Consider the following 211,432-nt stretch of genomic DNA (forward strand, 5'->3'; position numbering starts at 1 on the left):
CTTATGGATACAATTTAATTTTTTTATTTGAGAGACAGATAGAGGCAGGGAGAGAGAGCTCCCCAAATGCTCACAATAGCTGCTGGCTGGGGGTCAAAGCCAGGACTGAATCCTGGTCTCATGTGGGGCCTGGAACCCAGTTGCTTGAACCATCACTACTGCCTCCCAAGGTCTGCATTATCAGGCGGCTGAGAGTCAGAAACTGGAGGTGGGTATCAGACACAGACATTCTAGTATGGGATGTTGGTATCTTAATCATTATGCCAAATATCCACCCGGAACTTAATTCTTTTGCAGGTGACTGTCTAGCATCTCAGCACCACCTGTCAAAAAGACTATTCTTAAATGCTTGAGATGATGGATATGCTAATTCCCGATTTGATCATTATACCTTGTACACATCTATCAGATATCACACTGTATTCCATATTTATAATGCTACTTATCATTAAAAATTAAATGAGACCATTCCTAATCCATTTCAATAATCTTGGCACTCTTGTTGAAAAGCAATTGATCATGGATGCATGTCCACATTTCAGATTTGGATCTCTTCCTCTCACCTTTGTTCCTACTCATACCAGAAACACAGTCTTGATTATGTAGATTTCAAGCAAGTTTTAAAACTGGAAAGTGTGAGTCCTCTTCATTTTCAGATTGTTTTGGCTATCCTGTGTCCCTCTGCAATGCCTTATAGATTGTGAAATCAGCTTGTTCGTACAAAGTGAGGAGGACTCTGACAGGGATCACACTGGGTCTGTAGACCAGTTTGGAGAGCACTGACATTTTAACAATGTTAAATCTTTCATCTCATGAATATGGCATTTTAAAGATATTTTTAGATCTTAATTACCCATGTTTCATAGTTTTTAGAATATATCTTTTGCACTTTTCCTGTTAAATATATTCCAAAGCATTTTACTGATTTTGATACTACTGTGAGTGGGACTGTTTTCCTTTCATTTTGGATATTTCATTGAGAGTATATAGAAGTATAATCAATTTTTGTATTTAGATCTTGTTCCCTATAATCTTGTTCATCCCATTTATTAGTTCTAACTTTTTAGTGGATTCCTTTAGGTTTTCTATTTATAAAATTATGTCACATGAAAATAGAGGCTTCCATCCTCCACCCTCCCCAATCTGAATGCTTTTGTTTTTTTCTTGCCTAACTGTCCTAGCTAGAGCCTTCAGTACAGTGTTGAATAGAAGCAACAACAGTGGCCATCCTTGTCTCATTCCTGATTTTAGGGAAAAACACACCCAGAGTTTCACCACTAAGTACATTAGCTGTGAGTTTTTAATATGCCTCTTTGTCAGGCTGGAGACTGAAATGCCATCCTATTTTTTTTCACTTATAAATTATACTGTTTACTTTTTTCACTTCTTAAAAATTTTATTTAAGGTATACAAACTTCATGCATTTCATAAGTACAAATTTAAGACCATAATGATTCTACTCAACCTACACTACCCTCCTTGTATTGTTTAAAATTGGATTAATATCAGGCCGGCGCCGTGGCTTAACAGGCTAATCCTCCGCCTTGCTGCGCCGGCACACCAGGTTCTAGTCCCGGTCGGGGCACCGATCCTGTCCCGGTTGCCCCTCTTCCAGGCCAGCTCTCTACTGTGGCCAGGGAGTGCAGTGGAGGATGGCCCAAGTGCTTGGGCCCTGCACCCCATGGGAGACCAGAAGCATCTGGTTCCTGCCATCGGAACAGCAGCGCGCCTACCGCGGCGGCCATTGGAGGGTGAACCAACAGCAAAAGGAAGACCTTTCTCTCTGTCTCCCTCTACTGTCCAATCTGCCTGTCAAAAATTAAAAAAAAAAAAAAATTGGGTTAATATCAAGCCTTCACACACTTCTCAAACACTAGAAGAAAAAATAATTTACAAACTCATTCTATGAGGCCAGTATTTTGATACCAAAACCAGAAGACTGAACTATGAAAGAAAATTACAATATATAAATACATACTAAATTATGTATACTATATATATAAACCTCAACAAAATGCTAATGAACTGAGTCTAGCAACATATAAAAATGATTTTACATCTTGTTTTCCTTTTATTTAATAAATATAAATTTTGAAAGTACAACTTTTAGATTACAGTGGCTTTTCCCCTCATAACCACCCCTCTCACCCACAAACCCATCTCCCACTCCCTCACCCATCCCATTCTTTATTAAGATTCATTTTTAATTATCTTTATATACAGATCAACTTAGTATACACTAAGTAAGGATTTCAGCAGTTTGCACCCACACAAACACACAAAGTATAAAGTACTGTTTGAATACTAGTTTTACCGTTAATTCTAAATGCCATCCTATTATTAGTGTTATTATGAACCGGGGTTGGAATTTGTTAAATGTTTTTGCTGCACCTATTGAGATGATCAAGTAATTTTAAAAAGTCTGTTGACATGACATATTGAGTTCCAGATATTAACTTAACTTTACATCCTAGGATACATCCCACTTGAGTAGGATGCATAATTCTTTATACTGCTGCATTTGATTTGCTAGTGTTTTAAAAATTTAATTAATTTATTTGAAAGGCAGAGACAGCAAGGGACCGCCCATCAGCTGGTTCACTCTCCAAATGCCTAAAATGACCCTGGATTGGGCCAGGGGCCAAAGCTTGGAACTCAGCTCAGGTTTCCCACATAGGCAGCAGGAACTCAATCACTTTAGTCATCATCACTACCTCCTAGGGTCTGCATTAGAAGCAAGCTGGAGTCAGGAGCCAGAGCCAAGTATGGATCCAAGTACTTCAGGCTTTGTCTCCTACCTCCAAGGTTGTGCATTAGCGGGAAGCTGAATCAGAAGCAGAGCCAGGACTCAAACCCAAGGACTCCAACATGGACATCCCAAATGGTGACTTAACTATTGCACCAAATGCCTACCTTCTTTGAGGGTAGTTTTTTGACTACTCTTTATCTGTCTTAAGTCTATTCAGGTTGCCTATCTGTGTCAGTTCCAGTTGTCTTTTCTAGGAAATTGTCCATCCCATGTGTGTCATCTAATTTGTTCATAGTATTTTTTTTTTCCATCTTATGTATGTATGTAAGGTCAGTAGGAATGTTACTCCTTCTGTTATAACCTAACTGCCCTCCATTTATTCTACTAAATCTTTTTTTACAATATTTATTTATTTGAAAGAGTTACAGAGAGGTCTTCCATCCACTGGTTTATTCCCCAGATGGCCACAACAGCCAGAGCTGCGCCCATCCAAAGCCAGAAGCCTCCTCTGGGGTCTCCCACGTGGGTGCAGGGGCCCAAGTATTTAAGCCATCTTCTACTGCTTTCCCAGGCCACAGCAGAGAGCTGGATCAGAAGAGGAGCAACCGGGACTAGAACCAATGCCCATATGGGATGCCGGCGCTTCAGGCCAGGGCTTTCACCCACTGTGCCACAGCGCCGGCCCCAATCTTTTTTTCAAAACGGCTAATGGCTTGCCAATGCTGAGTTCTTCAAAGAATCCATTTTGTTTCATTACTTTTTTTATTTCCACTGTAATCATTATTCCTCCAACCTGCATTAACTAGTTTCCTCTTTTTAGTGTCTTTAGGTGACAGATTAGGTTATTAAGATTCTTTATTATGTTGTTATTCATAGCTATAAATTTAACTCCAAGTAACATTTTACATTTCCTAAGTTTGAGATGTTGTGTCTTCATATTTTCTTAATTTCTCTTGATTCTGCGACCTACTGATTTTCTAGGATTGCATTCATTTCCACATGAGTTTCCCAAATCTTTGTTACTGATTTTAAATTTCATTTTTGGTAGAGTGTTCTATAGATGTCTTTTTTTTTTTTTTTTTAAAGACTTATTTTACTTGAAAGTCACAGTTGCACAGAGCAAGGAGAAAGAGAGAGAGAGAGAGAGGGAGAGAGAGAGAGAGAGAGTGAATGTGAGTCTTCCATCCACTGGATCATTCTCCAGATGACTGCAATGGCCAGAGCTGTGCCAATCTGAAGCCAGGAGCCAAGAGCTTTTTCCAGGTCTCCTATGTGGGTACAGGGGCCCAAGGCCTTGGGCCATCTATTGCTTTTCCAGGCCATAGCAGGCAGATGGATCGGAAGTGGAGTGGTTGGGTCTTGAACTGGTGCCCATATGGGATGCCGACTTTACCTGCTACACCACAGCGCCAGCCATTATAGATGTCTTTTTAAGATTTATTTGTAATAAAGGCCCAGTGACACACAGAGACCTTTTACCTAGTGGCTCATTCCTCAAATGGCCACACTGGACAGGACTGCGTCACGACAAAGCCAGGAACTTTATCCTGGTCTCCCATATGGATGGCAGGGGCCCAAGTACTTGAGCCATATTCTGCTGCCTTCCTAGGTGCATTAGCAGGAAGTGGGACTGAAGCAGAACACCTGGGACTCGAGCAGGCACTTGGTTATGGATGCTGGTGTTGCAGATGGTGGCTTAACCTGCTACACATCGCCAGGCTCCCATTTGTCATTTTCTGCTTCATTTTTCTAGAGTTCTGTTTTCAGGTGTATATGTAATTGTGGTATCTTCTTGATCGTTTATCCCTTTCATCATTATAAAATGTCCCTCCTAATCTCTCACATTTTATTTAAAAGTCTATTTTGTCTGGTTATAGTAAAGCCACTCCAGATTTCCTATGGTTGCCACTTGCATAATTTTTTTCTAACCTTTGATTTGGTTGGGTTTTTGACTCCAAAGTGTGTCTTCTACCAAAAGCATATAGTTACATTTTTAAATTAAATCCAGTCTTGCAGACTTTGCTTTTTTTTTTTTTTTTTTTTAAGATTTATTTATTAATTTGAAAGGCAGTTACAGAGAGGGAGATACAGACCTTCCATATGCTGGTTTACTCCCCAGATGGCTGCAACAACTAGGGCTGGGCCAGGCCAAAGCCAGGAGCTTTTCAGGTTTCCCATGTGGGTGCAGTGCCCCAAGCCATTTGGGTCATCTTCTGTTTTCCCAGGCCATTAGCATGGAGCTGGATCAGAAGTGGAGCAACCAGGACTCAAACTGGCACCCATATGGTATGTTGGCACTGTTTACTTGCTGCGCCACAGCACTGGTCCCGAACTTTGTCTTCCTTTTGTTGTCTATGTACTTCATGCTTCTTTTGTTCCTTTAGCCCTCCTTTCCTGCTTTATTTTGCATCAAGTAAGTTATTTCCTAATGAATTAGCTCAGAATGCCCTAACAAAGTAGCACAGACTGGGTGGCATAAACAACAAATTTCTCTCACAGTTCTGGAGGCTGGGAGTATGAGATGATGGTGCAAGCATGGTCAGGTTCTGGACAGGGCTTTTTCTGGCTTGCAGATGACCACCTTTTCACTGTATCCTCACATGGCAGAAACAAAAGAAAAGGAGGGAGGCGGGGCTTGGGGGAGAGATACCCTCTTTTCTTATAAGGCCACAGTCCTATGAATTATAGCCTCAGCATAACAATTTAATTTAACCTTAACTAACCTCCTAAAGATCCCAAGTGAATTTAGTTTTTTTAACTACAAACCTGGCCAAATATAAACATAAAAACTACTGGGCATAATGTGCAAAAAGGCATACAAAAGAGTTTTACTTCACTCACTTCAAAATTCAAACAGGCTGCTATTTTTTTTTTTTTTACCTTGGAATAAGAAATCAGGAAAAAGTGCTTTTTTTAAAATCTGACAGATACGAGTTAGACAGTGAGAGAGAGAGACATAGAGAAAGGTCTTCCTTCCGTTGGTTCACTCCACAAATGGCTGCTACGGCCGGCGCTGCGCCGATCCAAAGCCAGGGGCCAGGTGCTTCTTCCTGGTCTCCCATGCGGGTGCAGGCGCCCAAGCACTAAGGCCATCTTCCACTGCCCTCTCAGGCCACAGCAGAGAGCTGGACTGGAAGAGCAGCAGCCGGGACTAGAACCCGGCGCCCATATGGGATGCCGGCGCTGCAGGTGGAGGATTAGCCAAGTGAGCCACAGCGCCGGCCCCCAGGAAAAAGTTTTGTTTTGTTTTAAATCACTGTGACAAATTTCAAATTACCAATCACACTACACAGGATACATGGCTGGGTCATTAACTTTTCCTGCAACTACATTCTTTCAGAGTAAAAGTATAGAAATAAATTCTGGAAAAAAATTTTTAAATTGTTCTTATGTTTTACATATTAAAGCCAGCAGTCAACTGTTAGTGTCTGGAACAACACAGACCTCAGGTATTTGCTCAAATGTAGAAAAGGAGTCATAATATCTTAATATGCTGAGAAAAAAAATCCTTAAACAAATCCAACTGTAAAATATAGAAGAACTTTAATTGCTGAGAATCATCCAGGATAATTTTTAATGGGTGGAAAAACTCCACAAAAAATGGATATAAATCCTTAAGACCTTATTTGATAGTTCTTTGCAATACTATTATGATGAACAAAAATTACAATGCTAGATAATATTAGTTAAATCTGTCATTTTAAACAATAAAAACTGAAATGTTATTGTTTTAAAATACATTTCTAATGAAAAAATAGATTTAAAAATAGCATTTGTTTTTAGATAGCCTTCATGCCTTAGACTTGACTTATGACTCCCTCCTGCTACAATGAATCATAAAATCAAACCAATTTCACATATTAGATGTTTTCAAGTATAGTTAAAAAGTCAATTCTCCAACCATTCTTACCTTTTGTTTTCATAGCATCTAATGTCTAAGGACTCCAAATATTGGTAGTACTATGGAGGTCAATCTTTCCTATATCTATTTTTATTTCTTGCTCTTTCTTCAACAACATTGTTATTAAATGAGTTCCAAAAATAAAGATAGGTTAATATCATAATAGTTCTTCTAAGGTAACTTACATGAAGCTTTCAATTTCTAAAAAGAAAACACTTATCTATTCAGTAGGGAAGAAAACAATCCTGTTTATTAACCTCACTGCATATTCAGAAAGGATTAAAAAATACACACATTTCCTGGGACACAAAACTGTACCAAAGTATTTCCTTACAAAATAACTTCACAGACCAACAGTCTTGGACTTACACAAAGACATATATACTGACACACATTAGCTTGAATACACAATTCAAATATTTTTGCAGCAACTTTCTACCAGATTCTTATTGCATTAATAGAGAGTATGTTTCTTTAATCCCTTAAAAATAGTAATAAAAAATTACAAAATAATGTAAATGTAGAATTAAGGCTGAGACTATATAATCTAGTATTAATAAAGTCAGACAATACTTATAAAAATTGTTGCTGCTGCATATTTTATATATATATATACACACACAGGATATGTCTTCAGAAATTTGAAATGCTACCTTTTACAAGTTCACTCATCAATTTAATGTTTTTCTATGTATCTCAATATTTGAATTCCCAGATAACCTGTGCTTTTTCTGCTTTTATCCTGAATTCTTCATTGAGTTTCCTCACATATTTACAATTAAATATCTAGCCTCTAGAAGCTTCCTTACACAAAAGACAAAACATCTTGTTAAATACATTCACACAAAAGTAATAAAAAGGTTGTTTTCAGGAAATAGTTCTAACATATTCATAATTATACTGAAAAACAGTACATATTTTTTTTTCAGGATTAATAAATGCTATGTGCCATTTTATAGTCACTGCCATATTAGCATATGTCCCTTTGACACATTTTCAAGACAATGATGACCAAAGTGTATGAAGACTGCAATAATCCGGTAAATTCATATTGTCCAGTGAGATTCATAAAATTGAATGGCTGCTTCCAGTCTCATCCGGATATACATGGAAATTCATGCAAATATTGGTATTGTCCCCAGAAATATTCAGTCTCCTAAGTCACCTCTTGGTCTTCTGAAACAGAGATGCAGAAAGCAGGGAATTCTTAGTGAGACCAATGGCCCCCTCTCTGTCACCTTTCACACATCTGTTTTGGTTATAATCCTGGTCAAGGCGGAAAAAAAAATCATTATAAGTTTTATGTACCAAAGGTTTTCTTGCACTCCCTCTTCATTTTGGATGCTTAAATATCCAATGGGGCTATGTAAACAGATTTAATTAAGTCCTTATGTAAAATAATTTCCTTCACATGTGTGCCAAAGAAAGCCTTAAAATAAAAGTGGAGGGAGGGGGGAGAGAGAGAGAAAGAGTATTTAATTTATTTGAAAGGTAAAGTAACAGAAAATGTGGGAGCAACAGAAACAGATCTTATATCAGCTAGTTCACTCCCCAAATGGCTGCAACAACTGAGGTTGGGCCAGGCCTAAGCCAGGAGCTTAGAACTCCACCTGGGTCTCCCATGGGGGTGGCAGGTGGGAGTACCTGGGCCATCATTCACTGTTCCCAGACACATTATTAACAGGCAGCTGGATCTGCAGGCAGCAGCTTAGTTCACTGTCCCACCACACTGGTCCCAGTGATTGGGATTTTGTGGACTACATGCCATGCCATGTATAAAAATTAAAACTCTTCCTCCCAGAGTTCTGACACAGATTGCTGATGTCACAAGCCACTGCTTAACCTGCTACACCACAATGCGGCACCCCACAAATAAACATTTTTAACTTCATTTTTTTTTCATTTAATTCCTCCCATCCCCCTTATTTATTTTATTTATTTGAAAGGCAGAGTGACAGATTGAGAGGGAAGGACAGAGAAAGACTGATTTCCCATCTGTTGGTTCATTTCTGCACTGGCCACAATGGCCGGGGGCTGGTCCAGGACGAAGCTGGGAGCCCCGAACTCCGTTTGGGTCTCCTGAAGCAGAGCAGTGAGTACTGGGACCAGAGCTCTGACATGGGTACCAGTGTTGCAGGTGGCGGCTTAACCTGCTGAGTCACAACACTGGCCCCCTTTTCAATGAACTGGATGAAATGCCCTCTGATATACACGTATATATGTACATAATATATAATTTATATAAGTATTTTGTATCATAGTTCTTTGAGTGGGATTATCTCAGACCCAAATTATGCAATTTAATTACCTCTCCTCTTAAATTAAATGACCACTTTAAGAATTAATAAGAATTACAATTCTTCTTACAGAAATCACAAAATAAAGAAAAGCAAAAGGAAAAGCATTTAAAAATATCCATAATCTCATTTGTGTAGATGAACACAGCCACACTTTGGTATATATCCATACAGATACATGTTTTTTTTCAGATGTATCTAAATATTTTTAAATATTCTGATATTTTGAGTGAGTTATAATTGTTTAAGATTTAGGTACAACAGGCAGAGATTGGGGATGATAAAATCATTAATTAAGCAATGATTTTAACAAATTCCCCAAAGATAAGCAGGATATAAAAGGAAGGACGCCATTAGTGGGAATATCTCCAAGTTTTAATGGAGAACTTCTAAAATTGACACCACAAAGCTAAAAAAGAAAAAAAAAAAGGTGAATTTTATGTGTGTTTCACATTTGCTAAAAGAACTGCTCTGAAAATCTGATTCTCTCTTTGGCTCTCTGAAAACATTTTTACTCTTTCCCCTATCCTGGGTGTTCTACAGTTTCACTGTGGAGTATCTTGGTGTATCATTGTAGGCCCTTGTGCTGGGCATTCAGTGGATCTACACTTTTCATGTGTCCTTAGGAAATTCTTTTCCACATAAAGACTTTCTTTTCCATTTTCTTTTTTCTGAGTTCCCTAGTAGTCTGAAGTGATTCTCAATATCTCTTCACACAAAATATATTTTTCTATTATTTGAGAAGTTTCCTCAAATTTAGTCCTCTTAGTTTCAGCAATGTTTGTAATTTACATCGTTGTTCTTGTTCTGATGATCCCCTCCTCCTAATCAGTGATAATTTTTTTTTAATAATAATTTTTAAAAATAAGTCTAGGCACAGTGGGGTAGTGGGTAAAGCCGCTGCCTGCAGTGCCGACTTCCCATAAGGGTGCTGGTTTGAGTCTTGGCTGTTCCACTTCCGATCCAGCTCTCCGCCATGGCCTGGGAAAATAGTGGAAGATGGCCCAAGTCCTTGGGGGCCCTGCAACCATGTGGGAGACCTGGAGGAAGCTCCTGGCTCCTGGCTTTGGATCAGTGCAGCTCCAGCCATTGCAGCCATCTGGGGGAGTGAACCAATCAATGGAAAACTCCTCTCTCTGCCTCTACCTCTCTATAACTGTCTTTCAAATAAATAACTCTTAAAAAAAAAAAAAAAAAAGAGGTCTAGTCTCCATTGAGTTATCTTCCAGGGCTGGTTTTGCTATTTATTTTGGATTTTCTCTTTCATGTTGTGGATTTTCCTCCTATGTGTGATGATTCTTGGTTTTAGAGTCACATTTAAGAAAGTGGATTATGGTGCTGGCTTAGATTTATAAAAATAGAACTATTTTCCCATAGAGTTTCTTTTCTCAGTGGGAAATACAACCAGGACAGGGCAGAGCAGGGTTAGTGAACCCTGCAGCCTTTGTTTAAATGACTGGAGACTGAAGTATCAGGCTGCTAGCTCCTACAGGACAGTATCAGATAGGGCTTTACGGTGCTCACAACTACACTAAAAGCCAACAACTATACCAACATTTCATAATGAATTACCAACGCTCTCCAATTTTCTGGTGGCAACTTTTCATACCTGGGAATAGGAACAAAGCTTTCAAAGTTTGATTGAAAACTTGTTATTACGGGTTGTGGCTTCCTTTCCTTTTTGCTTCTGCTCTCATCCTTTTATTTCTCATCCTGTATAGGGTTGGACTTTCATTTTTTTTGTTCTACTTATTCTGAGTACTAAGTCTGTCTGGGGTTCCATGAGCAGACTATCTCCCATTGTGTGCAGGCGTGGGAAACTTATTTCTGCCAAGGGTCACTTGGACATTCACAACATCATTCAAGGGCTATACAAAATTACCAACTTAAAAACTAGCCTGCTATAGATTTACTGAATATTGAGTCTTGCCTGTGGTTGCTTTGACAAGGCCAGGCCAAATGACTTTTGTGGGCCTTTTATTGCCTGTGGGCTGGACATTCCCTAACCCTGGAACTTTATAGACTATTGACCACTTCCTCCTCCTCTTTATTATATTCTAAACTTTCATCCATTTTACTATCATCGGGAAACTTCAATCAAATATGAAGACAGAATGAAGGTATTTTCAGACATGAAGGGACTCCAATTTTTTCTACACACTTTCTCCTAAAGGAGAAATCCACAAAATGGTGACTTCAACACAAGACAATAAACACGGTGGGTCCAAGAGGGCAGACTCACAGGAGGCCCACACATTAGGATCAGTGGGTCAAGTCACAGCTCCTCCGCTTCTCATCCGGCTTCTTGCTACTGTATCTGGGAAGGCAAAAGGGGATGGCCCAAGCACTTGGACCCTGCTACCCATGTGGGAGGCCAGGGTGGAGTTCCTGGCTCTTGGCTTCAGCTTAGCTCAGACCTGGAAGTTACAGCCAATGGGGGGAATCAAACCAGAGGATGGAAGATCTGTCTCTCTGTCACTCTGCCTTTTAAATAAATAAATAAACCCTTAAAATCAAAATCCCATGTATTTAAATCATTATAATATTCTTTCTGATGCTAAATTTCCCCACTCTACCTTTTTTTTTTTTTTTTTTTTTTTTGGACAGGCAGAGTGGACAGTGAGAGAGAGAGAGAAAGGTCTTCCTTTTTGCTGTTGGTTCACCCTCCAATGGCCGCTGCGGCCAGCACATCTCGCTGATCCGAAGGCAGGAGCCAGGTGCTTCTCCTGGTCTCCCATGCGGGTGCAGGGCCCAAGGTCTTGTGCCATCCTCCACTGCCTTCCCGGGCCACAGCAGAGAGCTGGCCTGGAAGAGGGGCAACCAGGACAGAATCCGGCACCCCAACTGGGACTAGAACCCGGTGTGCCGGCGCCGCAAGGTGGAGGATTAGCCTGGCGCCGGATTAGCCTGTTAAGCCACGGCGCCAGCCCCCACTCTACTTTCAACGATTAGCTACATCTCTCATTCTGATGAGAACTGCAGTCTTTTCTCTTTCTTATTTTAGTAGCTCTTTTCCCTAAGTTACTTTAACAGAAGCTTATTTTAAGAAACATCTTATCCTCTACAACCACACAATTTTAAATATAAGAGGTATCAGTAAACTTAAAACATAATTTTAAGTTACAACATTTTGCAACATAACAGAGAGGAGACTGTGTCACAACATGGCCTCCTAGTTTTTTCAACTACATCTTGTTCCCCTCTCTTTTGTCCACCATGCTCAAATGACTAGAATATGTTCAGTTTCTCAAACATGTTATGCTTGTTATTTTCCCTACCCTTTTTTTTTTTTTTTTTTTTTTAAGATTTATTTATTTCTTTGAAAGGCAGAATCACAGAGAGGCAGAGGCAGAGGCAAAGAGAGAGAGGTCTTACATCTTCTGGTTCACTACCCACATAGCCTCAACAGCCAGAGCTGGGCTGATCTAAAGCCAGGAGCTTCTTCTGAGTCTCCCATGTGGGTGCAGGGACCCAAGGAGTGGGTCATCCTCTACTGCTTTCCCAGGCCATAGCAGAGAGCTGGATCAGAAGTAGAGAAGCCAGCACTCAAATCAGCGCCCATATGGGATGCTGGCACTGCAGGCAGTGGCTTTACCCGCTACACCACAGTGCCAGCCCTTTACCTCTATTTTTGACTGACATCAATCCATACTATGATTGGCTCCTTCAGGGCTTTTCCTGATAACTGACATTGTTTCCCCACTATTTTCTAAGACTTCAATTTTTTTCTTGCCTCACTTTCAAAATCACCCCTTTCTTGTACAGCATTATAGAACTCCATGTGGGCAAGAAACTTTTTATTTGAAAGGCAGAATGACAGAGAAAGGGAGAAATAAAGAAAGAGCTCTTCCATCCTCTCATTCAGGCCAAAGCCTGGAGCTAGGAACTCCTTCCTGGTCTCCTACAATGATGGTAGTGACCCAGATATGTGCGCCATCTGTCACTGCATTCCCAGGTGCACTAGTAAAGAGCTGGCTGGGAAGCAGAATAGCTACCAGGACTCTAACTGGTGCTTCGATATGGGATGCCAGCATTACAAGTGGTGGTTTAACCCACTGCACCATGCTAGTTACCCCATATCACTTTCATTTCATGCAGCAACACAAAGCATAAAATGAGCATTCAAATCCATACATCCAACAGATATTTGAAAAGTTAACAGAATATATATATTATAAAAAATAATTCATAGGTTTCAAAAACTCATTGCACCAAAACACAAACTAATCTTTTAATTTCACTTTCCATGTGCTTTTTAAGGAACTCTAGAATTTACGGAATGAATGCAGACAGGGCAGTTTTCACAGAATAAATGCAAACACCACCCTCTAATGGGAACTCGTTTATGAGAAACTTCAGGTACTGCCTATAACAAATCCTTTTGAAATGATGTACAAAAATCCCCCAGCACCATGGTATCCTGTGAGACACTAATTATTATCTTTTTTTTTTTTGACAGGCAGAGTGGATAGTGAGAGAGAGAGAGAGAGAGAGAGAGACAGAGAGAAAGGTCTTCCTTTTTGCCGTTGGTTCACCCTCCAATGGCCACTGCGGCCAGCGCATCTCGCTGATCCGAAGCCAGGAGCCAGGTGCTTCTCCTGGTCTCCCATGCGGGTGCAGGGCCCAAGCACTTGGGCCATCCTCCACTGCCTTCCCGGGCCATAGCAGAGAGCTGGCCTGGAAGAGGGGCAACCGGGATAGAATCTGGTGCCCCAACCGGGACTACAACCCGGTGTGCCGGCGCCACAAGGCGGAGGATTAGCCTGTTAAGCTATGGTGCCGGCCACTAATTATTATCTAATATAAAAAGACAACTCTTATCATTGTTTAGGCCACAGATGGCTGTGTTCATTTTCTGTATGGTTATCTTGACTTTCCAAACCAAAAACTTAACCAATTTTAAAGTAACATACAAATGATTTTGCAGTTCTGTGCTTATTAAGTCATTGATTCTATAAAGCAGAATGCAGTACATGTGAAAGTTAAGCCAAGCAACAGAAAAGTGCTTTCATTTTTAACAGCTGGTGACTTCTGTGACATAAAAATAAACTACTAACATTTCTAACTAAGCAAAAATCATTTAGCAAATTGGATATGCTAGGAGAGTGAAATAATTGCCTTAATCTCATTAGTTTCACTTAGGTTCTAAGTTTATAAAAACACTTATTTGAAAGGCAGAGATAGAGAGCTCTTTCATCAACTGGTTCATTCTCCAAATGCCTACAATAGCCAGGGCTACATCAAGCTGAAGCTAAGATCCAGGAACCTAAATATCTGAGTAATTATCTGCTGTCTCCTGGATCTATATTAGCAAGAAGTAGAAACTGGAAGGACAGAACGAACTTGAATACAGGAATTCTGATATGGGATGTGGGTGTCTTGACCACTGTGCGAAAGACTACCCCTCTACCATCAGATTTCTTTTTTTTAAGCTTTATCCTAGCCTTATCTTTTACTTACTTATTTATTTGAAAGGCAGTGTTACAGAGAGGCAGAGCAGAGAGAGAGAGAGAGAGAGAGAGAGAGAGAGAGAGAGAGGGAGGGAGGGAGGGAGAGGGAGGGAGGGAGGGAGGTCTTCCATATACTGGTTCACTCCTTAGATGGCTGCAACAGCCGGAGCTGTGCTGATCCGAAGCCAAGAGCCAGGAGCTTTTCCGGGTCTCCCATGTGGGTTCAGGGGCCCAGAGACTTGGGTCATCTTCTACTGCTTTTCCAGGCCATAGCAGAGAGCTAGATCAGAAGTGGAGCAGCTGGGACTTGAACCAGTGCCCATATGGGATGCCAGCACTGTAGGCTGGGGCTTTAACCTGTTGCGCCACAGCACCGGCCCCTACCACTAGTTTTATAAAATATTAATTCTGACAGAAGAGGGAAATTAAAAATAAACTCATTCTATTTTTAAAGTATGATGATACAGAGTGGGTGTTTGGTTAAGTGGTCCTTTTTTTTTTTATTTAGAGATTTATTTTTCTTTATTTGAAAGGCAGAGTTAGAGAGAGAGGGAAGGATTGTCCATCTGCTGGTTTACTCCCCAAATGGTTGCTGAAGCCACGAGCTTGAATTTTTTCTCAGTCTCCCTCGTACGTACAGGGGCCCAAGCACTTGGGCCATCATCTTCTGTTTTCCCAGGCCCATTAGCAGGGAGTACGACTGGAAGTAGAGCAGCCAGGTCTTGAACCAGTGCCCATATGGAATGCCAGCATCACAGGCTGCGCCTTATCCTCCTATGCCACTCCACCAGCCCCTGCCCAAGTAGTCTTTAAGACACCTATATCCCGTATCAGAGTAACTGGGTTCAATATCCACTTCTGGATCCTCCCTCTAGCTCAGTGCTAACGCAGAACCTGGGATGTGGTGGTGATTATTTAAGTAATTGGGTTCTTGCCATCCCTTAGGAGACTGAGTAGTGTTTCCATTTCCTGGCTTCAGCCTTGGCCCAGTCCTGATCATTGCAGGCATTCAGGGAGTGAACCAGTGGATGGGAGTTCTCTCTTTTTCCATCTCTTCAATGAATTAAAAAAAAAAAGTTTGATGACCCAAGAGCTTTGATTAACAAATAATTCTCAGGTCATAATGGACTCACCTATTTTGTCTTGTAGCTTCTCTTCTCATTCTTTTAGGAGGAATTGGACAATCTACTACCTCAACCTTTGTTGAATGGCGTAATGAGTCATTACATTTACGTGTGGGAGTCATACCTGTAAAAGATGGAAAATGTAGAAAATTAACTTCAAAAAACTGGATTATGTATTTAAAAGAAAAGCAAATCATACTAAATCATACTTTTTGAAAACACTAAAAAGGATTATTTCTTTTAATGGCAGTGTGACAGAAAGAGAGAGAGAGAGAGAGAGAGAGAGAGAGAGAAATGAATGACAATCTGGTGGTTCATTTCCTAAATGGCAGGAATAGCTGGGGTTGAGCAAGGCCGAAGCCAGAAGCCTGGAATTCCATCCAGGTCTTCCACATGGATGGTAGGGGCCAAGTACTTGGGCCATCTTCTGCTACTTTCTCAAACTAGCACTCTGATGTGGGACGACAGCGCATCTCTGCTGTGCCACAATGCAAGCTCCTAAATACATCTTAATTTAGAGAAGAAGAATTAATATGGAGAAAGCTTTATCTTAAGATAATTGTCTATAATTGTTATTGGATAAGTTAGAGGTTAACAATTTCTTTTATAAAAGGTCTCGATCATTTACATTTTTTAGTTTTGTAGTTGGACTCTGATCATAAATAAATACCTAGTTTTTGCTCTATTATTTTCAGATTTTTCTCTTGTTCATCAAGTTCTTGCTTTTTCTTCTTCATATCAGGAGTGTGAAGATACTCAAGTTGACCATTAAGGTCTTCATTCACAGTGCCCAGCTTGCACACAGCAGAACGATACTGCTGAAGAAGCTCTGCAAAGAAACCAGACATTTGATTAAAACTATTGATAGTATACCAGCCCCATCCTTTAAGAGAAAGAATTAGTGACACTGGGATTGTATTATAGTGACATCTGGAAAATACTTTAAATACCATAAAATATTCAAGGTAAACAAATCAAATACAAGGTTGTTACGTTTTACTTTATTGTTTTAGTTAGTAAATTTATAACTGTATCAGGAAAGAGATTTCCACATAAAAGGGATCTGTCAATTGGCTCAATCTGTCAGTGAATGTGCAATGTATTCAGCATTATAATATTAGAAAGATTATGCTTTCCAAATGAAAACTGACAGTAATAGGGGGTTTCTAGTAAAAACAGCTGTAAGTTTAACTGTGATGTTGAGCATCCTATGTATCAAACTTGGTAGTGCTGTAACTTATTAAGTATTTCCATTCTGATAGAGAGAGGAGAAAGAGAACTACTGCTTTCAACAGACAAAGCATTACCTTAAATACAGAATTCTTTCAAAAACACATCTGGTGAAATACTTACCTTTCAAAAAACTTAACTTTCATTCAATGACTGTCTAAAAATGCTTGTCTGCATAGTTTACTGACACTAAATATTTAATCCTGTGATTATATATTCTAGTCAAAGGATTAGACTACTGTACATGGGCCAAGAATGATTTATCTGGTTTTAAATGCTTATATTATATGTATTATACATACATATAATTAAATGGTTATAATACATATTAGATAAAACATGAGCTATTATATACTTTAGAGGTTAAGAATCTACACCTAGAAAAAGGAAACCAACACACATGCTATAAGTATATTCACATACTTAAATATAAATTCTGTATGCGTAGCGAGTGATGACAAGATTCTTAAATTCTTTATTATTCTATGAGTTAATAGAAACTAGCAAAAAGGTCTGCAGAAAACAGGTTGGTTTTCTGATGATAGTACTTTAAATTTCACATTAATTTTTCCAAGTACATAATACAATATTTATTTTGCATGTGAATGGGTTACAAAATTATGTCCAAACCAGAACGTCAGTGATGTACTCCTTACACAAAATATATAAAAATTCAGGTTACTGGAGTCAGCACTATGGTACAGCAGGTTAAGCAACTGCCTGCAACCCTGGCATCTCATATGGGCATTGGTTTGAGTCCCAGCTTCACTTCTGTTCCAGCTCCCTGCTAATGAGAAAGCAGCAGAAGATAGCCCAAGTGCTCGGGTGGGTCCTTGCCATTCACGTGGGAGATAGTTTCAGGTTCCTGGCTTTGGCCTGGCCCAGCCCTGGCTGTTGCTTTGGGGAGTGAGTAAGCAGACAGAAGATTTTTCTGATTTCCCCTCCAATCCTCGGTAACTCTTTCAAATAATTATTATTATTTTTTTTAATCCAGGCCATTAAAGGTAGAAATCTGTTTTACTGTAATAGATATTAAAGATTCTTTTTAAATACTCAAGAAACTGGCATATTCAAAAGCTTTAATATAACATCAGCCTTATTTATAAATGTTTCTCCTTTAAATGCAGCACATTTTATGCATAAAATGGACAGTAGCAGTTTCATATCCCTTACCAAGGCCCAGATTTTTTTTTTTTACATATAAAGAATGAATTCATGTCTATAGAATAATCTTTCCTGATTCATGTAACAGAATTTTGTCAGAGAGGAAAAACAGGGTGAGTATTTGGCCTGGTGGTTAGGCCAATGGTTGGAATGTTTGTGTTCCCTGTTTAGAATGCCCGAGTTTGGGACCCTGGCTCCAGCCTCAATTTCAGCTTCCTGCTGATACACAGAGTTTGGGTCCCTGCCACAATGTGGGAGGCCTGGATTGGATTCTCAACTTCTGGCATTGGCTTCTGTTTCAGCTGTTGTGGGCATTTGTGGAGTGAGCAAGCAGATGACAGTGCTTTTTGTGTATGTCTCAAGTAAAATTAAGAAAATTTTTTAAAAAAGAAAAATTTTAAAATCAAACTTAACTGTTTATAAATGATTTTAGAGCTTGTGTATTGAACATTTTTTTGAAATTTCAATGATTTGGAAAAAAACTGATGAAAATTTACTGTGATGTAAACATCAACATATTTTAAACAATCAGTTCATATAATGGAAAGAAACTTCAAGTTACGATGTATTCATTTCTGTACAACATATATTGAGAAAGATGAGTAGATGACACCCATGTGTACAGGACAATGAACAATGTAAGCAAAGCTACTCAAAATAATACAAAAGGATTGAAAAGTATGTCTGAAGGGCTGTTGTTAGCTAAGTGCTAAAGAACTCAACTGCCCAAACATGGATTGCTTTAGAAGGCAGAAAAAATTTCCTCACCATTCAAAGGGTTAAGCAGTTGGAAGGATAAGTACATTTTCCTAAACAGTGACTACGACTCTTTACATTTTGTGCTCCACATGATTCAGAGAACTTTATTGATAGAAAACTCATAAGCAACTTTGATTGAGGAAATATGTGAAAAAATATATCAGAATTCCTATTTTGACTTGCTTCAAAAATAACCCAAATAGGTGAGAGGAAGATTCAAGTTTTGAGAGGATAAGTACAAATGAAAGAAGACTAGCAGTTATGATAAATCAGAGGGTGACAAGGCCATGTAAGTCCCTCATACTGCTCATTCCATAATAAAACACTTTTCTGAAAGCCACGGCAACTAAATACTGTTGGCCACTATAACAATTCAGAGTTTAAAATTAGAATAAATTAAACATGATATAGCAAACTATAATTAATGGTTAATCTGGCCAGGCATGCAATAGTTTGGGACATATGAACACAGTAAAAATGTTAATAACTTTGATGATGTCATAATTATAAGCCATATATTAATTCTTTTTTTAAAGATTTATTTATTCATTTGAAAGTCAGAGTTACACAGAGAGAGGATAGGCAGAGAGGCAGAGAGAGAGAGAGAGAGAGAGAGAGAGAGAGAGAGAGGTCTTCCATCCACTGGTTCACTCCCCAGTTGGCTGCGCAGATCTGAAGCCAGGAGCTTCTTCTGGGTCTCCCACGCAGGTGCAGGGGCCTAAGGACTTGGGCCATCTTCCACTGCTTTCCCAGGCCATAGGAGAGAGCTGGATTTGAAGTGGAGCAACTGGGTCTCAAACTAGAGCCCATATGAGATGCCGGCGCTCCAGGCCAGGGCATTAACCCGCTGCGCCACAGCGCTGGCCCCCATATATTAATTATATATGTTAAAATGGTTTTCCTCTCTTCAGTTGGTAGTAACATCTCTCCTTTCTCTCTTCTAGCCATGTTTTGGCTTCTACAGTGTCCTTAGTAATTTCCTTTGCATTTCTTCTCTCATTTTTTAAAAAAGATTTATTTATTTATTTGAAAGTCAGAGTTATAGACAGAGAGATCTTCCGTTCACTGGTTCACTTTCCACATGGCTGCAATGGCCAGAGCTGGGTTGGCCAGGCTGAGGCCAGAAGCCAGAAGCTTCCTCTAGGTATACCACGTGGGAGAAGGAGCCCAAGCCCTTGGGCCATCTTCTGCTGCTTTCCCAGGCACATCAGCAGAGAGCTAGATTGGAAGTGGAGCAACTGGGACTCCAATTGGAACCCATATGGGATGTTGATGCTGTAGATGGCAGCTTAACCTTGTATGTTATAGCACCAGCCCTTCTTTCATTTTAAAAGTATTTCTATTTACAAGATTACTATACAAATCTTATGAAACTACAGGAAAGAAGAAAGGTTGGGGAAAAAACCAGTAGGTTAAAGATCTCACTTTTTTTCATGGCTTTTCATTTCACATGGTTGGATGTTTAAATTTTAATGTCTGATATTCATGTTTTCTACTTGCCTTCATGAATATTAAATGTTATTTTGTCACAGACATTCCCCAGATTGTAAATTCTATTTAAGCAATTAAAAAAAAATTTTTTTTTTCTGAGAGATTTATTTATTTGAAAGGTAGAATTACAGAGAAGGAGGAAGAGACAGTGGGAGAGATCTTCCATTTGCTGGTTCACTCCTGAGATGGCCACAATGGCAGAGGCTCGATCAGGAGCCAGGAGAATCCAAGTCTCCCACGTGGGTAGCAGGGGTCCAAACAAATGAGCCAACTCCACTGCTTTTCCCAGGCCACCAGCAGGGAGCTGGATTGGAAGTGGAGCAGCCAGGACTCGAACCAGTGCCCATATGGGATGCCAGGATTGCAGGCGAGGCCTTACCCACTACTCCACAACGCTGACCCTAAAGCAATGAACATTTTTAATGTTTTGCTTGAAAACTCATGTGTGTATTTGAAACTTTTTATTTGGGCATGCTTCCCAGAAGATCAATTATTCAGTCAAAGGACATGAATATTAAAAAAAAAGAAAAAAAAAAAAAAACTGAGCAAGGGGCCAGCAGTGTTGTGGCACAGTAAGTTAATCAGTGGCCTGCAATGCTGGTATTTTATATGGGAGCACTGGTTTGATTCCCATCTGCTCTGCTTCCAATCCAGCTCCCAACTAATACACCTGGGAAAAGATGGCCCAAGTACTTGGACACCTGCCCTGCTGTGAGAGAACTGGATGGAGCTTTGGGCTCCTGGCTTCAGCATGGACCAGTTTTGGCTGTTGCAGCCTTTGGGGAGTAAACCATCAGAAGGAAGCTCACTCTCTCCATCACTCTATCTTTAAAACAAATAAATCTAAAAAAAAAAAAAAAAAAAAGTAAAATTTTCTGATTATAAAAATGATAAAATGTCGAGGAACAACTTACTATTTTATTTCTTTTAGATTTTTTTTTTTGGTTCTACTTAATATCAGTGGTTGAACTCTTTAACACACAAATTATTCTTAGGTGTTTAAATTTAACTGAAAACTGAGTGAGAATAAGAGAGGGGGGCGATGTACAGTTCAGCACATGCTCACTCGGACTTACCCCTAATGGTAGAGCTAGAAACGAGCCAGGGGATTCCAATTCAATCCCATCAAGGTGGCATGTACCAATGCCGTCTTACTTATTAAAGTGATCAGTTTAAGTTCATAACTGATCAAAAAGATAGGATTAAGTGTCAAAGGGATTACAGAAATAAGACCAGTGTCTGCAAATAATTGATAGAATTGAAAAGGAGAGAATGATCCTACATTGGAAGCAGGATACACAGCAGACTCATACAAACAAACAAACATACAAACAAAAAACCTAAATGAAAGATCTCTGTGAGTGAGATCCCAGCAGAAAGAACGGGCCATCAAGGAAGGAAGTACCTTTCTCTGAAGGGAAGAGAGAACTTCCACTTTGACTATGACCTTGTCTAAATAAGATCAGAATTGGCAAACTCAAAAGGCTGCCATAGCTTTGGCAACTCATGACAAGAGCCTAGGGTGATTACTGACGTCATAAATTAAGGCCGGTGCTCACTAGGCTAATCCTCTGCCTTGCGGCGCCGGCACACCGGGTTCTAGTCCCGGTCGGGGGACCAGATTCTGTCCCGGTTGCCCCTCTTCCAGGCCAGCTCTCTGCTGTGGCCAGGGAGTGCAGTGGAGGATGGCCCAAGTCCTTGGGCCCTGCACCCCATGGGAGACCAGGAAAAGCACCTGGCTCCTGCCATCGGATCAGCGTGGTGCACCGGCTGCAGCGTGCCAACCACGGTGGCCATTGGAGGGTGAACCAACGGCAAAAGGAAGACCTTTGTCTCTGTCTCTCTCTCTCACTGTCCACTCTGCCTGTCAATAAATAAATAAATAAATAAATAAGAGTGTCAATTGTTAAACCAACAACAGGAGTCACTGTGCACTTACTCCCCATGTAGGATCTCTGACCTTAATGTGTTGTACTATGCGAATTAATGGTAAAACTACTACTCAAACAGTACTCTATACTTTGTGTGTCTTTGTGGGTGCAGTCTGTTGAAATCTTTACTTAGTATATACTAAGTTATGTTCTGTATATAAAGATAATTGAAAATGAATCGTGATGAAGAATGGGATGGGAGAGGGAGTGGGAGATGGGATGGTTGCAGGTGGGAGGGAGGTTATGGGGGGAAAAGCCACTATAATTCAAAAGTTGTACTTTGGAAATTTATATTTACATACTGTTGTAGATCTGGAAAAATATATGGAAAGGAGTAATGGAGAAGAAAATAGTCTCAATCACAGAATTAAAGAAAAACATTTTTCTTTCTACTTACTTTCAATATGCAAGTACACATGCACTGATCTGAACATGGGGAAACTATATAACCTTTAGGAGCCTCAATTTTCTCACTTGCAAAATGAAGACAACAGCAGTAAATGAGATCAATTGACAAGGTTAGCAATGTATCTGCTACACAGTAATCTCAAACATTAACCATTACTATCCTATTGAAAACTAGCTTGTTCATGTCATCTACCCATTATTCTATCGGCCTTTACATTTTCTTGATTTTAAAAGACTGTTTAAGAACTAAGTGGAGCCGGCGCCGCAGCTCAATAGGCTAATCCTCCGCCTTGCAGCACCCGCACACAGGGTTCTAGTCCTGGTAGGGGCACTGGATTCTGTCCCGGTTGCCCCTCTTCCAGGCCAGCTCTCTGCTGTGGCCCAGGAGTGCAGTGGAGGATGGCCCAAGTGCTTGGGCCCTGCACCCGCATGGGAGACCAGGAGAAGCACCTGGCTCCCGGCTTTGGATCAGCGCGATGTGCCGGCCGCAGTGCGCCGGTCACGGCGGCCATTGGAGGGTGAACCAACGGTAAAGGAAGACCTTTCTCTCTCTCTGTCCACTCTGCCAGTCAAAAAAAAGAACTAAGTGGAGTAGCTGGGACATGAATCACCATCCATACAGGATGCTGACATTGCAGGTGGTGGCTATAATCACTATGCCATGATAGCCCCACTTTTCCATCTTCTATGTTGCTTTAAAATTTTATATAAGCTGGACTAGTGCTGCGGTGTAGCAGGTAAAGCTGCCACCTGTGGCGCTGGCATTCCATTAGGTGCCAGTTCCAGCCTCAGCCACTCTACTTCCCATCCAGTTCCCTAATGCACCTGAAAAAGCTGCAGAAGATGGCCCAAGTGCTGGGGCCCCTGCACCCACTTAGGGGACCCAGAAGAAGCTCCTGGCTCCTGATTTTGGCCTAGCTCAGCACTGGTTGTTGCGGCCATAGGGGAAGTGAAACACTGGATGGAAGATCTCTAACTCTGCCTTTCAAATAAATAAAAAATAAATCTTTGGGGCTGGTGCTATGGCCCAGCAGGTTAACACCTTGGCCTGAAGCACCAACATCCCATATGGGTGCCAGTTCGAGACCTGGCTGCTCTACTTTCGACCCAGCTCCCTGCTATTATCTGGGAAAGCAGAAGATGGCCCAAGTCCTTGGGCCCCTGCACCTGCGTGGGAGACCCGGAAGAAGCTCCTGGCTTCAGACAGGCGCAGCTCTGGCTGTTGTGGCCAATTGGGGAGTGAACCATTGGATGGAAGACCTCTCTCTCTCTCTTTGCCTCTCCTCTGTGTAACTCTTTCAAATGAATAAATAAATCTTACCCCCCCCCCCAAAAAAAAAAAATCCTTTCTCTGCAAGGTAGGGACATGTATTTTATGGTTAGGGAAGATCTCCTGAAGATGTGACATAGTACAGAACTGGAAAGGAAAGAAACCATGTATATACCCAAGCAAAAACATTATAGGTAATGGAAGCACCCAAAAAGATTCTTTCCTTTTCAATACTAACTTCTCTTATTTCCTTTGTAATGGTGCCAAGAGCTTGCTAAATATGGATGAACAGTGTTAATTTTTCTTTTTCTGTGCTTCTTTTAGAGATCTGCTACTAGTGTTATAAGATACCCTTAGTAAACTCCATGCTTATCTACATTCTGCAACAATTTATATTCAAAATTCACTTTTCAAAAAAGCTTTTATTTATGTGAGAGGCAGAGTTATAGAGAGAGATGGAGACAAAGAGAGAGATCTTCCATCCACTGGTTCACTCCCTAAATGGCCTCAATGACAGGGGTGGGGCCAGGATTTTCATCTGGGTCTCCCACGTTGGGGCAGGGACCAAAGCACTTGGGCCATTCTCTGTCGCCTTCCCAGGCATAACACCAGGGAGCTGGATCAGAAGTGAAGCCGCAGGGACTCAAACAGCACCCTCATGGGATGCCGGAGCTTCAGGCTGTCGTGGTTTTAATCCACTGAGCTAGCCTCTTAATTCACTTCTAAAAAATCTATAGGATAGATTTAATTTTTGAACTCTTCTTCAAGTAATGGTCTACATAAATCCTCTACCTTATTTAAATCAATTTTGCTCATTTGCTATTTTCCATGACTTCGTCCTTTTCATTTGAAGGTAAACATATCTGTATTAAGAAACATGAGAAATGTCTGAAGTTAACACTCTGAGCCATCTCTCCTTCATGTTAGTTTCTGATCTAAAATCATAATCATGAACTATATAAAGTTTTTTTTTCAAATTGGTTGTTCTCATTTCTTTTCTTTTTCCATTATTATTTTTTAATTGATGTACAATACCTGTGCATTTGCATGAGGCAGAATGGCATTTTGATAAATTTATACAATGCTTAATCAAGTCAGGGCAATTAGCATTTCTATTACCTCAAACATTTATCATTTCTTTGCATTGAGAAATTAAAAATCTTTTCTTCTACCTATTTTGAAACATAAAATTTTTAACTATACTCACTCTAATGCACTAGAGAACACTAGAACTTAATTCCTCTTACCCATCGACATTTTTCTATCCAATAATCAACCTCTTTCTAGTGCTATGACTCTATTAGCTTTCCCACCTTCTAATCATCATAACTCTATTCTCAACTTCTATGAGATCAACTTTTATAGGGCCCATACTGGGAATAATTTTTCTTCTGTAAGTCATTTGAGATGAGAAATTAGCTTTTTCTCATTTAATAAATCATTAAGGTTGTAGATTTATATTCGGTGTCAGCTATCTTTTTTTATTTTTAATCAATCTTCATGTCTTTAAGCCCAATTTATAATGCTCTTATTCTCTTTATTTAATCTGTTTCAGCAAAACAGATTTTGCTTTTTCTCTTCAATGTTTACATTTCATCTTTGTTAATTCTTTAATTTTCCCTTGGACTTTTTTTTTTTTTTTTTTAAGATTTTATTTATTTGAGAAGTAGAGTTACAGACACAGGGAGAGACAGAGAGAAAGGTCTTCCATCTGTTGGTTCACTCCCAAATGGCTGCAGCGGCCAGAGATGAACCAATTGGAAGCCAGGAGCCAGGAACTTCCTCCGGGTCTCCTACGCAGGTGCAGAGGCCCAAGCACTTGGGCCATCTTCCACAACTTTCTCAGGCCATAGCAGAGAACTGGATTGGAAGAGGAGTGGGCAGGACTTGAACCAGCACCCATATGGGATGCTGGTGTGACAGGCGGAGGCTTAGTCTACTGTACCACAGTGCCAACCCCTACACAAGATCTTATTTTAGTAATCTTACTTTATAATATGTATTCACCTAATAATTTTTTCTTCCTGTATTATGATCTGGTTTTACTTATTTATTATTTTACTTATTTATTACTATTTATTATTACCTCATTTTCTTCTTGAAAAATTTATTTATTTGAAAGTCAGAGTTGCACAGAGAGAGGAAAAGACAGCAAGAGAGGGAGATCTTTCATTCACTGGTTTACTCCCCAGATGGCTGGGCTGGGCCAGGCCAAAACCAGGAATCAAAGAGCTTCTTCTGTATCTCCTGCATGGAGATCGAGTACTTGGGCTATCTTCCAGTGCTTTCGCAGGTATATTAGCAGGGAGCTGGATTGGAAGTGGAACAGCCAGGTCTTGAACTGGCACCCATATGGGATGTGGGCACTGCAGGCAGCGGCTTTACCTATTAAGTTACAATGCAGGCCCCTGACCTCATTTCCTTGTATCCAGCACTACAGTGAGAGATAATGTGTAGACTAATTATTTAGCAAACACTCTGCTTGGCATTGTGCTAGTGGTAGACAATTTCTGCAGTGGTGGCCCAGCTCAAAATTGCTTTTGTTGTGAGAACAGTCTTGATATACATAGAGAGGTAGGTTCCTCAGAGATGTTTGTTCTATTTGATTCTTACTAAGGCTGGCTGACTCAGGAAGGGATTTTTCAGTCCTAAGAGTGGTGGGATCTTAATCATATTAAAAGATGCGTTTCAGGGTAAAGGTACATGGAAATCAGGCTGCTGACATCCAGGTTTTTTTTAAAATCTTGGCTGTTTCCTTTGAATTTGTGATTTTCTTCACACTTTCTTCCAACAAAATCCTGTTGGTCTGAGGGATAGTTGTGATTGCTTACAACCAAAAGTACTTTATATGTATCATTACCTTAAATTGACTCTTTTAATGTGAATTCCTATTGTTAAATCATTAGTCTGTGCAGTGTATGGGAGTGTAACCTTTAAAGATATTCAGTAAGAGTAATTAACTGTTAAGTGCATCATTAGGCAAGTTCGTTGTATGTAATTTATACAAATTAAAACAGCCATGATGTTGATAAGCAATATAATCTTATGCAAATACTACTGTATATGCTGTCATCTGTTCTTGACTGAAATGTCATTACGTGGTGAATGACTAAAATTTTTTCTTCTCAAAGATCTTTAGACATTGCTTTACTGTTATATTGATATTTAGATTCCTAGGTAAACTTCCAGAAATTCTGTAAATATGTTATGCTTTAAAGTTGCACAGGGGGCTGGCATTGTGGCACAGCAGGTTTTAAAGCCCTGGCCTGTGGCGCCGTCATCCTGTGAGTGCTGGTTTGAGTCCTGGCTGCTCCACTTCTGAGCCAGCTCCCTGCCAATGCTTCTGTAAAAGCAGCAGAAGATGGCCCAAGTCTTTGGGCCCCTGCACCCATGTGGAAGACCTGGAAGAAGCTCCTGGCTCCTGACTTGGGATCAGATCAGCTCCGTTGCGCCATCTGGGGAGTGAACCAGTGGATGGAAGACCGCTCTCTCTCTCTGTCTCCACCTCTCTCTGCAACTCTGTCTTTCAAATAAATAAAATAAATCTTAAAAAAAAAAAAAAGCTGCACAGATAATTCTTTATGGTTTTCAAAATCACTGTCAAAAAATGTAGTGCTAGAGTGATTATAATTGAGGCTTCTATACTGATTCAATGCCCTGAATGACTTGTTTTCTCTGATTTCTTACCAGTTTAAGATGTTCATTACATGCAGAGATTATGTATGTGCTATCATCATAAACAGAAGTGTGAACCCTATTACCACCACCTTTATCAACTACTACTTTAAAAATCAGACTAGGGCTTGTGTTGTGATGTAGCAGGTAAAGCCACTGCCTGTGATTCCAATATCCCATATGGGCCCCAGTTCGAGTCCCAGCTGCCACACTTTCAATCCAGCTCCCCGCTAATGGCCTGAGAAAAGCCGCAGAAGTTGGTCCACGTACTCGGGCCCCTGCTACCCATGTGGGAGACTTGGAAGAAGCTCCTGGCCTCAACCTGGCCTAGCCTCGACTGTTGTAGCCATCTGGGGAACCAGTGGAAGAGCTCTCTGGTCTCTCTCTCCCTTTCTCTAACTCTTTCAAATAAATAACTCTGCCTGTCAAAAAAAAAAAAATACATATACATATACATATATATATATATATATATATATATATAATTTTTAAATGGCTGAGTCTAAGCCACTAACTAAAAACTGGAAACTATCCATATTCCTCAACAGTACAGTAAGTTATGTTTTATTTAAACAATGAAATATTATCCAGCAATAAAAATTAACAATTAAATACACAGTGTTAAGTGAACAAAGACAGAAACAAAAAAAAATATGCATCTGCATGATTCCGTTCACACAATGTACAAAAATGGGCAAAACTAATCTATGCTGTTTTAAAGTTATCCTTTGGGGTTGCAGTGTTAGACAGTGACTAGCAGTGAAATGATGACTTGTCTGTGGTACTGGTAATATTCTATTACTTAATTTAGCTACAGTGTTCATTTTGTGAAAATTTATCAATGTGATTGGTTATGGAATGTGCACTTTCCTATTATACTTCAACAAAGTTAAGAACAAAATGTGGTATATACATATAATGGAATATTATTCAGCCTTATAAAGGAAGTAAATTCTTGACACTACATGGGTAAATCTTGAGGACATTATGTCAAATGAAATTAGCCAGTCATAAAAGGAAAATTCTGTATGATTTCATTTATCTAATGTACCTACAGCAGTAATACTCAAAGAGAGAATGTAGAATGGTGACTACCAGGAGTGGGGGATAGAAAGATACTGTTTAATGGGTACAAAGTTTCAACCTCACAAAATGAAAAGAATTTTGGTGATAGGTTGTGTAAAAATGTGAATGTACTAAACACTACTGAAATGTACACTTAAAAACAGTAAAGGTGTGAGAACTTAACACAGAGGTTTGAAATGCTGCTTGAGACACCTGCAGCCCACACTGGAGTGCCTGGGTTTCAGTCCCAGCTCCACTTCTGATTCCAGATTCCTGCTATCTTGAACCCTGGGAGGCAACAGGTGATGGCTCAAGTAGTTGGAACTACTACCCATGTGGGAGACCTGGAATGAATTCTGGATTCTTGGCTTTAGCCTAGCCCAGCCATGGCTGTTGCAGGCATTTGAGGAGTAAACCAGTGAGTGGAAAAATCTGTCTCTGTCTCTCAAACAAAATGATGCGAAAAAGTTAAAACGATAAGTTTTATGTTATGTGTTTAACTAAAAGATAACAAAACTGCTGAGTGTTGAGAAAGTCAATAGACAAGTGTATTAATTAAAAATAAATAGGTTCTAAGGTAGTATTCTAAAGGGGACTTTCTGTTAAAGTAAATTACTTTGGAGCACAGAAGGGAGATAATTTTATAGGCTGATCAGAAGCAAGGGAAACAAGCCTTTAAAGAGAAAATGGTGGGAGGAGGGTCAGTGGCATTGTGGCACTTCAGGTAAGGCTACTACCTGTGACACCAGTATCCCATACATTTGCTGGTTTGAGTTCCAGCTGCTCTGCTTCTGATCCAGTTCCTTGCTGATGTGCCTGGGAAGGCAGCAGATGATGGCTCAAGTCCTTGGGCCACTGCACCCATGTGGGAGACCCAGAAGAAGCTCCTGGCTCCTGGCTTCAGACCAGTCCAGCTTCAGCCATTGTGCTCATTTGGGGAGTCAACCAGTGGATGGAAGACCTCTGTCTTTCCCTTAACTCTGACTTTAAAACAAAGCAAATCTTTTAAAAAAGGGAGGGGAGGAGGGCAATGTGGTATAGCAGGTTAAGCTGCTGCCTATAGTGCTGGAATCCCACATGGGTATGGGTTTGAGTCCTGGCTGCTCCACTTTGGATCCCAGCTCCCTGCTAATGTGCCTGGGAAAGCAGTGGAGGATGGCTCAATTCCTTGGGCCCCTGCACCCATGTGAGAGACTCAGAAGAAGCTCCTGGCTCCTGGCTTCAGTCTGGCCCCGCTCCATCTGTTGTGTCCATTTGGGGAGTGAAATAGTGGATAGAAGATTTCTCTTTCTCTGCCTCTAACCTCTCTAAAATGTCATCTTTCTTTCTTTCTTTCTTTTTTGTTTTTTTTAAGACTTACTTATTTATTTGAAAGTCAGAGTTACACAGAGAGAGAAGGAGAGGCAGAGAGAGAGAGAGAGAAGTCTTCCATCTGCTGTTTAACTCCCTAACTGGCTGCAACGGCCAGAGCTGCACCAATCCAAAGCCAGGAGCCAGGAACTTCTTCCTAGTCTCCCACATGGGTGCAGGGGCCAAAGGACTTGGGCCATCTTCTACTGCTTTCCCAGCCTATAGCAGAGAGCTGGATTGGAAGTAGAACAGTTGGGACTTGAACCAGCACTCATACGGAATGCCGGCACTGCAGGCGGACCCACTACACCAAAGCGCTAGACCCCATCTTTCAAATAAATAAATAAATCTTAAAAGAAAAAACAAAGGGAAAATTGGAGAGAAGGAATATTACATGTCATATACTTTCAAGAAAATTCTTAATTATATTTTAGATAGGTAAGAATTTCTAGATAAAGTAGCACAATTATCAGAGAAAATTATTTCAGAATTCAGAAGAATAAAAATATAAGGGAAAAACCTACTGTTAGTAACTATCTGATGTAAGAAAGCTGAAAGTACCTTACACATCATTTGTATTTTTTACTAGTTGATTTTTCATGCTAGAATTTCTATATAAACCCTTAAATAAAAGATTAAAGTCAAAAAAGAAATTGTTACTTAAATATTTATTCAATTTACCTATTTGTTCCCCTATGATTAGGCATTGTTTTGGTACTGGAGCTCCAAATACCATTCCCCGAAGTTTATCCATTGGAGGAGCTTTATTCTGAAGGCCTCCAAACTTTCCATTACTTCGAATTCGATCTCCATCTCTGGTCAGCAGTGTAGGACAATGTGTATTTTTAACAACCTATTGTAAATAAATGAATTTTAATTAGTAAGCAACTTATTTCAACTGCCCTAAGGGAAAAATCGTTTAAGGCTTCTGAGTTTAGAAGTGACATTTTTATAAAATTAATAAGCTAATGATGTGTAAGGTAAAGTGGAGGAGAAAATTCGGAGATGAATTAGATCAAATTCCAAGTGTTAGCTTAAACTAGAATAACAAATTCCAAAAGGAAAAAAATCAAAATTGATGGCTGAATTGATAAGAGGAAGGAACAGGGGGACAAGCCAGACAGCTCTGTGCTTCTGATACCCAAGGTGGTATTAAGGTAGCCATCACCAGCACAGTTTCCTCTGTTAGACAGGGGAAGGAAAAAGAGTTTGTCAAGAATTACATTCTTCAGAGAAGTCAGAATGAAAGAAAAACAATGGATTTATTATTTCAAGATCTCTAAGAATGTTTTTATAGGGACCAGCATAATAGGCTAAGCCTCAGCCCGCAGTGCCAGCATCCCATATGGGTGTTGGTTCATGTCCCAGATGCTCCACTACCTATCCAGCTCTCCACTATGGCCTAGGAAAGCAGTAAGATGGGCCAAGTGCTTGGGCCCCAGCAACCCTGTGGGAGACCTGGAAGAAGCTCCTAGCTCCTGGTTTCAGATTGGCTCAGCTACAGCCACTGTGGTCATTTGGGGAAAGAACCAGCGGATGGAGGACATTTCTGTCTTTCCTTCTCTTCATCTGTAACTCTACCTCTCAAATAAATAAAATCTTAAAAAAAAAAAAGAATGTTTTTATATAAAAGGTACAGGAAACATATATATTCAAAGTAAAACTTCATTGTCAACCAGAGATGTAGAATTCAAATGAAATATTTTCACTTTTTTTTTTTTTTTTTAAATTTTTGACAGGCAGAGTGGACAGTGAGAGAGAGACAGAGAGAAAGGTCTTCCTTTTGCCGTTGGTTCACCCTCCAATGGCCGCCGCAGTAGCGCGCTGCGGCCGGCGCACCGCGCTGATCCGATGGCAGGAGCCAGGTGCTTCTGGTCTCCCATGCGGGTGCAGGGCCCAAGCACTTGGGCCATTCTCCACTGCACTCCCAGGCCACAGCAGAGAGCTGGACTGAAGAGGGGCAACCAGGACAGAATACGGTGCCCCGACTGGGACTAGAACCTGGTGTGCCGGCGCTACAGGTGGAAGATTAGCCTATCGAGCTGCGGCGCCGGCCTTCACTACTTAACTTCTTAAAACACACAATGTTGAGGGAACTATGGACAAAAGGGCCCTTTTGTATTTCACTAATCTTGAATAGTCCTCAAAAAAAAAAATGTGCCAAGTGTTAAAATGTTTAATAATCTCCATGACCCAGCTTATTCCTCTTTTAAGAATTTGAAAACAAGGCTGGCGCCGTGGCTTAACAGGCTAATCCTCCACCTTGCGGCACTGGCACACCGGGTTCTAGTCCCGGTTGGGGCGCCGGATTCTATCCCAGCTGCCCCTGTTCCAGGCCAGCTCTCTGCTATGGCCTGGGAATGCAGTGGAGGATGGCCCAAGTGCTTGGGCCCTGCACCCGCATGGGAGACCAGGAGAAGCACCTGGCTCCTGCCTTCGGATCAGCGAGATGCGCCGGCCGCAGCGGCCACTGGAGGGTGAACCAACAGCAAAAAGGAAGACCTTTCTCTCTGTTTCTCTCTCTCTCACTATCCACTCTGCCTGTCAAAAAAAAGAAAAAAAGAATTTGAAAACATAACCACAGATGTGAATAACACCAGTGAAATACTGTTTTAATAAAAAAAAAAAAAAAAATTGGGGGCAGATGTTTAGCTTAGCAGTTCAGATGTCCACATCCCACAGTTGAATGCCTGGGCTCAATACCTGGCTCTGGCTCTTGATTCCAGCTTTGCACCAACACAACCTAGGAGGCAGTAGAAATAGCTCAAGTGATTGGGTTCCTACAACATGTGTGGGAGACCAGGACTGATCCTAGGCTTCCAGTTTTGGCTCCCCTGGCCATTGTGGGCATTGGGTTTCTCTCTCAGAGCGATTTTTTTTTTTTTAATTTTTATTTATTTATTTATTTATTTATTTATTTTTTTGACATGCAGAGTGGACAGTGAGAGAGAGACAGAGAGAAAGGTCTTCCTTTTGCCGTTGGTTCACCCTCCAATGGCCGCCGCGGTAGCGCGCTGCGGCCAGTGCACCGCGCTGATCCGATGGCAGGAGCCAGGTGCTTCTCCTGGTCTCCCATGCGGGTGCAGGGCCCAAGCACTTGGGCCATCCTCCACTGCACTCCCTGGCCACAGCAGAGAGCTGGCCTGGAAGAGGGGCAACCGGGACAGGATCGGTGCCCCGACCGGGACTAGAACCCGGTGTGCCGGCGCCGCAAGGCGGAGGATTAGCCTAGTGAGCCGCGGCGCTGGCCTTGAATTTTTTTTTTTAGCATTTAATAGTGAATCACTGTGTTTCATACACAAGTGTCATTTAATTAGAACCTTCTAGTTGCTATTGTATTTAATTCTTTCTTCAATGGTAAGCTTCTCATCTTTCCCAGAATCCATGTTATTATAACACTTTTTAAAAAAATTTTTATTTATTTAAAAAGTAGAGTGGGGAGGGGTGAAAGGAAGGAAAGGGAAGAAGGAGAAGGAGAGGGAGAAAGATCTTCCAACTGCTGGTTCACTCCCCAAATGACAGTAACAACCAGAGTTAGGCCAGAGGCTCAAAATTCCTCTTGGGCCATCTTTCTCTGCTTTCCCAGGTACATTAGCAGGGAACTGGATAGCACATAGTGTAGCTTGGACTTGAACTAATCATATACATCAAATGTTACAATAGTGATCGGGTGCTATGGTATAGCAGATTAAGCTGCTCTTCTGTACTGGAGAGCCAGCGAGCTTTGTTGCTCTGCTTCTAATGCAGCTCCCTGTCAATGTACCTGAAAAAACAGAGTAAGATGGCTCAAGTGCTTGGGCCTCTGCCATTCACAAGGAAGACCCAGAAGGAGCTCTAGTTCCTGGCTTTGGCCTGGACCGGCCCTGGTTGTGACAGCCATTTGGAAAGTGAACCAGTGGACAGAAGATTTACCTCTTTCTCTGTGACTCAAGTAAATAAATATGTAAGTGTGCTAAATTTGGTATGGTTTCTATTCCATAATTCCAGACATATAGAAATGCTAATCAAACAGAATATATATATATATATATATATATATATATATATTATATAGTCCTCCTCTCTATAGTCACTGATACAGTATATATACCCATTATTTTCACAAGGAAATGTGAAGAAAACAACTACACCCCAATTACCTGTGTAATTATAAATAATCTCACAAATTTAACTTTCCTAAATAAAAGAAAAATTATTTATTTAAGCCGGTGCCACGGCTCAATAGGCTAATCCTCCGCCTTGCAGCGCCAGCACACTGGGTTCTAGTACTGGTCGGGGTGCCGGATTCTGTCCCGGTTGCCCCTCTTCCAGGCCAGCTCTCTGCTGTGGCCAGGGAGTGCAGTGGAGAATGGCCCAAGTGCTTGGGCCCTGTACCCCATGGGAGACCAGGAGAAGCACCTGGCTCCTGGCTTCAGATCAGCGCGGTGCGCCGGCTGCAGCACACCAGCCACGGCAGCCATTGGAGGGTGAACCAACGGCAAAAGGAAAACCTTTTTCTCTGTCTCTCTCTCTCATTGTCCACTCTGCCTGTCCAAAAAAAAAAAAAAAAAAAAGAAAGAAAAAAAAAAAAAAAAGAAAAAGAAAAATTGTTTATTTGAATGGCAAATGACAGACAGACAATAACCAGATCTGGCCAGGAGCCAGGAACTCCAGCCTGGTCTCCCACATGGGTAGTAAGGACTCAAGGGCCACCTTCTATTGCCTTCCCCAGGCACATTAGAGGGAAGCTGGATTGGAAGTAGAGTAGCAAGAACTCAAAACAGCACTCTTATATGAGATGCTGGCACTACAAGCAGTAACTTAACCTGCTGTGCCACAATGCTGGCTCTAAGCATTCTTAAATTTAAGAAGATACATTTATTAGTGCTTCTTAACTAGGCCCAAGCTGAAAAATCGCCTTGACTAGTACTAGTTCTGACATGAGTCAGTGGTGTGATTTGGGACAAATCTATTATTTGTTTTAAGCTGAAGATGTTTCATCTATAAAATGAGACTAGTTTACTCCAAGGTTCCTAGCCTACTTTTTTCTTATGTAACTACAAACATTCTTGCTCATTTTCAAATGGAACAGTTTGTAAGTTTGTAATGATTTCAATACATATTAATTACCTGGCATTTCCAGACACCCTAAAAGCCATAATATGTATATTATACTGAATACTTACTGTGTATCAAAGGATTTAAGACTCAGAATCATAGCTCCAAAGGGACTTTTCCCTTACTGAAATCTTACCATATTCCATGTTCTTTGCTAAATCCTTTAAAAGAATATATTCTACCAGTTTTTTAAAAGTACACAAGGTTTTTTGTGTAACTTAACAATAAAAAATATCTTGCACACAATCTTTGTTAGGACATATAAAATCTTTTCTATTCCTTTTAATAGCTATACCCCACTCTATTGTATAAATTACTGTAACAAAATGGTTCAGTCTTAGTTGATGGACATTTAGACTATTTCTAAAGTTTCCTATCAAAAATCTTTTATATTCTGGGGCCGGCGCCCTGGCGTAGCGGGTAAGGGCGCTGCCTGCAGTGCCAGCATTCTATATGGGCGCCAGTTCTAGTCCCGGCTGCCCCTCTTCCAATCCAGCTCTCTTCTGTGGCCTGGGAAAGCAGTAGAAGATGGTCCAAGTCCTTGGGCCCCTGCACTCGCATGGGAGACCGAGAAGAAGCTCCTGGCTCCAGATCGGCACAGCTCTGGCCGTTGTGGCCAATTGGGGAGTGAACCAGCGGATGGAAGACCTTTCTCTCTCTCTGCCTCTCCTTCTCTCTCTGTGTAACTCTTTTAAATAAATAAATAAATCTTTTTTTTTTTAAATCCTTATATTCTAATAAATACTCTTGTATATATCTCAGTATTCTTGGGAACATGCCTATAAGAAACTGCTTTAATATCCGTTTTAGTTTTGTTTTGTTTTTTAAAGATTTATTTGCTTATTTTAAAGTCAGAGTTACACTGAGAGAGAAGAGGCAAAGGTCTTCCTTCCACTGGTTCACTTCACTCCCCAATTGGCCACAACGGCCGGAGCTGTCCTGATCCGAAGCCAGGAGCCAGGAGCTTCTTCTGGGTCTCCCACGTGGATGCAGGGGCCCAAAGACTTGGGCCATCTTCTACTGCTTTCTCAGGACATAGCAGAGAACTGAATGGGAAGTGGAACAGCGGGGACTCGAACCGGTGTCCACATGGGATGCCAGCGCTTCAGGCCAGGGCGTTAACCTGCTGCGCCACAGTGCTGGCCCCTATCCCGTTTTAGTTTAAAGACAGCTCCAAATTCTTTGCTATTTCTCCCATGGCAAATGGAGAGTCTACTCCCACTGCACCCTACTATCCTCTACTTCTTTTTGGATCTGAACTGGCCAGATTTTAATCAACCAAATCTGACTATGTACTTTATGAGGCTGGGAATTGACAGACTTGCAGCGTCTACCTTCATTGCTTCACACTTTTCTTGGAAGCCAGATGTCATGCTGTTAAAAAAGCTCAAGCAGGCCGGCGCCATGGCTCAATAGGCTAATCCTCTGCCTGCGCGCCAGCACACCGGGTTCTAGTACCGGTCAGGGCACCGGATTCTATCCCGGTTGCCCCTCTTCCAGGCCAGCTCTCTGCTATGGCCCGGGAATGCAGTGGAGGATGGCCCAAGTGCTTGGGCCCTGCACCCCATGGGAGACCAGGAGAAGCACCTGGCTCCTGGCTTCGTATCAGTGCGGTGCGCCGGCCATGGCAGCCATTGGAGGGTGAACCAATGGTAAAGGAAGACCTTTCTCTCTGTCTCTCTCTCTCTCTCACTGTTCACTCTGCCTGTCAACAACAACAACAAAAAAATTTTAAAAAAGCTCAAGCAGCCACAAGGAAAGGGCTGCTATGAAGAAATCCAAGGCTGCCAACATAAAATCTCAGCTGAGTGCCTTGCCAATCACCAGGATAACTAGCTAGGATAAGTGGGAAATGAAGTAAGAATTAATTAGTTTTGAAAATTAATTTCAAAAGAATAGAACATTTATTTTGCCACACTACTCTTGAAAGGTACTATGGCTTAACTGCATTCCCCCCAAATCCACATGAAGTCCTAACTTCCAGTACCTTAGAATGTGACCTTATCTGGATATAGGGTCTTTTTTTTTTTTTTTTGACAGGCAGAGTTAGACAGTGAGAGAGAGAGGAAGGTCTTCCTTCCGTTGGTTCACCCCCCCAAATGCTGCTACGGCCGGCGCGCTGCACCGATCTGAAGCCAGGAGCCAGGTGCTTTTTCCTGGTCTCCCACACGGGTGCAGGGCCCAACCACTTGGGCCATCCTCCACTGCCTTCCCGGGCCACAGCAGAGAGCTGGACTGGAAGAGGAGCAACTGGGACTAGAACCTGGGGTGCCGGCACCGCAGGCGGAGGATTAGCCAGGTGAGCTGCACCGCCAGCCTGGATATAGGGTAGTTATAGAAGTAATAAAATTAAAATGAGGTGGGCTGGGGCTAAGGTGCAGCAGGTTAAAGTCCCAGGCTGGGGCGTCAGCATCTCTTATGAACATCGGTTTGAGTCCTGGCTGCACCACTTCCTATCCAGCTCCCTGCTAGTGCACCTGGAAAAGTAACAGAGAATGGCTCAAGTACTTGGGCTCCTGCACCTCAGAGACCTAGAGGAAGCTCCTGGCTCCTGGCTTTGGACGGCTCGGCTCAGCTCTGGCCATTTTGGCCATTTGAGGAGTGACAGTGGATGGGGGACATCTCTCTGTCTCTACCTCTCTCTATAACTTTAAATTAACGATGTAAATCTCAAAAAAAAATTAAAATGAGAAAAAAAATTAAAATGAGGTCATTGGGGTGAGTGAAAAGACACAAGGAAAAGACAGCCACTTACAAGACAGGGAGACAGGCCTGGAATAGATTCCCTCACTTGTATTCCTAAGAAAAAAAGCTAACCCCACTGATACCTTGAAACTGTACTTCCAGTTGTCAGACCTATAAGGCAATAAACTCTACTGCTTACGCCATCCAATCTGTGGTATTTGGTTATGACAGCTCTAGCAAACTGGTACTTCATCGTCATTTAAGAGTATGTTCTTTTTCTTTCTTTTTTTTTTTTTTTTTTATTAAACTTTTATTTAATGAATATAAATTTCCGAGTATGTTCTTTTTCTAATATACTGTCATCAATAACACTGCTTTGAGTCTTAGGCAATTAAAGCTGTTGAGCAGTGTGAGGTCAGTTCATGTGCAGTCACTGGTTGGTACACAGGGCTGCTGACCTTCCTTTAATTAGTAAGAAATAGGGTACTGGTGTGTTTTTCTGAAACTGCTGTGATGGCAAAGGGGGTCTCAGTCAGTCTGGGGTCTATAGCTATATGGTTATCACTTTCATTGATCACGACCCCTGGGTCTTATGGGGCCAGCCTGACCCATCAACTAGTACCTTAATTTATTAAGTTAATGTTTAGCAAGCAGTTGACTTGTGATCATTGAAGTGGTAACAGAGGAACTATAAGCTAAGGGAGAGAAAGTCTACATCAAAGCATTAGGGACAGTGCTCAGTTTCAATTTTGTAGCCCAAAATCATGTTTCATTTTAATTTGCATCTTAGCTCATTCATTCAAATATTTTGTATAACTTTATGTTGCTTAAATCTGCAGGATTTAAATTGGTCTTGACAAGGCTACTTGGTTATTTGTATATGTATCATCCAATGGGATGGTTTATACATAGTTATAAGATATTATATTTTAAAAATACAAATTAAAAGTTGTAGCTACAAATCTGAAAGGAAATCAAATACATACCTCTTTTCTGTAATGATTGGCTGCATCCAGATTGTCCAAAATGATGGTGTCTCCTAACAGCATACCAAATACTTAAAAAAAAAAAAAAATCAATAAATGAATTTTGAAAATTATGATTTTTGGGTCAATTTTAAAATATAATACTCATTGAAATTCTTTTAAAATATTAACATTAAACTATCACTTAAGGGATGGGGGACATAGAAAGAATGGTTAATAGGTACAGGGGTGCAGCTGAATATGAGAGATAACTTTGGATGTTCTACAACTCAGTAGGATATAGTTAGCAATAAATTAAATATTTCAAAATATCTGGTAGAGAAGATGTGAATTTAAAGAAATGATAAATATCTGAGGGTTGGATATGTCGATTTCCCTGATCTGATTCATTACACGACATACATGTATATTGAAACATCATATTGAAGCTTAAAAATGTTATCACTTAAAAATTTTAAAAAGTTTATTAAAAAACACCATCACTTACGAACAAAGATAGAGAGCAAAAATTTTCATTACTAGTATTTAGAACTGTATCACAAATCTAGCATCTTCATAAAATAAAACTACCATGGTGTCCTTTACCTGTTTCACAATGTTCTACATTATCTGGAAAAGTTAACAAATCTCGGGCAAAGACGGGATTTCCAATGGGTTTAAAATACAATTTTCCATTTCTGAAATGAGGTAGAGGTCTAAATGAAAATAAATTTTAAACAGGTATTAGAGTACATACAACTTTTTTAAAAATATGAAAAATATACCAAAATATTACATATCAACTCGATCATAAAATCAACTCCCAATTAATTACAAGTGATACTCCTAAATGATCAGCTATTTTGCCCTTAGAAATGAAAACAATTTTTGTATAAAAACACTTTGGTTTCATTTGTATTCTTTTCCTCAATTAGTTTCTATTAAAATATAAGCTAACTGTAATTTAGTTTGAAAAGCAGCCTCTGAAGCTGGTGCCAAATGAGGATGCCAACAATAAAACCATTTCATGAGGAGAATGGCCACATAACGCGGAGGGTAAAGAGCAAGGCCTAAATTTGAGATACCTGTGAGGGAGACATCTCTAAATACCTTACACCTTGTCTCTCTCACAGACTTGAAGGAGCAATTGAAGCCATGGATAATAATGGAATTTTAGAGACAGTGTTGTGGGGGTGCCTGATTGATTAGGGTGACAGAGATTTTCCCTTCCACACAGTGGAAGCAGGGGCTCCAGGAGATAATCAACTCCATCCTAATAAGGAAAAATACTAGAAACAGAGACAAAAACTCATTTTGAGAGCAAACATTAGCCCTAAGTTACAAATGCATATCTTTTCTACATCAAGGATTCTTAATGTGGTCTACAGAGATTACGGTGAAAAGCCATCCTATCCCTACCCCAGGGACTAGTGTTCTGGAGCAGCAGGTTAAGCCACTGAATCTAATTCCAGCATCCCAAATCAGAGTGCTGCTTTGAGTTCCACTTGAGATCTAGCCTCCTATTACTGTGCCTGGGAAGGTAGAAGGTGACACAAGTGCTTGAGCCTCTGCCACCCATGTGGGAGATCAGGATGGAGTTCCTGGCTCCTGGCTGTAGCCAGGAGTCAGCTCTGGCTGTTGCGACCATTTGGGGAGTGAATCAGTGGATGGAAGATCTCTTTCTCTCTGTCACTCTTTCAAACAAGCAAATAAAAAAATATTAAAGAAAAAGGGCCATCCTAGTGGGCATATTTTTTCACAAAATATACTCTTATCAATGATATAATTATGACCCCTCAGGACTTCCCATGATGTGAACATGGAGTGAGAGATTTTAGAATCTGAAAGATTTGAGTTCAAGTCCCAGCTATTTCCTCAATCTGTCTTCAGATTACACAAACACAAGACATTTAAATTTACTGATGCGGCAGACTCTGCATATGAGTTCCTATTTTTCTTCAAGTTCTCACTCCTACCCAAATACGAGTCTTGCAAAATTTTGGTTATGAATCTGAGAGGGGCCGGCACTGTGGTGTAGCATGGCATTCCATATGGGCAAAGGTTTGAGTCCTGGCTGTGCCACTTCCGATCCAGCTCTCTGCTACAGTCTAGGAAATCAGTGGAAGATGGCCCAAGTCCTTGGGCCCCTAAACCCGTGTGGGAGATCCGGAGGAGGCTCTTGGCTTTGGATCGGCACAGTTCCAGCCTGTTGCGGCCAACTGGGGAGTGAACCAGCGGATGGAAGACCTCTCTCTCTGCCTCTCCTCCTCTCTGTGTAACTCTTTCAAATAAATAAATGTTCAAAAAAAAAAAAAAAAGAATCTGAGAAAATTATTGGCTGAAACTTACATATTCTTATTTTTGTTTTGTTAGGATAGCCTTCCAGTCTTTTTGAGTGAATTTTAAAAAACAGGCAGAATACACATAAATATTAAAGGCTTAGAGCAAAAACACCAAATTATTTTCCATGCTTATTGTTTAAAAACAAGTATTATGAAAAGTAAATCAGGAAACAATTATTTAAACAAACTGGACATATTAAAATAAGGATGAAATATTTAGCTACATCATCTCTTACATCTCAACTGCTATTGGTAGTTCCAACATTTGTGGATGATTGTAACAGCAGACCTTTACGTTAAATGCTGGCTTATTTTCACAGGACATAAAAAGGACAAAAGACATGCATGAGAATACTTCAAAAAGTTAATGGAAAATGAAATTAAAAGATGTTGTTTATTTTGTTGCAGACATTTTTTGAAACCCATGCACAGTTTTATCACAACATGCATTTTCCACGAACTTTTAGAAGACTTCTTAAATCTCCAGGCTTACTCCAAATAAAGGTGCTCCGCATTCTATTAATAATAGTGACATCCTGTTACAAAGGCCAAAAACTTACTCTGGGTTTGTGTGTACCTATGTTTGTGTGTGGACATACCACATATATAAATAACATTTAGCTGGCAAATAAAACATATCAGTATATGTGATTGTGTTCATTTGTGAACATAAAATTGATAGAGGTAATTTAAGTCACTTCTAAGTTTGTTTTAGGTATAGTTTAGAGAAATCTTTTTAAATTCAGGGTTTGGATTAAAATGTATTTCAGAAAAAATTATGATGTTCAAGTTTTTTCTAACCTTTTCCAATCTGGAATATTCTTCTTATAAATAGAATCAAGGGGCAACACCTGCTGACGACCTTGGGTTTCATCATAGATCCGACGTGCAGCATCAGTGGTTAGGGTAACTACACAGTCCATGTCACTTGCCAGATGCCAAGAAATAACCATTGCAGCTCTATCATCTTCAATTTGTGCTAGATGTGCAATCTACAACCCATTTTAATAAAATTAAAAAGTAAAAATTTTAAAAAGTAGTATATAAAAATTGGATCATAAATACTTTAAAAGCTCAAACCTAAATATCAAAGAACACCTTTCTTCAGCACTCACATGGATTAAATTCTTAAGATACAAAAATGTACTGGCTTGAATATATATATAGCTGTTCATTCTGCTGTTAAATTCTGGAAGTTTTTCCATAGACTGAACTTCCGTAAATTAGCAATTAAGCAAATAAAATTATTCATCTTATCAGCTAACTAAATATATACTTTTTCACACTTTAATATCCTTATAATTGGGATTCCCTTGTTGATAAAAGTTTATTTAAATACTATACAGATAAAATAATGCAGTTTTAGCATTTAATTAAAAATAGTTAAAGTTAATATAGCTTTCTAAACCTTATGACTACCACTAATTCTTCCTCATTTAGGAATGGAATTTCAAGAATTTGGAATTGGGGCAAAAAGACTAAAACATCCATGTTAACGGTAGTTGTCACCATGCTAAAACTATATATAAGGTTGGGGGAAATTCTCCACTTTTTCCCTACTATATTTACATGATAATTTATTCTAGTTTTACAAGAAATTATTTTTTAAAGGGAAGCAAGGATGATGATTAAGAAAGATTTGGAGAGAATGCAAAGTTTTCTCTTATTGGTTAGGGGAGGGTTTATACTTCTGAGAGGACAGGGGAAACTACATAAAATTAAATTTTATATATCTCCCAGACTTTCAAGATATGAGAAATACCTTAACAAAAGACCTTAAATTACATTTCTATTCATAAAACTTATTTATACGTTGGTAAAAATCTTAACATACTGAGCAAGAATTTTGCATTGGATGAATCACTGAAATGTGGAAATCAACCCTTAAGAGCATTAAAAACTGCAAGTGTTAGGGAAACTGCAGGAGATGATAAAAAATGTAAGCGAAAATAAACTTAGCTAAAGAACTTCCTAATAAGTGCAAATAGAAATTCTGATTCAAAAACATAAAATAGAATGCTCATGACTGAACAATGATAGGGTAAAAATGAAAACAAATTCATGTACCATAGGCAAAACCAAACAGAAAAGAAAACAGAAAGATTGGTACTCTTTCACCTGGTAGCAAATACACAGAAAGTTTTGTTTGTTGCTGCTGTTTCTTAATTTTGAGGAGCAGCCCATAACTCACTCTCTAAAAACATTAGAGTCAGAATTCAGAAAAAGTCTGACATTTCTTTCTTCTATTGTCCTCCTTAAGTTTCAGCCACCTTTACAGTCTTGGCTACCTCTAAAGCCCCATGACATGAAATTATCTCTAGGTAGAAAATAACATTAACTTTTATCACAGCTCTCAACACTACTACTACTCACAGATTTCAGTTTTAAACAGCCAAATCTCTGTTGTGGTAATGAGAGCAGGTAATTTATTTGGAAAAATAAAAAATTACAAAAAAACAAAAAACAAACAAACAAAAAAAAAACCCACAAAACCTTTTATAGTATTTCTTTTAAACAACACAAAAGATAGTATATACTGCTTCTTAAAAGGTTTAAGCACAAACCTTTCCTAAAACATCTCCACTGCCTTTGGTATAGTTTGGGAGAGTACATGATCTTCTGGGTTTTTTTTTTAGTTCTTCCTGTTCTGACATCTTTTTTTTCAAAAGTGCTTCAATGTGTGGTATCTGTAATTCATAAAGAAAAATTAACTACAGAGCCAACTGCTATTGTATCAGGTAGCTTATTATAGTGACAGTAGAGAAAAATCAACAATTTTGATAACTCACAAACAGTAATTAGTAGGCATAACCTAAGAAACACCACCACCTACCGCCCATGGTTAGGCTCCTACTTCACTGAGTATTTTTTCTTACTTAAGAAATATACTACCTATACTGTTTCTATGAAACCGAATTATCATGCAAAAGAATGTTTTGTAAAATTCTGTATTGCTTTTTGTTACTTTTGTTTATTTTGCTTACTATCTTGTATATATTAGTTTTTCTTTATAGTCTTTTCAATGTATTACTCAAGTTGGAGTTTTACTAACTGCATTTATTGGCATCATCACATTAAAAACTTCTTTGAAAAGAGCACATTATCATTTTATTAGCCACTTTTAATGTTTAGTAAATGAGTATGGTGCACTTATGTCTTTGTACCCTACAACAATAGTGCTTACAGCATCTCCAATAAAATGGGAGTGTTTTTTTATAAAATGTGGAATAGAATGTAATTTCTAAAAAATTGATGTATACTTGGGAACTGTACCTGCTGTGCTGCAGGAATATCAATATTATGAATTTTTAGTTCATTTCGCAACTGAGCCTCCTTTAGTTTTGCTTCTTCAACTTGGCCTAAAATCAAAAAACAAGAAAAAAAATTCAATTTCTGAAAGGTCCAAAACAGGTTTTAAATATATGTCAACTTAGATTCCTTTTAATGCTTTATACTAAAATGAAAACTGACATGCAACAGCTCAGAAATTCAAAAATTAAACTGAACAAATTTTAAGGTTCACGTCCAATATGCAAAACTGAGAAATAAAATTAATGCAGGTAAGGGAGATATACTGCAAATTCCTAGTGCTCTTGGAAAGTTATTTTATTCACATGATTATACATTAATTGTACAACATTGTTCTCAAGAGCCAACTAAGACTTTATAGAAACAATTTTTAGTGCTGTATCTCATTACTCAATTTAATGCCTATTATAGTCTAACTTTGCAATTAGCACTAACCCAAAAACTATAGCAAAAAATTTGATGAAAGATAAGATAAAATAGAGCACAATTTGGCAAATGTTTATCTTAACTGTACACAAACATTATTAAAAACTGTAGCAAACATTCTGTGGATTGATTAAAAAAGAAGTTACCTATTTCAGAACCAGTGTGGGTTGCCTGGTACATTTCCAAGGTGTAACATACTAAAGGTATTTTAACTAAAACACAAACAGCCCATGGCCCATACTAAAAACTAAATTACACATCATTCTCTCAGTCATAATGTAATCCAGTATCTTTTTCCAAAAACTGAAACTAGATATTAACAGTATTATTATGTTAAAAGCCTTCAGTTTTCTGGATTCCAGAGTCCTAACAAAATATCAAATTTTTATAAATTATATGCAGGATACACATTTATTTAAAATGAGGAATACTTCAGCTTAAAAACTACCAAATGACAAAATAAAGTGTCTTTACTGTCTTTCTACAGGGCCTCCATCTGCTGCTCCACCATCCTGTAAAGTATAATTTTTTATTGTCATTGAATATAAGATGACTTACATTTCATTTCATCAAGAAGTTGTTTGCTGGCATCAAATAAATTTCGATACATAATAATAGATTTAGATAATTGATCCTTTTCTTTTGTAAGTGCAGCCATTTGTTGCTGTTTCTTAACATCTATAGGAAAAAATAAACAATCAAAAAATTTTGACTTTACCAACATGATTAGATCACCAGACATGTTAATGGAAAGCAAAACAGGATTATCTAAAATACCACTAACCATTTGTTTTCCTAGAAACTTACCATTGTAAAACATAAATGGTAGGATATATGGTTCTAAAGTTCTTGATAAAGGTGACAGGCGAGGCTCAAATACAATAAAATACTCAGTACTATCTCTTCCAGGGCTATTTTCTGCCAGCACTAGACTCTATATAAATAAAAAAGCAGTAAGGAATAACCCAAATTAAAAATATTTTCAGTGCATAAATGTTACATATCTCATCATTTTTTCAATTAAGTGCTACATTTTAAAGGCAAAGGCATTGACTGATATTTACATTAAACCATCATCACCACCCAAGACATAAATAAAACATTTTACCTTTCAGTTATTGGTTTGGAGGCATACAAAAATTACATAACAGAAAATTATAAGAAGTATCTTTTCTTTCAAACCAGATATCTTGATTAAGATATTTTTTCTGGATTCTAAATTTTAAGTTGAAGCAGTATGAAACAGCTGTTGCTGTGAAAGTTATAAAAACAATCACAAGCAAATATCCAAAGCCCAATGCTGAGTTTAGGTTACAGCTGTTACCATGGAAGCAGACCCACCAGTCCCGAGTGTCAAAGAGGTCCTCAAAAGCTTTGAAGATCGGTTTTCTAAGAATTGTATTTTTTTCATAAATGCACAAAGAACTTTTTGATATACTTTAACATAAGATCACAGCATATGACTAGTAAAAGATTAAAATATAAATATTTTTATCCCAAGTGAATTTTTATAGTTCTACAGGAAATTAGATACTTACTGCTTTATTTCTTAGACTATACTAAAATTTACACACAAAGATATAAAAATTTTTAAAAATGTAAATTGATAATCAATGTACAACATAACATTCTTTTCCAAAGAATACAGTTTATAAGCCTACCAACAAACTACCAATTTCATAGTTTCTGAAAGCTGCTTTCAATTTATTTACAAGAATATAAACATATTTTTAGAAGTTTCTATTTAAAGAAAATACTCTAGCAGTTTGCTTTCAGCACTCAATTTTATTTATCAACTTCATGTGATATAAAAACCAATTTTAAAATTTTATTCATGGTATAAATATATATCATAATATTTTAATCAGTTAATGAACATTTAGTTCATTTAAAAATTTTAACAATTATGCAGCAGAAAATCTGTCTCTGAAAAGTGCTTTCTAGGGTGGATAATGGAAAACATAATTATTAGTTAAAAGTTTATTTTAATAGGTAGGTATCAAATTTCTCTTCAAAAAGGCTGTATCAATTTATGCTCTCACCAATGGTAAGATGAGAGTACCCAATTCCCCTGATGCTGGTCAACATTAAACATCAGTCATGTATTTTTTTGTTGTTGTTGTTAAAGAGAGTTTATAAATCAACCAATTATTATCGTTTTAATGAACTAGCATCTCTCTGAGTGATATGGAGGTCATAATTTGTATGTTTACTGATCATTTATAACTTCTCTTTCATTGTTTGCTCATATTTTTCTATTACAGAATCAGGTAATGAACTTCTACATATTCATCACCCAGTATCAACAATTATCAACACACTGTCACTGTTCTTTTAATTCTGTTTAAGATATGCTTATATGGGACTTACGTGTGGCCTAACTGGTTAAGCTGCTGCCTACAATGCTGGCAACTCACATGGGCACTGGTTTGTGACCCAGCTGCTCCTTGCTAATGTGACTGGGAAAGCAGCAGGATGGCCCAAATCCTTGAGACCCTGCACCCATATGAGAAACCTGGATGAAGCTCCTGGCTTTGGCCTGGCCCAGCCCCAGTGGTTGTGGCCTTCTGGGGAGTGAGCCAGCAGATGGAAGATCTCTGCCTCTCTGTCTGTCCCTATCTCTAACTCTGACTTTCAAATCAATCAATCAATCAATCAATCTTAAAATATGCTTGATACATAAAATTTAACTTTTAATGTTAAATGTACTTTTTTTCTTTGTATTTTTTAAAGAGGCCTCTATCTTGAAAACACTTTATTTAAAGATTTATTTATTTTATTTGAAAGGTAGTTACAGGGGTGAGGAGAGGGAGAGTGAGAGATATCTTCTATCTGCTGATTCATCTCTCAAATGGCTACATTGGCCTACATGGGTCAGACTGAAGCCAGGAGCCAGGAACTTCTTTCAGGTCTCTCACATGGGAGCAAGGGCCCAAGCACTTGGGCCATTTTCCACTGCTTTCTCAGGCACACTAGCAGGAAGCTAGATCACAAATGGAGCAGTCGGGACTTGAACTGACGCCCATATGGGATCCTAGTGTCCAGGTGGTGGCCTAACTGACTACGTCACAGCACCAGCCCCAACCTCTCTTCTTTAAAGGATACACATAATAGAAATGAAGAGAACTGGAGTCTAAAACTAGACCCAAGTATAAATGGAAATTCAGCATATTAGAAATAAACAAGGGGCTGGTGCTGTGGTGTAGTGGGTAACTCTGTCACCTGCAATGCTGGCATCCCATGTGGAAGCCAGTTCGAGTCCCGGCTGTTCCACTTCCGATCCAGCTCTCTACTATGGCTGGGAAAGTGGTGGAGGATGGTCCAAGTCATTGGGCCTTTGTACCCATGTGGGAGATGGGGAAGAAGCTCCTGGATCCTGACTTCGATGGGCACAGCTCTGGCCTTGAGGCCATTTGGAGAGTAAACCAGCAGATAGAAGTCCTCTCTCTCTCTCTCTCTCTGCCTCTCAGTAACTCTGCCTTTCAAATAAATAAACAAAGTATATCCCAATTAAACTTAAGAAAAGTGTCAGAAATTTCTAATTCAAGTATGCAAATTATATAGAGAATCTGAATAACACAATTAAAAACTTGAAAAATTATAAATTTAGATAACTTCCAAAAAGACAAAACACATTCTCTTCAAGAAAATGTGGAACATTTAAAAATATTGGTGGTGTTCTGAGCTTCCTAAGGACAAAAACAAACAAACAAAAAAAAAACAAAAAGAAACCATACTGTTAAAGATTGGATTCCTAAATCCAGCTCTGCTCAGACATAGACAATATACCAGGCAGGAGCCAAATAGGACTTGAGTTTTCAGCTTGTTCGGTGAGATCTTAGGGACCTCTAGTGGTAAGAGGTAATTAATACACATGGCACGAAGCTTGTATTTTAGATGCAGCTGCTGGGGAACAGCTTAGTCACTATCTCAACCTCTGAAGTACACACAGCAGGGTTTGCAACTTTGAATGGTTACAGAGGGCTCAAGAAAAAAGGACACAGGTAAACAGGTAAAATGGGTTTGATTCTCAACTCTGCTTCCGATCCCAGCTTCCTGATGACGTGCACCCTGGCAGGCAGCAGATAATGGCCTAAGTGCTTGTGTCCCTGCCATCCACATGTGAGATTGAGTTCCAGGCTCCAGGCATCAGTTGGGTCCAGCCTCAGCTACTGCACGCATTTGGAGAGTGAACCAGTGGATGGGAATTGTCTTTCTCTTTCAAATAAATTAATAAATGCCAAGGATGTGGATGACTAGAACACAGCTGCACTGAAAGGAACGCCACTATTCAGGCCCCACAAAGGACTGTAATTAAGAGACTTTATCTAATGCTGTCGGGTCTTTAGATTTTTCCAAGTAAATTCAGAATTTCGGATCTTAATGTAAAAACTCTAGAACGTTAAATGTTGAGAACATTTTAATTTATAAAAATGCTACACTGGTCAGTTGTTGCTAGACAATAAATCAAACTTTAGGCTAGGTACACCTAGCATGTACAAAGCTTAAAAGCCTAATGTAATTAAACTTCTGATATTAGTGACAGATTAGATACAATAACAAATATAAGAAAATGTAACATTTTAAATTTATTGGTACAGAAAGATTTACCAAATATGCCAAGATAATTAATGAATTTGAAAAAGGGTCAAAATAAAATCCAGGTTCACAGAAGATTAAAGGCACACAATCATTAGCAATAGTACCAGGAAAATAATCTGTTACCCTCTATACAAATGTAACATTTTAAAAAGCAAATGCAGAAACAGGTTCTTGCATATAAAAGACCATTAATATCTTTAATACACAACTAAGAAGAAAATGATAAACATTCCAAAAGAAAAAAAGTCAACAGACAATCCTACAGTGATCAAAACCAAAAACTGTTGGGGCAGGTGTTTAAGCCTGGTGGTTAAGACACCAGTTAATGTGCCTGCATCCCAAACTGGAGTACCTGGATTGGATACCCAGCTTTGGCTCCTGACTCCAGCTTCCTGTTAACAGAAACCCTGGGGGCAGTGGTGATGACTCAAGTAACTGGGTTTCTGACACCTGCATGGGAGTTGAGTTCCTGTCCTGGCAGCTGGTTTCAGCCCTGGCCCTGGCCCTATCCTGATCACTGTGGCCATTTGGGAAGTAAACCAGCAGATGGGAGTGCTTTCTCTCTCTCTCTCAAACTAAAAACAAAAATTGTTCAAGCTTATCAGCAACAACAAAAAAAATTTTTAAGAAATGTGCTTAGAATTTAAAGAACTGTTAATGTATGATGTTGCTAACATGAAGAATATAAATACATAATTTTGGCAAAATTATGAACTGAACACTAACTGCCAATAACTAACAAAAGGATTAAAATGCATTTATTCAATTTCAAATCAATTTTTACTACCAGCAATTTCGGGAAATAATATATTTAAAAAGCTATACATGGGGCCAGTGCTGTGGCGTAGCAGGTTAAGCCGCCCCATGTAGGGCTGGGTGCTGGTTTGAGTCCCAGCTGCTCTGTTCCAATTTTCAACCGGCTCCCTGCAAATGGGCCTGGATAAGCAACAGAAAATGGGAAATTAACAGAAATGTCCTTGGGCCCCTGCACCCGCGTGGGAGACCCAGAGGAGGCTCCTGGCTCCTGGCTTCAGATTGGCACAGCCCCAGCCATTGCGGCCAATTGGGGAGTGAACCAGCAGTTGGAAGACTTCTCTCTCTCTGCCTCTCCCTCTAACACTGCCTTTCAAAAAAATAAATAGTTCATTTTGAAAAAAAGCAGAAGATATACATAGAAGAGATCTTTATGATTACTGATGAAGATTCTTGCATTGTGTATTTTTTTTTAGGATTTATTTATTTATCTGAAAGCCAGAGTTACACAGAGAAAGGAGAGGCAGAGGCAGAGGCAGAGAGGGAGAGAGGGAGAAAGGGAGAGAGGGAGAGAGGGAGGGAAGGAGGAGGGGGAGGGAAGGAGGGAGGGGGAGGGAAGGAGGGAGGGGGAGGGAAGGAGGGGGGGGGGAGAGGGAGAGGGCGGGAGAGAGAGAGAGAGAGAGAATCTTCCATCTGATGGTTCACTCCCCAATTGGCCGCAATGGCCAGAGCTGTGCCAATCTGAAGCCAGGAGCCAGGAGCCTCCTCTGGGTCTCCCACGCGGGTGCAGGGACCCAAGGACTTGGGCCATTTTCTACTGCTTTCCCAGGCCATAGCAGAGAGCTGGATTGGAAGAGGGGCAGCCGGGACTAGAACTGGCGCCCATATAGAATGCTGGCACTGCAGGCGGCGCCCTTACCCACTATGCCAGAGTGCCGGCCCCATCACTGTATATTTTTTAATACAGAAATGAAATGTATATATCTGAAAAAATTACTAAGATAAACTGGTTTATTAAAATATCTTTAAAGACTTATTTATTTATTTGAAAGTCTGAGAGAGAGAAGAGACAGAGAGAAATTTTCCACCTGCTGATTCACTCCCCAAATGGCTGCAAATAGCTGGGACTGGGCCAGGCCGAAGCCAGGAGCTTCATCTGGGTCTCCCCCATGTGGGTGCAGGGGACCAAGGTATTGGGCCATCCTCCACTGCTTTCCCAAGTGCATTTGCAGGGAGCTGGATCAGAAGTGGAGCAGCTAGGACTTGAGCTGGCACCCATATGGGATGCAGCACTGCAGATGGTTAACCTGCTGTGCCACAGCGCCGGCCCCTGTTTATTAAATTTTACCCGAGCTACACATTTTGATCAGTTTCTATTCATACAATGTTAGCTTTTCAATGGATCATGAAAATCACATTGTCACTAACATTAAAAAATCACTAGAAGTGATTTTTAAAAAAAAATTTTTTTTTAAAAATCAGAGAAGTGTCTGCCATCCCATAAACAAAAAGGTCTTAGTAATAATCCTGGGTTAAATTTATAATAACTGAGGGCAAAATCACAAAGAATTCCTGCAGTAATTAGAAATATGTTCATACCTATACATGCAAAAGAACAGGCATCATAATACAGTAGTTAAAACATTAAAAACAGAAATCTTATTCACCAATAGATAAAAACTTACTGTGATTTCAGCTGAACCATTCACAAAAGGAAATTCAAGTGTTCTAACTTTTCCAATAAAAAGTGGGGTATCATTATCTTCTTCATTAGAACCTTTAATGGTAGCTATTACAGTGCCAACCAAATCAAGTCCAGTATGATTGCTATACTCATCCTTAAAATATAAATGGGAAATAAATAATTAGAACTGGGTAGAAAATTAAAACCCAAAAGGGCACATACAAATCAGACATAAGAAATACATTTATAGATTCCCAATCATTATTCTGATCCTTCTCGATCCAAACACTGCATTCAGTTTTAAATTTATGTGCCTCACGCAGGCAGAAACCAGTTCCAAAAATCATAGGAGACTCAGACTTCCATTTGATTCAATGGCTCCTAACTTTGTAAACCACACAGGGATTTCCCATTTTTAAATTTCAGCTTTTTATGTTCTTTAAACACCCATTCATGTAAAAAAAAAATGCTTAACAAAAACATGTTCTGAACTTATGCTTTTTAATTATTTTACTAATTTTAACAGCATTTGTATACATTTGAAAAGCAACAGACCTGTATGTGTGAAATATTCTACACGCTTCAGACAATATTTGATGCTTACAAGGACTCCAAGACCCTTGTAGTAATTTCCAATATGATGTTTGGCAAAGAGAAGTTAAGAACTACTTGCCCTGAGATTTAGGACGGTTAAATAAAGAGATTCTGCACTAACCTCCACCACATAGAATCAGAATAATGTGCAGACGTGTTTCCAGGAGACTGACTGAAGGAAAACATCAGTAAAGAAGTAACAAGAACTTTAAACTGCATTGAAATTTGGAAAGCTAGCAAAAGAACAAAGCATATCACAGGCATCCCCTATGGACACCAGTTTAAGTCCTGGCTGCTTCACTTCCAATCCAGTTCTCTGTTAATGGCCTGGGAAAAGCAGTGGAAGATGGCCCAAGTAGTTGGGCCAACACTCATGTGGGAGACCCAGAAGAAGCTCGTGGCTCCTGGCTTCAGCCTGGCCCAGCTCATCCCATTGCAGCCTTTTGGGGAGTGAAACAACAGATAGAAAAATCTCTCCCCCTCTCACTCTCTCTCCTCTTCTCTGTCATGCTGCTTTCAAATAAATAAATAAATTTGAAAAAACTAAACGAAAAACAGCCATTGCTAAATTCCATTCTGTATTAGGAAACAACAGGCAGCCCTGTCACCACTAGAAGCACTATTGGCCCAAACCAGACTGCTTCACAGGGCAGAGATCAGGCCTCTCGCATCCAGCAGCTGCAGCACTGCTTGGCAAAAGCCCCAGAGCCACGTTTACCTGCTTGCTCTGTACAATCTAGGGAAGTTCCCCTCTGCTTCTTGGGACTTTGTGACAGCAGCAGCCAATACACAAGCCCATAGGACCAGACCTAAGTCTTTTTCTGCATAAGCCCCAGCATCACCCTGGCATGCCTTCTGAGATCTAGGGGCAATCCTCTCTGTGTTTTGCCGTTCTGGGATTGTGGCTGTTGGTGGATTCTACAATCCCTGGACTAACACATTCACTGGTAGCACCTGAGGACCTGGGTAGGACCCTATTTTGCATTCCTCTTCTTCAGACTGGTGCCTGTCAGTCCACGATCTTCATTATAACCAGCACCCAACCTGTGAGACCTGTATAATGCACTGCTACATCCTGCAACTCTGGGACTGCTGGTTTTCTAAGTTTCAGGGACACCTGCACTCTCCTATGGAACCTGGGGATAGCCCTATCTGCATTCCTCTGCTCCTGGTCTGTACTTGCTAGTGCATATCCCCAGTACAACATGTGATCACCAAATGGGACCTGAGTAAGCTACCTTCCAAGTCCTATAGTTCTGGGACTGTGACTACTGGAGTTATTTCCACAGTCACCAGAGTTCACATCAAGGCACAGGGTAAGGACATCCTGCAGCTCTGCATCCATGACTGCTTACTCTATAAATTCCAGTTATCTGTGCTTGTCCATTAAACCTGAGAAAGGTCATATCTGCATTCCATGATCCAGGTTTACACTGAGTAGTGCACAATCCCCAGCATAACCTGTGATCAAACTGTGGGCAAGATACCTGTGAGTTTTACAGCTCTAGGACTGTAACTGTTGATGCTAGCTCTTTTCCCGTGGGACCTGGACAAGGTACCCTTCCCACACAAAAGCTCCAGGATGCTATTAGTATCTTTCTTTAATGTCACCAGAACCCATCCTATGGGACCCAGAATAGATCCTACCCACATTCCACTGCTCTAGGTCCATACCTGCCAGTGCTCAATCCCCAGTATGATCTGTACTCACCCCACAGGAGAGGGGCAAGGTCCCCTTCACATCCTCTAGTGCTGGGAGTAGAGCTTTTGGTGCTATAAGCTCCAATATCACCTATTCCCACCCATAGGACCTGGGGAAGAGCCAATCCTCATTACACAGTTCCTGGACCACTGCCATTGGTGCCAAAGATGCATCACGTGGGCTTGCCTGGTAGAACAAGGGGACAGGATCCTGTGTCCCACAGCACCAAGAAAGTGGCTACTGCCATCACACATCCTATTGTGATTGATACCCAATTCTCTGGAGCCTGAAGACACACACCTTTGTAAGTCCATGTTCATTTCAAAGTCATGTTACTTCCATGAACTACTGCAGACAAGACAACTGTGGCACTCACAAACACTGTTGACACTGATTACAGCTAAAGAAATCTCTGAGATTATACTTCTGGGCTACTTAGAACCAAACCAAACTTTGCATACAATGTTCTACCTAAACAAGAAAGTCTTTTCTAATGAGAGTTAATCCATAAAGAAGTAAGAACTGTTATTATACTAGATGCACAGAAGTCAACAAAAGGACACAGGAAACATGAAGATGCAAGGAAACATGACACTTAAAAAAAAAAAAAGTCTTCCAGAAAGAGATCCTGATTTAAAGGAAATATATGAAATGTCTAAAGAAAAAGTAATTATAAATCATCTTAAAAAAAAATCAATGACATTCAAGAGGTTGCAGATAAATAACTCAAAGAAATGAGAAAAACAATGGGTATGAATGAGAAATTCAACGGAGACATAAAACATTACAAAGAACTAAAATTTCCAGATTTTAATCAATGACATAAAAAATACAATTGAAAAGTTTCAACAAATTAGACCAAGGAGAAAAAAGGAATTTCTGATCCTCAGGACAAGACTTCTGAAATAACCCAGTCATAAAAATTAAGAGGAAATATTAAAAAAGAATGAAGAAAGCCCATTAGATATAGGGGATGCCTTTAAGCAAATAGTCATATTATAGGGATATTTGAAGGAGAAGAGAAGGAAAAATATTGAGAACCTATTGAATGAAATAATAGTTGAAAGCTATCCAAATCTTATAAGAAAAATATACATTTACATACAGGAATCTTGAAGGACCTCAACCAGACTCAAACAAAAAAAAGACTTTCTGCAAGGCATATTACAGTCAAACTGTCAAAACTTAAGGACAATGAGTGAATCCTAAAACAGATGTCAAATTACACACAAAGGAAAACCCATCAGACTAACAACAGACTTCTTAGCAGAAGCCCTATAGGCCAGAAGAGAATGAGATGATGGATTCAAGGTTTTGGGGGACTGAGGGAGGAACACAATGGAACACTATCCAGTCATAAAAAAAAAAAAAAAAAAAAAAAAAAGAGATCCTGTCATCTGTAGCAAAATGCTTGAAACTGGAAGATACCACATTAGTGACATAAGTGAAATTCAGAAAGACAAGTAAAAGTTCTTCCTCATATGTTACAGCTAAGAAAACTAAATCCAAACACAAAACAGTGATTACTAGAGACTGGGAGTGGTGGTGGGGGGGGACAGAGCAGTTAGTCTGAATAACAATTACCTAATCAGAACTAGATTGAGGACTAAGTGCTTAGTGTTATACAGCATAATGGAGAGACTACAGTTCACATAAACCCAGTATAAATTGTAACCTCCAATCAAAAATAATGGCAAAGAAGGGGAAATGTTGATTACCCTGTTTTGATCTGTATGCACTGTATACATGTACTAAAATATCACACTGTAGCCTGTGAATATGTACAATTATTATTAATCTAAAAATTAAAAAAAAAATTCACTGTCTAAAATAGGAAACTAAAAGTTTAAAAAGAGTCAAGCATCTCACCAGCCAAATTTTCCATAAAGTTTAACTCCCACTACTCTACTATAACTGTTCCTGTTAATGCTTACTTGCCAATATTCTTGAGGAGCTTTCTTTATTAACCATGTTCAGTCATTAGAGCAAATCTCTTAAAAATACTTACCTATCTCCTCTGTCCCTTCAGTTAACTGAAATACAACTTATTCACATTCATAATGCAAACATGAAATAGGAGAATAAAAGTATTAGGAAAGGCAGGCAGACTTTTGCATTTTAAGCCAGGTTTTAGTGTATCTATACTTATTTTATGTATTATGTTATAAAGTCTCTATTCATACCCCAAAATTTAATTCACTAGTATGAGCTTTCCCAATAACATTAAATGGAATAATCAACCTGGACTCTGTAGTAACATTTTGTACTCTAATATCAAAAACAATTTTTCTTATTACCCTCTGTAGCTTTGGAAGGAAATAAACATTACCGTGACATTGAGGCATAAATCTCTGACCAAGGTCCTACTGAGAACTGAGCGAACATTAGAAACAGCTGGCGTAGCTGGTTGATTTACAGGAACTAACTTCACAGGTTGATTAGGTAGAACCTCAATAATAACCTAATAAAACAAAAGCATTCCGATTAAAAACATACTGACGCTTTAGTATTTATGAGGGAGAAGATATAATGATGGCATTTGGTAAATGAAATAAAACACTACCTTCTAAAATTTATTTTCATTAATCTCTTGAAAGTAATCAATTTACATTTAAAATTCAAGATAAAAGGCAAATCAGATTAACTTTTAAATACTGATAATAGTAAATAAATATAAAATTACCTTAAACTTTATTACAGAGAATTCTAATAATTAAAGCATTATTGATATTTTTTCTTGCACAGTTATAAACTCTAACCATGATATACACTAAAATTCTTACTAAATAAGTCTTTACTATGAAGAGGAAGTAAAAGGTGCCTTCTGTACCAGATCAAATTGCTGAACATAATTTAAATATATTCTATTTTCAGGAAAAATCTCATTACACTAGTCCCTACTTGTCCATGGTTGCAGTTAGCAATGATCAGCTGTGTTCCAAAAATTTATGGAAAAATCATAGAAATAAACAGTTCATACATTTAAATGATTTTTGTTCCAGTATCTTAATTGTTCCATTTTATATTACTTATTATTGTATTAATCTCTTACTGTGCCTAACTTGCACATTAAATTTTATCTCAGACATGTACATGCAGGGAAAAAGATTATACAATGGTCACATTTCTACTTTCAGGCATGCATTGGGTTTCTTGGAATGTGCTCATCCCCACAGACAACTGGAGGTTTACTGCCTCTATATTTGCATCCAGAAATTAATTCAGTTTTAAACAAGATATTTCCTTCCTAGACTATGAGAAAATGTAAAGGTAACCATGGTATACAAAGAAGGTATGCAAACCTGTTCACTGTTGAGAGTATTTGCTTTATCCATCATAAAACCAAACTGGATACAATATGTCCCCACTTTGTTAGGAATTGCTTTATCCCTAAATTAAACAGAAATTTTACATTCATTTTCATTCACTCAACAAATACTTCTTGATTATTAAGGTTAATCAGGTCTTTCTTACCTGTACATTTCTTTTGCAATATACTGAGAACAAAGGCTCTGGATATGATAAAATGAAATATGAATATAAAGTTGAGAAAGTAGTGATCAGACAAAAACTGATAAATTATGTGTCAAATGAATTTTGCTTTATATCTATTATAAATGTCTGACAGTTTTATATTTCAATCTTATAGGACAATCTGCTGATCTACATTCCTTAGTTTTATTACTTCATAATCACAAGGTATTCATTGCAATTTAATTATAAATAAGAAAAAGCACCTATTAAGAGGTACACTTACTAACTTTCTTTGGTCATATTTTACCCACAGTGAAAAGATGAATGACATTCAATAATATGACATTCAATAATATATTTTGTCTGACATGTACAATGTGCTCCATGATACTTAAGGTAGGTTTTACATGTCACTCATATTAATGAAGTACTGGCATAACGTAGCAGTAAAAAGCACACGAGGTTTAAATACGTATCTGAACTGAACCCATGTTTTCCCTAAGAAATAATTCCCAAGAGTTGCAGTAAGAATTAAACAAGGCCGGCACCGCAGCTCACTAGGCTAATCCTCCGCCTGGGGCGCCAGCATCCCGGGTTCTAGTCCCAGTCGGGGCACCAGATTCTGTCCCGGTTGCCCCTCTTCCAGTCCAGCTCTCTGCTGTGGCCAGGGAGTGCAGTGGAGGATGGCCCAAGTCCTTGGGCCCTGCACCCACACGGGAGACCAGGAGAAGCACCTGGTTCCTGGCTTCGGATCAGCGCGATGCGCCGGCCGCAGCGACTATTGGAGGGTGAACCAACGGCAAAGGAAGACCTTTCTCTCTCTCTCTCACTGTCCACTCTGCCTGTCCAAAAAAAAAAAAAAAAAAAAGGATTAAACAAATCATCTGCTTCTTTTTAAAAAATTTTCTTAAAAAATTTTTTTTGACGGGCAGAGTTAGTGAGAGACAGAGACACAGAGAGAGTTACAGACAGTGGAAAGGTCTTCCTTTAACTGCTGGTTCATCCTCCAATGGCTGCTGTGGCTGGCGCATCGCGCTGCTCCGAAGCCAGCAGCCAGGTGCCTCTCCTGGTCTCCCATGCAGGTGCAGGGCCCAAGGACTTGGACCATCCTCCACTGCACTCCCGGGCCACAGCAGAGAGCTGGACTGGAAGAGGGACAACCAGGACAGAATCCGGTGCCCCGACCGGGACTAGAACCCGGTGTGCTGGCGCTGAAGGCAGAGGATTAGCCTGTTGAGCCACAGCGCCCGCCGACAATGGCTTTCTAAGTGTACTCTGTATTTGCTTTACTGTCAAATTTCATTTACTTCCTTTGGTTTTGATTTGCTATTTTTAAGATTTATTTTTTTGAAAGACAGGGCTACAGAGAGAGGTAGAGACAGAGAGGTTTTCCATCTGGTGGTTCTGAAGTCAGGAGCCAGGATCTTCTTCCTGGGTCTCCTATGTGGGTGCAAGGGCCCAAAGACTTGGGGCATCTTCTGCTTTCCTAGGCCATAGCAGAGAGCTGGATCACAAGAGGAGCAGCCAGGACTAGAACCGGTGCCCATGATTTGTTATTTTTAAAAACTTCTTCACTGCTGAGGAAGCCTTGTCGGGATGTCCCACGGCCTTGCCAGCTGCTCCACTGAGCGGAGTGTACTGACGGGGCGGCAGCTCCCTGGCCCTGTCTTTGCTGGGAGGGCGCCTCGTAGAGCTTACCGAGTAATGCCAAGGTCTGGGTTAGGTTGGGCAGGAGGCCCTGCTGTGCTGTAGGGGCCATCATAACCTGGCAGGTGTTTTCCTGGGTCCTGGGAGGGTGGACTCAGCAATCCTAACCCCAAGCCCCACACAGGTGCTTCCGTTTAGAATCTGAAAGCTTGGGCCTGACAATGGGTGGTTGGAAGGAGGTGGGAATCGAACCCAGCCACTCCTTGGCGGAAATCCCTCAATGGAAGGAGTTGATCCGCACAGAACCACAAGCTGAAGGTGGAAGTTCTTGAGTGGCTTGTGTTAGTTATTACTTCTCCGTTCCAGCCTTGTGCTACTGTGGCCTGCCTATCCCACACCTGGGATCAAGCATTTCCCTCCTGCCTCCTGGCTTCGGCCCTGCCTCTGCCCATTTGGGCCTTTGAGGTGGGGCCAGCAGATGGGAGAGGTTTTAAAAACAAAGGAAAAAAAACTTTTTGAGGAGTGATCATTTGGCCCAGTGGTAAAGCCACTGGATAGGACATCTGCAACTTATATCAGAATGCCTAGATTTGGTCTGCAGTTCTGCTATCTGATTCTAGCTTCCTAATAGTGCAGGATTCTTGGAGACAGCAATGATGGCTGAATTCCTGCTACTCATATGGAGACCTGCATTGAGTTATTGGCTCACAGTTTCTGTCCTAGCCCAGCCCTGGCTGTTGTGGGCATCTGGGGAGTGAACCAACAGATGGAAGATCTCTAACTTTTTCAAATAAATAAATAAATCTTTTTAAAAAATCCAATATATAGAAATGATAAAAGTAGATTTGTTCCAGTAATTGCAAGGTTGGCGGAACATTCAGAAAATTAATATACTATAATTTATATTAAAAAACTGGCAAAATATCATATATTGCCTTAATGGATGATAAACTCTAATGTAAGTTCACAATAAGAACTCTTCTCAGAATCAGAAAAGGGGCCAGCGCAGTGAGTTAACACCCTGGCCTGAAGCGCCGGCATCCCATATGGGCACCGGTTCAAGTCCTGGCTGCTCCGCTTCCCATCCAGCTCTCTGTTATGGCCTGGGAAAGCAGTAGAAGATGGCCCAAGTCCTTGGGCCCCTGCACCCACGTGGAAGACCTGGAAGAAGCTCCTGGCTTCGAATTGGTGCAGCTCTGGCTGTTGTGGCCAATTAGAGAGTGAATCAGTGGCTGAAGACCTCTCTCTCTCTCTCTCTCTGCCTCTCCTCTCTGTGTAACTCTGACTTTCAAATAAATAATAAATCTTAAAAAAAAAAAAAAAGAATCAGAAAAAAAACAGTCTGATAAAGGCTAAGCAAAGAAAAACCCTAAATAAACACAGTAACCAGGGGTGAAATGTTGAAAGGTTCCCTTTGAGATTGGGAATGAAAATAGGAAGATCACTCTTATCGTATCCATGTAACATTCTCCACACCAAAGCAGTAATGCAAGCCAAAGAAAGGAAATTCACAAGGTTTAGAAAGTAAACAAATCTATTGGAACTAACATTTTTTAATTCTAAAGAACTTACAAATAAAATTAGAAATAAAGGAGGTTAGCAAAGACATTTGCTACAAGATCAGTATACACAATCAACTGGATTTCTATATCTGCCACAAACAAAAATGTTTCTATATATTTTTACATATGCCACAGTTACACACCACAAACAAAAATGTTTTAAAAGATATAATTTAAAAAATATCATAAAAATAAACTATCTAGGAATATATCTAAGAAAAATGTGCATTACTTTGACAAAACTCTAAGTATTTTAAGAGGAATGCAAAAAAAAAAAAACCTCAAATGGAAAGATATACCTTATTTATGGATTAAGATGTCCTTAAATTTCTATCCAAACAAATTTCCAATAGGTTATTATTGAAATTGTGTTTCTGTTATCTCAACTTGATATATCAACTCTAAAATTTATATGGAAGGGGGTGGGGGAAGCCATTGCAATCCGTAAGCTGTACTTTGGAAATTTATATTCATTAAATAAAAGTTTAAAAAAAATTTATATGGAAAAACAAAGATCCAAGATGTATATGAAGAACAAGTACACAGGACAGAGTTATCAAGACAGAGTAGTATTAGTAAAATATAGACAAATAGACCAATAAACCAAATAGAGTCCAGAAATAATGCTACATATGTATGAGTACATAATTCCTTCCAATAAATAATACAGCATATATGTGTAGAAAAAAACCCAAACTTGACCATCAACTTCATACCGTATGTTATACAAAGAGTTAACTGAGAAGACCCAGAGTGCTATCTTTAAAAGGTCTGCTAGCCAGACAGGCCCTTGGCTGCCATCTGTGAGCTTAAATTTCAGAAGGGTTTCCACCTTGAACTGATAAAAGTGGCATACAATTCCTAAACATTTGTATTAATATGTTTTGTGATGGGGCTGGTGCTGTGGCACAGTGGGTTAAAGCCCTGGCCTGAAGCGTAGGCATCCCATATGGGTGCTAGTTCTAGTCCCGGCTGCTCCTCTTCCAATCCAGGTCTCTGCTATGGCCTAGGATAGCATTAGAAGACGGCCCAAGTCTTTGGGCCCCTGCACCGGCATGGGAGACCCGGAAGGGACTCCTGGCTCTTGATCGGCGCAACTCTGGCCATTGTGGCCATCTGGGTAGTGAACCAGCGGTTGGAAGACCTCTCTCTGTCTCTACCCCTCTCTGTAACTCTTTCAAATAAATAAACCTTTTATAAAAAAAAAAAAAAATGTTTTGTATTAAACGCTTTCATTAGGAACTAGGTTTGATATCTGGCTCCAGCTCCAGACCCTAGGAGGTAGCAGTGATGGCTCAAGTAATTGGGTTCACACTATCAGGGTAGAGCACCTGGACTGAATTCTCAGTTCTTGGCTTCTGGCCTGGCCTAGCACAGTCCAGACCTACCACTGTGGGCATTTAGGGGTTAAACAGCAGATAGAAGCTCATTCTCTCAAACTTTAAAAAAGGGAATCTGATGTCACTATACATTCACCAGAAATCTAAAGACTGACAAAGCAAAATGTTAGTAAACGTACAGAACAGTAAGATCTCCATACATTGCTGGGGGGGAAGAGAAATTGGTATAAATACTTTAAAAACTCTTTGGTAACAGTTACTGAAAAACATACACATCTATATTAGTTTCACTGATTATTTGACCCAGTAATTTCACTTCACATGTGAAATAGCCCCAGACTGTAGACAATGCAAATGGTCACTAATAGTAGATTGGATAATTGTATGGATGGATGAATAGCAATGAAAATGAAGGCGTTTACAGTTATATGCCACACAATTGACTAATCTCACATTGCTGAGTGAAGGAAGTCATAAAGACCATAGCGTATGTATTAAATTAAAAAATGAGCACAGCTAACTCAGAAACTTTAAGATATGTGCTTGGATAACAAAAATCTAAAGCAAATCAAGTCAGGACTGTGTCTGTGGTTTGTGCATGTCTATTTGTGTGTGTACAAAACATACACAGCAGGAAGGAAGGAGGTAACCACTGGGAGGGGCATAAGGTGGGGTTTCAGATGTAAACCACTTTGACAGCGACTGCACAGACATTCACTTTGGGGAAATCACAATGTTCTATATCTTGTTGTTTTGTGCTTTATCTTACAAGTTTTTTTTTTATTTATTTTTTATTTTTTTATTTTTTGACAGGCAGAGTGGACAAGGGAGAGAGAGACAGAGAGAAAGGTCTTCCTTTTGCCGTTGGTTCACCCTCCAATGGCCGCCGCGGTAGGCGCGCTGCGCTGTGGCCGGCGCACCGTGCTGTTCCGATGGCAGGAGCCAGGTGCTTCTCCTGGTCTCCCATGGGGTGCAGGGCCCAAGGACTTGGGCCATCCTCCACTGCACTCCCTGGCCACTGCAGAGAGCTGGCCTGGAGGAGGGGCAACCGGGACAGGATCGGTGCCCCGACCGGGACTAGAACCCGGTGTGCCGGCGCTGCAAGGCGGAGGATTAGCCTAGTGAGCCGCGGCGCAGGCCTATCTTACAAGTTTTGTAACTCACCGAAAAAGATTAAGAGATTAGATGTAGAACCCCTAAACTAGTGACTGTTATATACCAGAAAAGCAAATATTATTTTCATTTATTCAAACATACTCAATACCGTATATCGAAACAAGTTAAAATATCTGGAACTGACAGTGTATGATTATTTTTGACATGTACATTTTAAAGTATACAAGTCATCAGTATTCACTACATTCACATTGTTGTGAAATTACCACTCTACTTAATTCCAAAACATGTGTGATTATTTTAGTTCTAAAACATTTATGATTCTTTTCAAAAGATTAAAATATTCCTTCAAACTAATGCTAAAATTCAACTGAAACGAACTACATAAATATTTTATGCTACAATTAAAGAGTCTAATTCTCAAACATGTTGGTAGACTTCAAGCACTGAAAGATAATTTAACAGACTGAAAAGAAAGCCACACATGCTGGGTTGAGGCACAGCAGGTTAACCAGCGGCTTGTATCACTAATATCCTATATGGGTGCAGGTTCAAGTCCCAACTGCTTCATTTCCCATCTAGCTCCCTGTAATATGCATAGGAATGCAGAGGATGATGGCCAAAGTGCTTGGGCCCCTGCCACCCATGTGGGAGATCCAGATGGAGATCCAGGCACCTGGTTTTCATCTGACCAGCCTTTGCTACTGTGGCCCTGTGTGAATCAATGGATAGAAGAGCTTTTTCTGTCTCTGTCTCTCTCCAACTCTGCCTTCAAATAAATGAAATAAATCTAAAAGGTCTAAGTCAGCTCTGTAAAGTAATTTGAGAGCACGTAAGAGACCAAAGGTAACATTATTCAAAGTATGGTCCAAGGACAGAGTCTGGTCTGAACATTTTGCTACTGGTCTATCACAAAAAAAAAATATATATATATATAAAATTCAGAGTGCTCAGAAGCTTTTACAGCAATTTGACATTGCTTCAACAAGTGCTCATTCAATAATCTCAGAATTAAGGAAATGTCTTATAATAACTGAAAATTACAAATAGCTCCAACTGACCATAAATGGACTCTTCTGATGACTTTGATGGCTTCTAAGCTAATACATCCATCAAAAAAACCTTCCCTTAAACCATTTCATAAAGCTTAAAAACAAAAGCACATCTTTCCCAAACAACACCACAATAAAAAATTAGAGATATTAACATTTTCTATTTGATCACAAAATACTTTTCCCCAGGCAAGCAGGCAAACATCTCCAAGTGTGAGTTACATTGTAACAAAATATGCATAAAAACATTAAATAATTTGAATAATACCTGAAATAGAAGCAGCCTTCTTCCTTGTCATTATCTTTTATTTTATTACAACTAAAAGTTTCTGCCTAAAAACAGAAGAAGTGGGAAATGACAATCTTTAACATACTATATTTAAGATGAAAATGTACATACCTGAATTTAATGTGAATCCAGATCACATTTGAATTTATTAATATATAAGTACACACACATATACACATATATCTTAATAATACATGTTAAGATATGATGTGAGATTAGTCACAGCAGAAAAATATCCCATTTTTAAATGGCAACTAATAGATCTCTAGGGTGGTGGTATTATTTTAAAGTAACAACAGCTTGATTGGATTGCTGATCAAAATTAAGTGAGCCAAGATTAGGGGAGCTCAGCTGGAAAACTTTCAGACTATTGCTAAATTAAGCAAGCTAGATGATTAAAATGAACCATAAATGCTGAGGTGGGTTACTAAATCAAAATGATCTGAAAAACGTTAAGATTTAGTTTCCAATTTCAGATTTATTTCAGATTTATGCTTTCCAGAATGGTGACCAGTAGCATATATGGCTATTGATGACTTGAAATGTGGCTGGTCTGAATGAAGGTAATGTTGTAAAAAACAAAATCCTATGAATAATTTTGGAAGTATAGGGAACATGTTAGAATGCTATCTATTAATAGCTTAAAAAGATTAAATAGCTTTATTTTTTATTTTTAGTTTCTCAACATGACCACCAGAAAGTTTAAACAAATGGTATGACATTCTCCTGGAGAATGTTGTGAACTCAAACTCTGCTTTATAGTCTCTCAAGATATCTTATTTTGCATAAGTATCCCTTCATGATAATTAACAGCTACTGCTTTGTGCACCTGTCCTTTAGACAGCACAACTGTGTAAGGTACCTCAAAATGTTAAGAAAAATCACAATGCAGGCTGCTCTTTTTGAACAGCACAGCACTTAATTTTAAAACATCTATTGATACATTCATTTTAATTCTAAGGAAAACTGTAGATTAATTTCCATTTCTCAACCATGCACATACTGTATTTTAACATTAAATTTAATTTTACAAAATGTGAGAGATATTTTTAACTTACATTTGCTGGTGGTCGGTTCCCACTGTTTGATAACTTCCACATTTTCATGGAAATTCGTGCTGGATTAATATTTTTAATAATACTGTCATCTTCAGAAATAACAGTAATCATAAAATCTGCCATAGTAAACAGAAAAAATTATTTTCTTTCTAGTTCAATTAATGCATGTGGTTAAACAGTTATATGCCTTAAGACATATAACTTATCCCAATACTAATAAAATTCTGAACAAGAAATTAAAACTATTCTCTACCGACATGCCCCAATTATAACTCTAATCACGACAGATGGGTCTCTAATGCTACATATGGATATCAAAGTTCTGTCCCAGAACAAACACATACTGATCCTAACATCCTCATGTTTTTTTCTGTTTTGTTTTAATATTTATTTATTTTAGTTGAAAGACAGAGAGAGAATCTTCCATCTTTCCATCTGCTGGTTCATCCCCCAGATGACTGCAACGGCAAGAACTGGGCAACACTGAAGCCAGCAACCAGGAGCTTCTTCCAGGTCTCCCTTGTGGGTGCAGGGGCCAAAGCATTTGGTTCATTTCACTGCTTTCTTAGGCACATTAACAGGGAGCTGGATTGGAAGTAGAGCAGTTGGGAATCAAACTGGTGTCCATATGGCACTACACCACAGCACTGGGACCCTCGTGTCTTATTTTCTGTCTGCCATGCTATAAATTCTAGCATGCAAGGCCAGAAAGGATAACTGTATGTATCCAGCAATTTAGAATTAAGGCAAGTCACCAAAACACCATCTCCTTTATATATTCCACAAAAGAATGCCTACTTTCTTGTATGATTTTCAATAGCATTTAGTAGCTGAAGTATTATTACATATAAATTCTCACTATATTTACCATCATGCAACATTCATTTGTAACTGTTATAGTTTTTAATTATAGGAAATAGATCTTCTCTCTCTCAGATTTACAACATAATCAAAGAATACAGTCTGATGAAGTATATAAGGCAATGCACGGGGACCGGCACTGTGGCGTAGGGGGTGAAGTCGTCACCTGCAGTGCCGACATTCCATATGGGCGCCAGTTGGAGACTTGGCTGCTCCACTTCCAATCCAGTTCTCTGCTATGGCCTGGAAAAGCAGTAGAAAATGGCCCAAGTGCTTCTGCCCCTGCACCCATGTGGGAGACCTGGAAGAAGCTCCTGGCTCCTGACTTTGGATTGGCGCAGCTCTGGCGGTTGCAGCCAATTGGGAGTGAACCAGAGGATGGAAGACCTCTCTTTTTCTGCCTCTCCTTCTCTGTGACTCTGACTTTCAAATAAATAAATAAATCTTAGAAAAAAAAAAAAAAAAGGCAATGCATGTAAGCAAAAATCATAGGCTCTTTTTTGTATATAAATGTAACTTAATTACTAAAAATTTCAAATCAAGAATTTTTCGTGTGCTTCTTTCACAACTTATAACCATGTACAAGAATTTATCCCTTTAAGGAAACAGAAGTCTTCCACAAAATTACCTGTGCAAAGCAATTATTAATTTCCATTGAACTAGTATCTGTCACACTGCACTGAAATTTGTTTACTGCCTATCTGCTATATTAACCTGAATTCATTGAAAACTGTCATATTCATTATTGTAACTAGGAGTCTAGCATACAAAATTCAGTAAATGTTTTTTGTACTGAAACATCTTTAACCATAAATGCTGATGTGGTGTATTTCTATCCAAATCAAGGTAAGCAGTCCTGGTTCTGAAGGAGTTAAAATAACAAAATATCTTTAGTATAGCATCTCACCACCTCATTCAGATTTATTTTTTATTTTTTATTTTATTTTTTTTTTTCTTACAGACAGAGGAGAGAGAGAGAGAGAGAGAGAGAGAGGAAGGTCTTCCTTTGCCGTTGGTTCACCCTCCAATGGCTGCCACGGCCAGCCGCAGCGTGCTGGCGCACCGCGCAGAACCAAAGGCAGGAGCCAGGTGCTTCTCCTGGTCTCCCATGCAGGTGCAGGGCCCAAGCACTTGGGCCATTCTCCACTGCACTCCCGGGCCATAGCAGAGAGCTGGCCTGGAAGAGGGGCAACCGGGACAGAATCCGGCGCCCCGACCGGGACTAGAACCCAGTGCCGGCGCCGCAGGTGGAGGATTAGCCTATTGAGCCGCAGCGCCGGCCATCAGATTTCTTTTACAGAATTTCATAATGAAATGAATGTAAAAACACCAACTAACTCAATACCTCAGCCTCTCAGTCTATAGATGAACTTGCAGTTTGTTTTTCACATTAAATGACTAAAAGACTTAAGGAGGAGAGCAATCACTAAGTCAAATGCATTTTCTTTGCTATTTAAGAGAAAGTGACATGCATGCATTTTCATTATGCTGCACACCTAGGATGCATAGTTTATTCCATTAATAAAAGGCAAGTATCATTATAGATTTTTTAAATATTGTGAATTACTCACCAGTGAAAACACCCCCTGCTAAAAAGGAAGCATCTCTGTCATATTTAACATTGAGACGAATTGGTTTTTCAGGGTCTGGAAGAATCATTAACTTAATTGTAGGTCCTTCTATGGTACATTTGTTATAGACAGCTTTAATCTGTATAATATGTTCTCCCCTAACCAAAAAAACAAAAACAAACAAATAAAAATAGAGGGGAAGGAAGATTCAAATTATACATAGTTTAACTCTATTTAGGAAATCTTTCTTCTCCCACTCATTCCCAACTCCTGCCTGACAGTAAACAGAGGAATGGTTATTAATCTCAAATTCAGTAAGTTATAAAAAAAATCAATCTATACCACCAATATCTAGTAAACTGATTCTTACCGAGGAGCAAAAACAGTGAATACTCCCAAATTAGCCCTGCCCTTCTCATCTGTTTTATGTTGTTGGTTTGAAGGCATGAGCTAAAATCAAAACAAAATAAAAAATGGTTAATAAAAAAAAACTAGAAAGGATTCAGGTTTTGTTCAGCTACAATATTATTTTCCTCTATTTCTATTTTTTAAATTAATTTATTTTAAAATTAGAGTTACAGAGAGAGACTTCTTCCACCCACTGGTTCACTCCCCAGAGGGCTGCAATGGCCACTCCTGGGTCAGATTGAAGCCAAGAGGCGAGAACTCCTTCCAGATCTCCTGAGTGGGTGGCAGAGGACAAAACACAGGCTATCTTCCACTGCTTTTCCCAGGCCATTGGCAGGGAGCTAGATCAGAAGCAGAACAGCTGGGACCAAACTGGTGCCCATTTGGGATGCCGGCATTGCCTTACTCTAGAAGACAACCCAATATAGGTCCAGCAATTCACCCAGACTCTTGTAGCTATCCATAAGATAGGTTTGAGGATGAATACCTGCATACCTTTTTGCTTGGCCTCAGTGTATACGTTCCTCTATTAACATCTGTTTCTTTTCTTTCTTTTTTTTTTCTTTTTCTTTTTGACAGGCAGAGTGGATAGTGAGAGAGAGAGAGACAGAGAGAAAGGTCTTCCTTTTTGCCGTTGGTTCACCCTCCAATGGCCGCTGCGGACGGCGCATCTCGCTGATCCGAAGCCAGAAGCCAGGTGCTTCTCCTGGTCTCCCATGCGGGTGCAGAGCCCAAGCACTTGGGCCATCCTCCACTGCCTTCCCGGGCCATAGCAGAGAGCTGGCCTGGAAGAGGGGCAACCAGGATAGAATCCGGCGCCCCAACCGGGACTAGAACCCGGTGTGCTGGCGCCGCAAGGCGGAGGATTAGCCTGTTAAGCCACGGCGCCGGCCAACATGTTTCTTAACCCAACAATGTAGGTCATGTGGTTTGTCTTCATTTACTTTCTTAGTTTTATCTATTAATCTTAACCTAAAATGCAAGTATCACTAGTACTATATAAACATTTAAATAGCCTTAACTGGAGAATGTTGACGCTTTGTTACACTGTAAGGTTTACTTCAACAAGTAAATACAATAATATTTAGGTTGATTCATACTAGACAGAAATGAAGGCTATTTAAGTCTGTATTAATAAAGAGGGAAATGTGACACCTAAAGATATTATTAGGAGATTTACATCCAGAATCTTAAGGAAGTGAAAATTACATAAGGAAGTTAAAACTTACCTTTAAGTTGTTCGGTTTTATGAGACTTATTTTAACCTGTGGTACGGGTGCTGGATTATCCCACTGATCACAAAGTTGAACAGTAAGGGGGTTCTGTAATTCTCTTCCATTAATCACTGGAATGGACTAAAATGGACATAAATATTTTAAGAAGCACTAACACATATGAAACAAACAAGATAAGGACTATAAAATGATCATTTATTTCTATCTATAAAGAAATGATTTTTATCAATGAAAATAAAATTTTGAAAGCCAATTAAATTATCATAAATAAATGACTAGTAATTTCACAAAAATGAAAATAGCATTTGACATTACTGGTTTCTAACATAGATTCCTAAAAGTTAAATGTTAGAATGCTTCAATGGAAACAAAACTGGATCTGTGGCTTTCAGATTTGGCATCAGTAATCTGTACTTTAGCTCCTGTGGCAATTTTCAGCTCTCTGCTACCATCCATTAAGCAATAACACAGCTTTTTAGGCCTGGCAGTCTATACTGTCTTGACTTTAAATGCTTTTTGCTTTTTCCCCTAGTGAATGTGTGATGCTTGTATAATTCTTGAAATCTGCTTTCTGACCTATTAATATTGGATGTATCAAAGGAAACACATTGTCAAACAAGATACTCCTGTGCCAGATTTAAAAACAAACAAAAAAAAGATGAGAGACCTAAAGAGTGAGAAAAGAAAGTTTATTTATCATCTGTTCCCTAACTGATAATGTTATTTCTGTTTCCTCTATCTCCTAACAAGGCAGTTATTAAATTATGCTGAGAAGTTGCTGTATATGGGAGAAAAATAAACATGATGTCACGGGTAGGACATTAAAGAAAAACTTCAAACTAACTCGGTTACAATGTCTGTGTCCATGAAGTTTTTAAATGGCTATAGCTGACTTTGGTCCATGTAAAGTTTACAAAAAACTTGACTTTTTAAGAAGTGCTGGTCGTCGCCAAATGTAAACACACAGTACATTACTCCTTACTGTCTATCCTAACTATTTTTAAATGGTATCTTTTAGTAACTGACTGTTTTTTTTAAAAGATTTACTTATTTGAAAGTCAAAGTTACAGAGATAAAGGGAGAGACAGAAAAATCTTCTGTTTGCTGATTCCTCAGATGACCACAAAGGCCAAACTGGCTAGGCTGAAGCCAGGAACCCAGAGCTTCATTTGCACCTCCTTCGTGGGTCGCAGGGGTCCAAGTACTCAGGCCATCTCCCACTGCTTTTCTCAGGCCATTAGCAGAGAGTTGGATTGGAAGCAGAGCAGCCAGGACATGAACCAGCACCCATATGAGATAATGGCACTGCAGGCAGTAGCTTTACCTGCTAGGACAAAACACCAGCCCCTAGTAACCCAAACTGCTAGTAGTATCAAAGTTTTTTGGAAAATAGTGGGAAAAAAATTTCTAAAATCAATTCTTCATGAATACAAATCTGATCTCTATCATTTTTAAATTTTGGCACATATATTTAATATTTCCAAATTTCACTTTTCTCATTTATAAAATAAGTAAATTAAATTAGGAAACTAGCGCTTGCTTCAGCAGCACATATACTAAAATTGGAACGATACAGAGAAGATTAGCATGGCCCCTGCGCAAGGATGACACGCAAATTCGTGAAGTGTTCCATATTTAAAAAAAAAAAATTAGGAAACTAGGAAAATCAAATATTATAAATACTTTTCTAGCTTTATCTATATATAACTGAAGTGTTAATGATCAATAAATTTAAATTTTGTTTTTCTAGCTTCTGTGTTACTCTGGTACCTGCAAATAAATCCTAGAATAAATTATTCATTTAGCAAGCTACTTTATATTCCATTCCCAAAAATCATCTGAAAAGATGAGCATGTCAAGATTTATTTCCACTTCAGAAATATGTAATTTCTCCTAAACTGATATCAATATGCAAGTATAAGTGCTCAGATAAAAATAAATTTAAATTACTACACTTATTTTTAACAAACCAGGACACAATGATGAATTAAATAATGAAGTAATAAAATTCTCATCACCTTGCTCTTTTGTCATTGTTACTTTCGTGATTGTGAGTAGCAGCTACTTCAACAACAAAAAATATATCTATTCTGATCCACTGACAATTGGAAGGTAGTAAGTCATGTGATATTAAATTTTTTTGTGAAGATATGAAGTAGTTACCTCCTTTAGTTCTGGCCAGTCGATAAGGAGAAGTTTAGCTGGCGGTCCAGAAATTAGCTGTACTCGAATAAAGTCAGAAAACTCACGCCAAGTAAAACAAAGATCCTTATTTCCAGGAGGACCTGGAATGAATCTGACGCCTCTTACATTTATACTTTGTGTGTTTTCCTGTTGAAGGAACATACATTGAGAAAAGACAGGAGGATACAGTTTAGTTTTGAAATAAAATTATTTATCAACATGGGCATTTGCATGTATTTCTAGGCAATATAATGGCAAACAAATGCACCCATGCCAGTATTAGCTTACAATGAATTTTGTTTCCACAAAAGGAGAAACTTATTTTTTGGGTGGATGAATATCTAAAAAGTTCTGGCCATTTTTCTTTTTTTTAAAAATTTTATTTATTTATTTATTTGGAAGGCAGAGTTAGAGGCAGAGGCAGAAAGAGATCTTCCATCCACTGGTTCACTCCCCAAATGGCTGCATCAGCCAGAGCTGGGCCAGAGCTGAGCCGATCCGAAACCAGGAACCAGCAGCTTCTTCCAGGTTTTCCATGTGGGGGTGCATAGGCCCAAGGACTTCGGCCATCTTCCACTGCTTTCACAAGCCATAGCAGAGAGCTGCATCAGAAGTGGAGCTGCTGGGTCTTGAACCAGCGTCATCCACTATATCACAGAGCTGGCCTTTGGCTCTTTTTTTTTACCCTAATCTTTTCCTAATTTCTCTTTTCCACATACAAATTACGTATACTTAATCTGAAATGCTTGGGGACAGAAGTATTTCAGTTTTCAGAAATTTCAGATTTGATTGTTTGCACAGACTTTATCAGTTAAGTATACCTAATCTAAAAATCTTTTATTATTTTAAGATTTATTTATTTGAAAGTCAAAGTTACAGAGAGAGGAGAGGCAGAGAGAGAGAGAGAGAAAGAAAGAAGCCTTCCATCCACTGGTTCACACCCCAATTGGCTGCAACGGCCAATCCAAAGCCAGGAGCCAGGAGCTTCTTCCAGGTCTCCCACGCAGGTGCAGTGGCCCAAGGACTTGGGCCATCTTCCACTGCGTTCCCAGACCACAGCAGAGAGCTGGATTGGAAGTGGAGAAACCAGGTCTTGCCCACATGGGATGCAGGCACTTCAGGCCAGGGCATTAACCTGCTGCGCCACAGCATTGGCCCCTCCAAAAATCTTAAATATCATCATTTCCAAAACTATCTGAACATCATGTTAGCCCTCAAAAAGTTGGATTTCAGATCAGAAATTCTTACTCTGCACTGTCTCTTTTCTGTTACCAATTAGCAAAGCACATTCCTGACTAATTAACTTTTACATTTGTTGTTTCCCTTGGTTTGGATTATTATTTACCAGATATCTTCATGGCTTTTTAGTTTTCGGCATACCTGAGCCCTTAATAAAAAGGGTCTTCCCTGATCACACTATAGAACAGCACACTATTTCCTTCTGTGCTTTCTTCCTTATCACTTATCTAAGGCATCCATTCTGACTGTGAGGCAATCTGCACAAGGGCAAGGGCTTTGATTTGTCACCTCTTGTAGGATAATGCTTAACATATCATATTAATGGGAATCAATGAAATAGCCTATATTCTTTGCAATGTGACATTATGACATTAGTTGATTCTACATTAGCATGAGCACCATGGGAATTCACACAACAAAGAGCTCTTTAATGATTTAATCATCTTGAATCCCCGAGTACAGATTATTTTATCAAGACGTAAAAATCAGACGACACTTCAGATTTTATAGACTGAAACAACTGTCTGTAGAATACTTTATGGAAACAATTGAAAAATCACCAAAATTGATCTTCCCTAAGACCTCAAAGAGTACAGGGGAATTTTGCAGTACTTAGAAAACAAATTAGCCGGCGCCGCGGCTCAATAGGCTAATCCTCTGCCTTGCGGCGCCGGCACACCAGGTACTAGTCCCGGTCGGGGCACCGGATTCTGTCCCGGTTGCCCCTCTTCCAGGCCAGCTCTCTGCTGTGGCCAGGGAGTGCAGTGGAGGATGGCCCAAGTCCTTGGGCCCTGCACCTCATGGGAGACCAGGATAAGCACCTGGCTCCTGCCATCGGATCAGCGCGGTGCGCCGGCCGCGGCAGCTATTGGAGGGTAAACCAACGGCAAAGGAAGACCTTTCTCTCTGTCTCTCTCTCTCACTGTCCAATCTGCCTGTCAAAAAAAAAAAAAAAAAAGAAAAAGAAAAAGAAAAAGAATTAAACAGAAATTCAGTAGTAAAATGTATCAAAAGTTCAAAATATGTTAAGTCTATCTAGTATTCCACACTAATTGAGAAATGATGAAAAACTTCACTAGAGTTGTGGTTTCTAAAATGTCATGTTAGAAATTGTTCTACCTTGATTTCAAATCTTAAAAATGAACTTGCATTTATGAACTCTAGATGAGTACAAATAGTACTAAATACAAAATTCTGAAAATGAGCCAAGATAGTATGTCAGTTGCAAAAGTGACAGCAGCAGAAAAAAGTTCATTTGGCTGCAAAGTAATGAGATCTGAGGAGTGAAAGATGTGAGACAGACATGGCATTATAGGCCATACTTTGGCAATTTATTTTAAGTGTGGTAATAGTGTAAAATGCTGACAGCCATGATGAATGGCATAAGATGAGTGGTGAAAACTGATTACTAAATTTGGTCACGTAGAACACAGCAAAAAATTATGATCAGAAGCATCATGCTATAAATGACAGAAAAGGATGTGAAAATAGCACATACAACTCTTCCAAGAGTTTTACTAACAAAAGGAGGACTTTTGCCATAAAAACGAGGAGAGCAGGCCGGCGCCGTGGCTCACTTGGCTAATCCTCCGCCTGCGGCGCCGGCACCCCGGGTTCTAGTCCCATTTGGGGCGCCGGGTACTAGTCCTGGTTGCTCCTCTTCTAGTCTAGCTTTCTGCTGTGGCCCGGGACGGCAGCGGAGGATGGCACAAGTGCTTGGGTTCCTGCACCTGCATGGGAGACCAGGAGGAAGCACCAAGTTCCTGGCTTCGGATCGGCACAGCGCTGGCAGGAGCAGCCATTAGGGGAGTGAACCAAAGGAAGGAAGACCTTTCTCTCTATCTTTCTCTATCTTTCTCACTGTCTATAACTCTACCTGTCAAATTTAAAAAAAAAAAAAAAAAAGGAGGAGAGCAGAAAGATAGGAATGTAAGACTAAAAAGTTTTGGTGGTTTTTGGATGTAGAAGAGAAGTGAACAGGTTTAACCTGAGATATTGCAATGTGCTTATTTGCAACATGTTTATATATGTGAATGGCAATGATCTATTCAATACACGGAGAAGAGAAGATGTAGGAAGACAGGTCACAATTTAGGAGAAATGAAGAGAAAGAGGATAGAAATCTGTGGACAGAGTGATAGGAAGCAGGGACTGTTCACACATAACAGGAGCACATTTATTCTCATTTCATCTACATATATGGTGAAGCTAAACAATGAAAGTTCCTCAAAATCACTAAACAGACTTTATCACCAAACAAAACATTAAAAGTTCCTCAGCAGAGCTCTGATAGAGTGAAAGCAGTGTTCTAAAAATTAGAAAACAATAGCAAAACAGCTTAATGGAAACAGAAACTACTTGAAAGGCAATAAGGAGAGGACCTTCTCCCTAAACCTGTCCCTGTTCTATGCAGAACAGTTTGTTTTAAAGTCAAAGAATTCTACCAGAATTTTTAATTTTTATGCTAACCTGACCAAACTTTGTAGGGCAAGACCACCAAGAAATTTTATTTAAGTAACTACTTTTAAAAACAACTTTATAAATAAAAATACCAACATATTTATGAATAAAACAATATTACATCTATAATTTGCTTCAAGATGATATGTAAGGGGAGAAATGCTAAGTTGGACAATAAGAAATGGCAAGTTGAAGTTGCATGATGGGAACACAGGAGCTACCCCTACTCATGTTGTCTTATCTAATTTTGCATATGTTCGAAACTTTTCATTATAAAAGTTTTAATACTTTTCATGACTTCTTATTTTTAAAACTAAAATCAAACATCTTTTAATTATTTGTTTTTCCGAACTTCTTGTTACACATAAAACAATGGTATAAAACCCAGTTTTAACAGAAAGTAGCATACCTGAAAAGTAGTTTTCAAATTTGAAGTATCAAGTCCAACTCCAGCAATTGACAAAGCAGATAAAGAATTTGGTGAAAATGCTGGAATTTGATTTCCATACTGATCTGTAATTATAATAACTGAAGAAAAAATAAAAGTATTATCTTTTCTTTAAAGATACAAGTATCTACAACACAGTTAAAACTATGATTAGAAACATTATCTCTGTTCCCTTACACACTAACTTCTGAGTGTAAAATTATCATAATATTTATAATCATGACAAAAAAAATCAAGAATCAAGATAAGCAAGTTTATATATTTAAGTATGTATTTAATATATAAAGCAAATTTTAGCGTGAAAATTTAAAGGAAACATCTTAACAATATGGAATGCTATACGTTTGAAAACAATGAAGGCTACATAGGAATTCATTCATACATTTAATTTATACTTTTAATATTGTTAACTCTAACAAAAGGTGAGATGTCTTTCAACAAACTACTTTGCCAAACTGATTTCAAAGGTATGTCGAATTAGATAAAAATAGCCAAAATACTTCAATTTAACCCAACATCAGATTTTCCCCCCAAAATTGGTTTCCTTATGTTATTGATTTTCCTTGTTTTAAAAAAGTAATTAATTAATTATTATTTATTAGAGAGACAGTAAGCAAGCCAGAGAGGCAGAGATAGGGGGCTCCCTCTGTTTGTTGACTCACTCCCCAAACACACACAATGGCCAGGTGGCAAAGAGCCAGAATTCAATCCAGGTCTCTCATGTGGATGGCAGGAACTCAATTATTTGAGCCATCACTACTGTCTCCCAGGGTTCATATTAATAGGAAGCTGGAATCTGCAGGCAGAGCCAAAGAGACTGAAACCAGGTACTCTGATAATGGGCACAGGTCCCAACCAGCATCTTAACTGCTAAGCCAAATACCCACCTCCAAAAACAGACTTTAAACCAATAATATCATCTACCTCCAAAGTTTTCCTTTTGGAATATGTATGCTAAAACACTACTTTTAAAGAAAGGAGGCCACACTAACCTATTTCTCCATGAAGCTCTTGGCCCATCTGTACTGTTTTTCCTCCTTTTAATTCACATTTTAAATGTTTAGGTTCATCAGGGAGTGGTCTGAAATTGATTAACAAGTCAAAAAGCTTCAGTTATACCATTTATTGTAGAATAAAATTAAAACAGTTCTAACATGTTATAGAATAATACATAGATACACCATGTTCTAAAACTTATACACAATAACATTTCTCCAACTATTTCTTCAATTTGTAAAACACAGCTATTAGGCCAAAAGAAAATAGAAAGCTTGCAAAACAGTAGAGAATTCAGACCAAAATATTATAAGCATGTTAAATTAAAGTATCCATATTGTACTAAGATAAATTATGACAAGAAAATACCAAGCAAACAGGTCAGTAAGAATAATGCATCAAGAGATCTGGGTGCAGTCAGAGAATAATATATCTGGGAAAAAATTTAAATTTTAAATGACACATAAAAATGATACATATTTATGGGATACACTCTATAATGCCCAATCAGGAAAAGTGTTCCTTTCTCTTCAAACATTTAACATTATTTTATGGTGAAAACATTCAAAATTCTTTCTAGTTATTTTTTTTTATATTTTATTTAAAAGCTGTTGTAGGGGTTAGGAACAATATGGAAATGGGTAGAGGAATTGTTATTATTACTATTATTTGAGAAGGGGAGAGAATGAGACAGAGTTCCTATTGCTGGATACTCCCCAAATGTTCACAATGGCTGTGGTTGGGCCAGGTCGAAACCAGGAGTTGGGAATGCTACCCAAGTTTCCCATGTGGATGGCAGTGACTAAATAACTTGAGCCATCATTTACTGCCCTCAAAGGTATGCATTAACAGGAAGCTGGAATCAAGAGCTGAGACTCATACCTCAGTACTCTGATATGGGATATGGGCATCTTAACTGGTGTTTTAACTGATAGAACTAACGCCTGCCCCAGAGAAATTAAAATGCAAGAAGTCATTAGAAAAGAAGTGATAAAGGAACTGGCATGCCAGAGCAAAAGTATCCTGTTCCTGTTTTGCATATTTACTTAAATCTTTCTTTTCTGTGCATTCCACATATTAATTCTTCTTAAATTCATCTTTGAAAATCATCAATCACCAATTAATGAATTTTTCCTTACAAATAATGCATTAATTGACCACCTATAGCTTCACAGTTTTCAAGCCTTTGTCATTATTTTAACAAAAGATTTATTTATTTGAAAGGCAGAGAGAGAGAGACAGACAAACAGACAAACAGAAAGATCTTTCATTTGCTGGTTCAGTCCCCAAATGGCCACAATGACGAGGGCTGGGCCAGGCCAAAGCCAGGAGCCAGGAACTTCTAGGTCTTACACGTGGGTACAGGGGCCCAAGGTGTTGGGCCATCTTCCACTGCTTTCCCAGGTACATTAGAAGGGACCTGACTGGAAATGGAGCAGCTGGTACTCGAACCACAGTCCACATAGGACGATGGAGCTGCAGGCTGGGCTCAACCAGCTGAACCACAGCACCAGCCCCCTGACTTTGTGATTTTCCAAGTGTTTCACTGTTCTTTGCACTAGGAGAGATTTCCTTTAATGAAAGTTCTAGTTCCTCTAGGTACTATAGAGCCAATTCAACACAGGGTTATACTGATTACAAGAACAGCTCACTATCACCAGTGAAATTTTATTGCAAAGACAACCTGCCATATTTCATACAAACACATTAAAACAAATTGCACAAATGTATACTGGAAAAAGTATTCTCATTGCCACATACTGAATTTTAAAATAGCTCAAAATATTAAGATCACAAACCTTACTGTAAATGCACTTTCCAAAGACACATGATCATCTTGAAATGAAACTTGGCAATAGCGCATATCTTTTATAGAAGTTGGTACCTGCACATCAGGCAGCAGACCTTGTAGCAAGTGTTCTTTGTTAATCTCAGGAGTCCAGTTAACCTAGGAGAAAAATATACTTAGGAAAGAACTGCTTAGTCTGCGCTCAGATTATCATGTATCTTTAAAAAGATTCTGAAAGCTAAATTGTGAACCATTTTCCTCACTCCCCCCAAAAAAGGAGAAGTCCTTTTACAAACAGAAATGATGATTCCTATATTACTATGATTTTAAAAAAAGTATCTTCTTTTTTGTGGCTGTTAATGCTGCTGTAGTTTTGAATACAACAAAGTTTCTGAAGTCATTTATTCAGAGCTTCCCTACAAAATTATTACTGTGGTCATTATAGTTTGAAAATAACACACAAGGGCCGACGTTGTGGTGTAGGAGGTAAAGTCGCCGCATGCAGCGCCGGCATCCCATGTGGGTGCTGGTTCGAGTCCCAGCTGCTCCACTTCTGATCCAGCTATCTACTATGGCCTGGGAAAATAGTAGAAGATGGCTCAAGTCCTTGGGCCCCTGCACTCACGTGGGAAACCAGGAAAAAGCTCCTGGCTCCTGGCTTCGGATCGGTGCAGTTCAGGCCATTGTTGCCAATTGGGGAGTAAACTAGAGATTGAAGACTGCCCCCCACCCCCCGGGCCTCACCTTCTCTCTCTGTGTAACTCTGATTTTCAAATAAAAAAATAAATCTTTAAAAAAAATACAAAAAAAAAAAAAACATACAGATCAGATCAAATGATAAATTCTAAAAATATTCAACTGTTTTTCAAAAAGAAATCTTATTTACAGAAGCTCTGAAGGAGATGTAAACAGATCCTTATTTAGCAAGATGAGGGTTTACCTTTGGGTATTAATCTCTTTTTAGGAACTTTTAGCTCTATCTTAATTTTACATCCTTCACATTCACTATTTTTTTTTTTAAAGAGTATTCATTCATTCATTACATAAAGTTACTGAGGGAGAGGAAGCGTCAGAGATCTTGTATAACCTACTTCATTACCGAAATGGCCAAAGCCAGAATCCTAGAACTACTTCTGGATTTCCAACGTGGGTGGCAGGCTCCAAGCACTACATCCCACTGCTTTTCCAGGTGCATCAGCAAGGAGCAGGTAGCACTGATTAACCTATCTTGCCCTCCTTTAAACTTTCAATATGAAAACTTTTAGTTTACTGTTCTCTACTGTTAGCCATTTACAGTTGTGATTTTAAAGTCGCTGATATTCCAATATTGTTCTCTAGTTTATGTTGACTAATGTTTTCAGTCACATTTATATATATAAATATATTAAAATATATTTTATAGAAAATATTTATATATTTATATAAAATATATAGATTTTAAAGATTTATTTATTTGAAAGAGTTACAGAGAGATACAGGGAGAGAGAAAGAGAGAGAAAGAGAGAGAGAGAGAGAGAGAGAGAGAGAGAATGAGAATGTCAGTCTTCAATCTGCTACTCATTCCCCAGATGGCTGCAATGGTCAAAGCTGTGTTGAGCTGAAGCTAGGAGCGAGGAGCTTCTTCCGGGTCTCCCACAAGGGTGCAGAGGCCCAAAGACTTTTGGGCTGTCTTCCACTGCCTTCCCAGGCCATGGCAGAGAGCTGGATTGAAAGAGGAGTAGCTTGGACTAGCAATGGTACCCATATGGGATGCCGGCATTGCAGGTGGCAACTTTACACACTGCACCACAGATCCATCCTCCACATTTTTAAATCATCTTTAACCTTTGTTCTTGTTTATTGTAATTTTTTCCCCAAAATAGTTAAGTAAATGAAGAACTACATAAAATGTATAAAACCTTTTTTTCTCACCCTCATGGTGAACTATCTCCCGGATGGATTCCTATTTCAGTCCGGTTGAATTCCCTAAATCATGGCTTAATTCTCTAAAGACCAGGAAACCACTGTAAAGAGGGTACATATAATTTAAGAGTAGTAACCGGGGTCAGTGCTGTGGTGCAGCAGGTTAACGCCCTGGCCTGAACTGCTGGCATCCCATATTGACGCCAGTTCAAGACCCGGCTGCTCCACTTCTGATACAGCTCTCTGCTTTGGCCTGGAAAGCAGTAGAAGATGGCCCAAGTCCTTGGGCCCCTGAACCTGTGTGGGAGACCTGGAAGAAGCTCCTGGCTCTTGGCTTTGGATCAGCACAACTCAGGCCATTGCGGCCAATTGGGGAGTGAACCATCGGATGGAAGACCCCTCCCTCTCTCTCTCTCTGCTTCTCCTCTCTCTGTGAAACTCTGACTTTCAAATAAATAGATAAATATTAAAAAAAAAAAATAGTAACCACTCTCATTGTTGATGAAGAGGTACATGATTTAAAGTTTCTGATATATCAAGAAACATAATCACTACACATGATGCAAAAATGTATTAAATAAGAAACTAGGAAGTGAAGACATTATAATAAGAAAGCAAGGAAGTAGTTAGAAGCCAGGTACCACTTTTAAAATACTCATCTTTGAAACTGTTCACAGACAAAATTGGATTGCATCCCATCTAAGCCAGGCTGAGATTATTTCTCTCAATTCTCTTTATCCCTCACTGTAGAGGGGAAAAATAAATGCTGTTGGAGCAAAAGTTTAAAAGCAAAGTCATTTAGGGACTGGTGACTTGGTGCAGTGGGTTAAGTTGCTGCCTACAATATTAGCATTCCATATGGGCACTGGTTCGAGACCCCGCTGCTCCACTTCCAACCCAGCTCCCTGATAATGGCCTGGGAAGTAGCAGAGATGGCCCAAGTGGGAAATCCAGATGAAATTCCTAGTATTGGCGTGGCTCAGACCTGGCCTTTGTAGCCACTTGGGGATTGAATCAGTGGGTGGAAGACTTTTAAGAAGGTATGTGTCTCATATGGAAGAGTTGAAAAGATTTTAGAAGAAGCAAGCAAGATTATCCACTTTTCTATACATTAAGAATCTTTCAGCCAGCGCCACAGTTCACTAGGCTAATCCTCCGTCTGCGGCACCGGCACCTGGGGTTCTAGTCCCGGTTGGGGCGCCGGTTCTGTTCCGGTTGCTCCTCTTCCAGTCCAGCTCTCTGCTGTGGCTGGGGAAGGCAGAGGAGGATAGCCCAAGTGCTTGGGCCCTGCACCTGCGTGGGAGACCAGGAGGAAGCACCTGGCTCCTAGCTTCGGATTGGCACAGCAGCGGCTGTAGCGGCCATTTGGGGAGTGAACCAAAGGAAGAAAGACCTTTCTCTCTCTCTCACTGTCCACTCTGCCTGTCAAAAAAAAAAAAAAAAAAAAAGAATCCTGAGGCCGGCGCTTTAGCACAGTGGGTTGATGCCCTGGCCTGAGGTGCCGGCATCCTATGTGGGCACCAGATTGAGACCTGGCTGCTCCACTTCCCATCCAGCTCTCTACTCTGGCCTGGGAAAGCAGCAGAGGATGGCCCAGGTCCTTGGGTCCCTGCACCCATGTGAAGGACCCAAAGGAAGCTCCTGGCTTCACAGCCATTGCGACCAATTGGGGAGTGAACCATCGGATGGAAGACCTCTCTCTCTCCCTCTCCTCTGTGTGACTCTTTCAAATTAATAATAATAATAATAATAATAATAATAATAAAAAAGAATCTTCCCAACAGTTTGATTTGGTTCTCTGCTCCATGAGATATTAGTTATAATATGAAGATTCATCCTTATCAAGGTACAAATGTCACATTTAGATATTTAGATGATAGGACCAATAAAACTGTTGTGTAATCATATTTTTAAAAATTTATTTATCTGAAAGGCAGAGTGATAAAGAAAGACTGCAATATCTTCCATCTGTTGGTTTATTCCCTAAATGCTTGCAATGGAATGATCTTAGCCATGCTGATACCAGGAATTAGGAATTCCACTCCTGTCTCTAACTGGGTGGCAGGAACCCAAATACTTGGACCATCCTCCAATCCTCTCAGGTATACTAGCAGGAAGCTGGACTGGAAGTGCTCAGTAGACAGGACTTGAACAAGGCAATGGGATGTGGGTGTTCAAAGCTGCAGATTTACCTGTTGCAACACAAGGTCCAACCCAAGATAATAATTTAGAGAATTATTGGCATACCAGTTTCAAATGGTCATCAGGCCTCTGTAGTCAACAACACTGTTTTACTATTTGCCTTTAACAGATCTCTTGTTTAGTGCAGCTACAAGTATGTTACTTGGTAAAATGGTGAGCTTCACTGTGATTGCAAAAACACAATTGGATAGGAAGTAAACAACTAAACAAAAAGGTGAAATTTAGACCTTTGGTCTAAGTGTCAAACTCATTTTTCTTTTTCCTCTAATATTAATTATTTGAAAGGCAGAGCTACAGACAAAGAGTGAGCCAGTGTGTGCAATATATTCATTCACCAGATGGCCACACAGCAGGGGCTGGGCCAGGCCAAAGACAAGAGCCAGAAACTTCATTCTGGTCTCCACATAAGTGGCAGAGGCCCAAAGTATCAGGACCATTTTATGTTGTCTTCCCAGGCAAATTAGCAGGAAGCTAGATCAGAAGCAGAGTACTCAGAACCAGAACTCCAATATGGGGTACTAGCACCATAAGCAGCAGCTTAACCCACTGTTCCACAGGTTGGTCCCTCAAAATCACTTTTCTAAGTTCAAATTTGTCACACATGAACCACCCATATTTCAATGTAGCTGATAAAAAAATCTTATTTAGTCTAGAATTTTAAAAAACAATATTATTTTTCTGTGAGAGACTTCTTAGAAACTACTTCTTGCTCAACCTTCCAAGCATAAAGTCTTGAAAAAAACCAATGTGTTAAACATACTTACTTTAATTTTTTCTGCTAAAGTTGATGTTATATTAATTTCTCTTTCTCCTTCATCATACATTTGGAAAATAAGATTATGCATAATGTCGCCTGCTATCCAATTAACTTCATCCTGGTGTTTGATCTGGATTGCCTTCTGCCCTTCTACGCTGAATATCTGTAATCTTGCAACATGGCTACTGGGAAGCAACTTGATTGTCTTTTCCACAGGTGTGACATCCTTACAACTCTAGGGAAATGCAGAAACACAGAGTGATACCTGTACTGAAAGTTTTTTTAACTTTATTAATGATTGTCTTACACTGCTAAAAAATCAATTTCACTACTATGGAAGAGTATCTTCTATACCATTATACTAAAATTTATCATGAAGAAGGCATTGTACTATAAATAATTCTGTATTTTATACCATCAGGTTATAAATGACAGGGGTTACATTTTAAAAACCAAAAAAACAGTGTATTTGGATTAGAAAGATTGCCTCCTCCTTTATTTCTGAATTTACATAAAAGCACTGTCAATTTTTAATCACATCAGTTATGATGTAGCATTTATTAACAACAACAAAGATAAAAGGAATTAAAAACTCAAAATCAGGGACAGACAGCTGCAATAAAACACAGATTACACTCAAGCTTTAAAAATGAAAATCATCATACTGGCACATTATCTAGAAATCCCACCACGTGACAGTACTAGTAAACTATGTGTTTACAGAGTTATATACACAAATTAAAGTTTTCTATGTCTTGCAGTGGTGGTTTAAGTGGAGATAATCTGTAAACATTTTAAGAAACTAATAGGAACAGTACAAATCAAAAGAATAAATGATTCATTTTAACATAGGAAAAAATAATCTTAAGGAAATGTAAATCAATAATAGCTATACCTATTGTAGAATCTTTATCAAGATAAATACTATTATTTGATACAAAAATGTTAAACTAGTCATTTCGCCATTTAATGTGGCCTCTTTTTCCCTTTGGCTAAGATAATCACAAATAGCTTGTTTTTAAAAGGTCAATAATCACAAATACCTCATTTTTTAAGGTCAAACAACTTTGTGTAAAATACTATAAGGCTGCCAAAGACTATTTGTATTAAGACTTAAAATAATATAAATGAGTACTAATAACAACTTACAGGTATTTCAATTCTTGCTTTAAGTGTCTGGTCTTTTTTAATATTCTGGACTTGAATGGCAGATCCTGTTAAAATGCTGGTTCCAGAACTACTGCAATCAACAGTGTAGACTGGAAGGTTTGGAGCACCTGAAAACTATTGGCAGGTTGAAAAAAATTAATATCCAAGTCAAGTGTTACTGTTTTTCAATAATTGATCAAATTTTCAAACAACTCACAACAACTACCATTTTGGGTCACAAAGTAGAAAATTCTAAATACAAGGTTAGTTCAAAAAGTTTGTAAAAATGTAATGCGAAGATATCTTTGGTGAAAAAACTTTTAAACCCATATATAGTTTACCATTATATGAGTTTTCACAAATATTTTTAGGGTCCTCCATATGCATGGATTTCAAACACGTTCTAGATCAAAATAAACTTATCTTTTAATTCCATTTTTAAATTAACTTTTAAAAGTACTTTTCTGAAACTCAGAGTTCTAGAGGATTTCTGAACAAAAAGACTTTTTATAATGCTAAGTAACAATTACCTGTTTAGAAAGAGAACTTCTTAATCATGACTCTTTTTTATTTTAATCTATTTACTTGTATTTTTCTTTCCTTTTTAGTGGTCTTTTACCAACCTTCATTTATAAATCTACTGACGATCCTGAAAGGTAGTTTTATCATTCTATCTATAAGTAAAATATTTCATCTAAAATAAGGCAGATGAAGACAAAGGAAAAGATGGTAAAAAAAAACAAAAAAAAAAAAAACAACTTTTCATCCATAAATTCCATTATGAAACTGGGCATAGCTGACATCTGTTGGCTTGGGGACACTGAAAAACTACTGACAATGAGAGTTTCCCACAAATTTCTCGATCTAATAATGACTAAAGACTGAGATACTATGCAAGTCTTACTATGAAGTAGTTATATAGTACAAATACAGAACTATACTAGCTTTATAGTAGATATAGAATAAAGAGATATATAGATAAAGTAGATATAGTCATTGCCATTTATTATAATGGAATTCAAAATAAAATCTAAATACTCCTATCTTACAACAAGCTTACCTTACAATGAACAATCAACTTTGGTTGTGCTGTTAGGTTGTCTGACTCATCTAAAACTTCCACCTGAAATGGGAAAGCTGTTCCATTTTCTATAACTAAAATTTCAGAATCAGGTTTCACTTTCAATCGATGAGGGGGACCTATCAAGAAATCATATAATTATAATCATATAATCAAATACATATTCAGGTTTCAAAGACCAAAGCATCAAAAATAACCAAAATTTAAAGAGTTAATGTTTTATTAATAATGCCAAGTAAGAAAAAACTAAACAATGTCTATATTGAATCATTTTTATTCTAAAATGCATAGATTCTCTACATAAGAAGTTTCAATTTATTAGCAAAATGTGTAATACCTAGGATTAGTTTATGTTGAGATATGACAACGAGTTAATTCATATTAGAAATCAACTAAACATGTAAAACTTTTTTTAAAGATTTATTTATTTATTTACTTTTTTTTTGACAGGCAGAGTGGACAGTAGAGGGAGACAGAGAGAAAGGTCTTCCTTTTGCCATTGGTTCACCCTCCAATGGCCGGCGCACTGCGCTGATCCGATGGCAGGAGCCAGGCGCTTCTCCTGGTCTCCCATGGGGTGCAGGGCCCAAGTACTTGGGCCATCCTCCACTGTACACCCTGGCCACAGCAGAGAGCTGGCCTGGAAGAGGGGCAACCGGGACAGGATCGGTGCCCCGACTGGGACTAGAACCCGGTGTGTCGGCGCTGCAAGGTGGAGGATTAGCCTATTGAGCCGCGGCGCCGGCTTATTTATTTAAAGTCAGAGTTACACAGAGAGAGGAAAGGCAGAGAGAGACAGAGAGAGACAGAGAGAGAGAGAGAGAGAGAGAGAGAAAGTCTTCCATCCAATGGTTTACTCCCCAATTGACCCAAAGGCCAGAGCTGTGCCGATCCAAAGCCAGGAGCCAGTAGCTTTATCCAGGTCTCCAACATGGGTGCAGGGGTCCAAGGACTTGGGCCATCTTCTACTACTTTCCCAGTCCATAGCAGAGAGTTGGATGGGAAGCGGAGCAGCCAGGTCTCGAACCGGCGCCCACATGGGATGTCGGCGCTTCAGGCCAGGGTGTTAACTCACTGTGCCACAGAGCCGGCTCCAACATGTAAAACTTAAGCAGTAGAAGATGTCCCAAGTAGAAGATGTCCCAAGTCCTTGGGCCCCTGCACCCGCGTAGGAGACCTGGAAAAAGCTCCTGGCTTCAGATCAGATCACCTCCAGCCATTATAGCCATCTGGGGAGTGAACCAGTTGTTAGAATCCTCCCGCCCCGCACCTCTGCAACTCTTTCAAATAAAATAAATAAATCTTAAAGAAAGTTAAAAAAAATTATAATCAGATAATTTACTCGAGAAATTGCCCATTACCTCTGATGTCATGAGTATGTAATATCACAAGTTTTCTATAAGATCAATAAAAGAGGGTTTGTATCTCTGGAGTAAGCTAATCTGGTATACTCCATAAACACTAATGTTTGAAAATTCAACATGTCAAACACTGGTTAACACAAGCATACAAATATAGTTATTGGGATAGGTGACTGGCCTAGCGGTTAAGTCACCATCTGGGACACTAGCAACCCAAGCAACCCATATCAGAGAAACTGGGTTCAAGTTACACTCCCCTTCAGATTCTAGCTTTTAGCAAATATGTACCTTGGGTGGCAGTAGGTGATGACTCAAATACTTGGGTTTCTGCCACCCATACAGCAGACTCAGATTGAGTTCCTGGCTCCTGGCTTTTGCATGGCCCAACTCTGGCTTTTCTAACCATTTGGGGAGAACCAGTAGATGGAAGGTATCTCTTTTTCTGTCTCTCAATTAAATAAAAATTTCTCCAAAAAACCCTCAAAGATTTTTAGATGTTACTACAAAGGCTACCAGAAACACTTAATTTGCTTTGTAAAAACGTTAATGTTCATCATTTACTGTGTTGTTTTAATTAAGCATTGTTCTCATATAAACCTCACAATTTTAAAGAAAGAGTACTATCCTCATTTTGCAGGTGATGAAATATCACTGTGTAATTAATGCAGAGATTACATCCCACTGGATTCAGGAAAATACTTAATCCAGAGAGATTTACAACAGAGAATTCTTTTTGTCATTTTAAACCTTTTGCCTTAAGTCACCACTTGATACTATCTCCTCCTTTACTATTTTTGTTCCCAGATTCTAAAACAAATCAGAGCAATCTAATTACTAAGAATTCTATTACTCAAATCCACAATATTTGGCTAATCTCTAAAATAAAAGCCTGTGCTTATTAATACAACTAACTGTTTCTCATATTTCTACCACTGTGCCAATTTTCACTTCCTTATTAATTCACGCTTGAGAGAGAAACCTTGAACAATGGAAAAGTTTTTTAAAAACTTTTGTTGTTTGATAAGCAGACGTGAAGGGAGGAAAGGGAAAGCAAGTAGAGCCACAGAGCTTGCAAACTTGCTCACTCCACTAATACTTCCAACAGCTGGGATTGAACTGGGCCAAAACCAGAGTTAGGAACACAATTCAGGTCTCCCAAGAGGGTGGCAGGAACCCAGCTACTTGTCTGTTGCATGTTGTATCCAAGAATCTCAGGAGAAGGAAGCTGAATTGTGAGCCAGAGTTGAGACATGAATCCAGTTACTCCAATATGGGATACAGAAGTCTTAACCACTAGGCCAAACGCTGTCCCAATAATTTGTGAAAGCACATAAGTTAAATGCTTCTTTTTGCTTAAACAAATAAAAATATTATATATGGACAAAGATACGATCACACTACTGACAATATCAGAGAGCTAAAACTTATATGCCAAGCACTATTCTAATTATTCTAGATATACACACTTTCATAGTACTTTGCACAGTACTGGGATAATGAAAATTCATGCATATTAGAACTATATTCTCCATTGAATATAGTTACTACAGATTGTGCAAATTGAGGACTACCTATAACTTGCTTAATCCTTACAAATTAACCCTAAAAGCGTACATACTATCACATTTTACAGGTGAAGAAACTGAGGAAGGATCAACTCTAGAAAATACTCTTTGAACCTTTACAATAGACTGCCTCTCAAACTATCCAGCAGGTTCTGTCCTATCTAACCTAAAAGCAACATCACTTTCTCAAATTAAGCCATTACCAATTAAAAACTTTCTTCTTAAAAAAAAAATATATATATATATATATATATATTTATATATAAAGGCTGAAACCAGTTTTTACAGAAACCTAGTAAGTATATTCCTGAGAATAGAGTCTTTAACACATTTTCAATACTTAAAATTTTTTCCAAAGATTATTTTCAGAACTTCACTAATAGATTTCTGGTCATTTCTGTCAGTGCCAGGTTTGACAATTCAAGTTATTTTGAAAAAGCAGACTTATACCTTCCTGACTCTGTAACTTTATAAGGATCAATATATCCTAAAATATTATTGAAAAGGTTAAGTATCAAGAATACTTCTTAAAATTGTATTACCGGGCAGTAATCTCATTTTCAAAATCTGTGAGTCTTCTTTTAAACCTGGTAGAATAACCTTCAGATTAAAATTCTGTGGGGAAAAGAAAATCATAAAAATTAAAACTAAGTGCTGATCACAAATTACAAGTTCATTACCACAATTCTCTTTTTCGCTTTTCATTTTCATATCATTATAGCAATCTACTAATACTTTATTGACTAAATTATCATTTATAATACATGTGAGAGACTCAGAGGAAAACACGGATCTAAACTGCTTCCTTATAGGCAATAGTTTCTCAGACACATAAGACCTAACTTCTGAATAATTACCGGAACCGAATGGGTATTATTTAATAAAAAGTGAATAGAAAAGTGGAAAAAACCCAAAAGTCTAAAATTCTTTAAATATAATGTAGTATTCTATGGAATCCCAGAATTAAAAAATAACCGGAAACACTGGAATAAAGTCAACAGTACTACTAACAGTATTTTATCAATGTTAACTTCTTGTGTAAATAATTGTATATGAGGTGTTATAATTTTTTTTTTTTTTTTTTGACAGGCAGAGTGGACAATGAGAAAGAGAGACGGAAAAGTCTGCCTTTTGCCGTAGGTGCTTATCCTGATCTCCGATGGGGTGCAGGGCCCAAGCACTTGGGCCATCCTCCACTGCCTTCCCGGGCCATAGAAGAGAGCTGGCCTGAAAGAGGGGCAACTGGGACAGAATCTGGTGCCCCGACCGGGACTAGAACCTGGTGTGCTGGCGCCGCAAGGTGGAGGATTAGCCTAGTGAGCCGCGGCACCGCCCCGAGGTGTTATAATAAAATCTTAACAGGGGCCAGTGCTATGGCATAGTGGGTAAAGCTTAACAGATTTTGATATGTGAATTTTCTTTTTTTCTTTTTTCTTTTTTTTTTGACAGGCAGAGTGGACAGTGAGAGAGAGACAGAGAGAAAGGTCTTCCTTTTGCTGCTGGTTCACCCTCCAATGGCCGCCGCGGTAGCGCGCTGCGGCCGGCGCACTGCGCTGATCCGATGGCAGGAGCCAGGTGCTTCTCCTGGTCTCCCATGGGGTGCAGGGCCCAAGGACTTGGGCCATCCTCCACTGCACTCCCTGGCCACAGCAGAGAGCTGGCCTGGAAGAGGGGCAACCGGGACAGGATCGGTGCCCCGACCGGGACTAGAACCCGGTGTGCCAGCGCCGCAAGGCAGAGGATGAGCCTGTTAAGCCACGGCGCCGGCGATATGTGAATTTTCTATACTATCTTTGAATTCCTCTGAAACTATAAAATCATTTTTAAAGTTTATAAAATTGGGGCTGGTGCTGTGGCACAGTGGGTTAAAGCCCTGGCCTGAAGTGCCAGCATCCCATGTGGGCACCAGTTCTGGTCCTGGCTGTTCCACTTCCAATCCAGCTTTCTGCTTTGGCCTGGAAAAGCAGTAGAAGATGACCCAAGTCCTTGGGCTCCTGCACCCACATAGGAGACCTGGAAGAAGCTCCTGACTCCTGATCGGCATACTTCTGGCTGTTGCGGCGAACTGGTGAGTGAACCATCGGATGGAAGACTTCTCTCTCTGTCTCTACCTTGCTCTGTCTTTCAAATAAATAAAATAAATCATTGAAAAAACAAAGTTTATAAAATCTAGTATCTTTTAAGTAAGATTATGTTACTGAAGCCAAATTTTCAATAAATTTCAATCTCATTCCAGAAATGTTTGAATTAAAAAAGATGTACAGAACCTGACTTTTAATTTGGTTACACAAAGCAGTATATACAGGTTGACAATCCCATATCCAAACTGTTTGGGACCAGAAATGCTTCAGATTTTGGATTCTAGGATATTAGGATACACATAACAAAATATCTTAGGGAAAGACCCAAGTCTAAAACTCGTTTATGTTTCATATATACCACCTTATTTACATAGTTTGACAGTAATTTTATATAGTATTTTTATCATTTCTGCATTTTGACTACGATCCTGTCACATGAGACCAGGTATGGAACTTTCTGCTTGTTTCAGGTTTTGGAGCATACTGGATTTTGGATTTTCAGATTAGGAATTTTCAACTTCTACTTAAAAAAATTCACATGATCTACCTTAAACATAATGAGATGAAAGAAAATTAAGTATATAGAGAAGATAATGATACAGTGAAAAAATTGTGATTTATTAATTAAGTCTAACTGCTGTTTTATAGACCTAATGATAAATACCTTAGTGGAGTTTGTATCTTCATGTCCTTAACTAATATCCTTCACTAAAAGCTTCACTGTACAAATATATCTTTAAAGACGCAAGCTAAAGTTTCTTAGATTTCTGGGGCCAGCACTGTCGCGCAGCGGGTTAAAGCTTCTGCCGACAGCGCCACCAACCCATACAGGTGCCTGTTGAGTCCCAGCTGCTCTACTTCTGATCTAGCTCCCTACGAATGCACCTGGGAAAGCAGCAGAGAATGGCCCAAGACCTTGAGCCTGTGAACCCACAAGTGAGACCTGGAAGAAGCCACTGGCTCCGGCCTGGCCACTGCAGCTATGGAGACTGAACCAGCAGAAGGAAGCTCTCTCTCTCTAACTCTGCCTCTCAAAAATAAATAAATAAATAAACCTTTAAAAAAATAGAAAGCAGAGGGCCGGCGCTGTGGTGCAGCGGGTTAACACCCTGGCCCAAAGTACCAGCATCCCATATGGGCGCCGGTTTGAGACCCGGCTGCTCCACTTCAGATCCAGCTCTCTGCTGTGGCTTGAGAAAGCAGAAGATGGCCCAAGTCCTGGGGCCCCTGCACCCACATGGGAGACCCGAAAGAAGCTCCTGGCTCCTGGCTTTTGACTGGCGCAGCTCTGGCCATTGCAGCCAATTGGGGAGTGAACCACCAGATGGAGGACCCCTCTCTCTCTCTCCCTCTCTCTCCATGTAACTCTAACTTTCGAATAAATAAATAAATCTTTAAAAAAACAGAAAGTAGAAAAATTTAGTTCCTTAGATATCTAATTACCCTTTTGTTCTAAGAAAAATATTAAAAACAAACAGTATGAAAGAGAAAAAATACCAAACAGCATATTATGGACCAAGGTTGTGGCATGTTGGGTAAAGCTGCCATAGGCAGTGCCAGCATCCCATATGGGTGCCAGTTTGAGAGCTAGCTGCTCCACTTTCAATCTAGTTCTCTGCTATGACTTGGGAAAGCAAAAGAAGATGGCCCAGGTCCTTGGGCCCCTGAATCCGCATGGGAAACCCAGAAGAAGCTCCTGATTTTGGATCAGTGCAGCTCCGGCAGATGCAGTCATCTGGGGAGGGAACAAGCCTGTTACTCTGCCTTTCAAATAAATACATAAATCATAAAAAAAAAAAAAAAAAAGCATAGTACTGGATTAAAGCTGAAAAACAGCCTTCAATGTGAAACGTGGAATAAAAATGAATGCAGCTTAAAAATGTGATTCATAAACATACAAGCAGCAATAGGGAATGCGCCAGAATTTCTTAGATGTAACTGTTAAGTCTGACCTAAAAAACCAATACTTGATTACGTCATCTTGATTACAAGGTAATTTTAAATTTCCAATTTCACTTTTATCACATAAGAAATAAACTACAGGTATTCATTTATACACTATGCTTACCTTGCCTTGACAAGAGTTTACAGGTCCCTTTGCTGTAACACCTCGAATTATGCAGTTTGGCCCTTTGGTTATTTCTTCATAATGTAAAGATAAACCACTGAAAAAAATAAATTATCTTTTAACTTTCTCTGCATTATGTACAAAAAACCCATAAATGTGTTTTACTTTCTCATGTACTATTAGCATTAATTCTTTTTTTCTAATAAAACTTTTTTTCTTAAATAGGAAGAAACAAATAAAGAGAAGCAAATCTCCATGAATTGTCTTAAGAAAAACTGATCCAACAAGTATTGACAAGTGATCTGCAGAGAGATAGAAGGAACAGTTGAACCCCCTGGGTATAGTTCCTATCTTAAAGCCTGCAAGATACACAGGTTTCGTTCCTCTAATGTTTCTGCAGATGATATATACCTCCTGCCAAGACCAGGATACTAGTTTAGCAAGCCTGACCGTTGACCCAAAGCTTGTTATGTACACCTCATAATATATTACCATGCTAAACATCACACCTACCAATCACCATAACAGTAAAACATAAAACCACATAAGGAGTAAAAAGTGGCAGTGGCTAGACTGGGGACTAAAGGAAGAATCCTCCACTTACTTCCCAGAAAAACCATGAATATTTTTCCATTTATTAGAATGTACCTTGCTTTTCATTAAACAACAATATTAAATTTAGTTCATTGACAGGGCCACTCTCCACCAAGTGAGCTAGCAATCTGATTATAGAGTGTGTATTTTTACTTTCTTAATAAAATGCTTGCAGCTTGCTATTTGCTGTTTTTTCACTCACTCATGAATTCTTTCTCATGATGAACTCAAGAACCTGGGTAACTAGGCAGCAAGTGTTCTCTGGCACCAACACTAATAGGATAAACACAGAATATGAAGGGCCGGCACTGTGGCATAGTGGGCAAAGCTGCGCCTGCGGTGCTGGCAACCCATATGGGCGCCGGTTTAAGTCCTGGCTGCTGCACTTTCGATCCAGTTCTCTGCTATGGCCTGGGAAAGCAGTAGAAGATGGCCCAAGTGCTTGGGCCCCTGCACCCATGTGGAAGACCTGGAAGAAGCTCCTGGTTCCTGGCTTCGGATTGGCTCAGATCCAGCCACTGCAGCCATTTGGGGAGTGAACCAGTGGATGGAATACCTCCCTGTCTCTACCTTTCTCTGTAACTCTGTCTTTCAAATAAATAAAACAAATCATGAATAAATAAATACATATATAGATATACAAGGCAGAAAATTTATAAAATTTAGAATGCACTTATTGAATTAGTAAATATACAAGGCAGGAAATAATCCAAAGGTGGGCTTAAAGAGGAAATAACCAAATAGGTCTGGTTTAAGGATGTCCTCAACCTTTCAAATATTTCACCTGGTAGAATTTCAAGAAAATTTTAGCACCTATTAAGTGAAATTGCAATTTTAGAAAAAGTCCAAATAAAAGAACCCTTATGATGGTGTAAACTACTTAGAACATAGATTGAGATTCCCCTAATCTACTGCCATGAGCAACTTGTTTCTTAAGTTAACTTTTTTTTTTTCTTTTAACAGTAGTAACATTTATTCTAGGTAAGGAGGAAGGCAAAAAATATCATGATGGGGAAAAAACCTAATTTTTCTAAAGGATGTAATTCGAGTGTTTACAAATGTTTTCTGAATAATTTATAAAATTTATCAAAGGTCAAATTTACAACAATTTACTTAAGGGGCCAGTGCTGTGGCACAGTGTATTGAGCTGCTGCCTGCAGCACGAAGCATCCCATGTGGGTAGTGGTTTGAGTCTGCTTCTCATCCAGCTCTCTGCTGATGTGCCTGAGAAAGCAGCAGAAGATGGCACAACATGGGAGACATGGAAGAAGCTCCTGGCTCCTGCCTGGCCCAGCCCTGGCTTTTGCGGAGGATGGAAGATTTCTCTGTCTCTTTGTCTCTCTCTCTCTGTAAGTCTGCCTTTCAAATAAGTAAAGTTTTTTAAAAATTTATTTTAAATACTTTAATTGGCTTTATTTTTAGTTCTAGAAATTGGGCAGGGCAAGTCTGTGGTGCAGTGGTCAAAACTTCCACCTGTGGCACTAGAATCCTATACAGGTTCAAGTCTTGGCTGCTCTACTTCTGATCTAGCTCTCTACTATGGCCTGAGAAAGCAGCTGAAGATTGCCCAAATACTTGGGCCTCTGGACCCAAGTGGAAGACCCGGAAAAAGTTCCTTGCTTCGAATGGTTGCAGCCATCTGGGGATTGAACCAGTGGATGGAAAACTTTCTTTCTCTCTTTTCTTCCTATAACTCTACCTCTCAAATAAATAAATAAAAAGGAAGAAAGAAATTGGGCAACAATTCATTCCATAAGACATAATAAATGTTCCCATAAGCCAAGCAGAAGAGATTGATTTTATAAACAGTAAAGGGCTGAAGAAAGCAGAAACAAAGAGTGAACAGTCTGATCATGTTAAAGTAATATTTCTTCTACGGCCAGAATACGGAGACAGAACAATAGGAAAATGACTGGTTAACCTGAGATTATTTCAGGTTAAGAGATATAAAGATCCTGACAAAGGGATTTAGGAACTCATACCATCTACATTTCAGTTCTTGACTCATAAGCAAGCGGCCAATGATTACCAGATATCTGACGAAAAGAGTAAGAACAAACAAGCAAAGGGCAACTAACTTAGAGACAACAGTGTGCCCATACAGGTAAAATAAAGCTTTAAAACAAGAATAAAAATCCCTAACATTTACTTTATCAGTGAGAAAAAGACACTACATTCAGAAAAAAGGAACAGGAAAAAGTAACAAAGCTTAAAACGATAACTAGGATGGACTCTTTTAAAAAAAAGATTTTATTTCCTTGAAAGATAGATTTACAGAGAGACGTAGAGCCAGAGAGAGAGAAAGAGGTCTTCCATCTGCTGGTTCAATCCCCAAATGACTACAAGGCATCAGCTTTACCCAAAGCTGATGATCCAAAGCCAAGAGCCAGGGGCTTCTTCCCAGTCTCCCAAGCGGGTACAGGGGCCCAAGGATTTGGGCCATCTTCTATTGCTTTCCCAGGCCATAGCAGAGGGCTGCATCAGAAGTGGAACAGCTAGGACTTGAACCAGTGCCCATATGGGATGCTGGTGCTGCAGGCCACAGCTTTAACCTGCTGCACCATAGTGCCAGCCCTTGAATGGACTCTTGGTAATTAAAAATAGAAATCTGAGAAAATCTCACAAAGTAAGGTAGAAACAAAAATAAGTTAGGACTTTGGAAGAGAAACAATGGGCCGGCGCTGTGTCTCAACAGGCTAATTCTCCGCCTAGCGGCGCCGGCGCCAGCACCCCGAGTTCTAGTCCCGGACAGGGCGCCAGATTCTGTCCCAGTTGCCCCTCTTCCAGGCCAGCTCTCTGCTATGGCCCGGGAGTGCAGTGGAGGACGGCCCAAGTGTTTGGGCCCTGCACCCCATGGGAGACCAGAATAAGCACCTGGCTCCTGCCATCGGATCAGCGCAATGCACCGGCCACAGCGCGCCAGCTGCGGCGGCCATTGGAGGGTGAACCAACGGCAAAGGAAGACCTTTCTCTCTGTCTCTCTCTCTCACTGTCCACTCTGCCTGTCAAAAATAAAATTAAATTAAAAATAAAAATAAAAAAAAAGAAGAAAAACAATGACAGATGGTCAGAATAGGGGACGGTATTGTTGCACGATGGGATAAGCTACTGCTTGTGAAGAAGGCATCCCTTAACAAGGTCCAGGTTTGAGTCACAGATACTCAATTCTAATCCAGCTTCCTGCTACTGTGCCTGGGAAAGCAGCAGAAGATGGCTTAAATGCTTGGGACCCTGCCACCCACGTTGGAGACCCAGATGGACTTCTGGGCTACTGGCTTTTGAACAACTCAGCTCTGGCTATTGACTGATCACGGCATTTGGAGAGTGCACCATTAAATCTCTATGCCTATTGCTCTACCTTTCAAATGCATACAAAATAAACATTATATTTTAAACAAAAAAATGCTTTTATAATTGACATAAAATACTTCCTGGGGGCTGGCACTTTGGTATATTGGGTAAAGCTGATGCCTGCTTAGCAGGTACCCCATAAAGCAGTCCCAGATACTCAACTTTCAATCCAGGCCCCTGCTATTGCACCTTTGAAAGCAGTGGATGATAGCCCATGTGCTTGGGCTCCTGCACTCATGTGGGAGACTAGAAGTTGTTCCTGGCTCCTGACTTTGGTCTGGCCCATCTCTGGCCATTTTGGCCATGTGAGGAATGAACCAATGAATGGAAGATGTCTCGGTCTCTCCTCCTTTCTCTCTCTGTAACTGCTTTTCAAATAAATGAGTATATAAAAAATATTTTCTCAAAGTTCAATCACTCAAGTAGTAAGATAGAATACAGGCCAGCGCCGTGGCTTAACAGGCTAATCCTCCACCTTACGGCCTGGCACACTGGGTTCTAGTCCCAGTCGGGGCACCGGACTCTATCCCGGTTGCCCCTCTTCCAGGCCAGCCCTCTGCTATGGCCCGGGAAAGCAGTGGAGGATGGCCCAAGTCCTTGGGCCCTACACCCGCATGGGAGACCAGGAGAAGCACCTGGCTCCTGGCTTCAGATCAGCGTGATACGCCGGCCGCAGCGGCCATTGGAGGGTGAACCAACAGCAAAAAGGAAGACCTTTCTCTCTGTCTCTCTCTCTCACTATCCACTCTGCCTGTCAAAAAAAAAAAAAAAAAAAAAGAATACACATAGGTTCACAACAAAAAATTTTATCTCACATATACCCTTTTCTTAGAAAACTATTGAAGTATGTGCTTCAGCAAGATGAGGGTCACAGAGTTTTTTTTTGTTTTTTTTTTTTTTAACCTGGAGATCCCAGAAAGGTCAGATGCTAAATAAAATAAGCCTCGTAATGGTTGTACAACTAAAGGAACAAGAACCATTTCTTTGCAATGTAATTAAAGAAGATAACACCCTACACCTCCCAGTTTCCTGAAAGAATATGGGACTAACTTCAACCGTCAGCTGATTCCAACTTGCCAACCCTACTCCAGTCATAAAAATCCTGTAAGTTTAGCAAATATACCTTGAAAGCATGAATATAATGGGTTGTATCATTTACCTATAAAGAAGATTAATATTTCCTCTTTTATTTATTTTTTATTTTTTGACAGGCAGAGTTAGAGAGAGACAGATAGACAGAGAAAGGTCTTCCTTCCGTTGGTTCACTCCCCAAGTGGCCGCTACGGCTGGCACGTTGCGGTTGGCGTGCTGCGCCAATCTGAAGCCAGGAGCCAGGTGCTTTCTCCTGGTCTCCCATGCGGGTGCAGGGCCCAAGGACCTGGGCCATCCTCCACTGCACTCCTGAGCCACAGCAGAGAGCTGGAACGGAAAAGGAGCAACCGGGACAGAATCCAGCGCCCCAATTGGGACTAGAACCCGGGGTGCCGGCACCGCAGGCGGAGGATTAGCCTATTGAGCTGCAGTGCCGGCCAAGATTTCCTTCTTTCTCTACAAATCTCCTTACCTGATTACCTGTGATCACATGCTTATTTAATAAAAAAATTGTTTTCTAACTTTGTAGAAAGGTTTTCTGCACTGGATATAGTTTTATGTTTTCCTCTCCAAAACAGAAGAAAAACAAAGTTCTGGGTAGAATGACAAGTGTACATGCATAAAAACAATTAGTCTAGGAGCAAATGGCTAGTAGAGCAGTTAAACTGTTTGCATTCCAAATTGGTGTACCTGGGTCCAATTCCTGACTCCTGCACCTGAATCCAGCTCCTTTTTAATAATGCAGACCCTGGGAAGTGGCTCAAGTAATTATGTCACTACCACCCACATGGGAGACAGCCCAAGTGCTTGGGCCCCTGCACCCTCGTGGGACATCTGGAGGAAGTTCCTGGCTCCTAACTTCGGATCGGCCCAGCTCCAGCCATTGTGGCCATTTGGGAAGTGAACCAGTGGATGAAGACCTCTCTGTCTCTGCTTCTCTCTGTAACTTTGCCTATCAAATAGATATTTAAAAAAAAAAAAAAAAGGAAATATATATATCTAATTGTCAACAGTAAGTTAGTCAAAAGATGAACTTCAATGAAGCAATCTACACATGACGGGGCAGTGAAGACAGCCTAAAGTAAATAAATCTCTCAGATATAAAACTCACTACACATTTTCTTTCTTTTTCTTTTTTTTTTTTGACAGGCAGAGTTAGTGAGAGAGAGAGAGACAGAGAGAAAGGTCTTCCTTCCGTTGGTTCACTCCCCCAAATGGCTGCTAGGGCCGGCGCGCTGCGCCAATCCGAAGCCAGGAGCCAGGTGCTTCCTCCTGGTCTCCCATGCAGGTGCAGGGCCCAAGGACTTGGGCCATCCTCCGCTGCCTTCCTGGGCCACAGCAGAGAGCTGGACAGGAAGAGGAGCAACCGGGACAGAACCCGGCGCCTCAATCGGGACTAGAACCTGGTGTGCCAGCGCCGCAGGCAAAGGATTAGCCTAGTGAGCCACGGCGCCAGCCCTCACTACACATTTTCAACTATAATAAAGTCAACAACCACACACAAATTTCAGCTTATAAAACAATACTGCTTAGCAAATATGAAAAGACAAATAAAACTTGACCCTTCAAATTACCTTGCTTCAAGAACTGGCTGAATATCAGTTACTAGTTGACTAGTATGACCAAATTCATCCTGAAACTCCAGAGGAATATTGAATGGAACTCCGACACGAAAAGGATGATCCAGAAGACCAAAGGAAAATTTTTCTGGCTTACCCTCTTTAACAAAAACAAAAGTAAAAATTAATTGGTCAGAAAATTCATTAGAGGTCAAGAACAGATCCATTAATACACAAGAAATTAGACTACAATAAAGATGACATTTTATATCTGTGAAAAAAGTACTTAATTATTGACAACCCACATGGGAAAATCCTTACCTCATACCATAAAACAAAATAAATTTCTAGAGGTAGAGATAAATGTGTGTATAATGTATAAAACTTTATTGCAGAAAAGAACTTTTTTTTTTTTTTTTGGACAGGCAGGGTTAGACAGTGAGAGAGAGAGAGAGAAAGGTCTTTCTTCTGTTGTTCACCCCCCAAATGGCCGCTATGGCCGGCACACTGCGCCAATCCAAAGCCAGGAGACAGGTGCTTCCTCCTGGTCTCCCATGCGGGTACAGGGCCCAAGCTCTTGGGCCATCCTCCACTGCCTTCCTGGGACACAGCAGAGAGCTACACAGGAAGAGGAGCAACGGGGACAGAACCCGGCGCCTCAATCGGGACTAGAACCCGGGGTGCCGGTACCGCAGGCAGAGGATTAGCCTAGTGAGCCACAGCGCCGTTCAGAAAAGAACTCTTAAGGCAAAATCTAATACTCAATACCTATAAAAGGCTATATTTGATAAAGTTTAAAAAGCCTCTGTGAGAAAATACTTGTAACAAATAAAAGAAAGAATTAATACTCAGAATACTTCAGAACCTCCTAAAAGCCAATTGTTCTCAAAGTGTAGTCTCTAGTATAGTTTCGGCCATTACATGGGAGCTTATTAGAAACATAAATTTCAAGGCTCACCTTCAAATCTGCTATATCAAACTCTCAGAGTGTGGCCAAGCAGGCTGTATTTTAATAAACCCTCCTGGTGATTCAGACACAAACTCAAATTTAAGGACAGTGGCTCTAACCTACTAAAATGGGCACAGTACACAATATGGCTTTCAGAAGACATCCAATGTCCAATAAAGGCTAGAGGAGGTATACAACCTAAGAAGCTTAGAAATCATCTAACAACTATGTTTAAAATATAAATTTGCTAGAAATGGCATGTAGGAAACTGAAATTTGCACATATATTGGTAAGGATACTATGGAATAGCTTTCTGTGAATTCTACTTCTTGGAACTACCCTAGCAAAATTATAGCACATAAACACAAAGTAACACTTTAAATACAAAAAATAGGGGCCAGCGGGTAAAGCTGCCACCTGCAGTGCCGGTGTCCCATATGGGTGCCGGTTTGAGTCCCAAATGCTCCACTTCCGATCCAGCTCTCTGTTATGCTCTGGGAAAGCAGCAGAAGGCACAAGTCCTTAGGCCCCTGTGACCACGTGGGAGACTGGCTCCTGGCTTCCAATCAGCACAGCTCCAGCATTTGAAGCCAACTGGGTAGTAAACCAGCAGATGGAAGACCTCTCTCTCTCTCTCTCCGTCTCTCTCTCTCTCTCTGCCTCTCCTTCTAACTCTTTCAAATAATTAAATAAATCTTAAAAAAATAAAAAACAAAAAACCACAGTAATATGATCTTTAATAGTCAACAAATTACAACAGTTCAATAGTTTTGTTTTTTTTTTTTTTTTTGACAGGCAGAGTTAGAGAGAGAGAGAGAAAGAGAGACAGAGAGAGAGAGAGAGAGAGAAAGGTCTTCCTTCAGTTGGTTTACCCCAAAATGGTCACTGCGGCCTGCACACTGCGGCCTGCGCCTTGCTGTGCTGATCCGAAGCCAGGAGCCAGGTGCCTCCTCCTGGTCTCCCATGCGGGTGCAGGGCCCAAGCACTTGGACCATCCTCCACTGCCTTCCCGGGCCACAGCAGAGAGCTAGACTGGAAGAGGAGCAACCGGGACAGAATCCGGCACTCCAACCAGGACTAGAACCCGGGGTGCCAGCGCTGCAGGTGGAGGATTAACCTAGTGAGCCGCAGCGCCGGCCAATAGTTAGTTATATAAATAGTTCAATGTGAAATATTGAACGTGCCTAGGGGCCAGTACTATGGCATAGCAGGTAAGTCACCACCTGAGGCACCAGCATTCAATCTGGGCAACAGTTTAAGTCCTGGGCTCCACTTTGGATCCAGCTCCCTGCTAATGTGTCTGGGGGAAGATGGCCCAGTAACTTGGGTCCATTCCCTAAAGTGGGAGAACCAGATGAAGCTCCTGCCTTTGGTATGTCCCAGCCCTGAACAAAATGTAGCCATTTGTGGAGTAAATGAGCAGACAGAAGATCTCTTGCTCACTCTGCCTCTGGCTCTTCCTCTCGAACTCTGCCTTCCAAATAAACAAATTTAAAAAAAAAAGTGACTATCAAAAAGTGACTCTCTCTCTCTCTCTCTCTCTGGCTCTCCTCTTTCTGTGTAGCTCTTTCAAATAAATAAATAAATAAATAAATAAATCTTTTAAAAAAAAAAAAAAAGAAGAAGAAAAAAAGGAAAAAGAAAGAATTTCCAGATTCCCCATCCCTTAGTGGTAGACCAGTCAAATGCTTTCCTCATTCCCAGAAAAAACAGGATTATGCATTGGGGAAAGAAAGGGGTTGTAAGGAATGAGGGTCACAGCACTCCAAAGTAGTATAGCTTACTGAAAATAAGTGAATGATCATATTCTAAATATGATTCTCCTCCAACAACAGTCTTCCCAGTTTGGGTCCCAAAATGATAGCACCCAGATATTTACCCTCTTAGCAAGAGACCAGAAGTCTTCACTCGGAGGTATCTGAATTGTCAGAGTGAAGACTGAAAAATTCTCACAGCATAATTTCCCTCAATGGAATACACATTCTCAAGTGTCCTATTTCTTAAATGTGAATAAATCATTAGTCATGTAAGAGAGCATCTAATGAGAGACTCAGAGAAAACAGAAAAAAAGTAAGGAAACAAGCTTCAAAAATCCTCATCTGCTCACTATTACTGACATCAGAAAATTCATAGATACTGAATCCAGGAAGGAGGAAGAAAATGTTTACAAAAGAAAATAACAAGAAACTAAAACAACAACAAAACCATGGTAGCTAAAAGGCAAAACTCAACAGAAAGTGCATAACATCAACTTAAGCAAATCTCAAAGTAGAAAAATAAAACCAAAAGGCAGAAGATAGAAAAAAGAAAATCAGCACACCAGTCAAGAGATTCAAAACTTAGATGTTTTAGGAAGAGATTAGAGTAGGAAATCGAAGCACCTGAAGAAAAATTACAAGAAAACAGGAGTTTCCAGACTGAAAGGGATAATGAGGTTCATAACAACTGGATGAAAACTGACCCAAATCAAAGCAGTTAAAATTTTAGAAACAAGGCATAAAAGATTTCCAAAACATCTAGGATCATGTAAAGAATCAGGGATCAGGACAACTTTAGACTTAACCAGCAACAATAGAAGGTATAACAGAACAACTTCCAAGTAAAAAAGATGATAATCTTGTAGACTTATAAAGCCATTTAAAAATCAAAGTGTTATCTAATTGTTCAAATATCCTTTATTGAATTCTTTTTGTTTTTAAAATGTAACTTTCAGCACATATAACTGGGTATTAGTGGTCTGCTTACCTTTCACAGAAAATTTAATTGCTTTAGATGGAAGTGGTCTTCCTGCGTAAGTATCTGCATTACTTTCATTCAATACAACTTGTAATTTCAACGTGTAATTCCCCAACTTTTGAATATTTTCTAGATAAATTAAGAAGAAATTAAAAACCAAGTCAACATAATACTGATGTATCTTTTAAACATTCAGAATGATAACTCACCCATTTTTTTAAACCAGTAAGGCCATTTTCCTCCATGTTGACTTATGTGTGAAATAATTTCCTTATTTCCACTTGAAGCTTAATAAGATGGAAAAAGAAATATTATTGCTTTGAGAAACCAAGCATAAATCAGAAATATGAAATGTCACATTGATATGATATCAATACAATATCTTTATTTGCTATATAATTTAAAAGTTATTTTGACGCTTCAAAAATGTAATGCTATCCTATTCAAGTAAATAGCAGAAATTAATGTTTGCTCACAGTAAAATCTCCTTATTTCAAGTTTTTTTATTTATGAGCAGATATATTTTTATTATTTCTTAAAGATTTATTTACTTATTTGAAAGGCAGAGCGACAGAGAGAGGTAGAGAGAAAGACAGAGAGATCTTCCATCCACTGATTTACTCCTCAAATGGCCACAACAACCAAATCTGGACCAGGCTGAAGCCATGAGCCAGAAACTCCATCCAGGTCTCGCACCTGGGTGACAGTGGCCCAAGTAAATGGGCCATCCTCCATTGCCTTCCCAGGTGCATTAGTAGGAAGCCAGATCAGAAGTGGACCAGTCAGGACTCAAACAGGCACTTTGAAATGGGATGCTGGACAAATTTTTTTTTCTATTCATTTATTGGAAAGGCACACAGACAATAGCTAGATCTCATTGCTAGTTCACTCCCCAAATGCCTGCAAGAGCCAGGGTTGGATTAGGCTAAACCTAGGAGTCAGGAACTCAATCAGCATCTCCCATGTGGTCAGCAAAAACCAACTGCTTGAGCCATCACCTACTGCTTCCCAGGGTGCACATTAGCAGGAAGCTGGAATTGGGAGCAGAGCAGAACAAAGCTAATGCTCAGGTTAAGGCCCCAGCCTGTAGGGCCAGCATCCCATATGGGCGCCGGCTAGAATCCCAGCTGCTCCACTTCCGATCTAGCTCCCTAATGTGCCAGGAAAAGCAGTGGAAGATGGACCAAGTCCTTGGGCCCCTGCACCCATGTGGGAGGACCAGAAGAAGCTTCTGGCTTCAGATCAGCTCAATTTCAGCCATTTGGCGAGTGAACCAGCATATCTAAGACCTCTCTCTGTAACTCTTTCAAATAAATAAAAATAAATCTTAAAAAAAAAAAAAAAACCACTTTCCTTAAAGGTTTTCTTCAAAACTAAAATAGCATAGTTTACTGACAGTAATCTCCAAGATCTACTGTTAAAATAAAAAAGCAAGGAACATATATGAGAGGGCTTCAAAAGATATGTGGGCAAATGGAATTAAAAGATAAAAATGAAAACATAAACTTTATTTCTCAACTTAAGCCCCATCAAGTTCAAGACACTTTTTTTTTTAATTAAACTTTTATTTAATGAATATAAATTTCCAAAGCACAGCCCATGGGTTACAATGGCTTCCCCCTCCCAAAACTTCCCTCCCACCCACAACCCTCCACCCCCCACTCCCTCTCCCCTTCCAATCACATCATGATTCATTTTCAATTCTCTTTATATACAGAAGATCAGTTTAGTAAGTGATACCAGCCACCAACCATTTTAAGCCCATCCATGAAAAACAGATGGTCCTAGGAATTTAATCATGTCAATGCAGTCCCCTTTTAACATCATTAAATAATATAATAATAACAATATATATATTATAAGTAATATAATAATAACAAAAATGGATTTAAGTTTTCTTAGAAAACAAAAAGAAGTCAAAAGAATTCAAATCAAGACCTGCAAGATGCATAATGATTTCCCATTGAAATTCTTGCAAAATTGTCCTTGTTTTTTAAGTGGAGTAGAGTAAGGATAGGAGCACTGTCATGTGGAGAAGGACTCACTAGTAAAGTTTTCAGAGGTGTTTTATAATTCAAGCTTTGGATAACTTTCTCATAACGTTCTTAATAAGCAGATGTTCTTTGGCTTTCTAGAATAAAAAGTTAACATGCAAAATGTCTTAAGCATCCCAAAATCCTGTTGCCATGCTTTTGCCTTGAGCAGTCCACTTCCATCTGTTGGTAGCCATTGTTTGGATTGTGCTTTGTCTTGAGGATGGTAAAGCCATAATTCATGTCCTTTCAAAATTCTTCCAAGAAATGTTTCAAGATCTTGATACAACTTATTTAAAATCTGCTTTGAAAACTCACAGTTGGGGAATGAACTAGTGGGTGGGAGCTCTCTCTCTCTCTCAAAAATATGAACACATTTTTAAAGGGTGCAACTGTGAACCTATCATGGAAACTAGACAGTACATCACTATGAAATGTTCTCTAGAAAGACAAAGCAATTTGCTGATTTCAAAAAAATTCTTACTTTTCAAAATAATTCTTACATTTTCAAAAAATGTCTCCTGTATGCAAAGCACTGGAAAAAATGTGAACCACGTGCCTTCTTTCATGGGGTTTCAACCTTCTACAGCATTGAGACTTGGAAACTCAATTGTACTGTCCCTGGCTACTTTCATTCTAATGGCACTTATGTAGTTGAGACAAAGCACATATGCCCCCAAAACCTAAATATTTGCTACCTGATCCTTTACAAATAGTCTGCCATCCCTGACCTAGAAACACAAGAAATAACAAAACGTGGTCCAGGATTGGAAAACCTGGCTTGAATGAGAACCAAAAGCCATCAACTGTGGTTAGAAATACGTTAAGTGAGGATGAGATGAAGTTGAAGACAAAAAAAGGCCAGATCATGTATAAAATCTTGTAGAGAGATGGCTCATATCCTAAGCCAGGTGAAAGAATATAAAGCCAGAAGGTGCTCAGATATGAAGCTTCAACAAACGAATTAATAAAGACCTGGGAAAAACCTATCCAATCATTGATAGGATTCCTAATATGCTACCACAGGCAGCAAGGATGACCCATCAAGATAATCAAGATAAGGAGCAAGAAGAAATGGAGCAGTACTAGATCCTAATTGTTAAAAACCACAACAACTAAATATTCTAAATACCATATCTGTTTTAAAACAAGGTGGCAGGTCTTTTCTACTCGGCCTCTGTGAAAGAAAATTTCCCACAGGGCTGCACCAGCACCACCAGCTTCTGCTTCTACGGCCTGCTCCTGCCCATTATATCATACCAGTGTATATGTTCTTCCACCTTTGGACTTGGATGGGTATTAAACTCTTCAGGCATAACTAAGCGAGACAGAGCCAAGGTGGTATACAGATTCATGATGTGTCTTGGGCACCCATCTCTACAAGTTCAACTAGGTGGAAATACTGGAGACAAACTGCATTTGCAGGAAAGATGCTTTGCCTCGCTTCTCAGGATTGGGCCAACGAGAGACTTAAGCTGCAGAAGCTTCTTTTACGGTACTCTAGTTCTGACAGCCCTTGTGTTTTGAAGGTTCTAACATAACTGCTCTATCAGAAGCAACCTTGTAACAAAGTGTCTTGTTGGAGGTGTTTTTTTTTTTAAAGATTTTTTTTAAAGATTTATTTTATGGGGCGGGTGCTGTGGTGTAGTGGGTTAACACCCTGGACTGAAGCACCAGCATCCCATATGGGTGCCGGTTCTAGTCCCGGCTGCTCCTCTTCCGATCCAGCTCTCATCTGTGGTCTGGGATAGCAGTGGAAGATGGCCCAAGTCTGTGAGCCCCTGCACCCACGCGGGAGACAAGGAACTGGCTCCTGGCTCCTGATCAGTCCAGCTCCAGCCATTGCGGTGATCTGGGGAATGAACCAACAGATGGAAGACCTCTCTCTCTGTCTCTACCTCTTTTATTTATTTGAAAGACAGAGTTACAGTGAGAGGTAGACACAGAGAGAGAGAGAAGTCTTCCATTCTGCTGGTTCACTCCCCTAATGACCGCAACAGCCAGAGCTGAGCTGATCCAAAACCAGGAGCTTCTTCTGGGGCCCAAGGACTTGGGCCGTCTTCTACTGCTTTCCCAGGCCATAGCAGAGAGCTGGATCGGAAATGGAGCAGCCAGGACTCAAACCATCACCCATACGGGATGCTGGCACGGCAGGCTGAGGCTTTAACCTGTTGCGTCACAGTGCCAGCCCTTTATTGGAGGTTAACATCCCTAAACTCATCTGGTGACCATTTCTTACCCCACTCATCTAAAAATTGGCCATTTGTAATTTATTTATTTATTTTTTTAATTTTTATTTTTGACAGGCAGAGTGAACAGTGAGAGAGAGAGACAGAGAGAAAGGTCTTCCTTTTGCCGTTGGTTCACCCTCCAATGGCCGCTGCGGCTGGCTCGTCGTACTGATCCAAAGCCAGGAGCCAGGTGCTTCTCCTGGTCTCCCATGCGGGTGCAGGGCCCAAGGACTTGGGCCGTCCTCCACTGCTTTCCCGGGCCATAGCAGAGGGCTGGCCTGAAAGAGGGGCAACCGGGACAGAATCCGGCACCCTGACCAGGACTAGAACCTGGTGTGCCAGCGCCGCTAGGCGGAGGATTAGTCTGTTGAGCTACGGCACCGGCCAGCCATTTGTAATTTTGTTTGTTTAGCTTCAAGCTTATTGGTAAAGTCACATGGAAAGGATGACCAAAATAATTCAAAGGATCTGTGTGATATAGTTATAGAGAAATGCATTTAAACTAGTGTGACATAAAACTGTACAATAAGATGTACATTTAATGTGCTTACAAATCCTTAGTTTGTAAAACCACCTGTATTTCTTTGATATCAAATGCTTATATTACTAATAAAATGATATTTTCCCATAAAAAAAAAATAGCATGGGAAGTCCTGGCAATTAGGCAACAAAAAATAGTAAGAGGCATTCATTCTGCAAATACAGTTCCATCATAGCAAGAGTGACTGTAGAGCACTGTCACTAATGGCCTAGTTACCATCACACTCTGGGAGGAGCCAGCTGCCACAGCCAACCCAATCATTATCAGTAGCACAACAATGAGAAGTAAGGTCAAGACCTAGCAACTGTCTGCTGCCCCTGCCCTCAGTGCCATTAAAAACAAGCCCTGCACCTCAGGCAGTGCACAGGGAATGTGGCCCAGGCAGCCTACATTGGCAACTTGTCTTCTGGCTGGGACAAGATTATCATCTCAATGGAGGTTTTGGGAATAGTAAAATAGTTCAATGTAAGAAGCAGACATGGTTTCATCAACAGGCATGACACCAAGGAAGATTTGTTTGTGTACCAGACTGCCATAAAGAATAACCCCAGGAAGTCCCTTTGCAGGGTAGGTGATGGAGAGATTGTGGAGTTTGATGTGGAAGAAGAAAAGGGTTCAGAGGCAACAAATGTTACAGGCGCTGGTAGAGCTCCAGTGCAAGGCAGTAAACATGCAGCAGACTAACCATTATAGGTGCTATCTATGTTGCAGGGCTCCTCCACTCAGTGAACAGGAGAACTTCCAAAACAGTGAGTGGGGAAAACATTAAGCAATCGAAGAGCGCTCCTGAATGAAGGCCAAGACCAACAACATTGGCCCTATAGCAGCAGATAGGACTCCACTTATGAAGTAATGAGAACAGTCAAATTCACAAAACAAAACAGAATAAAAGTTGCTAAGGTTTGGGGAGAGAAAGTAATAAGGAGTGACTGCATGAATTTCAGTAGGATGATGGAAAAATCTAAGGACTGTATGATAGCAATAGTTGCAAAACAATGTGAACGTACTTAGTGCTAAGCACACCGAAATGGTAAATTTCGTGTTACGTATCTTTTACAACACTCACAAAAACTGTGTATAATCATATATACTAAAAACAATTGAGGGAAGAAGGGAGCTCACAGTCAGAAATCTAAAGATACCACGCTAGAGGTTTTCAGGGAAGAAAGAGGGTGGGCATTTAACCTAGAAGTTAAGATATTCCCATTCCATCACAGTACCCAGGTAAGCTCTGGCTCCTCATTTTAGCTTCCTGCTAATACACAGCCTGTGAGGCAGCAGTGATGGCTCAAGTAATCAGGTTCCTGCCACTTATATGGGAGACCTGGACTATGTTTTTGGCTACTGGCTTCAGTGTGGCCTAGCCATGTTCATTGTATGTGTTAGAGGAGTGAACCAGTGGATAAGAAATCTCTCTATGTCTCTCAACTAAAAAGGAGGAGGAGGAAAGGCTACAAGTTAAAGACTAAGAGTGACTTCTGAAAGGTTGAAAAAACAAGCATCCTATGGGATCAAACAAGTGGACAGAAAATCGATCTCTCTCTCTCTCTCTGTAATTCTGCCTTTCAAATACACAAATCTTTTTTTAAAAAAGAACAGAAAACATTTTAGAGGCTAGTGCAGGTAAAGCTGCCTGGGGGAGTGAACCAGTGGATGAAAGACCTCTCTTTTTCTCTCTGTCTCTGCCTCTGCATCTCTGTAACTCTCCTTCCAAGTAATAAATATTTGAAGATTTATTTTATTTATTTGAAAGACAGAATTACAGAGAGAGGTAGAAACAGAGATAGAGAGGTCTTAAATCCACTGGTTCACTCACCAGATGGCTGCAACAGGCAGAGATGTGCCGATCCAAAGCCAGGAGCCAGGAGCTTCTTGCGGGTCTCCCACGTGAGGGCAGGGGCCCAAGGACTAGGGCCATCTTCTACTGCTTTCCCAGGCCATAGCAGAGAGCTGGATCGGAAGAGGAGCAGCTGGGACTAAAACCAGCACCTATATGGGATGCTGGCACTTCAGGCCAGGGCATTAACCTTCTGTGCCAGCATCAAACCTTCTGTGCCAGCAGAAGTGGGCTCCTGTACCTGCGTGGGAGACCCGGAAGAAGCTCCTGGCTCCTGCCTTGCTCCGGCCGTTGTGGCCACCTGGGGAGTGAACTAGCAGATGGAAGACCTCTCTGCCTCTGCCTCTCAAATAAATAGATAAATCTTAAAAAAAAAAGAGAGAGAGAGAGAGAGAGAGAGAGAGAGAGAGAGAGAGAGAGAGAGAGAAGAAAATATTCTAAGCACTCAAGCCAAAAAACAATGGACATGAAAGTTAGCAAAAAGGTGCCTAAGCTTAGAAAACTAAAAGATGAGCCAAAATACTGAGCTCTTTTCCCTTCTTCAGAGAGAACAGGCTTATTATTTCTGTCAAACACTTCTGGCCCACTGGTTCACAGCCCCAGTATTTTTTGCTATGGAAAGGTCCTTAATGATTATCTAAATATATCTACCGTATCTTCACTTTAGCCCACAGTCATGTACTCAGAAAAATTTCAGATAAAATAAAGGAGAAAAGGGCTAGAAAAATAGCCACCCAGAAAAGAAACTATCAGCACCCCAAGTTCCTAATTTAATCAAATTCATTTGATGTTAATTATTAGTAATTAACATTAGTAATTATATGAAGACACTTAAGTATGTACTGTATCCTTAAAAATATTAAATGATCCAAATTCGTTTGTTTACTTACTGTGTAATATAACTTTGAGTTCAACCAGGAGTTTCTTTGACCCTCCATGACTTGTTCCTGGAAGTTTTTGCATTGCTTCCCCTTTTTTATTCAGTATTTCAATTCTTAATGCACCTATAAGTCCAAAATTAAAAAAAAGAATTACTTAATTACATCTAAAGAATCTACTGAATATGTCAGGTCTTCATATTGCATTTTTAACTTTTCATTATCTTTTATCCATCAGAAATAAAAGACAAAAGTAAAGCACTATTTTGCCATTAAAAAAATAATAAGCCAAACATACCAATGGGGGTTCCAGCAGGCCTAATTTCATTAGGCAACAATTCATCACCTTCAGGCCAAGTTACTGACAATCTATCAGGAAGCCTATTAGGAAGTGAGTATATTGATATTTACAAACCATGTTAATTGTGGTCTTAGTCAGAAAAATACATTATTATAAACTTAAAATGTTTACTGTTGATACATCTTAAAAACCTAAATCTGGAATTCTATAAAACTAATCTAAAATTTTTTATTCCTCGACCATTGCTCTGGTTACTGAAAAATAAAGATAAAACTTCTTTTATATCAAGACCCAGAAATTCTGTCTATGGTACTAGAATAAGTTAACCTTTGGGATATAGGATGAACTTTAAGAATAGAAGAATTCAGTAACAATCAAAATCACAGTATTATCAGCTATATAAGCAGAAAGACCAAAAATAAAGTTTTGTTTTCTACTTCATTTTTGTTTTACTAATCTTTAACTCTCAGATGGTTTTATGATTTTCTTCTAGTTGTGGACTAAACCACGCTTTTTTTTTGTTTTGTTTTGTTTTTAATGCCTTAATCATACTGTCCCTTGTAAGAGTAACACTTTAGGTGTAAGATTTCCCTTTTTGGGGCCAGCACTGTGGCGCAGCGGGTTAAAGCCCTGGCCTGAAGCGCTGGCATCCCAAATGGGTGCTGGTTCTAGTCCTGGCTGCTCCTCTTCCGATCCAGCTCTCTGCTGTGGCCTGGGAGACTACGTGGGAGATCTGGAGGAAGCTCCTGGCTTCTGGCTTCAGATCAGCGCAGCTCCAGCTGTTGAGGCCAACTGGGTAGTGAACCATCAGATGGAAAATCTCTGTCTCCCCTCTAATAAATAAATCTTTAACAAAAATATATTTCCCATCTTTCTCTACAAATCTAAAGAGATTCCACTTTTATAACTATCTCTTTCAACCTTTTGTAATATCAAGAAGTTCATCTCAAAACATTTAAAACTATTCAAACACACTGTCAGAAGAGTAGATGGTACACTCAGTAATACTTAAAGCACTGGCGGCCGGCAGCCCTGATGTGAGCACGCCGCTCATGCAGTTGTTTGCCCTGTTTCCTTGGCTAGACTCCTCAGTCAGGATTTGGTTTCCCTGCTTGTGTCCTTCCTGTCGAATCGTGCTAAAAATAATAAATAATAATAAAAAAACCAAAAACTCAAAAGCACTACAATTCCTCTTTAATTTTTTCATTTTTTGTCATGCATCTTAAAATGTGACTTACCTTGCCATTTCATCTTCTACATACTTTTTAACAGTCTTCTCAGCAACTGTTCTATCCAGCTTTGCAATTGGCACAGTTTTTATTTCATCATACAATGCCTGAGGCTCCTGAATAAATAAAATAAATTTATAATATTTTAAAGAAAAGTATTTAAATTCCACTTCAATAAAAACAAACACCTATTTCTTTCAAAGAAATACAGTACATTATCTAATTAAGTATTAAATCATAGTAACTATTCTTACAGTACCCAAAATGTTTCTACTTTTTATGTAAATTTCATAGTCCTAAGGATACAATCATTCAATTAATAAGAGCATGGTGTAGTCAAAAAAAACAAACAAAAAAAATCCCACTAATTTAGCAGCTACTTATTCTTGAGAGAGCATTCTGCCTCCAAAATTTACCAGTCTGAGGAATCCTAGAAGAAATGTACATTCTATAACATGACTGTGATAATTAGCAATACACACACACACACACACGTATATGTACTTCAAAAAGTTCATGGAAAATTAATATTATGAAAAAACTATGCAGGGATTTAAAAAAATACCAAAATTAAATAAATTTATCTCTTAATTCCAGTGTTCTATAAAGTTTGCTTCTGCCTTTCTTTTGTCTTGAGAGGTAGACAGAGAGCAACTATCTATTGGCTCATTCCTTACATATCTGAAATGGCTGGAGATGGAAGCCTAAAATTCAACCTAGGCCTCCCATGTGGATGGCAGGGACCTAAGTAGTTAAGTACTAAGTACCTGCTGCCCTCCAAGGTGCACATTAGCAAGAAGCAGGACTTTGGAAGCAAAATCAGAACTCTGATACATAGGTACTCTGATATGGAATGTGGGCATCCCAAATGGTGTCATCACACTAGGCCAAATGCCCATCCCCACAAACTTTTTAAAGAAGGACCCTAGTATGTTCATAAAACACTGGGCATACAGATGCTTAGACTGTTAAAAATACCAAATATGATACATAAAAATTCACATGAGAACTTCACTTTACTCAATGGAAAAATCAAACACAAGTAAAATAAAATACAGTATCTGCCCTCAAGGAGACCCAACAGGCCAGTCCACTGCAGTGGCTTTCAATGTGGTAAGCCTGGGCTTCAGCAGAAGTCAGCTTGTGAAGAGCCCTGGCTGCTCTGCCAAGAGTTGGATCACTGGAAATGGACCTGCCCTGGAGTCGAAGGATGCCCAGGTCAGAGCCACAGATCTTATTGGCTCTAAGCTGAAAAGCCCTTCACTCAGCCCAACTTCCAAAGTGACCACTGCAGCTGAGGGGATGGTCAAGTAGGGTCAGCAACATTTCAGGCAGAACTGTAAATTTCTAGTTAGAGATGCCACCTGCCTTTACCTGGCCAGCTCTCCTCCCAGGCCAGCCAAGTAATGAAAGTCAACAGAGTGCCTTCCCCTAGGAGGTTCACACCTCCCTTAGGATATACCCCATGTGAAGAGATAGATAGGTCTGGGCCTCTGAATTTACAAGGCCTAAAGCCCACCAGATTATTATCAAGCCCCTTCTATCAGGTTCTATTTGCCTCTCAATCAGAAAACTTAATTGTAGCTTAGACAGCACCTTTCTTAGCTCCTCTAATAATGACTCTGTCCTTTGTTCTAGGCCCTGTCTAGTGCACTTGGGCCTCATTCCTTTGTAATCATAACCTCTACTCTACCACCAATGGCTCTACTCCCAACCTGTGTGTACTGATGGTCCTCTTCCCCACTTAATGCTGTATAATTGTTCAAACCTGGTAAATGCCACTCTTAGGATCATTGGTTACTATCCTCACTCTGTCTTTTATGACCTTGTCTAAATATGAGCAGAGTCGGCAAACTTGGAAGGCTTCCATAGCCTTGGCAACTCATGACGACAGCCTAGGATGGTTACTGGCGCCATAAACTAGAGTGTCAATTTGTTGGGTCAACAACAGGAGCCACTGTGCACTTGCTCCTCATGTGGGATCTCTGTCCTTAATGTGCTGTACATTGTGATTTAATGCTATAACTAGTACTCAAACAGTATGTTTCACTTTGTGTTTCTATGTGGGTGCAAACTGTTGAAATCTTTATACTAAATTGATCTTCTGTATATAAAGAGAATTGAAATTGAATCTTGATGCAAATGGAAGGGGAGAGGGAGCGGGAGAGGGGAGGGTTGCGGGTGGGAGGGAAGTTATGGGGGGGGGAAGCCATTGTAATCCATAAGCTGTACACTGGAAATTTATATTCATTAAATAAATGTTAAAAAAAAAATACAGTATCTTTATTTCATCCCTTATGCAAAAATAAGTGGTACCAATAGACTTTCAAAAAGAACTTTCCATACGTGCTGTCTTACCATTGCTATTTGAACTTCTCCTCCGGTAGCGTATACTTCTCCATCATGATCACCATAAAGAAAAAATCTTACTATGCTTCCATAAAAGAGGGGAAGTGTCTTGATTGTCTTGACCTAATAATTAGTTTTTTTTTTTTTTAAAAAAAGGCAGCAGTATTAGTATTTTCTGACAGGATTAATAATTATTTTACAGGATTATTTTATACAAGAAAAATCTTTGACAACTATCACTAGGAAACTAATGAAAGATCTTCCAGTAAAATCACATCTGTAAAGTTTTTCAATTATTTTTTAACAAATTTTTGTAAAGTGGCTTCTTCATATAAATGTCATAAATAAGTGTGTGTTTAAACTTCACTATTATAAATGGCCAAAGTATCTAAAACTATTTTCCCCATAAAATCTTGCTTTCAATGAACAGTGTCATAAGGATATAACAGTGTCATAATCTTTCACAAATTAACATTCCTTTCAAATACATTAGCTCAAAATTTGCTTGTATTTCGTTTTCCTAATTGTTTGAAAAACCTGGTCCATTTCAAAGATTCCCAATAAAGACTTCAAGAGTTTAGATCTAATCTACCATTCCAGCCTTATTTCTGAAAAATTGTTCTCCATACACACAATATGTTGCAGTATAACCAAACCCTTCCGGCTCCCTGCACTTAAAATATGCTCAGCTATCTTCTAGAAAGCATTTGATACAACCACCACAAAGCATTTCACAAAGGTGACACTTCCTCCTTCTCTTAACTCTTTGTTTGGCTTCAAAGATACCATATTTTCCTACTTTGCTTCAACTTCACTAGCTTATCCCTTTCAGTCTCCTTTGCCAGGTCCTACTTTTCATTCTAACCCTTAACTAGAGGGAAACTCTCAGGCTCAGTCCTTGGGTCTTTACAGTAACTATTTTAGGTGATCTCACCCAATTCTACTGCCTTAAATACCTGATGTGTCCCTCACATAAATGGGTTGACTAGACATCCTTCTACCTATTTAATTATATTTAATGTGAGATTTCACCTCTCATAAGGCCCATGCAAATGCCACTTCTTGCCCAAAGTATTTGGTAGTGAGGTCTCTTCTCCCACGCCTCAACACCAAAGTAAGAAATCTCTCTCCTCTCCTTCAACAGCATACTATTCACCCTCACTCTTCATTGAGCTTATCCCCTTACTTATTTCTACTTATATTACCCCCAATATCCAGATATAATATCCCAAAGAACAAAGTCCTTATCTCCACATCTTCCACAATGCAGACAAAACACACACTGACTTATTATGTTGGCAGGTGCTCAACACAAGAGCAGGTGCTCCCCCAGAAAAAGCTAAAATATTATTTCACACCACTTTAAAAAACAAAAAAAAGCAAGAATCTCCATGTGAGTCAAGTTTCATATAAAAACCTTGATAATTAAGTCTTTGGCAATAAACAGCTTTTTTTTTTTAATCCATAAATTAGGTTAATTAATATTGATTTGTCCTTTTCATTCTTTCCTGGCACCTGAGCAGCCAATACATGCATTATTTTTGTTGTATAATTCTAACACATCTAAATTAGTTTCGAATTATAATAAAATTTTAAAAATAAGTCAAACATACCAGCTGTCCTGCTTTGTACATTTTTCCATCCCACTCTATTGCTGAGTATGTTGCCCAGGGGCCTTGCTTTTTAGAAGGGAGATCGGGACGTGTGATTATTCCTTTAAAAAGTGTAAATTTGATCTGCTTGTCATACTTTTCATGACAGTCCTTTAGCCACAAAGCAAATTCTCTATCAATTTTCATTCGCTGCTCCTGTAAAATTTTGAAGTAGTCTATTAGTAAACAAATATAACCATTCACATTTGTCACTCATTCCATTTTTCCTTTCAAGTACCAAAACTCAGAAAATCTAACTAAAAATTAAAATGTTTAGCTGGTTCCTTCTGAAGAAATTTAGAAGATGTCAAACAAAAGTAGTAGTTAAAAAACTTTGGGAAATGTGTTGTGGCATAGCAGATCATATTGCTGCCTATGAGGCAGCATCCTATATGGGCATCTGTTCAAGTCCCAGATGCTCTACTTTCAAACCAGTTTCCTGCTTGCACCAATGAAAGCAGTGGAAGAGGGCCAAGATCCTGGGCCCCTAACACCCATGTTGGAGACCTGAATGAAGCTCCAGGGTATCGGCTTCAGCCTAGCCCATCCCTGGCCATTGTGGTCATTTGGTTAAAACCAGGTCAAACAATCACCCCTGCAAAGGACTATACTGCTATGAACATTAAAATTTTAACTTTGGGCAGGAAAATTTACCTGCCAAATGCTGTTTTATTCTAAACATTTATTTATTTATTTGGAAAGCAGTTACACAGAAGGAGAGAGGGACAGAGTAGGGGGGAGAGAGAAAAAAAACTCCCATTCTCTGGTTCACTCCCAAAATGACTGTAACAGCCAGTTATGGTTAGGCTGATGCTAAGAGCTCAGAAGTCCATCCAGGTGTCTCACATAAGTGACCCTTTCATTGTTTTTCCAGGCACATTAGCAGAGAGCTGGATCAGAAGCTGAGCAGCTGGGACTTGAACTGACATTCCTATGGGGACGCCAGGATGGCAGGCAGCAGTTTAACCTGTTGCACCAGAATACAGCCCCCGGCCTACTAAATTCTTAAACTGCATTTCAAAGATAAGCTGAAACTCTCAGGACTCATGATTAACCAAATTACCCAATAAACTACTAATTACACAAACTCAATAATAGTTAAAGAACAATATAATAACCATGGCAATATCAAAAGCTGATATAGTGGCCAGCAGTGATCTAATAGCAGCATATTAAACTGCCATTTTCAATGCTCACATCCCACATCTGATAGTGCCATTTGGGTCCTGGCTGCTCTGCTTCTGATCAAGCTCCTTGCTTATGTGCCTGGGAAAGCAGTGGATGATGGTTCAAGTGCTTGGGCCACTGTCACCCTTATGGGAGGCCTGTCCCAGCCCCAGTCATTGCAGCCAACCATGGGTATGTCTGTGTGTATGTATATTACATGTCTTCCTCTGTCACTCTGCCTTTCAAATACAAAAATAAATCTTTTTAAAAAATGAAAAAGTACATCTGGGAGAAAAGTGTATGGATATGCATTATAATATTGTTTTCAACTTTTCTTTGTATCTATTTTTCAAAATTAGAAATCTAAAGATTATAAAGGAAAAAAATCAACCTATTGCAGATAACCTTTGAGAAGACCAAACTGCTTAATAAATGTTGGATAATTTAAGTCATATTATAAGAATAAATTCCAAGTGTGTTGTGTCTGAGTATTAACTCATGTCTACAAGACCTTTCTTGGTGGATAATTCATTAAAAGTATCTTAAACTTCTATGTCTCAGAATTTTCTTTAACAACAAAATTAATTTCAACATCTTGTAGGAATGACTGACTCTTAAATTATGGGCTATGTATTCTATTTACTGACCAGTAATTTTAAGTTGCTAATATAATAATCTAACTCTGAGGGCTGGTGTTGTGGTACATGGGTAAAGCCACTGCTTGTAACACAGGGATCCATATCAGAGTGCTGGTTCAAGTCCCAGCTACTCCACTTCCACAGTACATGGGATCCACATGGGGAACCTAGATGGACTTCTGGGCTCCTGGCTTTGGCTTGGACCAATCCCGACTACTGCAGCCATTTAGGGACTAAATCAGCAGATGGAAGGAAGATTGCTTTATTTCTTTCACTTCTGCTATCATTCTGCCTTCCAAATATATAAAATAAATCCCTTAACGAAATCAACTAATTTTTGGAAATTCAATATTAAACTACTGGAAAAGAAGTATCTAGTACAAGTCTGTGAGCTACGTGAGTAGAATAAAAGTAAACTAGTTTCATTCTTTTTGTTTGTTTTTTTAGATTTATTTTTACTTGAAAGGCAGAAAGTTACAGAGAGGCAGAGGCACAAAGAGAGAATCTTCCATCCACTGGTTCACTCTACAAATGGTCGCAAATAGCCAGAGCTACACTGATCCGAAACCAGGAGCTTCTTCCAGGTCTCCCATGTAGGTGCAGGGGCACAAGGACGTGGGCTATCTTTTACTGCTTCCCCAGGCCACAGCGGAGAGCTGAATCTGAAGAGGAGCAGCTGGGACTTAAACAGGTGCCCATATGGGATGCTGGCACTGGAGGCAGCAGCTTTACCTGCTACACTACAGCACCAGTACTTTATATTTAATTCTCTTAATGATTAGCTCTTAGCAATATATTTTTTAAAAAACATATTATTTATATTTATTTAAAAGGCAGAGTTACAGAGAGAGAGGGAAAGGGGGAGGGAGAGGGAGAGACATATAGATCTTCCATTTGCTCCCCCAATGGCTGCAATGGCCAAGACTGGGCCAGGCTGAAGCCAGGAGCCGAGAACTCCATCTGGGTCTCACACATGAGTGGCAGCAGCCCATGTATTTGGGCCATCTTCCATTGCTTTCCCAAGCACATTAGCAGAGAGCTGGATCAGAGGAGGAGCAGCTGGGACTCATATTGGTGCTCATATGAGATACCGGTGTCAGGGGTGGCAATTTACCTTGCTATACCTGTCCCATTTGATTTTTAAAAAAATGTCTTCGCAGAGGAAAACTACTTGTGTTAATCAATGCACATATTTTAATACTGACCCTTCTCAAGCCATCTTTTTTTTTTTTTTTTTTTTTTTTTTGACAGGCAGAGTGGATAGTGAGAGAGAGAGAGACAGAGAGAAAGGTCTTCCTTTTTGCTGTTGGTTCACCCTCCAATGGCTGCTGCGGCCGGCGCATCGCGCTGATCCAAAGCCAGGAGCCAGGTGCTTCTCCTGGTCTCCCATGCAGGTGCAGGGCCCAAGGACTTGGGCCATCCTCCACTGCCTTCCCGGGCCATAGCAGAGAGCTGGCCTGGAAGAGGGGCAACCGGGATAGAATCCGGCGCCCCAACCGGGACTAGAACCTGGTGTGTCAGCACTGCAAGGCGGAGGATTAGCCTGTTGAGCCACGGCACCACCCTCAAGCCATCTTTTAACCCAAGTATTTCATAGTTCTAACCGAGTCCTCAAGACTAAATTAAAATTGCCCAATTAGATCATTAATGTATAAACATAACTCATGAACAGATACACCTGTTCATACAGACTCTTATTAAGTAGATATGACTCTGTGGCTTCTATTCACCTTAAGGTTTTATTTTTGTTTTTTTTTTTTTTTTTTTAAAGATTGATTTATTTATTTGAAATTCAGAGTTACACAGAGAGAAAAGGAAGAGAGAGAGAGATAGAGAGAGGTCTTCCATCCGTTGTATCACAATGGGTTACAATGGCCAGAGCTGTGCCAATCCAAAGCCAGGAGCAAAGAGCTTCTTCAAGGTCTCCCACATGGGTGCAGGGGCCCATCTTTCATTGCTTTCCCAGGCCATAACAGAAAGCTTGATTGGAAGTGGAGCAGCTGGGACTTGAACTAGCGCCCATATGGGATGCCAGCACTGCAGGCAGCAGCTTTAACCGCTATGCCACAGCACCCGCCCCCTCTTCTTAAGGTTTTAATACCAAGATCCAACAAAAATATTTTATTCAAACATGGCCTAATCAGTTTGAAATCTCTGAACAAGATAAAAAATCGAATGAATGTTCACAAAAGAATTTTCAGATGCCACAGTCTTTTGATTAAATGAATTCCATGGTATGCAAAATAGCAGTAAAAATCTACACTACTGATATATTTTTAAGATAGGACATTTTCAAATATTCAAAAATGGATACTTAAAAATCATACCTGTCCATTCAAAATCCTTGTAAAAAGCGTGTTCTTGTCTTTCAGTTTTAGCTCAAGATCCATAAAAGTCAGTTTATTTGTGCTGACCTGGAATTTGTCATTAGTGAATAATGCACCAGATATTCTATTGTAGCATTCAATCGGTGCAAGCCCTCTCTTCTTGGGAGGGGTACACCAGTCAAAGCTAGAAAAGAACAAAGTATTAGCAAAAAGAAGATATTATACAACATTATAATTTTAGCAAAAATCATAACTTACTCTTCTACTGATGTATATGGTATTAATCGTCCATTCCAAAAACATTCAAAAATAGGCCTTTTCCCTCTTGCTGCTTTCTCAAGTATGAAACAATCATCATCATCATCTTCATCTTTTAATTCTAGATCAAAATAAATAAAAGATGCTTATGCTATACAGTATGAGTGATTATCAATTTCTATAAGTGAAATATTAAAGTTACTTCAGAGAAACACAACACAAACAATATTTCGAACTCTATATGACTTGAAGGTAGTTTTATTCTCTGTCCTACGAAAGACAGTATGTGGAAATTCCACATCACCAGTGATGCTTATCATTTAAAAGTCAGCAGCTGGGGCTGGTGCTGTGGTGCAGTGGGTTAACGCCCTGGCCTGAAGCTCCAGCGTCCCATATGGGTGCCGGTTGACCCGGCTGCTCCACTTCCAATCCAGCTCCCTGCTATGGCCTGAGAAAGCAATAGAAGATGGCCCAAGTCCTTGGGCTCCTGCACCCGCGTGGGAGACCCAGAAGAAGCTCCTGGCTCCTGACTTCGGATCGGCGCAGCTCCAGCTGTTACGTCCAATTGGGGAGTGAACCATCAGATGGAAGACCTCTCTCTCTCTCTCTTTCTGCCTCTCCTCTCTCTGTGTAACTCTTTCAAATAAATAAATAAATCTTTGGAAAAAAAAAAAGTCAACAGTTACATGATAATCAATCTGTGTTAAGAGTATAACACTAGGGACTGGGGCTGTGGTGCAGTGGGTTAATGCTCTGGCCTGAGCGCCTGTATCCCATATGGGCGACGGTTTGAGACCTGGCTGCTTCACTTCCAATCCAGCTCTCTGTTATGGCCTGGGAAAACAGTGGAAGATAGCCCAATCCTCAGGCCCCTGCACCCATGTGGGAGACCCGGAAGAAGCTCCTGGCTCCTAGCTTTGGATCAGCACAGCTCTGGCTGTTGCAGCCAATTGAGGAGTGAATCATCGGATGGAAGACCTCTCTCTCTCTCTCTCTGCGTAACTCTTTCAAATAAATAAATCTTTTTTTAAAAAAAAGATTATGTCCCACAGCAAAAACTTCCTTTCCTATAAATTTAGAAGCTTGAATTCTGTATTTAAATCAGTTTCAGGGATGGACATTTCATTGGGCAGCTAAATTCCAATTCAGACACATGTACCCCCACATTGTCTTACTAGGGCTTGATACCCAGGTCCAAATGCTGACTCTAGCTTTCTGCTAACGCAAACTTTAGAAAGCAGCAGTGATGCCTTAAGTAGCTGGGCTCCTGCCACCCATGTGGGAGGTCTGAATTACAATTTTTTGGGAAATGAAGCAGCAGATGGAAACTGACTCTTCCCCCTCCGTGTCTTTCTCTGCCTCTTAAACAGATAAATAAATAAATAAAAGAAGTTTCACAATTCTATCAGAATAAACATGCTCACATGAAAATATCTTACGAAATATGAAGGATATAGCAGGAGCAAATTTGCCTACTTTGGACAAATTAGTCAATATTACTAAATTTGAGTTTATATTAACTTATATTTTCAAAGACCATATTCAGATAAACATTAAATATGCATACAATTGGAATTGCACGGCATGGTATTATGCATCAAAGTCATAATCAGCACAGTTATGTTTCTCAGCAACATATTCTAATATACTCAAATAAATCAGGATCAAATATTATGATCCTGACATAATAACACTTTACTAAACTAGCATCAAGTCACCCACCTAAAGTAAAGCCCACTTCTCCCTCAAAGTTACCACAAGATATCTCTACGTAAAAGTTCCTTTCAATCTAACCAAATCATTTAGCTCTTAGGGGAAAACCTCCCTGATCATCATTTAACTTATTGGTTCTTATTATTGAAATATCATTAGAATTATCTTTATAGTATTTTGTCTATAAGCATACAAAAATTAGAAACGGCACATTAAACAGAGATCAGAGACCCAACAGAAAAGAAAGTCACTGTGTAATGCACTGAGTACTTTCTATATAATATATGTAACAGTTTGGCACTATTCTAAGGACTTGCCCCAGGTTCTTATTTAACCCTCACAACACCTCCAGAGGTAAGAACTACCATTCCCATCTTGCAGGTAAAGAAACTGAGGTAGAGGGGCTGGTGCTGTGGCATAGTAGGTAAAGCTGCCGCCTGCAGTGTTGGCATTCCATATGGGCACCAGTTCAAGTCCTAGCTGCTCCACTTTCGGTCCAGCTCTCTGCTACGGCCTGGAAAAGCAGTGGAGGATGGCCCAAGTCCTTGAGGCCCTGCACTCACATAGGAGACCTGGAAGAGACTCCTGGCTCCTGGCTTCAGATCGCCTCAGCTCTGGCCACTGTGGCCATTTGGGGAGTGAATCAGCAGATGGAAGACTTCTCTCACTGTCTCTGTCTCTCTGTAACTCTGCCTTTCAAATAAATAAATAAATCTTAAAAAAAAAAAAAAAAAGCAAGAATAGAAAGGAAGGGAAAAAAAAGAAACTGAGGTAGGGAGTAGTCTTTCCAAGTTATACACAAAACAAGGTGGCAAAGATGGTATTCAAATCGGGGAATCTCAATGAATAATCTACAAAATCAAGGATGTATCAAGAAAGTACTCTTGATGAGAAAATTTAATATAGCTAATGTTTCAACATTATCCAAAAATTCCACTAGGGTTTTAAGTGAAAGTAGAAGCTGATTCCAAAATTTAGAACAGCAGCAAGAAAGTCTCATCCTAAAGGTATCAGTAAACTGCAAGCCACATGTAAAAATGCAAACCAGTGCCTATTAGTAAACAATCCATACCTGTGTACTTAAAGGAACTTAATACATCATTAAAATGGTAATATAAACTATTGGGAAAATTGTAACATTCAATAATTGATGCTAGAAAACTGAACACCACATAGAAAATATTAAGTCAAATCCCTACCTCACTCTACACACAAAAAGTGAGAAAACAGATGCATTACCCATAAAATACCAAGATCTTTATATAATCTTGAGATATCATTTCAATATTAAGACAAAATCAGATATCATAAAGAGAAAACTGATATAACTACATTAAGTGTAAAACTTCTTTATAAATACTTACAAAGATAAAAGGAAGACAATATGGAAAATATATGAAGAATTAATATTATATACATTTAAAAGTTTGGCTCAGTAAGAGATCTAAAAGAAAAGAGCACTTTGTTAAGCCAGTGTTTCATTCACCTGGAGCTGAATACACATAAAAGAGTTTTAAAAATTATAAATACCAGCAACATAAGGTTTGCATATGAAAAAAACTTTATTTAACCTTAATGACTCAACTACTAACCATAATTTTAAAAACAAATCACTATTCTAAATTACAACTTCACATTCTGTAGCTAAGAGAACAGATTAACATACTTGATGGAAAGCATGGATCATCAGGGTAAGTTTCTTTATCATATAAGAATGGATGATATCGGATAATCCCTTCCACTACACCATCTCCTTCAACATGAGCCTTGAATTCAAAACTATCAGCTGCTTTGTTTACATATAATGTCTGCATGTCATCTTGTATATCCCTTAGGTTGACAATCTTAGGTGCCTTCCCTTTTTCAAACATAGAAATCTAAAAAAAAATAATAAAACAAAAATCATTATATTCTATGATGACTTTTTATACTCAGCTATAATTCAACAGAATAGGCAAAAACTACTTTTATTCATACAAGTAATCATGTAGCATTATGAAAACATAAACTTTATCTATGGGTTAAATAGCTTTAAGTAGAACCTCAATATTGAATATACCACTGAAAAATCAAAAGTAAACAAAGAAACAGCAAGTCTGATCCAAGGTTTCTTACTAGAAGTAGGAAATGGGACAACATTATACACAAAATTTTTTTAATGTGTGAGCAAGGATACTGAAAAGTGAATACTCAAGCATTCTGTGCTTTTAATCGTATATATCACTGTAAAACATCTATGAATAAAAGGAAAACTGTTATGTCCCTTTCATTTCTTGCTTCAAGGAATGATGTTCAGCAACAATTCATCTCTATAGGACAGAGAGGAGACAGAGAAAATAAGTATAAGTACTACAGTAGATAAAGATACAAATTGTTCAGGTTAGGCCACCTCTTGCAACTGCCAGCATCCCATGTCAGATCTGTGGGTCAAGCCCTAAGTGCACTGCCTGTGATCCAGTTCCTTGCTAATGCACTTGAGAAAGCAGAGGAAGATGATCCAAGTACTTGTGCCCCTGCCACCTACATGGGACACCCATTTGGAGTTCCAGGCTCTTCGCTTAAACCTGGCCCACTCCAGCTATTACAGCTACTTGGGGTGTGAACTCTCTCTCCCTCTCTCTGTCACTCTAAATAAATACAATAAATCTTAAAGAAATAAAAAGAAAAATACATCTTAAGAATATCTCATATTAGGATATCAAGCAATCAAAGTACTTTGGTAAAAGATAAGGAGAAGAGAAATTGTTTTGAATTACTTACTGATTTCTGTTACCTAGAGACCCTTAGGACTAAAAGAAACACCCAAAAATCTAATATTTTAAGATGAATTTTTAATCTTACTTCAATATCAATGTTGCTGAAAGGTCCAACTTCTTTTGACATACGAACTTCATTTCCTTTTGGTCCATGAATATAGTAATGATAAATATGCCTAAAATGCAGAAGGATAACAATACCTTTGAGTCACATATAAATTATAGTTCATATAAATTTCAACAAAAATTTTATAACTACTGTCAACAGTACTTATTAGGTGCCAAGTACAATATTAATTTAATAAAGTATCCCATTTAATGATAAAAAATTTTGAGATCCAGATATTATTATATCTCATTTTACAGATAAGAGAAATTGACACTGGGGCAAGATTTATGGCACAGCAGGTTAAGCCACTGCCTGCAATGACTGCATCCCATGTGAGCATGGGTTCAAGTCTCAGCTTCTCCACTTCTGATCCATCTCGTTGCTGAGGACCCTGGGAAAGCAGCAGAAGATGGCCCAAGTGCTTGAGCCCCTGCCATCTACATGGGAGACCAGGTTGGAATTCTGGGCTCCTAAATTCAGCCTGGCCCAACCCTGGCTATTGTGGATATTTGAACTTGCAGATGGAAGACCTCTTTCTCTCTCTCCCCCTCTCCCTCCCTCCCTTCCTTCCCCCCACTATCAGTAACTCTATCTTTCAAATAAATAAAAAATAAATATTTTTAAAAAGAAGAAACTGACACTGGAGATAAAGTAAGCAGTTATATAATCTTTCAAAGGACACAGAACTAGAGTTAGGGAGAGATGGGCTTCAACTCAGGGCTTTCCAACTTCAAAGCCCACATAGTTTACAATTCCAAGAAATACAGTTTATCAAATAAAAATTAGAAGGCAAGAGTCTTTAGATTCTAATTCTATTATAAGGGATCTTCCAGATAAGACTCACAACTTCAGAAATCCTTTCTATCTTTTTTGTAATGTAACACTTAAAAAAGATTATATCTGGTAGAATTACTCAGGACTATAAAATATTATATCTTTAGTTATTCCTCAAATAGAAATTTGAAATATTCTTTCACATGAATTTTAATTAAAGAATATGGAGCAAATATTTGGTTCAGTGTTTTAAGATACTGCTTGGAACATCTACATTCCATATCAGACTTTTTAGGCTCAACTCCTGCTTCCATTCTTGATTTCAGTATCTTGCTAAAGCCCACCCTGGGAGGCAGCAGGTGATGGCTTAAGTAGTTAGGTCTCCTGCTAGTCACAGGGGAGACCTAGACTGAGTGCCAGGCTCCTTGCTTTAACATGTCCCAGTCATGGCTATTGCGGACAATTGAGGAGTAAACTACTGGATGGGAAATATCTCTTTTCCTTTCAAATAAATAAAATAAACAAAAATGGTTTTTAAAAATCATTGTGATTTTACAAATAGTCTATTATCCTAATAACTTTTTACAATGCCTTTGAGATGAAAGGGGCATTGAAACAAAGCTGTTTAAGTCGCTGCCTACAACTGGTACTGCATATTGGAGCACTGGTTTGGATCACAGCTGCCCTGCTTCTGATCCCATTCCCTGCTAATGTGCCTGAGAAGGCAGCAGCAGATTGCCCAAATACTTGGGCTGTGGGAGATGTGAATGGAGTTCTGGTTCTTTTAAGACTGGTCGCAGTCCCGGCTGCTGCAGCCATTTGGGGAGTGAACTAGCAGACAGAAGATCTCTTCCTCTCTTTCTGATACCTTGCCTTTCAAATAAATGAAAACAAAAAATGCCTCTGAGACAGAAGGAAATCAGTGAAAACTTTCCACTCTTTAGACATCTCAAAATAAGTGTTAGCATCATAAACTATAAGTTTGTACCATCACATTAAAATCACTTTAAAAAGCTCAATAACTGTTTGAAAAGACTTATTTATAGAGTTCCATTCGCTGGTTCACTCTCCAAATGGCCCCAACAGCCCAGGCTGGGCCAGTCCAAACTAAGGCACTTGGAACTGAATCTGGATCTCTCACAGGGATGGCAAAGGCCCAAGTAGCTGCTTTCCCAGGCACATTAGCAGGGAGCTGGATAAGAAGCAAAGCAGCTGAGACTTGAACTAGCATTCGTAAGTGATGCCAGTGGCTTAACCCCTGCACCAGAACACTAGTCCCAAGAGCTTAACAATTGGGACTAGTGTTGTGGTGAAGTAGGTGAAGCTCCTCTTCTGACAATGGCATTCCATATTAGAGTGCTGATTCATTCCTGGCTGTTCTGCTTCTCTTGCAACTTCCTGATGATAAGCCTGGGAAAGCAGTGAAGAAAAATCCAAGTACATGGGATGCTGCTCCCACGTGGGAGACCTGAACGGTATTTCTGGCTCCTAGCTTCAGTCTGGTCTAACCCTGACTGTTGCAGTCATTTGGATAGTGAACCAGCAAATGGATGATCTTCTTCCCCCTCTGTCATTCTGTCTTTGAAATAAACCTGTTTTTAAAAAAACTTAAATATTTCAAAAATGATTAAGTTACTGGTTATTCTTTGTTGGACTGACAGCGTATTCTAATCTAGTGTTATGCTCAAAGTTCCTTCATTATAATGAAACTACAATTACAGGGCCGGCACCGTGGCTCACTTGGTTAATCCTCCACCTGTGGCACCGGCATCCCATATGGGCGCCGGGTTCTAGTCCCAGCTGCTCCTCTTCCAGTCCAGCTCTCTGCTGTGACTCAGGAAGGCAGTGGAGGATGGTCCAGGGGCTTGGGCCCCTGCACCCTCATGGGAGACCAGGAGGAATCACCTGGCTTCTGGCTTCGGATCGGCGCAGCGCATTGGCTGTAGCGGCCATCTTGGGGGTAAAGCAACGGAAGGAAGACCTTGCTCTCCCTATCTCTCTCTCACTGTCTAACTCTGTCAAATAATAATAATATAAAAAAAAAAAAAAAGAAACTACAATTACAAAATAGCTAATATACTTAGAAAATATATATTCAAAGTCTTATTTTAATACCTTGGACAGTAAGCAACAATATTCAAGAAGAAAAAAGGTAATCCTGAAAATCAAAATTTCCCCATAAAAGAGAAAAAGTTCAAACTTTTTTTAAAATACATTTATGTATACAAGAGAGAATCTCAAATTAAGGACATAGTCTTTCAGGTAAAATGTAAAAAAATATTTTAAAAAAATATGAATTTTGTACATATGTATACATTTTGCAAGATTCAATAATTCAAACTAATGCAAACTATGAAAACAATCCACTAAATAGTATTACCACGTAATTGCAGTAGAGCAGTAGGGAACATTTTTTCTGCCAAGGACCATTTAGATATTTATAACATCATTCATAAGTCATACAAAATTATCACTTAAAAATTAGCTTGCTATAGATTTATTGAATTCTGAGTCCCACCTGTGGTTGCCTTGGCAGGGCAGACCAAATAAGTTCACAAGCCTTATATGGTCCATGGGATGGATATTCCCCACTCTTGAAGAAACTTACATTCTTTTGACTTGGTCTAATTGTACAAATACTTCCTAGAAATTCTAATGAAAAATATACACAATGACTTTATTTTCAGTATACTGATATATCATACATGCATGTGTGTATGTTTTTATTATAATAGGCTTGATGTCTTCATTTGATAAATATTTAATAATTTGCTTTTATTTGAAAGGTAGAGTAGGAAAGAGAGGGGGAGTGAAAGGGGGAGAGAGGAAGAGGGAGAGAGAGGGAGAGGGAGAGGGAGAGAGAGATCTCTCATCTGCTGGTTCATTCCCCAAATGGCCTACAATATCAAGGCTGGGCCAGGTCAATGGCAGGTGCCAAGAACCTAATTCGGGTCTTCCACATGGGTGGCAGGCATTGAGTTCATGTGCTATCACCTGCTGCCTCCCAGGATTTACAGCATCAAGAAGGCTAGATTTGAACCAGAGATACAATCTGAACCCCAGCACTCTTTATGTGGGTTGCAGATGGACCTACTGATGGCTTAACTACTGTCCCCAACACCTGCCCATAACATTTATTGAACATCTACTATATAGTATTTATTCATCTGGACACTGGGGATGTGGCAGTGAATTAAAACAGACATCCCAGTAGGAAAAAAACAAAAATCAAAATATAAGGTCCTGTAGCATAGTAAATTAAGCATCTGCCTACGGCACTGGCTTCAGATAGGGGCGCTGGTTTGACTCCCGGCTGCTCCACTTCCGATCCACCTCTCTACTATGGCCTGGGAAAGCAACAGAAGATGGTCCAAGTGCTCAGGCCCCTGCATCCACGCAGGAGACCTGGAAGAAGCTCCTGGCTTCTAACTTTGGATCGGCCCAGCTTCAGCCATTGCGTCCATTTGGGGAGTGAACCAGCAGGTGGAAGCTCTGCCTCTGCCTCTAAAATAAATAAATGTGGCCCAAGGGCTTGGTCCCCTGCACCCACATGGGAGACCTTGAAGAAGCTCCTGGCTTCGGATCAGCCCAGCTCCAGCCATTGTGGCCATTTGGGGACGTGAACCAGCTCTGTCTCTCCCTCTCTGCAACTCTGCCTTTCAAAATAATAAATAATTTTTTAAAATGTAAATAAATAAATATATATATAAGGTATAGAAGATTAAGATAGGTGCTATGGAAAAGAAACACAAAAGGGGGATATAAGAGTGACAGTGTCAAATCTGATAAATTATGAAGCCCATTTTTAACTTTATAATAGGTGTCAAAATTTATATGCCTAAAAATAAGGCTCAGTATACTACAGGTGACCGATCTAACAATATTACAGGATGAATAATGGAAAATCATTTTTAACACCAACATCAGAGACCCAGATATCATATTGAAGAGAAGGAATTGGAACAAAAATGATACCAAGTAGACTTCAATGTATCCACATTATTTTGTCTTAAAAAAGCTAAACAGTAATATTTACTTACGCTAACTGTCGCGTCCAAAGATGGAAATAGTTTTTCAAGTACTGTATGTGCTCTGGCTGTACTCCTGTGATAACCACAGCAGTAAAACTATCTTTTTCTTTCTCCTCTATGATAAGATTATGTAGAAATCTTTCATCATCATTTGTAATGTGAACAGAATCAGATGGCTGTAAGTAAATATAAATACAGCACATTAATTATCTAAACTATAATCATACAAATAACTATTACATCAAATTTTAATGTGATTTCAGTTGAATAGTTTCAGAAACAGACTTTCAAAAAACTTTTGGAGAAAACTGACCCCATGTAACAAGCTGAGTGTGTGACAAAACTGTGAGTACAAGGGAATCATCACATAACACTAACCTGGCAAAGAGAAAGAATATCCTAACTCATAATACAGAATGAACATTAGAAACACAAAGGAATAGTAAAAGACAAATACTTAGTTTTCAAAGGCCAATAAGGGGGAAGTGAACTTACCCTAAGGTGGAATAGGTCCTTGGTTGGGATATCTAACACTTAATTTAGGGAGAATGAAACCGAGCCCTACATGCTCAAGAAAACTAGGTGGCAGGCAACACATACAACTAGCTTAGCCCAAAAACACTGTGTTTAAAGAAAAGTAAAATCGGCCGGCGCCACAGCTCACTTGGCTAATCCTCCGCCTGCGGCGCCAGTACCCTGGGTTCTAGTCCCGGTTGGGGCGCCGGTTCTGTCCCGGTTGCTCCTCTTCCTGTCCAGCTCTCTGCTGTGGCCTGGGAGTGCAGTGGAGGATGGCACAAGTCTTTGGGCCCTGCACCCGCATGGCAGACCAGGAGAAAGCACCTGGCTCCTGGCTTCGGATCGGCGCAGTGCCGGCCATAGCAGCCACTGGGGGGGCGGGGGACCAATGGAAGGAAGACCTTTCTCTCTGTCTCTCTCTCTTTCTAACTCTGCCTGTCGAAAAAAAAAAAAAAGACATTAAAAAAAAGTAATTGGATTCCTGCCACTCATGTGGGAGACCTGGATTGAGTTCCCAGCTTCAGTGCTGGCCCAGCCCCAGCTATAGCCATTGTAGCCATTCAAGGAGTAAAGCAGCAAATGGAAACTCTGTCTCTCTGCTTCTTAAATAAATTAAAGAGAAGTAAAATCATCTTGGGCACCAGTTTACTTTTAGAGACTATCTAGAGTCTGTGATAAAGAATTTCAAGTAAAAGTCTGTATGTTAAAAATAAATTGAATGAGCCGGCGCCGCAGCTCACTAGGCTAATCCTCCGCCTTGCAGCGCCGACACACCAGGTTCTAGTCCCGGTCGGGGCACCGATCCTGTCCCGGCTGCCCCTCTTCCAGGCCAGCTCTCTGCTGTGGCCCGGGAGTGCAGTGGAGGATGGCCCAAGTCCTTGGGCCCTGCACCCCATGGGAGACCAGGAGAAGCACCTGGCTCCTGCCATCGGATCAGTGCGGTGCGCCGGCCACAGCGCACTACCGCAGCGGCCATTGGAGGGTGAACCAACGGCAAAAGGAAGACCTTTCTCTCTGTCTCTCTCTCACTGTCCACTCTGCCTGTCAAAAATAAAAATAAATAAATAAATAAATAAATTGAATGAATATATATAATATGCTGCTATTGATTTAAAAAATTATCATAATAATGATATACACTTATCTATCATCTCTAACAAATTGATTTTCTTTTTAAAATAAGTATGCATGACTGTTTTTTTTTAGAAAGCTTTTATTTAATGACTACAAATTTCATAGGTACAGCTTTAGGAACATAGTGGTTCTTCCCCCCACACCTGCCCTCTCACTCCTACTTCCATCCATTCTTAAGATTTATTTTTAATTATCTTTATATACAGAAGACCAACTCTATTTAAGTAAAGATTTCAATAGTTTGCACCCACACGGACAGATAAAGTATAAAGTACTGTTTGAAGACAAGTTTTACAGTTAACTTTCATAGTACAACTCATTAAGGACAGAAGTCCTACAAAGGGAGTAAGTGCACAGTGACTCCTGTTGTTGATTTAACAACCGACACTCTTATTTAAGTTGTCAATGATCACCGGAGGCTCTTGTCACGAACTGTCAAGGCTATGGAATCCTTTTGAGTCCATAAACTCCATCAGTGTGATTACTTTCTTAATAAAAACACACCTTTCCAAATTATCCTAATGCTTCTCTACAAAATAAATTATTAATGTTGCAGCTATACTACATATAAGTAATATTTTCTCTACACTGCAAGTTAGCAGATTAGGTTGGATTTATTAATGATGAAACTTCATTAATCAAATATTTACCAAGCACCTTCTATAAATTCTATGCCTCAACCTGGGTCCAAGGAAAACCAGGCTCAAGATAAATAGGACAGTGGGCTGGTGCTGTGGTATAATGGGCTAAGCTTCCGCGTTCAGCAGCAGCATCCCATATGGGTGCCAGTTCTAGTCCCAGCTGTTCCTCTTCCATCCAGCTCTCTGCTTATGGCCTGGGAAAGCAGTAGAAGATGGCCCAAATGCTTGGGCCCCTGCACCTGCATAGGAAATATAGAAGCTCCTGGATTCTGGCTTTGGATTGGCCCAGTTCTGGCCACTCTGACCATTTGGGGAGTGAACCAGTGATGGAAGAGTTTGTCTCTCACTCTGTGACTCCAGCTCTCAATTAAAAATTTAAAAAAAATTTTTTTTAAAAAAGATAAATAATACAGTACCTTTGCTTTCTACAAATCCCAACTGGTAGGAGATGGGAAAAAAAACTATTTAAAAACAAGCTATTTATAAAGATATAAACTAGTGGCTGTAGAGGTTAAAAGAAAAAAAGAATAAGTTACCCAGCAGAAGACTGAAAAAGAACATCTCAGACATAACAGAACATGAAAGATTTGAGGTTAAAAAGAAACAATGTAGTTCAGAATACATGATAAACATGATGACTAACAAGGCAAGAAATCTGAATTTGGAGCAGTAGAAAGTAGGTGAACAGTAAACAAAACAAAAGGGGGGGGGGTCAGATCCGCGGCTCGCTAGGCTAATCTTCTGCCTGCGGCACCGGCACCCCGGGTTCTAGCCCCGGTTGGGGCGCCGGTTCTGTCCCGGTTGCTCCTCTTCCTGTCCAGCTCTCTGCTATGGCCCGGGAGTGCAGTGGAGGATGGCCCAAGTGCTTGGGCCCTGCACCCGCATGGGAGACCAAGAGGAAGCACCTGGCTCCTGGCTTCAGATCGGCACAGTGCACCAGCTGCAACCTGCCGGCCATAGAGGTCACTTGGGGGGTGAACCAATGGAAAACGAAGACCTATCTCTGTTTCTCACACTGTATAATTCTGCCTGTCCAAAAAAAAAAGGGGGTGGTGGTGGTTTTAAGCGGAATTAAATGTGGTAGTAATTAACAACAAGGATTGCCAGGGGATGTCATTAACTAAAAAATACTTGGGACTAAGAGGAAAGGGAGGGAATAAGAAAGGCTTATAGATAATATTTGGTTTCAAGTATGTCAAAAGTGAATTATTTCTGGAGCACTGGGCAAGCACATCTGACTGAATCTTGCAATGGTGTCATGCTGGATATAGTTGGTCAGTATTAATCACCCATTCCTACTTTCTTTCATTGTATCCTTTTGGACTTAAGAGGCTGGCAAGCTGAAAAAGTACATTTCTCAGATTCCCTTGCAACTGGGAGTTGTGGATACAAATTAGGTTCCACTATGTAGATGTACTTACTAGCCAAAGATATGGAAGACAAAATGAGGCACAGGCTATATCCTGAAGTTTTTTTAAAATGGTTTTCTGTTATCATACAAGATACTGAATGACCAGTAATCAGGTTCTAGTTTTAGAGTGTTTTCAAAAGCCACTAGCAGCACTCATTATGGCCAGAAAATCTGTGCTCCAGTGTTTAAGGAACTGTGGCACTGAGATCCTTCCATCTGTTCTTAGGTCACAAATAAGGAAATAAGCTCCTGAATTCCAGTCTCAGAGGTCGTCCTTCAATTTCATGATTATGGCAGATAGCCACATCATCCTTCAAGGGTCAGTTCAGAGTGTCCAAGCATTGTTCCAGGAAACTGAGCCAGCACTTCATTCATCCAGCTCTTCAAATCATAAGCTCCCAATTTTCTTTATTAATCCTTTTCTGTTTAAAATATCTAGATGGTCTGTTTTCTTTACTAAGCCTATCAATGGATTCAATGTTTTGATATCAATTAAATGTCAAATTCCATGTCTTGATCTTAAAAGTTCAGAAAAAACAGATGAGAATTGTCACTATTTGAGTGATACACAAACTAAATGGCTTCCAAAAGTTCATGCAAAAAATGAGGTTAAAAAATAATGCAAATTTTCCAAGACCACCCAAATATATATATAGAAAAAGCAAGACTGCTTACTATAGGCAAAAAAACACCAATTCCATCCACATTCCGACAACCAAAAACAGATCAGAAATGGAAGAGTCCAACAGAAAATCTAGAATGGACTGCTCAGCAAAAGACGATAACCAGGTACTTACTGGTACCCATGAAATGCTTGTTGGGGTAAACTAAGCACAAAACATAGGAAAGGCTGGCAGAGGAAAAAGGTGATCCAAGAGACCTGGGTTCTATTCAAGCATTTTTAAAACATAGTTTTAAAAATCATCGATTATACTCTCAATTCTAATTTTTCACTAGTTTTAAAATGGCAAGGAATAGTTCCGCTAATTTACTTTTTAGGGCTTTGTGATGGCAAGGTAAGTTGGAATACTGTTACGTAAATAAAAATATATAATTTGTTAAATAAACTCAACGAGCTTAAACAGAAAAAAGGTAGGATAAACAAAAGTAGTTTCCAGAGCAGTGGGCATGTTAAAATCAAGAAAAAGGGCCGGCGCTGCGGTGTAGTGGAAAAAGCTGCCACCTGCAGTGCCATATATGTGGGATGCCAGTTTGAGTCCTGGCTGCTCTATTTCCGATCCAGCTCTATGCTAAGGCCTGGGAAAGTAGCAGAAGATGGTCCAAGTCCTTGGGCCCCTGTACCTGTGTGGCAGACTCAGAAAAGCTCCTGGCTCCTGGCTTTGGAATGGCTTACATCTGGCCGTTGTGGCCACTTGGGGAATGAAGCTGATGGAAGACCTCTCTCTCTGCCTCTGCATAAATCTGCCTTTCAAATTAATAATAAATCTTTTTTAAAAATTATGAGAAAAAAATCAATAACATGAAGACAAAACTTCAGCTTATGAGTGATAAAAGAAAAAGTATAATTTTCAATTATTAAACTACCAACATTTTGTTGCCATTTCCAACTTCTCATTCTGTCAAAAGATAAGGATCAGACAGGCATTCCAAATTGGTGGAAGTGTATTTTACTTGAGTTCTGAGCAATTCTGGAGTATTCATCACTAACATTTTAAAAGTTCAAATTCATTGTTTAAACTATTAAGAATCTAATGATTGAGGCTGACATTATGGCACAGCGGTTTCTCCACTTCATTTCTACAATTACTATACTGCAAAGTTTTTTTTTCCCCCAAAGAAACCTTTTGTTTAAGGAATTTTACAAAGTTCATGCATTTCATAAGTACAACATAAGGAATATAGTGATTCTTCCCACCATATCTGCCCTCCGACCCACACTCCAACCCCACCTCCTCCTCCTCAATCTCCCATTCCCAGTCCCATACTCCACTAAGATCCATTTTCAATTAACTTTATACACAGAAGACCAACTCTACACAAAGAGTTCAATAATTTGCATGAAAAAAACAAAACAAAACTGAAAACTGTTCCTCAAAAGTTGAGATAAAGGCTGTTCAAAGTCATTGCATCTCAAAGCTAATTTCACTTTTTTTCTTTTTAGAAACTTAATTTCAGTGAAGTGCCCAAGAATGATATCTTTTGTGAGCACTCAGACATAAATATAACTTATGAGACATAAGAATGTCCTCCACTTAATACATTAAAAGAAAGTAAGTTCTTAAGAACAATTTTATCATTAATTAAGGTAGCACAACCTAAGAAAACAAGCAATGGAGCTGGACACTTAGGCATAACTAAAACTTAAGTGACATAAGAATATCCTCCACTCAATACATTAAAACAAATCTTTTAAAATCTTTGAAAACAAGTTTCATCGTTAACTCTCATAATACAACTCTTTAAGGACAGAGGTCATGCATGGGAAGTTAGTGTACAGTGACTCCTATTGTTAATTTAACAACTAACACTCTTATGTATATCAGTGATCTCTCTAGACTCTTGACATGAGCTGCCTAGGCTTTCAATCCACAAACTCCATTAGTATTTAGACAAGGCCATAAACAAAGTGGAGGCCCTCTCCTCCCTTCAGAGAAAAGTACATCCTTCTTTGACAACCACTACTTCCCACTGGGGTCTCACTCACCAAGGTCCTTCATGTAGGACATTTTTTTGCCACAGTGTCTTGGCTTTCCATGCCTGAAATGCTCTTCTGAGCTTTTTAGCCAGACCAGAATGCCTTAAGGGCTGATTCTGAGGTCAGAGTGCACAGCAAAAATTTTTGAAACTGAAATTCAGACCAAGGAAAACATTTTACAATCTAATGAGCAATTTACATAAAGTTTAGTAGGCTCTAATGGCCAAAGAAGCATATAAATGATAATTCTTACTCACGTGAGTAAAAGAGAAAGAATGAAAAAATAATTCATCTTTAAATCTTCAAGTTTTAAAACATTATCTTAGAAATTAGAAACAAAGTTCTGTCAAAAGGAATAAATTCAATTATGAATTAACAAAGACTGTACCTTTCTATTTCTAATATATCCACTATATATTGCTTCTTTATTTTTCTCCTTCTTCTCAAAATCTTCCTTAGAAAGCACAAGCTCATGAACATCCTGTGAGCCTGCAGGTTTGCTTATCATCTGTTAAATATTAAAAAGAATACTTTAGAAATTCCTATAAGTTAAACTGATTAACACATTTATATAAGTCAACCTCAAAATATATTGGTTAACTTTCATTTGTAAGAAATGTACTTACTCTGGCTGACTGTCCAACAAAGAAAACAGCCTGCTTGCCCCCAACACCAAAATAGGAAATATCACTATTTAAACTGCGTGGCACTGGTACTGGACGAACATATCCTGAATGGTCACTAAAATAAAACATTATATTAAAACAGTGGTATTTAAAAAGCTCTTTAAATTTACTAAGTATTAACAAAATGATCCCTAAGCCACCTAACATTTCTAATTCAAAGTTGAAAGAATCTAGGATAAAAGTAAAGACACTTTCCAGTAAGTGGTACTCAAAGTGTACTCCCCATATTAGCCATATCAAATTCAACTAAAACTAAAGAAATATAAATTTAGGGGGCCAGCATTGTGGTGTAGCAGGTAAAGCTGTCACCAACAATGCCAGCAACCCATATGGATGCCAGTTTGTGTCCCAGCTGCTCCACTTCCCATCTAGTTCCCTGCAGATGGCCCGGGAAAAGCAACTAAAGATGGCCCACATTCTTTATCCCCTGCCACCCACATGGGAGACCCAGATGAAACTCCTGGCTCCTGGCTCTGGCCTAACCTAGCCCCAGCCATTGCAGCCATCTGGAGAGTGAACCAGCAGTTGGAAGATCTCTCTTTTTCTTTGTAAGTCTTTCAAAGAAATAAATAAATCTTAAAAAAAAAAAAAAATACAAAGATATCCAAATTCTTGAGCCTGAAAAGGTCCCAGAAAACAGAACTCCATCTCCTTTCCATATATATCCTTATGGTCTAGTATCTTCCTTTCAAAATTTGCTTCTTCAAAGCTTACTAAAATATTGTGTGGAAAAAAAGGAGAATTTAGCAAAGGAAATCCTCCTTTGCATTTATCAGGACAAATGAAAAGCTCAGAGGGAATTTTCTACCACGCGATAACTACACTCTAGACAGGAGGTACCATTGGTCTTTCAAAACACAGGTAACGCTGCCACAGACAACATTTGCAACTATCAAAAATAAACAGAACTGAGGATGAGACTTGAACCCATTATTAAGTCAATGGAAAGTTAAAAAGCAGCCATGTCATAGCTGGGAAGAATTACAATTAGGAAGGAAGGGGGCTGACATTGTGGCACAGTGGTTAAGCTACAGCTTGAACACTGGCATCCTAAACTGCAGAGCCAGTTTAAATCCCAGCCATTCTACTTCTGGGCCAGATCCCCGATAATGCACCTGGGAAGGAATGAGATGATAGTCCAAGTACTTGGGCCCCACCACCCATGTGGGAGACCTGGATGGAGTTCCTGGCCCAACCATAGGTGTTGTGGCCATTTGGGGAGTGAATCAGCTTGATGGAAGAGCTCTCCTCTCTATCTCTCCCTTCTCTCTGATATTCTTTCAAATAAATAAATGAACTTTTTTTTTTTTTTTTTTTTTTTTTTTGCCAGGCAGAGTTAGACAGTGAGAGAGAGAGAGACAGAGTTATGGACAGCAAGAGAGACAGAGAGGTCTTCCTTCCGTTGGTTCACTCCCCTAATGGCTGCCATGGCCGGCGCTGTGCCGATCCGAAGCCAGGAGCTGGGTGTTTCCTCCCGGTCTCCCATGCGGGTGCAGGGGTCCAAGCACTTGGGTCATCCTCCACTGCACTCCCGGGCCACAGCAGAAAGCTGGACTGGAAGAGGAGCAACCAGGACTAGTACCCAGTGCCCCAACTGGGACTAGAACCCGGTGTGCCGGCGCCGCAGGTGGAGGATTAGCCTAGTGAGCCATGGTGCCGGCCCATGAACATATTTTTAAAAGAGAATTAGGAAGATAACAGTCAAATAATTTACCAAAAAAAAGAAAACTGAAAATATGAAAGTGAGATTAAAAGACATGAATGACTAAAGGAAGATGTAAGACACAAGTTTAAACAGAGCTAGAAAAAGAGAGAATGGGTTAACAGCTGCAAATATATTGAACCAGTAAGATACTGCCCCAAGAACCAGAAAGACCAAAAGAAAAAAGATGATAAACAAAAAAAAAAAAATCCACAATACTATAAACACCAAAAACAAACAAAAAAACTACAAAATTGCCTGACAAACCAAGTTAGAAGACTTTAACAGCAATGGTATTTTTAAAGTATATTTTTATTTATTTTTTATTTTATTTGTTTGTTTACTTGAAAGTCAGAGTTACACAGAGAGAGAAGGAGCACTGGTTCACTCCCCAATTGGCTGCAACAGCCAGAGCTTCACTGATCCGAAGCCAGGAACCTGGAGCTTCTTCCAAGTCTTCCAATGTGGGTGCAGGGGCCCAAGGATTTGGGCCATCCTCTATTGCTTTCCCAGGTCATAGCAGAGAGCTGAATCAGAACTGGAACAGCCGGGCTTGAACTGGCGCATAGATGGGATGCCAGCGCTGCCACAGCGCTGGCCCCAGCAATAGTATTAAACTGTGAAATATTATCTCCATGGTGACCAGAAAATACCTGTCAACCTAGAGTTGTGAAATACTTTAATAAAGAATTTACAAATAAAAACACTTGAACACTATCACACCGTGTTAGAATGCTTGGGATCAAGTCCTGCCTCTGCCATCCAATTGAGCTTCCTGATAATATACTTCTGGGAGGCAGCAAATGATGACTTGGGTTCCTGCCACCCATGTGGAAAACCCAGATGGAGTTCCTGGCTCCTGGCTTCAACCTAGCCTAGCCCTAGTTGTCACAGGTATTTGGGAAGTAAACCAGCAGATGGAAGCCTATCTTTGCCTTTCAAATAAAAAATAAAAATGTATTTAAAAAGTATGGTTGGCAAAGTAGAATGTATAAATTATGGAATTTCTAATAAGTCAGCCTTTAATGATTGCAGCCATTTAGGGAGTGAACCAGCAGATGCAAGACCTCTCCTTCTGCTCTCATTCTGTTTCTCTAGAACTCTGCCCTTCAAATAAATAAAATAAATCTTTAAAAAAGTGAGTAGTAAGAGCTAACATGTTCTAAAGTTCTTAATTTGAGGGAAAGTGAGATACTTTTAATCTTGAAGTCTAAAGTTAAAGACATTTAAAATATCAATGACAATAGGGAAAAATACATAAATTAAAAATACTAAAGAGAAAAAAGGTGGAAAAAATAAATAGTAAAGTTTGAAAAAGGTTAAACAGGAAAAATAACAGAGAAAGAATAAGATGAAATATTTTAATTGGTATAAAAGTTCATACATTAATATTCAAAATATAGACAACACTGACCAAATATTTCATATAAAGATACTGCCCAATTCCTGTACACACAAGCTATCCTCATACAATAGACACAAACCTGATCCCATGTAACAAGGAAAAACACTGACCCTGCACAACATACACACAAAATGCTTCCCCACACAAGTATATACATTTACCCAAAATACCTTGCATATGGGAGCCGGCATTGTGGAGCAGTCAGTTAAGTCACCATCAGTGACACCAGTATCCCATATGAACCAGCTAATGGAAGATCTCTCTCTCTCTCTCTCTCTCCTTCTAACTCTGCCTTTCTTAAAAAAAAAAAAAAAAAAAAAAAAAAAAGAAAAGAAAGAAAGCCTACCACCTAGACCAGAAATGCACAACACGATCCTATACCATGCCCTGACACACAAAAAAATCTTAAAAGGAATCAGAGAAAAACAGACAATATTTAATGATAGAGACTGGCACTGTGGTGTTGCGGATAAAGCTGTCACCTGCAGTGCTGGCATCCCATATGGGTGCTAGTTCAAGTCCCAGCTACTCCACTTCTGATCCAGCTCTCTGTTATGGCCCGGGAAAGCAGTAGAAGATGGCTCAAGTCCTCGAACCTCTGCACCCACGTGGGAGACCTAGAAGAAGCTCCTGGCTCCTGGCTTCAGATCAGCCCAGCTCCGGCCACTGCAGCCATTTGAGGAGTGAACCTGCAGACAAAAGACCTCTCTCTCTCTCTCTCTCTCTCTCTCTGCCTCTGCCTCTCTTTACCTCTGCCTTTCAAATAAATCTTTTTAAAAAAATACTTAATGATATATCAAGACAATAACAAGAGATTTTGTACCATAAACTATGAAAGTCAACAGTAAATGACATCTTTAATGTACTGAAATTTTTTTAGGATTCAATCTAAAATTCTATGCCTAACAAAAATATCATTAAGAGGTAAGAGGGGAAATTCTAAGTTTTTCAGACATATTAAAACAGAAAAAAATTAATCAAGACAGATCTAAATTATAAAAAATTTTAAAGAAAGACGATACTGAATAGTTATAACAATGAATAAATAATTTGAGTACCAGGAATGGCAAATATATGGGTAAGCAAACTGTTTAGGGTCTCAGATTCCTATATGCAAATGTTCACAGCAGCATTACTACAATAACCAAGGTAGAAATAAGCCATGTATGTTAACCTATGAATGGATAAATCAATGTGGCATGACTATACAGTGGCATATTATTCAGCCATAAAAAGGAATGAAGTTTTGATACCACATGCAACATGCTACAACATAAATGAACCTTGAAAACATCATGCAAATTGAAACAAGTCAGACACAAAAGAATAAATGTGTCCTTAAATGACCACTTAATTTAATGTTCTTAAATTCCATTTAAATGGCATATTTCAAATAGGCTAACTTATTTGGACAGAGAGCAAAATAGTGGTTACCAGGAGCTGGGAGTGGGGTCATAGAGCAGAGGAGTCTTGCCATCTAGTCTAGTCAGAAAGGTCAGGAAATTGAAAAGCAACCTTCTTACATTAAACAAAAGAGAGAGGCAACAGGCCATTTTAAGCAGAATAAAGACAATATACATTGATTTTTTTAATGTACAAGCTTGTCAAAGTAAAATGTAGAAAAACGAAAGCACAAAGATCAAATCAGAATAAACTACACACTGTGATGAACTTATATGTGAAGTGATATAGACTGTGATAGATCCAGTCTGAATTCTGAAGTTCCAAGAAAACAAAATATTTATAGCAAACAAAAAGAGTAAATGCAATCAAAGTGAGCAAAACATTAAAATAAAGAAGGAAAAGAGGGAAATGGGAATACAAAAAAATTACACATGAAAAATAAGAAGCAATTATGAAAGGTAGTAAGTTTAAATCCAAACACAAAATAATCACATTAAATTCAATTGGTCTAAAACTCCCAATTAGAAAACAGACACAACTATTGGGGATGGTGTAGTGCAGCAGGTTGCGACACTGGCATTCCATATGCACACTGGTTCAAGTCCTGCCTGCTTCACTTCCAATCTACGTCCCTCCTTATGTGCCTGGGGAAACAGTAAAGAATGACCCAAGTATATGGGCCCCTTCCACCACCAAAGGATAGCCACATGGAGTTCCTGGTTCATGATTTCACCCTGGCCTAGCCTTAGCTCTGCAGCCATCTGGAAAGTGAATCAGAGGATGGAAGATATCTCCCTCTCTCTCTCTCCCCATGGAAGCTTGATTGCAGACATTCTGTTTCTCCCTCTCTCTGTAACTCTCCATTCAAATAAATAAATCAAAAGGACAAACAAAAAGACACAACTATTGCCTAAATGAAACCCTTTTTAAATACAGACAACTACTTGATTTGTTTGTTTAAAAGGCAGAAATATAGAGCTCTCCCATCGGCTGATTTATTTCTTACATGCCTGCAACAGCCAGGGATGGACCAGGGTGAAGTTAGGAGATGAGAACTCAATCTTTGTTTCCTATATGGGTGACAAGAACCCAATCACTTAAGCCATCACTGCTGCCTTCTCAAGGTGTACATGAGCAGGAAGTGGAAATGGAACAGAACTGGGACTTGAACCTTAGCACAGGGATGTGGGCATCTCAAGCAGCATCTTCACTGCTTTGCCAAATGCCTGCCCTAAGTTTATCGTTTTAACACTAACAAAAAGAAATCTAGAGCAAACACACCAACATTAGAAAAAGTCAATTAAAAAAAAAATACCACCAGCACTTGAAGACAGAAGAATGAACCAAACAAATACATAAAATAGACTGTCACTTTCCTCCTGAGTGAAATTTTGTTGAAATCAAAGTAATACTATTCTTAATATATGAAATAATATTTAAGACAATTAAATTACAAATGGCTATTAAGAGACCCAAACTGAGTTAAGACTCACAATTTGGGGCCAGCGTTGTAGTATAGTAGGTAAAGCCACCACCAGCAATGTGCCTGTGAAAGCGGCACAGCATGGCCCGTGTTGTTAGGCCCCAGTACCCATGTGGTAGACTCGGATGAAACTCCTATGTCCTTGCTTCAGTCTAGCCCAGCCCTAGACATTAACAGTCATTTGACTGAACCAGCGGATGGAAGATTTCTTTTTCTCATTCTATGTAACTCTTTCAAATAAATAAAATAAATCTTTAAAAAAAAAAGATTCCCACAATTAATTTTAAATATAAAGTTTACACATGGGAATGGGTGTTTTAATCTAGTATTTTTGGTGAAGTTTAAGACCCTCAGATCCCACATCAGAGTACCTGAGTTCCATACCCAGCTCCAGTTCCAGATTCCAGCTTTCTCTCTCTCTCTCTCTCTCTCTCTCTATATATATATATATATATATTTTAAAGATTTATTTATTTACTTCAAAGTCAGAGTCAAAGAGAGAGAGTGAGAAAGAGAGAGAGTGAGTGAGACAGATATCTTCCATCTGCTGGTTCACTCCCCCAGATGGCGATTGCCAGAGCTGGACCAGGCCAAAGCTGGAAGCCAGAAATTCCATCAGCATCTGCAGGTGGGTGGCAGGAGCCCAAGAATTTGGGCCATCTTCCACTGCTTTTGCCAGGCCATCAGCAGAGAGCTGGATCAGAAGTGGAACAGCTGGGACTCTAACCGGTACCCATATGGGATGTCAGCATCACAGGCAGCAGCCCTACCTGCCACTCCACAACACTGGCCCTTCCAGTTAAAACTGGCCCTGGAAGGCAGTGGTAATGGCTCAAGTAATTGGGTTCCTGCCACCCAAATGGAGACCTGGACTGAATTCTCAGCTCCTAGCTTCAGTGTGGCCCAATCTTGGCTGTTGTGAACATCTGGGGAGCAAAAACAGATAAAAGCTCATTCTTTATCTCTCAAATTTTTTAAAAAACTTATCACTGTCGTCATATATAGTGATCCATAGATCAACAATTAAAATAACATGGGGGTTGGTGCTGTGACGCAGCAGGTTCATCTTCCACCTGTGGCATCAACATTCCATATGGGCGCCAGTTCCAGTCCCCGGCTGCTCTTCTTCCAATTTAGCTCTCTGCTATGGCCTGGGAAAGGAGTAGAAGATAGCCCAAGTCCTTGGGCCCATGTACCTATGTGGGAGACCTGAAAGAAGCTCTTGGCTCCTGGCATCAGCCCAGCTGTGGTCATTGTAGCCATTTGGGGAATGAACCACCAGATGGAAGACCTTTCTCTCTGTCTCTCCCTCTCACTGTCTTTAACTATACCTTTTATGTTTTTTTAAGGAGTTAAGAAAAAAAAATTATATACTCGGAAATTCCATATAAACACTATGGAATATTAAAACACTTGAACAAAGAAGCCTCAGAAGAGGGGCAGGTGTTTGTTCTAGTGCTTAGGACTCTTTTGGGGACACCACATTCCATATTGGAATATCTGGGCTTGAGCCCTGGCTACACTCTTAATTCCAGCTTCCTGCTAATCTGCACCCTGGGAGGCAACCGCTGTTAACTCAAGTGGTAGTATCCCTGCCACCAATGTGGGGACCTGGAACAAGTTCTCAGTTCCCACCCCTTTGCCTGTTATGGGCAGTTGGAGGACTAAGTCAGCTCATAGAATTCTCTGTGTCTCTTTGTCTCTCAAATATATAAATAAGTAAATTTATTGTAAAAGGCCAGAAAAGAGAAATGAGAAACCAAAGAAAAATATTGTAGCATAACAGACTTCAGCCCAAAGATGTCAATAATTACATTAAATCTAAAGGTGCAAACATAAAGGTACAATAAATAAAACTGGCAGAGGGGTTAAAAAATGTCAACTATATGTTGTCTACCAAAAACTCTTTTCATGTACAATGATACAGGTAGAGTAAAAGAAAATAGATGAGAAGATAAACAATGCAAAAGCAAATGAAAATAAACTTGAATGGCTATATATATACTTCAGAGCAAAGAAAATTATCAAACACAAAGAGCAACACTACCTAATGATGTAAGTGTAAGTCCATCAGGAAGGTATAGCAATCCTGTATGGGCATCAAATGAGTCAAATTCAAAGTATTTAAGGCAAAAGAGAACAAAAAGAGAAATTAACCTACAAACAAATGGAAGACCTCACTACCCTTCTCTGAGTCACCAGCACACAGATAATAAACAAGGCTAAAAAGAAATGAACAGTATCATCAACCAATGGAAAAACAATCTAGTTGACATTTACAGAACACTTCTTCCAACAGCAAAAACACATCCTCTTTTCTTTCTTTCTTTCTTCCTTTTTTTTTTTTTGACAGGTAGAGTGGATAGTGAGAGAGAGAGAGAAAGGTCTTCCTTTTGCCGTTGGTTCACCCTCCAATGGCCACTGCGGCCGGCGCATCTCGCTGATCCGAAGCCAGGAGCCAGGTGCTTCTCCTGGTCTCCCATGCGGGTGCAGGGCCCAAGAATTTGGGCCATCCTCCACTGCCTTCCCGGGCCATAGCAGAGAGCTGGCCTGGAAGAGGGGCAACCGGGATAGAATTTGGCACCCCAACCGGGACTAGAACCCAGTGTGCCAGTGCCGCAAGGCGGAGGATTAGCCTGTTAAGCCACGGCACTGGCCCACATCCTCTTTTCAAAGACACATAAAATTCATCAAGATATATTACATTCTGGATCATAAAACAGAACCCCAAAATTGGAAAGAACTGAAATCACTCAAAGTGATACCCTCTCATCATAAAAAATCAAACATGAAATCAACACAGGAGCTGGCATAGCAGGTTAAAACCCTGGCCTGCAGCACCGGCATTCTGTATGGGCACTGGTTTGAGTCCTGGCTGCTCCACTTCCAATCCAACTCCCTGCTAATGCGCCTGGGAAAGCAGCAGAGGATGGCCCAGGCCCTTGGGCTCCTGCACCCATGTAAGAGACTCGGAAGAAGCTCCTGGCTCCTGGATTCAGAGTGGCTCAGCTCCAGCCATTGAGGCCACACGGGGAGTGAACCAGCGGATGGAAGACCTCTCTCTCTTTCTCTCTGTCTCTACCTCTTTCTGTAACTCCGTCTTTCAAATAAATAAAATAAATCTTAAAAAAAAAAAAAATCAACAGAAAAGCAACAGGAAAATTTGTTGGGAACAGCTGGAAATTAAAAAACATACTCCTAAAACAATCTAGTGGTCAAAGAACAAGTTAAAAAAGAAATAAAAATATACTGGATATGAGTATCTAGCCTAGTGATAAGATACCCACATCCCACATGAGAATACCGGAGTTTATTTCCTAGTTCCAGATTAATGCTGAAGTAGACCGTGGGAGGTGGCTAACCCTGGCTGTTACAAGGCAACGTCCGCAGCATGCCATTTTTTAAAAAAAGATTATTTTATTTGAAAGGCAGAAGCAGAGGGGGGTGGTCTTCCCTCCACTGGTTCACTCCCAGATAGCCACAACAGTTGAAGCTGCACCGATCCGAAGCCAGTAGCTTCTTCCGGGTCTCCCACATGGGTGCAGGGGTCCATGGACTTAGGGCATCTTTTACTGCTTTTCTAGGACATAGCAGAGAGCTATATCAAAAGTGGAGAAGCCAGGAAGCATGTCATTTTTATTTTCCCCAAAATGGCCCTGTCAAGAACTTTTAGATTGCTGAGCAAGTTCAAAGTTCAGAAAATAGCACTGATTCAACACACACCTAAAGTAGAGTTAGTCAGCTGACCTAAATTAGCACACTTCCTACCTCTACAAAATGAACACACATTTTCAGAATTATACTCTAGGTATTCAAGTTAACTTCTAAAGCAGTAACTACAATATTAGCTGGGTTATGAGCGAATTCTCTAGGTGCACGTAATCTAGTACCTTAACAGGAAGGCTGTGTTACACAGGTATATGCATTTCAAAAATAAGTAAACAGAATGAACACTTCCAAAATGGCAGTGCTAAAGATCTCCGAAAATCTATTCATTGATAAAAGTAATTCTCATAATCCCCCAAATTGTCAACTTTTTTGGAACTCCAGGTTTCTCATGGTGGTAGGGCCCAAGTACTTGGGCCATCTTCCACCACTTTCCCAGACACATTAGCAGGGAACTAGATCAGAAGTGGAGCAGCCAAAACGTGAACTGGACACCAGGACTACAAATGGCAGCTTAACCTGTTGAGCCACAATATGATGGTTTCTAAAAGTTGAAAATATTCGAGAGAATTAGCAAGGTACACCCACGCACAGGACTATATCCATGCTCAAGAAAGAACTGAGGGGGCAGGGGTTTGGCCTAGTGGTTAAGACACCTGCATTGTGACATCAAAGTACCTGGGTTCAGTGCTCAGCTCCTGACTCTGCCAGTTTCTTGTCAATACAGACCCTGGGAGACAGCAGTGATGGCTCAAGTAATTGTATTCCTGTCATACAAGTACATCTGGATTGAATTCCTGACTCCTGGTTTTTATCTCACCCATCCCAGTCCTGGCCACTGTGGGCATTTGGGGAGTGAATAAGCAGATAAAAATTCTTTTTCCTCTCTTTCTCATTGTCTCTCAAATAAACAAATACATAAAAAAAATGAGAAGGTCCTATTCACCAACTCTGGCTCACCTTGAAGTTCTGTGTAAGAAGGGAAAGCTAAGGATGAATTATATATTGCAAGCAGAGCATTAAAAACATAGCCCATTATGCACACAAAGTCCCTCAGTAAAAGCTGGAAGACTTAGTGGTTCATTTAAGAAATCATTAGCTGACCACTAAGCTAACCAGGCAGAGACTTGTATAATAACACAAGATAAAGGATGGACTTTATACATAATCAGGCCAAGGAATCCACTACACTAATAAACAACAAATAGAAGTAACAAGTCCTACGGAGTAGAAAGGATTAGATTCCCAAAGCTGCCACACTATATTATTTAAAACGTCCATTTCAACAAATAATTACAAGCCATGAAAAGAAATATCAATGTATGGTTCACACAAACACAAAGGCAATTAGTAGAAATCATCCCAGAAAAATCTGAGATACTGGATTCAATCACATTAAATATATTTAAAGAGCTAACAGAAACTATGTCTAATGAACTAAAAAAAAATTTAAGAACAGTATTTCAAATCAATAGACGCAGAAATGGAAAAAAAAAAGGGGGGGGCCTGGGTGGGTACTGTGGTAAAACAGGTTAGGCTGTCACTTGGGATGCTTACATGTTGTATCAAAGGCCAGAGATTAAGTCCCATCTCCACTTCTGATCAAGTTTCCTGTTATTTGTACCTGAGAGATAACAGATGATGGCCAGGATCCTTGGGTTCCTGTCAGGCATGTGGGAAACCCAGACTGAGTTCCTGGTTTTGGCCTGGCCGAGGCCTTGCTGTGATAGCATTTGGGGAGTGAATCAGTGCATGGAAGTTGTCTTTTTCTCTGTCACTTTACCTTTCAAATAACTAACTAAATAAATCTTAAAATAACAACAATAAAAAAACCACCCAAACTGACATAAAAGAAATTTTAAAATTTGGAAAGAATGGAGATGAGAAATTCACTTGAGAGATGCTTAAGCAGATTTCAGCTGGCAGAATAAATAACCCATGGATTTGAAGACAAAATGACTTGAGATTATTCCATCTAAAGAGCAAAAAAAAAACATAATAAAAAATGAAAAACAATAAAAAAGTTAACAATTAAAAAAGAAAAAAATGAACAGAGAATCTGAGACCTTTAGGATACTATTAATTGTACCAATGTAGGGTTAAGAAGAGTTATAGGAAATGCATCCAAAAAAATACAGAAATATAATGGTTCAAACTTTCCCATATTTTATGGAAAATACTCTACACAGCCATGAAATTAACTGAACTCCATAAAGGATGTCTCAAAAAAGATCCACACCCTGACACATCAGAGTTCAACTGTAAAAAAATCAGACACAAAGACAGAACATCCAAAGCAACAAGAGAGCTGATTTGTTAAACAGATATGCCCCTCAATAAGACTAACAGCTGATCACTTATTAGGAGCCATGGAAAGTGTCAGTGGGTTCGCAGAAAGTATTCAAAGATGGCCGGCACCGTGGCTTAACAGGCCAATCCTCCGCCTTGCAGCGCCGGCACACCGGGTTCTAGTCCCGGTTGGGGTGCCGGACTCTATCCCGGTTGCCCCTCTTCCAGGCCAGCTCTCTGCTATGGCCCGGGAAGGCAGTGGAGGATGGCCCAAGTGCTTGGGCCCTGCACCCGCATGAGAGACCAGGAGAAGCACCTGGCTCCTGGCTTCGGATCAGCGAGATGTGCTGTCTGCAGCGGCCACTGGAGGGTGAACCAACGGCAAAAAGGAAGACCTTCCTCTCTGTCTCTCTCTCTCTCACTATCCACTCTGCCTGTCAAAAAAAAAAAAAAAAAAAAAGTATTCAAAGAAAAAGACAACCAGCTAAAACTTCTTTATCCAGCAAAAGTAGATATCAATAACAAAAAATAGGATATTCTCAGGGTTTTTTTTAAAAGCTTTATTTTATTTATTTGAAAGATAGAGTTACAGAGAGAGGTAGAGACAGAGAAAGAGGTTTTCTACCCGCTGGTTCACTCCCCAAGATGGCCGCAATGGCTGGAGCTGTGTCTATCCAAAGCCAGGAGCCAGGAGCTTCTTCTGGGTCTCCCACGTGGGTGCAGGGGCCCAAGGACTTGGGCCATCTTCCACTGCTATTCCAGGCCATAGCAGAGAGCTGGATCGGAAGAGGAGCAGCTGGGATAAGAACCAGTGCCCATATGGGATGCCAGCACTTCAGGCCAGGTCTTTAATCCGCTGCGCCACAGCACCGGTACTAAGATAGTCCCAGATTAAAAAAAAAAACCTAGAGGAATTAGTAACTAGTAGATAGTCCTATATGTGCTATTGAAGAAAGCCCTTTATACTAAAATGAAATAACTTCAGAAAGTAACTCAAATATGCATGAATGAAGAGCAATATGGGGCCAGAGCTGTGGCATAGCAGGTAAAGCCACCATGTGCAGTGCTGGCATTCCATATGGGTGCTGGTTCGAGTCCTAGCTGTTCCATTTCTGATCCAGCTCTCTGCTATGGCCTGGGAAAGCAGTGGAGGATGGCCCAGGTCTTTGGAAACCTGCACCCAAGTGGAAGACCCAGAAGAAGCTCCTGGCTCCTGACTTCAGATCTGCGCAGCTCCGGCTGTTGTGGCAAATAGGGGAGTGAACCAGCAGATGGAAGAGGTCTCCCTCTCTACCTTCCTTCTCTCTGTGTATAACTGATTTTCATGAAAATAAATAAATCCTTTAAAAAAATATTATGGGAATGGCATTATGGCACAGCAGGTAAAGCTGCCACCTGCAATGATGGCATCCTATACTGGCACTGGTTAGTGTCCTGGCTGCTCCACTTCCCATCCAGCTCCCTGCTAATGGGCAGAGAAAAGCAGCAGAGGTGGTTCAAGTGCTGGTGCCCCTGCCACCCACATGGAAGGCCTGGATGAAGTTCCTGGCTTCAGCCTGGCTCAGTACTGGCCATTGTAGCCATCTGTGGAGTGAAATATAAATGGCAGATCTCTATCTCTACCTCTCTTTAACTCTTTCAAATAAATAAATCTTTAAAAAAAAAAAAAAAGTAGGGGCCAGTGCTGTGGCATAGTGGGTACATACACCACCTGTAGTGTCAGCATCCCATATGATTGCTGGTTCAAGTCCCAGCTGTCCCACTTTGATCCAGCTCTCTGCTATTGCCTGGGAAAGCACTGGAAGATGGTCCATGTCCTTGGGCCCCTTCACCCACATGGGAGACTCAAAAGAAGCTCCTGGCTTCAGACAGGCACAGCGCCAGCCATTGCGGCCATCTGGGGGAGTGAACCAGTGTATTGAAGATCTCTCTTTCTCTCCCCCTGCCTCTACCTCTCTCTAACTCTGCCTTTCAAATAAATAAATCTTTGAAAAAAAAAATTATGGTAGTGGTAACTACACAGATAAATAGAAAAGGCAGTATTAATGTATTCTTTATAATGTTTCTGATGTAACAGATAATTCCATAAAACAGTAGGTAAAAAACTCTGCTGTCAAGGTTCTAATATATAAGAATGTCATTTACATGAAAATAGCAGCACATGGAAGTCGGCTGGGAAATGAAGCCATATAGAAGCAAACTTTCTATGTACTACAGACATTCAGTTGGCATTAATCCAAACTGTATTATTTTAAATTAAAATGCATCATTGGGGCCGGCACTGTAGCATAGCAGGTAAAGCAACTGCCTGCAAAGCCAGCATCCCATATAGGTGCTGGTTCAAGTCATAGCTGCTCCACTTTCGATCCAGCTCTCTGCTATGGCTTCGGAATGTAGAAGAAGATGGCCAAGTCCTTGGGCCCCTGCACCCCTGTAGAAGACCCAGAAGAACCTCCTGGCTTCGAACTGGCACTGCTCCTGCCATTACGGCCAATTGGGGAGTGAACCAGAGGATGGAAGACCTCTCTCTACCTCTCCTTCTCTCTCTGTGTAACTCAACTTTCAAATAAATAAGTAAGTCTTTAAAAAATGCATCAGAATCCCTAAAAAACATCTAAAAATGTAAATTAACAATTATAAACAGAATATATTAGTGATTGACAGGAGTGAGGAAGCTGAAGAAGTGATTATACCTCAGTAAAACATTTCTTTTGGAGTGGTGAAAATGTCCTGGAATTGGTAACAACTGCCCAACTGAACTGTATGTTTTAACACAGTGAATATTATAGTACATAAATTATATCTCCGTAAAAAATAAATTCAGCAGACACTTAAGGATAAACATGAGCATTTTACTGTGGATAAATTTTATTCCATAAGAATATAAATTACTGAACTCTAGATAATGTTATCAACACTTTATCAGGAGTACAGAACCTTTTTTCAGCCAAGAGCCATTTGGATACTTATAGTATCATTTGAGGGCCATAGAAAATTATCAACTTAAAAATTAGCCTGCTGTAGCATAGTGCGTAAAGCCGCTGCGGCGCCGGCCGGCCATTGGAGGGTGAACCAACGGCAAAGGAAGACCTTTCTCTCTGTCTCTCTCTCTCACTGTCCACTCTGCCTGTCAAAAAAAAAAAAAAAAAAGAAAGAAAGAAAGAAAGCTGCCGCCGCCGCCTGCAATGCTAGCATCCCATATGGGCACCGGTTCGAGTCCCGGCTATTCCACTTCTGATCTACCTCTCTGCTATGGCCTGGGAAAGCAGTAGAAGATGCCCAAGTTCTTGGAGCCCTGTGTAAGACCTAGAAGAAGCTCCTGACTCCAGATCAGTACACCTCTGGCCACTGCAGAGGTGATGGAGGGAACCAGAGGATAGAAGACCTCTCTCGCTCTCCCTGTCTCTGATTCTCTGTAACTATGCCTTTCAAATAAATACATAAATCTTTGGGAAAAACAATTAGCTTCCTACAGATTTACTGCCTTTCGAGTCCTGCTTGCAGTTGCCTTGGCAGAGCCAGACCAAATGATTTCTATATAAGACCCACGGGCAGGATGTCCCACACCCTGCTTTAAATATAAGTTGGAAGTCTATATTGATACGTGTAATTTATTTTAAACTATATTAAAAAAAAAAGACAGTGATCAGTGGGATGGATAGGTAATATAGTAAAGCAATGATCAATGGTATACAGATATTCACTGTAGAATGTCAACCTTTTTATTAAATAGATATAATGCTGAGCAGGTGTGTGTATGGTAGTGCAGTGGGTTAAGCTGCCTCCTAGGGTGCCTGCAAGCAAGTCAGAGTGCCTGGTTTGAGTCCTGGCTACTACATTTCCAATTCAGCTTCTGGCTAACATGATACTGAAAGGCAGCAGATCATAGTTCAAGTGGTTAAGTCCGTGTCATCCATGTGAGAAGACCTGGATCAAGTTCTGAGATCCCGGCTTTGGCCTGGCCCAGCACTGGATACTGCAGGCATTTGGTGAGTGACCCAGATGATGGAAGATCTCTATATATTCTTCTCTCTCTGTTGCTCTACCTTTCAAATAAATAAATAAATATTTTTTAAATGTTTTAAAATGCTGAGCGAAGATTAGTGTTCAGCAAATTCTCATATCCAGTTTCTGGGCCATTCTTTAGGAAAACTAGCCTGAACTCTATAAATAATAATAGTGAAAAACACAAAAGGTGAGAACTATCACAGAAAAAGATCACACAGATATAACAAAAAACTCCACAAAACCCAAATATGGGATATTAGATATTGTTCCATCAGCAATAAATTTCTTGGGTGTGATTATAAATTTATGACTATAAGAACAACCTCATTCTCAAGAAGTACATAATGAAGTTTTTTGGAGTGAAATGTTATGATTTAGGAAAGAGTGCATGTGCATGCATACAGATAATAAATGTGACAAAATGTTAATTGATAAATCTAGATGAAGGCTATATGGATGCTTATCTGCTGGCTTCAAACTTTTCAAAATAAAAGGAGGGTGAGAGAGCAGTTCCCGGGTGAATGAAAGCTATGAAGAAAATGGCCAAATTAGAACTCCCACATCATCTCCCTCTTCTCTCCCCTTTATATATTATGATCCAACCACACTGGCCCCTTTTTTGTCCCTCAAACAAGACTGTCACAATTTCAGAATCTTTGCCCTTTAAAAAAAAAACTTATTTATATATTTGGAAGTCAGAGATAGAGAAAGAGACAGAGATGAAGGCAAGGAGCGAGAGATATGTTCCACTTGCTGGTTCACTCCCCAAAAGACCATAACATAGAGCACTGGGCCAGGCCAAAGCCAGGAGCTTCTTCCAAGTCCAGGTGGCAGGGACTCAGGCACTTAAGCCATCTTCCACTGCTTTTCTCTGCCCATTAGCAGGGAGCTGGATGGGAAGTGGAGCAGCCAGGACATAAAGGAGGGCCAATATAGAATGCCAGGGTTGCAAGCAGAGGCTCTTACTCACTAAGCCACAATGTCAGCCCATAGAATCTTTGCCTTTGATGATGCTCCTTCTACTTGGATTACTCTCTTCCATTTGGTTGCTTTGCTATAATCATTTATTCTTCAACTCAAATATAACCTCAAAGAGGCACTCTTCTCTAACCACACTATCTAAAGAAGATGTTCATCAGCCCTATCTTATTAGTCCACATTCTCTTCACAGTATTTATAAATGAAATGCTTATGTTACTTTTCATTTACTTCTGTTTCTCTCCAACATAAGTTACAGACCAAGACTGTCATCAATTTTGTACCTTTAGCCTTCTTTTTCTTCCAGAGTTCTTATGTTATCTTTATGTATCCAGTAAAAGCTGAATTGTAAGTAATAAATGTACTGGTAATTTCTTTTACAGGAGTAAAAACTAGGGGGCTGACGAACTGTATCTGATGATACTGAAAGAAACTAGAGTGGGTCAAAGGACTGGTTCTAGAATCAAAGACGGTATGAGTACACCACAATGTTAACAGCAACTACTTACTGACATGTCACCTATAAAGCTAGAAGCAAAACTAGCAACATGAAGATTCTTACCAGAAAGTGAAATTTCTCTAACGTTCAAGCTAAATTTCAAAGTTGTGTTTTGCTAAGATCTACAGAAAAACCAGGGTCAATTTCCCAAAAATCCAGTGAAGATTTAATTTTAATAAACCACACAATCCATTCTTTCTACTCTTTCAACTGATTTAACTGATATTTTCTGTTCTCCTTTCCTTTCTATCTAATACTGCAATCATGTGCTAAATCCTATCCTTAGAATATAAGACAATGTTGTTTACCTTTTCCTTGGTTATTTTGTAAATTTTGTAAGTGGTATGTGTTCATAATAGTAAGAATGAATGGTTGTAGAAAAGTCTGAGGTCAGAAATGAGACAGAACTAAAATGTTAGATTGCATTTACTGATTGCTTACCATGTCTCAAGATCTTACATATAATAACTCAGTCTTCTCAAAATCTTATGGGGTATTTTACCATACTACAGCTATGTAAACTGAGACACAGAGAAGTAAAGTACACTGATCAATGTCACACAACTGGGCCAGCGCCCTGGCTCCCTTGGTTAATCCTCCGCCTTGCGGCGCCGGCATCCCATATGGGCGCCAGTTTCTAGTCCCGGTTGCTCCTCTTCCAGTCCAGCTCTCTGCTGTGGCCCGGGAAGGCAGTGGAGGATGGCCCACGAGCTTGGGCTCCTGCGCCTGCATGGGAAACCAGGAAGAAGCACCTGGCTTCTGGCTTCAGATTGGCGCAGTGTGCTGACTGTGGCGGCCATTTGGGGGGTGAACCAGCAGAAGGAAGACCTTTCTCTCTGTCTCTCTCACTGTCTAATTCTGCCTGTCAACTAAGTGGCAAGGCTAAAATTTAAACCAAGCCAATCAAACCAGGCCTACTGATACAAGACCTCTCATTCTTCACTATATTCTCAGGAAATTGCACTGAAAGTCTAAAATTTGACAAAAATTTGTAAAGTGCTGGCACTCTGAAGTGATAAATGTGCTATTAACACATTATTAAGATTTGAACCTTAAATGTGGTAGACTTTTTTTGACACAGCAAAGAGCAAAAGAAGTTATGAACAAAAACTACTTAATAGGAATGTCAAGAAATTCTTACCAAGTATGTTACATATACAACGTAGATCAACACTTCAAAAGTCATGGGTCAAAAGAAAAAAAAAAAAAAGTCATGGGTCAAATTCTTCCTCTCAGGGTAATGCTAACATCCCAAGAATAAATCTTCTCTCAAAGATTTTAGTACATGTTGTTTTACTTACCACATTCTCTTCAGGATATTTTGCACATGCAAATTCCAATATAAAACTTATGACTATGACTAGAGTCTATTCCCTAATAGCTATGACTTTTCACAAAACAGAGACCCAAAGGGACAGTGCTGTGGCTCAATGGGTTAAAGCCATGGCTTGCAGTGTTGGCATTCCATACAGGCACCAGTTCAAGCCCTGGCTGCTCTACTGCTGATCTAGTTGTCTGTTGGTATGTCTGGGAAACCAGCAGAGGATGGCCAAGTCCTTGGGCCATGTATCTACGTGGAAAACCTGGATGCAGCTTCTGGCTCCTGGCTCTGGCCTGGCCCAGCCCCAGTCTTTGCAGCCATTTGAGGGAATGAACCAGTGGATGGAAGATCTCTCTCTCTTTATCGAACTCTGCCTCTCAAATAAATGAATAAATCTTAAAACACACACACACACAAAGCCCCAAAGGTAGAGCAATAGTAAGTTCCAAGAACAACATGTGGTTTTAGAAATTTTTCAAATGGCAAGAAGTGACTTCTGGAGACCAGCGCTATGGCGTGGTAGGCTAAGCCTCCTCCTGTATTGCTAGCATCCCATATGGGCACTGGTTCATGTCCCAGCTGCTCCCCTTCCAATCCAGCTCTCTGCCTGTGGCCTGGGAAAGCAGTGGAAGATGGCCTCTGCATCCACATGGGAGACCCGGAAGAAGCTCCTAGCTTCTGGTTTTGGATCAGCCCAGCTCCGGCCACTGCGGCCATTTGGAGAGTGAACCAGCAGATGGAAGACCTTTCTCTCTGCCTCTCCCTCTCTCTATAGCTCTGCCTTTCAAATAAATAAATAAATATATATATATATATATATATTTTTTTTTTTTTAAAGGTGACTTCTACAGCCTGTTTTAAAACCATTCTACCGGGGCCACCATTATGGTACCCTTTACAGCACTGACATCCTTTACTAGAGAACCGGTTTGAGTCCCAGCTCCTCTGCTTCCAATCCAGTTCCCTCCTAATGTGCCTGGGAAAGCAATAGAAAATCACCCAAGTGCTTGTGCCCCTGCCACCCCAGCGGGAAACTGGATCGAGTTCCAAGCTCCTGGCTTTAGCCTGGCCAAGCCCTGACTGTCATGGCTATTTGGGGAGTAAACTAACAAACAGAAGATTCTCTCTCTCTCTCTCTCTCTCTGTTGTTCTGCCTTCCAAATAAACAAATAATCTTAAAAACAAAAGCAAAAACCACATTCTACTGATCTCTCTCTCTGTTGTTCTGCCTTCCAAATAAACAAATAAATCTTAAAAACAAAAGCAAAAACCACATTCTACTGATCTATCGGCTATAGAGTTTTCATCACATTTTAATTCAAAAGCAAAAAGGGAAAGAAAGGCTCCAAGATACTCAACATATCAACCTAACTCCTATTTCTCAATGGAAAGGCACAATATTATACAGATCTGCCTATTCTGCATCTTGATCATTAAAATTCTGTAACAAATAAATGGACATCAAAACCTCCAACGCATGTGTAATTAAAGGCATACTGAAATTCTTATCCTTATTAAAACACACAGCTACCCATAAAAAAGAAGTAAGGCTTTCTAACCTTTCAAAGTCACCTTGCCTTGTAAATTTTGATAACCTATACACGGCCCAGTTGTTAAGCTGTTTAGAGGTCATTCCTCTTCCATTATCTATCACTGCAACAGCAGGTTTTCCTTGTGTTTCATCAAAAAGCTATGAAACAAAAAAAGTTCAAAAAGACAGTAAAGTCAAATCAACATTCACAACATGAAAAGTTAAATATGAAAAAAGTGTTTCAGCAGGCTCATGCATACATCAGTACAACTTTTAGAAAAGCATTTCAGTTGTGTCTATCATAAGTTGTAGAATTCTTCCTGTTCTTTAATGCAGAAATTCTATTTCTCATTATTTAACTTAAGGAAATTGTGCACAAAAACGTATATTTATTATTCTAGCATTGTTTCTCATGAAAAAAATCAACAGACTAATTATATAATTTACAGTATAGCCAATAAATCACTTAGCAACAATGGAATGTTCTATTCCTTAATATTTACAATATGCCAAATGTTTACAACGTACTATAAAGAAAAGTAGAAAATTATTAAAAGCAGTGTGTTCACATTTATTTGTATATAAATGTACAGAAAAGGGGCATATGAAGAAAGTTTAACAATGGATAAAGAGACATTAGATAATTTTCTATACGTTTAGTTTATCTTTTATTTCCTAACTTTTCTCCAATAAACTTAAACTATACTTATAAAAGGGAAAATGAAGCTGCTTTGTAGTATTTTCTTACCAATTTGATCTGTATTTTTCTAATACCAACGTTACGAGCAGTAGCAGACAATGAATTGTCAATTAATTCCGCAAGAGCAAATGCTAGAAGAGATTGAGAAAACATTATTGCTTTAAATTTCCCTCCGAAATACTTCATATGAAATTCAAAGTAGAAGAAACACTGAAGTACCTTAAAGTCATCACTTTTATTTTCCAAACAGCTAGAATTAAAGTATTATCCTGATCCTAATGATATAATACATAACAAAGGCATCATCAATCACCACCAGCATAAAAAAGCAGTCATCAACCAGTATGGCACTACACGGCATGAGTCAGCCAGCCATGATTCCTGGTTCAAGGAGTTTAAAATCTAAAGACAGACATACAGACATAAGAGACAAACAGGAGACCATAACCATAAAATCAAATAGTAGTATATGGCATGATTACAGCATGCAGAAGTCAAAACTAAGTACATTTATAGATATGGGGGCAAAATGTAAAGCAACTTCAACTATAAAAGTGTCTTTTAGAAGTTAATTTGTATGTAGAATTTTTAGTTCTAATGGAAATACATCAAATGGCAGAACACGTCTGCTTTACCAACACAAAACTACTATTAATCCACTAGCACACCACCAACTTGACATTCAACTATCACTGGCTCAGCATTAACTAATATTATTCTTCAGGGTCATCATTCAAACTATTTCTTGCTTGTATTCACTTAATTAAAAAGAAAAGGAACATGCCAAATTTATGTCTTAATCTCATTGAAGCTTAGCAAAATTAAAGCTGTAATTAACCCAGAGTGTTGCATTCCTCCCATTTTGCTTAAATACTCAGGGTTGGGTATGTCTATAAAATAATTACAATGAAGTTACTATACATCAGGTTAAGTATAAAGATCTGGCAATGGGTAATAACTGCAGAAAATGAGTAAGAAAGGACATTGTAAGAAATGGGAGAAAAAGAAATTAAGAAGAAGAAGTAAGAAATACATAAAAACTTAGTTATCTGAATAGATTTAAAAGAAGTAATAAGAAATCAAAGATGAGTTTGAATTTCTGCCTCTAGAAGACTGGATATATGGTCATATTTTCCGTAAGGGAAAATTTAAAGGGAAGGAAAGGAAAATTAAGTTTTAGATATGATGCTCTACCACATCAAGTTCAATGAGCAGTAATGTTCCACAGGGAGCTACAGAAATACACTTAACTGCAAACTAAAGACAAATTTTTGCATCACTGACAGATAGGATAATTAAAGCCTGGGGCTGGCAGTATAGCATAGCCGGTAAAGTTGCCACCTGGGATGGTATCCCATATGCGTGGCAGTTCATGTGCTGGCTTCCCCACTTCCAATCCAGCTCCCTGCTAATGGCCTGGGAAAAGCAGCAGATTATGGCCCAATTACCTGAGCCTCTGCCACCCATGTGGGAGACTCAGACCAGGGAATGGAAGATTTCTGTCTCCTCCCTCCCTCCCTCTCTCTCACATAAATAAATATACCTTAAAAAAAAAAAAAAAGTTAAGGCCTGAATCCACTAAGAGAAAAATATGAAAAGATCAACATCGCTTGAGGAAACATTCACCACAGTTGAGAACCAGAAGCAGGGAAACAGAAGTTTGAAAAGACCCAGCAACATACTATACAGTCAGAAGAATCAAAGAGTAAACACTGAGATTCTCTGTTCATATAATGATGGTAGGATGAAAATGAATACAACATATATGGAAGGTAATTAAACTATATGCAAGCAAAGTCTTTAAGATGAATGTTATTTGTTGACTTCACAATTACACATTTAGAAATTTACCACTAGAGAAAGAATCAAAGATTTATTCACTATTCAAATATTTAAGCACCTACTATGTGTCAGGCATTGTTATATGAAGTTAGTAAAACAAAGTTTCTGTTCTTACAGATTTAACATTGTAATAGAGGAAGAAGGGAAGACAATCATAATAAATAAATTCTACAACATGTTAGAAGGTTGTATGCACTATGGAGAAAAGAAATCAAATAACACTAAAGACAAAGAAAACACAAATGCTATTTAAATAGGGTGATGGGGGCAGTTCAGCTTAACAGTTATGACACCAATTAAGACAGCAACATTAGAAGCCAGCGCTGTGACGCAGCAGGTTAAAGCCCTGGCCTGCAGTGCTGGCATCCCATATGGGTGCCAGTTTGAGTCCCAGCTGCTCCACTTCCCATCCAGCTCTCTGCTGTGGCCTGGGAGAGCAGTAGAAGATGGCCCAAGTCCTTGGGCCCCTGCACCCGTGTGGGAGACCTGGAAGAAGTTCCTGGCTCCTGGCCTTGGATCAGCTCAGCTCTGGCCATTGCAGCCATTTGGGGAGTGAGCTAGCAGATGGAAGTCCTCTCTCTCCCTGGCTCTACCTCTTTCTATAACTCTTTCAAATGAATAAAAAGAATCTTTAGAAAAAAAAAAAAAAGCAACATTCTATATTGGTGGTTAGGCTCTACACCCAGATGTGCTCCTAACTCCTGCTAATGCGGTCCCTAGGAGAGCAGTCACTCCCTAGGGGAGCCATCACTATGGCTCAAGTGACTGGGTTCCTGCCACCCATGTGGAAGACCCTGCTAAAGTTCCTAGTCCATGGCCTTATTGCACAGGTATTTGGAGAGCCCACCATGTTGCAGGCACTGAGGAGTGAACTACCAGATGGGAGCTCTGTCTCTCTTGGTATCTCAAATAAAAGTAAGTAAAATATACAAGGCGATCAAAGCCAAGTCTTCTTAAGAATGTAACATTTAAACAAGCCTTGACTGAGGTAAGGAAATGAATTCAGTGCCTTTTGGAGGAAGAAGTTTCCAGGTAGCGGCCCTAAGCTGAGAATATGGTTGGCACTGGATTAGAACAAGCAAGGAGAACAATGGGAACAAAGAGACAGACAAGGCAAAGATCTTATAGGTAACAGAAAAGCCTTTAGGTTTTGCTCTTAGTGAAATGAGGAAACACAATTTTTTAACCAAAAGAATCACACAATCTGACTTTTCAAATCTTACATGGAGAAGAATGAAAACAGATACTAGTAAAGAGGCCACTATACACTATCACTATATCTAGGTGATAAGATAGTAACTTAGGGCAAGTAGTAGCAATACAAGTGGTGAGAAATGATCACAGGTAAGTATCAAATACAAGGCCAATAAGATTCCCTGACACTGAATGAGAGATATGAGACAACGAAGAAACAATTTGATTTTTGGCCTAAAAGGACAAAGCAAAGATTAATTCATATGGGAAATCTACATGTAGCATAGAATTTATTCAATAGATCAGGGTTATCATTTTGGACATCCTCACAGAGATGCTATGTGGGCAAATGAATGAACAAAATTGGAATTCAGAAGATAAATTTGCATTTTTTAAAGATTTATTTATTTGAAAGAGTTATAGAGAGGCAGAGGCAGAGAGAGAGATCGATCTTTCATCCACTGGTTCGCTACCCAAATGGCCACAACAGTTGGAGCTGTGCCAATCTGAAGCCAGAAGCCAGGAGCTTTTTCTGCATCTCCCATGCATGTGCAAAGGGCCATCTTCTACTGCTTTTCCCAGCGCACAGTAGAGGGCTGGATCGGAAGTAGAGCAGCTGGGACTCATGCCAATGCCCATATGGGATGCTAGCACTGCAGGCAGTGGCTTTACTGCTACGCCATAGTGCCAGCCCCCACTATTTTCAATATTAAGTAAAAATGACTACATTTTCGCCACTTCCATGTGAAAGTCACTTCTAAGAACATATTTAGAGCCACGAGACCGGATGTAATCACCAAGTAGGGAAGAGAGAAGATAAAGAACCAGGAACTAAATCCCAAGTGAGCTACTTCAACCTTAAGAAGATGGGGGAAGAAAAGAGAGAGCAGTGACACAAGAATAAAATCAAGAGAATACTGGGGCCAGCACTGTGGCGTAGCAGGTAAAGCCGCCACCTGAAGTGCCAACATCCCATATGGGCACCAGTTCTAGTCCCGGCTGCCCCTCTTCTGATCCAGCTCTCTGCTATGGCCTGGGATAGCAGTAGAGGATGGCCTAAGTCCTTGGGCCCCTGCACCCATGTGGGAGACCCGGAGGAAGCTCCTGGCTCCTGGCTTCGGATCGGCACAGCTCCTGCCGTTGCAGCCATCTGGGGAGTGAACCAGTGCATGGAAGACCTCTCTCTATCTCTACCTCTCTCTGTAACTCTCTCAAATAAATAAAAATAAATCTTCAAATATATATATATATACATATATATATATATATATTTAAAAAAAGAGAGAAGGTGGCCTCTCAAAACCAAGTGAAGAAAATATATCAACACTGGAAAAGTGATAAAGGCATGTCAAATAAAGCTTCAAGTGAAATGAAAACTGAAAAACAGATAATTGGATTTAGTCACTGATAACCCTCAAAGAATAGGTGCCTGGGCAAATATCTGGTCAGAGAGAGAAATAGAAGAGACAGACACTGGCTCCACTAACTTGTTAGTAGTATGGCCCTACCTAAACTAGTCACCTAAAATCTCTTAGCCTCACTTTCTTTTACAAAATAGGCTCATTACCTGTGTCATTCTCTAACATTATCTTCTATATAGGCTAGGGATTAAATGAGATAATGCTCAGTAAGTACTTGGTACAATGTTTCACACTACAGCTGATAGTAGTAATAAAGTAAGAATGTGCACAAAGCTTTAAGAGCATTCAGTCATCTACAGTAATATAAACAAGGAGCAATTTTAATGTCTAATAATAAACAGTTCACATTATCTATATATCACTAAGATATATAAATCTGTGTTCTGACAGATATTTAAGATTTCATTTTATTTTTAAACAAAAAAGTAGGTTAAAAAAGTATGCACCATATACAATCACTTAAAAAAAATAAAATAATGAAATTGTCTGAAATGATAAACACCAAAGTAGTACTAGTCATGGTATCTGGGTGATAGAGATATGGATGAATGCTGCTTTTTTTTTCTGCTTACCCATATTTTCCAATTCCCTACAAACAATAATGCACAAATAACAAAAAATACTTCTAGTAAGAAAATTTATAATGAACTAAGTAGTATTAAAAACTGACATGAAGGGGCTGCGCTGTGGTACAGTTGGTTAAAGCCCCAGCTTACAGCACTAACATCACATATGGGCCCCGGTTTGAGTCCCGGCTGCTCTATTTCCAATCCACCTGCCTGCTGATGTTCCTGGAAAGCAGTGGGGGATAGCCCGAGTTCTTGGGCCCCTGTACCAATATGGGAGACCTGGAGGAAGCTCCTGGCTCCTGGCTTCAGAGCAGCTCAGCTCCAGCTGTTGCAGTCATCTGGGGAGTAAACCAATGATGGAAGACCTCTCTTTCTGTCTCTACCTCTCTGTAACTCTTTCAAATAAATAAAATAAATCTTAAAAAATGAAAATAAAAACTGATATGGAGAATCTTGTAAATCAATTGACTTGTAAAGATCATTAGCAAGCGGATAGAAAGTGGCAAACAGTCAAAGTAGAAGGAAATATAGAGACAAGAATACAAACCACTTACTTGCACCAATTCAGTTATATAAATGTGCAAGGTAAAAAAATATTGGGAGAGGTCAATAAGAGGCCTGGAATAACAAATCAGGAGAGGACAGTATACAGGAGATGGAAAGATAGCAGATTTTAGATCCCTCATAAGTTTGAAAGGAATGAACTCTATCAGGAAGTCAGCTTTAAGGAAAAGCAACTTTACTCTGATGATAAGTAGAAAAAGAAATACAGTGTAATAAAAAAGTTGAGAAAGGAAATGCAAAATGAGTAGTCACAGTTTTCTTAATAAAGTAGAATGAGAAGACTTATAAAAAGTCAAAATGGGACATGTGACCAGGAGATAAGAGTAATAGAAAATAATGGTTTATTAAATTTAGCATCAATGGAATACTTACGCAAAGGATTCTGCCCTTCACTTGCATAATATTCATACATGCCACTTTTAACCAGTGTATCATAGTGAGGTAGGAAGTCAATTCTTTCCTTTGTAGCAGTTAGTAGTAACTGATTAACTGAATGTAGCAAATACAGAGTGACTCCATCTTTAACAGTTTCATCTGTAATCAAGAGTAAAATCTTAAGTGGTAGGTAAGCATCAGAAACTCAATGAACTTTTAATTCTGAATATGCAAGTTGGATTTATAAAATATCTTTAACAATGGTACTGGCAACCCCTCAAACAGCTCATTTATAAATTCAGTCATATTTTGTTAACCTTATCAATGGAGTAGGCATAAACATTTCCACTCATCTGAAAGTCAACTCTTAGTAAGTTAAACTATTATAGGAAATCAGAGGATCTGTGTCAGTATGGTATTAACATGAATGGAGAATTGTTAAAATTTAAAAGAAATTGGGCATGAAACACTGGCAGGCCTTGGAAACTAATTGGGTAATAGAAGATAATGGGAGAAATCCAAGTTGGTTAGGAAAATTAGTTTCTTAAGGGCACAAACAGAAGACCTGTGCTAGATGTTATGCAAGGTCTCATCTTCTGCAGCTAACATCAACTACTTCTTATAATCATGCCTGAAAACTGAATTCTGAGCAAACTGTAAACATAGTTTCTTCCTTCACCCCCAAAAATGCAATTAAAAATCATTTTTAGAAACTTATCTGTGTAATAAAATAGTAGCTGCCCTAGCGCATACTAAAACATGTTAAATATATGGGGCTGGCATTGTGGCTTAGTGTAAAGCTGCTATCTGTGACCTTGGCATCCCATATAGGCACTGCTTTGTCTCAGCTGTTCCATTTCCAATCCACTTCCCTGCTAATGGCCTGGGAAAAGCAAAAGAGGCTGTCCAAGTGCTTGGTCCCCTGCCACCCATGTGAGAGACCAAGATGAAGCTCCTAGCTTCAGCCTGGTCCAATCTTGGCCATTATAGCCATCTGGGAAGTGAACCCGTGGATGGAAAATCTCTCTTCCTCTCTCTGTAACTCTTGACTTTCAAATAAACAATTCTTAAATACATTTTAAAAAGACTTTCAAATAAATAAATAAATAAATCTTAAAATAAATAAAACATGTTGAGTATAAAAGTATGAACTTAATATCATTATTTACTTACCAAAATTATCACAGGTAATTTCTTTCCTACTTGTTGTTGTAATAACAAATTTCTCTTCAGGTGAAATGCCAAGTGTCTATCCAAAATAAAAGAAATAAAACTCATTACAGAAAGGAAATAAATGTATTATGCAAGATTAAGAGAATGTGGAAATGCTGATAACACATTATCTTTACAGTTTGCCTTTATATATTAATATAGGATATATCCATTTAAATTAACTATTTGTTTACCAAAGTTGTTTTATCAGCTACTATATGCCACTAATGATTAGGCTGGATATTCTGAAAGAGTTTTAACAGAGCAGTACACACCCAGACAAGACATGTTATTTCCTGACAAGATGAATATACAATTATTTCATCAACAGCAAAGTATTAACATGTTTTACATATAGCTTTGATATTTAGTTATGTAAAAAGAAAACAGAAGAAAACACAGGTTAATGTTTTATAACACTAAGATATGAATAGCCATGCTATGCAGGAGACCTACAATATCTAAATCAAAGGTGACCTCTTTCAAGACAGTATGGAGATACCTCAGAAATCTTAATATAGACCTTCTATATGACCCAGCCATCCTATTCCTGGGAATTTACCCAAGGGAAGTGAAATCAGCATATGAAAGAGTTATCTGCACACTCATGTTTACTGCAGCTCAATTCACAATAGCTAAGACATGGAATCAACCCAAATGCCCATAAACAAGACTGGATAAAGAAGTTATGGGATATGTACACCATGGAATACTATACAGTGGGGGAAAAAAGAAATTCGGTCATTTGCAACAAAATGGATGAATCTAGAAATCATCATACTTAGTGAAATAAGCCAGTCCCAAAGGGACAAATACCATATGTTCTCCCTGACTTGTGATAGCTAATAGAGCACCTAAAAGGCAATCTGTAGAAGTGAAATTGACACTTCTACAGAGAAGCAATGACTTGAACAGCCCTTTGTCATGACTGTTGAGAAAGTCTCTTTTTTTTCATACTATTTGTTGAACTCTTTACTTAACACAGAGTTTATCATATGTGTATAAAGTCAACTGAAGGGCCAGTGCCGTGGCACAGTAGGTTAATCCTCTGCCTGGTGCCGACATCCCATATGGGCACCAGCTCTAATCCCGGCTGCTCCTCCTCCAATCCAGCTCTCTGCTATGGCCTGGGAGAGCAGTGGAGGATGGCCCAAGTCCTTGGGCCCCTGCACCAACATGGGAGATCAGGAAGAAGCATTGGCTCCTAGCTTTGGATCGGCACAGCTCCGGCCATTATGGCCATTTGGGGAGTGAACCGGTGGACAGAAGACCTTTTTCTCTGTCTCTCCCTCTCACCATCTGTAACTCTACCTCTCAAATAAATAAATAAAATCTTTTTTAAGAAAAAGTCAATTGAAAATAGATCTTAGCAAAAAAATAAATAAATAAATAAATAAAATAACAGTGAGAATAAGAGAGGGAGGAAGAAGGGGGGTTAGGAATATGGGTGAGAGGATGGGCACAGTGGGAAGAATCACCATATTCCTAAGGTTGTAATTATGAAGTGTATGAAGTTTTGTTTTGTTTTGTTTTTGACAAATAGAGTTGGACAGTGAGAGAGACAGAGAGAAAGGTCTTCCTTCCTTTGGTTCACTCCCCAAATGGCCGTAATGGCCGGAGCTACGCCGATCTGAAGCCAGGAGCCAGGCGCTTCTTCCTGGTCTCCCATGCGGGTGCAGGAACCCAAGCACTTGGGCCATCCTCCACTGCCCTCCTGGGCCACAGCAGAGAGCTGGACTGGAAGAGGAGCAACCAGAACTAGAACCCAGCACCCATATGGGATGCTGGCGCCGCAGGCAGAGGATCAACCAAGTGAGCCACGGTTCCGGACCCAAGTGTATGAAGTTTTTAACTGGGAAAAAAAAGAAGAACACACAAACAAAAGATGTCTATTTAAAATTTTTAATTAGAAAATAAATTAAGAAAGAACTTGAGTAAAAAAAAACCTGTAACTTCTTTGGGACCGGCCTTGTGGTATAGCAGGTTAAGCCGCCGCCGGCAGTGCCAGCATCCCATATGGGCGCTGGTTCAAGTCCCAGCTGCTTCACTTCCTACCCAGCTCTCCGCCATGACCTAGGAAGCAGTAGAGGATGGCCCAAGTTCTTGGGCTCCTGCACCCGCGTGGGAGACCCGGAGGAAGCTTCTGCTTCTTGTCTTCAGATGGGCGCAGCTCTGGCCATTGCAGCCAACTGGGGAGTGAACCAGTGGATGGAAGAACTCTCTCTCTCTCCTCTCTTTCTCCCTCTCCCTCTGCCTCTCTCTCTGTGTAACTCTTTCAAATAAATAAATAAATCTTAAAAAAAAAAAAAGGAAGAAAATAGTGAGCATCAACAACTCTCAACTCTGAACGCACACAAATAAAATGGAAAGAATAATCATGTATCCTGCCTTTCTTGTACCACTTGTATTTTAGGGTGATCAAATAGTTCTGATTAATGAGGCCAAACTGTTCTTTAAAGAATTCCAGCTAATAAATAGAGGGGGAATGGCAATTAGAACATCACCACCAATGGATGAGCTATCACATCAAAACTTTATGATGGGGGCCAGCACTGTGGCGTAGTGAGTGAAGCCACCGCCTGCAGAGCAAGCATCCGTTGTGGGCGCCGGTTTGAGTCCCAGCTGCTCCACTTCTGATCCAGCTCTCTGCTATGGCCTGGGAAAGCAGTAGAGGATGGCCCAAGTTCTGGGGCCCCTGCACCCATGTGGAAGACCTGGAAGAAGCTCCTGTAACTCTTTCAAATAAAAAAAAAAAAAAAATCTTAAAAAAATTTATAATGGAGGGAATTCAGCTGAAATCATCTCAACCCCAACAAGTTCAATGTTAGCATTATCACATGTGGGTAGATGAAGCATTCATGCATTATGTGCCTCCTAATGTGGTGTGATAAGAAGTACCAGCACCACTTAAGCAGCATTCTTTGCCTTTTAACCCCAAAGAAGCCCAACCTAAATGTTTACAGAACATATTTGGACCTAAAAATTATATACCATAAAGGAGCACAGAAAACCTGGAATGTGGAATACTAAAGAAAAACCTAATTTCTCAGGGGCCGGCGCTGTGGCGCAGCGGGTTAACACCCTAGCCTGAAGCGCCAGCATCTCATATGGGCGCCAGTTCAAGACCCGGCTGCTCCATTTCCAAACCAGCTCTCTGTCATGGCCTGGGAAAGCAGTAGAAGATGGCCTAGACACTTGGGTCCCTGCACCCGTGTGGGAGAACTGAAGAAGCTCCTGGCTTCAGATCGGCGAAGCTCCAGCCACTGCAGCCAACTAGGGAGTGAACCAGCAGATGGAAGACCTCTCTCTCTCTGCTTCTCCTCTCTCCATGTAACTCTGCCTTTCAAATAAATAAATAAATCTTAAAAGAAAAAAAAAAAGGAAAGAGAAAAACCTTATTTCTCAACAGGTCAACTGGTCAACTGTAGGAAAATAAAAAAGGGACTGAGAGGGGGAGGAGTTACAAAATGCTTTAAATGTTTTTGTTTATTTTCACCAATTTACTTATATATTTAAGAGGCAGAGTGACACAAAGAGGGAGAGGAAGAGTGCTTAACTCACTGTGCCACAACACAGGCCCCCCAAATACTTCAAAACTTAACAGACTTATAAAACATAACAAAACAAGTTCATTGTGAAGATCTTACTGAACTGACGTAAATAACAAACTATAAAAAAACATTTTTAGGGGCCAGGATTGTGGTAAAGTCCTGGCTGATGTCCCAGCTGCTCTGCTTCCAATCTAGCTCCCTATTAATGCACCTGGGAAAGCAGTGGAAGCTTGGGTCCTGCCACCACCGTGAGGGACCCCAGATGGAGTTCCTAGCTTCTGCAATCAACCTAGCCCAGCCCTGAATACTGGGGCCACTTGAGAAATGAACCAACAGATGGAAGATCTCTTTCTCTCTCTCCCCATCTCTCTATAACTCTGTCTTTCAAATACATAAAATAAATTAAAAAAAAAATCAATGAATGATCTTGAAACTAGCTAATCACATGGAAATTGATAGAATTCTTATGTTAACACACATTAAATTCAAGAATTAAAGCATTTACTTATTAAAACGAAACTGTAAACATAAATACAGGAAAAACACCGTGAATTTTGAAAGCACAGAAAAAGAATTCTGAGAAGACACAAATAGTATAAGCCATAAAGGAAAGGACTAGAAAATATGAAAGATGCTCAATCTCACTATGTACTAGAGAAATTAAAATAACTCGTTATCATTCCTATCAGGTAAGTAAAAATTTTAAAAGTTCTGATCCTACCATGTAAGGAAACAGAAACTCACACACTGCTGATAGGACCAAAAATTAGTACAATCATATGGAAAAAAAATTCTGCATTCTTTAGTAAACCTAAAGATATTCATACCTTCTGCTATTCCATTTTACAGAAATAAAGACATGGACATAAACCAGGAATAAGACAATATTAGATGGAAACTTGCCTTATAGATTTTTATTAGATTTTCATGTAATTGTGACTATCATTTTTTAGATCATTACTGCTTTTCTATTTCCATATTATTGCAACTATTAGATCAAGTGCTTATGCATCTTAAAGAACAAAATATGCTTTTATAGCTCTTGCAAGTCATGTACAAATGATTTAACATTCATGTATATCAGGGCCGGCAATTTGGTATAGCAGGTAACTGCAGCACTGGCATTCCATATGGGCACCGGTTTGAGTCCCAGCTGTTCCACTTCCAATCCAGTTCCCTGCAAATATGCCTGGGAAGGCAGCAGAGGATGGCCTAAGTGCTTATGCCCCTGCCACCCACGTGGGAGGATCCAGAAGAAGCTCCTGGCCAGCTATGGCCATTGTGGCCATTTGGGGAATGAACCAGATGGAAGATCTCCCTATGGTTCTCTCTAATTCTGCCTTTCAAAAAAATAAATAAGTAAATCTTTTTTAAAAAAAGATTCGTGTATGTGCAAAGTATTCATATCTAATCATTCTACCCAATTTATCCATAAATCTATTATTTTTAATTACCTTGAAAACTCTTCCAGGAAAATTGCATTGGTATTTCATCTAGCCTGTTGTTAATTACATGGAAGCGTTCTCCCACTCAAACTGTTCATGTACCTTTATCTAAGGATAGAAATACTAGCATCTCATTCCCTTCTACAAACACAAATAATGTGTTGTCATTCCGAATCTGTCTTTATCCAACAATGAAAATACAGCTGCTCCTCTATTACAATGAGGTTACATCCCAATAAAAGTTAAAAATATTCTAAGTCTAAAAGCCATTTTATGTATACAACCTACCAAAAATCATAGCTTAATATGACCTATGTTAAACATGTTCAGAACACTTATAGTAGCCTACAGAAGGGGAAAATCATCTAACACAGAGCCTGTTTATATTAAAACATTGAATATCTTATATAACTTACTGAATACTGTACCGAAAGCAAAGAATGGAATAGTATAGTACAGTATATCACTAGCCAGGGAAAAGATGAAACTTCAAATCCAAAGTATGTATTTTCTACTGAATACATAACAGTTTCACACCAGTGTAAGCTGAAAATTCTTCAATCAAACCATGCTAAATTGGGGCTACCTGTATTTTCCTGCACTAGAGCAGAACTCATTGTCTTTCAATTTTTAATCTACATTAAAATCCATAGGGAGTGGCATTTATCCTAGTGATTAAGATCCCACACCATTACGGGTTTGATTCCTGGATCTGGCTCCTGACCACTGCTTCCCACCAATGCAGACCTTCACATGCATAGGAGTAAGCCACTCCTGTGTAAGACCTGGACTGAGTTCCCAGTTCCTGGCTTGGGCCTGGCCCACCCTTCCCAATGCAGACATTTAAGGAATAAACCAGTAAACAGGAATTCTCTCTGCCTCACAAATTTTTAAAAAGCTTTTGTTTTTTAATGAATAGAATAGTGGTTCCAGGGCTAGAGCTGTGGGGGACAGGAGTTGGAGATATGTTGGTCAAAGGATACAAAATTTTAGTTAGACAGGAGGAATAAGTTCAAGAGATCTATTGTTCAACACAGTGAATACACAGCTAAGAACAACGTATTGTATTTTTTTCAAATTATTTATTTATTTGAAAGGCAGAGAGAATTTACTTCCCAAATGCCTGCAATGGCCAGGGGCCAGGAACTCCATCTGGGTCTCCCATATGGATAGCAGGGACCCGTTCTTGGGCCATCTCCCACTGCTCTCCTAGGTGTATTATCAGGAAGCTGGATCCGAAGCAGAGGAACCAGAACTCAAACTGACATGCTGCTATGGATGCAGGCATCCCAACAGCAGCTTAACGCATTGTGCCATAATGCCAGCCCCTGTATTCTTGAAAGTTATTAAGAGAGAAGATTTTGGGGCCAGCACTATGGTGTAGCACCATAGTAAAGTCACCATCTGCAGCACCAGCATCCCATGAGTGCCAGTTTGAGTCCCAGCTGCTCCACTTCCCATTCAGCTCCCTGGTAATGTACCTGGGAAAAGCTTTGAAAAATGGCCCAAAAGCTTGGACCCCAGCAACCACGTGGGAGACCTGGATGAAGCCCCTACCTCCTGGCTATTGCAGTCATCTGGGGAGTGAACCAGCAGAAAGAAAATCTCTCTGCCTCTCGTTCTAACTTTCAAATAAATAAATCATATGTTTACATCAATACTGTACTGTATAGGGCCGGTGTTGTGGCATAGCAGGTTAAGTCTCTGCCAACATTGCTGGCATCCCATATAGTGCAGGTTCGAGTCTCGGCTGCTCCATTTCTGATCCAGCTCCCTGCTAATGTGCCTAGGAAAGCAGTGGAAAATGACTCAGGTCCCTTGGGCCCCTGCACCCACTTGGGTGACCCAGAAGAAGCTTCAGGCTCCTAGCTGCGGCTGGCCCAGCCTTGTTGTGGCCATCTGGATAGTGAATCAGTGGATGGAAGATCTCTTTCACTCTGTCCTCCTATCTGTAACTCTGCCTTTCAAATTAAAAACAAACAAACAAACAAAAAACTGTACTGTATTACCATACTTTTGTATTAAAATTTCAAATCAGCTTTAGTCTGTTCTTTTTATTTGGAAGGTATAGGGAGAGTTCATGCTCTGCTGGTTCACTCCCCTAATGACAGCGATAGACCAATCAGGAGCCCAGGATTCAATCTGGGTCTCCCACAAGGGTGGGAGCTACTCATCACCTGTTTCCCAGGGTCTGCATTAGCAGGAAGCTAGTACAGCTGGGACCCAAACCCAGGCACGCCAATATAGGATGCAAATGTCCCAAGAGGCAGTTTAACTCTCTGTGCCAAACTCAAGCTCTACCTTTTTCTCTTCCTCCCTCTTGTGAATGCTCCCCTCTGGCACTAAGCTCACTGGTTTAATTGATATTTTAACAAAATAAGTTAGTGTAATATTTTGCCTCTTCTCCTATGGAGAAAAGTAAAGACCAGTAAGCAGTATGAGGGCGTTTTTTCTTTAAATACAAACATTAGAATCAAACTGACCTAGATTTTAATCTTAGTTTCAATGCTTGTTAACTGTATAATACTAGATTTAGGAGTTTAATTCAGTTCTTCATGTATATAATGGACACAAAGTATGGGACTGATGGCATAATCTAACAACGCTTTAAAAAAACAAAGCTTTCCAAGTCCTCCTTTTCCTTAGTAGTTCTTCCAGATCACTTCTAATCAAATTTACTGTTTGCCCTAACAGAAAAAAGAGGAAAGTAGGGGAAAAAGAATTAGTCAAAGGAAATATTTTCCTTGATTTTCAACTTGAAACACTGAGAGAAGGGATAAATCTGGGTCTGACTTAGGTTACCCACCATCTCCAACACTGAGTTTATACTTCTGAAATACAAGGCTAATAATACTCTCCCCTATCTACCCAACAGAGCTAGTTACCCAAACATCTTACAGGGAAGAAGAGAGAAGGAATCTAGTATTTCTCGAGGAAGGATAATTAACACAACCTATGAAAAAACAATTTAAAGATAGGTTCTGAGGAGCTTTAAAAGGTTCCTGACCTTTGAGATACAGGAATTTAACTTCTAAGATCCTAACTAAAGAAAACAATAATAAAGACTTAAGAAAAAGCTAGGTTATTCAAAAATGTTTATCACAGCATTACTTAACACTAAATGTAAATATCACCAAATGGGATTTTGTTATGTCAAGTGCCATATTCAATTTTAATTATTTATATTTGCACTACAACAGATACTCCAGATAACCTTAAGAGAAAAAAGAAACAATATAAAACATGTATTGTTGTGTTTTAAAAGGGGGGGGGGGGTTAAGGCTGTAAAGACAACCCCACTGCTAACAGTAGTCACAACACGTTTTACAATGAACAAAAAGGCTTACTTTTTCCTTTCTAGTTCCCTATTTAATGTGCTGATAATTACACACAAAAAATTAAAAAACAGAGAGTCTGCTTCTTGTGGCATGCTCCTAAATACAAAACGTTCAACACAAAAGACAAGTTCATTCATTCACTTTTCAAATGCAATGAGAATGGACAGGTGTTTATCTTCATTCACTGATCTATTCTGTTCTGAGCTATTACAATGTGCCAGGCACAGTTCTAGATACCAGGGAAGCAGCTGTTGGCAAAATAAAATCCTGGCTCCCAAGTCACCTTCCTTCTTGGATCTTCAATTATTTCAGCAACTCTGCAGAATTACATCTCCAGAACCCTTCTAAATCAGCCTACGGAAGGCGAAACACTCTTTCCAAGTTCTTTCTCCTTGGAACTTCAGTGTTGTTTATAGCTTCAAAATTATCTCACGTGGTTAATTCGGGGCATGATCATATTGCTTCGTCAAAGACCTTCCAGACAATACACCCCCAATCCATAAGGCACTTCACAGTTCAAAGCAGGTTCTCCTACATAGTCATTCATTTTTAAAGCACCCCAAGACAAGGAGTAGACGCGTTCCGGGGCGCTCCCTGCTACCCACGGCCCCCCTTAGAGGTAATGCGGGACCAGGACTCAGAAAACCAGAAGGGCAGCTCCACCTCCGACGCGAGCTGGACCAGCGTTTCCGCGCAAGGACCCCGCGGGCCCCACACACCGTCTTTGACAACCCGGGAGAGGTGCCCGCACCCTCTTAGGAACCCGAGGTAAAAACTCCAGGAATTTCACAATGTCTGCCCTTCGCAACACCCACAACAGAGTCACCGGGGGGGAAAAACTCTGCTCTTCACTTACAAGATTAAAAAGTTACCAAAGGAACACAAGACACCGTGAAAAACGAACCGGACGACCCCGATCACGCTTAGCCCTCCAGGGGCCAACGGGCCCCGAGGGCTCCAAGCCTGCGTCGCCAGAGTTAGGGAGGAAGGGCCGGAGGCCCGCGGAGACGCCGGCTCGGCACTCGGAGGCCGGGGCCAGGGCCGAACGACGGCTTCCAGGCGCCGGGTCACAGGCATGGCGGGGGCCCCCGAGAGCGAGAAGTCAAGGCCGCAGGGCTGCGGCCGGGTGACAGGTTTATTGCCCTCGGTGAGCAACTTGGGTTTCTCGGCACACTCCCACCCCAACTCCACCCGCGCATCCCTCCTTCCCGTACCTGACACACAGACGCGCGGAAGCCCGCGTAGTCCGAGTGCTCCGCGATCTGCAGCGCCCGGTCTCCGAGCTCGGACTCCTTCTCGCGTCGGTCAAACAAGTACACCGTCCGGTGGCCGTCGCCTCCGCCGTCCTCCCCAGTCCCCAGCGAGGGCCCGCCAGACCCGCCATCGCCCGCCGCTGCCATATTGGGGGAAAAGGAGAAAGGACGGCGGCCTCGGCGTTGGCCGCCGCCCCGCTCAGGACCGGCTGAGGTGCAGGCTCCGCGCGGCGCGCCTTCAGCTGCAGCCCCAGGGGCGGCTGGAGGCCTCGGCCCGGCGCGTTGCAGCCCCTACTCGGCGGCCGGACCGCGGCAGGCGCGAGGATCACCCGGGAACCGATTCAAACGCGCTGCGGCCCCGAACAACACGTCACTTCCGCAGCCCGCCGCTCCGGGGGAGAAAGGGACGCGCGGCGCGCTCCTGAGGGCTCGTGCCGTGCGCCCGCCGCCACCCACACGGGCCCCACAGACAGACCCGCCACCAGGGCCGCCGTCGAGACTGTGGCGCAGGAGGAAAGAGGGGCGGCGGGAAGGGGGCGGGGCGAATCCAGCAGGCCGCGCGGGCGGGGCGGGGCTTCGCCGCTCACGCCGGCTCCGCCCCTTTCGCCCTGGAGAAGGTGGGAGGGAGGCGCGGGTTGGGGGCGAGTAAGAGCCAAGGCGGGAAAGCCAGCCCCTGTAGCATCTGGGGGTGTCTCCGGAGGTGCTGACTGTTTTCTCCTGGCGGAGAGGGTCTTGGTGCCTTCCCGCCTCGCCGTGATCCGGACGGAAGTCGGGGCTGCGCTGCCCGGGCAGCTGGGTGGTGTGGACGCCCCGGCCTCGCGGGGTGCAACTTGCCCCGAGGCGTGCACGTGGGGCCCCGCGCGGAGAAAACAGAAGCTGAGAGACCCGGCGGCGCTTTTTCCCCGGCCTCATTACCTAGTACTTCTGGGTGGGCTCCAGTTCTGGGAGCCACAGGAACAAAAGTGGACCAAAGTCTGTCAGTCGGAGGGCACAAAGGGTGTCCTGGGGCGGGATTGTCTCCCGCAGCCCCTAGCCCCGCTGCCTTGGCTGTTGTAAATGAGAGTAACATCTACGCCTCGTTAGGGCTCAAGTGGATGTTTGTGAAATACTTTACCGAGTACGCTTTCAGCAAGAGCCATTATTACAGGGGAGTGTCCCAACAACAAATGTTGTTGTTGGAAGGCTAGATTTCCTCAACAATTCTTAAAAACATTTAGTAAGTATTTGGTTACTTGAGAGTAGCATGGCAATCTGTGATGTCCAAAGTAGCAGATTGGGGGATTTTCCAAGTCTCCAAAAGTTTGGATAATATTTCATGTATTTTCTCCTTTACAGGATTTGTCAAACCTTTTGTGGTTAATTTTCCAGTGGCCAGATTCATTAAACTAGCGTCTTAGAAACCTACATTTGCTTGTCCTCAGTGTTCCAGGATCTTGGGGGTGGGGGATAGGGGTGTATAATTGGCTAGACATACAAGATATTGCAGGTAGAAAACACAATTGGAACAAAAGTGTGAAGGGGGTGTGTTTGGAGAACATAAATTGTGTGGCTGAAAGTGAGGAGAAATTGGAGCAGTAGATGGTGGGAGGTAACATGAGGAAGTGGTGGCCAAATGCCATTCTTGTTTCTGAAAGGGCCTTAGGGGAAGAGGGGAGACTAAAAATCCTCAACTTATGTTTTACCTTTCAAATTCATGTGAATGTTTCTATTCTTTTATGCACTGGTGTTTGATTTAAATGACACAAGAAAAGCAAATTGTTTTTCTAATGTTCAAGGGGTTGGATAAATTGCCATCCTATTTCAGCAAGTTGGGACTCCAGCCAGAGGTTCATCATCAGTTTCTGGTTTCTCTGTAGTGACAAATTGTACAATCACGGAGATACAAAGAAAAACTCTTTTCACATGTCTAGAAGATCATGATCTTGATCAATTCCAAGGGAAGAGGCTCAAAATGTGCAGTTTTATGGTCAACTGTTGGTGAAAACATTGATGTGTATCTTCTAGATAGTCTGAATCAGTCTCTTGGATGGCAGTGTGCCCTCCTTAAACAGTCTGGGACCATTTGCCAGTAACTTATTTTCAGAAAAACTCCTCAAAGCATTTTTTCTTCAAAAAATATGAGTTTATTCTGTATTAGTTCTCATCTCAAGTAAACAAAGTGTTGAGAGAACCTAGTTCTCTATTTCTCTACTTTTTTTTATTTTCAGTGGCTATCACTATATGGAGTATAAATATTTAAGTTTCATTTAAATCGGGTATAAATGGCTTTATAGAAAACTACCCCAAAACTTAGTGGCCCCAGGTAAAGGCCCCCATACCCTTCCTGCTTGAGTGTGGCTCAGGCTTGAGGCTGGCTAGACCTGAGACAGCACAGACCAGACCAGGAGCAGCTCAGAGGTGATGAATAATAACTCTTCAAGCCCACAATTAAAAATGTTCTCTAGTAAAACTGATGAAACAAGGACATGTTCATATTCTGTCTCTTCTCTGTTCTATGCCCCCTTTTCTTACAAAAACTACATGTAAAACATTATGAATGAAAAGGGTGGAAAATCTGAAGAGGCGGAGCCTGAAGATGTGGTGATGGAATAATACAGGACAAAAATGTAGTGAATGGGAAGTTCTGTTTGTAGCTTTTTAATCTTCTGTTCCTTAAGAGGGTGGGATTTACAAACACTGACAGTTCTTGAGAAAGTGAATAAAACTTCTATTTCTTGATCCTCAAAAAGCTGGGAAAGAAAAAGTACCAAAGGGAAAAAGAAACAACAAAAACAAAACTTTATCAGACAGTGAATCTGATAAATAAGAGATGTTGCTACTGAGAAACCAAAGAGCTTGGAGTTCTTGATTCTGCAGAAAGAATTGGTGCCTTATACAGCAGTTGTAGAGTGAATGTTTCTAATTAGAGGAGCGGAAAGATCCAGATGAGGCTGGCTTTATAATCGAGAGGCAAATTAAAGCATACTCCAGTTACAATTGCTTTCTATGGAGACAGACTAACTTAACTTCCTCGATAAAGCTCAAAAACTCTTGCACCGCTACATACTGCTCTCTCTATAAAGCCTAGGACTTGATTCTTTATTGTATTGGCGAGAACTACATTCTAATGAAAGTCAACTTTGATATATGTTTTGAAGCAGTGTTGAAGATATTGTTGGATTTCATTTGTTCTTTCATCAATAGCACAGATTATGCTGAATAAATAATGGCTTGCCTTAGTCACTTCATAGTCAAATAAAGATCTTTTGATAATGCCGTGGTATATTATTTCCTCTGCATTAGAGAGCAGCTTTTCTAAGTGCTAGAGAAAATGTCCATAATCATTAGTCTTCACTGTGTTTAACCTATAATGCCTCAGCTATTTTGGAGTTTTGGTTTGTGTGTACATAAATACAGATTACATGGCTGGGTATTTTTTGCTTTTACATTAACCAAAACAAAAATGACATTTCATAGTCATAGGTAAGCCCCTGTTATTTCTGGAACGTCATAATTCTGAGCAGCTCAAGCTGCTTGAGTGTTACCTCAAGTTAAATTGAAATTTTTCTTAAAGCTGTAACCTTTCAAAATCAACAGATGGTTCTGTAATTGAGTTATTTGTATATAGTGTAAACCATTTAAATGGAGCAATTTAAAGCAGCCAAACCCTGGATCCATATCCATATCTATAGCCAGGGCCATATAAATACAACAGTTGATCTACAAAACTCAGGAAAAATTTAGCACTACTAACAACCTTCTCAGCAGATAAGGAAAACAGAGGATTAAAACTGGCGGGTTTTAATTAGCTCAGTTAAGCAAGCAAGGCTTAGCTAAATGGGCATTTAAAAGTTGCTTCTAGGGGCCCATGCTCTGGCACAGCCAGTAAAGCTACCGTCTGCAGTGCCGGCATCCCATATGGGCACTGGTTCAAGTCCTGGCTGCTCCACTTCCAATCCAGCTCTTTGCTGTGGCCTGCGAAAGCAGTAGAAGGTGGCCTTGGGCTTCCTGCACCTACATGGGAAACCAGGAAGAAGCTCCTGGTTCCTGGCTTCGAATTGGCGCAGCTCTGGCCATTGCAACCACCTGGGGAGTGAATTAGCAGATGGAAGACCTTTCTTTCTCTCTCTCTCTCTCTCTCTCTCTCTCTCTCTCTCTCTGCCTCTCAGTAACTCTGCCTTTCAAGTAAAATAAATAAATCTCAAAAAAAAAAAAAAAAAGCTGCTTCTGTTTCTTTAGCAAAAGTTGAAATCTTTATGTCATACAGACTAAAAAGTCATGGTTCATGGAGTGACTTTGCTTATGAAACTAATTAGATAGTAAGGTCACTGTTCAAGACCTGTTGTCATGAATGAGTGAACAAACTTCCAATCAAAACTATTGATCTGGGGCCAGTGCTGTGGGGTAGTGGGTAAAGTTGTTGCACGCAGTGCTAGCATTCCATATGGGCGCTGGTTTGAGTCCCAGCTGCTCCACTTCCAATCCAGCTCTCTACTATGGCCTGGGAAAGCAGTGGAAGATGGCCCAAGCCCTTAGGCCCTTGCACCCTCATGGGAGACCCAGAGGAAGCTCCTGGCTCCTGGCTTCAGATCAGCTCATCTCCGGCCATTTCAGCCATCTGGGGAGTAAACCAGCAGATGGAAGAACTCACACTCGCTCTCTGCCTCTGCCTCTGCCTCTCTGTAATGCTGCCTTTCAAATAAATAAATATTTTAAGCAGAAAAAATATTGATCTGCATCTTTTTTTGTTTACAACAATCCATTCCTTACCTGTAGGCTCAATCTTTTAGTATCTGGGTAACTGGTTAGGAAGAAATCAGGAAAAATAATAATAATATTGGGGCAGCTCTGTGGCGTGGTGGGTTGATTCTCCACCTGTGGCACTGGTGTCCCATGCAGGTGCCCATTCTAGTCCCGGCTGCTCCTCTTCCAATCCAGCTTTCTGCTATGGCCTGAGAAAACAGTGGAAGATGGCCCAAGTGCTTGGGCCCCCACTCCTGTATGGGAGACCAGAAGATGCTCCTGCCTCCTGGCTTCGGACTGGCCCAGCTCTGACTGTTGCGGCCATTTGGGGAGTAGCCTTGGAAAGCAGCCAAAGATGAACCAACTGCTTGGCCCCTGAACCCACGTGGGAGACCTGGAAGAAGCTCCTGGTTCTTGGCTTCAGTGTGGCCATTTGGGGAGTGAATCAGCAGATGGAAGACTCCTGGCTCCTGGCCAAGGCTGGGCCAGGCCAATGCCAGGAACCAGGAGTTTCGTCTGGATCTCTCATTTGAGTGGCAGGGGCCCAAACACCTGGGCCATCTTCTGATGCTTTTCCTAGACCATTATCAGGGAGCTGGATTGGAAGTGGAAGAGCTGGGGCACAAACTGGTGATGCCAGTGTTGCAGGTGGTAGTGTTACTCACCATGCCACAATGTGGCCCCAAGATATTTTTTTATAAAAGGAATTAGTTGGCCGGTGCCACGGCTCACTAGGCTAATCCTCCTCCTTGCGGCGCCGGCACACCAGGTTCTAGTCCCGGTCGGGGCACCGATCCTGTCCCGGTTGCCCCTCTTCCAGGCCAGCTCTCTGCTGTGGCCAGGGAGTGCAGTGGAGGATGGCCCAAGCCCTTGGGCCCTGCACCCCATGGGAGACCAGGATAAGCACCTGGCTCCTGCCATCGGATCAGCGCGGTGCGCCGGCTGCAGCGCGCCAGCCGCGGCGGCCACTGGAGGGTGAACCAACGGCAAAAAGGAAGACCTTTCTCTCTGTCTCTCTCTCACTGTCCACTCTGCCTGTCAAAAATTAAAAATAAATAAATAAATAAAAATAAAAGGAATTAGTTTACTCTGACTGACTTAACCATTCAAAATTGTATTTATTTTATTTATTTGAAAGACAGTGAGACAAAGATACAGAGAGAGCATCCACCTGATTATTCACTCCCCAAAGGCTGCAATGACCGGGACTGGATTGTCTGAAGCTGGGAGCCAGAACTCAATCCAGACCTCCCACATGGGTGGCAGAAACCCAACTACCCAATTGGCAGAAACCCAATCACCTTCTGCCTTCTAGGATGTATATCAGGCAGAACATAGAATCAGAATTTTAGTCTTGGGGCATGTTTTGTGGCACAGTGGGTTATACCGCCACCAAGAAAGCCTGCTTCCCATCTGGGAGTGCCTGGGATCAAGTCCCACTCCCACCTTCTGATCCATCTTCCTGTTAATGTGCACCCTAGGAGGCAGCAGATGATGACACGAGTAGCTGGGTCCCTGCCACCTGCATGCAAGATCCAGATTGTGTTCTTGGCTCCTGGCTTCTGCCTGGTCAAACCCTAGCGGTTGTAGCCATATTGAGAGTGAACCAAGGGATAGAAGATCTCTCTTTCTATTTTCCCCCTCTCTCTGTTGCCCAGCCTTTCAAATAAATACATCTTCTTACAAATCTGAGTAAATATTAAGAAAATCTGATGCACATCTTGATGCATAAACTTAAAAAAATTAAGTCCTTGATTTGCTTAAAGTTGATTTTCACATATGATACTAAAAAGGGATCCAACTTTTTAAAATGAATCGCCATTTGAGCATCATTTATCAAATAATCAGTCCATCTTTTCCCTGATATATACTGTATAACTTTTGTCACATACTAAGATTCTGTAAATGCAAGCTTCTGTTCCTGGGTGATTTCTAGTCTGTTTCATTGGTCAAGTTTCTCACTCTCTGCAAATATCACACTACATTAACTACTCTAGCTTTATTATGTTTGACTTTTTTTATTTGACAGGCAAAAAGATAGAAAAATAGAGCTTTCATCCACTGAGTCAGTCCCCAAATGTCCACAAATAGCCAGGACTTGGCCAGGTTGAAGGCAGGAGCCAGGAACACATTCCAGCTCTCCCTCATGGATGGCAGGAACCACGCCTTAAACAGCATCTTAACTACAAGGCTACAAGGCTAAAGGTCCAACCCCCCTCCCTTTTTATTACATTTAATGTCCAGTGAAGCAAACCACCTCACCCTATTCTTCCTCAGGAGTATCATGTAGTTAGTTTTTAAGTGTCACTTACAAGAGTGATAATTTCCTTCTTGCTTAAACACTTGGGATTGTTGTCAACTATACCCATAATAGTAAAACCCCACAGTTTAATGAAGAACTGAGTACATTATAAGCTTTTTAAATTCGCTGTGAATTGGGATGTGGGTGTCCAAGGCAGCGTTTAACTGCTGTTTCAGATGCCTACTTGCAACAGCACTTTCGGGCTCTGCATTTTTGTGCTTTTGCTTATTACTGGGATTGCTGGGATCGCCAAGCTGCAGTTTGTTTCCACATCAAGCTCATTATCAAATCCTACAAACTTTGATATTTTCATAATTATCCTGTACATTCTGATTCAGTTACAGCTCTAATAGAGCAGATTTTTTAACAACATCAAAAGACCAAGTTTTTAAGTCACTTACTGCTTGTATAAAATTGTCTCCTTCCTGAATTTTCATGTTTCTCACCCAGCTACACTCAATGGGAAGATGTGATTCTGCTAATTCTGCTTGCATATATACACTCACGTGGCAAAACTTTTGAAAAGGAATAAAATTGAAAAGTTCTCCCCCTGCCTTAATCCTAAAGGCAAAATGGATTCTCTGAACTAGAATGATACACTGCTTTATCCTGTAACTTCCTCACCCCCTCTTACCCCAAATTGAGAAGCATGATAGTATTGGCAGCCAGAAACAATAGAAAAATTTATATGCCCAGTGGCATAATAATATCTGTCCTAAAAATAAAACTCTAGAAATTACATAAAGGAGGGACACCATTTTGTGTGTACTTAGAATACCATTTTTAGATAATAAAGTGAGAAGTATCAAAGATATATCATCATGCATTCATTCAGCAAATACTTATTGTTTAGAACTTGAGGTCCCTGTCTTCACAATGTTCACATTCTATAGGGGAAGATAGACACAATTTAACACTTAAATATACAGAATGTCAGATGATGATCAATGTATTATTGTATCATGGAGATAAAGAAAGGATGGGACATACTAAAGGCAGAAGGGACACAGTTTTAGATAAGTCAGAGAAGATCTCTCTGATAAGGTGATATTTGAACAGAAAGCCAAAGGAAGAGGAGAAGCATGTTGTGTCATGATCTCGGAGACAAGTATTCCTGGCAAAGGGAAAACAAGCACAAACATTCAGAGCTCAAGAGCGTTGCTGCAGGTAGGCACTTGACACAGCAGTTAAACGCCACTTGGGACACCCACATCCCATATCACAGTGCCTGGTTCGAGCCCCGGCTCCACTTCCAATCCAGCTTCCTGGCAGTGTGCACCCTGAGAGGCAGCAGACGATGGCTCAAGGAGTTGGGTCCCTACCACCCATTGGAACACGGGATTGAATTCCTAGCTCTTGGCTTCAGCCTTGTGGGCATTTGGGGAGTGAACCAGCAAATGGAAGATCTCTCTTTTTCTCTCTTGCTTTTCAAATAAAATGAAAATAAATAATTACATAAAAAGTGTGAATGGTGTTGTGATAGAGGGGAACAGAGGATAAGATCAGAGACAGCAATGAGAAGGAAGAGAAACAATGAAAAGCGAAGAGCATGCAGGGTGTCATAGGTTGTTGTGGTAACTTCGGCTTTTACCCTGAATTGGAGGACTCGAAACAGATGTGGTGTATGATCTGGCACATTTTTTAGAGAACTACTCCGACCATTGTGTTGAAGGTAAACTGTAAGGGACCCAATGCAGAACCCAGCAGATGACTCAGGAAGCAAATACAACAATCCAGGAAAAAGACAGTGAAGGTTTGGTCTAGCCTGGTAGTGGTGGAGCTACCGAACCTTTAATCTTTCAGGAAATCCACAAACTACCCAATTTACTAGTCAAAAATACTATTTCTGCTTTTAAAAGAGCTGGAGATGGCTTCTTTTCCTTGCAACTAACAATCCTGATTGATGCACTCAGGGCTGACATTCTTACTGTGAACGTTGCCATAATAGCAACTGCCATGTTTTGAGTGAATGAGGCATTATTTCAATGGATTCAGATAAATAAATATTTATATATTAGAAATGAGGACACTGAGACATAAAGGATAAATCACTTGCCAAAAGTTACATAGCTAGCAGTTGGCAGAGCTAGGATTGAAATTCAAATGTTTCTAGCTCCACAGCCTGAACATTGCATAAAGGCAACTTGGGGTTCAAACAATACTGTGAATCAAGACATATGTCCATTAATTCCGTTCTCTGTATGACATCTGTATACATTAACAACAAATATTCAGGCCGGCGCCGTGGCTTAACAGGCTAATCCTCCGCCTTGCGGCGCCGGCACACCGGGTTCTAGTCCCGGTTGGGGCACTGGATTCTATCCCGGTTGCCCTCTTCCAGGCCAGCTCTCTGCTATGGCCCAGGAAGGCAGTGGAGGATGGCCCAAGTGCTTGGGCCAGGAGAAGCACCTGGCTCCTGGCTTCGGATCAGCGAGATGCGCCGGCCGCAGCGGCCATTGGAGGGTGAACCAATGGCAAAAGGAAGACCTTTCTCTCTCTCTCTCTCTCTCACTATCCACTCTGCCTGTCAAAAAAATAAAAAAATAAAAAACAAACAAACAAAAAATAAATATTCAACTTCCTTTGAAGTCCTCTAAAACTATAAGACTTAGTGCTGATGTATTAAGATGTGTCACCGAAAAATTTTCATAGACTGGTAACAGCTATCAATCAAATTAAGAACAAATTCTGCTGGCTAGTATGACTTGAAATCTGGACAGAATTGTTAACTGCCCTTTCTGAAAGTTTCAGTTTTAATAGATCTTGTTTCAATGAATCTTGATGTGAATGGAAGGGGAGAGGGAGCGGGAAAGGGGAGGGTTGCGGGTGGGAGGGAAGTTATGGGGTGGGGGAAGCCATTGTAATCCATAAGCTGTACTTTGGAAATTTATACTCATTAAATAAAAGTTAAAAAAAATAGATCTTGTTTCAGTCAATTTAGAGGCAGAGTGCTATGCCGACTTTTCTTCATGTGACACTTATTTCCATTTAGCACCATTGTGGGTTGGAACATACACACATTTTGTGCTATTTTTAATAAAATATCTATAGTTATCTAAAATGTAAGCATGGTGAGTTTGAACATTTGAAACTCATTGCTGGCAAATATTGATTGCCAATAAGAGATGCGGGGATAAAGATGAGGCCCACACCCCATATGGGAGTACCTGAGTTTGATTCCTGGCACTGCTCCTGATTCCAGCATCCTGTTTATGCAAACCGTGAGAGGCAGCAGAGATGGCACAAGTGCTTGGGTTCCAGTTACTCATATGGGAGACCCTGGACTCAGTTCCCAGCTCCCAGCTTCAGCCCAAACCAACTGAGTGGCATTTCAGGATTCTGGGAAAAGAACCAGAGAATTGGCTGGCGCCGTGCCTTAACAGGCTAATCCTCTGCCTTGCGGCGCCAGCACACCGGGTTCTAGTCCCAGTCAGGGCGCCAGATTCTGTCCCGGTTGTCCCTCTTCCAGGCCAGCTCTCTGCTGTGGCCCGGGAGTGCAGTGGAGGATGGCCCAAGTGCTTGGGCCCTGCACCTGCATGGGAGACCAAGAGAAGTACCTGGCTCCTGGCTTCGGATCAGCGAGATGCACCGGCCGCAGCGGCCACTGGAGGGTGAACCAACGGCAAAAAGGAAGACCTTTCTCTCTGTCTCTCTCTCTCACTATCCACTCTGCCTGTCAAAAAAAAAAAAAAAAAAAAAAAAAGAACCAGAGGATGGAAGCCATGTTTCTGTCTGTCTGTTTTTCCAACTGTCTCTCTACATCTGTCTCTTTGCTTCTCAAATAAAAAAAAAAAAAGAAAAGAAAAGAAAAAGAAATGAAACTGATTACCAAAAAAGAAACTGGGTTGGGTTGTGAACCTACAAAGGAAGCACTTAGAGGAGGGGCGTGTTATAATATTTTCATCCGCACAGCATTTAAGAGAAACATGGTGTCAGGAACAAGAAAGCTCTCCCCTATTTGGCCACATAAGTAAAGGCAATTCAAAAAAACACTGAGCACAGGATGGAAGAGACAGAGATGAATAAAACAGGCACAGAAACCTAAATAACTGATACTCATTTATTCGTTCAGCACTGTTGCCACTCATATGCCCAACATAGGCCAGAAATTGAGCTTCAAAGAAGAACAAGAAAATAGTCATCAGAAGCCTGTGTTGGGGCCAGCGCTGTGGTATAGCGGGTTAACGCCCTCGCCTGAAGCGCCGGCATCCCATATGGGCGCCGGTTCTAGTCCCGGCTGCTCCTCTTCCAATCCAGCTCTCTGCTATGGCCTGGGATAGCAATAGAAAATGGCCCAAGTCCTTGGGCCCCTGCACCCACTTGGGAGACCCGGAAGAAGCTCCTGGCTCCTGGCTTCGGGTCGGCACAGCTCCGGCCATTGCGGCCATCTGGGGAGTGATCCAGCAGATGGAGGACCTCTCTCTCTGTCTCTACCTCTCTCTGTAACTCTTTCTTTCAAAGAAAGAAAGAAAGAAAGAAAGAAAGAAAGAAAGAAAGAAAGAAAGAAAAATAGTTATCACCCCACCTCCTCAAACCTTACACTTTAGCTGTTGACTGTAACGTCTTAACTGGGTTTCTGTAACAGCCTCCAAGAAGCCATTAGTCTGTCTAATCATGCCCTATCCCAGGTCAAAAACCTTCCATGGTTAAGTTAATTAGCATATGTTCAAGAGATCATCATACAACACAGTAGTATAGTTGATAACAATGTATTATATTCTTGAAAATTGCTTACAAGAGTAGATTTTAAGTGTTGTTACCATCAAAACATAAGTATGCGAGATAATACCTATGCTAATTAACTTAATTTAGCCATTCCACAATACGTAAAAATTTCAAAACATGTTATACATGATATAATATATTCAATCTCTGTCAATTAAAAATAAACACCATAAATAAATACAAAATATATTTTAAGTAAAAAATTTAAAAATAGAAGAAGTGATGCTTGCCAAATGGACAGATGTTAAAGGAACAGAATTCCATTTCATTTAGGAAATGCAATTGACAGTCCTTGGATAAGAAACTGAGGAGGGGCCGGCGCTGAGGCGTAGTGGGTAAAGCAGCCGCCTGCAGTGCCGGCATCCCATATGGGCGCTGGTTTGAGACTCGGCTGCTCCACTTCTGATCCAGCTCTCTGCTATGGCCTGGGAAGGCAGGGGAGGATGGCCCAGGTCCTTGGGCCCCTGCACCCACGTGAGAGACCCAGAAGAAGCTCCTGGCTCCTGGCTTCGGATCAGCGCAGCTCCAGCCATTGCATCCTCTCTCTCTCTTTCTCTGCATCTCCTTCTCTTTCTGTGTAAAAACTCTTTCAGATAAATAAATAAATCTACAAAAAAAAAAAAAAAAGAGTCCTATACCAAGAGCAATTAAAGAAAAAAAAAGAAAAAGAAACTGAGGAGAGGTAGGAGTCAAGGACGATGCCCAAGTTCAGAGCTTAGGTTCCTATGTAGATGACGATGCTTACCTGAAGTTGGGGAGACAGAAATGCAGCTGATTTTATTGCAAGGGTGACAAGGATGCACTTCCTTGAGCCATCACCACTGCCCTCCAAGGTCTGTACTAGCAGAAAGCTGGAGTTACGGGACAGAGTCAGACACTCCAATATGGAATGTAAACATCTTAATTGGTCTCTTAGCCACTCGACCACATACTGGCCCATATACTTACTTTTTGTGGTGAGAATTTCCTTCCTTTCCTCAATGGAACAATCTCTTAAGTATATCATTAGCACTCTTTCTACCCCTTTGTACTATGCCCTCTGGCACCCTCCCATTGCAATAAATCTACAGTACAAGCAGAAAAAGAAACCTACCAGGAAGGTTAAGGAGAACCTCCTGAGACAGGCTTTTAGCCAAGCAGGTAGGACACAGGTTGGGATACCCACATCTCATGTCAGAATGCCTGTGTTCAGGTCCCAGCTCCACTCCTGATTCCAGTTCCTGCTAATGTGCACCCTGGGAGGCAGCAGGTGATGGTACAAGTGGCTGGGTCCTTGCTATCCACATGGGAGACCTGGCTTGAGTTCCCAGCTCCTGACTTCAGTCTGGCCCAGTCCTGGTCATTGCAGGAATTTGAGGGATCAATCATAGATGGAAGCCCTCCTCCCTCTCTCTCTCTCTCTCTCTCTCTCTCTCTCAAATGAATAGTTAAGAAGGAGGAGAAGGAAAAGGAGGAGGAGAAAAAGGAGAAGACTCGGTCCTTTAGATCCAGAGCTTGTTTCTGGTTAGTGTCTCCACACAAACTGCTTGGCTTTTTAAAATACAAAAAAAAGTATATGAAGTAATTCAAATGTCATTTAGTTCAATTTAGCCATTCCCGAGTGTATGAATATTTTGAAATACATTGTACAGCAAAAATAAATGTAATTTTGTCAATTTAAAGGTACATAATTTTTTATTAAAAAAAAGCACTCAAAATTTAAAAAACAAGAAAGAAAGAAAAGGAAAGAGAAATATTTTACTTACTCTTGGTGCAAGGATGTCAGACTTCTTTCTGAAGAACCCAGAAAGGTTGGCTCATCAACTTTAAAACACAAGTATTTAAAAAAAGAAGAAAGGCAAAATTATCAAGGGTACCAAGTTCATATCAGTCTGTTTTTGGTGGGTAACTTTATCAGAGGAGTGTCGTATTTACAAAGACCCTTTATGTCTTCAGACATTAGCATTGCAAGTCAGGGTTAACTTTTTTTTTTTTAAGACTTGTTTGTAAGGGCCAGCACTGTGGAGGAGCAGGTAAAGCCGCTGCCTTCAATGCTGGAATCCCATATGGGCGACGGTTCAAGTCCTGGCTGCTCTACTTCCAGTCCAGCTCTCTGCTGTGGCCTGGGAAAGCAGTGGAAGATGGCCCAAGTCCTTGGGCCCCTGCACCCATGTGGGAGACCCAGGGGAGGCTCCTGGCTCCTTGCTTCGGATCAGCACAACTCTGGTCGTTGCGGCCATCTGAGAAGTGAACCAGCGGATGGAGGACCTCTCTCTGCCTCTCTGTAACTCTGCCTTTCAAATAAACAAACAAATCTTTTTTTAAGATTTATTTATTTATTTGAAAGGCAGAGTTACAAAGAGAAAGGGAAAAACAGAAAGAGAGAGAGAGAGAGAGAGAGAGAGAGAGAGAGAGAGAGATTTCCCATTTGCTGGTTCACTCCCCAAATAGGTGCAACAACCAGGGCTGGGTCAGGCAGAAGCCAGGAGTCAGGAGCTTCTCCTAGGTCTTGCACTGGTGGCAGGGGCCCAGATATTTGTGCCATCTTCTGCTACTTTTCGCAGACCATTAGCAGGGAGCTGGTTTGGAACTGGTGCAGCCAAGATTTGAACTGGTGCCTATATGAGATGCTTGTTTCGCAGGTAGCAGCTTTACCTGCTACGCCACAACACCAGCCCCAGAGATAACATTTTTAAAAGAGACCAGGTTTCACTGGAAATTTTCCAGGGTTTATTGTTTTGGAGAATAGAACTAGTCCGGATGAGTGCAGTATTTCCATTTTTTCTACGTGTGCACAATAATTTTATTTTATTGCTAATTAGAGCATGTGATGTGCTTAATCATACTGGAAGCAGAACAAATTGTCAGTTTTGCTTTCGCAGGAGATTAGTAATGAAATAAAGCACACGAGGGAAAGAAAAGAGGAAGGGAGGATGTTACTGAGCATTTATAGAGATAGAGTTGGGTGGGTACAGAACACAGGTGAGGCAGGGAGCAAGTCCTAGCTGTTATTGGGCTCCTGTCAACTCTGTCATCACTTAGCACCATGAGGCCAAGAAGTCCAGACAGTAGCTTTCAACCTTATTGTTCTCTTATTTATTTTATTTATTTGAAAGGCAAAGTGAGGGAAAGAAGGAGAGTCAGAGAAAGTGATCTTCCATACACTGGGCAGGGTCTAAGCCAAACTGAAGCCCAGAGCCAAGAACTCCATCCGGGTCTTCCATGTGGTTGACAGAGGCCTAAACACTTGAGCCATCTCTGCTCCCTTTCCAGGCACATTAGTATGGCGCTGGATCGGAAGCAGGGTAGCCAGGACATTAACTGGCACTCTGATTCAAGAGTCCAGTGTTGCAGACACTGCCTTAACCTACTGTACTGTAACATCAGCCCCAGTTTCCAACCTTTGACTTGAATGTTAGTGAGGGTCTGTAGTATAGCCATTTTTCAAGGAAACATAAGGTCATGGCCCTACAAATCCATCGTAAGTTGAAAATATTATAAATCATCTATTCATAGAGAGATCCCATTCACTGGCTCATTTCCTAAATGCCCCTCAATCGCCAGGGTTAGGGTAAACCAAAGCCATGAGCCAAGGGGGAGGGGGAGGGGAAAAGGGAGAAGGAGAGAGGGGGAGAGGGAGGGGGAGGGGGAGGGGGAGGGGGAGGGAAAGGAGGAAGGGGAGTAGCAAGGGGGAGAGGGAGAGGGGAGGGGGAGGGAAAAGAGGAGGGGGAGGAGTAAGAGGAGGAGGAGGGGGAGGGGGAAAGAGGGAGGGGGAGATATCCCATCCATTGGTTCAGTCCCCAAGTGGCCCCAATCACTCATCACCTGATGCCCCTCCAAGGTCTGCATTAGCAGGAAGCTGGAGTCAGGAGTTGGAGACAGGAATCAAACCCAGGCCCTCGGGCATGGACACAGGTGTCTTAACCAGTAGGCTAAGAGCCTGCCCCACCATGTATATGTTTTAAATGATAATTCTGACCCTCCTGTGTGCCACAGGAGCAGGAGGAGGGGAGCAGTGTGGAAGCTCGAAGGAAAGCCAGAGACTTTTATTATGGAATTCCAAACAAGTTGCTGCTGGCAAGCCCGAGCTGGTATAGTGACAGTGACAACAGAGAGAAGTGGAAGATTGTAAGGTTCTTTTTTTGGTGAAGAAAAAGTTACAATAACATGCAGGCGAGGTGGGTGGAAGTGATGAAAGGCAAGTTCATACACTGCTGGAGGGAATGTAAATGGTACAGCCTTTCTGGAAGGAAAATTGACAATACTATCAGACACCTTAAAATACAATCCTTTGAGCTCTCACTTTCATTTTAGTCACTTATGTTAAGGAAGTAACACTGAGCTTTAAAAAAAATGAATTCTTACTGCAGGAATTTTTATAATAAGGAGAAATTGGAAATTCACTAAATATTGAGATGAAATAAATTACTACATTCACTACAAATGAGGGTGTAAAGGAATGTTTACTGGGATTACAAGATAACAAATTTTTAAAAGTCATGAAAGAATTTACACAAAGTGATCTCACCTATCTTAAAAATAATTATACATTATACTTATATATAATATGTAATTATTTTAAGATAACTACACATTGTATATGGTTATATATTACATGTTATGTATATATATATATATGCCGAAACACCAAAATATTAAAGGTAGTTATTTACAAAAAAAAGAAACTATTATAAATCAAAAACACACTGAATGCATCTCACTTGTTTCCCCTCATGATTGGGGGGACTGGCTGATCTGAGAGCATGGTACCACACATCACCAGCCCAAGAAAAGTTCAAATTCAAAATTTAAAGTACCGTTTCTACTAAAAGATACACCTTTAGCACAATTGTAAAGTTGAAAACTTTTAAATCAGGCCATTGTTATGTCAGGAATCATCTGTATTTGGGAAAGGTAGGACTGAAAACTCAAGATAGCCTTTTGCTTCACTGCACCCCTGGAAGCAAGATGGGTCACCAGCAGATCTGCCACCCACGACAATTCAGCCAGGGTTCTTGCTCTTGCCAGTATCTGCTCAAACTGGCACGGTCTGATCCAGAAACAAAGCCTCAGTGTGAGCTGTCAGCATTTTCATCAGTCCATGAAGGGGAGAGGCTTCATTAAGTTGAATAAGTGCTCTTCTTTATATATGTTATCCAAGCCATCCACTCATTGAGAAAATATGCTTGCTCTTTACATAAAATAAAACTAAGGGAAAAAAACTTTAAAAAAAAAGAAAGACGAAAACTCAAGGGAGGCCCTACTCAAATGGTTTTATAAAGTTATTGTTTAGCTCAAAAAATCACTTTCTTAAGTATCTCCCAGCAGCCCAGCTTGGAAGCCTTAGACTTAATCTGATAGCAAATGATAGCAAAGGTATTTTCTGGGTTTATCCAGAGAGTCAAAGTCCACAGGAAATCACTAGCTCCTGCAATCACACTAAAGTCTCCACAATTGGCAACAGAAATAAAATTTACACAGTCTCTGTAGAATAGCTAAGCTTTGAAGTCCCAATCTTCTACTTGAGATTTTTTTCTGTGGCGGTCACCAACTGCTCCACTAATACTATTCTTTTGGAATGGGCATTTATTTTTTTTTTAAGATTTATTTACTTAATTGAAAGTCGGAGTTACACACAGAGAGAAGGAGAGGCAGAGAGAGAGAGAGAGAGAGAGGGAGAGAGAGAGAGAGAGAGAGAGAGAGAGAGAGAGAGAGAGAGAGATCCTCCATCTGCCAATTCACTCCCCAGCTGGCTGCAATGGCTGGAGCTGCGTGGATCTGAAGCCAGGAGCCAGGAGCTTCCTCCGGGTCTCCCACATGGGTGCAGGGGCCCAAGAACTTGAGTCATCTTCTACTGCTTTCCCAGGCCATAGCAGAGAGCTGGATTGGAAGTGGAACAGCCAGGACTAGAACTGGTGCCCACATGGAATGCCGGCACTGCAGGTGGCGGCTCCACCCTCTATGCCACATTGCTGGCCCATGAATGGACATTTAGACTAGTGGTTAAGTTGCTCATATCTCACAATAGAATGCCTGGGTTCAATTCCCAGCTCTGGCTCCTGACACCAGTTCTCTGCTAATGCAGATCCTGAGAAACAGCAGTGATGGTTCAATTAATCAGATTCCTGCTTTCCATGTTGGAGACCTGGATTGAGTTCCTGGCTCCTGACTCTTGTCTCTGCCCAACCTCAGCCATTGCAGGCATTTGGAGAGATGGGAGATATCTGCTGATATTCCCCTCTCTCTCGCTCTCAAATAAAAAAAAAAAAATCTATTTAAAAAGATGTCAAATACCTGAGCATTTCCTTCAAAAAAGACTATCATTTTTTAAAAGATTTATTTATTTGAAAGTCAGAGTTAGAAAGAGAGAGAGAGAGAGAGAGAGAGAGAGAGATATCTTCCATCCACTGGTTTATGCCCCAAATAGCTGCAATGGCGAGGGCTGGACCAGGCTGAAACCAGAAGCCAGGAGCTTCATCCTGGTCTCCCTCATGGATGCAGGGGCCCAGACACTTGGGCCATCCTCTGCTGCTTTCCCAGGTGCATTAGCAGGGAACTGGATTGGAAGTGGAGCAGAAAGGACTACAACCAGGGCCCATAAGGGATGCCAGCACTGCATTTGGTGGCTTTACCCACTGGGACACAGTGCCAGCCTCAAGACCATCACATTTTATGAATAGGGATTCCCTCCTGAATTCCTGGCAGCACAACTGAGACCCTTCTGAGGTTATCAGACTAATAACATGTAATGTGTGTTTAAAACATAGATTCCTAGGTTCCATGGCCAGATATTTCAAATCAATAAAGAAAGGGATTGGGAATTTGTATTTTTAAGAACTTCCTCATGATACTATTGGAGATAATCCAAACACCACATTTTGAACAAGACGGACAAAAAGAGCATGATTATAAAGAAGAATATATGAAAGCCAGTTTGAAAAAAGCTACTTACTATATGATTCTGAATATATGACTTTCTGGAAAAGACAAAACGATAGAGAGAGTAAAAAGATCCGTGGTTGTTGAGGGTGGGAAGTAGGACAAAAAGGTGCAGCACAGAGGAATTTTAGGGCAGTGAAAGTACTCTGTAGGGTATATAAAGGTGGATACACGTTCTTACACATTTCTCCACATCCATGGAAAGTACAGCACCAAGAATGAACCTTAACGTAAACTATGGACTTTGGGTGATAATGATGTGTTGGTGCAGGTTGACCAGTTGTAATAAATATACCACTCTGGTGGGGGATGTGGACAATGGAGGCGATGCATCCATGGGGTAGAGGGGTGCAAAGAAAATCGCTACCTCTCAATTTTGCTATGAACATAAAACTGCTCTTTAAAAAAATGTTTTTTTTTTTTAATTTTAAAAGGCAGGTTTACAGAGAAAAAAGAGAAAGAGAGGGAGACATACAAAATCTTTCATCTGCTGGGTCACTCTTCAAATGGCCACACCAGCTAGGGCTGGGCCAGTCCGAAACCAAGAGCCAGGAACTTCCCCCAGGTCTTCCAAGTGGGTACAGGGGCTCAAGCATTAGGGCCATCCTCCGCTGCCTTCCCAGGTGCACCAGCAGGAAACTGGATCAGAAGTGGAGCAGTCAGGACTCTAATTAGTACCCATATGGGATGCTAGCGTTGCAGGTGGCAACCTCACCCACCATGCCACAATGCCAGCCCCTTTGTTTGTTTGTTTGTTTTAAAGAATTTATAGTCTGGTTTTTAGACTACATCTGATTCATTTGCTGTTTATAACTCTTGCCTTCAAATGGGCAGAGGTCATCTTCCCTAACAATCAGTTGTATCCTCAAACATGTCTACCTCATTTCAAATGCAGCCCCAACAAAACCCAGAGAGAAACACAAGTCCCTCTGGACTAAGTTTCCATTTTTCATCTAGGTTTCACTTTCCTAAAAGGGAACTAATCTCTTCCTTGAAAACCGGATAGCACTCATCCTTCCCTTATGGGGCAGCTGGCCAGTTATAAGTTTTGAACTCAATGGCCCCACAGGAGACACACAAATAACATAACATGTAGATTGTTTAGATATACAAGTACACAGTCATATAAACTGTGAAAAATAAGGAAATTTTTATTATTTATATTTCCCCAACTCTGCATTTTTTTAGTTCTAAATACCCCCATCAATAGTTAATTCAAGTTGACCTTTGCCCAGCCCAGCCCAGTTTTTCTTCACAGACCCTCCTCCAGTTTGAGGTTGAATACAACTCTTATAATTGCCCGTCTGCTGCACTATGGGACTAGAAAAGAAATACTTCCCCAAAGGAAACAGTAAGTTTGCCAAGACAAAACTGCCTAAATCACACTGGATACTGCACAAAGAGAACCAATTCCCAATAACACATATATAAAACATAGACTTTTCCAGAAAGTTAGCTGGAAAAAATATGCACAAATACTCTTAGCTTTCATGTTTTGGTACTTCAGTCTTATTGAAGATGTTTCCTGCTTCTACAGCTGTTGGGTGTGTCCCTCTTGTTCCTGTGATCTAAACCTAAAATAAAGGCTTCTCAAAAAAGAAATAGAGAAGAGCCACAAGTTCACACACACACACACATACACACACACATGCATTTATGGGGTCTCACTGAACATTTTAGATTCTTAGATCCACAACATGTCAACCCTTTCCATTTTAGAGAATATTTTTGCCCTAGTTTTGTGCAAAACTAAATCTGTCCAACCCCTCGTGGATTTTTTTAGAACAAAGGGAAGTTTATACTAAATAGTGTATTGTCCCCAACTTTGCTGGTTGAAAAACTGCTCACAACGCAAAGCCAAATTCCTCAAGGTGTTCTAGCATGAAGCTAACCACAACAGGAAGAGGAACTGCAGGATGTGTTATTCTCAGTATAACTGGGCTGTTCTCTCCCCACATCCCTGAGTCTTCTCACACATCTCTGAATCTTCTCGTGGAGTTTAGCATCCTTGGAAGAGCTGGAGACAGGTGCCTAAGTGTCTCGGGTAAATGCCACCTTAGATCTTTTACAACGTGAGCAGCCTTCTGTCTCCATGCCAGTCATCACCCTTGTTTTTCTCTGCTTTTCTTGAATTTTCTGTGGAGTGCTCCTCCAGAACTACAGCCCGTTGAGGTTTTTCTATGACCTTCTAGTCTGCTATTACTTTCTCCAGCCAGCATTCTCCCTTCATTTTTAGGGCCTGAGAAATTCTCCTAGCACTCAGATTCTGTGTCAACAGGGCCTGGAGAAGCCCAATTGAACAATGTTTCTAATGAACATATGGAGGCTACACTGCAATCCCAAAAGTTGACCAAAAAAAAATCCTTTTCTAGAGTCAACCAACACAACAGGCCCAAACCCTCCAAAAAGCCCCTCCTACCTCCATCTTTTTGGTTTTTTTAAAGATTTATCTATTTATTTGAAAGGCGGAGTTACAGAGGCTGAGAGCAGGAGAGACAGAGAAAGAGGTCTTCCATCCACTGGTTTACTCCCCAAATGGCCATAATAGCCAGGGCTGAGCCAGGCCAAAGCCAGGAGCCAGGAGCTTCTTCCAGATCTCCCACATGGGTGCAGGCGCCCAAGCACTTGGGCCATCTTCTGCTGCCTTCCCAGGCACATTAGCAAGGAGCTGGATCAGAAGTGTAGCAGCCGGGACTTGAACCTGCATCTATACGGGATGTGGTGCTCCAAGCAGGGGATTTTATCCACTATACCACAGTGCTGGTCCCTCCATATTTTGTTGTTGTTGCTGTTAAGTTATTCAGTTAACTTATTAGAGTTAACCATCTGTGATGAAATGCTCATACATTGTCTTTGAAGATTTTGTAAGCGTAGAAAATGAAACACAAACATTACAAACACCATACTTATAAGCTATCTTTTAAATAAGCTGTGATTCCAAGCTTACATCTGTTTACCTGCTGAATGATTGAGAGCATTTGCTTCAACTGCTGCATTCCTGGTCTTTCTCCATTTTCAGAATTACCCCCTGCACTACAGAGATCCCGATAACATGCTTCTATGCTCTGTCAACTTGTTCTCACTCTCCAACACTGATAAGGCTGGTAAGTGTAAGCTCTGGGTGGCTGGGGTCCTGAGTTGTGGGTGTCCCGCCCTCCAGGGAGGTCCACTGTGTCCCTCTAATTTGCGTAGAGTTTCCTCTGCCATTTTCTCCCTAACTCTTCCCTGAGACTGCACTCTCTTCACTTTTTAAAAAACTTTCTTCTCCTAGGCCAGCACCGTGGCTTAACAGGCTAATCCTCCGCCTTGCGGCACCGGCACACTGGGTTCTAGTCCCGGTTGGGGCACCGGATTCTGTCCCAGCTGCCCCTCTTCCAGTCCAGCTCTCTGCTATGGCCTGGGAAGGCAGTGGAGGATGGTCCAAGTGCTTGGGCCCTGCACCCGCGTGGGAGACCAGGGGAAGCACCTGGCTCCTGGCTTCGGATCAGCGAGATGCGCTGGCCGCAGCGGCCATTGGAGGGTGAACCAACGGCAAAAAGGAAGACCTTTCTCTCTGTCTCTCTCTCTCACTATCCACTCTGCCTGCCCCCCCCCCCAAAAAAAAAAAAAAAACACTGTCTTCTCCTAGACTAGAGCAATAAGCTCCCTCCCTACTCCACCATCTTGGAAGCTTTCCACCCCTCAGCCATAATAAGACATCCCATAACTGGATCCTCTTCACTACAGTCATTTCAACAAACCCAACTTGTTTCTATAAGTATAGCTTGTGGTCTTTGGTTAGTGGGTTATACCTGGTTTTTGTTAGCTCTGGGTGGCCTTTTCAATTCTCTGAGTGACTGTTGCATAAAATTTGAGTTTCTTATGTTTTTACAATGTCTTGATAGTCCCTCCCAAGTTCCTTCTCTTTGCCCCAGGCTTTAAGTTTCTTTAGAGAAAACATCAGGATATGTGATTCTTGGTTCCCAATTTCCCAGCAACTTATCTGCTTTTCACCCACGATTGAGAGTGGTTGGATTTGCTACTCTCACTGTCTACTCCTGGCTCATCTCCTCCATCAGAGGGCTCTTGCTGGGTGTGCTAGAGCCAGTGTAGCATTTCCCCCTTTTCTATAGTCAAATCAGTTCTAGTCTGACTCAAGTCCACATCTTAGTCTCCTCTCCTGAAAACGCACAATTTCAAATATTGCTTGTTCCACTTCTCCATAACCCTAGTCCAGGGTGGGAGGGTAGGTTTGATAGCAGATCTGGAATTCTTTTTCCAGAGTCTAAAAAATGTGGATCTTGCCTATTTCCTGGTGCTTGGGAAACCAGCTCTCTTAAATGGAGACTTAAAAAAAAATTGTGGAAAGGGATTGGTGTTGTGGTGCAATATGTTAAGTTGCTACCTGTAACACTAGCATCCCATATGTTTGAGTCCTGGCTCCTCCACTTCTGATAATGCGCCTGAGAAAGGTAGCAGAAGATGGCCCAAGTGATTGGAGCCTTGCCACCCATGTGAGAGACCTGGATGGAGTTCCTGGCTCCAGGCTTCTGCCTGGCCCAGCTCGAGCCGCTGCGGCCATTTCAGGGGTGAGCTAGTGGATGGAAGATCTCTTTCTAACTCTCTGTAACTCTGCCTTTCAAATAAATAATCTAAAGAGTAAAAAAAGTGTGGTAAAAAAGATTTAAAAGATATATGTATTTTGGCTGGCGCTGCAGCTCAATAGGCTAATCCTCCGCCTTGCGGCGCCAGCACACCAGGTTCTAGTCCTGGTCAGGGCACCGGATTCTGTCCCGGTTGCCCCTCTTCCAGGCCAGCTCTCTGCTATGGCCAGGGAGTGCAGTGGAGGATGGCCCAAGTCCTTGGGCCCTGCACCCGCATGGGAGACCAGGAGAAGCACCTGGCTCCTGCCTTTGGATCAGCGTGGTGCGCCGGCCGCAGCGGCCATTGGAGGGTGAACCAACGGCCAAAAGGAAGACCTTTCTCTCTGTCTCTTTCTCACTGTCCACTCTGCCTGTCAAAAAAAAAAAAAAAAGATATGTGCATTTTAGTGCAAAAAATGGTTAAAAATCCATGCATATGAAATGTCTTCAAAAAGTTCACAAAAGCACATATTATGAGGAAAAACTATACATGGATTTCAATTTTTGATATCAAAATAAACTCACCTTTTAATTCCATTTTCCATAAACTTTTTGAAGAATCTCATAAACCTATTCTCATCCTTACTCCAAATCATCAGAAACCTAGGGACTCTATTTCTCCTCCACCTTACTGGTGGAGTTTTGCATTATTTTCTTTAAAAAAAAAAAAGATTTATTTATTTATTTGAAAGGCAGAGAGTTACAGAGAGGCAGGAGCAGAGGCAGAGGCAGAGAGCAAGAGAAGAGGTCTTCCATCTACTGGTTCACTCCCCAAATGGCTACAAAGGCCAGACCTGGGCTGATCTGAAGCCAAGAGCCAGGAGTCTCCTCCAGGTCTCCCATGCAGGTGCAGGGGCCCAAGGGGTTGGAACATCCTCTGCTGATTTCTCAGGCCATAGCAGAGAGCTGGATCAGAAGTGAAGCAGTCGGGTTTTGAACCAGTACCTGCATGAGATGCTGGCACTGCAGGCGGTGGCTGTACCCATTACACCACAGCACTGGGCCCTAAGTTTTGCTTTCTTTATCTTTGTGAGAAAGGTCCTCAAGAATCTTCTCTTAAGAGCCTGGGCAACTGACTTATTCTCTAATGTAGAGAATAGACATTCTTTCTGCCTCTGAGGTGCAAGGGCACCGCCTGGTTTGTAGCTCATTTTCAGACATAGGACCCAAAGGATTCCTTAAGGTGGTCCAGTTTCTGGTAGTGAATCTGCTAGCTTCTTCAGGATGAGCATTTTCCTCTTTCCTCAAAAGCTGAAGAGCTGTCCATGGAGAGCTTCTCATTCTGCCACCCTCCACCACAAAGGAGTTGTCACCACCCTTCATAGGCAAACAACCCAGGCTCCATTCCAGTTTCTCTCTTACCCTGCTAGTATGTGTCAGGTGGAACAACTTGCATTAGAGCTGTTATCTTTCTCTCCAGCCAGAAGTCAGAAGGTCTGCAAAGGATAAGCCATTACACTATCCTTAACCCTCTCATCGTGGGGCTTTTTCCCAACTCACTCAGCTGTGTGGTATAAGCCACGAATCATTTTTCAAAAAATTTTATTTGAGTGGTAGAGTTACAGACAGTTAGAGGGAGAGACAGAGAGAAAGGTCTTCTACCTGCTGGTTCACTCCCCACAATGGCCGGAGCTGCACCTATCTGAGCCAGGAGCCAGGAGCTTCTCCATGTCTTGGGCCATCTTCCACTGCTTCCCCAGGTCATAGCAGAGAGCTGGATTGGAAATGGAGCGGCGACTAGAACTGGCTCCCATGTAGGATGCCAATGCCGCAGGCAGAGGCCTAACTTACTGTGCCGCAACTAGCCCCCACAAATCATTTTATCATCCTCAAATTAACTATTTTCCGCTTGTGCTACCACAACACCCTGCTTAGTGTATCAACCCTTGGCTACTTTCCTGATAAAAATTCCACATAGTTTTCAGCTATGTGGATCTAGCCACACTACCATTTTCCACAATTCCTCACCTCCTTGGAGGGCTATCTGGCTTCCTGGATACCTTGTTAAATTGTGCCACAAACTAATATGTCCTCACAATCCTTATGTATTTATTTTCTTACTTAAGAGGGAAGGAGGGACACACACACACACACTCATACACACATATATCCCATTCTTTGGTTTACTCCCAAATGCCCACAACAGCCAGCACTGAGTGGGCTGAACCCAGGAACCAGGAATTCAATCCAGCTCTCCAAAGTGGGTGGCAGTGACCCAACCCCTTGAGCCATTCCCTGCTGCCTCCTGGAATCTGCATTGGCAAGAAGCTGGAATCAGGAGCCAAAATAGATAATTGAACCCAAACACTCCAATACAGAATGCAGGTGTCTTAATTGAAATCTTAATTATGAAACCAAACACTCACCTGTTTTTATTGATTTCAGGTTGTTCCCTGGGAGATCTCTTTCATTTTGACCATAAGTGACACTATACAGAGAAAAATCTAGGAAACAACCATGAAAGTTTACATGGTATAATAATTAAGAATTGAGTTTCTAAAGTCAGATTGCCTGAATTCAGATTTTTCCACTTACGATGAGAACTTGGTAAAGCTTCAATATGCTGGTTCACTCCCCAAATACCCACAGTAGCTGGGTCTGTGCTGGGAGCCAAGAACGCAGTCCAGGTAAATGGCAGGAATCCATCACTGGTGCCTCTCAGGATCTGTGTTTGCAGGAAGCTGGAGTCAGGAATTAAATCCATGTACTCTGATGTGGAATGTGACTGCCTTATCTGCTGGGTTAAACACTCACTCTGTAAAACTGTTTTAAGCAGTTCTTAGGGAAAAAAAAAAAAAAAAGAAGAAGAAGAAGAAGAAGAGAGGCTGGCGCAGTGGCTCACTTGGCTAATCTCCGCCTAGCAGCGCCGGCACACTGGGTTCTAGTCCTGGTTGGGGCGTCGGTTCTGTCCCGGTTGCTCGTCTTCCAGTCCAGCTCTCTGCTGTGGCCTGGGAAGGCAGTGGAGGATGGCCCAAGAGCTTGGGCCCTGCACCTGCATGGGAGACCAGGAGGAAGCGCCTGGCTCCTGGCTTCCGATTGGCGCAGTGCGCCGGCCACAGTGGCCATTTGGGGGGTGAACCAACGGAAAAGGAAGACCTTCCTCTCTGTCTCTGTCTCTCTCTCACTGTCTAACTCTGCCTGTCAAAAAACAAAAACAAACAAACAAAAAAAAAAAGAGAGAGAGAAACCATCAACTTAAACTGTGGACAGTGAAAACAGAAGACAAAAACATGGGCTGTATTAAGGTAGAGTCCAGAAGAAAATTTATAGTCTTAAGTATTTACCTTTTATACAAGAGAATTAAGAATCCAATTTAAGGGGTGGAGAGTTAGCATGGTAGCCAAGAAGCCAGATAAGATACGCACACCCTACATTACAGTACATGGATTTCATATGTGGTGGCTCCAGCTCCTGAGTCCAGTTTCCTTCAAACCGACACATGGGAGCTCTTTCTCTCTGTCTCCCCCTGCCTTTCAAATAAACAATTAAAACCTTATTTTTATTTTTATTTATTTATTTTTGAAACATTTATTTATTTATTTGAAAGGTAGAGTTGCAGAGAGAAGGCAATCTTCCATCCACTGGTTCACTCCCAATGGCTGCAATAGCTGGGGCTGGGCCACACCGAAGCCAGGAGCCTGGAACGCCAGTTGTGTCTCCCTGGTACCCAAGAGCACTTGGGCCATTTTCTGTTGCTTTTCCAGGTGCATTACCAAGCAGCTGGATCAGAAGTGGAGCACCTGAGTCTCAAATTGGCATATGGAATGCCGGAGTTGAAGGCAGAGGCTTAAGCCACTGAGCCATGTCGGCCCTAACAAATAAAAACTTTAAAAAGAACATAACTCAAAATTTAGGTGAAAAACTAGCACAATAAATTGAAGCAAAACAGAAGGAATTAATAAGTGAAGAAAAAAAAGCAAACATTTGGTAAATTAGAAAACATAAAGGTAGGCCGGCGCCGCGGCTCACTAGGCTAATCCTCCGCCTTGCGGCGCCGGCACACCGGGTTCTAGTCCCGGTCGGGGCACCGATCCTGTCCCGGTTGCCCCTCTTCCAGGCCAGCTCTCTGCTGTGGCCAGGGAGTGCAGTGGAGGATGGCCCAAGTGCTTGGGCCCTGCACCCCATGGGAGACCAGGAGAAGCACCTGGCTCCTGCCATCGGATCGGCGCGGTGCGCTGGCTGCAGCGCGCCTACTGCGGCGGCCATTGGAGGGTGAACCAACGGCAAAAGGAAGACCTTTCTCTCTGTCTCTCTCTCTCTCACTGTCCACTCTGCCTGTCAAAAAAAAAAAAAAAAAAAAAAAAGAAAACATAAAGGGAGTATTAAAAATAAGAGAAACCATGGCCGGCACCGTGGCTTAACAGGCTAATCCTCCACCTTGCGGCGCCGGCACACTGGGTTCTAGTCCCCGTCGGGGCGCCGGATTCTACCCCGGTTGCCCCTCTTCCAGGCCAGCTCTCTGCTATGGCCCGGGAAGGCAGTGGAGGATGGCCCAAGTGCTTGGGCCCTGCACCCGCATGGGAGACCAGGAGAAGTACCTGGCTCTTGGCCTTGGATCCTTGGATCAGCGAGATGCGCTGGCTGCAGTGGCCATTGGAGGGTGAACCAACAGCAAAAAGGAAGACCTTTCTCTCTCTCTCTCTCTCTCTCTCTCTCTCTCACTATCCACTCTGCCTGTAAAAAAAAAAAAAAAAGGCATTTCCTTTCCTTTGGGAAAAAAAAAAAGAGAGCGAGAAACCATTAGCTATTTGATTTTAGGGGGGAAAGGGACAGTCCAAATTTACAAAAAATAATAATTTGGAAGAAAATAACCATAAAAAAAACAGAAAACAAAAAGAATCACAATAAACTAACCTTTGCAATTCTGTGAAATCAATTTGAAAAACTAGATCAAGAAAAAAAATCCTTAAATTTTTGCCAAGGGGCTGGTGCTGTGGTATAGCAGGTAAAGCCAGAGCCTACGGTTCCAGCATCCCAGGTAGGCGAGGATTCAAGTCCCAGCTGCTCCACTTCTCCAACTCCCTGCTAATGCACCTGGGAAAGCAGAGGAAGATGACCCAAATACTTGGGTGTCTGCACCCACAGGGGAGACCTGGAAGAAGCCCCTGGCTCCTGGCTTCAGATAGGCCCAGCTCTGGCAGTTGTGGCCATTTGGGGAGTGAATCAGCAGATGGAAGGTAGATATCTCTCTCTCTTTCTGGCTCTACCTTTCTCTGTCACTCTGTCTTTCAAATAAATAAAATAAATTTCAAAGTTATTTTATTTCTTTATTTTTTTTTACTGTGAACCATCTCTCTCTCTCTATCTCTCTCTCTCTCTCTCTCTCTCTCTTTTGACAGACAGAATTAGTGAGAGAGAGAGAGAAAGGTCCTTCCTCTGTTGGTTCACCCCCAAAATGGCCACCAGGTGCCTCCTCCTGGTCTCTCATGCGGGTGCAGGGCCCAAGCACTTGGGCCATCCTCCACTGCACTCCCGGGCCACAGCAGAGAGCTGGACTGGAAGAGGAGCAACCAGGACAGAATCTGGCATCCCGATCGGGACTAGAACCCAGGGTGCCAGCGCCGCAGGTGGAGGATTAACCAAGTGAGCTGTGGCGCTGGCCGAACTGGAACTCTGGGAACTCAAAATTAACATCCTTGCCTGTGAGCTTCTTATAGACACCAGAGAAAGTTTCCACCTTGTGCTGCACATTATTCTGCTGTGCTTTGTCCAGATGGACCCGTATGAGCCAGCTGCCATCCAGTTTCACATGGATTCTCTTGCCCACAATTTCACTGGGAAGACTAAGTCCTCAAGGATCGCATCATGCATGGCTGTCAGAGTGCGGCTCCTAGGGTGCTTTTGCTTATTTTTCGTAGGGCTTTTTCGAGTTGGCTTAGGCAGAATTCTCCTCTAAGTGATAAAGACAACCTGCTTCCCACTAAACTTTTTCTTTAGCTCACGAGCTAGCTGGACTTGAATTTTCTGGAAGAATTTTAATTGAGAAACATGAACAAAGATTATGATGAGTTTCCAACCACCACCAACTTCGATTTCCTTGTCAGCCATGATGTTTAGCTCCCTTAGTTGAACCTTGAGGTTCAAGTTCATCTCCAACCCTAGGAGCTCCTGGGAGATCCCTAACTCGAACTCATCCAGCTTCTCACTGTTGGGCTTGACGATCTTGGTGCTTGAGCTGAACATGGCTTCCGGGTTGTGCACCGGCTGAGGAAGAAAAACATATTTATATATTAACCTAGAGAATTTTTAAAAGAAAGGAAAATGTCTAATTTCTTTCCCTGAAGTGAGTATAATATTAATAATAAAAACCTAACAGAAGGGGGCCAGCACCGTGGTGCAATAGGTTAATCCTTTGCCTGTGGTGCTGGCATCCCATATGGGCTCCAGTTCTGTTCCTGCCTGCCCTTCTTCCAATCCAGCTCTCTTCTGTGGCCTGGGAAAGCAGTAGAAGGTGGCCCAGGTCCTTGGGCCCCTGCACCTGTGTGAGAGACTGGAAAGAGGCACCTGTCTCCTGGCTTCAGATTGGCGCAGCTCCAGCCGTTGCGGCCATCTGGGGAGTGAACCAACGGAATGAAAATTTTTCTCTCTGTCTCTCCTTCTCACTGTCTATAACTCTATCTCTAAATAAATAAACCTAACAGAAATTTAAAACAATTATGCTTAGCCTGCAGAGGACCCCAGTAACAGCCAGGCAGCCCTGCCCACCCACTATTGGCCTCAGAAAGTAGATAGGTAGTCCTGTGCATACATCTGCTGCACTGGAAAGACCCAGGTGGCTCCACCCCCCAGCCTTAGCTCCAGTATGCATCTGGATGGCCATGCTCCTGCACCTTTAGTCCAGAATGCAATTGGACAACAAGCCCTGAGCAGCTTGGTCCACCATAACTCTCAGGGAAAAGCTATTGGCTCCTCCCATTTTTTCACTGCCCTGAAGTCAGGCACCACCACCCATCCACTCTTGGCCCTGAGCTTAGCTGGACAGTCTGCCTTGATGGTCCAGCCCACCAAGGCCTCCAGGAGTAGAGAAGTAGCCCTACCTATCCTTCCAGCTACAACACTGGGAACAGGCCAAGTAGCTTTTCCTGAGTGACTTGACTCCCCAAGGTCCCCAGGAAGAAACCAGGCAGCCTGCTCACCTTCCTGTGGTCCCAAACAGCAGCTGAACAGCCTGTTCGCAGAGGCTCTACTCAGTAAGGACCTGAGAAATAGACAATAGGCCCCCACCTCAGAAGCTGAGCAAATCCCCCAGAGCACATTAGCCCCTAGAAGCCCTGCAAAGTCACCTTGGAACTCTCAGGGGTGCCCCATCTGGCCCTCTGGTGCAGGCTGCCCCTCATGTGGTTCTCAGACACTGATAGGCACTCTACCCGGCTACTGCACACCCTGTGCCATACTCATTCGTGTCTACCAGGGGTGAAAGGCATGCCTTCACACAACCTGTGGAAACTGGTGGATGTCCCATATCCATCCACATGGAGCTACCAGTGAATCTGCCCCACCTAAGGGAACTGTTCACCTAAGGGAACTGTGCAACGATGTTGCAAGCCTACAGCTCCATAGCCTAGACCATTGAGATACCCATAGATATAGCCAGCATTGATTACAGCTGAGGAAGCTACATAGACACCACACTAAAGCACCAACTTGGAACCACTCAATGTAGCACATCCAATGAACACCCTTGTGCACATCACCAGTAGAAATTCTTTTACTATTATGGATTTCAGTGGTGACTGCAGAGGTCTACAGGGTCCAGGATGCTGCTTATGCTGTGAGGGTACTGTGCAGCTGGTTCCCAAGTAAAATGAATTTCAACAACCTCTACTGTGACCAAGAAGACACAGCCCAAAGGCAAGGGCTTAGAGCAATTGTAAGAAGCATGATTAAAGATCACATTGTTTGCTGCTCTCTGTATATAGATAGCGTTCCCACCCCAAAATCCAGGATTGAGTATGTGAATGTAATAGGCCTCCTTAATTATTAAGTCTGTCAAATGCCCTAAACAGCACTCTGGCCTCAGAATCAGTCCTGAAGGCATTCAGATTTGGCTAAAAAGACCATGAGAGCATTTCAGGCATGGAAAGCCAAGGCATTGTGGCAAAAAAGACCTAAATGAAAGATCTCTGTGAGTGAGATCCTGGTGGAAAGAAGGGGCCATCAAAGAAGGAGGTAACTTTCTCTGAAGGGAGGAGAGAACTTCCACTTTGATTATGGCCCTGTCTAAATAATGATGGAGTTTGTGGACTCAAAAGACTCCCATAACCTTGGCAGCTCATAACAAGAGCCTCGGGTGATTACTGACGTCATAAATAAGAGTGTCAATGGTTAAATTAACAACAAGAGTCACTGTGCATTTGCTTCCCATGTAGGAACTCTGTCCTTAATGTGTTGTACTATGCGAATTAATGGTAAAACTAGTCTTTTTTTTTTTTTTTTTTTTGACAGAGATAGTGAGAAAGAGAGGGACAGAGAGAAAGGTCTTCCTTCCATTGGTTCACCCCCCAAATGGCCACTATGGCTGGCGCTGCGCTGATCTGAAGCCAGGAGCCAGGTGCTTCTTCCTGGTCTCCCATGCAGGTGCTCGGGCCAAGCACTTGGGCCATCCTCCACTGCCTTCCTGGGCCACAGCAGAGAGCTGGACTGGAAGAAGAGCAACCGGGACTAGAACCCGGCATCACGCGCTGGCGCCACAGGCGGATGATTAGCCAAGTGAGCCATGGCGTTGGCCCCTAAAACTAGCCTTCAAACAGTACTTTATATTTTGTGTGTGTGGGAGCAAACTGTTGAAATATTTACTTAGTATAGAGTTGATCTTCTGTTTATAAAAATAACTAAAAATGAATCTTAATGAAGAATGGGATCAGAGAGTGAGTAGGAGGTGGGACGGCTTTAGGGTGGGAGGGCGGGTTTGGGGGGAAGAATTGCTATAATCCAAAAGCTGTACCTATGAAATTTATATTTATTAAATAAAAGCTAAAAATTATTAAGTCTGTTAGCTATTACCAAATATTCAATTTTCAATGAGCTATTCAATTTTCAACTCAGTTGATAACTACATACAAATTTGTATTGTTTTAAACCTGATGCAAGTTTTATACTTTTTTGTTTTTTTTTTTAATTTTATTTATTTATTTATTTATTTATTTATTTTTTGACAGGCAGAGTGGACAGTGAGAGAGAGAGAGAGACAGAGAGAAAGGTCTTCCTTTGCCGTTGGTTCACCCTCTAATGGCCGCCACGGTAGCGCGCTGCGGCCGGCGCACCGCGCTGTTCCGATGGCAGGAGCCAGGTGTGTATCCTGGTCTCCCATGGGGTGCAGAGCCCAAACACTTGGGCCATCCTCCACTGCACTCCCTGGCCACAGCAGAGAGCTGGCCTGGAAGAGGGGCAACCGGGACAGGATCGGTGCCCCGACCGGGACTAGAACCCGGTGTGCTGGCGCCGCAAGGCGGAGGATTAGCCTGTTGAACCACGGCGCCGGCCCACTTTTTTGTTTTTAAAGATTGATTTAGTTATTTGAAAGGTTGAATGACAGAGAGAGAGGGAGGGAGAAAGAAAGAGAGAGATCTTCAGTTGGCTGATTCACTTCCCAAAGGCCTGCAATAGAAAAGGTTGAATATGCCTGCAGTAGACTGGCTGAAATCTGAAGCCAAGAACTCTCATCTGGGTCTCCCACATGGGTGGCAAGAACAGGAGTACTTGGGTCATCATTTGCTGCTTCCCAGATTCATTAATAGTAAGTTATATTGGAAATGCAGGTAAGCCAGGACTTGAACCAGGCACATCTATATGGGATGCAGTTGTTTCAAGCTGCAGCTTAACCCACTAGGCCACAATGCCTGCCTGTTTATGCTTTTCTTACAGGGTGAATACATGAATTGCATCAGGTTTAAAACAATACAAATTTGGGGTGCCTAGGTTTGCGTCTGAGCTCTGCTCTGTTCATGCTTCCTACTGGTGTGTACCCTGCAAGACAGTAGGTGATGACTTGAGTGGTTGAGAACCTGCCACCCATGTGGGACACCTGGATTGAGTCCCTGGCTCCCGACTTCAGCTTGCTACAGATCTGGCCAATGCAGGTGTTCAGGGTGTGGCCAGTGGATGGGAGCTCTCTCCCTGTTGGTCTGTCTCTGTCCATCTCTGTGAGTGTGTGCTGCTCTGACTTCTAAATAAATATACATTTAAAAAACAAACAAACTTCGCTTTAAAACAAATGTCATCAATTGTAGTAGGTCTATAATCCTACTGTACTATAGAATATTAGAAGTTACTTCCTGGGTCCTGTTTTTTTTTTTTTTTTTTTTTTTTTGCCAGAGTGTCTTGGCTTTCCATGCCTAAAATACTCTCATGGGCTCTTCAGCCAGATCTGAATGCCTTAAGGGCTGATTTTGAGGCCAGAGTGCTGTTTAGGACATCTACCATTCTATGAGTCTGCTGTGTATCCTGCTTCCCATGTTGGATCGTTCTCTCCCTTTTTTATTCTATCAGTTAATATCAGCAGACACTAGTCTTGTTTGTGTGATCCCTTTGACTCTTAGACCTGTGATCAATTCTGAACTGAAATTGATCATTTGGACTAGTGAGATGGCATTGGTGCATGCAAACTTGATGGGATTGTATTGGAATCCCCTGGCACATTTCTAACTCCACCATTTGAGGCAAGTCCAATTGAGCATGTCCCAAATTGTACATGTCCTCCCTCTCTTATTCCCACTCTTATATTTAACAGGGATCACTTTTCAGTTAAATTTCAACACCTAGGAATAAATGTGTGTTAATTACAAAGTTCAACCAATAGTATTAAGTAGAACAAAAAAATACTAAAAGAGATAAAGTATTAAATTGTACATCAACAGTCAGGACAAGGGCCGATCAAGTCACTGTTTCTCATAGTGTCCCTTTCACTTCAACAGGTTTCCTTTTCTGTGCTTGGTTAGTTGTCACTGATCAGGGAGAACATATGATATTTGTCCCTTTGGGACTGGCTTAATTCACTCAGCATGATGTTTTCCAGATTCCTCCATTTTGTTGCAAATGACTGGATTTCATTGTTTTTGACTACTGTATAGTATTCTATAGAGTACATGTCCTATAATTTCTTTATCCAGTCTACTGTTGATGGGCATTTAGGTTGATCCCAGGTCTTAGCTATTGTGAATTGAGCTGCAATAAACATTAAGGTGCAGACGGCTTTTTTGTGTGCCAATTTAATTTCCTTTGGGTAAATTCCAAGGAGTGGGATAGCTGGGTTGTATGGTAGGGTTATATTCAGGTTTCTGAGGAGTCTCCAGACTGACTTCCATAGTGGCTTTACCAGTTTGCATTCCCACCAACAGTGGGTTAGTGTCCCTTTTTCCCCACATCCTCACCAGCATCTGTTGTTGGTGGATTTCTGAATGTGAGCCATTCTAACCGGGGTGAGGTGAAACCTCATTGTGGTTTTGATTTGCATTTCCCTGTTTGCTAGTGATCTTGAACATTTTTTCATGTGTCTGTTGGCCATTTGGATTTCCTCTTTTGAAAAATGTCTATTGAGGTCCTTGGCCCATCTCTTAAGTGGGTTGTTTGTTTTGATGTTGTGGAGTTTCTTGATCTCTTTGTAGATTCTGGTTATTATGTGTAGCATAGTTTGCAAATATTTTTTCCCATTCTGTCGGTTGCCTCTTCACTTTCCTGACTGTTTCTGTTGCCATACAGAAACTTCTCAATTTGATGCAATTCCAAATGTTAATTTTGGCTTTGACTGCCTGTGCTTCTGGGGTCTTTTCCAAGAAGTCTTTGCCGGTACCTATATCTTGCAGGGTTTCTTCAATGTTCTCTAATAATTTGATGGTGTCGAGTCATAGATTTAAGTCTTCAATCCATGTTGAGTGGATTTTTGTGTAAGGTGTAAGGTAGGGGTCTTGCTTCATGCTTCTGCATGTGGAAATCCAATTTTCTCAGCACCGTTTATTGAATAGACTGTCCTTACTCCAGGGATTAGTTTTGGATCTTTGATCAAATATAAGTTGGCTGTAGTTGTTTAGATTGATTTCTGGTGCTTCTATTCTGTTCCATTGGTCTATCCATCTGTTTCTGTACCAGTACCATGCTGTTTTGATAACAACTGCCCTGTAGTAAGTCCTGAAATCTGGTATTGTGATGCCTCTGGCTTTGTTTTTGTTGTACAAGATTGCTTTGGCTATTCGAGGTCTCCTGTGTCTCCATATGAACTTCAGCAACATTTTTCAAGATCTGAGAAGAATGTCTTTGGTATTTTGATTGGTATTGCATTGAATCTATGAATTGCTGTTGGAAGAATGGACTTTTTGATGATATTGATTCTTCCAATCCATGAGCATGGAAGATTTTTCCATTTTTTGGTATCCTCTTCTATTTCTTTCTTTAAGGTTTTGTAATTTTCATCATAGAGATCTTTAACATCCTTGGTTAAATTTATTCTAAGGTATTTGATTTTTTTGTAGCTATTGTGAATGAGATTGATCTTAGAAGTTCTTTCTCAGCCGTGGCATTGCCTTTGTATACAAAGGCTGTTGATTTTTGTGCATTGATTTTATATCCTGCTACTTTGCCAAACTCTTCTATGAGTTCCAATAGTCTCTGCGAGTGAGATCCCAGTAGAAAGAATGTTGCCATCAAAGAAGGAGGTACCTTTCTCTGAAGGGAAGAGAGAACTTCCACTTTGACTATGACCCTGTCGGAATAAGATGGAAGTCTGCGAACCCTAAAGGCTTCCATAGCCTCGGCAACTCATGACTAGAGCCTAGGGAGATTACTGACGCCATAAACAAGAATGTTAAATTGTTAAATCAACAACATGAGTCACTGTGTACTACGTCTCATGTGGGATCTGTCCTTAATGTGTTATCTAATGTGAAGTGATGCTATAACTAGTACTAAAACAGTATTTTACACTTTATGTTCTGTGTGGGTGCAAACTGATGAAATCTTCACTTAATATATACTAAATCTATCTTCTGTATATAAAGATAATTGAAAATGAATCTTGATGTGACTGGAATGGGAAAGGGAGCGGGAGATGGGAGGGGTGCGGGTGGGAGGGAAGTTATGAGGGGGAAAAAGCCATTGTAATCCATAAACTGTACTTTGGACATTTATATTTACTAAATAAAAGTTAAAATGAATCTTGATGCAAATGGAAGGGGAGAGGGAGCGGGAGGGGGGAGGGTTGCGGGTGGGAGGGAAGTTATTGGGGGGGGGAAGCCATTGTAATCCATAAGCTGTACACTGGAAATTTATATTCATTAAATAAAAGTTAAAAAAAAAATAAAAGTTAAAAAAAAAAAAGAAGTTACTTCCTGGGGC

The 211,432-nt window shown here is 40.5% G+C and overlaps 1 protein-coding gene, 1 non-coding gene and 1 pseudogene across 4 annotated transcripts; 1 reads left to right on the forward strand and 2 right to left on the reverse strand.

Annotated features, from left to right (window-relative positions):
• Nucleotides 1-6,878: 6,878 nt before the first annotated feature.
• SMCHD1 (structural maintenance of chromosomes flexible hinge domain containing 1) lies at nucleotides 6,879-175,076 on the reverse strand. 3 transcript variants are annotated; one of them, XM_062201421.1, is made up of 48 exons: nucleotides 174,779-175,076; nucleotides 165,192-165,267; nucleotides 164,016-164,177; nucleotides 158,102-158,184; nucleotides 157,382-157,512; nucleotides 137,008-137,122; nucleotides 136,770-136,889; nucleotides 130,033-130,199; nucleotides 125,195-125,285; nucleotides 124,020-124,230; nucleotides 120,641-120,761; nucleotides 120,383-120,566; nucleotides 116,212-116,406; nucleotides 114,608-114,721; nucleotides 112,259-112,365; nucleotides 111,018-111,100; nucleotides 110,732-110,845; nucleotides 103,409-103,486; nucleotides 103,209-103,328; nucleotides 99,530-99,674; nucleotides 92,919-93,015; nucleotides 89,312-89,384; nucleotides 85,823-85,962; nucleotides 84,763-84,897; nucleotides 83,621-83,848; nucleotides 78,763-78,911; nucleotides 76,960-77,048; nucleotides 75,929-76,047; nucleotides 71,800-71,967; nucleotides 69,631-69,756; nucleotides 68,364-68,443; nucleotides 67,994-68,151; nucleotides 65,562-65,677; nucleotides 64,483-64,547; nucleotides 57,326-57,413; nucleotides 56,353-56,484; nucleotides 51,729-51,881; nucleotides 45,496-45,622; nucleotides 45,247-45,366; nucleotides 44,227-44,312; nucleotides 43,518-43,640; nucleotides 41,755-41,945; nucleotides 39,218-39,327; nucleotides 38,633-38,703; nucleotides 30,546-30,717; nucleotides 16,192-16,350; nucleotides 15,531-15,645; nucleotides 6,879-7,823 (listed from the first exon to the last, which is right to left on the reverse strand). In XM_062201421.1, the coding sequence occupies exons 1-48, from the start codon at nucleotides 174,962-174,964 to the stop codon at nucleotides 7,799-7,801; spliced, it is 6,018 nt and encodes a 2,005-aa protein (XP_062057405.1). In that variant the 5' UTR covers nucleotides 174,965-175,076; the 3' UTR covers nucleotides 6,879-7,798. The 3 variants fall into 3 exon arrangements, with proteins under 3 accessions (XP_062057405.1, XP_062057403.1, XP_062057404.1); XM_062201419.1 differs by having other exon boundaries at nucleotides 6,879-7,826; nucleotides 174,779-175,075; XM_062201420.1 differs by having other exon boundaries at nucleotides 6,879-7,916; nucleotides 174,779-175,074.
• Nucleotides 71,169-71,275, forward strand: LOC133767411 (U6 spliceosomal RNA). The gene has a single exon (XR_009866877.1). It is a non-coding gene; the product is annotated as a U6 spliceosomal RNA (small nuclear RNA).
• A 1,541-nt stretch (nucleotides 175,077-176,617) lies between the features above and the next one.
• On the reverse strand, nucleotides 176,618-204,289 carry LOC133766286 (small ribosomal subunit protein eS7-like; annotated as a pseudogene).
• Between the last annotated feature and the right edge of the window lie 7,143 nt (nucleotides 204,290-211,432).

This window comes from Lepus europaeus, chromosome 9 (assembly GCF_033115175.1).
Source record: "Lepus europaeus isolate LE1 chromosome 9, mLepTim1.pri, whole genome shotgun sequence".
Taxonomy (NCBI): domain Eukaryota; kingdom Metazoa; phylum Chordata; class Mammalia; order Lagomorpha; family Leporidae; genus Lepus; species Lepus europaeus.

What these genes read in the sequence shown, in the direction of transcription:
- SMCHD1 (XM_062201419.1), bottom strand. Translation starts at nt 174,964, where the DNA reads ATGGCAGCGGCGGGCGATGGCGGGTCTGGCGGGCCCTCGCTGGGGACT. An exon ending in GGAACCGACCACCAGCAAAT is followed by an intron (nt 64,548 to 65,561) that starts GTAAGTTAAAAA and finishes TTCTGTTTTTAG; the next exon opens with GCAGAAACTTTTAGTTGTAA. An exon ending in CCAATCATTACAGAAAAGAG is followed by an intron (nt 30,718 to 38,632) that starts GTATGTATTTGA and finishes TATTTACAATAG; the next exon opens with GTTGTTAAAAATACACATTG.